Raw genomic sequence first — 288,358 nt, 5'->3', positions numbered from 1 at the left:
TTCGAGATTCGTGTGACGCGTCATCATTTAAAGCGCCTATGCTGAGACTGGTATCCACTTCAAAAGAGGCAAGTCGCATGCCGCTGGGTAGCGCAACAGACTGGGAGGCTAAATTTGACACCCACAGTGTAGTTGTTCCACAGGCCACAGCACGGACGCATCGAGGTACGAGCACACTTTCTTTCGCAACCATCGAAGGCACAGGCTCAACATATGCATCAAATGTATCGGCGTCGACACCGCAAGCAGCAACTCAAACTCTGGATGCAACTCGAACGTGCCGGTAAGACAGCATCTTCAATGACGGCAAGAGCGCGTGAACAGGTAACAGGTTGGTCGGCAAGAGAAGACAGGAAACGTTCGCCAGTACCGCAGTCAACAGTGGCACCACACTGTTGTAGGAAATCGAGGCCAAGAATTACGTTGTGAGTGGATCGAGCAAGCACTGTAAATTCGGCTTGATACACGTTATCGGAGAAATAAACGTTCGCGGTGCGCACACCAATGGGTCGGAGCAACTCTCCACTCACAGCACGAAATGCATTAGCGTTATTCCACGGAGGAGGAGGAGGAGGAGGAGAAACATTTATTAAAAAAAAGAAAGGACAAGCAGGTGTCTTCCTGCTTGTGCGGGAGGCGCCCTTAGTCCAGGGCCCTTAGTCCAGTTTCGAATGTCTGGCTACGTCTTGGTGGAGCTCTCGTACCCACTGCTCGATATCCGTAATACGCGTTGAGGAGTCACCCGCTCGCTCTTTGCGAAAAGCTGTCCAATCTGTGAGTGTGGTCTTTTTTTATCGGGTGGCGTGCATGCGTAACGTTCAATGTGGTGGCAAGTATGTAGTGGTCACTGCCCAATGTTTCCTCCGTGTTGTGCCAGGCAGCTTGTTTTATCCCTTTAGTGAGGGTGAGGTCAGGGCATGTATCTCGGGAGACGCTGTTTCCTAGACGTGTGGGGTATGCGGGGTCTGTGAGGATGGTGAGACGGTGCTGCTGTATCGTGCACTGGAGTGCAGTGCCTTTTGATGTGGCTGCCGTGTAGCCCCATGCCTGGTGAGCCGCGTTGAAGTCGCCTACAATCAGCAGACTATTATTTTTGGCTATGCCAATCACTTTAGTGATCAAGTAGTCGAACTTTGCCTGCTTCTGCTTGGGTGGGCTGTATATATTCAATATGAAAAGGCTCTTTCGGCCTCACTGGAGCGGCAGGATCTCAATTAGGTTATGATCGACGTCACTACCGTCTATTGTGTGTTGTGTGGTTGTGAGAGTTTTAGCTGTAAGTGTGGCCACGCGGCTTTCAGGCGTAGTGGTATGTGTGTTGTAGCCACTTTGAGTTGGGTGTGTGCCTGTTTCCTGTAGTGCGATTACGCTTGGTGTCGTTTTTGAGTTACTTATGTACTGTCTCAGTGATCCTTGCTTGCGTTTATAGCTGCGACAGTTCCATTGCCAGATTATGAGTGGGTTTTCGTTCCTGTGGTTGGTTTTCCTATTCGTCCTGGCTGACGGGTGGATCGGCAGGGTGTCCCTGCTCTACTTCCTGTTGTACTAGTGTTCTAACTTTCTTGCGTCGCTGATCTTTTGCGAGCCGTGTTTCTTCAATAGCACTTGCCAGTTGCTGGATGCTTTGTTGCATTGCTAGAAGCTGCTGTTGCAGTACATCAACTTTCTCCCCGACTTCTGCGATTTCTGTCGGTTTTGCTGATTCCGCGAGAATCATGGGTTCAGAATGTTCCGAAGATGATGGCATTGAGGGTCCGGTTATTGGTGTGGGATGCTGAATGGCCGTACGAGTGGCGTATAGTTCTGCAATCTGCGTGCGAAGATTGTTGTTTTCTTCATGAAGGCGTTTGTTTTCTTCTGTGATGGCCTTTAGTTCAGCTAGAATTTGCAGTTGAACATCAGTATTGCGTATGGGTGAAGAATTGTGTGGGGTGGGTGCTGTGTGTACACGTGATGAGAGGGTGTTGTCTTGGTGGACTGTGTGAGAGGGGAAAAGCCGTGCTGACCAGCTCACCGCTTGTGATCCCGGTACAGCAGGTCCGCTGAGGTTCCGGGTCGCTCCTTGTTGGTTCCGCGAGCAGGAGCGACACCTGGAGCGGGAACACTTCCGTTGCTGGTCTGTACGTGGCCGAGACTTCGACCGTGGGTAGTCCCGGCGGCTGGTCCTTTGGGATGCTGAGGATGCATTCTTCAGTCGATCAGGCCACTTCCTTGGAAGCCGTAGGATGAGGCCCCTGGCATAAGGCGCACCGGGGGTGACAGGGGTGGTCCTGAGTGGGGTTCCGTGTACCACACTGGGGGCATACGTTTGCTTCTGGAGTTGGGCATACATCGGTCCGGTGGCCGACTTGGTGGCAGATGCGGCAGAAATGCGTGGTTTGTCGGTATGGTTTGCATCCTACTTCACCGCTGTAGTATCGCACGTAGAAGGGTACAGCCTTGCCAGTGAATGTGATCACTGCCGCATCGGTTTGTCCGAGCATACGGGCATGTAAGATTTCTCGGCCAGGTGCATAGAGCCCGTTAAGGAGGACTTCTGTGGGAGTTCCTGCGGGAATGCCGTGAATGACCCCTTTGACGGAGCTGTCGGGTGCCGCCACGTATGCCGCGACTGCAAGTTCTCGACCGCCCAGGTGAATTGTAGTGATGTGACGGATGTTCATAGCTAGCTCTTCGTTTGGTGTGCTAGCAATAGCGATGTTTTGTACAGGGTCAATTCTTACAGTAAGGGTCCGTACGGGCTCAGTAGTGGGGTGCTGACATGCCAGCTTGATGCCTTCAGCAACCTGTGGCGTGGTCCAGGTGGCAAGGTTGAGTCCCTCTCGGGGACGGATGATTACCTTGAGGTCGTTTCGAGGGAGCGATGGGAGTCGGGGTTGTCGGGGAACCGATGGGTGTCGGGGTTGGAGGGGTGGATTGGTGGGAGTCGATGTTTTCTTCCGACCGTACTTAACAGTGAGTCAGTCTCCGCCGGCAGGTTCATCAGGAAGTGGGATTTGTGCGTGCTCGAGATTCATCTCGGTGCCATCATTGGTGGCCATTGGTGCGCCGAACTGGGTCAAGGTCTTCGGCTAGACCGTACCCTTCGTTCGACTTAGCTGGGCGGGCGCCTCTTGCGAAGTTCAGAGTCCGGTAATTCGTGGAGCAAGCGACTCACAGTATAGCTTTGGGTGTCCACGTGTTCCGCTCGACGTAAGGAGTAAATTGAGGCTGGTTGTAGCAGCGCTGACGTCAATTATCCAGGGTTTAGCGATGTAAAGGCGGAACCCTTGTGCGGTGCAACCGTGCGCAGCCTTTTCTTCTTCTTCCTCCCCTATTCCAGGGAAACATCACTTTACGGCCCAGTCGGGTTTCGAAATCCAGGCTGATAACGGGGACACTCGCTCGTTTGTCCACTAAGGCCAACGTAGCAACATTGTCCGCTAAAACACGAATCTTGTTATGACACATGGTGACTATCAGAGGCATATGGGCGTGTAGTTGATGATGACTGGCGACGTCACCTCCATTGGTGGCGGTGACGTGAGACATCACTGTGAAGATGGAGACCTGCGATGGCGTGAAGGCGGCGGCGTCAAGCTCCGCACAGAAGCTGGTGAGTCGCTACGGTAATTCGCGTGGTGGTTTGTCCTGCTATCGGAGTCAGAAGGCCAAAGTGTCCCGCGGCCGTGCCGATTGCTACGCCGATAAAAAGTGCGCGGTCGCTCATGGCACGGTGGTGACGTGCGACAGTGATGAGGACAAAATTTGGCGACGTGACCGCGAATACCACATTGAAAACAGATGGCGGGCTCACGGGATGCACCGAAATTGTCAGTAGCAGGCTAACTGGCGCGGCCGTCCCACTCTTGAGAAACTGCAGGTGGTCTGGGTGAGTAACCGTCGTAGAACTGATAACTGGGATGCGCGTTCATAGTAGGGTTTGGCGCTCTTGCACGAGGAGCGAAGTTGTAGGCGTCTACGGAGGCGGCGTTGATGGACGTCTCACGGAAGTCGCAGTAAGAAAAGGGCTCTCGAGCCTGCAGAGTCGAGAGAGAAGCCGCCTCACGTCGGTCAAGCTCTTCTCGCACCACTTGCCAAATAACTGATTCGAGGTCGGATGGAACTGGGACCACGTCAACACTGGCGACGTTAGTTACGTTGGCCAGGCGGCCGAACTTCGGTGTGACAAGCCGAGCGTTCAAGGCTTCAAGTGTACGGCAGTTCCGAATGACGTCACTTACGGAGTCCAGACTGTCTTTTCCGATGAGGAACTGGTACACGTCCTCGACGACCCCTTTTAAAAGATGGCCAACTTTGTCCGCTTCTCTCATGTGAGGGTCCAGGGCTTTGCACAACTTCAGCCCTTCCTCGATGTACACGGTCGGCCAGTTCCAATTTGAACACGGCTCCGGGTTTCTGAGCGCGTATGTAGCATTTGTCCCCTAGATATGCTGGCATTGCGGAGTGCGGTCGAGTTTGTTTACGCTCCGCCGCTGTCTGCCCACACGTTGAGGCAGTGGGCCCGCACGCGTATTTCCAATTGCTAGTAAGTACAGCGGGGCGTGGCACTTGCGGAGATGACGGACGTTTACGCGTATGCGCGAGTAAGAGCGGGTGCGAGAGAGCAAATGAGGGGACTTTTGCTCCTTGAATATATGACTCTGCCTAGGCACTACGGAGGAGTTTCTTGGCGCGCGTTGTATGCCCTTGTCCCTAGGCGTGCGGCAGAAATAGCGGGGTGCGGTAGTGGTTAACTTAGCATCACAAGTTGGTGGCGCGACGCAATTATATTTATTCAATCGTGTTTTGTACTAATGAAAACAATTGTCATTATTTCGCATTATTGGCGGCGCCTCCAGGACACCAAAGCGGCAACGGGGACATCAAAGCTAGAACCTGGACTGGTCCGTGGGTTGGGGCTCGCAGAGGCCTGCACGTGCCAGGGGAGTCCCCCTGGCACATGCAGGCCAGGGGGACTCCGCAAAAAAGTGGCTGTCCGCGATAGCGGACAGCCAATTTTTTATGTGAAAACTCCCTGGCACGCTTCGGCCTCCGCGGCCCCAACCCACAGGCAGCCCTGCTTCCAGCTTTGATCCCCCCGCTACGCCTTGGGTGCCCCGGAGATCCTGCGCCGCCTGCCTTATTATAACCTCAGGTGCTATTCTGAGGCCTCCGTTTGCCGGTTACATCTGCCCTCCTGGAGCAGTGCTCCAGGAGGGCAGATGGGAGAAGTAAGAAAAGGGAAAAGTAAGTACTGGGAAAGTAAGAAAAGGGGGTGCGGAGTAGCGAAGCCAAGAAGAGTGGGCGCATGCCTAAAAAGCTCAATCGAATGCGGCTTTGGCTACCTTTGTCATGAGTGCTAGCATCTGCCGGTATGCAAGCATGCATTAACTGACAAAAATTGAGTGCCTCCATTCGTTCATAGCTGATGATAGAGTTACCTCATACATGTAGTAAGTTATTTCTTCACAGCTTTGTAAAGAATGATACTCATTTTCACGTAATCCCTGCCTTCAATGTGTGATTGCTTTGCTCGGGGGATACAAGATTACGAGGAAGCGGTCATTATTATGCTGCAAAATCATTTTTTGTCGTTATTTTATTTCCCCTTACTTCATGTAGATGCAGTTTCAGTCCTAACCACCCTATTCATACAATTTCGATAACTTCCCAAAGGGCAACATGTCCTAAAAATTCATCAATGCATTTCATCGTTTCCACCACCCCATTCCGAAACTGGGTGCTCAGCGTGCACCACGGCCGAGTGCTCGGTGATCAGGGACATTCAATGGTGACCTTCCCAATAGCTCTTGTCGTTTACAAAGTTCTGGAAATTGCATTAATTCCAGGCAAACACAGCTTCAGAGCTGTAATCATTGCATACAGGACAGTGAATAATTAAAGTAAAAAAATTGAACAATTAGTCGTACAACCAAGGCCTCTATCTGAATATCTTGTGTCCGCTGAGCCCTAGCACAAAGTAAATGATGGCAGCGTCCGCGTAGCCATAACCGTCATGTTTTATAAATCGCCAAGGTTTTCGTAAAATAACCCCATATTTTACACAATGTATCATATAAGGAAAACCACGACCTCCTTAACGAGGATTCTCGTTCTGAGCTAAGTGCGGCCGGCTATACATGGAGTGATATATCATTTTTCGAGTTCCACGCTTTCTCACGACGTTGTCATCTTTTAGCACTGTGCACGGGTTCGTAATCTTGCTGGGGACGGGCTAGCGGTAGGTGCTTACGCTACGTTCTCGGGAAATTCGCCTGCGGCAAACATGCAATGTGAAGCTTGCTAGCTGTAAACAATCATCGAGAAGTTATTTCAGCGATCAGTAATGGGGCTGAAAATGACGGCTCAATTTTTTTTGCAGTATACTCTCGCTCGTAAATGCTTAAAAACATACCTACGCTTACCGCGTGTTGACGGGGCGCCAGACCCGTGCCCTGTGGCCCCACCTCATGGTGAACGTCGATTCGTCGGTGAAGACGACGCGTTTCCATCCATCAACCGACCAATCCGTGTGCTTTTCAGCAAACTGGAGGCGTTTTACCTTATTCTCTGATCGCAGGAGTGGCTTACGCGCGGCAGTGCGACTCTTCAAACCTGCCTCATAAAGGCGGCGCTTGATATGAAACTCGGCTCAGACCAAGGTTTACTTGCAGCTCCCGGACAGACGTGGCGGGTTTGTCTGCAGCAGCTGTCACGATCGCCATGCCTGCCTCTCCTGTTGTTACTCTTCGGCGGAGCTGCCGAGGAGGCGTCTTGAATTCGTCCCTCATTTCTATAAGCCTTAATAATCCTATTTACAGTAAACAAAGGACGATTTGCCATCAAAGCGATTGTGCGTTGGGAATATTCCCTCAAACATAAATGTTTGATGCGCCTTCTTTTTAGTTCTTTTTCCTCGTCCCAGACTATCGGCACCTTTCTTCGCTTGCGGCACGAGATAGAAATGAGGTCTCGTTGAACAGACACATCCTTGCCGTAGCGCAGCGATAAAACTATAGACTTTAGCTTCATCCCCCAAATGTTTAGTTGATCACGCAAAAGATGAAGCGCTTACAGTGATGATAGGGCGACTGATATCAGACAGCTAAACTTAAAAGCGCCGAATTAGTCGGGAAAAGACGCTGGAGACAGCAGAGCGGCCTGAGTGCGTAGGTTTTGGAGCGATCTTTGGGGCAAGTATCAGACAGTATGCAGCACTTTAGTGATGGCTCATCGCTAAAGAGGCAAAAAGTAGTCATTATGAGAACAAAAGAAAAACTGCGCAAAAAAGAACAACACAGAGAAAGAACCCCACTACACAGGCGCAGACTAACGACTGGTTTAATGCTCCAACGCCACTTTCCTACCAACAACAGAACGCATGCGCACCAACCGCAAAGACCAATGCCGCTATCATGCAGTCAAGCCTAGAAACGCCAACTCCTTGCGGTACAAATGTATGGAAGCCTCACTAACACATTTATCCGGCCCTAATCTCGCGATTTCTAAAGCTTCGATTACTTCACCCTCTTTCTCATCACTTGCGCGTCCGACAATCTTAGTCCTGCCGAAAAGTGGAGTACAAACATTGCCGTCATGCCTGCAGGTCTTGCAATGCTTAGGAAGATGCTGTGCTCTAGAATCATCTAGTGAATTGGCATGTTCTAATAATCTAATGTTAATGCAGCGGCCTCTTTGTCCAACGTACACGTTACCACAACTCAGCGGAATCTCATAGATGACATTCTCATAGGGCATTCTCAGATGACATCTCATAGGGCCGGATAAATGTGTTAGTGAGGCTTCCACACATTTGTACCGCAAGGAGTTGGCGTTGCATACCAAATTCATTTATCTTGTGGTCAAACTTACATAGGCCAGACAGGCCGTTGCATCAATATTAGACTAATGGAGCATGCCTATTCATTGGACAAAAAGACACTAACCTGGCAAAGCATTGCAGTATTTGTAAATGCGCACCTTTCTTTGACGATACACAATTGTTATTCTTTCATAGTGGCAAGACTACCAGAGAAGTCGCTGAAGCATTCCATATCATCAGCAAATCTAATAGTTGCGTTAGCAAAACACCTTTAATCTTGTCAGCGAAAGAAATGGCATTGCTGCATAACGGGTAGATTGCAAGGCAGGTACAACGCGTGCGTATGTTGGCTGTCCGGAATTTGTATCTGATCATCGGTGTATGACCGGGCGCATGCGTGCCCAGTTTTGTACGTATAATTGTTAACTTCTTACTACAAATAAATCAGTTGTAAGTTCAGCGCCGTGTTTGTCTCCTACTCTTCCTGGTCCTGTCGTCTAGCGCTGTTTGAATTTTATTGTTACCATGGAACACCAACTCGCCCAATCCGCTGCCCTTCTGCTTTAGATAATGCTTCTGAAGTACGCATTCCGTTCTCACGAACAGACACAAACGCACTACTTCGTCGCGTAATACGCAACCATACGTTGGAACACTGGACACAACCAGATCGACGACATAAGCGATTGCACAAATGGGACCAAAAAACGAAATTTCGTATGCCTCACAAGTTCAAGAGAAGCCACACGAGCATGGCGCACCGGATTCGCCTTGCTGTCGCATTCACCAACCGTTATAGACATACGATAGGTACCAGTGATGCTAGCCCAAACTGTGGATACTGTGAGGTGCCAGAAACACTTGAACATATATTTTGCGCGTGTCCCGCGTACGCGCAAGAACGACAGCAACTTGTCTCTTCCATTACAACGATCCATAAGAAACCGCTATCAGACGAGTTTCTTTTAGGTCCTTGGCCTAATGCAAACAGCGCAGCCCTGCTAACAAGTGCCGCTATAGCTTTTCTCCAAGCCACTGGGCTGGACGCACGGCTTTAGAGATGCTACAACTCTGAATTTGTATATATGCATCTTTTCCTTATACTATCACCATTCATCAGCCCTTTCCCTCCCCGTCCCTTTTCCCCAGTGTAGAGTAGCAGGCCAGAGCAAGTTATAGCTGAGGCCGACCTCTCTGCCTTTCTGTAAATAAATTTCTCTCCCTCTCTCCCCTCCTACTCCATACAAACTCACTACTTCTCCCGTTCCGGTCTCGTCTTCCTATTGGCTAGGAGCAATCGTCTGTTCTGGGAGGTTCTCGATTTTTCTTTCGCCCCGTCGACGCCGAGCGCGAGTACTAAGGGGAGAAGGCGACTCCTAGCGCGGGCGAAGTTACGTGCCCTCCGTCGCCTCTGAGTCATATTTTCGACTTCGTTCTGGAAAGTTCGGCGGCCAGTCTGACCTACTATTTCCGTCGAGCACGCGCGAGGGTGCGCAGTCACAAGGCAGGAATGGGCCCAGGAGACAGGCCTTTGTGTCCAGCTCTCCAACTTCCCCCTCCACTTTTCCACAACCCTAGCCCGAACAGTGAACATTCCATGTCCCACGGTACACGGACAAAAGCATGGGTGACGTCTTCTTTCCTTTCCTGCCTGGACTCTGCCATCAGACTCATCATCATCTGCTATCGGACTCATCCTCCCCCGCCCAAATTATGATCACGCTAAAGAAAAGTCGAATGGGAGGCACTGTTCGGTACTGCAGCACATCCTTTCTACGAGAAGGACAGCGGCAGAACTATCTGAGAGGTGGAGGTTGGTGTGTGGTGACGAGGGGCAAGGGAGATTTAGGTTCTCATCCCACATTACTTGTTTTAGGTGTTTCCCCCTTGCCCGTCCTCTCCAGACAGCACAGGACAGACTGACAGGAAACCACGAAAACTCTTCCAAGCAAACGCACCTCGCTTCGTAAGAAAGAAAGCCCCGACGGGGTAGCGAGGGATTTCTGTTTTTGCAGCTCGACAAGCTCTCTCCAAATGATCAGGCTAAACGCAAGCTGTTACATTAGGCGTGGGGCCGCGTCTGCTCGTTCTGGTTTTCTCGCTTCATATACATGTCACTCGAAGTTCCGCTGCCCATGGTTCCATATACTAAGCAGGCTAGAATGAATGGGCCCCCTTTTCCTACTTTCGAGGCGAGGCCCTAGGCTGCAGCCCCCTTAGCCCCCCTCCCCCCTTAATCCAGCGCTGCACTTAAAGCACAACGATCGCGGCGAACACAGTCGGCGATCGTCGAAATTCTGATCAGCGGGTCAAGCTCGTCGGCTTTTACACATAAGTCGTTGAATGTTCCAGAGTAATCGCAGGGACTCGTGTGTCTTGCGCAAAATTCTACCCTATTCGCGTCGCGCATACATGCAGTCCGATTACACAAGGTTCGGTGACAGACAGCGGGTGGAACCACTGATAACGTTCCAGAAACTTCCGATACATGCAGGTGCGTCCTGCGCTGTGCGATAACCCCCGCCAGGCAGTGAAACGTGCTCGCCCGACAAAGACAAATAAGTACACGTGTCAATATGCAGCCTTAGAACAGAGAGATGATGATGACATAGAGGCACTGAAATTAAACCGTAACTGGGCTCGCTTCAGAAGCAGCAATTGATGTGGGAGGCAAGGCACCATGGCAATCAGTAGGTAAGCTCTCCCAAGTAACAAAGGACTTAATAAAGAAACGACAAAGAATGGAAGTGTCCGATTCAATAGATCAGATAGAATTCGCAGAGCTGTCAAAACTAATCAACAAGGAGAAAATAAGGGATATTCAAAATTATAAAATGAGAAAGACTGAGGAAGCAGTAAGAAATGGACGCAACCTGAAATCAGTGAGAAGGAAACTTGGCACCGGACCAACCAAGATGTATGCGTTGAAAGATAGGCAGGGAAATATCATCAGCAATCTCGAAGATATAGTAAAAGCAGCGGATTAATTTTAGTGACCTGTACAGTACCCAAAACAGCCACGGTACTTTCATTCGAAGTAGTAATGAAACGGTTGCGGAGGCTCCTTCTATAACTAACGATGAAGTTACCTTGCAAGACATGAAATGGGAAAAATCGGCAGGGGAAGATGGAGTACCAGTCGATTTAGTCAAAGATGGAGCGGACATAATGCTTGAAAAACTAACGGCCTTTCCAGAGAGCTGGAAGAATGCAAACATTTAATAATACACAACAAGGGAGACGTTAAAGAATTGAAAAATTATAGGTCATTAGCTTACTTCCTGTATTATATGAAATATTCACCAAGGCAATCTTCAATAGAATAAGGGCAACACTGGACTTTTAGTCAAGCAAGGGAACAGGGATGTTTCAGGAAGGAACACTGTACAATTGATCACATCCATGTCATCAATCAGGCAATCGAGAAATCCGTTGAATACAATCAGCCTCTCTATACGACTTTCAGAGATTACGGAAAGGCATTTGGTCCAGTAGGGATACCAGCAGTAATAGAGGCATTACGTAATCAAGGAATACAGAACGCTTACGTAAATACCTTGCAAAATATCTACAGAGGTTCTACAGCCACCCTAATTTTCCACAAGTACGAAGATACCTATAGTGAAAGGGATCACAAAAGGAGACACAATCTCTCCAATGCTATTCACAGCATGCTTGGAAGAAGTATGCAAGATATTATACTTGGAAGGTTTAGGAGTAAGGATAAACGGCGAATATCTCAGCAACCTTCGATTTGCAGATGACATTGTCCTGTTCAGCAGCACTGGGGACGAGTTACAATTGAAATGATTGAGGACCTTAACAGAGATATTATAAGAGGGAGATATAAGATTAATATACAGAAGACAAATATATAATGATCAATAACCGGACAAGGGAACAAGAATTAGGAAGGAACAGCGCCAACTTAGACGACCACGAAAGAGAGAACGACACAGGACAAGCGCTTGTCAGGATCGCCAGTCAGCCTTCAGAGTATGTGAAGGAGTACGTTTACCTAGGTGAATTAGTCACTGGGGACCCTAATGATGAGAAGGAAATTTACAGATGAATAAAAATGTGTTGGAGCGCATTCGGCAGACATTGTCAGATTCTGACTGGAAGCTTACTATTATCATTAAAAAGAAAGGTGTACAGTCAATGCATTCTACCGGTGCTGGCATGTGAGGCAGAAACTTGCCGACTGACAAAGAAGCGATGTAACGAAGAATGATAGGCGGAACGTTGAGAGAAAGGAAGAGAGGGGTGTGGATCAGGGAGTAAACAGGCAAAGCCGATATTCTAATTGACATTGACGAGAAAGAAATGGAGCTGGGCAGGTCATGTAATGCGTAGGTTAAAGAACCGTTGGACAATTAGGCTTACAGAATGGGTGCCAAGAGAAGGGAAGCGCAGTCGATGACGGCAGAAGACTAGGTGGGGTGATGAAATTAGTAAACTTGCGGGCCCTAGTTGGAATCGGTTGGCGCAGGAAAGGGGTAATTGGAGATCACATGGAGAGGCCTTCGTCCTGCAGTGGACATTGAATAGGCTGATAATGATGATGCAAGGAGATAAAGAAATGCATCTGTTCTTAAGGCATAAATACATGTCGTATGTAATTATAATCACCGTTTGAGCGGTTTGAACGCATATACCAGAGCGCGAAGTTGTAGGAATGACCCTTCCGTGAAGTATCGGCAGCAGTTTCCAACGGCGCGACCTCGAGGCGGCCGAATTTACTTCGATCGCAGCACCGCCACAGTATTTTTCGTTGTCGCCAGCTTCACTGCAAACCATGTGCCGCACAAGCCGCTCGTCCGAATCAACTATATTCCAGTATACTCTATTTCGGTCCACTCAACCATTGTCTAGCACACTGTAATTCCCATGCATACCACGGCATTACATGGATGGATGAATGTGATGAGCGTCCCCTTTGGAACGGAGCGGTGGGTTGCGCAACCAAGCTCTTGCTATTATGCTGTCTAATGGCCTACCTAGGTTAAACAATTAAAGAAACACTATGAACTCCCACAACCAAATTTTCTGTTCCCCTATTGCGAAGTGTGCTTTTGTATGTCTCCGTTTTTTGTCGTTTCCCTACTTTTCTTCCACCAATCCTCCAATCGCCTCTTACTAATACCTATTGCAGACATCTTTACTTTTCCACTGCTCTCGCTGAACCCAAGGGTTTCAAGCAGGCCAGTGGTGCCTGAATCGACCGGTTGGTAGATGTCTTCACATGCTCCATAGTTTCCCTAGCTTTGCCGCAGCAAGCACATGCTTCTTCTTCCTTTTTATATCGCGCTTTATAGGTGCGTGTTCTAAGGCATCCCGATCTTTCTTTGAAAAGTAATAAGCTTCTCTTTGAGTTATCATGCATAAATTGTTTCTTTCCTGATTTCGTTTTTTTCCTCTTAAGCAGTTACTCATGGCAGGTTTCTTTTCCATTGCCGCCACCCAGGAGAATATTTCAGCCTCTCTGACTTTTCGCTTGACGTTCTTTGTTGCTGAGTTGCCCACCCTACAGGCCGCATATACTTGCTGGTAAGCTTCCTAGTTCTTTTCTTCCACTGTGAATCAATGTTTTTCCTGTACAGATACCTCAACACTCTCCCAGCCCATTTACTTTCTTCCATATTCCTCAGTCGTTCTTCATACTCAATTTTACTGCGAACTTCCCTGTCCAGCCCATATCACCCTGCACAGCTTCATTTGTAGTGTTCCTGTGAGCGCCCAATGCGAGACGACCCACTGACCTTTGGTTCCCATCGAGTCCTCATTGTACCCCCGATTTAAAGCAAACAACCGCATTTCCAAAAGTAAGTCCTGGAACCATTACACCTTTCTACATACCTCGGAGCACCTCGTGCCTATTGTGTCCCCAGAGCGCTCTGTGCTTCATTATGGCTGCCATTTCTCTTCCCCTTCACTTCTTTGTTGTTTCCTGTGTTGCCATATATCTATTGCTCTCGTTCATCCCTATCATCATCATCATCATCATCATCATCATCAGCCTGGTTACGCCCACTGCAGGGCAAAGGCCTCTCCCATACTTCAACAACGCCGGTCATGTACTAATTGTGGCCATGTCGTCCCTGCAAACTTCTTAATATCATCCGCCCACGTAACTTTCTGCCGCCCCCTGCTACGCTTCCCTTCCCTTGGAATCCAGTCTGTAACCCTTAATGACCATCGGTTATCTTCCCTCCTCATTACATGTCCTGCCCATGCCCCATTTCTTTTTCTTGATTTCAACTAAGATGTCATTACCTCGCGTTTGTTCCCTCACCCAATCTGCTCTTTTCTTATCCCTTAACGTTACACCCATCATTCCTCTTTCCATAGCTCGTTGCGTCGTCCTCAATTTAAGTAGAACCCTTTTCGTAAGCCTCCAGGTTTCTGCCCCGTAGGTGAGTACTGGTACGACACAGCTTTTATACACTTTTCTCTTGAGGGATAATGGCAACCTGCTGTTCATGATCTGAGAATGCCTGCCAAACGCACCCCAGCCCATTCTTATTCTTCTGAATATTTCCGTCTCATGATCCCGATCCGCTGTCACTACCTGTCCTAAGTAGATGTATTCCCTTAGCACTTCCAGTGCCTCACTACCTATCGTAAACTGCTGTTCTCTTCCGAGACTGTTAAACATTACTTTAGTTTTCTGCAGATTAATTTTTAGACCCACCCTTCGGCTTTGCCTCTCCAGGTCAGTGAGCGTGCATTGTAGCTGGTCCCCTGAGTTACTAAGCAAGGCAATATCATCCGCGAATCGCAAGTTACTAACGTATTCTCCCTTAACTCTTATCCCCAATTCTTCCCAATCCAGGTCTCTGAATACCTCCTGTAAACACGCTGTGAATAGCATTGGAGAGATCGTATCTCCCTGCCTGACGCCCTTCTTTATCAGGATTTTGTCGCTTTCTTTATGGAGCACTATGGTTGCTGTGGAGCTGCTATAGATATCTTTCAGTATTTTTACATACGGCTCGTCTACACCCTGATTCCGTAATGCCTCCATGACTGCCGAGGTTTCGGCAGAATCAAACGCTTTCTCGTAATCAGTGAAAGCTATATATAAGGGTTGGTTATATTCCGCACATTTCTCTATCACCTGATTGATAGTGTGAATATGGTCTATTGTTGAGTATCCTTTACGGAATCCTGCCTGGTGCTTTGCTTGTCAGAAGTCTAAGGTGTTCCTGATTCTATTTGCGATTACCTTAGTAAATAGTTTGTAGGCAACTGACAGTAAGCTGATCGGTCTATAATTTTTCAAGTCTTTGGCGTCCTCTTTCTTATGGATTAGGATTATGTTAGCGTTTTTCCAAGATTCCGGTACGCTCGAGGTCATGAGGCATTGCGTATACAGGGTGGTCAGTTCCTCTAGAACAATCTGCCCACCATCCTTCAACAAATCTGCTGTTACCTGATCCTGCCCAGCTGCCTTCCCCGTTTGCATAGCTCCCAAGGCTTTCCTTACATCTTCCGGCTTTACCTGTGGGATTTCGAATTCCTCTAGACTATTCTCTCTTCCATTATCGTCGTGGGTGCTACTGGTACTGTATAAATATCTATAGAACTCCTCATCCACTTGAACTATCTCATCCGTATAAGTAATGATATTGCCGGCTTTGTCTCTTAACGCATACATCTGATTCTTGCCAGTACCTAGTTCCTTCTTCACTGCTTTCAGGCTTCCTCCGTTCCTGAGAGCATGTACAATTCTATCCATATTATACTTCCTTATGTCAGCTGTCTTACGCTTGTTGATTAACTTCGAAAGTTCTGCCAGTTCTATTCTAGCTGTAGGGTTAGATGCTTTCATACATTGGCGTTTCTTGTTCAGATCTTTCGTCTCCTGCGATAGCTTACTGGTATCCTGTCTAACGGAGTTGCCACCGACTTCTATCGCACACTCCTTAATGATACCCACAAGATTGTCGTTCATTGCTTCAACACTAAGGTCCTCTTCCTGAGTTAAAGCCGAATACCTGTTCTGTAGCTTGATCTGGAATTCCTCTATTTTCCCTCTTACCGCTAACTCATTGATCGGCTTCTTATGTACCAGTTTCTTCCGTTCCCTCCTCAGGTCTAGGCTAATTCGAGTTCTTACCATCCTATGGTCACTGTTGCGCACCTTGCTTAGCACGTCCACATCTTGTATGATGCCAGGGTTAACGCAGAGTATGAAGTCTATTTCATGTCTAGTCTCGCCGTTCGGGCTCCTCCACGTCCACTTTCGGCTATCCCGCTTGCGGAAGAAGGTATTCCTTATCCGCATATTATTCTGTTCCGCAAACTCTACTAATAACTCTCCCCTGCTATTCCTAGTGCCTATGCCATATTCGCCCACTGACTTGTCTCCAGCCTGCTTCTTGCCTACCTTGGCATTGAAGTCGCCCATCAGTATAGAGTATTTTGTTTTGACTTTATCCATCACCGATTTCACGTCTTCATAAAAGCTTTCGACTTCCTGGTCATCATAACTGGATGTAGGGGCATAGACCTGTAGGACTTTCATTTTGTACCTCTTATTAAGTTTCACAACAAGACCTGCCACCCTCTCGTTAATGTTATAGAATTCCTGTATGTTACCAGCTATATTTTTATTAATCAGGAATCCGACTCCTAATTCTCGTCTCTCCGCTAAGCACTGGTAGCACAGGACGTGCCTGCTTTTTAGCACTGTATATATATATATGCTTCTTTTGGCCTCCTAACTTCACCGAGCCCTATTATATCCCATTTACTGCCCTCTAATTCCTCCAATAGCACTGCTAGACTCGCCTCACTAGATAAAGTTCTAGCGTTAAACGTTGCCAGGTTCATATTCCAATGGCGGCCTGTCATCCATATACCAAGGTATTTATATTCTGTTACCCAAGTTATTTCTTGGCCCTGTATCTCCACTGTCTGATCACTGTTTTCATTGAATACTATAACACCTGATTTTCTAACACTAAATTGCAAACCTAAATTGTTGCCTTCCTGTCCACAGATATTAGCCAGACGTTGCCAATAACTTTGCAACGTCTTTGCAGCATACTGTGGGCAAGTCGGAGTCAGGCAATGAACTTTATTGGAAGAATGAACGGGATATATATACAAAGCAGTGCCGCAGTGTGTCATGCGCAGTTCATACATATAAGCGTGACGTTGCACTTATTCAGTCTTGCCACACATACCACAGCGGGGCAGCGCCAGATTTCCCTCTAGGTTAGCGGCGAGAACTTGGAGTGGCGCCCTCTCACGAGTGACGTCACGGCCAGGACACCGCTCGCTCTGTCACACTTGGCTGCCGCTCATTCCCTTCGTGTGCGCTCGGGTTATCGGCGTCTCGAGCCGCGCTTATTTAACGATATGTCGGCTTCTTTCTGCTGCCATGCCTGAACCACAGTTCCTTCTTCAAAAGCGCGTCAGTTGAGAAAATGTGCTGCTTGGATATCGCAAACTATGTAGCGTTGAAAGGGCCCACTAGTTTTGCAATGAATATATGCGGCGTCCCCGTTCATAAATTTTGAGTAAGAAGAATGTCTGCAAATTCTAAACGCGAAGTTGTGCATGATGCTTTGCTAAACACTTAACATTTCCTTAGTACTTATCTAGTACTTTTACATGGAAGAAAAATCTTGGTATTTGGTGTTAGCATGTTATCCGTGTAAGAAAGACACTGCCCAGCGAAGCCGTCATCATGATTCTTATTGCTCTGGTAAGTTGTTCTAGTCAGATATGGCCACTTTATTAATGCGTAAAAGAATGAGTTAGGCGCGCATTTCTAATATGAAAAGGTCCGTTGCTACTTTCACCGCTCTCTGAAACACGCCTTCAAAAAACGAATTGTTCATGGCAGCTAATACGATGGCGCGTCACATAGAGTATTTACGTAGTTAATTCACAAATTCCATAGTAGCAATCACCTGAAAGAAAAGTTTCGTGGTTAAGATCGAGAGCCAATCAGTTGCAAGCGAGGAAATATTTCACGGTGGCACTGAATAGCCTTTATCGACAATATGGCACACCTTTCACGCAACGGTAGCAACCGACTGTCGTTATGGCGAGGCACGCATTATTCACGAAACCCATTAGTTCACTGCAACTTCGAATTGAAACCATGAAGGAGATTTTTACAGCGCGAACTGCAATACCTGAAGTATACTCGAAATACTACAGCTCAGCTTATATAAGGTGCCTAGAGAGGGAAAATTCAAGCAGCTTCTGCCTTACCATGTCTCGATCCAGCGTTGTTTAATTATCCAAACGGAGAACTATTCGCTTCGTCAGTACCAGTGGCGTAGCCAGAAATTTCGTTCGGGGGGGGGGGGGGAGGTGGGGGGCTGACGTTGCAAGTCGGCCTCCTCCTTAGAGAATCTGTCGAGGGATTAAATACGTGAATAATAACTGCGTTGCCATTGCCAAAGATGTTGCAAACGAACTCTTGAACGCTGTACACTGTCAAGACAAGTAAAATATGTATTTCATGAAAAAATATACTCGTATGTCTCAAAAATTGTGCCCGAAATAACTGATATCAATGATTCCATATTTTCTGTCTATTTAATAAGTAAAGATAATATCACACAAACTTTAGAACTATATTAGTTTGAAACCAGCAAAGCAGTGCATGTCGTTGATATGGAAAATGTAAAGCAAGTTCAGGACAAATATTTTCACGAAACTGTTGTTCAAGAACTTTGTTTGCATTTTTGCACGTATGACACGGCCACGGAAAAATCTCGATGACGCTGTCCTGTGTTCCAATGTATTACGCAGGAGCAGCTATCACCGGTCGTGTATTGTAATTGCACCGGAATTACAGTCGCAACAGAGAGCACTTATAAAGAGCAGGAGTTGTGCAAAATATACGATTGCGAGTCAAATGAATGTGAACCAATGCGAATATGTGACAAACGGGGTACTATAATAAAAAGTAGTCTCCATGAGCATTTAGACATTTGTCCCACTGCCTAACGAGTTGCGTGATTCCAGTCTCATAAAACTATGTGGGTTGCTGCTTCAAAAATTCTGCGGTTTTTAGCGTTGCTTGAGTTTTACCTCAAATCTACCTTCATCCAGTTTAAAGAAGACTATTACGTGCAGAAACAAGGTATATGTATAGGATCTTGTGTTGCCCCTATCTTGTACAATGTTTACTTATCGGAATTTGACAGAGCGGTAAACGAAGGGATCGATCATGACCAGGTTGTTACCGTGTTCCGTTATGTTGACGATTTTCTTGTACTTTTAAAAAAGCAAGCCAGTTACACATATGACGACGCCCTCGCAGGTGTACTACACATGTTTCAGCGCCTTGGCTAAGGTTTAACATTCACCCATGAACTAACAAAGGATAATAATATTCAGTTTTTAGACAACGCTATAAGCTTCTGTGACAACCATATGTGCTGGAAATATAACCCAAGAACCCCCCAAAAATTGTTGCCCTACGATTCGGCTCATTCGAAAACGTTAAAGCGGGCAATAGCCACCCAGTGTATCATATCAGCCTTAAGAAAGTCCTGCACGCAGAAAATACAGGAAAGCTTTGGCAGGCAGATTGTAAGGTTGGAAGAAGCAGGTTTCCCGCAATCACATTTCAGCAGCAGTGGAGGCAGTGCTTAAGAAGATAAAGACGGAAGGCAATGTTACTGAAGACGCAAGGGAGCGCAAAAATAAGAAACGTAAAGTTGTGCCTCATGTTCACAGGACTTCCCACAACCTAAAAAAGGTTCTGAAACGGTATGGAGTTGAGATAGCCTTCTCTGCTCCCGGCAAGCTCGCTGGGCTATGCTCGCGCATAGGAAGAAGTAACGGTGACTTCCAAGAGTGCGGAACAAAGCACTCCATTTCCCACGTAGATTGCAGTGCTGGAGTAGTTTATCTGATACCTCTATCATGCGGCAAAGTTTACACAGGCCAAACAGGAAGGTGTGTGAATGTGCGCTTGCGTGAGCATGAATTGTCAATTTGAAATAAAACGAATGGGCACCTGCCTGTCCACTGCTTGGCGTGCACGTGCAAGCCGATCATGAAGGAAGTAAAGATTTTGTGCCGCTGCCTAGATAGCCGAGCCAGAGAGCTACTCGAGGCGTACCATATTAGAAAGAAGGGACAAGAGTGTGTTAGTGACACCTCAGTTTATTTACACAACAGTGAGATGAGGTTTATTGACGAGCGTAGGTAGGCCGCGTGTTGCTTATACAAGGTTTTACTTGTCTTTTATCTTGCCTCTTTTCGCGCACGCGCAGTGGTGTATGTCGAGGGTGTACTTATATGTGGTCGTTGTGGAATAAACATTAGTTGCAAGTCTGCGCCCGTCCATGTCCCATGCTGTCTTTGTGGTCCGTTTGTTCGCGCAGTTAAACAATGTTCGCTGCCCGGGAAGCTCCCTTTTAGCCGTTTCCGTGTTCTTGGCTCTGAAGGGTATAGCATGCGGTATTTCTCTGTCACCGTCGAGAGTGAAGCTTGGATAGTTACAGTGCCCATACAAACTGAAACAAACGAACAAACAAATAATATAGTAATGAATAACTCTGTGAACCATGCACATGATTTAGTAGACTTTTTTCACATTCGTGTGCAAGAAATCCCGATGCCGACGCAGTCACAGACAAAACAATTACTTCGTCGTAGCACATGCATGTAATGAGCATATACTGTGCACTTTCAGCGAAAATTCGTGCGTTCAATTTGTGCCACGTGATTCACGCTTTAGAGCCGCCCAAGGAAACACGAGGACGGGGAGGATCGATTTACTGACTTGGCTCAGAATATCATTACAAAAAAAAAAACACATCCAGATAGTGCGATAAATGAATACAATACATGATTGCACAAACAAAATAACACGCATGCTGCTACGAGACAAATGTATAGGTATACATAACGTAGAGACTGCGGTAACAAAATATTACACGTAAACTACGAAAATGCGACTACAGAAAAATTACAGCACAACTTACTCTTCGCCGTGTTTCACGTACGTGTCTTTATGTTTGATGTTCCTATATCTACTCCAGTCCACAAGCGGAAAAGTGCCACACACAATCCATTCCTACCTGCAATGCACAAGACGTATCGTACAGTACTGTATATTTACAGTTTCTTTTGAATCTGTGGGAACAAAAGCGACTTCGAATTATGAATTTCCCACAATGACAACCAGACAAGCGTCTTACCTGATTTCTTCCCGAATGGGGATAACAGTTCCGAACGTAGCAGGTCATTTGCACGCTATGCTCCAATTTAAGCAGCATCGTTCCAATGTTTCCTAGAGAAAACTAAAGAAAATACGTGACACTTACAAGACGAAAAAATATTATTAGAAATATATACATGAAAGCACGTCTCACATTTCCCTGTACCAACTCTCGAACGCTTGATCCGTTCTCATATAAAGCCTCTTCTTTCTCTTTTCTTCCTGCCAGAAAAAATAAACACAAAAAAACAAGGAGTTCATCACACGTTGCAAAACCATTTACGCAATAGAAAGAGAGTTTTGTTCACTTGACAGAGACGGTCATGTACTACACAACGTGAAATTAAAATGCCACTTACGAGTACGCATATCTTGAATGGAAAGGGCTTGTGCTGTTCTTGTCCATGTCACTTTGTGTAGTTTGTCTAGTGTAGTTTTCAGAAAAACCGTTAACTCTCACTTATTTGGATACTAACATAGTTGACCACACCACAGAATATAACTACTTAGGAGTGCTCCTTACTCACAATCTTTCATGGACTAATCGCATCACCTCCATTTCAGATAACGCCTCCAGATCATTAGGATATCTGCGCTGCAACTTAAGAACTGCACCTTCACCACTAAGAAAACTAGCTTACATAGCTATTGTACGGCCACAAATTGAGTACGTCTCATGGATATGGTCTCATAATCAAAAATACCTCATCGAACTCCTGGAGAGCATCCAGAATATAGCGAGCCGTTTCATTTAAAAAAATTATAGTAACCAGTCAAATGTAACCCAAATAAAAGTCGATCTGTCGTTGCAACCACTAACCACTCGAGGTGATCTTGCCCTTCTATTATTATTTCATAGATTCATTCACATAGATGGCCTAACCTTATCAAACCTGAAAAAAGCGTCCTCGACGTCACAAAGGCTGAACAATCAGCTCAGTTACACTCGAATTTATGGAAACACACACGCTTTTAATATTTCAGCTTTGCCCCGTGCGGTCAGTTTAAGGAACGCTCTACCAGATAGCATCGCTTGCCAATCTAAACACAGCGCATTTTGCAATCTTCTAATCGATCAATAGGCCGTTTCAACCGTCTAACACGTCTTGTATGTATGTATGTATGTTTGTTTGTATGTATGTATGTATGTATGTATGTATGTATGTATGTATGTATGTATGTATGTATGTATGTATGTATGTATGTATGTATGTATGTATGTATGTATGTATGTATGTATGTATGTATGTATGTATGTATGTATGTATGTATGCTTTATTTCCACAAAAACTAAATACAGCTTTGCGGGGGTAAAGCGGGGAAAAAAGCTGCTCGTAGCAGCTTGACCAGCCCCAAATACCCTTAACACAAGAAAAGAAGGGAGCAGCAGAGCGGAAATACAGTTTTCCCAAGTACTTACACATTCAAGCGCTACAACATATCATGCATACTCATCGCAAATCAGGCGACGAAGAAAATAGAACAAAAGCAAGATGTGAGTAAGCAAGCAAAAACAAAATCTCACTGCACTTCAAAAGCATATAGGCATTGTACAACGCACATATGAGAGAAAAAATTAAGAATATCAGGAGGAGAACAAGTTCCAATATCAATTTTATTAACAATAAGATCGTTTAATAACCGAGGTAGCATGGAGCACAGTATTTGTGATCCATACTTTGTGCGCGATTTTGGTACGTGCCAGTACTCTGGCTTTCTTGTGCTGTATGGAGTCCCGTGTAGATTTAAGTTAGCCCTAACGATAATGTAGTTTATGTTCTTTTTCTGTTCGTTTTTATACGCAAGCACTAAACGATACTTTAAAAAGGCCTGTACTTTAGGTGTGGTAAGTTTATCAAATAAATAAGCTGAAGGGAAATGGCATGGTTTATTACAAATAACGCGAAGAACCTTCTTTTGCAGTATGTACAGCCTGTTGATATTTTTGTCAGAAGTGGTAGCCCAGACAAAACAACAATAATTTAAATGGCTGAGAAAAAGTGAATTATATAACAAGCACTTCATAGAGCGAGGACGATAGTTCAAGGAATAAAAAAATTCAAGTTATTTGTGAAAGCTTACTAGCGAGAAAATCTATATGGCTCTGCCACGTCATAGTATGATCAAAAAATACATCTAACCGATTTTACTGAGTGTACAAGCTCAATTTTAGAATTGTTCATTAGAAAATCTTCCTCTAGAGTAATTTGCGTGCTCTTAGCGCGAAATAACACCGCCTTAGTTTTTGCGAATTAATAGTCAAACCGTTGTCAAATGACCATGTGTATAGTTTATTCAAAACTGCATTATCTCTCACAATCAATTCGGCAGGGCGGTTAGATGAAAAGAATAACGTAGTGTCATCAGCATAGATTACATAACGTGTATCAACATCAATGTTTACTAAATCGTTATAAAGATATTAAAGAGGAGGGGCCCTAAAATACTTCCCTGGGGTACACCTACATTGACCAACCGAACTTCAGATTTAAAGCTATTTACTTGTACAAACTGCTTTCTATGACCAAGATGAGACCTAATCAAGTCAAGTGAATTACCGCGTATACCGTAGTGGTTTAACTTACTAAGCAAGAGATCATGATATATAGAATCGAAGGCTTTTGAAAAATCGACAAATACTCCCAAAGTTAGCAAACGTTCCTCAAAATTTTTAGAATTAGTTCTTTCTGTTCAAGCAAAGCTAGCTGTGTTGACATATTTTTCCGTAAAGCGTACTGATGCTTAGTTATCACGTTGTGCTTGTCCAGAAAGTCTGATATTCTGCAAAATATTATTTTTTCCAAGCACTTCGAAAATATAGGGAGAATAGATACAGGTGTATAATTATGTAAGGCAGTTTTGTCACCTTTCTTGAACAGTGCAACTACTTTTGCCAACTGCATTTTATACGGGAACACACCGGTAGAAACGCAGATATTATAGATATGGGCTAGTACTGGAGTGATTATATGTATTAGAAATTTCACAGGCTTGATTTTAATGTTATCAGCATCGCAGGAATTGCTATTGTTTAGTGCGGAGAACAGTAAAATTACTTCTGAAGTGTTTGTGGGACGCAAAAGAATTGAATGCACACAGTTCGTTGTAATGAAACGGCAGACGTTTTCATCCACATTGCGTTTAGGTAGATTAGTGAAAAAATTATTAAAACAGTCGGCCAACTTCTCGTCAGGTATGTCCGCTCCATCGGAAATTATACGCAACCCTGCCGCTGAATTTGGCACTCTATTCAGCAAAGAATTAAGCCAATGCCATATCTTATTGCTGTCATGGCTGCAAGATGCGAAGGATTGCTTATAAAATGTAGTTTTCGCAGCACGTAATTCCTTTGTTAAGCCATTTCGAAATGATTTAAACACTCTTAAATCATCAGGATCCCGAGATGTGATGAATTTATTGAATAATCTAGCCTTCTGTTTTATCTTTTTAAATAATTGAATAGTTACCCAGGGTTTACGTATCCTTGATGGAGCGGATAATTTAGGAACGGAAGGAAAATCTTTAACATAATACGAGATGAACGCTTCCAGAAAAGCACCGTAAGCTCGATCAGCACTTGTAGCAGCAACAACACTGTCCCACACTACGTGACGTAAGTCATCGCGAAAAAACAATAGCCGTTCTTCAGTTATAATTTGCGAGAAGCAAACTCGTTCTGGTGATCTTTTATCTTTCCGTTTGTCAGTGAGGAATACCGGCATGTGATCGCTCATGCTGTATGAAATAGTGCCACATTGAACATTGTTTGATCCGTAGTTAGTAATAAACAAGTCAATGCATGTGGACGTAACGCAGGTAATTCTGGTAGGAGTATTGATAATATTGGAACACCCGTACGTTCTTAAAAGCAATTCAAAATCACGTGTGATATCAACCAGCATGTTTATATTGAAATCGCCACCACAAATCAATTTATACTTTAATTCAACAATGTATTTTAATAATTTCTCTGAAAAAGAGAAAAAAAGCCTTGGAGATTACCTCGTGGTGGTCTGTAGACAACAGAATAAACAGTGCGCGCATGTAACACGGACAATACCTCGTAGTCATCGTTAACACAAGAAAATTCTTGAACACAGTTGACATTAAATGAATCGCACACATCTAGGCTAACCCCGCCACCGCGCGAGTTCATTCTTGATCTTGCAAAGCAGTCGTACTTTGGCGGACACCAGGGGACCGTACAATCACTGTACCACGTTTCAGAAAGCATTATGAAATGAAAACGAAAGTTTAGGCTGCTGAAAAAAATGTCAAGTTCATCCTTTTTATTTTTCACTGACTGGCAGTTGATATGTATGCATCTAATCAATCCACCGTTCTGTGAGCTTGCATTATCATGAAGATGCGACGAATCCATTTTGTTCGAGTGTCCCAACATCGTCGTTTTAACTACAACTTACTTTCGTTCCTATGCTCAAAAAGCGATCTTATCCAGATCTGCAGGCGACTTTATCAAGTGTGCGCGGTCACCCTCACTCTTTCTTAGAAACACTTTTCCAGCTCGGTGCCATGCAAAGCGGAAATTATTTATACGCGCCCTTTCTTTCGCAGCTCTTAGGAGCATTCGATTCTGCGCAGTCAGGTTTTCCGTAATAAACATTTCATGCTGAGCACCTGACAAAACCCTCTTTTTGTTCAGCCATTGTTCCCTTGTTGAATGGTTGGAAAAGCGTATGATAATGCCGGGAGGCCTGTCGCCTCTGGTCTGAAGCCGGTGAATCGAGGTAACAGTTTGTTCAGTCAAAGGGGCAAGTTGCAGTTTTGATGCAATGACATTCATTTTATCTATAAGACACTCGTTGTTGTCTTGATTAACACCTGAACCTCAATATTTAGTTTTCTGCTGTGGTACTCAAGTTCATTTATCGAGGAGTGCACTGAAAGCAATTCTGCGCTCATGTTTTGCTCCTCTAGTTTGCAAACTTTGTTCTTGAGCGCCTTTAGTTCATTGTCATGCTTTGCAACGGCCTCAAGAATTTTGTCATACTTGGTTGATAACAGACTCACCGATTCCTCGATATCGTTTACCGTTTGCTTGAGGGGCAGTAATTCATTAAGTTTCCTGCTTATCTCCACCAGCATCGTGGCTATTTTGCCATCAGTTTCCTTTGGCACAGACGAGCTCTGTCCTACTTTGCCCCTACGACATGACGAGCAATGCCAACATTTCCTATAGTCTTCCCCTTTACACCGGGACGTGCTCTCAGAAACTCCGGAGCATGCAGTTCCAATATGATAATAGGCTGAACACTCGGAGCATTCCATAAATTGGTCATTGTCCTTAAGGGCACTGCGACACTTGCCACACTGATTCACTTGAAGGACCCATGACGACAAAATAGCAACCACTGATTATATAAATGCAGGAAAATAAGGCACAAGCTTCAATAACAGAGATTGTTCAATGGCAGCAGCAGCAGCAACAAGAAAAAAGTACGACCGAACGTGCGCACAATTAACAGAAAAAGACTATGTGTAAGAAGCACAAACTTGTAAAAGGTTGCAGAGCCACATTAGATTGCCGTCTGTATTCCGCTGCCGCTGCTGCCAAATGACCAGGAGAACACAGCGCAACCCATATAAGTAGCAGCAGAAGGGGACCCTTGTAACCTATCCGCAGGATGCGCGTGATTCACGGTGAAGGATAAGCCAGGCCCCAGGTAGATGAACCAGTCTTTAGGCACGAGGAGTAGCAAATTATCTCGCGCATGCTCTTTCCATCCAACTGGTCTGGCAATCCTGTCTTCAAATCAAAAAGATGGCCCCAAGCCGGTAGGCGCGCAGCAGAGAAAAATCTGTAAAAGGTTTGCAGAGCCACGTTAATTTGCCGTCTGTATTCCGCAGGTTGCCATTATCCCTCAAGAAAAAAGTATATAATAGCTGTGTCTTACCAGTACTCACCTACGGGGCAGAACCCTGGAGGCTTACGAAAAGGGTTCTACTCAAATTGAGGACGACGCAACGAGCTATGGAAAGAAGAATGATAGGTGTAACGTTAAGGGATAAGAAAAGAGCAGATTGGGTGAGGGAACAAACGCGAATTAATGACACCTTAGTTGAAATCAAGAAAAAGAAATGGGCATGGGCAGGACATGTAATGAGGAGGGAAGATAACCGATGGTCATTAAGGCTTACGGACTGAATCCCAAGGGAAGGGAAGCGTAGCAGGGGGCGGCAGTAAGTTAGGTGGGCGGATGAGATTAAGAAGTTTGCAGGGACGGCATGGCCACAATTAGTACATGACCGGGGTCGTTGGAGAAGTATGGGAGAGGCCTTTGCCCTGCAGTGGGCGTAACTAGGCTGATGATGATCATGATGATGATGATGAAGATTCCGCTGCCGCTGCTGCCCAAAAAAATAAGAAAGAAAAGTTGTTTTAATTTCTTTCCTGCATTTCTCTACATCTTAATAAAAGAATTTATATTATCCAAATTTTTTACTACTATATACATGCAAAAACATTTATAATGGTATTATGCTATTACGTTATTGTATTTACCGTTCATTGTTATTGTTCTACATATGTATTTGCTAATGTCGTATTAATTTTTCATGTTGCGAGCATATTCCTTTCATTATACGGATGTTTCTTTTTCCCGATTCCATACTAATATGTTACTGTATTTCCCCCCTTACATAATGCCTTCTCGAAGGCCTGTAAGGTACATGTAAATAAATAAATAAATAAATATGCGCAGTCCATGATAACAAAAATGATTATAGTCTACCAAGAGACGCGAAACGAGCTGGCATCCTGAGCTAGCATGGATGGATGGATGGATGGATGGATGGATGGATGGATGGATGGATGGATGGATGGATGGATGGATGGATGTTATGAGCGTCCCCTTCGGAACGGGGCGGTGGATTGCGCCACCAAGCTCTTGCTACTATACTGCCTAATATCCTACCTAGGTTAAACAATGAAAAAAGAAAAAGAAAACCTATGGACTACCACGCCCAAATTTTCTGATCCCTTATTGTGAACTGTGCTTTTGTACGTCTCCGTCTTTTGTCGTTTCCCTACTTTTCTTCCACCAATCCTCCAATCGCCTCTTACTAATGTCCATTGCGGACATGTTTGCTTTACCACTGCTCCCGCTGAACTCAAGGGCTTCAAGGAGGCCAGTGGTGCCTAAATCGACCGCTGTGTAGAGGTCTTCACATTTTAATAAAACATGCTCCGTCGTTTCCCTGTAGCTTTACCGCAGCAAGCACGTGCTTCTTCCTCCTTCTTATATCTTGCTTTATAGGTGCGTGTTCTAAAGCATCCCGATCTCGCTTCGAAAAGTAATGAGCTTCCCTTTGAGTTATCATAAATGGTTTCTTTCCTGATTTCGTTTTTTCCTCTTAAGTAGATACTCATGGCAGGTTTCTTTTCCATTGCCGCCACCCATGAGAATTATTCAGCCTCTCTGACCTTCTTTGTTGCTGTGTTGCCTACCCTACAGGCCGCATACTTGCTGGTAAGCTTCCTACTTCTTTTCCTCCACTGTGCATCAATGTTTTTCCTGTACACATACCTGAACACTCTCCCAGCCCATTTACTTTCTTCCATATTCCTCAGCCGTTCTTCAACTCAATTTTACTGCGAGCTTCCCTCACTTCAAAACTAGTCCAGCCCATATCACCTTGCACAGCTTCATTTGTAGTCTTCCCGTGAGCGCCCAATGCGAGGCGACCCACTGACCTTTGGTTCCCGTCGAGTCCTGATTGTACCCCTAATTTAAAGCAAACAACCGCATTTCCAAAAGTAAGTCCTGAAACCATTACCCCTTTCCACATACCTCGGAGGACCTAGCACCTATTGTATCCCCATAGCGCTCTGTGCTTCATTATGGCTGCATCTCTCTTCCCTTGACTGTTATGGTTTTTTCCTGTGTTTCCATATATCCATTGCCTTCGTTTATCCATATACCAAGGTATTTATATTGTGTTACCCGAGGTATTTCTTCGCCCTGTATCTCCACTGTCTGTTCACTGTTTTCATTGAATACCAGAACACCTGATTTTCTAACACTAAATTTCAAACCCAAATTGTTGCCTTCCTGTCCACAGATATTATCCAGACGTTGCAAATCACTTTGCTTGTTAGCGAGCAACACAATGTCGTCCGCATACAATAAACCTGGCTGCTGCTGCTCTATTACTGTACTCGCCTGTTTGTATGAGAGATTAAACCCGACATTACTTCCTTCTAGCGCCCTCTCGATCCTCATCATGTACATAATAAACAGCAGCGGGGATAAAGGGAACCCCTGCCTCAGTCCTTCGTTGATATGAACTTTCTCCTCGCTCCTCATCCCTTCGCATTCAACGCAAACGGTATTTTCTAGGTAAATCTCACTCAAAAGCTGTAGACAATCGTTACCTAAGCCTTCCCCTTCGTAAATATCCCACAAAATGTTGCGGTCTACGTTGTCGTAGGCTCCTGAAATGTCTAAAAAGGCGACATACAACGGTCTGCTTTCTGCTTTTGATATTTCAATACACCGAGTAAGAACAAACAAGTTATCATCCGATCGCCTACATATTCTGAAGCCATTCTGAAGCTCTCTCAAAATGCCATTATTCTCTGCCCATGCTTGAAGCTTTAATTTGATTGCCTGCATTGCTAGCCTGTATATTACCGATGTAATGGTTAACGGTATACACGAGTGAAGTTTGCCTTTCTCCCCCTTACCTTTATAAATTAAATTCATTCTACTTTGTCGCCAACTCTCTGGTATTCGTCTATCTTTTAAAGTTTATTCCACTGCTTTCACCAGAGCTTCCTTACTTTTTGGTCCTAGTTCATTTTTCAGCCTAACGGGAACCTCGTCTAGCCCTGTGGCTGTGCGCTTAGGAATTTTCTCTTCCGCTTTCTTCCAGTTTAAATTTGTCGGCACCAGCTCCTTTTCCACTTGGGTCTCTTTCATGTTTTTTTTTTCTTCAAGTACAACCTCGTCATTGCCTTGGAAAGATTTGGCTGTTACTTTTTGGATGTAATTTACTGCCGCTTCTCCTTCCAGCCTGTTTTCATCTTCGTCTAGGATATGTTGTTGTATTGTTGCTGACTTCCTGCCTAATAATTTTATGTGATTCCAAAATATTCTAGGTGCGGCCTTCTTTTTCTCGCCTATTTCCGACAACCAACGTTCACTTTCACCTTTTAATTTTGCTTGCACCAGTATTTGAACCATAGACTTTTTCTCCCGGTATATTTCCCATTTACTGGTTACTTCATCCTGTGGCAACTGCGCCTTCTTTGCCTGCCTGTGCTTTCGAGATGCTTTCTGTCGTTCGGCGATCGCTTCTCGTATCACCTTGTTCCACCAGCTTTTCGGTTTCTTTTTTCCTTTCCAACGAAAATGTTGTTTCTCTTTCCGTATTTCTGTCGTTATTACATTTAGAAGCTCACCATATTCTCACTCTTTACTTGTCCATTTGCCAAGTTCTTCCTCAACTCTCGTGACTATATATGCTATTTGTTCAGCGTTCAAATTCGGGCTGGCCATTTTGCTCTCCTTGCTCTCTCTCCCAACTACATATCCCATTTTCAATATGACGCGTTTATGGTCACTCCCTATGCTGCTAAACCCTTCCTCATCGATGACCATTTCTCTCAACTTATCATGAATTCCTTCTGTCATCAAACAGTAATCAATGGTCGATTGCCGGTTTCCCACTTCCCACGTGATCTGTCCTTCCCACTTAGGCCCTGTATTCACGATCACGAGGTTATGTTGCTCACAAAAGTATAGCATTTACTTCCTGTTATTGTCGGTCATCATCATCATCATCATGATCATCATCAGCCTAGTTACGCCCACTGCAGGGCAAAGGCCTCTCCCATACTTCTCCAACTACCCCGGTCATGTACTAATTGTGGCCATGTTGTCCCTGCAAACGTCTTAAGGTCATCCGCCCACCTAACTTTCTGCCGCCCCCTGCTACGCTTCCCTTCCCTTGGAATCCCGTCCGTAACCTTTAATGACCATCGGTTATCTTCCCTCCTCATTACATGTCCGGCCCATGCCCATTTCTTTTTCTTGATTTCAACTAAGATGTCATTTACCCGCGTTTGTTCCCTCACCGAATGTGCTCTTTTCTTATCCCTTAACGTTACACCCATCATTCTTCTTTCCATAGCTCGTTGCGTCGTCCTCAATTTCAGTAGAACCCTTTTCGTAAGTCTCCAGGTTTCTGCCCCATATGTGAATACTGGTAACACACAGCTGTTATACACTTTCCTTTTGAGGGATAGTGGCAACCTGCTGTTCATGATTTGAGAATGCCTGCCAAACGCACCCCAGCCCATTCTTATTCTTCTGGTTATTTCAGTCTCATTATCCGGATCCGTGGTCACTACCTGCCCTAAGTAGATGTATTCCCTTACCACTTCCAGTGCCTCGCTACCTATCGTAAACTGCTGTTCTCTTCCGACACTGTTGAACATTACTTTAGTTTTCTGCAGATTAATTTTCAGACCCACCCTTCTGCTTTTCCTCTCCAGGTCAGTGAGCATGCATTGCAATTGGACTCCTGAGTTACTAAGCAAGGCAATATCATCAGTGAAACGCAAGTTGCTAAGGTATTCTCCATCAACTTTTATCCCCAATTCTTCCCACTCCAGGTCTCTGAATACCTCCTGTAAACATGCTGTGAATAGCATTGGAGAGATCGTATCTCCCTGTCTGACGTCTTTCTTTATTGGGATTTTGTTGCTTTCTTTGTGGAGGTAACAAAATCCCAATAAAGAAAGGCGTCAGACAGGGAGATACGATCTCTCCAATGCTATTCACAGCATGTTTACAGGAGGTATTCAGAGACTTGGAGTGGGAAGAATTGGGGATAAAGGTTGATGGAGAATACCTTAGCAACTTGCGATTCGCTGATGATATCGTCTATCGCCATCTAAATCCTATATGTGGGAATTCATGTCACCTAATAGGACTATTTCAGCACCATTCCCGAAACCCTTAATATCAGCGCTTATGCATTCCAGTAACTCTTTATTCTTCTCTGTGCAATTTTTTTCCGGTCCACAAATACGTAACGCCCAGCCAAGTTTCTTTCCCACACATTGTACCTGATAACCTAAGATGCTCTTGACATTGTGAATTTACTCTTTTTCCATTTGGTTCCCTGAAGGATGAGCGTTTTAACTCCCCCTCCCTTTCTTTCCGACTTAGCTCTGTTGCACCCTTCCCAAATATAGTTCTCAATAACTGGCGGCTCTTCTGAGTCTCAAGCATTTGGCGGGAACTCGCGCCCCTGCCGGCCTGCCACCTGCCTGTGCCACCGCGAGCATGTGGCGTTGCGCCTGACGAAGAATAATAGATAGCAAGGAAAGCCCCGCTTCGCTTTCTCACCCCGTCTTTGCTGGTGGGAGCTGCTGCTGACGGAGAGAATCGCCAGTCCCTGCTTTCCAACAACCTGTTCATTCCTTCTGGGAGAGAGAGATGCAACGGCGCAAGACGACCGCGGTTCCCCACGCTTTTGCTTTTAACGCGATAGCGTTAAGGAGCTCGTGTCGCAGAAAAGCTGGTGTCGTCGGCGTCGGTGTCGGCGTCCGCGGCGTTGGCCGTGAGCGATAAATCACGGCAGGCACTTCATAAATAAAAAGCAACTTCCAAGATGGGCTGGGTGGGAATCGAACCAGGGTCTCCGGAGTGTGAGACGGAGACGCTACCACTCAGCCGCGAGTTCGATGCTTCCAAGCGGTACAAACGCGCCTCTAGTGAATGCGGTGTTGCCTTCGAAACGAGCCGTGGAAAGTTATACTGCGGTGTATATCGGTAATTATGAACATGTAACTTACAGAAGTCGCAATTACACGAGTAGCGAAGTGCGTTTCCGCTGCATTTCTTCTGGGCTTTCCGCACACGCAGAGCCATCTTGCGGCAAACATAGAAGACCCCCTCCTCTCCATGTACGGCGCTGCCCGACAGATGGCGCGCCACGCGCGCATTGGAGCTGTACGAGGACCGGTGCGAGGCGGGTCGCGGCATGGACTCTCTCTCCCCTGACAACGCTTCGCCTTGCTCCCTCTGCAGAATCATGCGGCCTTCCTTTCTTTAGATCACTATCGAAGTCTTATCTTTCGGCCCGTGCCGATCACGACGTTTGGCTGGCGTGCATCATTTCCCCCTCCGAGATACCGAGTTCTTTGGTTCGTTCCGCTTGCTCAGGCGCACGTTTCGTTGCTGCGCCGAACGCTGCGTTGCTCGACCATATGGCTCGACGCTCACCGCGTCCGATGCGGGGCGCCTCGTAAGTGATGGCTGCCCTGTAGCCCATTGTCTTACACCCCTTGGCGGGTCGACAGGAACGCTGTCGCGTTCCACTCTTGAAGGCGAAGCTTAAGTGTCCTCCAATTTTTTTTATTCCTCTCTCTCTCTCTCTCTCTCTCTCTCTCTCTCTCTTTTTTTTTTTTTTGGGGGGGGGGCGCTGCCTATGAGCACACCTCTGTTTCCTTTCGGTGTGTGTGTGCGTGTTGTGCACGTGCATGTGTGCGTGTTTATAATGAAAATCTGCGTTCTGTGTTTTGCAGGCATTGGCAGATCTATACGAATATGTATATAGCTTATGTATACAATAATTTTGACCACTTCAATACGTGGAGCAGTACTTTGAATGCTATGTACATTAGGATGTAGGTTCTGTTTTCTTTTTAGTGAATATTGTCTAAATATCGTATAATCTTGTTTTGTTTCCTTTTGTGCTTGCTCATTATTGTAGAACTGTTATTACAGTGTGCAATCACCTTTGTTGTAAAGGTCTGGCTGTAAAGGCGCTCCCAAGCGAAAGGGGGCTGCCGCTTTGGCAATCTGTCCCTGACAGCTTCTTCAGCGCCTCCGCTGTCTGTGCCTTTACAAGGTAGAAATAAATAATTTGAATTTTAATAAATATTCATCGTTAAAGCATCACGCCTATGTCTGCATGAAGTTCGATATGTGCGTGCATGCATACACAGTCAATAGGCCTTCCAGGGAGCTTTGCACAAAAATGGTAGATATGGGGCCCTATAACGTAAAACTATTCCAATATGTTTCTATTCCAATCTCCTGACACCAAATTTGCGTAACCACCGACGCAAGCACCGGGCGGTCACCCACAGGGTTGTCTGTACAGACCAATCAAACTCTCTCCTCGTTCATAGGAGGTCACTTTTGTTTGCTTGAAAAACGAATAACATTGCCTACACTGAGCGGCTTGTCGTATCTAATTGGCTGACAAGAGGCGAGGAGAACGCTCAAATGGAGAGGGATCCACTGGGGCAGAGCTTCTGCACTGAAAATCGATAACCGGATGAAGAGGGTAGTGCCGGCGTCTGCGATTGGTCGGCTTTCCCTTACTTAGCTTGTGGTGGCTGGTCGAAAATCGCGGCGGCATGCTACGGAAGCTTAAGAGTGACGCTAAAACTGACCCGCAGCAAAGAAGAGTTGGAAGAATGAGGTGGCAAACGTGCCGAAAGTGCTCGAAAACGTTACACCGCCACGAAAGAAGTTTTATTATACGCAAATACACTTGTGCTCTCCGGCAGGTGCGAGTAGCCAGCGTCTCAGCGATCGGCGGCAGCCATATTTTATTCCTTTGGGAACGGGGCAGCCTGCGGCTATTCCGAAGAAAATCCAGTTTTGTTCGGCATATTAATGCATCTTTATCGCGTACACGTCACTTTGACGCGGTGAGTTTGTGCGGTTTTGTGACGTCGCGTGACCGGCAAGTGAAGTGGATGCAGCCCGAAAACTTTTTACCAATTGCCAAGGCCTAATGGCGAAAAGGGGTCGAATCAGAAATAACGGTTTTTCTTTTTTCTGTCAAAGCATGCATAATCAGTGTGTACACATCATATCAGATGGGGAGCTATCGCGGTTTTCGTGACGTCGCGTGACAGACAGGTGAAGTGGGGGTGGTCGAATAAAGTTTTTGACCAATCGTGGAGGGCTGATAGCAGAATTGGAATAGAAAAGTTTGGAATAGTTTTACGTTATAGCGCCCATGCTTCACAGGAGACGGCGCTCGAAAAAACACTCATGATATACCATGAATTTATTAATTCTTAACTGCTTGATTGTCGAATGTCATTAGTTCATTGAACAAGAGTTGGAAGAAATTGACCTAACTCTAGTTATACACAATCAAATACACGTCGACAGCAGAAATGCTCCATTTGTATGGTTGACATTGATTGGCATGCAGCCTTAATCATTCTTAGACGAATCGGAAATAGCTACAAAAATTGCAGATTTTGACATCTCTTCACAATTCGGCTTCGTATAATCACTTCTTCCACACTCCCCAGTGAAAGCATCCAACTGAAATGTTTTCCTAGAAGTGTACAGTCCACGAGTCGCTTGCGCTTATATCGTCTGACGATTTTTCCTGTGATGCGACAGGGCCGTTTACAATAAACACACCGTTCGCGAATAATTTTGCTTTACTCTTTCCGCAGTTCAGATGACTATTACGAGAGCTGTCTAACGCAATATCCACTTGATTAAATTTTGTCCCGACTCCAAGGACTTCGAGCCGCCACCTGAGGCCACTACAACAAAAACTGCCGGACCATTCTTTATTAAAGTTTCTTCTTCTTCCCTGTTAAATAGTTATCTTCTCGATAGTATACACCTAAAAAAAAGAAAGCAATAATGAACGATGTGATAGTATTAGAAACATATCCGTTAAGTATTAAAATCTTGTGATTTTTCGTAAAGGAAAAGTAATACTTCCGCCACATGTATTCTTCCTCCGGCTTCCACATTGGTTTCCACTAACTCTTATTCTCATAATAGTGGTCATTGCATGCGCACCCGCATATATAGCGAGAATAAATTTGATTCTGATTTCATAATTCACTCGAATTACTACTCTTCAATCACTCCAGAAAAAAAAAAACACAGAACCATCCTTTAGCCGGAAGTTGATGTAACAGCCAGATGAACTGTCAATGACGTCTGTAATGTGGTGGTTGCTGTTTTTCCCCGTGTAACGAACCGCCGTCATCGCTTTTTTAAAGCTGGTCTATATTCCGTCATCATTCGTCCGCCAACATTTGTTACGCAAAAAAAATAACAATAATTTCTGCCTCTGTTCAGAGCACTGCGCAGCCTGTCGGAACGCACTGGCGCGCTCGAACGCGTGGCCCAAAGGCTCAGTGTGTAAATTCCTGGCTGAACCACTGGTGAAGACTTTTCGCGCCACGTTACTTTGTTATGCTCGCTTTTATTGTGACCGATGACAAGACATTAAATTTGTCGGCCTCTGCAAGACAAAGCTGCATCAGCGCAGCTTCTTAAATATACGACTTGGCTCATGCGGCTGTCGGACAGTGCGCATGGTCCCTTGTGGCACGTCACTAACAAACCAATTAAACACTTACCCTATATGCACGTAAAGGACGCGAACACGAATATAGCGTGAGAAGGGACTTTCGGTCTCACAAAGAAACTATGTATATATTACGCTAAGTGATGCCGCAAATAAACAAGAAACGACGCATAAAAGCGAGTGGTCGCAAGGCGCAATTTATTCCTCGTTACTGCAAACTGCCGTCGCAAAATGCTGTGAAAGGGCGAGTGCCTGCGCAGTTACTCGTTGTTACTGCTGTCTTCTTTGTCACCGCCGGCGATGACTGTTTCCCCATGCGACTAAAGTTATTCGGCGAGCAGCACTTCAGAAATACCCGTGATAGAATCCAACGCGGCGAAGCCTCTCACGCACTGCGAGACGATCCTCCGGGCGACTTCGAAGTCCGCTCGCTTGGCGCGCCGGCACATCAGCGCGGATCGTCTCGCACAGGGTTTCGATTAATACGCCGTAACCATATAGATGCGGCACTAAGAGCGTTTTAAACCGGGAAGATAAAGGCGACGCGAAATGAACAGTGAGAACTCCCAGCTCGCGCGCACGGTGAAATGTCAGCGCTATAGATGAAATAAAAGAAAAAATAGCACACGTTATGTTCATGTCACGAACCCGAATATAATGCGAGGCGCGTTGCGAGGCTCGAAATTTCGGGGAAGGAACTCGCGCCATATTCGTGCAAATGTATTAAGTGCGTATCTCTCGTGCGTCGCCTCTTCTCTGGCTCACGTGCTCTCACGCGGCACAAACTCCCCTAGCTGTAGCCGGTGACACTGGTAGCAGCGCGTAAAGAACACCTCGTTTTATAGCATTGTTATTTCGTTATTTTGTTTTTGTATAAGGTAAACACCAACAATGGTCCACTTACGCCAGCATCCACGCAGGCACTCTATAGCTACGGGTGTCTCTGTGTGGTTGTACCCGTTCGCTAGATTATGTCATTAAACACAAACGCTCATTTAGGCGTAGATCTCCTTTTATGCATTATGTTTTTATCAATTAGACGTCATTTCGGACGTTCGGTTGTCTCGATCTGACACGTACCATCGCGCTCAGTACGAGCTACAACGCGCATTCGCGTTGTAGCTCATATTGAGCGCAGTAGTACATCATAGCTCCATATAGGAACCAGAAAACATATGTATTCGAACGCGGAAACCGAAAGTTCGATGACATTAAACGACTTTCTTTATTTTTTCATACATGTGCCAGAAGTGCAGGATATCCTTCGTACATGAGACTTCCACAGTGAGACTTCCGACGGATACGATTTCGTATACTGACGCGCAGTACATGCATGAGTTGGATATTCTAAGAACGAAGCATCCTTTTATATGGGAGCTATAGGTCACGTGGGCGCCTGCATGCAGCGCGCAATCTGCCATTTGGGAAGTGGTGTCATTGTCCAGAAGGCCCTTATCGTCTTGCGCAAGAGGGATGTATCAAAGTGAAATATATACGGAAACAAATATAGCTAAAAACATATAAAGCTGACAGTGGTTTTCATGGACAAGGAAAAAGAAACCTATATAATATTGCCCATTGTAAGTCGTTCCATGGTTTCAGCCAGAAATTTATAACTATATTAGGTAAAGCTGTATAAGTAAATCTATATTGATTAAAAAAATATATTCCAATTAGCCTGTATATTTGTTGCGGCGCACTACAGCGCATGCATCCGTGTTAATTTTTCCTAATGCAAGTGCTTTTGTGGTGCTGCCTTGGGCGTGTTTCTGAATTTCTCATCTTAGACTCAGATAGATCGCATCGTTTATTCAAAATTTACTGACGACAGACACCACTGGCTTCTCGGCCGCAAGCGCAGCGTCACTCGATGTCGACTCCAGTCGATGTCCAGCTGCAGAGACTAGTCGAAAACATGGAGGGAAAAGAAAGACGGCCGAAAAGTTTCCCGCGCTTCTCCGCCTGCCATTCCTGGTCGCGCACGTTTTGTCTTTTTCTTTCGTTTTTCGTTTACCCGGCCACGCTACTCGGCCTTGGGCTCGGTTCTTCCTTCTTGCCCGCATTCTTCCCCGCCTGTGTTCTATATTCCTTTTTTTTTTCCCCTTAGTCCGAGTCGCCCGAGGCTAGATAAGCTTGTCGATCGTTGGATAGGCGTTTACATTGCTTGTTCGTTCGCGCTCAAATTTCGCAGTGAGGTTGCATTTCTTGCGCATTATTCACAGAGTATTTAATTAGCAGCTCTGTTTGCCACGGTTCGTGCGAAAAAGACACCTGCTACCCAGTCGCACCGAACCAGCTGCGAACGAACCAGTTTAAAAGCAATGCAAAGCGTTTTACCAATGCGGACAAACAAAAAATGCCGCCTTTTAGCGAAACATGAATTGAAACCAAGCAGCAGTACGAGCAAACTCATTTAAAAATTTTAAATGTCCAGAGCTACAGTCTGGGGCTTCTGCAGTGTGCATCAGCTGTGGCAGCATGCAAAATGCTTGTTATGATCGTAGTTATGTATTTAGTGCAATGTATTTCATGCTGTCTAACAAAAAATACGTGGAGCCAAAGTTCAGCAGCGAACTAAAGCCGGCCCGATGCATTGCCGCCTTGTTGAACCGACGAGCGTTCGGCGCGCTCGGCGTTCCGTCGAGGCGCAGCCCGCCGCGTGCCGACATGTAGCTGGAGGGAGGCCGTGTTTTTTTCGCGAGCCGGCGGGGCCTCTCGACGAGTGGCCGTCCGTCGGCTAGAGAGTTGCTGCTGGGCACGTGACTCCCGGTGCATGTGCGTGAAATCCAGCCCGATTTCGCCATGTTCGCGCTGAAATGTCTTTTCGAGCGTGAAAAGGACGTTCTAGACAAAAAAAAAGAAAAACAACAGCATGATTTCCGGCGCCGGGGGTTGTTCTGGTCGGCGGTGAATGACAGCACGGAAAAATTTCGGGGGGGGGGGGGCTGAAGCCCTATAAGCCCTCCCCCCCCCCCACACACACACTGGCTACGCCCCTGGTCAGTACATAAAAGAGAACCTCGCGAACTTTCATAAGGAAGACACCACCAGCCTTACATATTTCACTTTATTTTTTACCCTCCAGCGGGGAAATATAGTATTTTCAATATGTCCCATACTACTAATGAATGACGCTTCGGCTTCCTTCTAACTGCAGTCAATACGGTCCAAAAGGCATATTTCACACACAAAAAAAATTGGGGCGAGCAGCCTGTGTCATTTCGGCAAACAGCTAGCTCTGTCAGGTATATTCCTCAAGCAACAAACACCAGTAAATTGTTCAAGTGAGTTGAACGTGTAGCACGGAAAAGGAAATGCATGTTGGTACATTAATTCCTTTTTCCTATTCTGTAAACAGCCGTAAGCCTCAATTAGCTTTACTTCAAATTATAGCCACTTAAACACGTGAAGAACCGCCTAATTTTGAGAAGCAGTTAAAGGGACACTAAAGCGAAAAAATAAATCAGTTTAGACTAATGAAGCATTGTTTGAGAACCCTGCAGGCAGTCATTTAAAAAAAATAGTTCGATTTATGAAATGAAGGTCCATGGATGGATGGAAAAACTTTATTTCGTCAGAACGCATGTGCGGACGATTCCGTGCTAGATGGCCATCAGCTCATGGCTGACGGCGACCTGGGTGGCCCACTCCACGGCCCTGGTCTGGACGACCGGGTCTGAGCTGGCCAACACGGCCTCCCACTGCTCGAGAGAAGGATCACGCATAATATCCGCTGGTGGCGGCGCTATGCTACAGCTCCATAATATGTGGTCATAGGTGGCCAGTTCCTGGCACCATTTGCATTCCGGCTGAACGTCCGGGTAGATTTTGTTTAACACGTATGGGTTATAGAAAGATCTCGTCTGCAATCTTCGCCAGACGCTTTCCTGCGCCTTCACCAATTGCTTGTCCGGTGGAGGGTAAATTCTCCGCTCAAGTTTGTAATGGTTAGTAATGTCGTGAAAGGACACCAGCCCATCTCTCGCGGACCTCCCTGGAACGTCCAGCTCACCTGCTCGGCTGACGAAACCTCGAGCATTCATGTGAGCCGCCTCGTTCCCAGGGTTCCCAGAGTGGGCCGGTACCCAGACAATTTCCACCTCCGTAGTCCCTCGCCCCGTGGCCCGATTTAGTAATCCTGCCGCTGTGACAGAGATTCTGCCCCTCGCCAAATTTCGGATGGCTGTTTTAGAGTCGCTGAAAATCAGGTCAGCTTCAGTATTACCTATAGCTAGCGCTATCGCCGCCTCCTCTGCAGTTTCTGAGGAGCGGGTTTTTACTGATCCAGAGGTGACTAAGCGTCCCCGCCCGTCTACCACCGCAACTGCAAATGCGTCCTTGTTCTTATACTCGGCGACATCTACGTAGACTGCCCCGTTGTACTTCCCGTACTTAGCATGTAAAGCTCTGGCTCTTGCCTTCCTACGGTTCTCGTGATGTATCGGATGCATATTTTTTAGGCAAAGGTTTTATGTACAAGCGCTTGTGCATTTATCGCTTCACCTGAATTTTCATGTCCCCGGCTGGAGGATCAACTCCAATGCCTATCCTCTCCAATATATCCCTCCCTACTCTCGTTTTGGAAAGTCTACTGAGTTGCATCGCCAAGTGTGCCTCCCGCAGTTCTTCCAAGGTGTTGTGCACCCCTAATCCCAGCAGCCTTTCGGTAGAAGTATTGTTAGGCAACCCAAGGGCCGCCTTATACGCCTGTCTAATCATAGCCTCCACTTTGCCTTTCTCCGTCGCGTCCATCTTCATATAAGGCGTCGCATACACTATTCTACTGAGCACAAACGCCTGTACCAGCTTACACAAGTCCTTTTCCTTGACGCCTTGCTTACGATTGGCGATTCTCCTGATAAGTCTCACGGTAGCATTGACCGTATTTTCGAGCCTTTCCAAGGCCTCCCTATTCGTCCTGTTAGTCTGCAGATACAGACCCAGGATCCTGGTCGTTTGGACCTCAGCGACCGGTGCACGCCCCACTTTCACCTTCAGCGGTGGTAGCGGCACATAGTGCCTCGCATGTATCCCTCTTGGTTTATCCCTAAGCACAAAAAGCTCGGACTTGGGCTGAGAGCACGAGAGTCCTGCCTCCTCCGCTAGCTCCTCCCCAATATCCACTGCCTGTTGTAAAGTTTCCTCCAATTGTGCGTCGCTTCCCCTTGTTAACCATAGAGTAATGTCATCCGCATAAAATGTATCCAAGTATCAGTATTTGAATCTCGCGCCGAAACCCCAGCGCCGTACGTCAGCGTGACGTCAGTGAATCCAAAGTATTTTTTCGCATTTGGGCCGCGTTGGCTGAATAAAGGTTCCCAAAACTTGCCATGTTTAATATTTGGTTCCTTTAGAACACAATGTAGTCAATCTGTACCGCTATATATAATTAGTAGGCCCTAGAAGATGCCATCAAAATCCAAGACGTCACAGCCCCCAGATACGTGCGGGAACTTCAGTAGGCGTCGCCACCCGTATTTCGTTCTTGCGCTTATTCTAGCTTACCAAACGTCTTATCGTTGTAAGAGTGGTGTTTTTGGTGTTGTAGAACGGTAATTTACTGAGGCAGAAGAAATCATTTTTCACTTTAGTGTCCCTTTAAAGAAGCAAGTGGTGCTAGTAGAATCTAAACTGCAGTGTTAAGTCCTCTTGTTACTGCCGAGCGTTTTTTGTGAAGAAATTCAAAAATTCGATATTATACCATGAACTACTCCTCATGAGCAAGCCTATTTTAGCAGATTAAAATCAAGGTAACTGTTGTAGAAGTCATATATAGCCAGCGTTTGTGACATACTTGTTGTACCTTGGCAGGTATGGTATCATAACTGGATTCTTATGTGCTAGGTTGCACTTTTGGGGTTACAGAATTGGACAAGCGGCTGTAGCATGAACAGATAGTGCTGCAAGTGCTAATGTGCTGTGCGGCGACAGTGACCATCTGCGATTGTATGTCTGTGCTCCTTTCTTTCTTTATTTCTACTTTGTTATCACTTTACCTCCCCCTCCCCTCTTTCCCCAGCATAGGGTAGCAAACCGGATGTTCCCCTCTTGTTAAATTCCCTGCCTTTCCCCTGTCTCTCTCTCTCTTTATATGCTGTGTTTTTGCGTGAAAAACCCGCAATGGGCTGGTGTACACAGGACGTCAGACTCTGGAGTTTTGCAAGACGCCAAGCGCCACCTGCCGGTGCGAAGAGGCAGTAATTGAGTAGTGCCAAGCCCGACTCGCTTGCTAAGTTGCCTATGCAGCTAGCGACTGCGAAACAACGATTTAACTAGATTTTGGTCCATATTGCGGTGTTTTGCGCATTTAACACCCAGGCAGAGAGCTGTGAATTGCTCCGCGACTCGGACGCGTCGCCGAACTGCCATAAAGCGCTTGCAGGCTCTCTCCGCGGAAACGACGGCAACCTCGACAGCTCCGCGCGCAACGAAGAAACGCCGCAATCGACGCTACTGTAGTGTTGTAAATTGCCATGAACGTGAAGGAGTGAATAACAACGTTCAGTTTTACCGATTTACAATGCGATCGTATGAAGGGAAAGGCGAGAGCGCTGGATACGGGCCGTTCAACGTGTTGGGTAATCGATTTACTTGCATTCCCCACAACACAGTGGCTCGCATGAGAATGTGCGATAATGTTAATTGTTCTGCTGTAATTGTGCTACGTGCGTAGCCCTGACGTAGGACCGTGGCCACCAAGCGAAACTCAAGAATCTGCAGCCGCCACTTCGTTGGCAACAGAAAAAACAACGTTGCGAACCACCCTGCGTATGTGCCATCGATATTTCCACCTGTTAACAGACGTCCGCCTCCGCTTGACTCAACAAGTAGAACGGGGATAGTTGACAGGTCAGTTTAACCAAACATTTATTTCGTTTATGAATTCAAAATCATGTTCTAGAGCATCGTTGTATCGTGAGCTCATTTCTAGTTTCGGTATTTTATATGTCCTGCACAAGCACGTTCCGCAATGTGCTGAGCTTGCTCGACTGCGTTTTTCAAATGTAAATACTAAAGTTGCTCTAGGAGGACTGGATGAGTAAGTGCGAAGTAGCGCACGTGTATAAAAAAAAAGTTGCGTTTATTTACATTCATTTGTGCGCGTGTCGCTTGAAGCGTCTGCGAAAATTTCAAAGGTACCGAGCGATGCTATAGAGGCAGAAAGATGCGGCGCGCAGGCACTGTAGGAAGCTTACTTTCGTTATGTTAACACGCTGTTTGCTGCCCAATTTGAAATGCTCAGATTTTATGCTGATATGCCTATAAACATGCCTGATGCTCTCTGTACTTGCGAGTTGCAGCACGCCGAAGTGCACCTGAGACTTCCTTTATATTGTACACGCACTTCGCCCCACTGAGCTTCCTCCCTTTCCGAAGCGTGGATGGGCAGAGAAGCTTTCCAGGTCTAGGGTGGTTGCTTGGGCTAGTTGGTAATTCATGATTAAAAAATAACGTACAGCGCAAAGGACAAGGACAGCGATAGACGACATACACAGCGCTGTGTATGTCGTCTATCGCTGTCCTTGTCCTTTGCGCTGTACGTTATTTTTTAATCTTTCCAGGTCCTTGATTATGAGGAAACCGTGCCTCAACACAACCGAAAGAGGAGGGTCCATTGTGGCCTATGCACTTTCGCCACTTTCGCTTGCCGGACAGCTCTTCTTGCACTACTCAGTTCGCGCCAAGGCTGCGGTGGGGGCGCTGGTGACGGGTTTTTCCTCAGCGCCGCCTGGGTAGAGTCTGAAGTCTATGGAAGATGCCTGCCGCGTAAGCTGAGAAGCATAGAGTTTCTCACTACATTACCTAGAGGGAAATCTGGCGCTGCTGCGCTGTGGTATGCATGAGAATGTCGGTATATTGGGGATTCGGATTGGCATCGTTCCCGTAGAGACAGGACACCTTGAAGACGCGCTTGGCAAGTACCGTTCCGTCTGTCACAATGATTCATTTTCTGCTAGAACAGCACGTGAAAAGGTGTTTCAGCTTATTATTATGCGAAAACATGTTTTGTTTAACTATGAGAACTTGTTATTGTGTGTACGACTACATGTTACGTAAAAATGATCAGCGGGCCGCTAAAGTTGGAGGACAGACGACAAGGTTGGCGCTCGCTTTGCAACAGTTGGTCGTCTGTTCTTTCTTTTCTTCGCTTGGTCATGCATCGTGGGTGAGTAAAGATGTAATTTGCGTGAATGGAAACATTTTATGAAGATTTTACTTTGAGAACGCGTTATTTGCGTAGCCATATCCACGTTTTAGACGAAGCCTCTTACAACACCAGCCAACACGAGCCTCGCAGACACATATACTATAGAGGCTAGAAGGTTATCCTAGTGTCGGGAGCGGGCGCCCTTTTCCGAAGCGCCGGAGAAACAAGTTTGGATGCTTGGCGGGGTAGTTCGAAGAGGGCGCTGCGCTCCTGTGGCGGGTAGAGTTACTGCATATGCTACCGTAGGTAGCAGAGTTGCGCGTAGCATAGAGTTTCCTACAAAATTACTAGAGGGAACTCTGGCGCTGCAGTCGTTGTCCTACCATGGGAATGATGGGAAGTACATGGATTTGTCTGATCTTCGTGCTTGTGGATTCAGACGTTCTTGTGGCTTTGTATATTACGCTATATAAATCTTATTGTCGTATATTTCAGCGCAATCTATATTCTTCGAAGTGTAGAAGACGCCGGGGAACGCGTACAATCGCTATTAATTGCAATGATTGAGCTTGTTTATGTGCCCAAATCGAAACGCACCAAGCGTCTCAAAGCACTGGCATGCCCGCGATAAATTCATAAGTGCGTTTCATTCGCTTGTCGATACATGCATCCGTGGCTTAATGGTTTCAATATCAGGCTTCTGTACTAGAGTCCCTGTGTTCGAATCCTGTAGTCGGGCAATTTTAATGATGTTTATTTAATTATTTATTACGCAATAAACTGTTGAAAATGACGAGTTTACAAAGTCACAAAGCCGTTTGAAGCCAAAAAAAACAAAGTTTAGGCAAATCCATGTACTTCCCATAATTCCCATGCTGGGACAACCGCTCCCATTGTAGCTCACGTAGACACTAGCGCCAGAGTTCCCTCTAGTAATTTTGTAGGAAACTCTATGGCGCGTAGGTCCGCCATCTTGCCTGAGAAGCAACCAAGTCTATGCGGCGAAGCCGCACTCCGTTTTTGCAGGCGACATGTCTAGCGTATCGTCGATCGACCGTGGGCGCTTTTGCATCGCTTGTGCACCGCTTTTCCGCCAAATCGCAAACAAAGCTCATCGAAACAGCTGACTTGATTAGATTGTGAAGAAAAAGGCGCTGCCCTTTTTTAGCGCGCGGCGTAAGATGCAGCGCGTATATTGGTTCTTCTTTGGAGTTGCATTCACCTGTGCACTTTCTCCGCCCTAATAACGTATGGGCACTCGCGTATCTAATAATAATAATAATATTTGGGGTTTTACGTGCCAAAACCACTTTCTGATAATGAGGCACGCCGTAGTGGAGGACTCCGGAAATTTTGACCACCTGGGGTTCTTTAACGTGCACCTAAATCTAAGCACACGGGTGTTTTCGCATTTTGCCCCCATCGAAATGCGGCCGCCGTGGCCGGGATTCGATCCCGCGACCTCGTGCTCAGCAGCCCAACACCATAGCCACTGAGCAACCACGGCGGGTATCGCGTATCTAGAACAGATTGTGTATTCTATATACGCCGATCAGATGCAGCATTCGTGAACCGCGACGGTAACGATTAGATCGCACCGAATAAACTTAGGGAATATGGTGATGTTATTTCATAGATTCCGCAAATCCTACAAAAATTTCGTGCGAAAAAGCTACTTCACGAAGTAGTATAAGGTTCGAAATAGGATAGCGTATTAAAAACTGGACAAACATTAGTAATTGAGGTAAACAGATACTTTAATAACTTTCCTTCGCTTGAATACTGCTTGGCACTCAGGTTTTGTTTCAACAGAGATAAATACGCTACTAAGAGCAGTGCAGTGCTCTTTTAGCATGTAAACAGTAACAAAAAGCACCGAGCCGCAACTACCTCTTTTTTTTTTGCAATAAAATCACAATGCGAATTTCAGAGAAAAAAACAAACATTAGTATATGCGCGTGCAAATATTTTGATATAGTGAGCTTTATCAAGTGGTGCTCTTTTACAAAGGGAACTGTACTAAATATAACGAGGCTCATACTTGCTTATGTGCCATAGCTCTCAACATGTAGCCAGTCTAAAATATTACTGGTCAATCAATGACCAACGATTGATATTTCGACTCTGGTACCCCATTAGATCTTGTGTAGGAACATATCCATCTACCAGCAAGCAATGGATATCAGCTACACCTGCAAGTGTGATTTCATTATGTGCCTTTTCACTGCAGGGATTCCAAAAGTAGCCTTCTGTGGGAGTGTAGCGAAAGTTTTTCTCACAGGATTGACATAGCTACATTATAGGGAATAATTCAAAACACAGTCAGGCCCTTACCGTATGTTAAATGACGACATTCATTCCTCTTGCATCCTGGTTCACATAAGCTGTAGTAGATTAAATATCTTTACTTAGTAGTAACCTCTTTGATATTCAGAAACAACCCAAGCAGTGCATAATCATGAAAATGTGAGCTGGCTTTTTTACGACACTTCTGTGAAAGCAGTGTGGTGCATCACATGCAGAAAACTGGTAATTCCAGCTAAATCTCCTGTATAACTCTACGTGCTTCCATTATTTAAAAATATGCAGACTTGCAGTAGCTTTTAATATTCCAGCTGTGAATTTTTTTAGCACAGCCCAAAAAGCACGTAGCTGTTAGTCAAGCAATTTCATCTCATACACACTTGACGCATTGGCAGTTGGCTGAAAATTTGTTTGTTCAGGTGTCTTTACCTGAACACCCTTCACTAGTTTTACAAAGGAAGAAAAACAATTACTGCAGTAAGGTGTCACGAGGCAGGCCGACGAAACAAACGTGAGATGCGCTGCGCACGTTCCGTTGTTGCTACGCAGCTAGCACGCACGTGGACAGCGAACGGCAAGATCGGCCGGATTGGATTTGAATTTGACTGGCGACAACTTGTGTCAATCCAGTTCGCTGCAGCGGCGGCGTCGGGAAATACAAAAATTGGCCCGAACATCTGCTTCTCCGCAATGCACGGTTGCTTGGCTACCACGTGATGACGTTCTGCCAATAGAGGCGCTAGCGGCGTGATAAAACAGACGCGCAACTCTGCTACCTGCGGTAGCACATACAGTAACTCTAGTGGCGGGTTACCGACGCCAGCCGAAGGAATGCAGACACAAGTCGTCGTCAGTTTTTGGTAGCACGTGTAACGACGTAGTTCACTTTGTTGCAGCCTTTATTTTCGTTGAGACCGTAGTGCCACGGCTTGGTGCGATGCGACGTTGAACTTCTGTGATAATGCCTTCAAAAAAAAGAGAGGACATGTTTTGTTCCCCTTTGTAAGGGCGGTTACAAGTAGTCTATAGAAAAGGTGTCGTTGTTCCGCGCTCCATCCGACCCTGTTCGCTTGAAGGCCTGGACAAGGAACATCAAGAGAGGCGTTGGAAAAGGAAAGGCTGACCACCTAACAGAAATTATTGATGAGCTATTGGATGACGGCAATTTGGAGTGCGCAGAATCTGTGTTGAAAACACAAGGCAAGCAGTTTGATCATGACAACTGTGTCGAAAAGCACAGTGACAGTAGATTAGTATATTATATAGCCGGCTATGTTGTCAGAAAGTCTTTAAAAAAATTTCCATGCCCAGAGTGTGCCTCTTGCCTTTGTATTTTGCCCCTACAAGCAGATTCTGATGTAAATTCTATACTAACCAGGCAGTTTGATCATGGGGGCTTGATCTACCCTTCCAAAGCTGTTGAGGAGCTTGTTTGTAAAGTTGAGGACACATTTACTCTGTATTTCAGCAGGAATCAGCTTCATGCTGAAAGCATGGTCTGCTTTTTGCATTTCCTTCAGGGAGCGAAGCTTAAAGAAGTGGGTTGCAGTGAGCATGGGCGGTGTTTGACAACAAACATAATAAAGTTCTATGCACTGACGAGGCTGCACTTCTTTGCAAAAGCAAAGAACATGGAACGGAGCACTCAAAGAGAAAAACAGAAGCTCCTGAAAATGAGGCGATGCCAGTAGAATGACAGTCGCGAGAATGCTCCCTGCTTTTGTACATACCTACCTTCGTTGTGCAATAAAAAAAAAAAAAAACTTGTAACAGGTTTTGAAAGCGCTCCCCATACAGCGTTTTTGCGGACCATAGTGTGCAATTTTGTAAAGCTGCAATAAACTATATGCACAAGAAAAAGGGAATGCATTCCATTTTCTCTCCACGCTTGTGGGCTGATTAGTGTCGCTTATCCCGTAGAAAAAAAAAATATACCAACCCCATTTTATTACGGCCGCTTGCGTAGCTTCCGTCACTCTGGTTAAAATGGCAGCACAACAGGGACGAAGACAAGGCACATAGAAACACATGACAACTGCACCGTCTAGTTTCTGTGTGTCTTCATCTCTTACGCTGCCATCATAACCAGCTATGGGCGAACTAGCCCAAAACGCAGTTTTATTTCACCGCTCGTCACGATAAGCGTACTGGCCAATATTTTAAGGTTGACTAGCCCTCATAGATTATTGCGTGCCTGTTTTCTGAACTTGCAAATCGGCGGAAAGCGCCGGTCACTTGCGAGCGCCCGCTGCAAAGCGCGCCGGAGCCCGCAAGAGCAACCCGCCAGCGAGCGCTGGCGCCATCTGCCGGAGCATAGCAAAGTATTTCACGTCGGCACGCGCCTTCACGACACTAGGATAACCTTCTAGCCTCTATACATATACCGTCATTCCCATGACGGCACGGTGCCCCCTTAAGAAACTCCCATAGACGGTGGCGCCAGATTACCCTCTAGGTGTTATAGTGAGAAACTCTATGCTGAGAAGTGTTCCGGCCCCTTTCCTCTTTCATCCTCTCCACCGGGGTCAGCTGCGAGCGCTAATTGCGGCGACTGCTTCAAACTTTAATCACGTTCATATGCCTGCGAGATTTCAGCGGCGCCTGTTGCAATCTCAGGGACAGAACCCGTGGTCTCTCGTCAAGCCATTGGTCGAGCACGCGCAAGCCTAGTAATCGTCGCTTCCTCCGCAACAGGACGTAGAGGAGGCGACCCAGCCGTAGGGTCGGCAGCGAGCGCAGTCTCTCCACGACTACCCTGAACTACAAGAACCTCTGCTCCAATGGGAAAACTGGGAAAACTAACGACATGGCAGGCATATAATAAAGGAGGCATTGGGCCTGCACTGTAGCGTTGCCTCTGAGAACTGTATTGTACACATGCAGCAGACGACAGGCGCGAGTCCGTGCCCTGACGTCATGCTCGCAGCGCCCCGGTAGTTTGTTCTTGGGGCTAATAGTGCATAGATCATAGAGTTTCTCAATAAACTTTATGACATTGAGTAGCTCATTATATTTAATAGCGAGAAACTTTCTGAATCATCTCAGGCGCGTTATTTGAACCTTCCGCAGCATCCGCAGCCACCACCTATCCAAGTATTATGTGAAGAGCACAAACAACTTTTGTCGTCTGCTGCCACTACTCTGCGGCAACGCCCGTATCATGATCGCCTAGTGCTTGGGGGTTGTCGATTCTCCGTCATTTTCAACCACTCTTTAACCCTACGTAAGTGGCGCCTCCGAATACAACGGCCGCTTTGCGGTCATTCGGCAGGTGCGTAATTTAGCGCAGGAGCTATGCCGATATTTAGAAACTCGTTTTCTACGCACATCAACGTTCTTGCTATGCGAACGCCGCGTCAACGCTGCACCTGCAGAAAAAGCGGTCGCGACACGTTTGAAGCAGTTTTGAAGTTTTGAAACAACTTGTTCGCGAAGTGTCCTGTTCGATGGTTTGGTGCCGGCTCTCTTGTCGTCGACGCCAGTCGCCGTGGTCAGCACGACCAAGTGAGTTCAGCCGAGATAGGACGGCGATTTGGTTCTTTGCTTTTTTTTACACGACGAGTCGCGTCGCTGCATCCGAGAGGATGCGCGCGCGCGGGAAATGGGAAGCGCACGCGCCTCTGATAAGAGCGCTCGCCGCAGCTGTGGCAACGTCGTATGGCAACGTGTTGATTGCGCGGGTCCACTTCGTGGTATCTTATCCTCCGGGGCCTGTCCCGTAGCTAATATATATATATATATATATATATATATATATATATATATATATATATATATATATATATATATATATATATATATGTATATATATATATATATGCGACAGAACAACGCCGACACTCGAACGCGGAACTATAGACGGGTACCTTCGACACTGCGCGACGTTCCCAGCTTTGTTTCGCTTCCGCTGTTCGAGACCTGTAAACTGCGAGCGCGAGCCGTCGTATCGCGTTTCGGTCACTTCTGCTGAAGACGGCTGTGGGCGAGACGATAAACTGCCGCGCTACGTCACTCCACATGATGTCGCGTTCCTTCGCGTCCGCCCGAGTGTCTTGCCAGCTGACGAGTAAGTGATTATGAAACCGGAAAAAAAAAAAAAAAAACCTTGCGAGCGAGACGTCGAGGCTTGGTGCAGGCAAGCATGATGGCTTGTGCGACCGCGCGGTGCGGTGACACGTGATAGATTCTGGAGGTTCACTGGGACGCTGAACAAACCCACTAACGTTACCGCCCCTCGTCGTCTCCCTCGTGGCCTGTGGGTCCAACTTCAGCAGGTTAGCAGTCTGCCGACCGGCGAAGGTCCGTTGCCTCGACTTTGATCGGAGTGCCGTCAAGAATGGAAGGGCGCCGCGCGGAGTGATCGTGGTGCTGTCCAGCTGCGCGTACTTGCAAAAACATCAGTCACTGTGATGGCCTACATAAGAGAGTGCTAAAGACGAGGACGGATGTCTACTGCCAACCTGAAGGTCGCATGTGTTCTTTTCGTCCTCGTCCTTAACACTGATACAGAATGTTGTGAAGATTAACCAATGTCCTTGACACTGTTACCTAATGCTGTGGAGATTAACTAATGTTGTATAATACTGTAAAGATTAACTAATGACCTTAATGCTATTACATAATGCTGTAAAAGTTTACCAAGGTATTGTAGCAGTTTCTATGCTTCAGTGGCTTTTGTTTGATGCTCATGCGTAGTAGAGGAAATACCAGGTGGGCGTGGCATTGCATTGGAAAAAAATGGTCTACACAGTGATAGCTCTGAGAGAGACTGGGGTGTTTCTCACGTGATCATTTATGTGGTGCACTATAGGGGCACTGTATACTTGTTATCAGTGAAGTTGCTGAGAAATGTTTCATGAGTTCAATGTACTTGTGTTGATTGCGAACCTGGTGATATATTGACAGGTGGCATACAGTCCACGCGTCGTTGCTATGGCAAATGGTAATGCCTCATTGTCTTTTATTTTTGATGCTGTCACCTACTGAAAAAGCAATGACCTGATACTGCTTTGCGTTGAAGTCTAGTTGCTGACACTAAGTCTTCTTTTGCTAGATCCGAAGTATGAAAACACCCATGTGCTTAGATTTTGGTGCATGTTAAGAAACACCAGCAGGTCCAAATTTCTGGAGTAACCCACTACAATAATAATAATAATATTTGGGGTTTTACGTGCCAAAACCACTTTCTGATTATGAGGCACGCCGTAGTAGAGGACTCCGGAAATTTTGACCGCCTGGGGTTCTTAAACGTGCAACTAAATCTAAGCACATGGGTGTTTTCGCATTTCGCCCCCATCGAAATGCGGCCGCCGTGGCTGGGATTTGATCCCGCGACCTCGTGCTCAGCAGCCCAACACCGTAGCCACTGAGCAACCACGGCGGGTACCCACTACAACATACCTCATAATCATATTGTTGTTTTGGTACATAAAACCCCATAATTTAATCAAATTTCATTTTGCTAGCGCATAAGGGAATTGATACCAGGTTTTTCAGCTACAGCTATTGCAGTTATTACAGGCATAAAGAAATTTGAAGGTAACACAGCTATTAGTGGCAGAAGCGCATAGCTGTGGCACACTTCAGGATCTGTTGTAGTTGCCTATGAATATTTAAATAACCAATTTCACTGATTAACTTTTATTACTTGGGACACATGTTGCAATTTTTAATGCGAGAAAGCTGATAAATGCTCAGAGCATGTGAATATGACCACCACCAGCTTTATGATCATTCACCCACAAAATATTTTGGTGGTCTGTCTGTACAAGCTTGGTCTTGCAGTGGGCAAGAAACAGTTTAAAAAAAAGAAAATAATAAGCAGAATTCTAGTGCATTGTGTTGTGAGTTTGTGCGTGGATTTGTGATACTGGTGCTAGTTTGAAGTATCCTACTTAGTGGAAGTGCCCCAAGCACTGGCCATATTCAATTTTGCAATTGGAATACATGAACTAATATTAATAAATTTTAAAAAGTTTAATTCCATTCTTCATATCCTACTTTCAGGAAACGAATAGGCAGGTACAAGAGGCACCTTACAGCACCTGACCCCGTATGTTCCGTGCAAAAAGGTAAACGGAAGCTTGTGGCCTATGTCCCTTTCAGGTACCAATTTTGTACATAAAAAATTTAGTTCCAACACACGTCCCCAGAATCACTAAAAGCACATAGGAGCAGCAGCAGCGGCATCACGTAAATAACCCTTTTGCTACCGAGGATGAGTCAAGCTTGTGGTGTTCAAATTTGTACCATTGAGATCGAGTTGGGCCCGTCCAGACTAAAACATGGAAACACTGAACAAGCCTGGCTCTTCCTTGGTAGTGAAATGGGGAGATGTTCCCCGAAAAAACATTTTTTTTCTTCTGGAACTTCGAAATTTTAGTCGGTAAAGTTCCTATTTTAGATTCCATTGGACATTTTATGCACATATTGCTCGCTAGCACGAAGTGAACTTGGATTTTTTGGCAAATGGATAATTTAGGAGAAAAAAATACCGAAGTTCTCCAGTGTGGAGGCACCATATTCATGCATGGACATTCTTGCAAATTCACAACAATGTGAAATATGAAATATTACGCCTACAAAGAATGCAAAGAAGACATATACATAAAAAGAGTCAGCTAGCATTGTTTGTGGCTTCTGTTATAGAAAAATATATTAATTTGCAACACTTTCCAAAAGTTGCCTTATTTACAAATTTTCATCTAAACCAATGCATGTAGCCTTTTAAAACTTAGTGGGCTATGAGAACTTAACCTGTTCAACAATTGTGCTGAATATTGTTGTATCACAAATTACCATTTCTACAGTTTGCCTCAACAGTATAGTTTTGATGACAATGAATGCTATTTAAAAATAAAATAATACTAAAGAAACATTGTTAATTTTTCTCAAGATCTCGTAAACAGATGTTCACAGACCCTGAAAAAAGATAATTTTATCATGACATGATAATGTGCCCCGTATAGCTCGATCATAATGGTGGTTGAAATTTCGTACGCCTTGCAAGATTTCTCTTGATATCGTTCTGCATGGCATTGCAAGTGATAACATGGCCTCATAATTCTCATTGCTTTTACGTATAGAAATTTCAGGGATAGGAATTTGGGCGCTTATCAGCATGTAATTATCCGGTGAAGCCCAATTGTACTATTCAAATAAGAAAAGTTTGAGCCCATAAAAGTGTATGGGAGTCGGCCAGGACCTTCGGTTGTAATTGAAGTAACCAAAAAATTTAATTAACCAGCATTGAATGACGGGAAGTCTACTGTACTTACATTTTTCCTGCTGCCAGTGTAAGCTGACACTTTACCCCCCAGGTATTTTTTCTTCAGGATTGCCCGATTTTTTGGATGTTGTGAGAAAAATTATATTAAAGAAAGTGGTTGCTGTCTGCTGACATATCTTTTTTTTTAGTGATGGAATATTTACTGTGATAATCATGAAAAACCTGGAAAAGTTGGGGAATTTCGAAAAAGAAATTGTCTACACATCCTTTAAACGAAAGAAGGTACAGACCCCGAAACCTTAACTTTTCTTTTTTACAGTGGTCAGTGACCTGGTGGGCTAGTCTCTAAGAGTCCACCTAGTGGACCACTGCTGATTGGCTGGAGCTGAACCAGCGAGGAGGAAACCAGGTGTGGATCCCTTTCATGCTGGTGCCCCAGTCAGTCACTGCAGCCGAAATGGACATGTCGACTAGGTAAATATCCCTCACCTTTGTTGTATTAATGATGCATTTACTTACCTGACCAGATGGTGTCCGACTCAACTCTTCACATCAATATAGAGTAGAAACACTGGGCTGCTGTTCTGTTGAAAAAACAGCAGAGAGACGCTAACTCAGTGTGAAGCGATAGCGTTCTTTCAAAACTTCATTCTTGTTAATTGTGCAGTAATTCGTTGATTAGTAGAAGAGGAAATAAAGGTCAAAGTTTAATTTTGCTCCGGAACCCCAGTGCTGGTGTGTCACACATTGCAGACTATTTTCCCATATTTGGGACATTGTGACTCTATTCAAAGTTGCCCAATTTGTTCTTTGGCTCCATCAGAATGTAGTGTGGTGCGTCCCCATCCATAGAAAGTTTGCTAGGCTCAACCAGACGGCGATCCCACCGGTCTTTCGTTTTTGCATCTTTCCTGGCTTAGCAACCTTGTCCTGGTATTATTGGATTTTTTGGTATTGTAGAAGTGTAATTTACTATAGTATAGCTCAGATAATTTTTCTAAATTTGTAAAGTACATTGTGGTGCACACAGTCTGAATGCGAGATGTACTTTTGCTGGCACTAGGTCTGCATGGATTAATTGATTGATTGTTCGATTGATTCTTGTGGTTTAACCTCCCAAGTTAACATAGCACTTTTGAGAGCTACCATATCATATGACTCCAGATTAACTTTGATTATTGAACTTTTCTTAAAGGGGCCATGGTGCATTTGTCCAACTGTTCTCAGTTTAGCGTTGTAACTGTGAGTACGGAGCTAGTAAGGTTAAACACAGAAAATAAAAACTGGGTTTGCAGTGCACACTTTAACCAGAAGTGTAAATTTGAAATTTGAAATGTTTCTAAGGCTCTTGCAATGACTGTGTGGAAGGCTGGGTTTGGTCCTCCGGGTTACCAATTTGTGGGAGGTGGTGCAAAGAGGTAGCCGCCGTGGTCACAGTTTATTTAGGCCGGCCAGCCATGGAGACGCGAGATCTTGGGAGTGGTCGACACCATGGCTGCTCATGTCGAGCGTGCTACCATGTTCTATTCTCGAGCTACCTGCACGTGAGCCCGTCTTCTTCACCTGCCTTGGAGGTGACAGTCGTGCCACTGCAACTGCATCACTATTTTGACAGGATTTGTGTGACATCAAGACAGTGGGGCCAGTGCCTTGTCGTCTGCTTTGAAACCTTGTGCGTGCCCACTGCTATTCGAGTGCATTTTGATTTGACTGCCAAGAAGGGTGGTGTTTTGCATGTTCAATGTGCACAATATGTGTGGGGCATAAGCCACACACATTGGCCACACAAAACACTTTTGTCAATGTCGATTTGGCTTTTCCCTTTAGATTGGGCGACCACATGCGAAGAGTGTAGCTTAACCACCGCCCATGCATCAGCTGTGTGGGACCCATTTACTGAAAGTCTTATTATTCACCTAGAAACTGTGCAGAATCGTAGCGCACGCTTCATTTCTTTCAACTACCCCTGCAGGGGCGTCTGCGTCAGCAGGCGTTTGGTGTGTTGCGACACCACGTACCTGAGCACACGAGGGTTGGACCCTCCCGCGTGTAGCCGTGCGCGGCTTAGCCGTGTCTGGGGAAAGGGGGATCCTGGGGGTTGAGCTGATGCTGGGTGTTTGGACCTTTAAGGCCCCCCGGCGGAGGCAACACACCCCTTTGGCCTCTGCTTCACATAGACGGCACCCCCGGACTGACCCACCCGGGGGAAATCGGTAGTTGCCTTTTCCTGTCTCTCTCTCCCTCCAGCCTTCGTCTTTCTCTTACTTTTTCATCTTTCCTGTCTTCTCCTAGCTTCCGTTTACTTCCAATTTTTCCAGGCAGCGAGGGTTAACCTTGTGTGAATAGCCAACCTAGGTTATCTCATATTTGGTTATAGTGATAACGTACAGCTGGCGTTTACAGGACCTGTTTTTTACAGTACCTGTAGCGTCCCCCTGTAGGGCTCCACGGTGGGTGGCTGGCGTTATTGCCGAAAATTAAGTTCTCCTATGGCAAATTCCTTCCCACCCCTCCTTGATCGCCCTCAGAAAAGAGGGCGCACCGAAGATGTATTCAAGTTCTTTGGTCGTGAAAGACCCAACTTCCCACGATTTCACGTGATTCACTCCGAAAAGTCAGACACACAAGTACGCACAATCTCCCCATTTCTAGTTTCAAAGTCTTTAACTGAGGCTCTTGGTCAAGGTTACAAGGCAACAAGGATGGCAAGTGGAGATCTCCTCTTGGAGCTCCAGAATCTGAAACAATTTGAAAAGCTACCCAGCCTCGTGTCATTTGGGGACGTTCAAGTGACAGTGACTCCGCACCGCACTATGAACACTACCCGCGGCGTTGTTTCAGACGATGATTTGCTTCAGCTAACAGACGCAGAGCTCTTGGAGGGCTTTAGTGAGCAAAATGGTGTCAATGTGAAAAGAATAAAGATGAGGCGCGACGGTAAAGAGATTGCGACCAAACACATAATACTCACCTTCAATTCAAGTGTCCTACCCCAGTCAGTCGAGGCCGGGCACATCAAGCTCCGGGTCAGGCCGTACGTGCCAAATCCACTGCGATGTTTCAAATGCCAGCGCTTCGGCCACAGTTCGCAGAGCTGCCGCGGCCGCCAAACATGTGCAAAATGCAGTGCCCACGAACACACATCTGAAGCTTGTGAGAATGCTCTCCACTGTGTAAACTGTGATGGGGAGCACGCCGCGTACTCGCGTGCGTGCCCATCCTGGAAAAAAGAAAAGGAAATTGTAACAGTTAAAGTAAAGGAAAATATAGGTTTCAAGGAGGCACGCAGGCGGGTATCGTACCTGCCCAAGAAAACCTTTGCCGAAGTGGCGCGTCAGGGGGCAGCGCCACAACGGCCTCCGGCAACTGTCCGACCCACAGGCAGTGAGTCGGCAGTTACGCCATCTGCCCCCGCGGCGGTTGCAGCTAGCGCTGCTCCGTCGACCCAGAATGAGGGACCATCGACCCCGAAGGTGGCCGCCGCCGTGGCTGTCCCAACCTCCCCGGCCCCTTCCAGCGCTGGCAACAGCCGGCGCAGCCAAATCCCGCAGGGTGCCCCATCGACCTCTGGGCTGGTGGGCGCAGGGGTCTTGCCCTCCAAGGCAGGACTCTCTCTTGTAACTTCTCGCTCGCAAGAGCACGTGTCCGGCGCCTCACAAGAGGCAATGGACACAACACCTATCCTCAAGGCGCACCAAGCGCCTAAGGAGCGGCGAGGCTCCCTCGAACGCTTCAAAAAGGGCAGAACTCCCGTTACAGGGCCTCGAAAGAGCTCTGTAACCTAAGACATCACCACCGTTTCCGTAAACACAGCACCAATTTTTTCTTTAATATGGATACACAAATCATTCAATGGAATGTCAGAGGTCTTCTTAGGAATCTCGATCATCTACAAGAACTCATCTACCAACACAATCCAAAAGTGCTGTGTTTACAGGAAACACACTTAAAATCCAAACACACAAACTTTCTCCGACAGTACATAACTTTTCGTAAAGATCGCGATGATGCTGTCGCATCATCGGGCGGTGTCGCCATTGTTATCCATAAGAGCATTGCGTGTCAACTTTTCCCGCTACAAACGCCTCTCGAAGCAGTGGCGGTTCGAGCTGTTCTCTTAAACAAACTCATCACCATTAGCTCTCTTTACATACCCCCACATCACAAATTAACGAAACAAGAATTTCAATCCTATATAGATCAATTGCCAGAACCTTATGTTGTTCTCGGCGATTTCAATGCGCACAGCTCCCTGTGGGGCGACTCTCGTACAGACGCGCGAGGTCGTCTCGTTGAACAGTTCCTTTTCTCTTCTGGTGCTTGTCTTCTGAATAAGAAGGAAGCGACATACTATTCTCTCGCAAACAAAACATTTTCTTCAATAGATCTTAGCCTAGTCTCCCCGTCACTACTGTCTGAACTTGAATGGGAAGTAAACGACAATCCTTACGGAAGCGACCACTTCCCTATACTACTAAGAACATATAAAGAACACGAATGTCTACCACAGGCTCCCAGGTGGAAAATCGATACAGCCGACTGGGAGAAATTCCGAACTCTCACCAGGATCTCATGGGATGACATGTCCTCTTTAGAAATTGATGCTGCCGTTCAGTATTTTACAGCCTTCATTATAGATGCCACGTCTAAATGCATATCTGAAGTAAGTGGTTTCGCATGCAAACGGTGCGTCCCGTGGTGGAATGACGAGTGTAGGACTGCCCGTAAGAAACAAAACAAAGCGTGGGGGTTGCTACGCGCCTCTCCCACTGCGGAGAATCTTATTAACCTTAAAAAAGCAAAATCTGAAGGAAGGAGAACGCGCCGACAGGCCAGAAGAGAGAGCTGGCAGAAGTTTTTATCGGGTATCAACTCTTATACTGAGGAGGGGAAAGTCTGGAACAGGGTTAACAGGATAAAAGGACGACAAACTTATTCACTCCCTCTAGTAAATACACAGGGCGGTACACTGAAAGATCAGGCCGACTCACTTGGGGAGCACTTTGAGAGTGTATCAAGCTCAAAACATTATTCGCAATCCTTCCTAAAATATAAACAAATAGAAGAATGCAAGCCACTAGTCAATAAATGCCGACAGAATGAACCGTACAATTGCCCTTTTAGTGCTGCCGAGTTGAAAGCTGCCTTGAGCGCATGCAAGAGCTCTGCACCGGGATCCGATAGAATCATGTATGAAATGCTCAAAAACTTACACAATGACACGCAAGTAACACTACTTACACTTTTCAACACTATCTGGGACGCAGGGTACCTTCCAACGGCATGGAAAGAAGCCATTGTGGTCCCTGTTTTGAAAGAAGGGAAAGACCCTTCTTCAGTGGCAAGTTACCGCCCGATAGCCCTCACAAGCTGCATGTGTAAGGTATTTGAAAAAATGATAAATCGGCGACTCATCCATTTTCTTGAACAAAACAATATGCTTGATCCCTTTCAGTGTGGCTTCCGAGAAGGGCGCTGCACAACCGACCATCTTGTACGTATTGAAGGACATATTCGTGACGCGCTTGTACACAAACAGTTCTTCGTATCGATATTCCTCGATATGGAGAAGGCGTACGATACGACCTGGCGCTACGGAATCTTGAGAGATTTGTCAGAAATGGGCATTCATGGTAATATGCTAAACGTAATAAAAAGCTACTTGTCCAGTCGTACCTTCCGGGTGAAAGTCGGCAATGTGCTGTCACGTCCTTTTACACAAGAAACTGGTGTACCCCAGGGAGGCGTGCTCAGTTGCACACTTTTTATTGTTAAAATGACAACGCTTCGTGCGTCCTTACCACCAGCCATCTTGTATTCCGTCTATGTGGACGACATTCAAATAGACTTCAAATCCTGTAACCTCGCAGTATGCGAGAGACAGGTACAGCACGGCTTGAACAAGGTGTCAGGGTGGGCAGAGAAAAATGGTTTTAAAATCAATCCTCAAAAAAGTTCTTGTGTGCTGTTTACAAGAAAGAGAGGCCTAGTTCCGGATCCTTGCTTACAAATGTGTGGACAACAGATTCCTGTAAACAAAGAGCACAAATTTCTAGGTATTATACTCGACAATAGACTCACTTTCGTCCCACTTATTAAACAACTCAAAGAAAAGTGTCTGAAAACAATGAACCTAATGAAACTTCTATCCCAGACTACGTGGGGTAGTGACAGGAAGTGCCTAATGAATCTGTATAAGAGCCTCATCAGGTCACGATTAGATTATGGTGCCGTGGTATATAACTCTGCCGCCCCAAGCGCGCTAAAGATGCTAGACCCGGTTCACCATCTAGGCATCCGTTTAGCCACGGGCGCTTTCAGAACAAGCCCAATTGAAAGCTTATATGCCGAATCGAATGAATGGTCTCTCCACCTACAGAGATCATACAACAGCTTTACATATTTCCTTAAAGTACGCTCTAATCCTGAACATCCATATTTTGATACCGTTACCGATATGACGTGCGCTACACTTTTCAGCAACCGTCCCTCCATAAGACAGCCTTTTTCGCTGCGTGTGAAGGAGCTTAGCAATGAAATGCATGTCCCACTCCTCGAGCATCGCTTAATGCCCATAATCAAGCTCTTACCTCCTTGGGAGTGGAAGGTGATACAATGTGACATATCCTTTATAAAAGTTACAAAGCACGCTCCTGAGGCTGAAATCCGAATGCATTTCCTAGAACTCCAGCACAAGCACTCCTGCGCAGAGTTCTACACAGACGCTTCGAAGTCAAATGCCGGGGTATCCTATGCAGCCGTCGGCCCATCCTTCTCGGAATCCGACGTACTGCATCCGGAAACAAGCATATTTACGGCTGAGGCCTACGCATTACTCTCTGCTGTGAAGCATATAAGAAAATCAAAACTTCCTAAAACAGCGATCTATACGGACTCCCTAAGCGTCGTGAAGGCCTTGATGTCAGTCTATACACACAAAAATCCTGTACTTAGTGAACTCTACACCGTCTTGTGTAAAGCGTACATATCTAACCAGCGTATCATTATATGCTGGGTGCCTGGCCACAGGAGCATTGAGGGTAACGTTCTGGCGGACGAGATGGCCACGTCAATCGCATCGCAAACTGTTAACCCTACCGCTGCGGTGCCTGTCACAGATCTGAGGCCTTTCTTGCGAAGGAGATTGCGGGACCACTGGCAACGCATGTGGGACGCGGAAACGAATAATAAGCTCCACCTGATAAAACCACAGTTAGGATTCTGGCCCTCTACTACAAAATCGCGCCGAACAGATGTCCTATTCTGTCGTCTCAGAATAGGACACACGTTTGGCACCCATAATTTTCTACTAACCGGAAGTGAGCCTCCAACCTGTGGTAGATGCGGGGAGAGGCTGACCGTGCTCCACGTCCTTCTGGAGTGTCGGGAAGCCGAATTTGAAAGAATGAAACATTTTTCCTTAGCTTACAGACAGCACATCCCTCTTCATCCAGTAATGTTCCTCGGCCCAGAACCGCTTTTTAACACAGACACAGTCCTAGGTTTTCTGAGAGATGTGGTCCTACATGTTATTAGCCCCATGCATTCCTAGCGCTTCCTCTCTTTAGAGGATGCCGCTGGGATAGTTGTACGGTATAGCACATGCCTCCAGACCCTTGTGTTTCAAGGGCTCTAAGGAGGTAGTAGTGCTCTAGCATTTATTATAATCTGATATATTTTACCTATTGTATCATTCTTTTTAAATGCATCGAAATGTTCATAGTACAGGTCATATGTCATCGCCATAATTTTATTACACAGATTTTACGCACTGTAGAGCGTATATTTTAAGGCCCCTTTACAGCCACGTCACACCAATTTCATAGTAATCATAGTTACACTGCACACCCACTACCACAGACATGGCGCTCTTTGGCCATTCCTGGCCCTTGCGCCATAAAACCCCATACATCATCATCATCTTTCAACTACTCCCGTCTTTCCAGTGTTTCATCTATGAAAACAACATTACAGCTTCCACCCCTTTCCTTACGCAGGAAAATAGCATGTCTCTCCTTATTTCATAAGATTTACTACCATAATCGTCGTCGTAAGCAAGAATTACTTCCACCCTTCATTCATATCACCTCGTATTGACCATCATTATAAAGTGCTTGTTCCTCATTGTCACACTAACCAACACTTTCATTCTTTCATCCCTCAAACTTGTAATGATTGGAACCACTTGCCCACCTCCATTGTATCTATTAGGGACCCCAGTGACTTTAAGAATACGCTTGAATATGTTACCTAATATTTGCTTTCTGTTTTTTATTTACTATTTATTGTTCCCACTCCCTTCTGTAACTCCCCATGGGTCCTGAAGGTATTCAAATAAATAAATAAGCAAACAAATGCATACAATCAAATGAATGAAAAGAAAAAACTAGCAGACAAAATGAACACACTCAAGGTGGTTGTTGTGCCCCGTAGCACCACCTGTATTCCAATCAGCGCTTCGTTTCCAGAATTTCCCTCTGTTCTTGCTGTTTGTTACCATCGACAAACTCGAGCTCAGTCTATAGCGAGCTTGTCCTGGGGGCCAGATGTACGTTTGGGCACTGAATGGTAATGTGTTCAATGGTTTCGGCGGACCTACTGCAGAGGATGCACTGTGTTTGCAGCTCGCCAACATAGTGCGCTATCCACTGTCTAGTATGCAGTTCTCTGGAGCATGGTTCTGCCAACAGGTTGCTTCCCCTTAAGTTATCAAGGAAGTCTTCCTTGCTGATGATCTTCCACGTTCGATACACCATCAAGGAGGGCTTCTTCTGAGCCGGGTCCTTCTACTCTTCCGTCTCACATCGCCGCACTTGTAGTCTTATTTCTGTGGCTGATATTTTTGGAGCCTCGGCTTCTGTGTGTGTGTAGTGATCCCACAGGGTGCGCATGCAACATGCCCACCTAGTTTAACTGGCGAAGATGGCGTGTTTTTCACAAGGCTGGTGCTAGGTAGGCCCAGATGCCATTTTTTTCACCTTGGCCACTTAAGCTACAAATGTGGACCACCCCATGTCCCCTGTGGCGCCTCTATAGGCCCTCTCCTGTGCTTGCAGGCATTCCCGTAAGTCGGCCCTGGTACCGCAACTTTCTTTATTGTTTTGTTTTGTTTCACGGATTCTCTCCGTGTAGGGGGCAGAGGTAAAGGCAAAATGCCTGACAGAGCCTCTGCGCCCCTACAGTTCAAGGCAGCATGACATAACATTCACATACATATTTGCCAAACATATCTTTAACACACAGCACACAGCAACGAAAAATTCAATTATTCAGAACACAAGTCTCCAAAGCATTACTTTTGCTTCAACGGGATAGATTTCGAAAAAGCAGAAGATACGTATGCAATAAATATTACATAACAATAAAATTGGCTTACATCAGAAGTCAACAAAGAAAAGAAAACCATAGAATCACTTGCTTGAAAATAAATAGCATATACAGTAGATAGATCAGTACATAGAAACATTTCAGAAAAAAACGAAGGTTTGGACTGATACACAATGTAAATGCCGAAACAATGGCAAATATGATTTACAAGCGCTGAGAAAAATCTGTAACATAATTGAGGTTACATGTGTTATCAGGGATGAGCACAAGTTACTCAAAATGAAAATGCAATGTCACTGCCCACTAATAGGTTTTTACAGTCATTTTTGAAGTTGTGGAAGGATTGTGTGTATTGTACGTTAAAGTGATCGCTGTTTAATATATTAATTGTTTGATAATTCAATGTTTGCTTTCCATAATTAGTTCTTGTGGCGGGCATTACATAGCGTGGTTTACGTATTGCGTATGAGGTGCAACTGTCGACAGGTATTGTGTGCAGCCTATTTTTATATATCCACTGGAGTAGTTTGAAACAATAAACTTGATCTGCTTTAAGCATGCTATATTTAATGAAGAGTGGTTTTGTTTGGAGTCCTCGTTTGTCACCCACATAGTTTTCACACATTCTCAATATTTTCTTTTGTACAATGATTAGTTTGTTGTAGTTTGAAGCTGTCGTAGTTCCCCAGACTAAAATGCCGTAACTGAGTTTTGAATAGAAAAGTGAGTAATATAATGTTTGTTTCAACCAGGTGGGTAGTATATTTTGTATGTTATACATGCAGCCAGTAACTCGAGATAGCTCACTTTTTAATTTGTCAACGTGAGTATTCCAAGTAAGGTCCTCTGTAAACCATACGCCCAAGAACTTTTGCTCTGTAACTTGTTCCAGTAACGTGTCCTCAAAGTGCAGATGAACACAGTAGGGGTCTCTTTTATTTGCTGGCTTAAAAATTATATATTTGGTTTTGCTTGTGTTTAAACTCAGCCGGTTGCTTTTAAGCCACCTGGAGAGGTGTAAGAGGTAACTGTTAGCTGATGATTCTATGACCTCTTTTGTAGTGCCAGTAAAGAAGATATTAGTGTCGTCAGCATACATTATTATTTCAGGGGAGTTTGGTATTGACGTTATATCATTTATGTATACAAGAAATAAGAGGGGTGCTAAGATTGGTCCTTGAGGGACGCCATATTCGCCTTTCAATTTTTGTGATACCAGATTGTCGACGCATACGTACTGATACCGATTTGAGAGATATGATGTAATTAAATTCTGTGCTACTCCTCGAACACCATACGCAGCAAGCTTCTTCAGAAGGATATCGTGCTGCACAGTGTCAAATGCTTTTTTTAAATCCAAGAAAATCCCCAGAGTGAGCAGTTTGTTCTCAATATCTTCAATTATTTTGTCCTTTATGTTTATTAAAGCTAGTTTTGCCGACCTATCCTTTTGAAAGCCATACTGCGACTTCGTAATTATTTTGTGTTTATGAAAAAAAGACGTAAGCCTATCATTAATAACACGCTCAAATATCTTGGAAAACACTGGCAAAACAAATATTGGCCTGTAGTTGGTAAGCTTTTTCTCATCGCCACCCTTGTAGACAGGGGTGACCTTAGCTATTTTTAATTCATCTGGGAACTCTCCACGTGTAAGCATCTCATTTATTATGTGGGTTAATACAGGACTCATATGATGAGCGACATACTTGACAGGTAAGGCCTTTATTTTGTCTTCCCCGCCTGCAGCTTTGTTTTCTAGGGTCAGGATAATTGCTTCAATTTCAGTAGGAGTCGCTGGTGTAAGCATAATGGAATCAACCTGCCCTGTAGTCATGTAACTATCCGCTTCCAAGTCTTGTCCACTATATACCCCTGTGCTAACAAAGTGTCGATTCATTTCATCAACAAGCTGTTTCCCAACTACACTGGCATTATCGAGTACAATTTCATTCACGATATGCGTTTTTCGCCCTCGTCCAGTTAAATCGTTCACTGTATTCCACAGTCTACGTTGATCGTTTTGAATTTTGTAAAATTTTCTTTCGTAATAATCATCCCTTGCCTTTTTCAAATCGAAGTTTAATTTATTTCAGAATTTTTTAAACTCAGTGAATATGTCACAATTACGAGAGCTAATGAAACTGTGGTAAAAATTATTTTTTTTATGTATTCGTTTGTATAAGTCTGCAGTTATCCATGGTTTTCTAACTTTCTTATTTCTTTTTTTCTGCTTTTGCAGAGGGAAGGCTGTATTGTAGGACTGTTTGAATTTATCCAAGAAGATCTTATACGCAGTTCTGGGGTTATGCTCATCATAAACGGCCTGCCAGCTTTCTTGGTTGATAAGGCAGCTGAACATGTTTAGTGTAGTTTCACTTACCGTGCGGAGCAAGAGGTTTCCTTCTTCATTATGTTCCTTGTAGGATGCATTTGTTAGGCAAAACACGGGCAGGTGATCGCTGATGTCATTCAAGATTACACCAGCGGAAAGACCATCGCTATCTATGTTTGTGACGCAGATGTCCAGGGATGTGGCCGTGTCAACGGTCACCTTAGTGGGCAGTGTTATCACACTGTTGCACGCGTACTGGTGAACAATGTATTGAAATGTGTTAGCATGTAAGTTACTGGATATTGTGTCAATATTTATATCTCCAAGGATCATAAATGGCGCATTCGCCAAGCTAAAAGAGCTAAGTGAATTTTCAAAAAGCGACATGACTTCAGATACGCAGCCAGAAGGTGGCCTGTACACAGCGCAGACAGTGGTGTTAAGCACTTTCACCGATAAGCTCTCGACATTTTCATTCATTCTGCACATGCTGTCTAATACCTTATGCGGTAAATTATCTTTTAAGTAAATGGCTATCCCACCACCTCTTTTGTTTCTTCTACTTATGCTTTCCCATTTGTAACCTTGAAGGTAAGGGGGTTCGTTTTCATCTGACAGCCAAGTTTCCGTGAGTACTATAACGGTAAACTTTAAGCTAAATGACTGCAGAAACATTTCAAGATCTTGAACCTTATTTTTAAGGCTTCTCATATTTAGATGAATTGCTGAAAACTTTCTTTCGCCTTTTTTGTATTTTTCATTGAAATGATCACATTCATAATAGCGGCATTCCTGTGGTATGTCTTCCATTTGAGCTGTTTTGCACTGTACAGCTTGTACAGTTTTTCTATACAATTATCTGCTCTATGTCAGCAACGCTGCTAACTCTGTGGCTTGTGGTTCGCTCGTCCTTACGGGCAAAAATTTTCCCGCCAGTCACCCACACAAACTTCCATCCTGCTACTTTTCTCTGAGCGATCGCAGCACCCAGAATTATCTTGTTTGAGCGGGTCAGGTGCTCGTTCACATAGATGGGTGTGCCGTCTCCACCATAATCAAGATCTTTTGTAGTCATCCTCTGCTTGCTTTTTGCAGAATTTTGTCCCGTTTTGTGCATTGTACAAAACAGACAACAATGTTTTTTTCGGAGGAGTTTGATGTGGGCACATGATGGCAGATGTCAATGTCCGAATCAGCAGTCACTTCATTCAGAGTACTCCCGATCCTCCTCTCAACATCGACAACGTCACCTTCCTCAGGCACTCCTTTTATTTCCAAGTTGTTCATCCTTTGATACTGTTCTAATTGGTCTATCCTTTCACTCAATCTGCAGTTTTCAGCTTCCAGTTTTTTGTCTTTCTTTGAAAGACTTTGGACTTCCTTTCTAAGTTCTTTCATTTCACTTATGATTTCATTGACACCATCACAGGTATCGTTGCAGTTTTTCACACTTTCTTTCAATGACCTGAGATCTGTCCTTAGTTCTCGCCTCAGGTCCTCAAGCGCCTTAGCAATATCTTTCACGTCCTTACTCATTTACGTTGAAGTATAGCAAGTGCCTTACAGAAGTACCCAACAAAAGCAATGGCAGTGTCAAATACAATGTTTGCTGTGTTCGGCAGCAGTGCACAGTCAAGATTTCGGGCTTTATACAATAGAAAATAATATTGCTTACCTGCAGAAGATACAGAAATTAGTCGTTGCTCTGTTGTGCATTGCTGCCGAACTGAAGATTTAGCTGAGGCGTTGCTCCTAATATAGGCAGATTCATCCACCAGGGGCATCCTTGTGAATGCGCTGTTCTGCCCCTCGAAGCTTGTAATGCTTGCAATTATCCGCTGATGGCCGCCGATAGCACATGACCAGCGACGAAGCAATGCCTTGCACGGTAGATGGGCACGTGCCGAAAGCTGCAGGAGATACAGAAATTAGTCGTTGCTCTGTGGTGCACCGCTGCCGAACCCTCTACTATCTTCCACAACCTGCTCGTCACCTCAAACTTGTTCAAGGTATACAGAGTCTGCCTACATAGAATCCTATGGTATTATTACGATATCATTGAGCGATGCTCAAGAGATGAGCCGCCGCGAGAATGACGAAGAAGTTGGTCGGCGGCCTTGGCATGAGCGAGTGTCAGCCTGGCTGCTTGGCTCCAGTGTAAATAGCGTGTAAATAAGATATTTCGTCTGTATCTTTCCACACGTAACATTTCTGATGGAGGTCAGCGTCCGAGGAGGTGGTGGCCATCGGTTGCGGCAGTGACGGGCGACGTGGCCGATGCGACAGCAGTGGAAGCAGATCAGCCTGTCATCAGGGGTGTGCCATTCGAACGGGTTGCGGCGAGATGTGGCAGAAAAGGACTGCTGGGGACGAGGAGGGCCGCTAGATAACTGGGGAATGCTGGGTCGAGACGTGGAACACACGGTGTTCAGACCCATGTTTTCAAATTCCTGTCTGACGACAGCCTGCATCATCGCAATGGTGGTTGCTGGCAGATCGGGAGGCGTTGTGCAGAAGGCTGGCGAACAGGCGGCCTCGAGTTCGCGGCGAACAATACGGGTGACGTCATCACAGGTAGTGGTCTGACGCGGTCGACCCTCACATGTCGACCTAGCAGCAGTGTTGGGTAGCCACACATTGTGGTGTGAGATACGGCGGCTCTTGGCCTGTTCAAGGCGACGGCATTCTTTTATAATGGCGTCGATAGTCGAGACGTTGCTGAAAACAAGCAAATTGAAAGTGTCGTCAGCGATGCCTTTTAGCACATGTGCCACTTTATCTGCTTCGGACATATGATCGTCAGCTTTACGGCATAGAGCCAAGATGTCGAGGATGTAGGAAACGTATGGCTCTGTAGATGACTGAACACGAGACGCAAGAGCCTCTCTCGCGGCAGCCTTGCGCCCGATGGGGTCGCCGAACAGTTCCCATAGCTTTTCTTTGAAACTGTCCCAACTGGTTATTTCGTCATCATGTGTTTGGTGCCACACTCGTGGGGTGCCGCCGAGATAAAAGATGACATTAGCGAGCATAATCGTTGGGTCCCACCTGTTATTAGCGCTGGCATATTCATAGAGCTTGATTGAGTCGTCAACATCCTGTCCCTCCAGGCCAGAGAACACACCTGGGTCACAATGTGGGGCAACCGTGACGATTGGAGCAGTCGGATAAGCCGAAGCCGTTGCAGCGGTGTGCTCGTGACCGGGAGGCATGGTGACAAGCTGGGTCAGAACGCTGAGTAATTCAAGATGAAGTGAACAAAATGCTCGATAAAAACATCATTGAGCCTTCATCGAGTCCCTGGGCGTCACCTGTGGTGTTGGTTAAGAAGGACGGCACGTGGCGCTTCTGTGTAGACTACCGTCACCTGAACAGCATTACAAAAAAGGACGTCTACCCGCTCCCACGTACAGACGACGCCCTTGACAGCCTGCACGGTTCCAGCTATTTCTCGTCTATTGATCTTCGGGATATTGGCAGATTGCTGTTGACGTCATGGACAGAGAAAAAACCGCTTTCATCACACCTGATGGCTTATACCAATTTAAAGTAATGCCGCTTGGATTATGCAACGCCCCTGCCACCTTTGAGCGTATGATGGACTCCTTGCTCCAAGGTTTCAAATGGTCCACATGCCTCTGCTACCTCGACGACGTCATCGTCTTCTCGCCAACGTTCGACACTAACCTTGAGCGTCTCACAACTATACTTGATGTATTTCGAAAGGCAATGCTGCAACTTAACTCGTCCAAATGTCGTTCTGGCCATCGGCAAATTACTCTTCTGGGCCATCTCGTTGACGCTTCCGAAGTACAGCCTGATCCCGACAAAAGTCGCGCTGTTCGAGAGTTTCCGGTTCCGAAAACAGCCACAGACGTTCGAAGTTCTATAGGGCTGTGCTCATACTTTCGTTGCTTTGTTCCAGATTTTGCGACAATTGCTAGGTCCCTAACTAATCTTTTGAAGAAAGGTGTACAATTCTCGTGGGGTACTGCAGAAGCCGCCGCCTTCTCTCGTCTCGTCACTCATCTAACCTCACCACCCATTCTCGGCCACTTTGACCCTGATGCCCCTACAGAATTACGTACAGATGCCAGCGGTCATGGCGTAGGTGCCGTGTTAGCCCAGCGTCAGCGTGGCAAGGATCGCGTTATTGCTTATGCGAGCCGCCTCCTAGCACCATCGGAGCGCAACTATTCCATTACGAAACGAAAATGCCTTGCTGTCGTCTGGGCGGTTGCGAAGTTCCGTCCTTACCTTTACGGTCGCCCTTTTTTGTAGTCGCTGACCATCATGCTCTCTGCTGGCTCTCATCGCTAAAAGATCCTACAGGCCGGCTTGGTCGATGGGCTTTGAGCCTACAGGAATTTTCATATTCCGTAGTGTACAAGTCTGGCCGCCTGCACCAAGACGCTAACAGTTTGTCGCGTTACCCTGTTGATGACTCTGACTCCTCCAATATTACCAGTGCTTCTTGCACATTCTCTGTATCCCAGCTGCTTCATTTCGCGGACGAGCAACGCCGTGACGCCTACGTCAGAGCACTCATCGACCGTTTTGAACACTCTCCGGCCGATGCTGCTCTACGTCTGTTCGTCCTCCGCGACGGTACTCTGTACCGTCGTAACCTTCATCCGGACGGCTCCGTTCCTGCTTGTAGTACCTAAACACCTCTGCCCCACCATTCTAGAAGAGCTTCACGACGCACCAACGGTAGGACACCTCGACGTATCTCAAACCTATGACCGTGTATGTCGCCGTTTTTTCTGGCCGGGCCTTGCCCGTTCCGTACGACGATATGTCACCGCTTGTGAACTTTGCCAACGATGCAAGAAGCCTTCCTAGCTCCCCGCTGGTTACCTGCAGCCGCTCGACATCCCTGCCGAGCCCTTCCATCGTGTCGGCTTGGATTTTCTCGGCCCATTTCCGGAATCTACATAGGAAACAAGTGGGTTGCAGTCGCGGCGGACTACGCGACCCGCTACGCCGTAACCCGTGCTCTTCCGACCAGTTGTGCAACTGATGTTGCGGACTTCCTCCTACACGATATCATTTTGATGCATGGTGCTCCGCGTCAATTGCTTACAGACCGCGGCCGCACCTTTTTGGCCAAAGTCATTGACGACATCATGCGTGCCTGCTCAATACAGCATAAATTTACCACCTCCTACCACCCCCAAACGAACGGCCTCACTGAGCGTTTGAACCGCACCCTTACAGACATGCTATCCAAATACGTTTCAGACGACCACCGTGACTGGGATCTGGCTCTACCTTACATTACCTTTGCATACAACTCTTGCCGTCTCGAAACTGCTGGCTTTTCCCCATTTTACCTCTTGTATGGCCACGAACCGACGCTACCACTGGACATTGTGCTTCCGTCTGCCACAGCTTCAACTAGCCATTATGCCCGTGATGCAATCGCCCATGCTGACCATGCTCGCCAACTTGGGCGCGCTCATCTACAATTGTCTCAAGACAAGCAGAAACAACACTACGACCTCCGTCACCATGATGCCCATTTTGTGCCCGGCGCCCTCGTGTTGCTTTGGTCACCATCGCGTAAAGTCGGCTTTTGTGTAAAACTGCTTTCCTATTACACAGGCCCATATTGCATGATATGCAAAGTGACCGATGTCACCTATAAAATCTTTCTAGCCACGCCAACTACGTGCTCCGCTGTGACAACCAGTGACATTGCCCACGTTGCCCGACTCAAGCCCGACAACTCTCCATGCACCTTGGATATTTAACAGCACCGTGACGGTGCTTTTGCCGCCAGGTGGTAATATTACGATATCATTGAGCGATGCTCAAGAGACGAGCCACCGCGAAATGACGAAGAAGTTGGTTGGTGCCCTTGGGACGAGTGAGTGTCTGCCTGGCTGCCTGGCTCCAGTGTAAATAGCGTGTAAATAGCATCTTTCGTCTGTGCCTTTCCACACGTAACAGTATGGTGCTGCCCTCGACCTCAGCTCCTCCTCATGTATGCTCAGGTAGTTGGGGCCTTGGTCCAGATTTAGTAACCCAAGGTATTTCATTGTCTATGCACTGTAGGAAATTTCCTTGCATGGTCCATTCCATTGCAGGGTACTGCTCCATTTCCCACCCCATCACTTTACATTCCATTGGATTGAAGTGAAAGTGTAGTACTTTCATTGTGTTCCCACAGATGATCAGCAGCATTAGAACTTGACAAGCGATGTACAGCCATGTTGGCAAGACATAATTACCTATTTAATTATTTATACAAACTTCAATAAAAAAAAATGGATTTTAGCAAGCTGGGTAAGTACAATCAAAAGTGCTACAAACAATTGCCAGGAAAATAAAATAAAAATTTGTTAAAAACGTATACATAAGCAAAACCAGGATGAAACAAAGAAATGAACAACAAATTGTACAAACAGTCATACAATGAACAACACTACATCCTGATGCAGGAAATCGTTAGATATGCAAGGCATACATTTGAAGAGATAGCTGCAAAACAACGTCATTTGTCAGTTTGCTTCACTCCCTTACGGTCCTTGGTAAAGACTAGTACCTAAAACAGACGCGTGTTTCAAAAAATGTTATGGTTCGATCCGGGTGCTGTCTGGTGGTGCAAGCGGAGGAAAAAGATAAGAAATTAGCAAGACCTATGTTGTAGTGCCCGTTAATTATCTGATATAAACATTTAAGACAAGAGACTGTATTTCTTTCACTTAGAGAAGGTGAGTTTGCTCTCGCTATGCGAGTGCTTATTGACGTTAGCCCGATATTGTTGTAGATGAAACAAGCTGCCTTGTTTTGTTCGCTTTCAATTGCACCCTCATTGGTTGGTGTAACGTATCTCAAACAATGGCAGCATAGCCAAGTTATGGTGTTACTATGGATGTATAGATAAGCAAATGAACAGTGGGAGTAGAATGCTTGAGGACCCTTCTAAGAAAGAAAAGTTTTGTATTAGCACTGCTTGGTGATGTAATCGGTGTGGTTGTTCCAGAAAAACTGTTAGTAATCCAGAGCCCTAGATACTTATAATGCTGTACTTCAACGAGAAAATTCTTGTTTGAAAAGTACCGTAATTTTAATGGCTTGTTTTTATATGTAATTGCGATGAATACAGTTTTGGCGAAATTGATAGGTATTTGCCAAGCATCACACCAAGCAATTACTTATTGAAAGACATTGTTTAACAACACTTCATCATCTGGGCTTTTTACTTGAGAGTACATAACACAATTATTTGCATACAATTTGATTTTTGCAGCTATGTTGTTCACAATGTCATTGATAAACATAATACATAAATGTGCTCCAAGCATGAGTCTCTGGGGGAATGCCAGAAACTACGGAAACCTTTTAAGAGCATTGTTCCCCTAATACAACAAATTGCCGTCTGTTAATTAGGTAAGCTGTAATGCAATTTGTTAACTGAGTTTCTAGGCATCTGGTCTAGCTTAAAAGTTAAATTTTTATGTAAAGCTTTGTCAAATGCCTTTGAAAAATTCATGAATATTGCATCTGTTCGGACACCAGGGTGTGTTGATAAGGACACACTTAGGGGGTCTCAACTATTTCTAGTCTTTAGCAAAATTTTTTATGTGAGGTGGGAAAGTGTCTCTGTAAAAAAAGAATCAAACCGTTTTGCTAAACATAGCGTGGCTTTCTTGAAAAAAATTCTTATTTCACCAAAGGTGGAAAAGAGCTTTAATGACTTGCAGATTTTACAAATTTGAATGCCTATCACTCTAAAATTAATGCATTGTGTCCCGCCAAAATGCTTTTGGTAAATCTGCACCACTAGTACTGTTGGCCCATGGAAAGTTAACTCTGTGTCACTGCCATGTTGTGCATGGTATTCAGATGCGGTGAGCAGTGTTTGTGGTGCTGTGCGGTGCTTAGACGAAATGGTGTGAGGATGATGAAGACAAAGAGACAATGATGCTGGCATGTGGGTGAATGGACGATAACGAAAAAGAAGACTGGAAATGACATACGAACAAATTCGATCAATAACGAAGTAACATGCGAAGAACGAAAAAAAAAAGAAAAAAGTGCTTGGAGAAGCTTGTGGAGCAGCAGAGAAGTGAGCAGTGCCACAAGAGCTTGTCGGGTTCGGTTCCCGAAGCCCAGCTGCTGCCTGGCTACTCCATTGACTGGGCGATTCCTCACCCGGCCATGGTCCGCCGCACCCTTACCGGTACGAATCCCAGCCATTGGTTGACTGGGACCAGACTGTGCCAGGCCTATCCTGCCTTTTGTCCCCAGGCCTCTCATGTCCTGTCTGCCCATGCCATGCTCATCCCTGCCATCATCATGAAACTGAATCTACTGATCCGCAGACAGTACATTGACATCCATGCGCTGAACACTCACAAACATTTATCGCGGTGTGGGACTATGTAGCTCTTTGCAACTTTAGGGGTATTAGGCAAGTGTGTAGTACTTACATGTTTTTCTAGTGTTTCTCTAATGTGGTCACCTTCACCTCGCTGATTCTTGTATTAAAATAATCTGTCAAAATGCAAAGTCTTGCTCCTCTTGGCAACGAAGGTTTTGCCTTCGTTACCATGATTTTCTGAACCTTCTCTCACAAATGGCATCTGCGGCAACAGGATGAAGCCTTTTGCACCGAGTCGAAATATATATAGTTAAGATGAGTCAACAAGAGCTTGTAATGCTGGTGGAATGCGTGAGACTTCATGGATCGGTGTTAAGGACATGGGTAGACGCACGGTTACCGTATTTACACGATTGTAAGTCTACTCGAATGTAAGTCGACCCCCCCCATATCGCGTGACCGGAAAAAAAAAAAAAAAAAAAACCGAGGGCGCATTCGATAACGAAAATTTATTAGTAGCTGACATAGTCATTGGACTACTCGTCTTCACTAGTGCTGCCATCGTCATCGTTGCTGCGGTCCCACAGCGCGTCGTGGTCCAGCGAAATTTCAAATTTGGCAAACGACCGCACCGGACATCTTGCAGAACAGCAGCCCACGCCAAATGCACCCAACCACACGCAGCCGTCAGGGAGGCTCTTTTGACAGGCCCGGTTGGCGTAATTTCGCAGTCTTCTGCCGCCAGCCACTCGTTGTACTCACGGCGGAGCAGAACCTTAAAATTAAGGCGGAGGTCCGGGCTTATTTCATGATCACGTCGCACTTCACTGGCAGGGACCGATCACGCATTTCGGCGACGTACGCCGCAAGCTTAGCCTACAGCTCCAGAAAGCGTCCATACTTCGGCACGTGGGAAATTTCTCACTTGCCGTCACACAGGTGAAAATTTCGCTTCGCTGCAGTCGCCACTCTCGCACCACCCGTTTAGAAACATCGAAATTGCGGCCCGCTGCGCAGTGATTTGTTTCTTCGGCGTAAAGGGTGGCAGCCCTCTTGAACGCTGCTGTGAACGAGTGCTGAAAGATTAGTGGGCCTGCAGCACTCATGACGACTGGGGAAGCGTAGAAGTAGCACGTAACCGGCAGTCAAGTGGAACGCGTCAAACCAATGCCAATGCCTTTAAACAGAGAAAGAGAAACCCGCGAGCGGTGTCTGCTCTTCCATGAACTACCGATACTCCCCGCAAGCGCCGCCGTTCTGAGGGTGCCGCCGCAAATGGGAACAGCGGCGCTTTTATCAACTATCGACACCCCCCCCCCCCCCCATGAGTGTTGCATGCACTTTAAGACTCTCAAAAATGTTGAAAACCCTTCCGAAAAGCGAACAAACACGCGGGATAGCGAAAAGACACGGGTAGGGCCATAGAGCAAACATAAAATTGTAACTACGTTGTAGCTCTCGTTGGTATGGCTTTTTTTGGCGGGGCCATGTTTTGGTTTCGATTGTAAGTCGACCCCCCAACTTCAGACTTTCAAATTTTAAAAAAGGGGTCGACTTACAATCGTGTAAATACGGTAGATTGGGCTGATCTGTTAAAGCACGTGAGGAATGGGTCGCACAAAGAGACGTGATGAAAGAACGTCCGTAGATGGAAGAGAGGGCTCTTTAACTGCAACTTCGACTGGCCGAAGTTGAAAGCAGCCAAGAACAACCAGTGCGTGATCGAGAACCGGAAAGAAATCGAAGCCAGCCGAGCTTGATAAATCCTCAAAACCTAATGCCAGTGTTCAGCGAGAGTCATGATGACCTGGATCCATATTTCAAGAGGTTCAAGCACCTAGCTACTGATCAAGAGTGGCCTGAGGAGAAGTGGGCTACAGTTCTTTGTGCCTCAGTGGAGGAGCCATGAAAGTCTTCGGTCACCTGTCGCTAGAAGATTCCATGGATTACAAGAAGACTAAAATGGCCTTGCTGCAGAGGTTTCGTTTCACAGCTGAAGGCTATCGTGGAAAGTTCTGGCAAAGGAAGCTGCAAGACGGCGAAACTGGCAAACAGTACGCCACGAGACTACATAGCTTCTTTGACTGCTGGCTAGAAATGTCGGAAAACGGAAAAAGACTTCGCATCCATGTGCTCCTCATTGTAGCTGAGCAGTTCTTGAGTAACTGTCATGGTCATCTGTCATTTTTCCCAAGAGAGAAGAAATGCAATGGCAGAAGCCACTGATACCTACTTTGAGGCCCAACAGCAACCAAACTTGTTGTTTTTCCAATATAAGTCGGAAAAGAGCACTTCCAAAGAGCAAAATTGGTATACTTCTGCCAAGTATTAACTCAGATGTTTCATCTGTAGTCGACCGGGACACAGAGTATCTGATTGCCACAGAAAGCCCAAGCAACTCTTTTGTGGGTATTGTCGCAGGCCATGCATGTCCAAAGAATAACGGTGGATCAAAGAAGACTGCCTCCTGTATTGTGTCACCTGACGATAAATCAGACGTGCCCAATCTATTGATGACTCACAACAAAATGAATACATTGCGAGTGCGCCAAAAACATGCACCACAGTGGCTACACGTAACTTGCCCGTGTTGCAAGGAGAGGTGTTCAGCCACAGCCTCCGTCTTGAGGGATATTGGAAGCAACACCTTTGTTGTGCGCCATTCACTAGTTTCAGATGCAGTGCTTATGAATACTACCACCACCATTTTATTGGCTGATAGTAGTTGTATCGAGGTACCCCAAGCAGAGGTAGACATGCTTTCGCCTTATTTTTCCGGAAGGGCGATAGTCAAGCGTATGAGATCACCTCTTTACGAGGTCTTCGTAGGAAATGTCTCCTGCTCCCATGACACTAATGACTCAGACACAACATGGAATGAGTCAGCAAACCAGAAGAAACCGACATCTAATGAGGCACCCAACTATGAAGCAAACACCAAGGATGGCTGCAGAACGCCTATACTCTGTTTCATACATAGCAGTCAATGCTGTGGAGGCTACAGAAGAAGTTTGGTCAAGAAAAGTTATCACTCCATGCGTTCTGTCTATGCTTCACTGGGTGTTCTGTTCCGTCCATGCTTCATTGTGCGCCAACAGCGTTCGCTCGTGCAAGCATGCATGGGAGGCTCCTTGGGACGGGTTGCAAATAAAAAAACTAGAAAAGAACAACAAAATAAAGATTACCTGAAACAACGACTTAGCAGCCGTATACCGCAGTGTGTTTGTTTCTAAGGATTAAAATTTGTTTCATTCAATACTGAGCCTATATAAAAAAAAGCAGTTGCGCACAATTGCAGTAAAAAAACATCTAACCATAAGTGCGAACGAAGCCACTGCAAGAAGTCTCTCTAGCCTCCACAACGTTGACTGAGCACTATGTATGGAACGGAGTGTTGCTCACTTCTGGTTGGTCTCTCAAGCAAAGGGCAACGCCAAAAGCTGACAACTGCTAAGTTTGGAAACTTGTAATGCGGCAATCTTTTCTCCAAGAACAAAAGACAAGACATTGGAAGCCTGTCGGGCAAAAGTGGGCACAGTAATCCCTGGCAAAGCGGTCACATACCAGTCATTTATTATTGACAAAGGAATTATTTACCGCTCATACCACCTGGCTCCTGGTAAAACGTTTCAACAAGCGCTGGTTCCAAAAGCTTTGTGTGGCCAAGTGCTGAATTTCGCTCACGAAATGCCGATCCTTGGACATCAGGGTATCAAGAAAACGAAGGATGAGTTTTGGAGTCATTTTACTCACCTGGTGTGCAAGAGGAAGTCCAAAGATATGTGAAGTCGTGCGACACCTCCCAGAGGACGTATCCTGAAGTCAAAGTACGCAAAGCACCTCTTGGACGAATGCCTCTTCTCAATATGCCATTCAAACAGGTGGTCGTGGATATTATATGACCTCTGATGCCTGTTTTAACAAAAGGTAATCGCTATATTCTCACCTTGGTGGATTTCGCCACACGATATACTGATGCTGTTGCGCTGCCTGCAATAGATTCAGCAACAGCAGCAGATGGGCTGTTGGAACTGTTTTCCCAGATAGGATTTCCATGGGAGATCCTTTGTGATCAAGCCCTCTGCTTCACTTAAGAATTAATGAAGGAGGTGAATGGTCTACTGGAAATTAAGCACTTGAATTTGATGCCCTATCACCCGATATGCAATGGTCTGGTATTCAATGGAACTTTGAAGCAGATGCTGTGCAAGTTGTGCCAAGACCAACCGAAGTCACGGGACCACTTTTTTGCACCGCTTTTATTTTCATATCAAGAGGTGCCCCAGGCCAGCATGGGCTTCTGTCCTTTTGAGCTAATATATGGCCGACATGTCTGAGGACCTTTAACTATTCTCCAAGAACTGTGGACTGGGCAATACCTAAACGAAGAGGTCAAGGCCACATACGGATATCTGCTTAATCTGAGAGAATGCCTTGAACACACTTTAAAGCCGGTGCAAGAAAATCTATTCTGAGCTCAAAACGCACAGTGGAAGTATTATGACCGATGCTCCCAGAAACGACAACTTAAAGTTGGTGACTGGGCTCTTGTACTACTCGCAGCCGCTGAAAACAAGCTACTTATGCATTGGAAATGGTCAATTCAGGTTACAGGGAAGAACAGCGACCACGACTATTGGCTGGACTTGGGACACGCTGTGAAACTGCTTCATATTAACCCTTTTAAGGTCAATTTTTTTCGCCATATGCAACCGCCCAGGATTTTTTATTGCAGATTGAAATTCTTCAGAGGGACCTATTTCGAAAAAGATTACCGTAATTTTTCTAAGGCCTAGTGAGAAAAAATATATTGCGTGGGTATATATGTACTGTTTATTCATGAAAAACAACAATAAAAATGGGAAATGAACTTATAAGAATTAAAAAAATTGATGTATTGTTATACTCAAAGTTCAGAAGCTCAGAAAAATGTGTACCATGAGAATATTTCACAAGTCTCAGATGTTCCTCCTCTTTCACTAATATTTACGTCCATAGCCTAATCGAACTACGTAGGCGAGCGCACTCAAAAAAATTGCGCGATTGTGTGCCCGTCAAAAAAGCAAAATGTGGGACAAACTTCCGATAATCCTTCATCTTATCACCAACCAGTGGCAATTAGTTTTCACGATTCTCCGAAAAAGGAAACGCATGCACGGCGGGATCCTTCGCGTATGTGCACCCCTGTGAGCAATAAATGAGTGAGTAACAGGCAGTCACCCTTTCAGCGATTAGTAACGAGATAGTCATCAGTTTGGGGAGCGCAAAAAGCCGAAACAGCCTGCGGGACAAAACCAAAACTAACCTCCGCGCACGCCAATGTCCGAGCAATAGCAGACGCGCCAGAGCAAACAAACTATGCTATGAAAACCGAGACAAACTGGCATGAGAAAAAAATTCCCTGTATTCCTGCATAGTGGCAGGATATGCCAGGCAAAAGAAAGGTTAGGAAAGTGGCACGCTTTTTAAACGTACAGGTGACACCAAAAATATACGGCATCGACTATTTTGGACTTGTTTGCGGCACTGTATATTTACGTCATTGACCCTTAAAAAGTTAATATGCTGAAGCGATAAGAACGCCAGCCAGACGTTGTTCCTCAGGCTTCATCATTCATCGTTGTCAAAGAAGAAGAATCGCACACCCCTTCCTAAGTTTAAAGTAAACGCGAGCAAAGGTACTGAGGTGATAAAATCCAGCAGCAAACTGCACAAAGCACAGTGTGCTGATATCTGCAATCTCTTGGACACATTCCGAGACGTGTTTTCAGTAGTTCCTGGGAGCGTGTATCTAGTGGAGTGTCGACTAGAGCTGACTATGTTGGCACTGATTAACACGCCCCAATACCTATTGCCATTTTCAATGAACGAAGTTGTAGAGAAAGAGGTCCGAGATGGATGTTGAAGCTGGGCATTATTCGACGATCACACTTCCCTTATAACTCACCTTTGGTACTCGTCAAGAAAACCAAACTACAGCTTCTGTGAATGTATTGATTTTTGCCACATCAACGACATTCTGGTATCTGATGCCGAACCCATACCAAGGACTGACATTGTGTTAACCAAAGTCAGAACAAAGACCTTTTTCTCAAAGTTGGACCTTACAAGAGGCCATTGGCAAGTACCCCTAGAGCAAAACTCTGTAGCAAAAACAGCCTCTTCAATGCAATCGCTTTCTTATCACTGATCAAATTCTTATTATTATTTCTTATTATTTCTTGTCACATTATCACTTTCTTTACATGCCTTTTGGAATCAAGACCGCAACAGCAGTGTTTACGGGGTTGATAAGCACGCTACTGCAGCGCATCCAATACGTAGTGCAATACATAGACAATGTTCTGATTGCCACATCTATATGGGAAAAACATCTAGGAATCCTGAAACAATTGTTTCAGAGGATCCGAGAAGTGGGTTTGAAAATCAAGCCTCAAAAATGCGAGATCGGAATTACCTGAACGTTGATCAGAAAGTTGTGTGTTCGAATCGCATCTCGGTCACCACTTGTGGGAAGACATGTGGTTTATGATCGCTCACATTCTTTATTACTCGTTGGTTGAACACAGACGAGATCACTGAACGCAGCTGCTCCGATCGTTTCTTGTTCGAGCGTGCGGCGTGTAGAGCTGCGTGCTTAGGTGACACTTTGTCGATTAAACGCTGATGGCTCGCCATAACATCCATCGTTTTCCTTGGTCATCAACTGGGAGATCCATCTGGTAGAGAGCACAATAACGAGGGTGGCAAAAGCCCCAAGACCAGAAACGAAAAAACAGCTTCATTCTTTTCTCGGCCTAGCGGGATATTGCTGCTGGGACCTGATATGCCTTTATGCAAAGAAAGCCAAGCCCCTGACTGAGAGGACATGGAAGAAGGAAAGGAACAAGGTAGCCTGGAATTCTGAAACAAAAGAAACATTTGAAACACTCAAGCAGGCTCTAGCATCTGGACCAGTTGTCAAAGCAGCCAAGCTAAGAAAACATTCGTGTTACGTACAGATGCCACTGATACATTAAATTCAGTTTTCAATTCACTCTGTATTTTCCCTTAGAGAAGGAGACAGGACTAAAAGCTCACATGCTTGACAGAGGTCCTGCCCCCTTTATCAACTTGGCAGTACAGTACACAGGCAGAAATTTTCATTTTTCCAAATAAACACTGAAACAAGATAACACAGGGTGCCTACCAACCAGGAAAACGGGGAAAACTGGGAATTCTCGGCGATTTTGAGTAGTCTGGAAAAACTCGGGGAAAACTCAGGGAATTTGTGCCTCTATCAGGGAAAATTAGCTGTAATTTTATTGAAAGGGTCGAAAGTCACGGTAGTGCTGGCTCGAGTAACAGACGGGAATTGTAATGAATCGTCTTTGACGCCCTGTCGTCGGATGGCGGAGTTGCCAGTGTACAATCAATGACCTACTTTCCGATAATTTAGCGGCTTCGCGGCACTACCATGTCATACATAGCCTTGAATGTAGTGATGAAGCTAAGGTAAGTGGTAGACCTGGAATGTGGTTCCAGGTCTGTTGGCTAATGGCAGAAAAGAAAAAGGATTCGAGATTGTTTTTCGGTATAGATTGTGTATAAATTATTTGCCTCTTTTTTTGATTAACATGAACATCCTTATCAGCTATTATGACAATTCCAAGATGATCACTAATGTCGGTATAAACTATGTCTGCAGTTACTAAATTACTGTCAACATTTGTATGAATATATCTAATAAAAATTCACTTTCTACAGTCACTAGCGTCAGCTTTGTTATTACGCTGAAAAAACCATTAGCAGCAATTAAGTACTGGAGTTCTTTTTGGGATTGAGTCAATACAAGCATATTTACGTTAATATTGCCACCTAGAACCATATCTATAGATTGATCAGATGCATAGCTAAAATTTTTTTCAAAAAATTCAAAGAAGCAGGTAATGGCACCAGATGGTGGCCTGTAAATAACACAGAAAAGTTTGTTCAAACTTCACAGAGTGAGCATCTCGTAATCAGCAGTGGTCGTCGTGTATTCTGCGACTGTTTCGCATGATACTGTTTCTTTAAGCAGAGGCGCACCGCCATCTCCCCTTTTATCTTCGTGGTTTTGATAAAAGCACTGATAGCGAAGGTGGTAAAATATAATCAATGCTGGTGTGTACCAGGTTTCAGTCAACATTATCACTGTAAGTGAAACTCCGAAAGTATCCAGTAGAACAGCTAATTCATCTTCTTTGTTTGTTAAGGATCTTACGTTTAAATGAAAAGTGGACAAAGAAGATTTTTTTGGTTTCACTATATGTTTAATTTTGTGCGGCTGATAACCCATGTCGGGAGACAAATATTAGGTGCCAGCAGGTACAGCTACACAGTTTGATGCAAATCATCAAACTGGGTGGTCGCTATGACTGTTTAGGTATCTGCTCTGCGCACAAATATTTTACCATTCCGATTCCAAGCATATTTCCACTGGCACTCTTTTTTCTTTGCATTTGCTGCACCGAACAGTTTTTTCATGGAAGGGCTCAAGTGCTCATTAATGAAGATGAGGGTCTTGGGTTCAAGTTCAATGTCCTCTAACGTTATCCTCTGCTTTCGAGCTTTCTCAAAAAAGCAGTCGCGGACTGATCTGCGAGCAAACTGCTCCACTATATTTGGAGCTTCTGTATTTCTCATAGTTCGAACGCCGTGACAGTCCTCGATGTCTCCACTTTCAAGGGGCATCTTATAGCCTTTACTGTCTTTTTTCTGATCTCCATGACATTCTCATCTTGTGTCTTTGGAACACCTTTCACTTCAACATTGTGACACCGCACATGCTGTTCATTTTGTAGAAGTCTCACTTCATGCTCTCTAACTTGAGCATGCAAAGCATCTCGTTCCTTTTCTAGATTTGCTACAGATGTTCTTAGCTTCCCATTTTCCAATTAAACGCGGTTCATGGACATTTTCATTCTTTCATAACTCTCGTTTATGAAGCCTAGGCTGTTCTTTATCTTGCGGATGACCTTTCTTATGTCCCTTTCGAGACTTTCCCGTAGTTTGCTGAACTCTTGTTTAAGTTCTCGTTTCAGTTCTTCAAAAAGTTTTAACAAGTTCCTTCGACATTGCTAAAGGGCAAAGGGGAAAGTAAGCATGCAGTTCGGATAATGCTATGACGACAACAATACACAAGAGCAAGTACAAGCGATAGTTGGTATGCAGCTGCAGCAGTCATGGCAAAGGTAAAAGCTCTCAGGCTAGTAGGGCAAAATTTCACTAACCTGAGAATGTACACCAAAGCGCTTAGAAAAGTGTGCTATTGCCGTGGATGCTGCTGCCGACTGAGGCTTCGATGTGTTTTTTGCTGGCTTTTCTGCTCTCCGCCAGTGCACTAGGCCAGGAAATGCTGTTCAAGCACGTGGTCCGATGATGATCGTCGTGTCCAGCGGTCACCAAAGTTACACCACTCGCAGATATAGGCTGGCCGGCACCTGAGAATGTACACCAAAGCGCTTAGAAAAGTGTGCGAGTGCCGTGGATGCTGCTGCCGACTGAGGCTTCGATGTGTTCTTCGCTGGCTTTTCTGCTCTCTGCCAGTGCACTAGGCCAGGAAACGCTGTTGAAGCACGTGGTCCGATGATGATCGTCGTATCCAGCGGTCACCAAAGTTACACCGCTCGCACATATAGGCCGGCCGGCGCCTGAGAATGTACACCAAAGCGCTTAGAAAAGTGTGCGAGTGCCGTGGATGCTGCTGCCGACTGAGGCTTCGATGTGTTCTTCGCTGGCTTTTCTGCTCTCTGCCAGTGCACTAGGCCAGGAAACGCTGTTCAAGCACGTGGTCCGATGATGATCGTCGTGTCCAGCGGTCACCAAAGTTACACCACTCGCAGATATAGGCTGGCCGGCACCTGAGAATGTACACCAAAACGCTTAGAAAAGTGTGCGAGTGCCGTGGATGCTGCTGCCGACTGAGGCTTCGATGTGTTCTTCGCTGGCTTTTCTGCTCTCTGCCAGTGCACTAGGCCAGGAAACGCTGTTGAAGCACGTGGTTCGATGATGATCTTCATATCCAGCGGTCGCCAAAGTTACACCGCTCGCACATATAGGCCGGCCGGCGCCTGAGAATGTACACCAAAGCGCTTAGAAAAGTGTGCGAGTGCCGTGGATGCTGCTGCCGACTGAGGCTTCGATGTGTTCTTCACTGGCTTTTCTGCTCCCTGCCAGTGCACTAGGCCAGGAAACGCTGTTGAAGCACGTGGTTCGATGATGATCGTCGTATCCAGCGGTCACCAAAGTTACACCACTCGCAGATATAGGCTGGCCGGCACCTGAGAATGTACACCAAAGCGCTTAGAAAAGTGTGCGAGTGCCGTGGATGCTGCTGCCGACTGAGGCTTCGATGTGTTCTTCGCTGGCTTTTCTGCTCTCTGCCAGTGCACTAGGCCAGGAAACGCTGTTGAAGCACGTGGTCCGATGATGATCGTCGTATCCAGCGGTCACCAAAGTTACACCGCTCGCACATATAGGCCGGCCGGCGCCTGTGCATGTACACCAAAACGCTTAGAAAAGTGTGCGAGTGCCGTGGATGCTGCTGCCGACTGAGGCTTCGATGTGTTCTTCGCTGGCTTTTCTGCTCTCTGCCAGTGCACTAGGCCAGGAAACGCTGTTGAAGCACGTGGTCCGATGATGATCGTCGTATCCAGCGGTCACCAAAGTTACACCGCTCGCACATATAGGCCGGCCGGCGCCTGAGAATGTACACCAAAGCGATTAGAAAAGTGTGCGAGTGCCGTGGATGCTGCTGCCGACTGAGGCTTCGATGTGTTCTTCGCTGGCTTTTCTGCTCTCTGCCAGTGCACTAGGCCAGGAAACGCTGTTGAAGCACGTGGTCCGATGATGATCGTCGTGTCCAGCGGTCACCAAAGTTACACCACTCGCAGATATAGGCTGGCCGGCACCTGAGAATGTACACCAAAGCGATTAGAAAAGTGTGCGAGTGCCGTGGATGCTGCTGCCGACTGAGGCTTCGATGTGTTCTTCGCTGGCTTTTCTGCTCCCTGCCAGTGCACTAGGCCAGGAAACGCTGTTGAAGCACGTGGTCCGATGATGATCGTCATATCCAGCGGTCACCAAAGTTACACCGCTCGCACATATAGGCCGGCCGGCGCCTGAGAATGTACACCAAAGCGCTTAGAAAAGTGTGCGAGTGCCGTGGATGCTGCTGCCGACTGAGGCTTCGATGTGTTCTTCGCTGGCTTTTCTGCTCTCTGCCAGTGCACTAGGCCAGGAAACGCTGTTCAAGCACGTGGTCCGATGATGATTGTCGTGTCCAGCGGTCACCAAAGTTACACCACTCGCAGATAGATATAGGCTGACCGGCACCTGAGAATGTACACCAAAGCGCTTAGAAAAGTGTGCGAGTGCCGTGGATGCTGCTGCCGACTGAGGCTTCGATGTGTTCTTCGCTGGCTTTTCTGCTCTCTGCCAGTGCACTAGGCCAGGAAACGCTGTTGAAGCACGTGGTCCGATGATGATCGTCGTATCCAGCGGTCACCAAAGTTACACCGCTCGCACATATAGGCCGGCCGGTGCCTGAGAATGTACACCAAAGCGCTTAGAAAAGTGTGCGAGTGCCGTGGATGCTGCTGCCGACTGAGGCTTCGATGTGTTCTTCGCTGGCTTTTCTGCTCTCTGCCAGTGCACTAGGCCAGGAAACGCTGTTCAAGCACGTGGTCCGATGATGATCGTCGTGTCCAGCGGTCACCAAAGTTACACCACTCGCAGATATAGGCTGGCCGGCACCTGAGAATGTACACCAAAACGCTTAGAAAAGTGTGCGAGTGCCGGGGATGCTGCTGCCGACTGAGGCTTCGATGTGTTCTTCGCTGGCTTTTCTGCTCTCTGCCAGTGCACTAGGCCAGGAAACGCTGTTGAAGCACGTGGTCCGATGATGATCGTCGTATCCAGCGGTCACCAAAGTTACACCGCTCGCACATATAGGCTGGCCGGCGCCTGAGAATGTACACCAAAGCGCTTAGAAAAGTGTGCGAGTGCCGTGGATGCTGCTGCCGACTGAGGCTTCGATGTGTTCTTCGCTGGCTTTTCTGCTCTCTGCCAGTGCACTAGGCCAGGAAACGCTGTTCAAGCACGTGGTCCGATGATGATCGTCGTGTCCAGCGGTCACCAAAGTTACACCACTCGCAGGTATAGGCTGGCCGGCACCTGAGAATGTACACCAAAGCGCTTAGAAAAGTGTGCGAGTGCCGTGGATGCTGCTGCCGACTGAGGCTTCGATGTGTTCTTCGCTGGCTTTTCTGCTCTCTGCCAGTGCACTAGGCCAGGAAACGCTGTTGAAGCACGTGGTCCGATGATGATCGTCGTATCCAGCGGTCACCAAAGTTACACCGCTCGCACATATAGGCCGGCCGGCGCCTGAGAATGTACACCAAAGCGCTTAGAAAAGTGTGCGAGTGCCGTGGATGCTGCTGCCGACTGAGGCTTCGATGTGTTCTTCGCTGGCTTTTCTGCTCTCTGCCAGTGCACTAGGCCAGGAAACGCTGTTCAAGCACGTGGTCCGATGATGATCGTCGTATCCAGCGGTCACCAAAGTTACACCGCTCGGACATATAGGCCGGCCGGCGCCTGAGAATGTACACCAAAGCGCTTAGAAAAGTGTGTGAGTGCCGTGGATGCTGCTGCCGACTGAGGCTTCGATGTGTTCTTCGCTGGCTTTTCTGCTCTCTGCCAGTGCACTAGGCCAGGAAACGCTGTTCAAGCACGTGGTCCGATGATGATCGTCGTGTCCAGCGGTCACCAAAGTTACACCACTCGCAGATATAGGCTGGCCGGCGCCTGAGAATGTACACCAAAGCGCTTAGAAAAGTGTGCGAGTGCCGTGGATGCTGCTGCCGACTGAGGCTTCGATGTGTTCTTCGCTGGCTTTTCTGCTCTCTGCCAGTGCACTAGGCCAGGAAACGCTGTTGAAGCACGTGGTCCGATGATGATCGTCGTATCCAGCGGTCACCAAAGTTACACCGCTCGCACATATAGGCCGGCCGGCACCTGAGAATGTACACCAAAGCGCTTAGAAAAGTGTGCGAGTGGCGTGGATGCTGCTGCCGACTGAGGCTTCGATGTGTTCTTCGCTGGCTTTTCTGCTCCCTGCCAGTGCACTAGGCCAGGAAACGCTGTTGAAGCACGTGGTCCGATGATGATGGTCGTATCCAGCGGTCACCAAAGTTACACCGCTCGCACATATAGGCCGGCCGGCGCCTGAGAATGTACACCAATGCGCTTAGAAAAGTGTGCGAGTGCCGTGGATGCTGCTGCCGACTGAGGCTTCGATGTGTTCTTCGCTGGCTTTTCTGCTCTCTGCCAGTGCACTAGGCCAGGAAACGCTGTTCAAGCACGTGGTCCGATGATGATCGTCGTGTCCAGCGGTCACCAAAGTTACACCACTCGCAGATATAGGCTGGCCGGCACCTGAGAATGTACACCAAAACGCTTAGAAAAGTGTGCGAGTGCCGTGGATGCTGCTGCCGACTGAGGCTTCGATGTGTTCTTCGCTGGCTTTTCTGCTCTCTGCCAGTGCACTAGGCCAGGAAACGCTGTTGAAGCACGTGGTCCGATGATGATCGTCGTATCCAGCGGTCACCAAAGTTACACCGCTCGCACATATAGGCCGGCCGGCGCCTGAGAATGTACACCAAAGCGCTTAGAAAATTGTGCGAGTGCCGTGGATGCTGCTGCCGACTGAGGCTTCGATGTGTTCTTCGCTGGCTTTTCTGCTCTCTGCCAGTGCACTAGGCCAGGAAACGCTGTTCAAGCACGTGGTCCGATGATGATTGTCGTGTCCAGCGGTCACCAAAGTTACACCACTCGCAGATAGATATAGGCTGACCGGCACCTGAGAATGTACACCAAAGCGCTTAGAAAAGTGTGCGAGTGCCGTGGATGCTGCTGCCGACTGAGGCTTCGATGTGTTCTTCGCTGGCTTTTCTGCTCTCTGCCAGTGCACTAGGCCAGGAAACGCTGTTGAAGCACGTGGTCCGATGATGATTGTCGTGTCCAGCGGTCACCAAAGTTACACCACTCGCAGATAGATATAGGCTGACCGGCACCTGAGAATGTACACCAAAGCGCTTAGAAAACTGTGCGAGTGCCGTGGATGCTGCTGCCGACTGAGGCTTCGATGTGTTCTTCACTGGCTTTTCTTCTCCCTGCCAGGAATCCATGCAGGTGCAGTGCACTATGCCAGGAAATGATGTTGAAGCACGTGGTCCGATGATGGTCGTCGTGTCCAGTGGTCACTGCTGGATATGACGCCTTTTTGAGCAAGTGCTTCTGACTAACCCCAAAATTGGTTGTGCCATTTTGGCTAATACTGCTGTCACATGGGCACTCAAAAGTCTTTTGAGCAAAAGAGACTTCTCCTGAAAAAGTTTCGCCTGGAGACACACGACGGGAAGTGATCTCCTTTTCAGAAGCAGTCTTTTCTGGAAGTGTAGTTCGTCAATCTCTTTTATGGCTGAAAAGGAATAGCCTTGAAACCGGCGGGCGCCAGCAATTATCATATATTAAAGAAAAGATGCACATGCATATTTTTCTGTGATTTAGGCTCGCGATAAAAAATACTTCTGTCTCGCAGAAGGTGTAGTAAACAAAGTATTTCTTCTGTTGGAGAAGCCAAATGTTACCACAAAAATGTGCACTTTGCTAGTTCTGCAAACGCTCCTTAAACTACTACAATAAATCTTTACATCAAAGTTTCTTACTCTGGCGTTGTTAAATTTATTTGAAAAACATGTAATACAATAAGTTTTCACTTTATAGTTCGAGATGCATCAGCTCATTTTGGCAAATTTCGTTTCGAATGCTAGTGCCACGCTTTTGGTAGCATACAGAAGGAAACACCAAAAAGAGATCGTTGATGCTGTGTGTCAGCTATGCAACACCTTTTCATTAACCCTTTGAGGGTCATTCATGTAAATATACGGCGCCGCTAACAAAGTCCAAAATAGTCGATGCCATATATTTATGGCACCGTCTGTATGTTTAAAAAAATCCGCCAATTTCCTAACTTTTTCTTTTCTGTCATGTGCTGCCACTATGTGGGAATGCAGGGAATATTTTTCGCATGCCTCCCTCTCGGTTTTCATTGCATGGTTTGTTTAAGCATTAGTTTGCTCCTGCGCACCTATATACTACCGCTCGCACATTGGCGTGCACGCGTGTGGGTGGCGGTTTCGGTTTTGTTCCGCAGGAGGCTATTTCGCTACTAATTGCTCAAAGGGCAACCTCTTGTTTCTCGCTTGTTTAGTGCTCACAGAGGTGTGCATAGGAAGGGTGCCGCTGTGCATGCTTTCCATTGCTTTATTTTTTTTGGAGACTCGCGAGAACTAATTGCCTCTGGTTGGCGATAAGATGAAGATTAGCGGAAGCTTGTCACACGTTTTGCTTTTTTTGAGGGGCACACAACCACAGTTTTCTTGAGTGCCTGCACCTATGCAGTTCGATTACGCTATGGATGTACATATCATAGCAGGAACATTTGAGTCTTCTGAAACATTCTCGTGCGCGCATTTTCAAAACCTAGAACTATAACAATGCATCAAATTTTCAATTTTTATACGTTTATTTCCTTTTTTATTGTTACTCATGAATGAAGAGTGTGTATATATATATATATATATATATATATATATATATATATATATATATATATATATACGGACGCAAAATATTTTTTTCTCACTCTACGGTCACCCTAGAAAAATTACGGTAAATGTTTTTTGAAATAACTCCCTAAGAAGAATTGGAATCAGCAATAAAAAAAGAATCGACCCTGGGCAGTCGCATATGGCGAAAAAAATCTACCCTCAACGGGTTGTCTTTGAATGTAGTAAAAGACCACTTATGTAAAATAGCTTTTCCGTGCTCGTGTGACAGAGGTATAAGACGATGAAGCTGAAAACTATTTATGACAAATCTTTAAAAGCTTTCTCATGAACTAAAAAGGAAGTATGCAACTACAACACATATTTATTTCATTATAAAATCCCCAAAATATCAAAATTGCAAAAGGATGAGGTGTGTGTGCTCGAAACTTTTAAATAACGAATCGACTAGTGTCCTATACAACTCGGTCTTCGAATTGAATAGTCACTATTCGTAAATGCAGATATTGTTCGTACTAGTAAAACGGAGAAAAGCGGGAATTCTCAGGGATTTTGAATATTCTGGAAATACTCAAGGAAAACTCAGGGAATTAGGACTTCTGTCTGGGGAAATTAGCTGTAATTTTATTGAAAGGGAACGAAATTCGCCCTAAGGCTGGCTTGAGTAATAGAGAGGAATCGTAACAAATCATCTTCGGCACCGTGTCGTTAGTTGGAGTTGCCAGTGTACAGTCAACGACCGATTTTCCGGATGCCCGATTTTTAGGACCTGCACAACAATGCGGATGGCTTCGCAGCACGTACCCCATGGAATCAATGTATAAGAATGTATGAAAGTTCGGACGGAAGAACCTTTTGCCGTCCGATTTTCTAAACTTTTTGCCGGAACCGCAGGTCCGAAACAGCATTATCAAAGGCACCACCACCGCCATTTTGATTATTATGCCGCCTCGTACGGTGCTCTTGCAAGCAGATCTTCTGGCAGCCGTAGCCAACGTTCTTAGACATACTTGTTTCACAGCTCTGCACGGGAGGTGGCTGAAGTGGTGGTCACGCAAACTAGTGGCGCTGCGATCGTGTTTTTTGCCACTCCTACCTTTGCTGGTTTCGCTTCTGCTTTCATTTCTGTTTTCATTTCGGTGGTGCTGCTTCGTCTGTCGCTACTGGGGTCATGTTGTTGGCGTCGTGTGATGTGCGGCGGTTTCTTCCAGTGAAAAGTTTCGTGCTGAAGCGTTTCAGCGTCTCATAATACGAAGAAGTTTCCTATGCAGTTCTGCTTTGCCCACGGCTACTGCAGCGGCCAGATGCAACGCGATTCTGGCGGTCACTATTTTTTTCGCACCGCGACGGCGGTAGAGAGATTTTTATATGGAAACATATGCTGCACCGAAAGAAAGAATGCCCCACAGATGAGTTCGACATGTGTGAACGTCATGTTGTTGACGACGATGTATATTTTAATTGTTGAGAAAAAATATATATTGATTCCATCATTGGAAACATGGACGCTTGTGCACGGTGTGATTCCACGACATAGTTGAAACTTGCCAAGGTTGACGACTGGGCGTGTTCTGTGGTGCTCTGTGGCGTGTATCTCTTCGGTGTGTCTCATCAAAATGTTGCGCAATCCAACCTCTAATATGCTATACCAACATGCCCAGTCGTCAACCTTGGCAAGTTTTAAAAGCGCTCTGTGGTGTGTCTCTCTTCTGTGTGTCGCGTCAAAATGTTGCGCAATCCAACGACTTAGTTATTCCCGGTCTTCGCGAACACATCTCGAAGCCAATAAATGTGATGCAAAAGCAAAAATCACCAACAGAAGCAGCTCGAGTGTTGGCAGGAACTTCGGCGGAAGCTTGCAGAGATGCACTTCATGCCGATGGCAGACCAATTGTACTTGAATGTTGTAGCGCTTGCCTTCTAAATATGCGATGCTGACTGATCAACAAGCTCACGACTGTATTTTGCCTTCTGTACTCTGAAAGCTTTAATTTATTGAAGATGACACCATGCAGCAACAATAGGGGAATCATTTTACATGAAGCAACTCGTAGGTGGAATCTTTTGAGTTATGGAAAGTGTTGTCTGTAAAGAGTATCACGCCTAATTTGTTGCATGAAAAGCTACAACAAAATCCACAAAATGCTGTTTCGAGCGGCTATACTTCCTTCAGAAGCATAATTGAAATTGTGCTCAGAGAAGCAGACGGCTTGATAGTTAAGCATGGCCAGGTGTGCATAACATCAAACCAAAGTAAAACAGCGACATACAAGACCATATGTGTACCACAAACAGTGTAGTGCAGTGCTTGCATAAGCTTGTGAATGTTATGTCTTGTGCTGTAGAGGCAACTTTGTTCAAGCAAGCCTCCGAACACAACCCTTAAGTCACTGCAGAAACGTAAGTATGGGCAATACGATGAAAAAAAATGCCTGTAGCTTCAAATGTATGTGCTTTTGTACCCCCACAAGTCTATTTATTCGCAGTGATATGAGGTCGTTCAAAACAATCCTGGCATATTCACCGTTATTGAACGTGTACAGAATTAAACAATAATTCATCACACTTTAGTGAATCCTGCTTCCAGCGATTTATTCTCGGAACATCCCAGTCAGGCTGGAGAAGCCATCTATGCCTGCATTTAGTTGTGAAGATTTGTAATCGTTGACATGACTAATCAAGTTTTATGTGATCATGCGCATTCACTTGACAAAAAAGAAAACGAACAATATAAAACAACCATTTACAGAGGACGTGCATGTGACCCGCCAATACAAAATGCAAGATTACTTTGAAAAAAGATCGCTCAAGTAAATAGAAAAAGAAGAAACTTTGTTAAAGAACGGTTTGGCAGTTCTTGTTGTGGCCTCAGGTGGCGGCTCAAAGTCCTTGGACTCTGGCGGCATCTTCAGCTTGCCGGACAGCCCAGGGCTGGTCTGCCAACTCTGAACTTTTGAGAGCCGCCTCCCAGCGGTGGCGACGCCGACAGAGAAGTCCCCGGCGGCTCCCGCAGCTGGGGCGGCATCGGGAATAAGCGAGCTCGAGGCTTCCCATACTCTGGCAACGGCCGAGATTATGACGCATTGCGAACGGAAGTGGTTTTATTACCGTTGTTGCCGGCACATTCCCAGAGCATGTGTCATAGCGTTGCTCTCTGTCCGCAAGCTTTACACGCATGTGTTGGATATAAACCCGGGTAGCAGTGATGTAAGATGGCAGGGCTAGGGTAGGTTTGTGTCTGAGGCAAGCGAGAAGTTACGGCCTCGTTCCTGTTTAATATATCGTGCGGTGGCGGGAATGTACGTCTTTCGACTCTGTAGTGTTGGGTGAGGTCTCTGAACATGGTCAGGCGATTGCCCCATGCCTACTGTGATTCTTGTTGCTGCATTTCCGTTGTAGTGTCCTGATCCGCGGAGGCGGCGGTCACATAATCTGCGGCGGCTCGGCGTGTGAGACCTCGAGCCGTGGCATGGGCCGCCTCGTTGCCTGCGAGCGGGACATCGGTGTGTGCCGGGGTCCAGAGGAGGAACACCGTAGAATTTTGGGGTTGCGAGGGTGGTGACAAGTTGCCGTCGTCACTAATTTGTAGCATGCGGGCCACTTCCCACGAGACGTGACCACGCGCAAAGCCGCAGATTGCCGCCTGCGATTCGCTTATTACGATCTTAGCATTCGGCACCGCGGCGAGTGCTCGGGCTATCTTTGGCCGCCTCCGTGTGTCCCATGGTCACCGTGCCGCTCGCGAGGCACTTACCAGTGCGGTCTACAACCGCGATCGTGTGTGCGCTTCTCCCTCCTTTATACTGCACAGTGTTTACGTAAACCGCCTTGTTTCTGTTGCCAAACTTCTTCTGAAGGTCGCTTGCCCATTTGCTGCACCTCCCAGCATGGTGCGTCGGGTGCATGTTCTTGGGAAGCAGCGGGATGATCAGGTGGTCGCAGACTGAGACTGGAACTGCCGTCTTTTTCTTTTCTCCATGCTGAGTGTGGTGCGTGATGCCGAGTGACTCGAGGATTCATTGCTATGTCTTTGAGTTCGATAATCATTCGTATTACGCAATGTCGTGCACCTGGATTAACTCATCAAGTGAGTTGTGAAGTCCAAGCTCTAGAAACCTGTCGGTGCTCGCGTTGAGTGGAATGCAGACCGCCCTCTTGAAAGCCTTTCGTATTGTCACAGTCGGTAATGTGGGAAAAGGAGGACGATGATGGTGGCCTTGGAGGCGACGAAGAAGAGTGTAGCTTTATCGCTGCTTTATGCTTGCTGACTCAGCCATTAAAAGCCATCTGTAAATAGACGCACGCTTCTTCCTTCCCGTAACATCTTTCGTGGACGTGCGGGGTAATCACGTGTGCAAGACGGAGCTCCGCAGCGGACGTAACCTGACCGCCATGTCATTCGAAGGAGAGAGTTCAACCACGGCCCCGTCGTCTCCACCGACGGTCATCCTGGCCCAGCCTCGCGACCCTGGCGTGTTTTCCGGGATCGACAACGTTGACGTCGATGACTGGTTGCAGAATTACGAACGGGTCAGCTCACACAACAGGTGGGATAATACGCTTATGCTAGCCAATATAATATTCTACCTCAAGAAAATGGCATGGGTCTGGTTCGAAACACACGAAGAAGAGATTACAAGTTGGGACCAATGCAAGCAGAAGCTTAGAGATTTGTTTGGCAAGCCCGTCGGCTGCCAACGTGCTGCGAAGAAGGACCTTGGGACCCGTGTACAGACGTCCACTAAATCTTACATGGCGTATATCCAGGACGTCCTCGCCCTTTGCTGCGAAGTGGATAACAATATGGCAGAGGCAGACAAGGTCAACCACGTTTTGAAAGGCATCGCGGACGACGCGTTTAACTTGATTGTTTACAAGAACGTAACAACGGTCAATGAAATCATTAACGAATGTAGCCGCTTTGAAGACGCAAAGAGTCGCTGCATAGTTCAACAGTTTACGCGTCTACCTAATACCGCAGCTTCATCGACGTGCGAAGACGTTTGTCCACCGCGTGAGCCTACCTCCTGCGAGAATGTCGTACGTATTTTTCGGCTCGAAATCGAAGCAGCATCTCCTGCCACGCCAGTGACGCAGTGCTTTGACAATTCCCGGCCGCTTGTGTCTCTCATTCAGTCAGTAATTCGCCAAGAACTTGCCAATGTGGGCCTTCCGTCCATCTGCTCCGCCAGCCGTCCTGACTTTGCTTCGTCTGCTGCCTCTGTCCCTGTTCACCGGAGCCAATACTGTCCATATCCGAGCTATCAGAACCCGGCCGAATGGCGCACACATGACGATAGACCCATCTGCTTTTACTGTGGACGTGTGGGCCACATCTCTCGCCCTTGTCGAAGTTCCTGGCCGTCCCACTCTCGATCAAGCTTTCCCGCCTACCGCCGCTCCCCACTGAACCCTCACCCCCCATCACTCTCCACCGAGGTTGAAGACGCTCCTGACAACGCTCGAGCCACCGCGACCAGCTGATCGCCATCATCACATAGTCGCCGCTTCTGTTCACCCCAGCTGCATCACTCTCCATCCCCAGCTTACCGTCGCCGCTCTCCGACGGGAAACTAACTGGGGCAGCTCCTGGAGGTGACGCTGCTCTAGAACCCCGGCCTGAAATTCCTCTGCTGACCCTGCCTACTAATCGGAACCTTCTGGACGTGGATGTGGATGGTTTGCCCGTTACAGCACTCATCGACACTGGAGCCCAAATTTCCATCATGAGTGCGGAGCTTCGAACGCGCTTGAAGAAAGTACCGACTCCTGCTCCGACTCGACTGCTCCGTGTCGCCGACGGTGGAACTCGAGCTGTACTTGAAATGTGTACTGCTCATGTCAGTGTCGCCTGTGCTACTAAACACAAACCTACTACCGCTTACCATCCTCAAACTAACGGTCTTACCGAACGCCTGAACCGCACATTAACTGACATGTTAGCAATGTATGTTTCCTCCGATCATGGCAACTGGGACATTGCTCTACCAGTTGTCACGTTCGCCTACAATTCCTCACGCCACGACACAGCTGGATATTCACCCTTCTATCTCCTCTTCGGCCGTGAGCCGACTTTATCTTTCGAGACTCTCCTTTCGACCACACTCGACTCGCCGACAGAGTACACTCGGGTTGGCATAGCCACAGCGACCCAAGCACGCCAGATTTCCCGCATTCTTTCTGCTTCACAGACATGCCGGAAGTGCCATTACGACCAGTGCCATTACGACGTGCACTACGAACCAGGTGCTCTTGTACTAGTGTGGTATCCAACTTGGTGTGTTGGTCTTTTGGAGAAATTCCTCTCGCGGTACAATGGCCCTTACCGCATCCTTCGCCAGGTGACCCCTGTCACATATGAAGTGTCTCCACTGGATGCCATGGTGCCGTCACTTCTCTCTGACATCCACGTCAGCCGCCTCAAACCCTACCTTTCTCAGACCGATGAGCTGCACCAATAAGGTGCTTTTTCCGATGGGGGTGATGTCACGGTCGGTAATGTGGGAAAAGGAGGACGATGATGGTGGCCTTGGAGACGACAAAGAAGAGTGTAGCTTTATCGCTCCTCTACGCTTGCTGGCTCAGCCATTAAAAGCCACCTGTAAATAGACGCACGCTTCTTCCTTCCCGTAACAGTATCATGCATTCGACCTTGTTTTTTTCGGACCCTTTTCACTTCAGGTAGGGGGCAACGTACGTTATGCAGCTTATTGTGTATGCCTGAACAAGACGGATCACGCAGTCTTCACGCATACCATGGCGTTTATTCGTGATGCAACGCAAGAACAGATCGTGTGATCTACCGAACGACGAAGTATTCGCACAGTCTCTCCGTTATGGCCGTTTGCCTGCAGGTGTAACCCTAGGATTCTAATTTTCTCTACGTGCGGTACGGGAGTACTATCTGCCAATGTAATGCCTATTTTGGAATATTCCCGTTCATCTTCGCGCAGGGTTTTACGACCTCTCCTTGTGGGTTTGTAGAGTAAGAGTTCGGACTTGGAAGCCGAGCACTCGAGGCCCCTTCCGCGCAAGTAATTCTGAACCGCATCTACTCCTGCCTGTAGCGTTCACTCGACGTGACTGTCACATCCTCCTGGGAACCTAGAGGGTGATGTCATCTACGTAGAGACTGTGATGCGATCCTTCTACTTCTGTTAATTTCTTGGGTAGACTGAGAACTAAATTAAAGAGCAATGGTGATATGACGGATCCTTGCAGCAGGCTGCACGGACCTGCCTCAAATTCCAGCGATTCCTCGTCACTGACGACGATGCATGCACGCCTGCCCGCGAGGAAATCTCTAACGTAATTATATGTGCTTTGGCCTAGTCTTAATGTTCTAATCCTTTGACCTAAGAATGTTCAGTTGTCTTCTTGCGACTTCCTGCCAATCACATTGAACGTGCATATCTATATGCATGAGGGACATAAAAAAAATGCGTGCACAAATTAGGTTTATTAGACACGGAACAGATGGTGGGCGAAGAAATTCACCGAGCACATTCAGTGCCCAGATAGGAATTTCGTGTGTTTATTGTTTATAGCTTATACAGATACCAATAACCTACATTTACACTGCTTTAACGATGAAATGTACGTTTTAATTTCGTAAATTATGCATTTTTATGCCAATACAAGGCATTACACTTTTCGTTTGACAGATTTTGCAAGGGTACTTGCTAAAGAATGTTTATGCATTAAAATAAAGAGAGCTTACCAGCAGTGGAGTAGCATTTGGTGCGCCTTACAATTTCCAGCTGCGTGCGATACATTCTTAATGCCGCGTCAGATTATATACAGGTGCTCATTTTTATTACACGGGGCATGAATATGCTGCCAGAACAAAGCACTGAGCAGACCAATGAGGTGCTTCTGACTAGGACAAGTTGGTTGCAAAGCCAAATCATCACACCCAGCCGTTGATTTGCGCATACAGCTACAGCCTCGATGTGCCAGTCACATGTGCATTTCGAGGTTGGCACAGGGAAATATAGTTTTTTGCATTTACCTTGGCATAAAAATTTGAGCAGGCAGCTAAACCACATTCACTGAAAAGCAAGAGGTACAGGTTAGGTGAACACCGCATCGCAGCAATCATAGTAGAAGGCGAACTGTGCGTGAAGAGAAACGCGACTGCAAGACGCATTAACACAGATACACCGATACAGTAAAGTCACTGTTACTTAGGCGTGACAGGTTTGTCACAAAAGTCGCAGTGCATATCTAAACTACATTTACCGATGGATAAGCGATACAGGCCAGTTGGTGCAAACGGTGCATCGCGGAAGGAGCAGACGACGCGCGGTGCGTGATCAAAGACGCGACTGCAGTGCCGGTAGTTCCAGTGACAGCCGCTGCGGCCACGTCGGCCAGTGGGCTCACACAGGGAGCAGTGAAACTGAGGTGCGTCTAAGAACGTTGGGCATAGCGACCACAGCGGCAACGCTAGGCCTATGGCGCAGACTCGCCCTTTGTAAACCTCGCCAATGGCCTTGAATCCTGGAAACCATAGCGTGTTGCATTATGCCGGTTTTTGAAAGTAAGCTTCGCCTCGATACAGCACTGTCATGCAGTGAAGCATATTAAGTATTGAGGTGAAGCTTAACCCTTTGAAGGTTTTCGCCGTACATGTACAGCGGTGGTTTTCTGTCCCGCAAGGTCTTTGCCGTATGGGTACGGTTCCGACCCTCCGTTTGAAATTTCGCGCCGTAATGACGATGCAGACTCACCGAGAGGTGCTGCCACCTCTTAGCACTCTTAGCACTTACAAGAAGCGTTTGAAATTTGTGCTACCTTCTTGGGGAGATAAACAGAACTGATTGCTAGCTTCAGCGCGTTGCTCAGACTGCGGCAACGCCCCTTTGGCGGTTTTGGTTTCGCCGCGTGATCGCAACGGAGGCGCGTGAAACGTCATTTTCTTTGTCGGCACTCTCTTGCAGGGCTGTGGAAGTTGATTTCTATCTTGATTGGCGCTGCTCTTAGCTTGTTTATCAGCGACGTTCGCGATCGCGAGGTATTCTCGCTCTCAGTGGCAATGTGCTTTCGCGGTTTCGGTTCCGCCGCGTGATCGCAACGGAGGCGCGCGAAACGTGGTTTTTTCTCTTTGTTGGCACGCTCTCGCAGGGGCGGCGGAAGTTGATTTCTATCTTGATTGGCACTGCTCTTAGCTTGTTTATCACCACCGCTCACGGGGTATTTTCGCTCTCCGCGGCTATGCGCTTACGCGAGAGGGTGCATCAGACCTCTGCCCAAGGCAGCCGCACGCAGAGATGTCGTGTGCGCCAACACAACTCATTGCTCCAAGAGAACAGACACGCATTTTAGGTGTGCAGACTGCGATAAGGCGCTGTGCGTAGACCCGTGTTTCAAGGAGTACCACGCTCCGAGGTACTATTGACCATTTTGCTGTTCTGAGTGATGCCGACACCAAAATACTGTTCCTAATTATTTTTTAGTATTTATTCCCGACTTTATATATTTTGTACATTCAAGATCTGCAATAAAGTAATTTGACCACCTGGGAAAGTTTTTTTCAAAATAATTCGACCCTCAAAGGGTTAACAAGTGTGGAAAAGGGCAATCTGTAACCCGCCGTCGTTGCTCAGTGGCTATGGTGTTGGGCTGCTGAGCATGAGGTCGCGGGATCGAATCCCGGCCACGGTGGCCGCATTTCGATGGGGGCGAAATGCGAAAACACCCGTGTGCTTAGATTTAGGTGCACGTTAAAGAATCCCAGGTGGTCAAAATTTCCGGAGTCCTCCACTACGGTGTGCCTCATAATCAGAAAGTGGTTTTGGCACGTAAAACCCCAATTATTATTATTATTATTAAAAGGGCAATCTGCCTTTTTGATCTTCCTGTGCTGGCCTCTGCCGCATGCCGCTGGAAAGATTTTGGAAGGGTGCTGGGGCATTTGCCAGTTGATTTGAGTACCTATGCCCACGTTTAGTGTGCGTCGGTTGTGTGTTTCGTGGATGGCGAATAATCATTAATGGCTTCTCTGTGGGGCAGCATGTCGTTTCTGGAAGCCATGTAGCACTTGCCGTCTACTGGGTGAGGAGGCTTGAGTGCACTGTTGTGCAAAACAGTGCACTCAGGTCTGTGCACTGTCGGCCTTCAAGGCAGCCGTGACGGCAGCTGCCTTGGAGTTCATTGTCTGTGATCTCTGCACTTGGAGCTTGCTTTTCTCATTCTTTTTACACGTCATTCAGACATTTCGCATATTCAAGAAGTCTTCGAGCGCAGCCTTCTGTGTCGGATTTATCAAAGTAGTGCGCATGTTTACATCGACATCTATAGCCACAGACCGTTGTTAGTGTCAAATATTGTGGAAAAGATGCATAATTGATAGGAAATACTGTTATACTGGGAAGAGAACAATGTCGTTGACGGTGAAGACGACGAAGTGGCAACAGCCTCTCAGGATTTTCAGCTGCTGTTTATGTATGCCTTGTAAATACACTGCGTAAATAGTTTTATACCCGTGACATCTTGGTGGACGCGCGGGGTACGCATCTTTGCCATGGAGCTCCGCAGCAGATCTCTCACCCAGCCTGGGACCATGCTTCCAGTGGAAGGCACCGCATCTGAAGCTGCAATGCCGACTACGCATACCCAGTACGTTGCTTTACCTCAGCCGCAAGACCCCGGCAAGTTCACTGGTCTCGATGGTGTTGACGTAGAAGAATGGTTGAAGATGTATGAGTGCGTCAGCAAGGTGAGCAGGTGGGATCCAACCATAATGCTGGCCAATGTCTTGTTCTACCTCGACGGAACACCACGAACATGGTTTTACACACACACGAGGAAGAACTAACCAGCTGGGACTTGTTCAAAGAAAAGCTGTCCCAACGATTTTGGCAATCCGACCGGTCGACAACTAGCTGCCAAGTAACAACTTGCCACGCGTGCCCAAACTACTACCAAGTCGTATGTCTCCTACATTCAGGATGTCCTAGCCCTCTGTCATAATAATATCGACATGTCCATGCCAGAGGCGGACAAGGTTGGACACATTATCAAAGGCATCGCAAATGACGCATTCAACCTCTGGTCTTTAGAAACTTATCGACTGTCGAAGCCATCATGAAGGAATGCCGCCGTTTCGAGCAGGCAAAGAGTCTCCGTATATACGATCAGTTTACAGGACTTCCAAATACTGCAGCGACCTCTTCCTGTACTGACCCCACCGACCAATCTAGCTCGCCACCACCAAGCGAAAACGTGACCTGAATTGTACGCCACGAACTCGAAGCAGCGTGTCCTGCCTCGCCTCAACAGATGTCTTGGAACAACACTGCTGAGATATATTGCTGATCCAGTCCGTGGTTCGCCAGGAAATCGCTAATGTGGATCTTCCCAGTGCCTGCTCCTTGACTCGCCCTGACACCCGCTCTGCTGCTATGCCCGGCCCTATCATAGTCCACCTCACAGTGTACGTTATCCCTACGCTGTCAGGAATCCCTTGGACTGGCGTACACCTGATGACAGGCCGATCTGTTTGTGCTGCGGCCGAATTCGTCACGTTTCCCATCACTGCCGGAGCTGTTGGCTGTCCCCTCTTTGAAACGCCTTCCAGAATTCTGGTTTGTCCCAAAGTTCCTCACCCCGTTGCTTCTACGACGCTTCCGATGACACTACCTCGACTCGCCGCTATGTTCACTCGCCCTCGCCTTGGCGCCGCCAGCCACATCCGCCCCAGCTTCACCGCCTGCCGTCGCCGTCCTACTCAGGGCCATCCCAGCAGGAAAACTAAGCAATGCGGCACCTCGAGGTGGTGCTGTAATGTCGGATTCACCGCAAAATCCTCCTTTGACGCTGTTTGCGAGACACAACCTTCTTGATGTCCAAGTTGGTGGCACACCCGTCACAGTCTTCATAGATACCGGAAAACACATTGATTATGACCCACCGCCTCGCCGCCAGTTAAAGAGAATTGTTACGCCTGCCGTTACTTGGTCCGTATGAATTGCCGACGGTAGCACGGTGACCGTGGTCGGAATGTGTACTGCACGTGTGAGCAATTCCAACCGCCATGCTGTCGTCCTTTTCACTGTGCTTGACCAATGCCCCCATGACCTCATCCTAGGCCTAGACTTCCTCTCTGCCCACTCAGCGCTCATCGATTGTTTCTCAAGTACTGTGCATCTCGACCTGCGTCTACTGGACGTTCCTCCAAAAGCACATGAAATTCGCCTAAGAGTGACTGATTTTGTTCACGTTCCACCACAGGTCTTGACATGCATCGAAATGTCGCCTTCTACACCAGTTCCCAATGATGATTACATCTCCGCTCCCATAACTGCCATCGTTCTCATCCACAGCTTTACTGTCCCGCATACAATACTGAGGGTCACAGACAATCGCACGTGAAGTTGGGCTCGCTAAGCAAATTCTGCCTAAAGATATCACCCTGGCTACAATCGCTGCTTGAGAAGTTAGTTGAGTTGAGACTTTTGGTGTCGACGCTTCCTGTGAGCCTTTCCGGTCTGCCAATTGTACTGACAACGACATTAAAAAAATGATTGCCCCGAATCTCACTCCTGCGGAGACTGAGCGGCTCTGCAGCGTATTGCTTTCCTACAAGGATGTATTCGACCTAAACAACCGACCCTTAGGCCAGACATCACTTGTCAAACATCGCATTGTCACGTGGTGGTGACGTTGAAGAGCACAGTAGCAAATACTGTGGAAGACAAAACTAACTTTTATTGGGTGAACCTGTGCCCACAAAAACAGGCTACACTTATAGCACAACGATAGCGGCGAACACGGTCGGTGATCGTCGAAAATCTGATCAGCAGGTCAAGCGCGTCCGCTTTTGTACAGCAGTCGTCGAATTTTCCAGACTATTCGTTCGGACCCGCGTGCCTTCCACAAAGTTCTACACCATTCGTGTCACGCAATGAAATTAGATAACACAACGTTCGGCGACAACAGACAGCCGGGTAGAAGCATCGATAACTTTCCAGAAACTTCGGATACAATCAGGTGCGTCCCGCGCTGTGCGAATACATTTGTTAGGCGGCGAAACGTGGTCGCCCGATAAAGATAAGTACACGTGTCAGTATACATAGAGGCAATAATCCACCCATCCTTCGGCGACTCGGAAGTAGACAAGATGACAACGGAAGTAGACAAGATGCTAGCGAAACACATCATTGAGCCATCGTCAAGTCCCTGGGCGTCCTCTGTCATGCCAGTCAAAAAGAAGACGGCTCATGGAGATTCTGCGTTGATTACCACCACCTCAACCGCATCACGAAAAAGGACATTTACCCACTACCTCGTATTGATGACGTCCTCGATTGCCTAAACGGGGCACAGTATTTTTTGTCCATCGACCTACGGCTTGGATATTGGCAAATTGCTGTCGATTATCTAGATCGTGAAAAGACCGCCTTTATAACGCCTGATGGTCTTTACCACTTCAAAGTTATGTCTTTTGGACTACGTAACGCCCCGGCTACCTTTGAGCATATGATCGATTCATTACTCCGAGGATTCAAGTGGTCGACTTTTCTCTGCTACCTAGATGATGTTATTGTGTTCTCACCCTCATTCAGCACACACATTGAGCGGCTTTCAGCTGTACTTGCCGTTTTTTGCAAGGCCGGTCTACAGCTCAAGTCCAAGAAATGTAACTTTGGCCATCGCGAGATTACTGTTCTTGGACACGTTGTCAACGCTACTGGCACCCTACCGGACCCAGAGAAAATTCGTGTCGTGAAAGAGTTCCCTTTTCCATGGTCCGCAAAAGATATCTGAAGTTTCAGGGGCCTTTGCTTTCACTTCCACCACTTTGTTAAAAATTTTGCCACCATAGCACCCCCTCTCACAGATCTCCCGAAGAAAAGTGTGCCGTTTTCATGGAAATCCTCTCAGGCCACCACCTTTTTTTGCCTTACCGCCATGCTCACCACCCCACCGATTCTAAGACACTTTGCTACTTCAACCTCTACAGAGGTGCGTACCGTTGCCAATGGCCGCAGAATTGGTGCTGTCTTCGCCCAAGTTCAGCACGGGCATGAACTTACCATCGCGTACACTAGCCGTTTGTCACCTGCGGAGCAGAACTACTCTATTACCGAGCGCGAATTGTGTGGGCAGTGGTGAAATTCGCCCCTCTTTATATGGCAGGCCTTTTCCCATTGTAACGGACCACCACGCTCTCTGTTGGCTTTTGTCCTTAAAAGATTCCACGGGGAGGCTTGGACGATGGGCTTTGTGTCTAGAAGAGTATTCCTATTCGGTGGTGTATAGGTCTGGTCGCCTACACAAGGATGCCAACTGCTTGTCCCGTTACCCTGTACGCATGCCCACCAATGCCGACATGGACGCTTCTGCGAGTGTCCTTTCCATTTCCCAGCTTTTGAACATGGCCAACGAGCAACGCCGTGACACTACTTTGAGGACCCTCATTGACCGAACGGAATCTGCTCCTACTGGTCCATCGTTACGGTGGTTCATTCTCAACGGCGAGATATTGTACCGACGCAGTTTTCATCCTGACGGTCCTCCCCTTCTCCTTGTCATTCCTCAACACCTCCACTTGACTGTGCTTCAGGAGCTTCATGACGCCCCAACTGCCGGATACCTTAGGTTTGCTTGCACTTACGACCACGTGCGCTACTGCTTCTACTAGTCCGGCCTCGCACACTTTCTATGGCGCTATGTAGCTGCTTGCAAGCCCTGTCAACATCGCAAAAAGACAGCAACGCTTACTGCCAGGTACTTACAGCCGATCAACGTTAGCAAAGCATACATTACGGCGCATGCACACTGCAACACGGCATATGTGCCGTGTTGTTCCACCCTGAAACGAGTCAATAAGAGCGACCGAACCACTTAAACAATGGCAACTGTGATCCAGATACACATATTACAGGCTGTTAATTTATTACTGATTCTCGCATTTCTTTAACTCCATCATGTTTGCAGTTTATGCATGCCATAAAGCATTACTAGATCAAACTGTGCTTGGCATAAGCGTTCATTTTGTATGTACGACACGGCTCTTTGCGGCGAAAAAATCGCAAAAAAAATTGATTTTTTTGAAAATGATATGTTCGATATCTACAGCTAATATTCTTTTAATTCACCAAGTTTCAAATCTCACGCAAGAGTATTTCGTCCGCAATATCAATTCATAACATAGCTATGAGCTGAGTTCCGCGCAAGAATAGCCCTTTTTTTATTGCGGCGCGTAGCTCTTTTTCTATGCGCGCGATCGCAGCCATCTTGGTCTCGTTAGAAAGAGGAGCCTTCTTTCTTTAATTTCCCGCCAAAAGTGACTCCGTCAGTATGCCAGTGACGTTGGAATCCGGGGAGAAAAAAATCCCGAACGTGCGATCCGATTCGTTGACTAGCGCACGTGACCCCGCAGGGGCATCTGCGTAAGCAGGCATTTGGTGTGTTGCGACACCACGTACCCAAGCACACGAGGGTTGGACTCTCCTGCGTGTAGCCGTGCGTGGCTTAGCCGTGTCCGGGGAAAAGGGGATCCTGGAGGTTGAGTCGATGCCGGGTGTTTGCACCTTTAAGGCCCCCCGGCGGAGGCAACACACCTCTTTGGCCTCTGCTTCACGTAGACGGAACCCCCGGACTGACCCACCCGGGGGAAATCGGCAGTCGCCTTTTCCTGTCCTTCTCTCCAATCTTCGTCTTTCTCTCTCGCCTTTTTCATCTTTCCTGTCTTCTCATCACTTCTCCTCACTTCCGTATTCCTGGCGGCAAGGGTTAACCTGGTGTAATTATCCAACCTTGGGTATTTTATATTAGGTTATAGTGGCGATGCATGGCTGGTGTCTGCAGGCTTCCAATTTGTAGCGTCCCCTTGTTGGGCTCGGTGGTGGGTGGCCACCATCGCCACTGAATCTTCCAAATTTTTATGGCTGAAGCTTTTCCCGTATTACCTGATCGCTCCCTGAAGAGGGGGCGCACCGGTGAACAGTTCAACTTTTTCATGCAACCGAAAGTGTCCTTTCCTAAATACCACGTTGTCCACAGTCAGCATGAAACCAAGACAGTCCGAATGATATCACCATTTCTTGTAGCTAAATCTATCACTGAAGCAATAGGCCCAGGTTATAAAGTTACGAAGATGGGAAGTGGCGATCTTCTACTAGAAGTTCGCGACAAGCCACAATATGACAAACTATCAAAACTTGTAGCGTTTGGGGACATTCCTGTTTCTGTAGGACCACACAGGTCGACGAACACAGTGCGTGGTGTCATCTCAGAAGATGACCTTATCGAACTTACCGAAAGTGAATTACTAGAAGGATGGCAAGAACAGAACGTCGTCAAGGTACAAAGGATAAAAATAAGGTGAGATGACAAAGAAATACCAACCAGGCACATAATCATCACTTTTGGAACTAGCAACTTACCAGATTCAATAGAAACAGGATACTGCAAACTGCGGGTAAGGCCACACATTCCTAACCCATGCAGATGCTTCAAGTGTCAGCGGTTCGGGCATGGTTCGCACAATTGCCGAGGGCGCACTACTTGTGCAAAATGTGCATCAAACGAGCACTTGTCCGACACTTGAACTACCGCCACACGTTGCGCTAACTGTGAAGGGGATCACCCCGCATACTCTCGTTCTTGCCCATCATGGAAAAAAGAAAAACAAATAATCGAAATCAAAGTCAGACTTAACCTTTCCTTTCAAGAGGCGCGCAAGCGCTTCTCGTTGAACCAATCTAGTCCGTCCTACACTGATGTGGCGCGCTGGGGGGCAGCGCTACATCATTCGGCGGCCGCCCAAGTCACACGGAGTGTGACGGCGGTCATGCCATTAGCCCCCCCAGCCGGAACAGCCAGCTCTGTTCCAGCCCCCGTAAAGGAGGAACAGCAGACCCTCGGGCCTGTTGAACCCAGGGCCACTGCTCGTGCAGATCGGCCCACCACTCCCGCGAAAATCCCCGCTCCACGGGCAGTATCCACCACCTCAGACGAGGTAATGGATACGAGCGCAAATCCGGCGTCTCAGACGCCCAAGGAGCGGCGCAGCTCCCTCGAGCGCGCTGGTAAGAAAGAGAGAGCTCGCATCAAGGGGCCTGGAAAGGCTTCGTGAGCTAAGCTATATTTCTTAGACACACAGCACAAAACACATACATTATGGATACACAGATAATACAATGGAATGTCAGGGGTTTACTCCACAACCTAGACGACATCAAGGAACTCTTAAATAAGTATAATCCAAAGGTGCTGTGTGTCCAGGAAACACATCTTAATCCTTCATGCACGTACTTTCTCCGGCAGTATACCGCTTATCGAAAAGACCGCAATGACGCCCTTGCCTTGTCTGGCGGTGTGGCAATTATTGTAGATAAGGGTGTTGCTTGTCGCCAACTACAGCTTAAAACACCCCTAGAGGCAGTTTCAGTCCGTGTGGTACTGTTTAATAAGCTGATTACAATTACCTCTGTATATATCCCCCCGAACTACCAATTTTCAAAAACAGAATTTGACACCTTTATCAATGAACTGCCCGAACCTTACATTGTCGTTGGAGATTTTAATGCACACAACACCCTTTGGGGAAGCCGTCGTCGTGATGCCAGAGGATGCTTAGCGGAAAACTGCCTCCTCTCTACAGATGCTTGCTTGCTAAATGGAAAAGATCCGACATTTTACAGTGTCGCAAACAAAACATTTTCATCTATTGATTTGAGCATTGCATTGAGTTCACTCTTGCCGCATATGGAGTGGAACGTGATTGAGAATCCGTACAGGAGTGACCATTTCCCCATTGTCATAAAACTAACAAAAGGTGATGAGTGCTCTCCACATGTCTCCCGGTGGAAAGTCGATTGTGCCGATTGGACACGATACAGGGAGCTGACACATTTGACTTGGAATGACATTTGTAATCTATCTATCGAAGATGCAGTGACATATTTCACGGCGTTCATAGTTGATGCGGCGTCAGTATGTATCCCCGTAAAAAATGGATCGTGCTGTAAGCGACGTGTTCCATGGTGGAACGATGACTGCAAGAAAGCGCGTAGAAATCAAAATAAAGCTTGGAACAACCTTCGAGGCTCTCCAACTACGGAGAATTTGATCATTTTCAAGAAAATAAAGTCTGAGGGTAGAAGAACGTGGCACCGTGCCAAAAGGCAGAGCTGGCAAAGATATATTTCTAGCATCAACTCTTATACTGACGAACGAAAAGCCTGGAACAGGGTGAATAAAATCAAAGGTCGCCAAACTCATCCTCTACCATTAGTAAACATGCAAGGAAATACCCTTCAGGACCAAGCTGACTCTCTTGGGGCACATTTTGAAAACATTTCTACCCCATTGCATTACTCCGATGCGTGCCTTAGATACCAGAAACAAGCTGAGAGACTGCCTCTGGACCTAAAAGGAAAGAGCGATGAATCGTACAACCGTCTTTTCAATATGGCTGAATTTCAGGCTGCACTACATAGTTTTAATAAATCAGCTCCTGGCACCGATCGAATAATTTACGACATGATTCAACACCTGCGTCCCGAAGCACACAAAACGCTCCTCTCCCTTTTCAACACAATATTCTTTGCCAGCTACATCCCGTCAGCCTGGAAGCAAGCAGTCATAATCCCTATTCTGAAAGAGGGCAAGGACCCGTCTTTGGCCAGCAGCTATAGGCCTATAGCCCTAACAAGCTGCCTATGTAAGTTTTTTGAGAAAATTACTAACCGTCGCTTGGTGCATTTTCTTGAAAGTAACAAGATACTAGATCCCTTGCAGTGTGGCTTCAGGGAACATAGATCCACAACAGATCAACTTGTCCGTATCGAGACAAATATCCGGGATGCCTTTGTGCACAAACAGTTTTTCTTATCGGTATTTTTAGACATGGAGAAAGCATACGATACTACTTGGCGTTTCGGAATTCTTCGTGACCTAGCTGGAATGGGCGTCCGAGGCAACTTGCTAAAGGTGATTCAAAGTTATCTGTGCAACCGCACATTTCATGTTCGTATTGGTAATGTCCTGTCTCGTCTATTTACTCAGGAAACAGGTGTGCCACAAGGTGGAGTGCTGAGCTGTACTGTATTCCTTGTAAAAATGAATTCGCTCCATACTATCATACCACGTACAATGTTTTATTCCGTATACATGGATGATATCCAAATAGGTTACAAGTCATGTAATCTTAGTATCTGCGAGCGACCAGTGCAGCTTGGCCTGAATAAGTTGTCTAAGTGGGCAGACGAGAACGACTTTAAACTAAATCCTGAAAAAAGTACATGCATTCTTTTCGCCAATAAGAGAGGGGTAATACCGGAGCCTGTTATTGATCTTAATGGAGAACGGCTATCTGTTAGTCATGAACATAAATTTCTAGGCCTCATTTTAGACTCCAAACTAACTTTTATCCCACACTTAAAATATCTGAAAATGAAATGCTTGAGGACAATGAATCTACTGAAGCTCTTGTTCCGCACATCTTGGGGAAGTGACAGAAGATGCCTCTTGAGCTTGTACAAAAGTCTTATACGGTCATGCCTTGACTACGGAGCCATTGTGTATAACTCTGCGATGCCTAGTGCTTTGAAGATGCTCGATTCCGTCCACCACTTGGGTATCCGTCTTGCTACTGGTGCGTTCAGGACTAGCCCTGTAGAAAGCCTGTATGTTGAATCTAACGAATGGTCCCTACATCTTCAAAGAACATATTTAAGTCTCTCATACGCCCTCAAAGTGAAATCAGATTTCCATCATCCATGCCATTCAGTTATTTACAACCTGTCTACTGCTAGGCTTTTCCGTAACCGCCCAGGCACTAGACTTCCTCTGTCCCTTCGGTTGGAAACATTGTCCGAAGAAACAGGTGCGCCGATTTTAGAGAATGTTATAATGGCAACTACGCGGCTTCCACCGCCGTGGGAGTGGCAGTCTATCGAATGTGACGTCTCGTTTGCAGAAATATCAAAAGGAGCACCCGAGGCACACATACGGTCACATTTTCTTGAGCTTCAGGAAAAATATTCTTGTGCTGAATTCTACACAGATGCCTCTAAGTCTTCTTCTGGTGTTGCTTACGCAGCACTAGGACCAGCATTCTTAATATCCGGTACATTGAACCCACATACATGTATCTTTACAGCGGAAGCATATGCAATACCCTCTGCAGTGAAGCACATCAGGCAAATGAATCTTACTAGGGCTATAGTATTCACAGACTCATTGAGTGTAGTGCGAGCCCTTATGAACGTACGTAAACTTAAAAACACTGTCTTTAATGAACTGTATACATTGCTATGCTCAGCTTATAGTACTAAACAAATGATCATCCTATGCTGGATACCTGGCCACTGTGGCATAAAGGGCAATGATGCTGCTGACGAGAAAGCTACTTCAGTAGCTTTTAGTGACAGGGACATAAACATACCCATCCCAGCCACCAACCTTAAGAGGAAGCTTTAGCTCGAAAGCTCCTATCTAAATACATGTAAAAGGAGAATTCGTTTTTCTCGGCAACCACTGCACCAAATTTGATGAGGTTTGTTGCAATTAAAATAAAAACTTAAAATCTAGTGACTGTCGGTTTCGAATTTTTGAGTTAGGTCGTCAATCTTTTATTAAAAATTGGCGAAAATCAAAAATTTTCAAGAAACGAAACCATCAAGTTTACAACTCTGTAACTCAACCACTAAAGATTATAATACAATTCTGTGAATTGCATCTAAAAGTACATCCATAGCGGACAAAATTGATATGTTACACATGAATATAAAAAAATTTAATCATAGGGAAATACAACTGTTGTAAAACCGTTGTAACCAACGTAACAAATTCATGTAAGATGTAAAATGACATATTGAATTTGTCCGCTTTGAATGATCTAATGGATGCCGTTTACAGAACTGCGATATCAGTTATTGATGCATAGCTATCAATTTGTAAACTTCGTGCTTCTATTTTTTTCAAACGGTCAAATATTTGAAAATAGTTTTTAGGAAAATTCAAGCCATAAATCGAAATTCCGCTTCCAACAGTCACTAGAATTTAACTTTCTCTTTCAAATGCAACAAATTTCATCAAAATCGGTCCAGGGGTTATCTCATAAAAACGTTTTTGCGTTTTACATGTATTTGAATAGGCCGCGTCGGAGTTGGGCCCGAGCTAAAGCTTCCTCTTAAGGCATACCTGCGTAACAAGCTCAAAATCCATTGGCAGCAACAGTGGAATGCTGAGATATCAAATAAACTGCACTTGATAAAATCCTAATTAGGATATAGGGTATCGGAGAGAACATCACGATATAACGAAGTGCTCCTTTGCCGATTAAGAATAGGACACACTTACGGCACTCACTCTTACCTCTTGACTGGGGGGTATCCTCCCACTTGTAGTAAGTGCGGCCAAAATCTCACAGTCCTGCACGTTCTTATTCAATGCCCTGCAATAGAAGCACAGAGGAAAAAGTATTTCACTTCCGCATGTTGCAAAAATATTCCTCTTCACCCGAAATTTTTTCTCAGCAATGAACCGCTTTTTAATCCAAAACTAGTTTTAGAGTTTTTAGCTGAAACAGACTCTCGAAATCATTTGGCCAGGAAATTTTTAGCTCACGTATAACAGCCCTGTACTCAAAAGCTTTCTTGAAGCTAAAGTGTCAATGTTATGTTTTTATTGCATCATGCTTTTAACGAAACCCCTTTACCATAGTCCACAGCACTACTTAGTCAGAGTCATTATTTTAGCAACTATATATTTTACGCCATCCACAGCGACCGATTTTAGGCCTTTTTACAGCCATGTCACATATACCATGAGAAATTCATTGTCTAATTCATTGCCTGCATCATTCACAATGCACCGTTAACATTACCTTTGTCATGGCGCTCTTTGGCCATACCTGGCCCTTGCGCCATAAAACACCACATATCATCGACTAGCGCACGTGACCAAAAACGCGTGCTGTGGTTGGCTGTGCGAGGTTGCCATCGTCTGCTCCACTCCGCAGGCGCGACGGCACGTCTCGTAGGTTTGTTGGCACATGCCCAACTATGTCCGATCCACCGGGGAAGTTCGCCACGAGGCACAAGTTAGGCAAAAAGAAGAAGCGATCAGCTTGTAACATTCAAAAGCGCTCCATTCCTTCAGAGAGCATCGAGAATAGCTCGCCGCCAACCGCAAATGATGCCGATGCTGAAGTAGGCCTAGCCAGCTCACAAATGAGTGAAATCGTTACGGACAGCGGCCGCGTTGGGCGTGACACTGCGATGTTGCAGCGTGCGGATTTGCTGCCGAAGGAGATAAATGCTAAAAAAAACTTCAAGTTCTTGCGTCAACGCCAGCAACAAAGCGGGTGTTAGATTTGCTCGCTCGCGCCGACGGCGTTGCAGCCGCGCCAGTCGACGCCGAGGCAGGCTTCCGAGGCGGACTCCATGAACGCACTGATGTCGTTTGTCAAGTGCAAGGTGTGCGGCGGCAGCGTCGCAGTAGGCAAAAGAGAACGGTAATCCGGCTGGCTTCGCTATAAAGATCGTTATCACGTGCGCGTGTTGCAGCGATATCGCGTCGGCGTGGAGCTCGACCCGCGTGAACGACAACCTTGCCGCGCGCGCGATGCAAGCTACCGGGAATCGGTGAACGGCGCTAAACGATGTTTTTGCCGCATTTGGGTGGCCGTGGTCAGAGCGACTACATTCCTGGTGGCTTTTAGCCACTTTCACTGCAAAATAATGCAAAATTATTCTGTACTTTTGATTAAAAGTGAATATATTCCTTTTTTCTCGTTTTCTCAAAACACCGACTTTAGACTTGTCGCTGATTTGCCGCGGCGATATCTCTGCCTTCAAAGCAGCTAGAGCCATAATTTTTGTTATGGCTTAATGTAGCTGAGTGTGCAGAATACACAGTGGTAGGATCAGATTTTAGAATTTATGCTTTAAAAATTTTCAATTCTGCTTTAGATCACAGTAGGGTAGCCACAATTTGAACAGTAAAGATTGAATTGCTATAAAATGACTAATATTTGATGTATCAAAATAGTATTCCTACCATTGTGTTCCTTATGTTTTCTAGTATCCAGGCATGTGCCAATATGAATTTCGTAGCGCTTTTTTCGCCCTATTGTTACTGCTAATTATGAACAATGAATTTCATTTATCTTCAGAACTAAATGGCCTATTGGAAAAATAATTACATATTTGAAATCAGCATAAAAGTCTTAACAAGAATGAAAAATTTCATGAATATTGATAGAAAAGATCATGAACATTATTTGAATAACAGTGTCCCTCCTTATAGGCTGTGTTCTCTCGCGAAAATGTGGATGCCATCACTGACATCATTGGTATAACTGAGTGAGACGTTTTTTTTATGCTGCTGTATACCGAATGCACCATCTCTTGTTTCCCATTTGATGGAGAGGTAAACAGTGAATCCCTGAAATTGAGAAATGTGTCAGCATAACAACATGCACAGACCCACCCATCTACGTAGCGAATGCGACCGGCAGCCTATGGGTATGGTGACGCGCTATGTCGCCGCTTGCCGCTTATTGTGTACGCACTGTGCAAAGTGAAGTGTAGTTGATTTCAAACTGCTAAGGCCAGAACTATAAAAGCAACTTCCTTCGTCCTAACTGCTCACATTTCAGTTCAGGACCGCCGGTAGTGGGTGCACGAACTTCACAGTGCCAGGCTTAACCTTCGCTGAACAGTATCAACATTGGCTCAGGCTTTGTGTGCGCGGCTTGAGAGGGTTGAAGCTTGTGAATTTCAACTGGGTGGGCATGTTTGACACATTTTGAGCGCGATTAATTATATATCAAGCGAAGACGCTGCCGCTATCGTGTTGTGGGTTCAACGGCCGATTGCCAGGGGTACGGTCGAACGATAGTCTGCACGCTGATTTTGTCGGTGCTGTTGTTAAGAAAGCCCGTCGCAGTATGACAACTTGTGCTCATCGGTTATGTTGTACAGTGAAACCTTGTTAAACCGTAGTTGGCTGGAGCTCGGAAAAAGTACGTACTTAATGGTAGTACTGCTTAACCGAAATAGCATGAGATCACCTACTTACCTGTCAAAAACGGAACTCGGAGAGAGTGCGATGAAAGGGAAAAAAATGTGCAGTATTTGTTCACTTCGCGTGACAAAAGTGTTATTTTCGTTTGATGCCGCGGTGGCCTAGTGGCGATGACAGCAGCCTCAAACTTACTGAAGCTGCAAGCCAGCTTTACAGCCAGCCCCCTCTTCTCAGCAAACACTTGCATGACAGATTCCTTGTTGGCGTTATGTATTCTCCGTGCATGCGCGCGGTAGTGCTGCAGAAGTAGCGGGGCGTCTTTTTCATTGCGGGATGCTGTTCTCGTCGCGACGATTACATTCATAAGGCTGACATAATGCGCAGCTTCTGCCACTGTCGGGCCTAAATCACCCGTGCTGTCGCTTTCCGTGTTGTCCTTATCACTGTCGCTAGTTGACACTCTGGCAGCAACAGAGGCAACGATGGCGAAAAGTTAAACCTCATAGCCGACATCTCTTCACGGTCGCAGCAGTGCTGCCGAGCAACTTCTTCGCATTCCAAATGCCACACACCATAGTCAACAGTAGGTCCTTGTCGCGTGCCAGGGCCGACTTCTTCGTGTCACGTTCGATAGCACAAACAATGTCTTAATTTTTCTTCTATGCTGAGCACCCGGCATCTTTTTTATCCGAGCTTCAGCATGACGCGAGTCCTTCTTTGTCTGGCATGGCACCGAAATGACGTTGATGTGGCTTCATGCGCAAACGCACAGGGTGCTTGGAGGCCGTTGTTGTGATCTCTGAGGCTTGTTGTTCTGCTGGGCTGCCCGATGGAGACAACACACCGCTGTGTTTGCCCATCGAAAAGTGAAAACACTGCATGTTAAACAATACGTACGCAATAAGCTGGTACGGTTTATGCGGATGCAAAACACATTATGTTCAATGGCCATTGATTCGGGGATCTGTCTTTACTACTTTTAAAACGAAACTACTGTTTGAGCTGGTACAGTTTAACAAGGTTTTACTGTACAAGCACCGATATGCCTAATAAGTGTGCTGGCAGGCTTGCAGAGCTTTTTCAGATGTGCCTGTGGCGATTTGAGACCTTAAGGGCAGTAAAAGACAAGCATTTATTTTTTTTTTGTCTGCTAAATTTTTTTGACATTTTTGCGACCCCTGGGGAGTCCGAAAAATCGACCATTGACTGTACAACTGAACAAGAGGATGCTTGAAATTGTCTGTAGGGTGGATCTTATCTTGTTGAACCTTCAAAGGACTCCGGCAGCACAGTGTGTGTGTGTATGCCTCGGTGGTGACTGGTAACACAAGGCCACAGCATGAGGGTCATGTTATCAGTCCCCTTTTTTCACATGCAAATCTGCGCTGCACTTGGCACACATTACAAACTGGTCATATTAAAAGGTAATGTAATTAATTTTTTGTTGTGCTCTCGGGGAATTGAGGCTCCATAGTACCATTGCTGGTCGACAGCTATTCAATAAAAAGAATAAAGGCGAGACAAATATTTTGTGTCAGTACTATAATTTTGTGTGCACTCTGAACACAACCTGCTGTGGTGGCTTTGGCATTGTGCTGTTGAGCCTGAGGTTGTGGGTGGCTTGGGCATTTAAGTGCCCATTGCAAATTTTGGTTTTACACTGGATGTTCTAGCGCTCGTCTAGGGAGCGTTCTACAGCAAGTATTTCTCAAACTGGTTCATTATTATAGGAGATAGGATATATTGAAGTGTCATGTTGCTATGCTACCAGGAGATGAGCTTCACTTCCAGTGTAAATTCTCTCCCCTTTGTGGGGATGCGCGACCCTCGCGCGTCCCCTGATATGTTTTTCCCGCATAGTGCATCTCCTGTTATCTGGCTTCGCAGCGTGGCCTGGCACCCGCGGCGGTCGGATTGGTTGAGGCGCAGTACGAGAGATGGCGCGAGTGTTGCGCTGCTAACGCCGCCGACAGGCGGGGTTACTTGGGCATCGAAAGACAAGGCGCTCTCCCTTTGAGTCGGGACAGCAGGCAGTGCGGACGTGCCGTGCCATGCGTGCGCCAACCCATGCTTCTGCGAGACCGTCTCGCGTGGCTGCCTTGGAACGCGCCACCGTTCGCGTGACCGTACGCGCGAACGACCAGGCGTTGGGATCCAGCATGGGGCGAACATATTCGCTCGCTATCCGGTCGCGGTGAGTCGGACTTCCTAGATTTGTCGCGCGCCCATCGGCATGTTTTGTGGATAGCAACTCGGCTAGCAGGCATTGATCTATGAAAGGTGCAATAAATGCCCTTGTGATTGGTTGCACTACTGTATTGTCGTTCCTTTGTCCCAAGAGCGGGTGTGAGAACCCTACACCTTCTGCCTCGACTAGCATCACCAAGCAACCTTTTTTCCCTATCTTCTCCCATACCGGAGTCAAGGCACCTTTATGGTGCAGCCCCTAGCATCTTCTTTTTTTTTTCTCCTCTTCTTTTTGCTTCACGGTGCACTCTCAGTGACAGTACTGCATATTCTGCTTTGGACGATTTGACAAGGTCACATACCATGACCGGGGACATTGAAAGCAGTGCATCTTAAGTAGAGGCATTTGTGCAGGTAACCTTGATTCCTTTGCTGAAAGCATGGCTCCCTCGAGAGAAAGGGCGCGCGAGCATGTTTTTTAAAATTTCTGCTGTTTTTGTGCCATGCAGTCATGCGATACTTTGCAGATGCAATTGCCACTTCGTGATCTATGTGTCTGTTTTGCATTCTGAAACTTGGTGAGAGGTACCCCAAGGGGCCAACATTAGTGTTGATTTTAGTGTGCCTCATAATCATATTGTGGTCTTGGCATGTAAAACACCACAAAGTTGTGCATTGTGAACTTAAAGAAATGAACTGTTGCTAGCTTGTTCAAGCTACCGGGAACTTGTGGATTAGTGATGGCAGTTTTGTTTTATAGCGAAGGTTTCTTTGCCTGCTTTCCCCGGTTTTGCCTGGCTGCTGGGTGCTGTTGGGATGGTGACTATCTCGGCGAATATATTTGTGCATATATATATATATACATACAAAGGTTATATGAAACTACCAGCGAAGTGGCATGTACAACCCTTGTATGCTGACCAAATATGCAGAATAATAATTCTAATTGTATATTAATGATTTATTAATAAATTCAATTAAATTATGGGGTTTTACGGGCCAAAACCAATTTCTGATTACGAGGCATGCTGTAGTGGAGGACTCCGGAAATTTCGATCACCTGAGGTTCTTTAATGTGCACCTAAATCTAAGTACACAGGTGTTTTTGCATTTCGCCCCCATCTAAATGCGGTCGCTGTGGCCGGGTTTCGATCCCGCGACCTCGTGCTCAGCAGCCCAACACCATGGTCACTGAGCAACCACAGTGGGTGATTCTATTAAAGGGACCCTGAAACGCTTTTGACGATTTTCTACAAACGTATTGAGTCGTTAGAGTAGGTCCTTCTGATCAATAATTGACACATCTAAGTGCTCTGCGTAAAGCGTGTAATTTATTATAAGGTTTTAAATATGCACATCGCTGCCGATCGCAGCGCACTGCTCGGCGGAATTTTAAGCCGCCCCTACCCATATGACCGAAATCACCCATACGACGTCAGTGGGGCGAGCTATCCGATTGGCTGACAAGGGCGCGTGATCGATAATTTTTCCAACTTTACGGTAAACAAATTATCTTCGTAATAGTTGGAATGTTAGTTAATTTGTTTTTATGAAAAGAAAGTAACATAAAGAGAATGCACAAGAACAATTTTTCAGTACACTTAAGCACTTCCGGCACACAGCGTGTGTCGTCTGCTTGTGTTACAACGTACTCCATTTTGAAGAGAGCTCCGCGGTCAGAGTCGGTCTCAGTCTTTTCGCGAGCACTATGATTGGACTTTGTTGCCTTGTGGACTGCAAACGTAGCGACTGGCAATATGTCAAGCTGCGACATCGTGTCCCTCTGCAAGGCAGCGTACGAGCGAACTGCCTGCTGCGCATCAGACTGCCGCTATCCGATCGGCGCCAGGATTTGCGCGTTTGTGGCCGTCATTTTACACCGGAAGATTACTAGCGCAATAGCATTTCGCGAGTCCGGTATTAGGGCAGACGCAAGCGCAAGGGGACAGAGTCTGGCCGCTTAACTGTGCCGTAACGGGATGAGCCATGAGATGAGCAGAAGGGCAAATATGAATGGTCTGCATGGTGCAGCCACCTGGTGGCACAAAGCTCAACCATACACAGTAGCAGCAACGAAGTGTATTCTTCTTTGCTGCTGGTGTGTATTTTTCGCAGGAGTGTAATCATCAACACTTGTTTTTATAAATGTTTAAATTGTTTTACACTTGGTTAGAGCAATATTAGCGCTTTGTTTGGCTGGTTAAGCGCTGCGCCAACAAGTGTATGGACCGTGCAGACCGATCAGGCCGCTCACGTACGTCTACGCTAATGTTCCTTCATCAGCTTGAGTTTATGCCTCCAGTCATTTGCCGAAATGACCAGCTTGCCTGTGGTTACCGGAATACAAAACACGTTCGGCGCTACGACAGAATGCTTGCAACGCAGGCTGCTTCGATAGCTCTCGCTTGGGGTCGACGGCCAAGCGGCTAGCGGAGAGGTCTCGCGCGGGCGGGCTCCAAAACAACCGGAAGTGGACGATGTGATGTCGCATCGTGACGCTGAACCAGTGAAGGCGGAGCTTAGCCCCGCTCGCTCGGCGAACGAGTTGAGGAGGAAAAGCATGGCTAGGGAGGAGGGTAACTTCTAATCGCTTGTAGCTCCATTAATACGTAACGCTTCACTTAAATTGTGGTGCGAATGTTCTACTTAAGCTGTACCCTACGCGTCTACAAAATTTGTCCGAACCGTTTCAGGGGCCCTTTAATTGATACCTTGCATAGAACCTGAACATTGATTTGTTCATTTTTCCTGCATCGTACTTTCTAGTATTAGTGCCTTTGTTAATTTTACTCATGCTTTTTACTTAAAGTGTACCTTCGTGGCATTTTATCGCTTCAGTTTTTCCTTTTTCATGTTTTGATCTTTCTAGTAATGTTGATAAGACCTGCATTGGACGTATGTTTCGTACCAGATTTCTGAAGGCTGCTTACTTTCTTTTTTTATTTTTTTATTTTTTGCCTTTGATTTTGTAACCCCCCTTACACAATGTCCTCATAGGGCCTTGTAAGGTATTTTAAGTAAATAAATAAATATAATGTTGGCTCACAGCTTCACTAAAGCACGCCAATCTCTTTATAAAATAGTGAATTGTATTTAACAGATTCTGTGATTTACTTGATTTTCTTAGATTTAATCACTACATTTCCCACTCGATTCTTGACCATTTCTCGAGAATGGGAATGTCCCACCACTTAGGAGTCTTACATAAAACATGAAAATATAATGTGGCCTCACAGATATCTCTAAAGCACATTGATTTGTTAATAGAATGGGGAAATGTATTTCACAAATTCGTTTATTTAGTTTTTTGATTTAGCGATTAGTTATGTGCCACTAAGGGTGCACCTATGTTATTGCATAAGATGAAAGTAAACAAAGTTGTACTAATTGCTGTTATTTGTAAAGAATTTAAATAAACACTACTAAAGCTTTGCTTTACATAGATTCCAAGATGTGTATTGGATCTGCATAATTTTTTCTCTTCTTTGTTTTGCAGTGGCATGCTGCGTGCTAGCACATTCCTGGTGACCCTGCTGGGTTTCAGCTCTGCCCTGGGGACGGTGTCGGTGACTTACCAGGGTGACAGCTTAGTGGCCGATATAAGCGGTGTGCCAACAGGTTCATTTCTGCAACTGGTGCTGCTTCGTCCTGATGCCATTGGCTGTGCAGACAGTGAGGCAGTGACTGTCGTGGAAACGGAGCCTATCACGGTGAGCTGTGGGAAAATGTGCTTTATTTCAATTATGTTAATTACTGCGTTTGGCAGAGTTGATCCTTGGCTAGAGGGGAGTGCCAGGTGCAGCTGGTAGTTGGAGTCTGCACGCAGTGGGTTGACGTTTTAGCAAAATGCTAACCCGTTATTAATATTATTATGGGTTAATGCACTGTCTAGTTCATAAACTCGGAACAGAAGTTACTGAGGATCACAAACAGTCAGACTCTGGTGGTGCTGGAATGTCCTTCTATTTTTCAGCACTTCTTGATGGTGGACTGTAAAGCTTAGGAAGTTGGCATCATTTGCAGAAACCTTTCCGTCAAGAGTTAAGAGCACCCATGCTTTATACATCCCATTTCATTTCTAATTCTTCTTTGATTACCTTGCGGCAAGCTGAGTGGCTGGTCCCAGAGATACCAGCAATGCAGCAACGTTCGAGTCATGTCCGAGTGAATGATAAGGATCAAATTAAAATGGAATGTTAATAGATGATGTGAGTAGATGTGAGAATATGAGTTGAAGTGAGTGTAAATGTGAGTGGTGGTTGCCGGTGGGTGGTGAACTAAAGCTGGTGCTTACAAAGTTGCCGCACCCATTGTGTACTCTTGGGGTGCACCGTTTTGGCACGTGGGGTCTGCACTACACGCAGTACCATGACCTGCTGCGTCTAAAGCTTCAAGAAGGTAAGTCACCTTGCCATCAAAAATGGAGGCCCCACACTTGCATCATAATCATGCCTCTTTGGTTATTTGTATTGAATGTACTGAGTTGGAACATTGCAGGAATGTCATTGCACTAATTGTTATTTTATTTCAACCTCATTTCGGGCAGCCCATTCCTGTTGTATTATACAATAAGATTGCTTTAGAAGCATCTAATTTCTGCGGCAGGAACAAAAAGACCCTCTTTTAATGGACACTAAAGGAAAATATTGTTATGTGTAGCTGAAGCTGAATGCTATTTACAATTTATTTACAAGGAAGCTAACGGAGGCCAAAATGGCGACGCTATATCAAGCTGGCACACACATCGTCTTCTTTCTCCTCAGTGCAGCCACACTGTGGCGGCTGTTCCGTAGCATCACCCCCGGCTGCAGAAGTACCGTCCCAGTGCTTAGTCTACACATCCGCGGTGAAAGGTGTATGGTATGGCTTTAGTCTCGCCATGTGAACGATGTCACTTGCAGCTGATGATGACGCTGAGAGGTCGGCGGGGATGATTTCATACGTGACATTGGTCACTTGTCGCACCACACGGTAAGGGTCAGTGTAGCACGGCAGCAGCTTTTCGGAAAGGCCCACACGTCGAATGGGTGACCAATGGGTGGGTGAGAGAAGCACCAGAGAACCCGGAGGAAAGTGCACGTCGCGATGGTGGCAATCATAGAGGCGTCTCTGATGCTCCTGTGAGGCCTCGAGACGGGTGCGGGCAAGCTGTGCCAGCCACCACAGTGTGGCGGCTGTTCCGTAGCAATATTAAGTTAATTCGATAGCTGATCTGTGTAGAAGTCTGTAATTGTTTTCTGGACACCAATATATGGCTTTGTTGTGTGGAAAACTGCCTCCAGAACTCCTGATGCCGCTGCTCAATTTGAGTCACCTGTGCCAAAGCCACCACCTTTGCTGCTATCTGCAGATCGGCTTTCAAGTTGCATCTTCCAGCTAGCGGTCAGCACGAGACATTCGGTGCCGCGGTGTCACACGAGAGACAGGCTCCATTGCAAGCAGCACGAACTGATTTTCCATTTGTGCTCCGTTATTGCTGCGAATGATGAATTCGTTAATACAGAGGCTCAATGTTTTAATCTAGCTTGATTTAACGTTTTCCTTTAGCGTCCGTTTAATGAAACTGTAGAGCAAATTAACCTTATGGCTCCAAGTGCGACTTTGTTTAATTGAAAAGCTGCTCTGTATTTACCCTCCTATTTCACCACTTGATTGTGTGCCATGCAAAGCAGCTGCACCAGGTTATTCTCTCTGATCAAGCTGAGTCTATTGTTGGATGTAAAAATTTATAGCAGTCTTTTTCAGAGGCAATGATTAGACCACGATGAACCAGTGAAGGCGTTGCAGTTCTTCATGTTTCTCCATAAAATACAAAGTTCAGGAAGGCAATAAGCACATGGCTGTACCATTCTTCTACGTAATATCCAGTGCGTCATAAAGCTGAACTTGACTTTTTGGATTCATTTTGCTGTCAATTAACTCGTATTCTGCGTCCCCAGGTGCCGTGGTGTGCGTGTAAATAGATGTACTAGCTTTTCTAACAAAACACCGGTTAAAAGTATGGGGACTAGGGACATTTATTAGAGACTTTTGTGACATCTGGGGTCTTTAGTTGGGAAATCTTGCTTCTAAATGTGCCTTGGCCTTTGTACTATGGAGGACAATGTGCTAAGGTATGCCGTGACCGTGCGGGAATGCAGCAAAGTGTTCTTGTTCCAGCGCGGTCGGGGTTCCATACACCTGCCTTTATTTACCGGCAAGTGCGCAGGGATTTGAGTGCAGGGATTCTCTGAAGCATCGAAACTCGAGCACGCGAGAGTGAGCAAGCTTTATTGGTATAGAGGCTTTTTATAGCCTCGGGCAGTATGCGTAAGGAAAGTGCGCATGAGACAAAAGACATGCCAAATGACGCTGCATCAGGCTTCTTTTCCCTCGCGGCTGGTAACGATCCGGTGAACGTTGGGTTCAGGTTGACCGCCATAACATGTTCTGGCCAGGCTTGGAATCTTTATTGGCAACACCATTCTCATCACGGATGTCATTTGGAATTGTCTGCCATCCGTAATTTGTTGGCTGCCGTTACTGGCCCAACCTTCGCTTTTAGGGTTTGCTTCAGTCACTTGTGTGTCGGGTTCTGCAACTTCGGCTTTCCTTGCTTGAATGCTGAACTCGTGCTTGATTCCCGTGTCACTGGCAGCGGATGCCGCATGGCTGGTCTTTATTGCTTTCAACTGGTCGTCATGTCGACGATAAAGCTCACTGTCTTCTACTTTGATCATTGCCATGCGGGAACCTAGGAGGGCTTGCACAATGTGTGGCTTCCATCTGGTTCCTTCCCCACAGTTCCTGTGCCAAATAGGGTTCCAACTTGGCAGATACTGGGGCACTCCATATCTGCGTCAGAAAATGGGCACGACACGATGTTATCCAACAGACATCGAGGCGCGAAGCCAAGGAGCATAGTGACTGGCGTTTCCCTACTCGGCAGAGGTGTGTGACGATAGTGACATAGAATTCTATCCAAGTGGCCTTGCATTGTGCCACTAGGATTCTTGCGCAGTCCTAGCTTAATTATCTGGACTGCCCCCTCTGCTAACCCATTTGACTGGGGATGATAAGGTGCAGTGCGTAAGTGACAAATCTCGTTTTCTTTTGGGAAAGACTGAAACTATGCACTTATGAACTGTAGGCCATTGTCAGAGACCACGGTTCGGGGAAGGCCGAATCTACTGAACGTTGTTTGTAGCGCCTCGACAGTCTTTCCCACACTGGCTATCGTCAATGGGCTCGCCTCTATTCACTTGGTGTGCAAGTCAACTGCGATGAGCAACACATGTCGGTCAATAGGCCCAGCGTAGTCTATGTGCACCCTTTCTAGTGTTGTGAGCCATGGGATTGGCTCCTTGGCTGGTGGCGTGATGCAACATTGCACACGTGAAGGGCACGTGCCAACAAGATCTTCAATATCTCTATCCAGCCCTGGATACCAAAGGGTGCACTGCCTTCTTCATTGATATGATTCTTTGAAGCATGTCATGTAGCATGTGCAACATGATATTCCATGCAACACTGGAACTACTGCTCGATGGCCTCACTAGACAATACCACCACTAGACACAAGTGCATGCCTTTTGAAAAAGAATGGACACGAGTGCATTCGAAGCTGGCAATTTCTGAGACCGACCATCATGGATATAGGCAGCTACTTGTTTGAGGGTGCTTTCGGCTTGTGTCGTTCGAGCCAAATCACTTGACTACAAAAGTGTGGTGCCAAATGCTCAGCGAGAAGTACATACTCGTGGGCATCCTTGTTTATGGATTCATGGGTACTGAACTGACTTCATGCGAAAGGCACGCCGGGAAGTGGCTCAGGGGTGTGATTTTGTAGAAATGACTTTTTTCGTGCCAATGCCTTTTTGCGTGACGTCAGCACTTTTGAAAATGGTGGTTGCATATGCATGACGTTTTTTAGATAGTCCAATGAAAAGCTCCCTCATTGGCCCAATGTATCTTTCATGTTCTCTTTTTCCGGGGCTGTATAGCAAATTTATTTAGTAAAACAACATTAAATAAAAGCGGACTTCCATGCTGTGTAAAGCAGATTCATTTTGTAACCTTACAATGCAAAAGCTGCCACAACTTTCAACTTGGAAGAAATGCTAAGGCAAGTGCGCCTATTTTTGAAGCCATAGTCACATATTTGTCAGATCTGCATCCAATCCGTGCCATTGAGTGCAGGCAAAATGGCAGCCTCTGTTGAAACTGAACAGCTGACAGCCCCTAGCATGTCCATACACAGGCTGACTGCTCCGAGCATGTCTGTAACGCAGCGCAAATAATTGCGGCCCATGGTGGTATACTAGTGTCTGAAAAGAATTGCAGGCGCTGCTTGCAGGAGCTGTGAGATACAAGAGTGAGGTGAGTAAATATTGCTTGTGTATTGCTTGTGTCTGAAACAGCCCGCCCTCTCAAATAATGCATTCTAGACACCGTGGTTTAGGGCAGACTGTGCGGAATCGGGTCACTGTTACCGTCGAGCTCACTACAGTCGAACCCACTTATAACAATATTCAAGTGCCACGAAAATTCCGTTGTTATCACTGATAATTGTTATAAACTGGTTGCATGGAAAAATCGAAATAGGGGGATGGCAGAGCTGATGTGAGAAAACTCTAATGGTGGGGAGGCCAGGGCCCATCCCCACCACGTTCCTCCATCCGGCTGCTGATTGTGTTCGCTCGTTTAAGTGCTTCCTGGGCAATCCGATTGCGTGCAACAAGCCGCAGCTGTCGGTGTTAAAGAATGGCACTGCTATAACAAATGCAACGGAGGGTCACAGGTGGTTCTAAAAAGGGGCCTTTTAAAAAATATGAGAAGGTTGCCGTGGCAGCCTGTCAGCTTGAGAAATCCAGAAGAAACGCTGAGGTGAGATTGCCACAAGCACCTCGCCATGTACTTCTCACTGGCTTGCACGAGGAAAACCTTATATCCGTCAGCCTTGCATGCTTTACGCAGAGCTTGCCAACATCCTTCTCCAAGGCATCCAGGGCCTCCACGTAGTGCAGTGGAAGGTTCCTCGCATAAACGAAGTCCCTGAGGGACTGAATCATCTGCCGGGCAACCTGTGAGGACAACGTTAGGCAGCCTGCCCTACTACGTCATCACTGGCGTTGTCGCCGTTGCTATCTGATGCAAGCATATTTGCGACAATCGCCTCATCAGTTCGAAGCACTTAGCTTCCAAATCTATAGCCGTATGCTTTCTTTTCACCAGCAACGTCATGCATCGCTGATGATCAGCGGGCGCATCAGCCATCTTCCGTTCTGGCGGCGAATCGCACCAACTGTTGGTCAAGCGAGGCTGAGAAACCGCATGGCCAGGAACGATTCTGACGCAACCAACAAAGACGAACGACGACGACGAGTGATTAAGCTGTTTGCAGAACTGCGCTGTATGAAGAGCCAGCAAGCAACATGCCAGCAATCTGCAAGCAGCGCAGTTGGCGCAGTCAGTTTGTGTTTTGGAGGGCAGGGCGACTTAGTGTTATGAGCACAGCTCATTTGTGTTCATAGGGGTGGAAGGGCAGTGGGAGAGAGGCGCACGCATATGTCTGGAAATTAAGTGTGCAGCGGCTTTTGAAGCAGCGGCCCATCGTACAGCAGCTCGAATTTCTCGTTTTTTGTTTTCGTTTCAAGGATTTCACATTTCGCTTTTTTTCTACTTGGACACCCAACTGCCAGACTTCATCGTTATGATCGATAATGCGGCACCGGGGCTTGTAGTAAACGGGTTATTTCACCATGAAAAACATACAGAAGTTGATAGTGCAGCAGCTTCTCATTGTTGTAACCGATATATTGTCAAAACCGGTGTCGTTATAAGTGATTTCGACTGTACTACTGCTGCTGCTGCTGTCGTCATCACTGTCATCGTCCAATTCTATGTTGCCCTCAGAAAGCTGAAGGTTGTGCGACACAGCACATGCCATGACAATCTTGGCTGCACATTCCGGCTCATAGAGGAGGGTGCAGTATCACTGAAGACAGCGGAAACGGCTCTTTAAGAGCCCAATGCACCTCTTCACATGCCGCATGGCAGCATGGGCTGTGTTATATTGCCCATCAGCTGTCTGCACTAGAGGATGGCCGGGAACTGGGCTCGGGAGTAGCGGCCCCAAGGGGTAGCCACTGTCACCTGCTCAAAGATGGAAATAGTGCATTGAGTACTCCTCTGACAAGAGGCAAGTTGGCAACTGAGGAATGCTACAGCATCATTCAACAAAGGTAGAGTTCAGAGGTTGTGAGTCCTAAGTAAACGCATGAGTTGAGCATGTCCGTACCCGACACAGACTGTTCACCAATTTACAAGCACACTACTCGGTGCCTGCCAGAAGCAGAAGAAATCAACACTTGTTGGTGCTATCAATGACCATACACCATACCTCCTATATAAATGAGCACACATTAGTGCTACTACTGTGTCATTGATAGCACCATCAAGGCTGATGTTGATGGTGCTATCAATGACACAGTAGTAGCACTAATGTGTGCTCATTTCTTCTGCTTCTGGGAGGCACTGGGTGCAGTGGCAGCACTAATCCATGTTGCTTTCATCTGTTCCTGGCTGGCATCTGATAACGTGCTTGTAACTTAAAACTTCAAACATTGCCAATGGTGGCAGTAAATGTTTTCATTTCTTGTGCTCTTGACACTTACTCATGTGCTTGTAATTTAATTAAAAGTTTGTGTTGGAGTGGACATGGCGTTCTGTTGCTACTGAAGCATGACCGCGCCAAAAAAATGTTTTGCCTCACCAAGGAGGTATTTCCTGGGATTTGCGATGCGCCCCGCTTGAAACTGCCGGCGCAGCCATGTCATCCGCCAGACGAACGAGTCGTGGTCAAACCCCGGGTTGCATAGGGTCCACAGCCAGGATCTTCATGTCCGCGTCGCAGATCTGAGGTATCTGCGGATCTGTGAACAGAGAAACTGCCCATTGAAAAGAGCAACATAACTGCCAAAAATGATTGGCACCATGTGAGGTTTACTTACGAACATGCAGTTGAGGGTGCAGCCATGCGCTCACCCTTCGGTCCGATAATGGCTATGAGGCGGCTGTCCACACATCCGATGACGCCAGGAATAGCACCATGCCGAAGGAAACGCTCTTTCACGGCTGCCTTTTCCTCGGTCGTCTTAGGAAAATGGATCCACTTGTTGCGGACCCCTGCGTTCACGACAGCCTATGCCACGCATTGCACGCACTCACTCACCGTCGATTGCGATGCACGGATAGTCTTCTCGCTCCCTATGGGCGCTTGGAAGCTCTCAGTGGTGAAAAAGTGCAGTGCACACAACACCTTCTGCACCACCACAGTCCTGTTGCTCGCTCCGCTTCTAGCTCCCCCGTCAGTTCCTTGCACAACAAGCGCACTGTTTCCTTCGAGAGGTGAAAGTGCTGTCGAAAATGGTCATCCGGCATGTCAAACATGTCATCTGGCTCTCCGTGTTCACATCGGCGGCGGCCAAGAGCCACCGCCATAGCGATGAGAGGGGCAGCCATTTTTTATTCCTTTACAAACGATTCCTCTGGCCATGCCAAAAATTTATGCCTTATGCTCGACATAATGGGCTTCTTCGATTTTCCAGTTCTGGCTACCCGCGGGCTGCCAGAGCCAGCCAGAGCGTCTTTGTTTTTCTCGGGTTGCTCCGCCCACCGCGCTACGCACTTCCGCCGGGCGTTCGTTTTGCTCGCGCTGGACGGTTCTGGCTACCCGCGGGCTGCCAGAACCTGCCAGGACGATTTTGGTCTGGCTGCTCTCTGGAAGTTCTCTGGCTAGCAGACGACTAAAAGAGGCGATGGGCGCTCGCCGCCATTTTTACGGGGACTTCACGGATTGCAACGCGGGCGCTGGAGGACTTAAATTTACCTCGCTCAGCCAACTGTCTACGGCCATCTTCGGATTTCCTTACTTCTAGTGTTATCTTTTTAGGTACTAACGCTCCGTTCCGCATCGCGAAGCGGTGTGATACGAGCCGTGGTGAACCGTTTGAAGCTTTTGTGTGTGTGTGTATATGTGTGTGTCCCCTGATTGCTTCTTCATGGCGGTGAACAGTGCGTCGCGCTCTCCTGCATGCATGTTATCTGCATCATGTTTCACGCAAGTTGTAGACACTCATAACCACATTGCGGTACATTTTGGGTTCGTATTTCTCTGGTGGCGTTCCTTTTGACATATCTCGCGTATGTATATCTCTCCTTTCTCTGCAGTTAGCGAAGGCTTTGCAGCTAGCCCGTGTTCGCTCCGTCTCTCCGTCGTATGCTTAGGTGGCAGCTCGAAACCGATATTTGTTTGAACTGCAGACCGTTGATCTAAGAATACACTGATTGCACTCGGTACATTTAGACACACGTACATTGGCTTGTTGCTCTCATGATTGCGACCAATGTTGTTTTTCGTGTGGAACGTTTCGCTGGTCACAGGCGATGTGCATTTTCACGCGCCAGCCGCGTCCCCAGCTCCTTAAATGAGAAGCACCATCAGCCGCAACAAACTTTCTGAAATCGAAGCCCTAGCAGGTCGGCGCGAAATTTTTTGCGTGTGAGACGTACCCGATAACCTGCTTTTTCATGTCTTGTGATGACACAGCGCTAACTCATCAATGTCGCCGGTGGTCGACGTGATCGCTGTGAGCAGGGATCCTCCAGCCATCGCTTTCGAGTATACAATCACGATTTCGCGTCTTGTCATCCGCCGCGTCGGAGGCCATCTGTTGCGCTGCGCAAGGCGAGGTTGGCCGAGTACGCGTCCTCCGCCGAGTCGCGCGAAAGTGATCGTATCCCTGAATGCAACTATATATTTTCAAGCTGGCAACGCATAAATGGGCCGACTACGCCGAGCGCGCGCCGGCCTCGCCGGGTGCTGCCATGCTAGCATGGTAGCATGTTTACATTTGGCCAGCTGTACCGGCGTTCGATTTTGCAAACTTCGGGCAGGTTCGGGTTGTCTTGGGATCCCAGCCCACGTGACATCCTGTCAGAACCGGAACTAGCTGGCTGCCATCTGGATGCCAGCGGGCAGCCAGAACTCCGAAAATCGAAGAGGCCCAATGTCAACATCACCTTGATGTTTCTGGTTTTTGCGGGTTCCTGACATCGCGTGATTGACAGACAAAATGGGCATGGCCTGATCATTTTCGGCCAGTGGCAGCACAGTGATGGTGGCAAAAGGCTTAAAAAATGTAATAGAATTCCTACAAAATTGCATTACAGGGGCATCTGCTACCAGAAGGGCCTTTCCAGCTTACACTTGTTCTAGTAGCTGCTGAGCAGCAGACTGGCTTTGAACCTGTGCAGCTGCCTGCACAGGCACGAGCTTGTCTGTGCTGAAAAGTCGCAGCAGTGGCTTGGGATCTGCAGTTAACACGAATGTATTGCCAAGCAGGTACTCATGGTCACACCAAAGACCACTGCCGGTGCCTCTCGTTCAATTTATGCATAATTCCGCTCCATGGCAGTCAGGGTGCACAATCGAAAACAGACTGGCTTTGAGTCTCCGTTGACGCAGTGGTATAACACAGCGCCAATGCTGTATGAAGATGTGTCTGTTACTAAGACGATACGCTTTCCCAGGTCGTAGCGAGTTAAATATTTGGTGCATTTTATCAAGTGCTTCGTTGCATCGCATGATTGTTGTTGTCTTGATCCCCACTGCCAGCTCATGTTTTCCTTTAGCAGCTCGTAGAGTTGTGCGAACACCGTGGCCAAATCACCCAGCAGCCACACCAAAAGGTAGCCTGTTATACTGGCAGAAAAGTCCCTTCTGCGTGTTCACCACTAAAAGCACCTTTGTTTTCTAATCTAGTGGCAGCTGACTGAATGCGTCCTTCAGTGGTGAAAACTTCTCCTCCGCTCAAGTTTGCAAAGATGTTTTGCATTTTAGGCAGCGGATATTTCTCTGTGTGGCATGCAGCGTTGATGGTTGTTTCTTTTTTTTTTCTTTTTTTTTTTTTTGAGATCGCCACACAGTCGAATTGACTCATTTTTTTTTATGATTGGCACGAATGGCATTGCCCAGTAAGTGCTAGCAACGGACACCACAATTCCAGTCCCAACGAGCCGATCTATTTTCGTGCCAACTGCATCTCTCATCGCACAGGGTACCAAGCGAGCTTTAAAACAAAAGACGAGGTACTGCTTCATTGCGCTATCGCAGACGAACGGGTGGCCCTTTATTTAATCACCGTGCTCGTAAAGTAATTGATTCACTTCCATTGAGTCCATAGTAAACGAAGGCTTACCGGGAGCAGCCTTGATTCCAACTGCGGTCACCTGCTTCCCATGCTGTTCAAATGCCTTGATGACGTCCCACACGTGCAGGTTAGGCCCAGTGCATCGTAGCATCACCAAGGCAGCTTCCAGAGTTGTCCCGCTGTATGTTACTGAGACGTTTAGTTGACCCTTGATAGGAAGCTGTCCGAAGAAGCAGGTCAGCTGCAATGATGTGTTCTGAAGTTGAGGCCAGGTTTGATGGTTCTTGGCATAAGTGGGCCATGTGACGATCGACACAAGGGGAACCTATGTCCACTTGCATTCGAAACAGCACGCCTTCCCATTCCAGGGTGCAGAAAAGTGGCTGAACCATGTTTACCGACGGCGCTTGCAGGTTGAGCAAGAACTGCTCGTTGTCATCATTGTCCGACCAGTACCCTTCACAGTGAGCTACGTTGCTCTGTTGACACTGTTGTTGCTGGCAGATATGAGCCACGTGCCCTTGTCAAAGTCAAAAGTAGCATTTTGCCTGACGGAACTTGCACTTCCCCGCCGTATGACCGGTTCCACTGCAACATAGGCACTCCACTTCGTGCTGCCTGTCGTGTCTGCCTGTCGCATATTACGATGGTTGAAATCCACTGGACTGGCCCTTATTCCTCCGCACAGTGGGCACATTGCCCTTATATGGTGCACCTGCTATCTGTTACACATATATAGCCTCCATCTCTGCTGCATGTGCTGCCTCTTCCACACATCTTTCAGTACGAGTTCCGTTTTTTGCCAACAATTTCCAATGCACGTACATGTCAAGCAACCAATAAATGAGATGGTCCCTCTGCGTTCTGTTGAGCACACCGCCAGAGTTTTTGCAATCTTTCGTAGATTGACTGTAAATTCGTTTGCCAACTTGCCTGCAAGCTGATTTTTTGTAAAAGACTTGTACGATTCGGCAATTGTGTGGCACATCACGGCAAGTCACACACCCAGGAACTTCACTGCGTCGTTGTGCTTCAGCTCCTGTATCTCAGCCGGTGCGCAGCGTGCAGCCAAGAGATCCACTTTCCCGGTGCTCAGTGCTGTGACTAAAAGCGCCTGGCGCTTGCTTTTGTCGATGATGTCGGGCACCTCGAAGTATAATTCCAAGTGCAGCAGGTATGCTTCCCAGTTGTCCCCCTCTTTGTCAAAAACTGGTGACCCCCCCCCAATCCCACGTGTAGCCATGGCTGCTGAGCAGTTCGACGGCCTTGTCGCCGCTGGAGCAGCTAGACACGAGCATGCAAGAGTGAACAAGCTTTATTGGAACAGGCTTTTTATAGCATCGGGCAGTATGCGCAAGAAACGTGTGGTAGACGACACGTGGGTTAAACAACGCTGCATCATTCTCTGCAACAATTTATGGTGCTGAGTGGCATAAAATATGCTAATAAGCTGCCTCATGCAATTTTGACCGAGAGGCCAGTCTATCGTCACATTTTCCTCGTCGTTTGGGGCCATGAAGATGTTTTGTTCATAATTCGAGCTCGTAGCATTTACAAACATGCCAAGTCTCCTGGATTATCAGGGAGACAGATTTTGACCATTAAGATTGTACGATTGACAGAAAACTCTCCCGCAAATTGCCGTTGTGCCCCATTTCTATCCGTGTCCAGTGCTTTGTCTGGCCACATTGGCAAAAAATCCAGCCCAGTCCAATCCAGTTGGAAGTTCATGGTGCGTAGCATAGTTAAGAAAGTAGTAGGGAATCTCTACACGGCATTATATATTGTTAACCGTAGTGCTGCTCATTACGCTGACAGGGCTTTTAGAATGGTCCTAACCTCGTTCGTTTAGCGAGGGAATGGCCCATTTCACAACTAGCAATACTAGCCTCTCCATCGTCCTCCTCAGTATCGGCTGCTTTAGGGTTGCGTAGGCCTACTGTCGGTTATGGGTTTAAGCAAGGAGTGCAAGTGCCTTAAGTATTTGCAAGTATTTTTAAACTAGTGTTCAACAAAAATGACGCCGGGTATTTTGTTGATACAGCAGAGCATTGCAGAGTGTGAGCGGCAGTTTAGCACCGGGAAAAAGATAAGAACATAGTTCCGCTTGTCCATGTGGGATGGGACGCTGGGAAACGTCCTCTGCTCAAAATGTAAATGAAATGGAATGCATCACACTTAAACACCTGCTGTGGTTGCTCAGTGGCTGTGACGCTGTGTTGCTAAGCACGAGGTCATGGGATCATATCCTGTCCACGGCGGCCACATTTCGATGGGGGTTAAATGCAAGGACACTTGTGTACCGTGTATTGGTGCAAGCTAAGGAATCCTGGGTCATCCAAATTAATCCCCACTGCAGCGTGCCTTATATTCAGATGATGGTTGTGGCAGGTAAAACCCAGTAATTTAATTACTAAAAGGTTTAAGAATTCATGAAGGGCAAAATCCATAACAATGAAATGCTGCAAAAGTGAGACCTTGATGACCTTCATATGGTCATTTGTAAGTCTGTAAGCAGATGCACTGTCAGTATTTTCAGTATTTGCAAAAATACTGAAACAGACCGTCCCCATGCCCCCAGTCAGAAAATATCCTGGATTTGGTTTCTCTGAACTTGGCAGGTGCACTGCATTTGCATCACTCTCCGATGGTGTAGTCATTTGTGTTCAGGCCTTCATTTTTTTATTAGTCTACTTGAAATAATATTGGTTGAACATTACAAACCGTATGTGACTTTCTGTACTCTTCACTGCTGTGTTCATATTGTAATCAAGATTGATGACTTTTCAGATTATCAGAAATTATGACAGCAGAGGCTTGTTAATTTATAAAGAGAAATGTATGCAAGGTGGTGCCTTGAAGTTTCCTCCTGTGGTGCAAGTAAGCAACGAAGTGAATGAGAGATGACGGTGCAAGCAGCTACCCATAGGGCATGCATTGCTATCGGTGATATTTGACTGCTTCTCAGCTAGCCGAGTCGGGCTGAGTCACTTGCATATCACGACATAGCGATAATGTGGCCTAGAATGTGTGCTCATCACCACTGGTCGGTTGTGTATACTGTCTCAAGGTAGAAAGCAAGCGACAGGAGTAAGCAGTGAAAGTGAATGAGAGACGGCAGCGCTTGTGTCGTGCAACCTGTGGCGCATGCATTGCTATCGGTGATATTACAGCAAAGCTGTTATGGCTTGGGTTTTGTAAATTTTTTGTTCCGTCAACTGATTGGTACTTGCATGTTTGTCATCCTTGTCTTCTTCCACAGCTGGCTCTGATGACACTCATCATGCCAGCATTTCCATACTGCCCCTCCCTCTGTGAAGACGCTGACGGGGCTGGCCCACTGCCACTCGGTGCAGTGATTTCAGTCTCGGATTCTTTGCCTTGCCTTCTTCGCTGTCTTTTTCTACAGCTGGCTCCGATGCCGCTCGTCATACTAGAATTCCCATACTGCCCCTCCCGATGTGAAGGTACTGATGGAACTGGCTCACTGCCAGTTGGTGCGGTGATTTTGGTCTGAAATTCTTCACCTCAATATATTATGAAGTGAAAGCATAAATGTATGTACCGAACGTATAACATGAATGAACAGGGGTGTATAAAAATATGTGTAGTCATGATGACCACCGTTCAAGACAATGTGTTTATACCGTTGTTCCAAACTCTGTGTCACCTCTTTGTCACGTGCTGCACAGCTTCGGTGGTCATCCACCTTTACAGAGGAGAATGGTTCATGATTTTTTGACAGTTTCTCAGCCAGCTGAGTCGGGCTGAGTCACTTGTGTAGGCCCACTGTCACTTGCGTATTACGAGATAACAATAACATGGCATAGAATGTGCTTTCATCACCACTGGCCGGTCGTGTGTACTGTCTCAAGGTAGAAAGCAAGCGGTGTGAGTAAGCACTGAAGTGAATGAGAGATGGCAGCGCTGGCGCTTGTGTGGTGCAAGCAGCTGGCTGTGGCACGTCTCTCTATCTCAAGACAGCCAGCAGTTGCTGGCTGTCTTGAAGGCTGTCGCAACGGCCCTTTCCCTGGCTCTTAAGAGTGTTTACTCATACCTGCCAATCATCCTGATTTTTTCATGAAGCTTATGAATTTGGGTTTAATTTATGATATTACGAATGTTTTGTCAATTAAAAAAATTTCTTTGTGAAAAAAAGTTTTGCTCGTCTGTGTCTGATCACCCCCTCGGATGTTTTCTGATAGTGAAAGGACACCAGTGTGTATTTGCTTCGAGCCAGTTTATTCGGACAAGTTCCTGAGGCATATGAAATTGGCAACGAAGTCACTGTGGTCTAAAAGCAGTATGTTGCTTGTCAGTTTGTCTTGTTCAAAGTTTGCTGCTGCTAGTCTGCTGTTTCTTAGGTGAATCAATAGTAAAGTGTCTTATGTATTCCTCAGAAGGTCTGTGCTCAGGGCATAGAAGAAATGCGGGCTAGTTCCCTTAATAAAACTGCAATTTGGGTGACTTGGTAATTCATCACCCGTCGGGGTCGCTTAGCGTCTGCGGTGTTGCGCTGCTAAGCACGATGTGGCGAGATTGAATCCCAGCCACAGTGGCCACATTTTGATGGGAGTGAAATGCAAAAAACACCCATGTCTCGCGCATTGGTGACCCGTTAACGATCCTCTGGTGGTAAAAATTAATCCGGAGTCCTCCACTATGGTGTGCCTTGTAATCAAATCGTGCTTTTGGCGCATAAAAACCCCAGAATTCAATTAAATTTGTAATTCATCATTTCGATATGTAACAGCTCACAAAAACCAGGATGAATAGGAAAGACACACTGCACTGGCTCTCAACTGTCCTGTCTAACAGCCCAGGTTTTAATGCGATTGGCATTATTAGGCTACTTCACACACTTTGTGGGGCCTTGCCTTGCCTTTACATCATATGGTGCACAGGAATGCATACTATGAGCAAATTCGAATGACTGAATGTTTAAAATTGCCCAGCGGCTCACTGTTCATGAAGCACAAGAGTGTAGTCACTGCTCGCATTGTTTCGTTGCCGCTCTTGTGCATAGTCTGCTCTGCCTGTCGTCTGACCTGGCCATGAACTGCAGGAAAAAATATGCATTTCACACGGATGCCTTGTAGAGAGTATTTATACATTATACAGCATTTATACCTTTTTCGAGCAAACGAGTACTAATTGCGAACAAGTCCCCACTTCAGCTCATCCAGCAATATATAAGGAGAAAGTGTTGTAGGTCTAAAAGATAATGTGAGGCATTGGAAATATTTGACCAGTGTCATAATAGCATAATAGTTTCCCGAAATAGTGACACATACTGTCTTTTCCCTTTCTCTCCCTTATTACGCAAGGTGTAACAATTGCTGCGGGCTAGCTTGCGCAAGTTTTTCTCATTTAATTTCCTTTACAGTCTGCCATTTCCCATGCGTTTCATTATCCTTTGCATGCACCAGTTAAAAAAGAAAAATACGATTATTAATGGCATATTGAAATAAATTCCTTGTCTGCATTCCATTTTTCTGGTCTCAGGGTCATACATAGCATGATAAAAAAAGCAGTAGTGATCGACTAGCCCCTTTTGTCGCCCTCTTGAGATCCCCCTTATCAGCCTCTAAAATTGAATAGCAGGTATGCATTGTTCATCCACCACGTTGGTGGATGAACACAAGGTACACATTCCCCGCAAGGGCACCTTGAGACTTGGCACCACCACGGACCCTTGGCCCCCATACCGAAGCTGTAATCCGCACTGTGGCGACAGGTTATAAGGTGAAGGGTAGAAACCATGAACGGTGGCGGTCGGGGCCATGGTCAAGCCTCGGCCGACTGGCTTCCCCGTCTGTTTATCAGGTGGGGGGATCCGGGACCTTCTTGTGTCTATAAGGGTGAAACACAGGTGACACAATAGGAACCCTTAATCCATACATGCCGCATGGATTCTCAATTTCCCCCTTAAAAAAGAAACGATCGGAACCGGAAACGGTACCGCACCGAAGGAATCAAAGTTACAACTAAGAAATGTGCTGAAAATTTTCCACAGTTCCTGGTAGTTCACGCTGTTGAGCAAAACGCTCCAGTGGCCACTCTATCAGTGTTTGTACTACAAAAGTGGCTAGTAGCTAACATAGGCAAAGAATATGAAGCAAGAAAACTGTCCTCAGGAGATCTGCTTGTAGAAGTCAAATCCAAAAAGCAGAGTGATGCGTTACTCGCACAAAAGAAGCTTGCTGACCTTAACATTACTGTAACACCTCACAGAAGCCTGAACAGCGTTCAGGGAGTAATTTCTGAGCGGCTGCTAATGATAGAGAACGAAAATGAGCTCCTTGAGAATTTGCGAGACCAAGGAGTAACACCCCTTCGCCGCATAAATATAAGGCGCAACGGCGAAGAAAAAACAACACCTCACATCGTGCTAACATTTGGCAGCACTCACTTGCCCAAGTCTGTCCGGGTTGCATTCATCAGGTGCCCAGTGCGCCCACATATCCCTAACCCTAGGAGATGTTTCAAATGCCAAAGGTATGGCCATGGCAGCAAAACATGTAGAGGCAAGGAGACCTGTGCCAAATGTGCCGAAACCGAACACAATACTGACAACTGCCAAGCGAGTGAAACAAAGTGTGCAAATTGCAACGGTCCACATGCAGCGTACTCACGAACCTGTGAAGTATTCAAAAAAGAAAAACAAATAATCAATCTAAAAATACGAGAAAACATATCTTACCCTGACGCAAGGAAAAAGTTCAGTCAAGAGACATCGAGGTCATATGTTGACGCCATGTGCCGGGGGGCCGAGCGGCATCTGGTGACAGTGGGCACACAGTATACCATTGTTGAGGTGTGCCTGCCCCTTCCCCCACCTGAACGGTACTCCGGTGTCGGCACCATTGACATCCCGGAGGTGCGTCTGACGGCGGCCTCTGGCACAACCAAAGTTAGTGGGAGTGGCGACACACCACTCCAACTTCAGGCCACTGCCCAGGCAGGGCCATCCACAACTCTGACAGGTGCAGCCAAGGCTGCCATACTATCACACAAAAAAGGCTCGCTGGCCCCTGAGCTGGTAGGCCGCATGGCTTCCCCCCATCAGGAGAAGCCACAAATCCGTACCCCTGCGGGTTCCCCGCGGAAACCCATCACCTCGCTGGAGGCAATGGATATAAGCAGTAGCCTGCCTCCGCAGCAGCGGCAGCGCAACTCCCTTGATTACAGAAAGGGAGGAAAAACTCCAATAACAGGCCCCACAAAGCCGTGAGCATATGTTTTGAAATACATCTGTCAAAGTTATTAGATATGGCGTTCCTAATGCACCGTAACTGTTGAGGCATATTAAAAAACTGCAGTGAAATAAAAGATATTCTTGCTGTATATTCCCCGGTTGTTTTGTGTCTCCAGGAGACAAACTTGGGATCAAAACATAAAAATATTTTAAGTAAATATAAAGTCTTTCGTCACGGCCGAGAGCAAGCAAATAGGCTCTCTGGAGGTACCGCCATAGTTGTTCAGAGTAGTGTGGCTACTCGTGAAGTCAAGCTTCAGACTACATTTGAAGGAGTTGAGGTATCTGTAGTACACTTTAAAACAATTACAGTATGCTCCGTATATATCCAACCACACCTGACAATAACACTCCGTGACTTAGAAGACCTTTTAAAACAATTACCAGAGCCATATCTGTTAGTCGGCGATTTTAATGCTCATTCCAATTTTTGGGGAAGCGAACAAACGGACACTAGAGGCCGTATTTTAGAAGATTTTATTCTCTGCAATAATGTGTGTTTGCCCCTGCTCAACAGGGGCAAACACACATACTGCTCTCCAAGCTCTGGAAAATGCAGCTGCATAGATTTGTCTCTTACATTGCCTTCTGTTTTTAATGCTTTTAAATTAGATGTCTTGGACAACCCGTATGGTAGCGATCATTTACCTGTTCTTATCAACCTAACATCATCTCCGCAAATAATTCCTACAAAACCAAGACGTTAGAAGCTCCATTTGGCCTACTGGGCGCTGTTTAAAGAAAATGCCAGCTTAGAAAAAATAGATCCACATAATTTAGGTATAGATGAACTTAATGAAATTGTCACAAACTGCATTATTTCTGCCGCGCTCTTGGCCATACCTCAATCTTCTGGAGTGGTGAAACAAAACCACTAAACCTGGTATACAAAAGAGTGTAGATTAGCAAAAAAGAAACAACAAAGCATGGGGAAACTTTCGAAGGTACCCCACGCAGACAAATCTCATAAACTTTAAAAAGGCGAGAGCACAAGCCCGATATATCCGCTGTAGAACCGAAGACTTCGTGGCAAAATTACGTGACTTCCATAAATAGCTCAACTACATAAAAAAAATTGTGGGAGAAGGTACGAAAGCTAGATGGTAAATACTCCCCTTTCACACTTCTCCTTCTAACAGCGCCTGGTATACAGACAAACATAGAAGAACAGGCAGATATTTTAGGTGAATATTTTTCGGCAGTTACCAGCTCATCAAACTACACAGAATCATTTCTTACGTACAAAAACACAGCCGAGAAACAAAGACTCCCTGCAAGTGGATATACAAATGAACCATATAATAAATTATTCACAGTTTAAGAAATCAACACAGTCCTATCCGCTGGTAAACAGACTGCACCCGGCCCTGACGGAATACACTATCAAATGCTGTCCCACCTCTCTGAACCTGCCGTAGAGGCACTCTTAAGTTTTTTTTAATAAGGTTTGGGTATCGGGTAAACTACCCGAAGCCTGGAAGAAGGCCATCATCGTTCCATTTTTAAAGCCCGAAAAACCTCCAACCTCTCCCAGTAGTTACAGGCCCACAGCGCTCACCAGCTGCCTTGCAAAATCCTTTGGAAGTACCGTGAATATGAGATTAACCTTCGTGCTAGAAGCCCGTGAGCTTCTCGATGTCCATCAGTGCGGTTTCAAAAAGGCATGCTCCACAACAGACCACCTGGTTCGTCTTGAAAATACTGTCCGTGAAGCCTTTATACACAAACAACAATGTCTTGCTGTTTTTTTCGATTTAGAGAAAGCTTATGACACAACCTGGAGGTACGGAATTCTTCACGATTTGGCTGAACTTGGCATACGTGGCAGGATGCTGAACTGCCTAAAAGACTTCCTGTCAAACCGTTCATTTCATGTACGCCTTGGTTCAACCCTGTCGAGAATTTTCATTCAAGAAAATGGAGTGCCCCAAGGGAGTGTTTTAAGCACGACCCTCTTTGTTGCTAAAATGAATTCAATCAGCAAAATAATTCCAAGGTCAATTATGTATTCAACCTATGTCGATGATCTTCAGATAGCTTGCACGTCCTGAAACATACCAAGATGCGAAAGACAAGTACAGTTAACAATAAATAAACTTTCAACGTGGGCTGACCGAAATAGTTTCCGGTTCTCCCCACAGAAAACAGTGGCCATCCTTTTCTCACTCAAACATGGCCTACAGACAGATCCTAGTCTACACCTGAACGAAGCGGAATTGCCGGTAAAAAGTGAACACAAATTTCTGGGCATAACTTTTGACAGAAAACTGACCTCCTTGCCACACATAAAGAACCTGAAGAAGAAAACCTCCCAATCATTAAACGTATTAAAGGTGCTCTCACATAAATGCTGGGGGGCTGATAGGACCTGCCTTTTACACATCTACCGCAGTATAGTTCGCTCTTGCCTCGATTATGGGTGCATAGTATGCAACTCAGCTCGACCGTCCGACCTGAAGCAATTAGATCCAGTACATAACTCAGGTCTGCGCCTTGCAAGTGGGGCATACAGGACATCACCCATAAACAGCCTATATGTCGAATGTAACGAACAAGCCCTCGCATATAGAAGAGCCATGCTCACATGTGCATATGTCCTAAACACCCGTTCACTATCAAAACATCTCTGCTACTCCATAGTTACGAAGTGCCCGTCTAAGCAGCTTTTTAACAACAAACCGAATGCGACGAGACCCCTTATTCTCCGATTTGAAGAAATTTGCCAGGAATTAAGTATTCTAGACACACTGCCTGATGTTGCCCAGAGACCCGAACCACTGCCACCTTGGCACACCTTTCCCAGTGTAGGTGACTACACACTGACACAATTTCATAAAAAGCAAACTCCACGTGAACATATAATACAAGAATTTTCGGCGCTAGATGTAAAGTACAAAGAATACACAGCATTTTATACTGACGGTTCTAAAACATCACTTTACGTCGGACGTGCTGTAGTGCAAGATAAATGGGAAAAGGTCGTCAGGCTGCCTCAGTGCACACCAATTTTCTCAGCCGAATGTTATGCCATTTCGGTGGCTGTATCAAAAATAGTCGAGATGAACATTCAAAACAGCATTATCTACACGGACTCGCTGAGTGCAATCAGAGCACTGAAAGCCAGAAACGTAAGGCCACCTTTAATAGAAAATATAATCCATAACATAATAACTGCTCAAACACAAGGACACGAAATTAAGCTCCGTTGGATACCAAGCCATCACGGAATTAGAGGCAACGAGAGAGCTGACAGGTGCACTGCTCAAACCTGCCATAAGGATGTCAGTACTGTAAATATACCCTATGCAGATTGCATGAAGTTAGTAAAAAATAAGCTTAAAGAAAAATGGCAGTGTACATGGAATAGCGAAGAAAATAACAAACTACATTTAGTAAAACCTATTCTGGGAGAATGGAGATCATGCAGGCATGAGGAACGTTTTATAGAAGTAATTTTATGCCGCCTGCACATCGGACACACACGCCTAACATAACTTTCTACTGACAAAACAAGACAAACCCATATGTGAGAAATGTGGAGATGAACTCACTGTAAATCACATTTTATTCTCGTGCACACAACTCGAACGGCTAAGGAAAAAATATTTTACTGTATTTTACAATGAAGGCATTCCCTTGCATCCCAGTCTACTTTTAGGAGATAACTCACTTGTAGGAACTTCATCTGTTTTTAGTTTTTTGAAAGACGCAGCGATCCTAAACGAAATATAACATATCACAGAACTACTAATTCTAAAAATTCTTACCCAGTTTTTTCACGCATCTTATGATGCACCTCACCCATTTTCTCAGTCCTGAGAAGAAGGCTGAGGTCTTCATTTGATTTGTTGGGCTCCTCAGAGTCCTTGTCCGGACAAGGACTTTCGCTGAGGATATCCAAGTTTTTGAAATAAATTATACCATGTGTTTGGCGCATGATAGCCTGAGTTGCTTATGTGCCATAAAACCCAATACAATACAATACAAGGTACACATTGGTGTACCTTGTATGCGTGTGAACAGAATGAAGCAGTGTGAGTACTGGGACGCTTAAAGCCTGTTTCACGTGCGAGCCATTTTGGACCAGAAATGGCGCGGCGTGCAAGCCTCCTTTCCCATTACTAGTTTTCCGAGTGGTGCACCCTGCTGTGATCACGATCACATTTGGAAAAAATTCGTGGACGGCCAGGGCGGCAACTAATGGCGGAGTGCCTTGAGCAGTGACGTTAAAATTATGTGGCAGAGGCGTGGCTGAAGCGCTGACAGCGCAAGGAACCGGGGAACTCTCCTGATTGGGCAGACGGTTCTAGCAGACGACATTTGAAGCAGACGACCTGCGCTGCCAGTTAGCAATGTCTCACGCGGTCTTCAATGAGCTGCTCATCACTCAAGTTGTGCAGTATCCACTTGTTTGGGATGCTAAAATGAAGGATTTTCGCAACAGAAAGGAGGGTTCTTTGGGGAGAAATTATGGACTGAAGCTGAAGGTACTCATCATCGCAAGTGACGTACACTTCCATTAAGTAAATGTCACCGTTGCTTGAATCGGCCATGTCTGTTGGTGCCTCAGAATTGCCACTTGTTTCGATCTGTTGTTTTCGAGTTCCATTCTTTGGAGCCAAATTGTCCCAACGTGTTGTTTTCTTCTTGCCTCTTTTTCTCCCCGATGGTGACCACATATGGATCCAGGCAGACGGGGCAAAATGGCAGTCCATATGTTTTGTTCGCAGCGCCTGTAGGTGTTTTTTTTTTCTTCTTTACAACTCCGAGCTAGCGTGTTCGTAGTTTTGTTTGTTCTTTTTTCTTCAGGTAAAAGGTCACGTACCCCGAGCTCAAATGTCTAGAGGTGAAAAGGGATGCAATATTTTTTCGAAGCTCCCCGCAGGGGCGTCTGCGTCAGCAGGTGTTTGGTGTGTTGCGACACCACGTACCCGGGCACACATGGGTTGGACCCTCCCGCGTGTAGCCGTGCGCGGCTTAGCCATGTCTGGGGAAAGGGGGAGCCTGGGGGTTGAGCTGATGCGGGGTGTTTGGACCTTTAAGCCCCCCCGGCGGAGGCAACACACCCCTTTGGCCTCTGCTTGACATAGACGGCACCCCTGGACTGACCCACCCGGGGGAAATCAGTAGTTGCCTCTTCCTGTCCCCTTCTCCACTCTTCATCATTCTCTTACTTTGAATCTTTCCTGTCTTCTACTCACTTCAGTTTACTTCTCATTTTCCAGGCAGCAAGGGTTAACCGTGTGTATCTACCCAGCCTTGGGTACATGTATTAGGTTATAGCAGCGTTGTATAGCTGACGTCTACAGGTATGTTTCTAACCTCGTAGTGTCCCCTTGTTGGGCTCGGTGGTGGGTGGCTACCATCGCTGCTGAATATTCTAAGAATGACATGGCAAATGCATTCTCCCCCCCCCCCCTTGAAGATCGTCCTAACAAAAGAGGGCGCACCGAAGCAATTTTTGATTTCACTTTAAAAACCAATGTAGAAACATTCCCACACTACCATGTGATCCACAGTGAAGGATCTCTGCCAATGAGTAAACTATCCCCATAATATAATAATATTTGGGGTTTTACGTGCCAAAACCACTTTCTGATTATGAGGCACACCGTAGTGGAGGACTCCGGAAATTTTGACCACCTGGGGTTCTTTAACGTGCACCTAAATCTAAGCACACGGGTGTTTTCGCATTTCGCCCCCATCGAAATGTGGCCGCCGTGGCCGGGATTCGATCCCGCGACCTCGTGCTCAGCAGCCCAACACCATAGCCACTGAGCAACCACAGTGGGTAAAACTATCCCCATTCCTAATAGCAAAATGCCTAGTAGAAAAAATCGGTAAACAATATAAAGCTTCAAAGATGTCACGTGGGGACCTCCTCCTTGTAACTCAAAACCAAAGACCAAGTCGAAAAGCTCGCTGATCTCGCCAGTGTCGGTAACATCAAAGTCGCAATCTGAGCACATCGTTCTCTCAACACAAGCAGGGGTGTAATATCAGAAGAAGATTTCTTAAACCTAAGCGATGAAGAACTCCTGGAAGGTTTCCAAGAACAAAATCTAATCAAAGTTCAAAGAATATCTCTCCGAAGAAATGACGAACAAATCCCGACCAAACACATTATGCTTACCTTTGGTACCAGTATTGTACCTACTACACTTGAAGCAAGCTATCTTAAGATCAACGTAAGACCGTATATCCCAAACCCCAGGCGATGTTTCAAGTGCCAGAGGTTCGGACATGCATCGCAATCATGCAGAGGTAAATCGACATGTGCAAAGTGTAGTGCCAATGACCATCAGTCGGAGAACTGCAATGCTGCTCCACACTGCACAAACTGCAAAGGAGATCATCCAGCATATTCACGATCTTGCCCTTGCTGGAAGAAAGAGAAAGAGATAATTGCACTTATGGTGAAAGAGCAGATTTCCTTTTATGAAGCAAGAAAGAAACTAGCACACTACCTCAAACAACCTACGCCAGTGCGGTGCGGCAGGGGGACAGCACCGTAGTGGTCTCAGGAGTCTACAGAGACCGCAGTCAGTGGCCCAGTAGTAACTCCATCCATCCCCTTGGTGGCAGCAGCCAGTGCTGCTCCATCATCATTATCACAGACGGGCCTGCAGACCCCAGTTCCACAGGGCCCTAGGCTAAATCGAACTCCCAGGCCTGCAACCGCGCGTCTCAGCGCCTGGTTCTCGATCATCCAGCGCCTCGGAGAAGGCTATGGAGGTCGACACCAAAACTCCAGCGTCATCGATGCCAAAACATCAGCGCTCTCTGGAGCGCACTAAGAAAGACAAGCTCACAATAACTATGCGAACAAAGGGACCGGCAACCTGAACGGTTATCGTTCTTCCAATAGTACATTCCCACTAACAAATGTCACCTACAGTTACTTAGTACATATATATGAGTTAACATTCTCAATTCTACCACTATGGGTTTTATTACGCATTGGAATTGTAGAGGGCTGATTCGCAATTTAATTGACATTAAAGACATAACAAATAACTTTTCGCCAGTCGCATTTTGCCTACAGGAAACTAACTTGGGTCCTAAACACAGTCAATTCCTTAGAGGCTTCACCGTTGTCCGAAGAGAACGTGAAAGTTCCAGCCGTTTGTCAGGTGGAGTGGCGGCACTCCTACCTGAAATGTCCAATTAAATGCATCTTTAGAAGCCGTAGCTGTCGCCATTCTATCCTACAAAACCATCACCATTTGCTCACTATATACTCCACCCCACACACGTTGTACCACTAAAGACTTAGAAAATCGAATAGATCAGTTACCGGAGCCATTTGTCTTGGTAGGAGATTTTAACGCTCATTGTACTCTTTGGGGCAGTGTCAAAACTGACCAAAGAGGGCAACTCGTTGAAGATTTTATTCTGTCAAATGATATCTGTCTTTTAAATTCAGGTGCGCCAACTTATTTCTCACCGACTTCCCGCACATTTAGTTTAGATTTAGCTTTTTGTTCGCCCTCTCTTTTTACTGATTTTAAATGGGAAGCTCTCGACACGTCATATGGTAGCGACCACTTACCCGCACTCATCAAACTCCTACCATCACCACAAACTTTAGTAACAAGGCCACGCCAATGGAAATTACAGCTCGTTGACTGGCAGGTTTTTATGGAGAATGTGAAAGTGGAAAATGTCTTTTCACCAGAGCTTAGTGTTGATCAACTTAATAAAAAAATCACTGAAGTTATAATATCAGCGGCAGAAAAGACAATACCCCAGTAATCCGGTATTGTGTGCAAAAAGCTAAATCCTTGGTGGACAAACAATTGTACTGAAGCCAAAAAAGAACAAAATAAAGCCTGAGGAATTCTACGGAGGTACCCCACTTATAAACATCTTCTAAATTTCAAACAGGCCAAGGCCAAAGCACGATTTATTCGAAGAAATGTGGAGAAATTATCATGACAAAAATACGTAACTTCAATCAATAGTACAGTCACGTCAAAACGAATGTGGGACCAGGTGAGGAAATTTAGAGGAGAGTACTCATCATACACAATACCACTACTTACATGTCCAGGCACACAAACAACACTACAGGATCAGGCCAACTTATTAGGTGAACACTTTTATAACATATCCAGCTCAGCAAACTATTCAAATTCATTTTTAAAATATAAAGAATCGGCTGAGAAAGAGAGACTGCCTACCACTGGGGCTTCAGCTGAAATGTACAATAACCCCCTCACAATACATGAATTGAACTGAAGCATAACTGCGAGTCGGCCTAGTTGGAACAGATTCATCTTAAAACTTTTTGTGCGCAAACAAACAGGGACGAAAAATAGGGGCAACACAAGGAAAGCGCTCGTCCTTGTGTTGCCCCTATTCTTCGTCCTTGTTTGTTTGCGCACAAAAAGTTTTAAAATTGAAGAGAGTTCTCTCTGCCGGTAAAAAAACGGCAACAGGTCTCGACCGTGTGCACTACACAATGCTGGCACACCTATCCCAAGCATTGGTAGGGGCACTTCTTAAATTTTTCAATAAGATATGGGAGTCTGGGGTAATGCCCACAGATTGGAAAAAAGCGGTAGTAGTGCCTTTTCTAAAACCTGGTAAACCCGCAACATCCCCTAGCAGCTATAGACCCATTGCACTAAAGTTGTCTAGCCAAATCCTATGAGAGCATTATAAACATAACTCACATTCATCCTTGAAACAAGAAACCTAATAGACAAACACCAGTGCGGATACGAAAAGGGGTGCTTCACCACTGACCATCTCGTGCGACTAGAGCATGAAATACGTGACGCGTTTCTTCACAAGCAATACTGCCTCGCGGTTTTCTTTGATTTTGAAAAGGCGTATGATACCACATGGCGATACGGAATTTTGAGAGACCTGGCTGACATGGGAATTCGTGGAAGAATGCTAAATTGTCTACGCGATATCATGTCGAATCGAACATTTCAAGTACATCTCGGCACAATACTCTCGTGCACATTCACACAAGAAAATGGCGTTCCACAAGGTTGCATTCTGAGCACGATGCTCTTCATAGTCAAAATGAACTCTGTAAATAAGATCATCCCATCATCTGTTATGCATTCAATATATGTCGACGATTTGCAAATGGCTTGCTGTGCCTTAAACTTACCCACCTGCGAACGACAACTACAAATAACGATAAATAATCTTACACAATGGGCTGACAAAAATGGTTTCCGGTTCTCAACACACAAAACTGTTACAGTTCTCTTTTCGCAGAAGCGAGGGTTACACAGCACTCCAGGTCTCACATTGCATGGTACAACGCTACAGGTCAAAGAACACTATAAATTTCTAGGCGTAACGTTTGACACTAAACTGAACTTCCTGGCCCACATTAACGCAGCTAAAATTAAAGCAAACAAAGCGCTAAATATCCTCAAGTTTTTATCACATAAGCACCGGGGATATGACCGAACATGTCTATACGTATACACCGGTCCCTTGTACGTAACATTCTCGACTACGGCAGTGTAGTTTATGGTGCAGCTAGGCAGTCCTACATTAATTGACTTGATCCAGTTCATAATCTCGGCCTACGACTAGCAAGTGGTGCTTGCAGGACATCGCCTGTGTAAAGTTTATACGTTGACTCCAATGAGCCTTCATTACAGCACCACAGACCACAACTTACACTTTGCTATGTATTAAGAATTCGGTCATCACCACAACATATATGCTACAACATTGTAACACAGTGCAAATCACGAATACGCTGCACAAATAAATCAAACATGATTCGGCCACTCATCTTAAGACACGAACAATATTGTCAGACTTATGATGTCCCTCCTGAAGCGCGAAAGGTCACCAAGATTGCCTCCGTGGTGCAATTTTACACAACTATGTGACTGGACGTTAACACATGTAAAGAAAAAAGATATTCCACAAGAACACATAATACAAGAGTTCTGAGCTATTCAAGAAAAATACAAAAATTACACTAAATTTTACACTGACGGCTCTAAAACACAAGAACATGTAGGTGTTGGGATCGTGACGAAAAATTGGGAAAATAGCATTCAGATAAATAATTTTTCTTCAGTGTTTACCGCCGAAGTTTATGCCATATGGATGTCAGTTAAAAAAATTACTTCCAACGGGCACAAGAATGCTATTATTTATACCGACTTGTTAAGTGCTCTAAGAGCCCTAAACTTAAACTCCGTGTCTGAACCCCTGCTTGGTGATATCTTAAACATAGTACTCAACAAGAAATACGAAGGAACCATGCGATTCTGCTGGGTTCCAAGCCATGTTGGGATACCAGGGAATGAAGCAGCAGATAGAAGCACGTCCATGGCAGCGCTTAAAAGCATAACACACATAACACTTCCATACAAAGACAGTATCCGAGCGGTTCGTAAGGCCCTAGCATCAAAATGGAAACATGAATGGAACTCGTACGTAAATAACAAGTTACATATGACTAAACCCCTGTTTCGCGAGTGGAAATCATGTATTCACCAAGAATGGTTCTATGAGGTAATGTTATGTCGACTTCGAATTGGACACGCACATCTAACACACAATTTTTTACTTCGAAACGAAAACGCACCAACATGCGAGAAATGTCATGAACCGCTTGCAGTAACTCGCATCATTATATCATGTCCACACACTGAAACACAGAGGAGGAAACATTTCAAAAATTTGTATCACTTACATATACCTTTGCACCCTGCCTTAATATTGGGCGATGATGCACTAGTGCCATTCACTAACTTGTTCGAGTTTTTAGATGAAACCGGTTATCTACATCGACTTTAAGATAACACAGCTAATGGTGCCTTAACATTGGATCTTAAACTGTCCTGTCACTGGCGCAGCATGGCCCAAGTCGCTTTTGCGCCTTTAAACCCTAGTTAACTATTTTTTGAAAGCCGTCCATAGGGCTGTAGCATCCGGGTGGCAGAGATGGTGCCCGAATGCCTTGCCGCATACGAAAACAAGAGCTAGTGGCAGATGTGCACGTGCTTCAAGCCCAGATAGAGGAAATACGAATCAACCCATTTATTTGCTTCCATGTGGCTAATTCTGTGTGTGTGTACTTAGCAAGACTTTTAAGGTGCCGCCTATAAAGAGCTAAAAGAGATATAAATGTGAAAGGAATAGGTGTATTAACCGTTCGATACACAAGTGTTTTTATTTTTTGCAAGGTTTACAAGCATGAAATTGGAGCACCAACTTAATACACCGATCGAACCCGCAGCTCAAGCGCGCCAGAAGATAGAAATGTGGAGCAAGGTGCAGCTCTTGAAGACTGCTGAATCCCGCGGCTCACGGACGCTTTCCGCAAGCAACACTGTGGATCACAGCAGCACGCGTCGCACCAAAATGAGGCGTACGAAACGAAACTGCGCCTGCGTGCCGCGCTGTCGCTCAGCTGCCGCGCCCACCCCCGCGCCATTGCTTGCTTGTGAAACAGGCTTAAGTTTTGTGTGGCTTCAACCAAGGCATTTGTCTATGCAGGCTGAGAATATGACGATGTCCTTTCCTGCTGGCACACTGCATCCCGGAAGTTACTGTGCTGTGGTGAGTAGGCATTTGTTTGGTTTCTAGCCAAGTTGCAAACATATAAAGGACCTGCAAAGCATTCATTAATGAAGGCATTATCTGCTCGTGTTGTTCAGTTGTCGTGCAGTCTGTTTATTTGAGCTCAAGTGGTGGTTTGCTCTGGTTTCTATCTGGGAAGGCAAAGTTGTGGTGGTTGTCTTGTATCTCAGTCCATTCACTATGCAATGAACCCGCTGTGATGGCATAGTGGCTTTGGTGTTGCGCTGCTAAGCCTGAGGGTGTGGAATCGAATCCCGGCTGCATTTCGATGTGGGTGAAATGCAAAAATGCCTGTGTACCGCACATTGGGTGCATGTTGGAGAACCCCAGGGATCAAAATTAATTCGGAGTCCCCCCCCTCACTTGGCACATCTCATAATCCTATCTTGGTTCTTGCATGTAAAACCCCAGAATCTCGTTTATGCAAGTGAAAATAAGTTTTTCTCAGTGCACTAAAGGGACATCGACGTGTCCGTAGCTGTCAGAGGTTCACAAATGAACACACAGATGAACGAAGTGCACTGGACATTTGTCCTGTTTGGATGCTTGTAGGCCGGTCGCTAGTCCCGTCTGTATCTATTTATTTATTTATTTATTTATTTATTTATTTATTTATTTATTTATTTATTACAAATACCTACAACGCCCGAGTTGGGCATTATCGTTGGGGGGTTAATTACAAACATAAAAGTCAACTTCGGGAACAACGGCATTATATCATCTGTGGTATTAGAAATACAATAATCGTAATTAGTAAAGAAAAACAACACATCCAATGCATCCGATTATAAAATTTTTTATAAAATGGCACACTGGAAATATTTTCTAAAACAGATTCACATAAAGTTCTCTATAGCAGATGAAAAATTGGGTGCAGACACTATCTCATCCGGGAGTAAATTCCAATCTGCAATTGTTCGCGGAAAGAATGAAAACTTAAATACATTAATACGACTTTGGTAGGCCCTTATTTTCTTGGAATTGTTGCGTCTTTTAGATTGATAATGAGGTGGTTTTAAATATATGTTGTTATCGATTCCTGTGTTACTGCTGTTAATGTTGTGTAAAAGCTTTAACCTGATTATATTTCTGCCTGTGGACAGCAACTTCCATCCTAGATTTTCCCTGATTTGCGAACCTCTAATTGTGTAGTTGTAGATGCCCATGACGAATCTTGCAGCCCTTTTCTGAACACGCTCTAACTTATCTTCAAGAACTTTTGTGAAGGGGTCCCATGCTGCGCAAGCGTATTCTAACACCGGCCTAATATTTGTAAGATATAAAGCTTCCTTCAATGGTTTTGGCGCATACTTGAAGTTTCTGTGGAAAAGGTGCAAAAGGCGGCACGCTTTAGCGCTTGTTGTGTCAATGTAGGATGTCCAGTCTAATCCCGCAGTTAATGTGACGCCAAGGTATTTGACTTCGTCAACGCATTGTACTAAAACATTATTTATTGAGTATGAACTGGGCACCTTTTCTTTTGTTCGTAAATTTAACATGATAACACTTTGCTACGTTCAAATCCATTTTCCATTTAGCACACTAGGAACAAATTTTTTCGAGATCAAACTGCAACACACTCGTATGTTCGGCACAAGACATAGGATGGTACACAACGCAATCATCCGCATACAGTCTGATATTTGAAACACAGCCTTCGCTTAAGTCGTTGATAAATATGAGGAACAGCAACGGCCCAAGGACCGACCCTTGAGGCACACCTGATAAAACATTAACCGTTCTCGACGTGGCACCGTTCAGAACCACTTTTTGCTGCCGTTTATGCAAATAATCTTTAATCCAACCGTAAAGTGAATCGGGGAGGCCAATAAATGATAGTTTGTGCAAAAGTAAGTCATGCGGGACTACATCAAACGCCTTTTGAAAATCAATAAATATAGCATCAGTCTCTGTACTATTGTTAAAGCCAAGTGCAAAGTCATGTATGAATTCAGTAAGTTGAGTGGTACAGGATAATCCCATGCGAAATCCATGCTGGGTCGGGATGAAAAAATTATGATCATGAAGATGCTTAATAAGACCAGAGTAAATAACATGTTCTAGTGTTTTACAACAAACAGATGTCAAAGACACTGGTCTGTAATTGCTTGCCAAATCACGACGACCACTTTTAAATATAGGAGTTACATTGGCCATTTTCCAGTCATTAGGTAATTGTTGAGAATTTATTAACTTGGTAGATAATTCAACCAAGATAGGAGCAATACTGTGGGAACAGCGTTTCAAGACGTGATTTGATATACCATCCGGACCATGAGCAAAATGAGGATTAATGTGGCACAACAGAGCCCTAATTCCAGCCTCATTTAAAACGATGTCATGCATTTGAGGTAATTGTTCGTGTAATTCAGGTATCGGAGTATGACGACATGCTGTGAAGACGTTAACAGATCACTTTCATGCTGGAGAGCAGGAATGCCGACACTGTCTTTTCTGTTGCTTTTGACATATCGCCATAGCTCCTTAGGATTAGATCTTATTTTATCAGCTAGCGATGACAAGTATGCTATTTTTGCTGCCTTTAATTCTTGTTTCAAGATTTTAGTTAGAGTTCTAAGCTTGTCATATAAGTTCTGGCTTGGTGCTATCTTGAATGCCTTGTATACTCCGGCCTTCTTTCTTATTGACAGACTCAGTGTATGCACTAACTTGCGTCCCTTTTCTAATAGCCATGTTTCACCAACTGGCCAAACAAAGAGTACTCTGAATTAACACAGCAACCTGGCCTTTTGTCCTTCATCGGGGTTGTGCTGCTTTCCCCTAGGAATATGATAAGAAGTACTCCTAAAACATGTTCAACAAGTCTCTAACCCATCGTTATGCAGAGGTCCAGAACTAAAGTTGCAAAATGTATGTCTTAAAGGGACACTCAAGGTTACCAGAAAGTCAAGTTAAAGGGGTAGAGCAATGTTCTAGAACGTCTAAGGCGTCAATCTAATCGCGAACAGAGCTTTAGTAACCGAGAAATTGAGGTAAATGCATGACACGATTTGAGACCCCCCAGCGACATTCCGGTACTAGCCCGATGACGAAAGCACTCCTCATAATTTGTGTTACTAATACTCAACTACTCGTATTAAAATATCATTTTATTCGATTATAAGACGGAAGAAAATGCTACTTGTCTATGTCTATTCGATTCTAAGAAAAAATAACATTTTGACGTTACCCTTCAGTAGTATGGGTGGTCGAAAGGTTTCGTTTTCGCTCGACTCTGCGCCGCGCACGCTTTGGAGTTTCAGTAGTTTCGTTATCGCGTCGTGCTGTGCGCGTTCCGCTGGCTCGCGAAACTTTCATTTCGAACAAGCAGTGAGAATGCCACGTCCTTGTGATGTCGTGGGAAGCCCTCGTTGCTTTCCCGCTCCGGAGAGCCGGTGTTGAGGCCGCCGTCGTAGTACGCAACGACGCCGGCAGCGCGAGCCCTCAGCAGCAGGTCGCGCTCGTCAGTGCTTAAATCGCTGAATTTGAGCCCAGCATCGCGAGCCAATCTGTCGTTTTCAGGGTCCATTGTGACGAGCGTCAAAGTTTACGTCATAGAATAAAGTACCAGCTTATGGTCGCCCGTTTCTCCTTCTGCTAGCCACCATACTCTCGCTTTCGCTCTGCTGTCGGCTCTGTCTTGGCTCTGTTTCTGGCCGTGTGTTTGCGTTTTGCGCAGAAAAGCCGTAGCGCCGTCTGCGGACGCCGTTCTACTCACCGATGGCGCAACGTCACTATGAGACCATGATGTCAGTACTCCTCGATCGGAGGGCGGGCGATTTGAACTGCGCTAGAGGTATGCGGACGCTTCAGAACGCATTTTCTCTTAAAATAAGTCTATCCTTGGCACGAAACAAGCGTTTTGAGGTTTCTGGGATGGTATTTCAACAGTCCACGTTCACTTAATAGTAACCTTTAGTGTCCCTCTAATAAATAAATAAATAAATAAATATAATGCAGAAGGAAAGTTGACAGCTGGTATTCTGGTGGTGCTGCTGCTGGTTGTTGCAAGCCACAGGTCAATAAACCACATAGTTATATTTGTTCAGTTATTGTTCCCTTACAGTAAAACTGATTTGGGCAAGTTGCTTCATAGCTATTCAAAAAGTACAGTGCGACTGAGAAGAAGAAACACAAAAGCGCATTACAAGCACCGACTAACAACTGGTTTTATTTTCATCGAAACCGGCCTATTTATGCGCAAAGGCTTGCCATGTGACACACAGTTGACTCGGATATGGCCACACATGATCTACCAAAACAAGATACTGCAAACGATTAAGAGGAAGCTTTAGCTTGGGTGCTCTTATCTAAATACATGTAAAAGGAGAATTCGTTTTTCCTGGCTACCGCTGCACCAAATTTGACTAGGTTTGTTGCATTTAAAAGAAAATCTTAAAATCTAGTGACTGTTTGTTTCGCATTTTTAATTTAAGTCATTAATTTTTATTAAAAAATTGTCAAAAATAGTAAATTTTCAGAAAACGAAACTATCGTTTACAACTGTGTAACTCGGCAGTCAAAAATGGTATCACAAATATGTGAATTGCATCTAATACTACATCTAAAGTGGACAAAATTGATATGTTACACATGAATCTAATAAAATTTAGTGATATGGAAATGCAGCTTTTTCAGAACCCTTGTACACAACATGACAAATTCACGTAAGCTATAAATTAACATATTAAGTTTGTCTGCTTTGAACGGTTTAATGGATGCCACTTGCAGAACCAAAATATGTCTTAACACAGAGCTATCAATTTGTAAACTTCGTGCTTCTATTTTTCTAACTTTCAAATTTTTGAAAATTCTTTTAACAAAATTCAGGCCCTAAATAGAAGTTCCGCTTCCAGCAGTCCCTAGAATTTACCTTTCTCTCTCAAACGCAACAAACTTCATTAAAATCGGTCCAGAGTTATCTCAGAAAAGTGTTTCTATGTTTTACATGTATTTGACTAGGCTGCGTCGGAGTTGGGCCCGAGCTAAAGCTTCCTCTTAGGAACCTATTGTGCTTGATGCAATACGAGACCACGCTGAACTGGCATGTCGAAACAGCAATCGAATCTACACAGGCCAAGGCTGATGAGTGCGAAAAGAGAAGTCCCTTCATTGCTTGTGGGGGCCCCATCTGCGTGAGCAGGGTGTTGCTGCACCACGGACCCGAGCACACGGGGCTGCTGCATTTAACCGTGCATGGCTTAGCCGTGTCCGTGGAAGAGGAGATCCTGGGAGTTGGGCCTAGATTGTCTCTGAGCCTACTCACGGCATGAATACATTAGGCTTTATTCTCACAGCAGAGCCACATAGCATAGGCCCTGTTGTGCAGCTTGGCGGCTTTAGTGACCATAACCTACTGCAGTTCTCAATTGATATTCCACTGAAATTTGCTGGTGTTGAACGTAAGGTTATCAGGGATTATAACAAGGCAATTTACGAACAAATGAACAATGAATTTGAGGTTTTCTTTCAGAAAACGTTTCTTCCATCATTCACAAACAGGTCTGTTGAAGAATTCAATTAGAAATATTATGTCGCTTCTATTAGATAAATATGTGCCACTAGTCACTATATCTAATGACAAACATAACCCGTGGTTTTATAAATCGCTTAGATCACTCAGAAAAGAAAAAGGTTATATGCTTCTGCTAAACGGCTGTCATGTCCCTTATCATGGTCTAAATATAAAGATTGTTTAAAATCTTACTGTCTTGCAATATCTGAAGCGAAAAAGTATTTTTCCACCGATCTGTCCTCACTTTTACACACTAACCATAGAAAGTTTTGGCAAGCTATCTCTTCTGATCATGGCTGTAGTACTGTTACATTACATAACGCTGACAATGTTCTTGTCTCTGCCTCTGAGTGTGCTTCAACTTTCAATTCGTTTTTTTTTTTATCTCTGTTCACTAAAGAAGACTGCTCCTCCATTCCCTGTATCTCCGACCTTGATTATCGCTTCATGCCCCCTATAAATACCGTATTTACTCTCATAATGATCGCACCCCTGAATTTTGTCGTCAAAATTCGATTTTTTTATTTCCAGTGTAATGATCGCACCCTGAACTTGCCGCAGCGATATGTTGTGTGCCAAATCTAGCTAATATTAATTGCGCTTACCATCTGTCGAATGAACGACTCAAGACAAACCAAGCAGTCTGCATGCACCAAACATTCCTTAAGTAGATGCCTCATTTCCTTACTTTCATCACTTTCCGCACTTCTATGACTAAAAAAAAGCTGCAACCAAACTTGCCTTTATTGTGTGTAGGCTTTATAATGGTTGTGGTCCACAACAAAAAAAGGCGCCTTTCGATTCTTCTCATCTGCAGTCGTGGGCACGCAACAAATCGCGAACGGCAATGATAGTAGCCACGTTTACACTGATACGTTAAAAGTGTACCCTATTCATATGCCGACGCTTGTAACACACCTAAGATATTTACCCACTTTTAGTGCAAACATGCCGTATTAGGATAGTAGTGAAGACAGATGCCGCAGTTTCCGCAGCATGCCGGCCATGTGTTTCTATGTCACTGGCAGCTAAGTGCGCCTATCTGTTTCTGTCCCCTCAAAGTGGACATGGCTACGTTATTGCTGCAAACTTGCCAATGTTAACGATATTATTCATTACTTATACGGAAGAAACTGTTTCAATGCACGTAATGTACTTAGGAGAAGAAAAAAAAATTGTATTCGGCGCATTCGGCTTGCTCCGCCGGCTGCCATTTTTGTTTTGGTGTCCCGCAGCAAACGCGGGACGAAAAAACATTTTTTTTTTTTTTTCGCGGGAAATTTAACCCGCATAATGATCGCACTTTTTTGTCAGAAAAACTGACGCAAAATCAGGGGTGCGATCATTATGCGAGTAAACACGGTATTAGTGTTGAAGGCATTTCAAAACTGATGCGCGCTTTAAAGATGTGTATATCGTGTGGCATTGACAATATTAATTCGAAAATTCTAAAAAACATGTCAGCTATGTCCAGTCAGATTTTATACTATTATTTTTCCGCAGTCTTCTTCATCGACCGGTCTTCTTCCTGCTGACTGGAAGATAGCCAAAGTTAGTCTGATAGTCAAAGATGGAAACAGACACTCACCTGGTAACTACTGCCCAATTTCGCTAACATGCATTTGTTGCAAGCTTCTTGTTGCAAGCAATTTCTTGTCTAATCGGCAACAGTTTGTGTCTGTGAATAACTTTAGCTCCTCCACATCAATTGTAACGTCAGATGTACCCCAGGGTAGTGTATTAGGCCCTTTTCCTAATTTTTATCAATGATTTGGCCAGCAACATATCCTCCTGCATATAACTTTTTACGGATGCTTGCGTAATCTACAGAACGATTAACTGTCATGATGACCATGTAACTTTACAAAATTACCTTCACCTAGTTAATCAGTGGTGTGACCGTTGGCAAATGACACTTAACACATCTAAGTGCTGGGTTCTTTCCTTCAGTCGTATGAAACCAGCTCCTAAGTTTCCTTGCAAAATCTGTTTGGCTAAGTTCCTCATCACTCTATTACAAATATCTTGGTGTTTATTTTTGTACTAATTTTGCCTGACGCTCTCACATCGAGAAGATATCCGCTAAAGCTAACAGAACTTTAGGGTTTTTATGTCGTCATCTTCATCTTTCCCCATTTACCATCCTTCAACAGGCCTACCAAACTTTTGTACGCCCTCAACTGGAATATGTTTCATCGATCTGGTCTCCTATCAACAATACTTAATAGATGAATTGGAATCCATCCAAAATCGTTCCGCCCGCTGTATAACTTCCAATTACAGTCGTCAATCTAGCATTACCCAAATTAAATGCGATGTTCCCCTTCTCGACTTGGATTCCCACTGCTCTGTTGCCCTTCTATGCCCTTTCATATACACTTATATAACTCGTGGTCCAGCTGTTTGTCGCTTGAAATTCCTTCTCGTACATCTACTCGACTTCGTAATCATCTCAGTTTCAGGCACCTTTTTGGCCGCACACAGTCATTCAATAACTCTGCATTACCACGTGCCATTGCACTATGGTATTTAGCCTTCCAAATGATATTGTCTCATTAAAAGGTCCTGCCAAATTTCATGAACATTTGCAACTTCACATGTTCGCTAGACTATGTTCTTCGACTTTGTATTCTATTCACCTTTGTATTAATTTACGACTTTGTATTGTATTGTATTCCCTTCACTTTGTATTTCTTTTTCAATGTTTACCAGTGTTCCTTTTTTTTCCATTCTACAAATTTATTTGTTTCTCCTACTATGTAGTTACCTTTTTGCCTTAATTATTGTCATTATTCTGTAACCCCCCCTACCCAATGCTCCTCCGAGCCTGTAGGGTAAATTGAATAAATAAATAAATAAATAAATAAATAAATAGAGCCAATGCCGAGTGCTTGTGCCTTGAAGGCCTCTTGACGAATGCAATGCACTCCTTTGGCCTCGATTTCACATAGACGGCACCCCCAGACTGCCTGACCCAGGGCAAATCGATAGTTGCCTTTTCCTGTTCTCCTCTGGAATCTTCACCTTTCTTTCTTACTTTGCATCTTTCCTGTCTTCTCTTCCTTTTACTTCCAATGTTCCAGGCAGCAAAAGTTTACGTGGTATAGTTTATCCTATCTTGGGTATTATTTTACGTGAACAAAGGATTAAGAACTGGAGAATATTTACAAAGTATATTTACAAAGGATAAGTGCAGCGTTGGCCAGTTCAGCCAACAGCTCGAGAGCCAGAGAGTGTTCGTCGTCTTCGTCGGGGCGCCCACGTGCATGGTCCACAAGAAACACGCAATATGCATGTATCATTATCCCCATTTTCAGAAGCACTGTCCCGGTGCGTCTAAATATCGGTGATAACAGGAGAGTAATTTGGCTTGAGGCGTGCGACATGCACAACGTCAGTGGAATTCGGGGCAGATGAGGCACTGGTACTGACTGGAGTGATTTCGTACGCAACTCGAGTCACGGCACGCAGCACTCTATGCGGGCCTGTGTACCGAGCCAGGATTTTTTCTGACAAGCCAACGTGACTAGTCGGGGACCGCAGTAGGGGGGGGACAGGAGTACCAGAGATCCAGGTGAAAAGTGGACATCTCTGTTTTGGCAATCGTACAAGCTCCGTTGCTTCTCTTGGGAGGTCAGGATGTGAGCGCGGGCAGTTTCGCGCGCTAGGGCTGCCCTGGTGATGGCTTCAAGTGCATACTCGCTAGTCTCTGCTGCGGCAGATGGACGGAATGCGTCCAGTGTCAGTGTGGGTTCTCAGCCGAACAACAGAAAGAATGGGGAATAATCGGAAGTGTCGTGACACAAAGAATGATATGAAAAAGGGATATAGGGTGGGGCAAAGTCTCAATCAGTATTGTCGGGCGAGACATACTTTGCAAGCGTGTTTTTTAGGGTGCGATTCAGACGCTCCGCGAGACCATTAGTCTGGGGATGGTAAGACGTAGTCAGCTTGTGCTTGGTTGAGCAGAACTGCAGGATGTCGGCGTTGACTTTGGAAAGAAATGTCCGACCATGGTCAATGAGCAGTTGGTGTGGAGCACCACACTGCAGAATCACGTCGCGTAAAAGAAAATCGGTGACACATGGCGCAGCTTGTTGGAAGTGCTCTGGTGATGGCGTAGCACGTGGCGCAATCTGTTGCCACATTGGCCCACTTGTTGCCAGACGTGAATAGAGGGAAAGGTCCAAGTAAGTCCAAGCCAATGCGAAAGAATGGCTCCAAAGAAATGTTGAGCAGTTGAAGGCACCCGGCAGGGAGTGTCGATGGTGTTTTTCGGCGCTGGCATTTCTCACACACCGCAACGTATTTTTGGATGAAGCAGGCAAGGCCTGGCCAAAGGAAGCGCCGGCGAATCCTGTCGTAGGTGTGGGAGACGCCAAAGTGACCTGCCATTGGTAAATAATGAAGTTCTTGGAGAACAGCTCACTGGGGGTGCTTGGGAATGACGAGGAGTAGGGAAGGACTGTCGGGGCGTGCATTGTGGTGGTATAATACACCATCCTGGAGAACAAACAGGTGAAGGGACGAATCAGAAAGCAAAGATTCCTAGCCATCAATGATGGCGCACAAGGTGGCATCACGGCGTTGCTCGTTAGCAATGTGTAGGAGATGAGAAACGGAGATAATGCAATCGTCGGCATCGGAGTCAGGTTCGGCGGGTGGTTTGTCCACTGGATAGCATCATAAACAGTCTGCGTCTTGATGTAAATGGCCCGACTTGTACACTACTACATAGGAATATGCTTGCAGCCACAGAGCCCAGCGACCAAGCCAGCCAGTAGGATCCTTGAGTGAGGGAAGCCAGCAGAGCGCGTGGTGGTCTGTGATTACAGAGAATTGCGTGCCATACAAGTGCGAGCGGACTTTGTAAACCACCTAAACGAGAGCCAGGCATTCACAATCTGTAATCGAATAGTAGTGCTCCACTGTTGTGAGGAGGCGGCTAGCATAGGCGATAACACGATCTTGACCCTGTTGGTGCTGGGCTAAGACTGTTCCGATACCGTGACCACTGGCATCAGTATGCATCTCTGTAGGAGAGGATGGGTCAAAGTGGGCCAGTATAGGTGGCGTGGTGAGAATGTTAGTGAGGTGGGCAAAGGCGGCAGTTTGAGCGGGGCCCCAAGTGAATGGCACGTCCTTCTTCAGAAAAACAGTAAGTGGTCGGGCAATTGCTGTGAAGTCTTTAACAAAGCGTCGGAAGTAGGAGCAGAATCCTACAAAACTTCGGATGTCTTTGACAGACTGAGGTACAAGAAAAGACATGACAGCACGAATTTTGTCCGGGTCTGGTTGAAAACAGGAAGCGTCGACGAGGTGGTCCAGCACTGTAATCTGCCGATGACTGAAGTGACACTTTGATCAATTTAGTAGGAGTCCAGCCTCGCGGAAGACTTGAAGAACACCTGATAAGTGCTCAAGGTGTGTCTCAAATGTAGGTGAAAATACGAGAACATCATCTAAGTAGCAGAGGCATGCTGACCATTTGAACCCTTGAAGCAAAGAGTCCATCATACATTCGGATGTTGCTGGGGTGTTGCATAGACCGAATGGCATAACTTTGGTATAGCCCCTTCAGTCACGAATTACGATCGATTGTCGATAAAAGTGTTGAATTTGCATAATTTTGTGCCAAGGTGCTGGATACTCCATAGAAAGCAAGTTAAGGGGGGATGAGAATGACTACATTTTGTAGAGAGCCATCATAATTTCGTAGTAATTAAATATTCATTTATTGTAGTCAGTCAAGCTTTGTTTCTCCATTGAAAATATTTAATCAGCCGTTCGAATAACCTGCACTGGTTAATTATTGAGGGCTAGCATTACAACAAGGGGAAAAAATATATTTCGTAATTAAGTGAGACCTCGTTAAACCGTAGTTGGCCGGAGCTCAGAAAAGATACATACTAAACGATAGTACTGTTTAACCAAAATAGCATGAGATCGCCCATTTACCTGTCGAAAACGGAACTCAGAGAGAGTGCGATGAAAGGGGGAAAAAACATGCAATATTTATTCACTTCGCGAGACAAAAGTGTTATTTTTGTTCGATGCCGTGGCGGCCTAGCACGACGATAGCGGCCTCAAACTTATTGAAGCTGCGTGCCAGCTTTTCAGCCAGCCCCCTCTTCTCAGCAAACACTCGCATGGCAGATTCCCCATTGGCGTTACGTAGTCTCCGTGCACACGCGCAGTAGTGCTGCAGAAGTCCCAGGGCACCTTTCTCATTGCTGGGTACCGGAGTTTGGAATACTTTTTGTTTGGAATAGAGTTACGTTATCGCAGCCCTGTTCTCGTTGCAACGATCACTTTCATGAGGCTGACGTAACGCGCAGTTTCTGCCACTGTTGGGCCTGAATTGCCCCTGCTGCCACTTTCCGTGTCCTCATCACTGTCGCTAGTCGACAGTTCGGCAACAACAGAGGCAATGAGGGTGAAAAGTCTTACCTCGTAGCCGACATCTATTCGCGGTCGCAGCAGCGCTGCCGAGCAACTCTTTCGCATTCCAAATGCCACACACCGTAGTCAACAGCAGATCCCTGTCGCGTGCCAGCACCGGCTTTGTGTCACGTTCGATAGCACATATGATGTCTAATCTTTCTTCTATGCTGAGCACCCGGCGTCTTTTTTATCCGAGCTTCGGCATGACGCGAGTCCTCGCTAGCCCGACGCCACAACACTCTCTGGCATGGTGTCGAAATGATGTTGATGTTAATGTGGCTTCACGGGCAAACACACAGGGCGCTTGGAGGCCATTGTTCCACTCTCTGAATCTTGTTGTTCTGCAGGGCCGCCCGATGGAGACGACGCACCGCCGTGTTTGCGCGATGAAAAGTGGAAACGCTACGTTTTAACCGATGCATACGCAATAAGCTGGTATGGTTTATGCGGATACAAAACACATTATGTTCAATGGCCACTGAGTTGGGGATTTGACTTTACTACTTTTAAAACGAAACTTCTTTGAGCGGGTACGGTTTAACGAGGTTTTACTGTACTACCGAAACGCCCCATTTCAGACGCCCCTTCAAATAAGGTAGTGCCTTCACCAAAGTGGTCATCTGAAGTGACACGTTTCATTCAGAAGTGAAACGGCTGTACTTGAAGAAAGCGGAATGTTTACTTTACTGAAAGCTTAGTGTTCCTTGTCTATGACTTGCAATCACTGCACAGTTATGACAAAAATAAATTGCGTCCACGAATGTATATGCCGTGACTGAAGGGGATAGACCATCAGGGGTGACGAGTGCGGTCTTCTCTTGGTCCTTTTCATCCACCAAAATTTGCCTAACCCGCCGTGGCTGCTTAGTAGCTATGGTGTTGGGCTGCTATGCAGGAGGTCGCAGGATTGAATCCCTGCCACTGTGGCCGCATTTCGTTAGGGACGAAATGCGAAAACACCTGTGTACTTAGATTTAGGTGCACGTTCAATAACCCCAGGTGGTCCAAATTTCCGGAGTCCCCGACTACTGCGTGCCTCATAATCAGAAAGTGGTTTTGGCACGTAAAACCCCATAATATAATTTTTTTAGCAATTTGCCAATAACCAGACCGAAGGTCTATTGATGAAAAGTAGTTGGCACAATCGAGAGCGTCGTCAATGCGAGGCAAGGGGTAGACATCTTCCCTGGTAATGCGGTTTAGATGACGATAATCTACGCAGAAACGCCATGTGCCATCTTTCTTTTTAACAAGCACCATGGGCAACACCCAAGGGTTTGACGAAGGTTCAACAATACCTTTGGCAAGTATCTTGTTCACTTCATCTTGAATAACCTTATGCTCTGAAGCAGATACTTGATATGGCCGGTGATGAATAGGAGTGGCATCACCAGTATTTATGTGATGCTTAACAATTGAAGTCTGGCCCAATTGGTAATTGTTGAGGTTGAAGATGTCGTGGCAGGAAACCAAAAGGCGACACAGAGCTGCTGCTTGTTCAGGCAATAGGTCCGCAGCAATCCTGGGCCGAAATGTTGTGTCCGGGCATGTGGACATGGTGAAGAATCTAAGCAAACGCCTACTGAAAACGTTGTGACGTGGTCATCTCCTATAGCACGCAGCGTTGCAACCGGTATGCCACGGGGTAGAACTTCCTTTGTTGGGCCAAAATTGACGACGGGGAGCCATGTCCGGTTATCGATGACGGTGACGACGGAGTGGGGCATAGTGATATTGCGCATCAAAAGGACTCCAGGAAGAGGTGTGGCAACGTAATCACCATTGGGCACAGGGAAAAATGATAGCAAGTCTTTGATAGCAAGGCTTTGGCAGCAGGCGGACGAAGGCGGTCGTACTAAATTTTTTCGACAGTTCGGCATGAATATGCGCGAGTAGAGGAAGTTTGAGGCAAAGGGTACCGGCAGAACAGTCGACCAAAGCTGAATGAGCTGTAAGAAAGTCGAGTCAGAGGATTAGGTCATGGGGATAGTTGGTCAGCACTGCAAAAAGAACAGAAAGGTGGCAGTCGGCAATGCTTATACGGCAAGTACACCTTCCAGTAACGTCAACAGTGCTACATCGGCCACGCGTACGGCTCGTGTAGTAGCATGTGTGAAAACGTTCCTCAGTCGACGACGGAGGTTACAACTCATTATGGATACCTGGGCTACAGTATCTATTAACGCCGTCAAAGGGACACCATCGACATGAACATCAAGTAAGTTCTGGTTCATTGGTAGCGTCAATGGAGGATTTCGACATGACGAAGATAATACAGCAACATTATATGGGTTATGCAGGGTGTCTACCAACCGGGAAAACCGGGAATTCTCAGGGATTTTGAGTAGTCTGGAAAAACTCAGGGAAAGCTCAGGGAATTTGTGCTTCTATCAGGGAAAATTGGCTGTAAATTTATTGAAAGGGAACCCAAAGTCACGGTAATGCTGGCCCGAGTAACAGAGAGGAATCGTAACAAATGGTCTTTGACGCCGCCTCATCGGCTGGAGGAGTTGTCAGAGCACAGTCAACGAGCGATTTTCCGGACGCTAGATAATTCGGACGGCTTCGCGGCACCAGTACGTACCCCACAGGGTGTATAAGAACGCTGAAATTTCGGGCGCAAGAACCCTTCGCCGTCAAATTTTCCAGACTTTTTGCCATGACCGCAGGTCCGAAACTGCATTAATAAAAGCCACAACCTCCGCCATTTTGATAACCTCGCCACCTCGAACCGGCACACTTGCACGCAGAACCACTGGCAGCCGTAGCAACCACCGCAGCAATGCTAGGCCTAGCTTAAGCTTCTTGCCATTCTGTACCGTGTTTTTCATTGAAAGAATTCGCCGCTATCAGCAGTGGCACCGACACCGCCTTTGTGGTCATCGCGACTGGCTTCGAAGTTCGGAAAGCACAATGCGTTGCATAATGCCGGTTCCCGAAAGTCAGCTTCACCGCGTTACAGAAGTGTTATGCTGTGAAGCATAACAAGTGTGTGAAGGGGCAGCTGACACGGGACACAGTATGACATATATTCCTTAATTATACACGCGTACACCCGCCATCTTTTGTCACAGTACGAGCACCTATATGCCTAATTAGTGTACTGGCAGGCCTTCAGCACTTTTTCGGGCTTGCCTGTGGCGATTTGAAACCTTAAGGGCTGTGAAAGGCATGCATTCATTTTTTTTGGACGTTTTGTCGGCCCCTAGGGAGTCCGAAAAATCAGACGCTGACTGCACAATTGTCCAAGAGGATGCTTCAAATAGTCCGTGTGGCGAATGCGCAGCCTAAGGAAAACAAGAAGACAAAGGACCTAGGCATTGAGAAATGAACGGGGAAGGAAGCACGCTGCCACTTTTTTGAGGGAGCTTGCACTCTAAAAGCAAAGTGATGGCGGACACGGAGATGCAGGTGTCTGTCACCCAAGTAAAAAAAAAAAAACTCTTTAAAGCAGTGAAACGCAACACTGAGGCCTTGTGCGTGGGCTGAGTATGTCAGGACAGTTAAGGTTGACTTACCAGCTGTTGCAAGAGAATCTAACTTGTGATAAAGTTCGGGCTGCATACCAGTTAGTTTGCTATCAATCGATAGAAATAGCTCATAGTCGAAAATATTCTGTATGCATCTTCTTTTTATTCACATTTGAGAATGTTCGACTCTGTCTGCAATGGGTTTTACTATTTTCCTTCGAAGATATTTTATTCGCTGTGCATTTTACTAACCCCTCCCTTCTGTTTTCTTTTTGAATAAAATGAACACTACCCCTTACTATTCAAACTGGATTAAGTTGTTTTTTTATTTTTTAACGTGCTTACTAGAGAGTGACACCATCGGGCGACATGATGTACGGAGCCCGTCTTGACATAAAACAAAGTTCTGTGTCACTCAGGAAACATTGCAAAGGGACTCAGGGAAAACCTGGAAAACTCAGGGAATTTGGAAATGTCAACTTGGTAGACACCCTGGTTATAGCAGCTATGTACAGCTGGCATCTGCGATTCCTTTGGGTCACGAGTGTCCCCTTGATTGGCTCAGTAGTGTGTGGCTGGTGTAAGTACCAAAATAAAATGAATTCTTTATGACTTTAAGCTCTTTCCCCAAATTGCCTGTCGCCTTCTTTCGAAAAGAGGGTGCACTAATGACTCGCTGAATTTTTTCATACAGCACAAAGGAACCTACTCAAGGTACCGTGTCATTCACTGTAAAAATCCTGAAAAGACTGCCAGAATGTTGTCACCATTTGTAGTTGCAAAATGTATTACTGAAAAACTAGGCCCCAGTTAGAAGATCACGAAAATGTCCAGTGGTGGTCTCTTGCTCGAAGTCCATCAGAAACATCAGTCCCAGAAGTTGTCTGAACTTTTTGAACTTGGAAACACTTCAAGCCTGCACCGTTCTCTGAACAGCACACGAGGAGTGATATCCGAACAAGACTTCTAGATTTGACCCAAACTAAGCTCCTTGAGAGAAGGAAGGAACAACACGTTATGAATGTCCCTACAAATTAAAACCCAACGAGGCAAGGAAATCCACTGTGGTGTGTCAGATGTGCCTTTTTGTTGTCCTTGCTCAGCTTGTGCTACAACAAAATTAGACACTACTAAACACCTCACCTTGGCTTTTCCCACTAGCACACTACCTGAATACATTGAAACAGGCTATCTGAAGATCCATGTAATACCCCTGTCACATGGGGAGCAGACTAAAGTGCCCTTTGAGCACGCCGACGTGCTGTTTTGGCAACGCGAGAAATCTTTTCAAATTGGTGCATCCAATGGCGATTGGGAGCATATATTCGTTAACTTAAGAATGCGCGCACAAAAAGAGTTTGTTATTGCTAGGGACTGCATTTACAAACAAGCTACGGCAGCGACGGTGACTTGACCAGTACCAGTCCAAATGACGTGTTCGGCCCCATTACCTGGCGTGGTCATAAAACTGTTCTTATTAAAAGCAGTTAATAGAGAGGTTTAGAGTGTCCGGTATTCGGATAAACGCAGTTGGGGCGTTGGGGTGGAGCCATAAACGGGAGCGGCCTGCATGGTGCATCCACCTGGCGGCGCAAAGCTCAAACAGACAAAAGCAGCTAATATTGCTGTAACCAAGTCTATTCTACTTCGCTGCCGATGTAAATTTTCGGCGCTGGCGTAATTGTGTTGCTGCCAAAAATTTATACCCGCAGCAAAGTAGAACACACTTGGTTACTGCAATATTAGCTGTTTTTGTATATTTGAGCTTTGCGCCACCAGGTGGCTGCACCATGCAGGCCGCTCCCGTTCATGGCTCCGCCCCAACGCCCCAGTCTGCATTTACCCGACTAGGACACTCCAAACCTCTCTATTAACTGCTTTTAATAAGAATAGTTTTATTTGCTTTACTTCATATGCTTGATTTCATGTTTTAAAAAATGATAACGCAGCAAAGATCAGACGATGGTGCTGCGAGCGCATGCGACCTCATTGCGGCTTGCGTTTGGGGCCGCTAATCTATAACGTGTTCCTGCTTGCGTACGCAAACGCAAACGCACCCAAGCGCTAGGGGCCCCAACACCTTGCGTCCCCTAAACTAAAACTCTCTACTCACCGACAAGTGCACTCTGCAGCAAGTGTCACGAAGCGTTCACGTGTGGCAGCCTGCGAATGACCCTAGAGGTGAAGTGCACTTGCTCAAAGTGCGCTGAAGTTTGCCCGTGTGACAGGGGTCTTAGACCTTACATACTAACTTTTGGCCACGGCTCTCAGAGCTGCCAAGGCGGCCTCAGCTGTGCTAAATGTGCTTTGCAAGAACATCCTGCCAACAACTGCGATTGCACACCTCACTACGCAAATTGCAATTAGCGGGCACCTGGCATGCTCTGGGTCTTGTCCATCATGGAAGAAGGAACAGCAGGTCATAACCCTCAAAGTCAAGGGGAACATTTCTTCTAACTTTTTCCCTACCATGGGGAAAGTAGGTGTCTTTTGTATGTTCGCCATATTTTTAAATTTTTTTCAGTGCTCCATGTTTAAGCATTCTTTTGCCTCTGATGTCACCAGACGTGTGTGTACTGCTTATCACGATGACGTGCCTTCCTACAGAGCAATAGTAGCCCTACTTAATTGTTTTAATGGATAACATGGCATGGGAGCGTTGTAATAAGTGGTTTATTTTGCCATAGAACATATAGAAGTATAAGTTTATGGTGCATCGGCTGCTGATCATTATATCCAATATATATTGCTGAAAGCAGTACCACTACGAGTGGATTTGACTGTACTTTCGTGCAATGTTTCTGTTTTATTTTGACAAATAAGTTTGTTTTATTGTGAATCTCATTGAAGCTTATTGCTTGTAGTTTTTCAGCTGCACTGTAATTTCAAAAGGAAGAAAGATGTGCAATTCTGACCATCTTGTCATCCTGCAGGTGCTGTCACTCAGTGGGAATTTCACATCGGAGCAGCCGGCTAAAGTCGAGAAACAAAACTCTGGTATGTGTTGCTTGAAAGCGACTGCTAATGTGCAAGCATGTCTCAGCATTGTTGACCACTTTGCTGTGTCACTTAGTGCTTGGTGATATCTTGGTGTGTTGTGTGCTAACGTTGATCACTGTATTTAGGCTGGGCAGGTCTGGTAAACCAGCTTGTCGCAGATGCCATTCTGTGTTGGGCATTGCTTACACGTTCATCCTTGTATCCCTGTTTGGATGATAATAAGTGCAGAGTTCTGTGGATTGGGGCAGGACCTTTGAGGTTCACAAGAACATAATGAAAGCCTGTGTTTATTCCTCATTGCCAAAAGTTATTTACAGCTAGCAATATTCTTATTATGCACCAGTATATCCCAAAGTTATAGTGTACTACAGTGAAATTTTGATTTAGAGAACTTCAGGGTACCGCAGCTAATTGTTTATTCGGAAAGGTCGTTACAGTGAAATGTAATGTTAACCAATGTTAACCATTCTGCCCATCAATGCCTCACTTGTCACTGTGTGAGCTATCCACGAAAATGTCGCTGTTTGCTCCTGGCCTGCGATGCTGCTATTTTCCGTAGATTTTGCCGCCACGCACCACCGTATAGTGATAGTAAGAGTGGCACATGCAAAAGATACTGACGCCGAGAAAGCCACCGCCAGAGAGGAGGCTCCATGTTGCCTCCAAAGTGAAATGTTTCCTTTTTTTTTGTTTGTCTTCGCATTCCTTGCCGTGTACTGTCTCGCTTGAGGCAGACATCCCAAGCGCAAGTGCATGTAAACGACACTGTCTGGAAATTGCGACCATGTGGCATCCCGGTGAGCACGGAGGTTCGCACACATAGCTGGTACGGCTGCAGAAAGAAGAGTGAAAGAAGATGTACCTCTGTGGAGCATGGTAATGCTCCACAGAGGTACATCAAGTTTTGTGAGCATGAGTTCACAAAACTTCATGCATTGTCGTCTCGGCAACAGAAGAAAAGTCCCCTCTCGTGCTTTTCTCCTGCAGTCCCGTCTCAAGTTTATTGAACCCATGCGCCGTGGTATCCAGTTTCCGCGCCTTCTCATCTGCTGGATTACTGTTCCGAATTCCCTGAACAATTCATGGAAATGTAAGAATCTCCACATTTCGGAATATTAGTTCGTAGTACTCGGGCGTTAACACGATATAGAAACTGAATAACGATAATTATTCTAAAAAGCTCTATATACAGAAGTTCTTAGTAATGCAATTTTTTTAAATGAAGAATATAAGAAGTCGGAAGGGGATTTATAAAAACTTCGTTAATGTGATGTTTGTAGTAATGAGGCTTTATTCTAGAATCTTCACTGAGTGGCGTGACCGGGCCGTTCCACCTGACGTGTTTTATGTCGCCAGTAGTGGCAGCGCTGTAGGCGCTAGCTATTGAAAGTGTATCGTGACATGTATCGTGGTGAAGGGGCGTCATGCACTGGCTCACGGGCGGTTGCTGGATTGCTAAAGCGGTCAGGTTTTCTCTGCATGGGCCTAACGTTTATTTTGTGTGGATTTCTTGGCCACTCATGATGAATGAACTGTCAATTTCAAAAGTTTGAAAAATAGTTTGAACGGTGGTAAAAAAAATTAGAAAGATAATTATTTGCTCAAAGTTGAAGTAGATTGTAGGCTACATTGTAGATTACTGAGTGTAGAGAAAAACATTAGGCGTGTTCGAAGTTTATTGAAACGGACCCTCTTCTTGGAGCGAAAGGATCCCTTCTATCTGAAATAATTATACAAAAAAAAAAAAACAGCTATGCATTGCACAATGTGCACAAACTCTCTAATCACATAGCATGATTCAGAATGGAGTTCGCCAACCACATAGCATACCTGCCAACCCTCCTGATTCGCCCGGGACACTCCCGATTTTTTACTGAACTTTCCGATTGTACGATCACTGTCTTATATCTCCTGAAAAGTGGTCTCCGTTAGCGCAATAATGGTATTTGCGAAACCGGCACCGCGGAATATACAGCCACATCGTAATCGTCAGCAACACCAACGGCTGCACTAGCACCATCGGTCTCATCGACTAAGCAGCCGACTATGGTGCCTAGTAACCGACCAAAGCCAGGGCCAATGTAGCTCTTGCATTTCATGCATGCCTTCCTCCATGGTGCATCTTGTTGCTGCTGCTTGTGTGCATGATTAGTGTTGGCTAGGCTGTCTATGTGCGGTGCACTGTGTAAAGTTAGAATCCTCGTTTGCTTGATGCCATGGCGCTATCAAAGCCCAAGAAAAGGTATTTGCAGAAGTTCTTGCGATCTTATACTTCTAAATTTCCGTGCTTTTTGACATCAAGAAAAGGAAAACATTTTGCATATTGTACAATGTGTGGATTTGGCGTCAGCGTGTCTCGCGGTGTCAAAGGCGACTTGAAACTGCGTGTTTGCATGGCGAAGCATCAAAGCTATGTTCACACTGCTTAGCAGCAAGGAAACATAGTGAACTTTCTCCAGAACAAGTGCGATGACAGTGTTATACGTGTGGAGTGCCTGTTTATGGGATTCCTCGTCGGAACACAACCTACCCCTAGTGTCAGCGACTACGTTGGGCCTCTTTTACGGAAAATATTTCTGAAATGCGATGAAACGAAGCGCTATGGATGTGGACTCAATTCTGAAACGCAACTCTGAAGAATGCGTAGGTGGCCAACCTGAAACTTACTTCGCAGGCATCGCTCTTGAGTCTTCGTTTCTTCATTCAGAGTTTTCCTCAGCTGCTGCCCCAAGATTCCACTGAATCTGCTGATGACGCTTTAGATACTCTCGAAGCTGAGTTTGCCACACTACAGGTGCACAGTCTTCCAGAAGACATTTTGAATGAAGAAAGGTGGGACGTGCAGTGGTCTGTGGTTGTAAAAATGAAAAACACTGATGGAAAACGTGTTTCACCGTGTTGCCTAGGTGATGTTGGATTTACTCGTGGTACCGCATAGCAACGCAGAGTGTGAGGATCTTTAGCACGGCACGAAAAACTAGGGCTGAGTTCTGCTCATCAACGTGCAACACAACCCTCCAACACTTGCTGCTAGTGAAGGGACCACGTGCTAGTCTGGACCACGTTTTGAGCAAAGCTACCTTGACGAATTTTTGTAGTGAGCAATGTCTGCTGCTGCAAGGTCCTGCAAAAGGACTCATCGAGCAGTGCCTGAAGCTTTGAATGAACCTTCCCCCCCCCCCCCCCCCTTGGCCCGTATAAAAGGTCTCCCGATTTTTGATCTCGCCAGGTTGGCAGGTATGACATAGTGGTGAGTGGCATGTTGGCCCTGTGCGGATTTGTCTCCCATTGTCTTTTTCGTTTAAGACCAGCGGGCACCTTGAATAAAGAAAAATTCTTTGTAGTTTCACTTTGCACATATCCTGTGTTGCAGCTGGGCACATAGCAGTGATCGAGCCGTTGCTTGGAACTTATTGATTAGTGTGAAATATTCGCATGCTTGTTCACCGCAGTTAAAAGAAAACCAAATATGCTGGAAACGCAATCAGTCGTGCCAGCCAAATGCAACAAACGTGCACGCAGAAACTAGGCGCAGTCAACAGTAAGTGATAGGAGTAATGAGCACGTCCTTGCATGATGTGCTATAAGAAGCCCTGCATCTCAATCGGCACATTGCCCATGTATTCTAAAGCATGTGTGGTGGCCCGGCCCATGCTAACGTTAGTGAAAGCCCGGTCAAGTGATGTACTGAGGACAGGCTGCCCGGGCCTGGCGGACAAATTGGCCAATTTTTGAAGCAGGATCTTTTGTTTAAAGGTTCAGACGGTTCTCTGAGGCGGAGCCTCCGAGAACCCAATTGAGGACAAAGCCGTTTGTTTCAAAAAACACACAAACATTTAATAATACTAGAACGAGGATAAAAAACCGTAAAATAAACACTTAAAGAGACATCACAGCAAGAAACGCACGCTAGGGTGGTATTAACAGTACACGAGTCCGGGCTGACCACAACTGTGAGGGCGCATAGTAGTCTTGACGTGGAGAAGTGGAGACAAGATGACGAGAGAAGTGGGGTCGGTCGCCCCAAGGGTCGGGGTGTTGGACCGTTGACCGGGCGACCAGAGTGCGGCAGCTCTGGCTTGGAGAGGGAAGGCAGGTGGCTTGGCTGCACGAGCAGATGGCGGTGGCATTCTGTCCAGGCAGCTGGGCATAGAACTTGGGCCCATAGCCCGACTGCACTAGTTCTGCCCACAGGCACAGAAGCTTGCCAGCCTCGGGTAGCAGTTCACAATCGGGTTGAGTGGCGACGCACAGGAACGGGTTGGCAGGAGGCCCCGCTCAGGTGAAGTCCTGGTGGCTCGGGCCTGGAACCTGACGGCCTGTTTTCAACTTCCGGTTCAGTGGCCGGCCTCCTCCTGGCGTCGCTTCCTGGAACTCCACCCCCTGCCAGCACGCCTTGCTTTTCTGCTGCTCTGGCCGATTCGTCGTTTGCTCATTGGCTGCTTGAACCTCCATGGTTTCTTCCGATTGGATTGGCCTTTTTTGTTTTAATTTCTTTTCTTGCACCGCGTGTTCACATGCGGGAGGCTTTTTGAAGTTGTTGTTTTTCATCCAGCACGGAATTTGCCTCAGTGCACCCTAAATCGAAATTTCGCCTCCAACAGTCACTAGAATTTAACTTCTCTCTCAAATGCAACAAATTTCATTAAAATCAGTTCCGGGGTTATCTCAGAAAAACATTTTTGCGTTTTACATGTATTTGAATAGGCCGTGTCGGAGTTCGGCCCAAGCTAAAGCTTCCTCTTAAGATGGGTCGCTTTTGGCGTGCCACCCCTGCTTTCGAAAATTGAATGGGCCTGGAGCTCTCGCTAATGGCACACTCAGGAACAGCAGTGCTGTGTGTTGTGATTTTGCTGCTCTGGTCACCAGTCATAACCTTTTTCCGCGGGGACTGTACCTACCTCCAATCTGATAACAGTGCGCGAGCATGTGCCCAGAGATACTTCCACCGGCACACTCATGTTGTCGGGGAGATTACATGCTGTGTGCTTGAACTGAGCAGTGGCGTGAGAGGCACTTAATCTTGCTGATACTGCTGGCGTGCCAGTGGAAGGCGTGAATGGTATCTCCGGCCATCGGCTCGAGCGTTGTTAACACATACGTGGTCTGTCAATGAAGTGTTTGGCAATGTGGACTTCGCAGACTACATAGTGCTGACAACTGCACCATGAATTGCGGTGCTGTCGCAGACGGGGACATCACTGCCCAAGTAGTTGGTGATGACCACGCAGTGGAAGATGATGATCGTGAGGAAGAGGGAGCACCGATGCAACCTTTGTTATCGCAAGTGATGGAAGGACTGAATCGCGCACGGCTGCTCAGTTTTGAAGAACATGAGAGAAAGATGCTTTCCGACACATTTGAGCTCTTAAATATAAGCTTACAGCAATCACTTTCAGAGAAAACATAAAATATTCATGGATTTTTTTCTTATGTAAAAGGTTATGGTTCCAGAGGTGCTCCCACATCTTTTCCCGTTCAGATGTAGCCTTCTGTGTATCACTCTCGTTTGTTTGAATTCAATTTAGTTCAAATTCAGTGAGCATTCCCGGGAAATTCGAATTAACAAGGTTTTACTGTAGTTGTCCCACAGCGAGACACGATAGTGACACGTGTACTTATCTTTATCGGGTGACCACGTTTCGCCGCCTAACAAATGTTATCTCACAGCGCGGGACGCGCCTGCATGTATCCGAAGTTTCTGGAAAGTTATCGATGCTTCTATCCGCTGTCTGTTGTCGCCGAACCTTATGTTATCTGATTTCATTGCCTGACGCGAATGGTGTAGAACTTTGTGGAAGGCACGCGGGTCCCAACGATTAGTCTGGAACATTCGACGATTGATGTATAAAAGCCGACGCGCTTGACCCGTTGATCAGATTTTCAACGATCGCCGACCGTGTTCGCCGCTATCGTTGTGCTATAAGTGTAGCCTGTCTTGTGGGCACAGGTTCACCCAATTAAAGTTTGTTTTGTCATTCACAGTATTGCTACTCTGTTGAAGAGGTAGCTTAGCGCAAATAAAACCACGGACACAAGGAAGACAGACAAGGACAAGCGCTTTCAACTTTCAACAATTCAGCTCTGCTACTCTGTTCTTCTACGTCACCACCACGTGACAATAGTACGACAGGGTCTGTCTATTGCGTCGCTTGATTACGCATGCATGTGGTTGCCTCTTTATTATGAGCTTTGCAAGCTAGGAAAAGAAGCTCAGCACTATGCGATACAGAAACTACCCAAAGGTGAGAGTGCAGGTGGCGTGGAGTCTAGCGAAAACAATATTTTGATCACCTGCTAAGTGATTGAGAAGAATAACGTGGATAAGTTTTTTTTCTATGTCTCTAATAGAGGTAGACAAGTTATATTTTATTCCCTGTTATAATGCTCCAAAACAATTACCATTTTGTCATCAGTGGTCGACTACAAGTGACAGAATTATAATGAGTAGCTATGTCATTGAGCTAGTACTTAGATGTTCCGGTGGAATCTCAAATCGTGTCCTATATCTAGCTCAATTTCTCGATCACTAAAGCTCTGTTCTGGATAATACTGATGCCTTAGATGTTCTGAAGCATTGTTCCATCACTTTAGCTGGACTAAATAGTAGCCTTTACTGTCCCTGCAAAAGCAAGCGCGCAGCATGAGATGAGGCCGTAAATGAAGGGGAAACCAGCAAGCAGCTTCTTGGTCACCACACCTCTATGGATGTGGCTTTGGTTTCAATATATTATGTACTCACTACCCAGGGTGTCTACCAACCGGGAAAACCGGGAATTCTCAGGGATATTGAGTAGTCTGGAAAAACTCAGGGAATTTGTGCTTCTATCAGGGAAAATTAGCTGTAATTTCATTGAGAGGGAACGAAAGTCGCGGTAATGCTGCCTTGAGTAACAGACAGGAATCGTAACGAATCATCTTTGATGCCCCATCATTGGCTGGCGGAGTTGCCAGTGTGCCGTGAACGACCGACTTTTCGGATAGCTTCGCGCTACCACCACGTACCCCCTAGAGTCAATGCATCAGAACGTCTGAAATTTCGGACGCAAGAACCCTTCGCCGTACGATTTTTCTGAGTTTCCTGCTGGGACCACCGGTCCGAAACGGCATTAATCAAAGCCACCACCGTGGCTGTTTTGATTACCTCGCCGCCTCGAACCGGCGCTCTTGCATGCAGATCCTACGGCAACGCTAGGCCTAGCTGCTTCGACCTTCGCTATTAAGCTTCTTGCTGTTGGGTGCAGTGTTTTTCATTGAATGAATTCGCCGCTATCAGCAATGGTACCGACTCCGCATTTGTTGTCCTCACGATTGGCTTCGAAGCTCGGAAGAAACGATGGGTTGCGTAATGCCAGTTCCCGAAAGTCAGCTTCGCCTCTGTACAGAAATGTTACTTCGTGAAGCATACGCAAAAGTATTGCGGGGAAGCTCAACAAGCGTGTGAAGGGGCTATTGCCACGGGTCACAGCATGTATTCCTTAATTATACACGCGTGCACCCGGTATCTCCTGTCACAGTCCGAGCACCGATATGACTAATACGTGTACTGACAGGCCTTCAGAGCTTTTTCGAATGTGCCCGTGGCGGTTTGAGTCCTTTAAGGGCAGTAAAAGACATGCGTTCTTTTCCAACTGGCCGATTTTTCGGACGTTTTCTCGGCCCCTGAGGAGTTAGAAAATCGGACGTTGACTGTACAACTGACCAAAAAGATCCTTCAAACGGTCCGTGGGGCAAACGAGCGGCAGAAGGAGCGTGAGGACAGAAAGGACCTACGCATTGAGGAATGAACAGGAAAGGAAGCGTGCTGCCACCATTTTGAAGGAGCTTGGGCTCAAATAACAAAGTGTTGGCTGATGCCGAAATGCAGTTGTCCCTCATCCACACCAAAATAAACTCTTTAAAGCAGTGAAACAACACTGGGGCATCGTGCGCGTGCTGAGAGTATGTCAGGACATTTGAGGTTGACTTGCAAGCTGTTGAGAGAGAATCTCAGTTGTGACAAAGTTCGGGCCTCATACCACTAAGCTTGCTATCAGATGATTGAAATAGCTCATATTCGAAAATATTTGCTTCTTTATGCATCTCCTTTTTATTCGTATTTGAGAATGTCAGACTCGATTTGCAATTTTTTTGGAAACATATTATTTGCTGTGCATTTAACTAACCCCTCCCTTCTGTTCTCTTTTTGAATAAAATAAACACTACTCCTTAGTATTGAACTGGATAAAGTTGTTTTTTTAAAGATTTTTTTCACATGCTTACTAGTGACAGCATCGGGCGACATGGTTTCAGCCCGTCTCGACATAAAACATAGTTCTGCGTCAGTCAGGGAATTTTGCAAAGGCACTCAGGGAAAACCTGGAAAACTCAGGGAGTTTGGAAATGTCAACTTGGTAGACACCCTGCTACCGTTGTGAGCAGTGCCTTCAACTGTGGCACATCGAAGTAATCGTAAAGAGACACTAAAGGCAAATATTAAGTCATGCTAAAGTGATAGATTAATGCTCAAGAACGTCTAAGGCATCAGCATTACTGTGAACAGAGATTTAATAATTGAGAAATTGAGGTAAATTCAGGACACGATTTGCGACTCGCCCACGGCATGCAACTACTAGTGCAAAGGCACTCGTTATTATAATTCTGTCACGAACGCTTAACCATTTGTAATGAAATGATTGCATTACATAATAAGACAGAAGAAAATGTTACCTGTTTAGTTTGATTTTTAGAAGAAAGAACTCGTTGACCTTGCCCTTGACAACAACACGGGCATTCGAAAAGTTTCCTTTTCGCTCGACACAGGCACTGCCTGCACTTTCACGTTTCAGTTGCTGGCTTGCTAAAATCACACAAACTGCAAATAGCAGAGAATGCCACATCCATGTAATTTGGGTGGATGTCCGAACGGTCCATGCCACTTGGCCAAGAGCAGCTGCCATGGTGAATCCACCACTCTGTCTTGGTTTGGTTTCACCACGGCGGCGCGGTTGCATTTCGCGCAAGAAACTAGCGCCATCTGTTGGGTGCCGTTTGTTTATTTTATTTATTTATTAGATACCTGCATCGCCCATGCGGGCATTACAGCAGGGGGGATTACATTTCAAAGGAAGGAACAAGTAATCACATACAAAAGCGCGATAAAACGCATAATTGTTTTCAATACTAACAATGTCAGGAGAAAGAGCATTCCATTCTCTTATAGACCGAACAAAAAAAGAATACCTAAAGACGTCACCCCTGAAAGGAAACTCGTGGACTTTCAGCGCATGGTCACATCTCAACGACGTATAAGTAGGCGACTTAATCTTTCTCTCTCAATCCCTGTTTTTGAATAATAAACAGCGTGAAAAAATTTCAACCTCAGATTTTTTTGACGGTGTTTTAATGTTTGCCACGATAATTTAATTTTACTTTCTGTCATACTTATTTTTCTACTATAGTTGTTAAGAACAAACCTAGCTGCTCTATTCTGCACTCTTTCAAGCTGTTCCGGGAGATCAGCCGTGTACGGATCCCAACAAATACCACCGTAATTAAGTAAACTACGAATATAAGTGAAATACAATTGCTCTTGTAATTTATTCGGTATCTGGCTGAAGTTACGGCAGAGAAATTCCAATAAACGTATTGCCTTGTTCTTAATATGCGTAATGTGCTTGTCCCATCTTAAATCAGACATCATTACAATTCCTAAATATTTGTATTCGTCAAGCTTCTTTAATGCCATATTACTCAAGGTATAAGTGCATGACTGAAATGCGCGCTGCCTTGAAAAGGTGACGTGAACACGTTTTTCAACATTTAGTGACATTTCCCACGTATAGCGCTATGTTCCTATAAGGTCTAAATCAGTCTGTAATAATGAAATTTAATTTGTGTTATCTCTGACTATAAATGACACAGTCATCCGCAAACATTCTAAATGAAGACGAAAGATCACTTTCAATATCATTAATAAAGAGTAGAAATAAAAGGGGACCTAAAACTGATCCCTGAGGAACACCTGAGGTAACTGGAACATATACAGAAGAAAAACTGTTGAGCACCACATACTGCTCTCTTGCACAAAGATATTCGTCAATCCAAGCTATGACACTGTTGTCCAATTTGTAGGCCCTAAGTTTTGAGATTAGAAGATCATGTGCAACGACATCAAAGGCTTTTTTGAAATCTAGAAATATGCAGTAAATTATTTTGCTAAGGCCAGATCATGAAAGAATTCTACTAACTGTGTAGAGCATGAAAAACCTTGTCGAAAACCATGTTGACTAGAGCTTAGAATATTGTGCTTAACTAAATGCGACATGATTGAAGTATAAATTATGTGTTCCCTTAACTTGCATGTGATACTCGTTAAAGATACCGGTCTGTAGTTCTCAACGGAAGTTGAGAACTACAGACCGTTGAGAACTGCAGACTTCTCGATCCGACTTTGTGAATGGGTACAACCCGTGCCAGCTTCCAATCATGCAGTAAACAAGACTCAGATGAACACTTTGTAAATAACCGAGAAAAGAAAAACGCAATATTCCAGAACAGTTTTTACGAATCGCTGCCGGAATATCATCAGGGCCACAAGCGATCGCCGGCTTCATCTCTTGCAGTAATTTACGCGAACCTTCTACACCAGATACAACCTCAGGCATTTGTTTAATGTCCATTTGGCAGATCACATTAAGAGTGCGAGAACGCTTTGGTCTAAACACTGACAAGAAAAAATTACTAAAAAGTTTCACTTTGTCTTCATCAGCATCAATTATGGTTTCAGAGCTCCTTAAGAGGGGATAGAATTGTTTTCCTTACCGTTACACCTAACAAATCTCCAGAACTCTCCGGAGTCATTGAGCAACTTCACACCAAGGTTTTCGAAATAAGTATGCTTGGCCTGCTCGGCAAGATTGTGAAAGCTTTTTTGCAAACATTTAAGTTCTAACCAAGTATTCTGGGACGTCGGTCTCCGAAACTTGAGATAAGCTCTCCTAATTTTTGTATTACTGTGCGCAGCTGAGGATTAAACCAAGGCTTATCCTTTGACCATATAGATGAGATAACATGAGTAGGAACAAATGTAACGCGCAGTTCAAACAGCTTTTCTTTAAACAGCTTCCATAACTCTTCAATGCTCAATTCATCAACTAATGCATCAAAGATAAGAAAATATGACTCAAACGCCGAAATTATAGCCCCAAAATCAGCCCTCTTATACATTTAAATCTTTCTTGTTCCCTTCTTCGGCACGGACACATATTGAACGTATACATCAGCAATAAAAACACAATGGTCACTTAAGCCGGGAAGTACATTTGTTAAAATGTTCGGGACATTACATAAGAGCAAATCAAGTATGTGACCTGTGCCGTCACCTCGTGATGCATCACGAATGTACTGTTGAAATGTAAAATCACAGACGAGATCCCAAAATGCAGAATACGCATGGCCAGTGACCAACGCTACAGGGTCATCGCATGACCAGTCTATACCCGGAAGATTAAAATCTCCCCCTAGTATTATGATATCGTTTTCAAGCATATCAAGGAAAGCAGACAGCTGAATAAACTGGTCGTATGATGATCCAGGAGGACGGTAATGTGATCCAATAACTAGACTTTTCCCATTAGATAGCCTCACTTTGCAAAAAACAGACTCAAGGTCGGCTGTAGAAACTTCCAGTGGAATGCACGATAAGCTTGGGCGAACAAGAATAAATACCCCTCCCCCTCTTGCTCCTCGATCGCGTCTGAAGCAATGATAGCCATCTGGAAAAACTTCAGAATTTAAGACACTCGAGTCCAACCATGACTCGGTGCCAATAACTATTGACGGCTCTAATGATGTAAGAAGGATATGGAAAGAATCGACTTTATTTCTTATGCTCCTGCAGTTTATCACCAAAACGCTGAGCATTTCCTTTATGTTAGTCACTGGTGATGGTCACATCTGCTTCACTTTGTTGGTCACGCTATCAATCTTATAGCGTTTGTTGTCGGTGTACAAGGTATCAAACTTTAGTGCTGCTTTTATACTTTCTTTCCGATTCTGTTTTGCAAAATTCCATAAACTTTTTCTTTTATCCCTCACCACGCGTGAAAAAGCTTTGGAAATGCTATAGTTCGTGCCCTTTAACTTGCGTGCATTATTTAACACTTGTTGGCGTTCTTTGAAAGAGGAAAACTTCACTATAATTGGACGTGCTTTGTCTGCTCGATAGGTTCCTATCCTGTGAGCGCGCTCAATTCCAACAGCATTAATTTCCAGTTTAGTGCGGCACAGGTTTGAGACAAGTTCACTTGATTTAGTTGCGTTTTCGCCAGTATCACTATCTTGAAAACCATAAAAAAGTTGATTATCTCGCCTTTGACGATTCTCAATATCGTCAATTCTTGAACCAAAAGCCGACAATGTTGCCTGATTCTGACGCTGCTGTGTCTCAACGTTAGCCAGCAAAGAACGAATATCATCCACTCCTGTGATTGTGTCTTCTAATGACACAATACGTGCCTTCAGTTCTTCTAATTCAGCAGAGCACTTGTTCTCCATTGCTGACAGCTTTTTCAATATTGTGTTTTGGCCTTCAAGTATTCGTCCAAAAAGTGCAGTATCGGGCCCTGGGTTCAGCTCTATATCGCCTCCGCACAGCAGCAAAATCAGTAAATAGAAAGCCGAAAGCCTCCAAACAACAAACTGACGTCGTACGAGCACCCTGCATGACTTCAAAGAAATACACTGCTTTTTGAACACAAGAAAAACAGAGTTTGGGGTGGAACCGGCAAAGTAATGCAAACATTAATCGAAGAATAGTGCTTGTGACTAACCTGTGAAAGCAGTAGACAATACATAAGGGTTGATGCCATGTCGCCGGTTCCACGCCCCGTCATCGTAGTGCCGCTTCGAGGCTTTTGTAGCTGAAGGATACCACCAGCGTTTCCCAGGGCACACAGTTGCCACTCGTGAAGTGGGAAGAAGTCAGATTCAGCTAGCACCGGGCACGTCTGTTGGTCCCAAAGCCACGTAAAAGGTAGTCCATCGCAGTTCACTTCCAGTTGGGCGTCGCCGCCTACGTACGCTGATGCCGAAGTGCAGCGTGGCACAAAAACATTCATGAGGCCAATTTTCGAAAGCAGTAAACAATATATAAGGGTTGATGCCATGTCGCTAGTTCCACGCCCACATTTTACCAGAGATCCACGTTTTAGTCAGAGACGGCAGTAAAGGGAGGTGATGGCGCATGCAACGTCACCACTCGTGATTTGAATTTGGCTAAAGGTATGCAGACCCTTCAGATGCGATTTTCTCTTAAACATAAGTCTTTCTTACCACGAAACAAGCGCTGCGAGGTTTCTAGAATGGTGTTTTAACAGTCCATACAGACTTAGTATTAGCCTTTAGCATCCCTCTCAGGCCAAAAGTGTTAGCCACATGAGATAACAGCAACAAGAAAACAAAAAAAGGAGCTGAATGAGACACCACTCTTGACTTTAGGGCAATCAGAAGGGCAAGCAATTTTTTGCTATTATAGATGGTCTCAATCTCTTGTGGGATGTAAAAGCGAAAGCAAATAAAATTGAGAAAGAATGAATTAAATTGTGGATTGTATGTCGTGGATTGCTACCTGTGCGTTCTCTGTTGCACGTATTTTATCATTTGGTACATCATTCTTGCGAGGTCTGGTTGGTTGATCTCCATGGAGTTCTTTCAGTAAAATAGAGTTGGCAGTCGCCATTTGTCTGCTTCTGTCTTCTTTAGTATTGCTGTTTCAGCTTGTGTCATCTGCTAGCTTCCAGGGAACCTCCAGAATGTTTAAGGGACCAAAGTAATCCTGGTGGGTAACCCTGGGAGCCTACAGAGAGGCCGGGACTACGTAGCTCAAGAACTCAGCAGACTGAGCTATTGGATTTGGACTCTAGCCTCAAATAACCATTAATGAGCCCAAATTATAAAAACCCACTGTCTTCTGCCATTAGTGAAGTGTCAAGGACAGTTTCGTTTTGATGTTTTGAAAAAAAGCTACATGCTGGTGCTATCACTTTACCAGGCTCGAAAAGCAAAGGTAGTCGCTAAGAGCATTGGTCTGTCATATGTGCTGCAAGATGTTATCTTGGCCACTTCCCAAAGTTCTCCCAAAGTGGACCTTTCCGTTTGCATACATGAGGTGCACACTGGATATCTGTTGGGTGAAAGAAAAAGCTGTTAATTCTTCCCTTAATTGCAAGAAGGATAGTGCCTGAATGGTAGGAAATTTAATCTTGACTGTTGCTTATTCTCTTTTTCGATAAATTTGGGACCATAAAAAATGGCAGGGATAAGGAGCATGTGTGATGAAGTTACAGTTTTTGCAAGTGTAACATGGTACGGCAGCCTGTTCAGTAAGCTCTTCTGTACCATGACATATCGCAGATGACAGAGGCAATGGCATTAGAGACAAAGGGCCAGCCTGCAGGAATTGGAATGCCACCGTGATCGTTCAAGGCTCTTATGCACAGTGAGTAACCTTTTGCAAAAGTGAATGTTTTGTTTCTTCATATTGGTAATTTATCCAGCATGGTGGCATAGTTGCCAGTGGCACTGTGCTGTCAAGCGCTGCATCACACGTTGGTTCCCGCTTGTCGTGGCTGCATCTTAATGGGTGCGCATGAAGGTATTTGTGTAATTGAGCTGCACATGTGCCTTTTCTCTACCATTTACGGGGGTAGTCTTCACCAGAATGTGTAGCGTTACAGCCAATGACAAAAATACTCATCGAATGAAACTTTCTTCCGTTATTCAAGTTGTCGAGAGCCGTGGTCAAAAAGCCTTTACACGGGCTTGACTAGGAGCACGACTCATTACAAATAACAGGGACATGCAAATACAGCACAGGAAGAATACACTTATGCAAACAAAATAAATTGTGCACAGATGAGCGAAAAATAAAAAATCGCAGATATGCTTTGAGAGTACAGATCCAATAGAAGCATATATATGACACAGAGCATCTACATTGAAGGTGGGCGAGGAGTGCACTACAGTGGAACCCCGTTCATACGTTTTTCACCGGACCGGGGGAAAAAAACGTAACAGCCGGGAAAACGCAACAGTGAGGAAAGCTCCGAAAATGAATGAAAAAAAAGGGCAGCTTCAACTATAGACAATTTATTTCCACAGAGTGCGCTTAGGACTTAAAAAAGCCTAGAATGATGGCTTGCCGTTTCTTTCGCTCGGTATAAATCGCCACACGTTTCTCAATAGCCTGGAAGGCTGCATTGCTGTCAGCGTCGCTGTGAGGTGCGACGTACCTGCAGAGGAGGTCTAGAGCCGCGACGGCTTCTCCAAAGCTAGGATTTGGCCACTGCCCGGCATCATGCGGCTCGTGCTCCTCGTCGTCACCGTGCCACGGGAATGGCAACGGACGAAGGAATATCCGCGGGAAATTTTGCCCTCTTTGGCGTAATCATGCTAACCTGCTAACGACTGTTTAGTATTGCTGCGGAGCGCGCGCGTCCGAGCAGCCCGGTTGCGCGCGGCGCGGCGTGGGAGAAATGTAAACAAGAGAGGAGAGCTGTCCCGGTAGGCGGAGCAACGCCAAGTTCCGGTTTCACTTTTGATTCACAAAGAGTGACGTGAGGGCCTCTCCCGAGTTTCCTTCCTCCGTGAGTCGACCCGTCCAACAACCATGCGGTGACTCTAATCACAGTGATGATAGTGAGAGCATTTTTCACGAATGGCCACTTAGTGCGGCCTCTCGAACTGGCGTGCGGCTTTTTGCAGCCAGTTCCATAGCCAAGCCCGGCCAAGCCCAGCCAAAACTCGTCAAAAGCCAAAATGGCGGTTGGGGCGCGTTGCCTACTTCAGCCCAGGCGGGTTCGGGGTGCTAAGTTGCGACGTATCATGCGGGAACGTTTTCACAGCTACGACGTAACAGCGGGGTTCCTTATACATTGAATCCTATGGAAGCTATGCCGGGACCGGATGAAAACGACGTAGCAGCCGGGAAAACGCAGCAGTGAGGAACGTAACAGCGGGGTTCTACTGTACATTGCTATAAACACAAGATATCAGCAATAAGTCTACACTATTTAAAAAATAAAAATTAGATGGACCGAATCAATCCGTATAAACAAAAAAGTGCATCAAGCATTATTTCAACAATGGCGTTCGTACTTGTCTGTTCCGTGTCTGTGCCAAACATTTGTTTGCCAGTCAACATGATAGACCAACTAGCCCAACAATCAGCACCTTTGAAATAGCATAAAAAAGTGGTAAAGCAGTAATAAACAAAATAGTACAGCTGCACACAAAACGCAGTAAAGTGCTATAACTAATATTTTTACGTCAGTCGATTCAAGTGAAACAACAAAATGAAATGCAGAATTTCGTTCCCACAGTTAGGGCGCGTGCATGGGATATCCCACACCTGAATGAGGCGAGTGTTATAAGTATGGCCAAAAATGGCCAACAGTGTGAACCGGTAATAGGTACATCTTTAATGTTGTTTCTAGTTACAATTTTTGACACCAGGTGGTGGCACTTGTGAATGCTAATGCCATTGTGTGTAGTTGTCATTCTTTACTTTGTTTTTTGCGGTAATGGGGGGGAGGGCTCAAATGCTTGCATTGGAAACCTGGCTGTGTGTGCACTGCATTTCTGAGAAACAGTTTTTGCCTGCTGCAAGAAAATTTTGCTTACACTAATTCTAAAGCGCCATCCAGGGAAGATTCTTCTGCAAGAATTTTTAGAGAGCGTTTATCAGCAGCCAAGACATAAGTGAATGAAATGTTCGGAGGCCATTACTGGGAGAGCCACAATTCTTTATGCAGTGCCTCGCAGACCTTGCCTACAAGAATGTGGGACTCTGGGCCCAATGCCACTGCCACAGGGCGTAGAGCTTGAATGACTAAACACCCATTGTTACGATGCCTTCAGCCCTTTTCTGAATAGATGCACAAATGTTGCAAAGTTTTTTTTGCTAAGAAAATCAACTATGGGCAATCTTCTTGATCCCACACCACACTTTATTAGACACCACACTTCATTAAGGGGGAACGCGGCAATGAGGTGGTCCATAGTAAAATATTTTTGCGCGCACAATTGACAAGGACACAGTGAAGGGGGGGACACACGAGTGCTTTTCACGGTGTCCTTGTCCATTGTGCGCACAAAAATATTTTACTATGAATTCGTACCAACTCGCCCAACTATCAGTTCTGCTGAGGTGGTCCAATTGGTCAAAATTTTCGATTTTCTGATTTATATTTTTTCGCAATCCACGGACCTTTATTTACCTCGTAGTGAAATATTGTAACAAAATATGCGGTAGAAATCGAGAAAACAGCACTTTCGTAGAGTGCTGTCATCAAAAATAGCAAAAAAATCGGGCTTTGGAAGGCCCCGTCGCACCGCGGATCACCCGGCTATCCGTTGACGCAGCGCCACCATCTTGGTATCATCGTAAAGAGGAGAGATCGAAGCTAAAGATGGCCAGAGCGACGCATTTCTCCACCGAAAATTAAACCAGCAAATGCAAGCGCAAAAACGGCAAACCCGGTATTGTGATTGGGTGTAGCAGTCATGTGGGGCACAGGGCGTGCTCCTATTGGCTGTTGTAGATTTAAATTGCTGACAAACCTCTCGCACGCATTTGCGCAGCAGCGAGCGGAGCGTGCTGATCAACGTGACTGATGATCGTGGCTGCTTACGCATGTTTTCTGCGTTGAGCTCCACAGGAATGAAGTCCTGAAATGCCCACGTGTACGGAAGACCACGAAAGGCATAGAAAAGTTGGAGAAAACTACTTGTGGAAGCGGATACCGCCGACCTTGTCGACGAGGCACGACTGGCGCATGTGGGTGGCTGGGAAAGCGCGCCCATGGGCAGTGCTGACGACGTGACCACAGAACACCTATGCGACCGCGAGCAATGATGAAGGCACAACTGCGAGTGATGGTGAAAACGCGACCGCAAGCGATGGCGAAGGCATGTGCGTGAGTGACGGTGAAGGCGCGACCGCGAGCGACAGTGACATTACACCCGCTAGCAAAGGTGAAGGCCCATCCGCGAGCAATGGTGAGGGCATGTCCGCGAGCGATAGTGAATACGCCACTGCGAGTGATAGTGAGAGCGCAACCGAGCGATGGTGAAGGCGCGACCGCGAGCGACGGTGAAGGCGCGACTGCGTGCGACTGTGAAGGGGCAACCGCGAGCGATGGTGATGTCACGTCTGCGTGTGGTCGTGACGGCAACGCGACATCGGCGAAGCAGAAGTTTTCGCATCAAATATTTTACTGCGAATTTCAGCTGCAACTCCACTAATAAAGAGGTTGCGCAACGAGAGACAAGAGCGGACGTTTTGAATGCGCTTTCACCTGCCTCTGCACGACGGATGAATGCATGGTGACCAAAAAGGCAACTATGGTGCATGAAAGTGCTGCAAGAACGCAAGAAAATACATCAAAATATAAAGAAAATGTGGCCCCACGGGCAAAGGACCACATTCCAGGCGGGTTTTAGGTGCTTAAAATAAAGATTTAAATGTTTACAACAAATGAAACATCGAGCTCTGTTTTCTCGGCTTTCATTTTTTGTGCAGTTGCTTTCAGTCTTCCCAGTGCCATTTCACAATGAATGAAGACAAAATCAGTCTGTCTTTTGCAGTTCGATCCTGAAACATTGATGAGTGCAATAAAGCTGTTCATTTTAACTGCACCTCATAAAAAAACTTATAATGGGTTTTTTGCAAAAGTCATTAGACAATATGCACAGGAGTCCTAAAAAAATATTTTTACGCTCATTTTGTCATATAAAAAATAAACCAATAGCTTTATTGCACAGAATGGGCCTTTGTGAACATGCAGGTATGAAAATCTTGGCTAACTTATGTGTAATTAATTAATTAGTTAATTTGGGAATGATCATTACAGGCTGTCAGTTGTGTAACTCGAAAACTATAATAGATGGCACAAAACTAATTTCAGTTATGATATAAGCATAACAAATCACACCTGCATGCCAAATTTCACCAATTTATTCCCACTAATTAAAACAAAAGTTTTCGTTGCCGCATCCCCCCTTAAAGGGCACACACACGGCTTTCATCTATCTGTCTATCTATCTATCCGTCATCCATAAGCATGTACAAGAGTGCGAGACTTGGACTTCGATCTCCCTACCCAGTGGCCTAGTACTGAAGAGGGAGGGTGGTGTGGGGGTGGCCTGGGTGCCAGATGCAGGGGGGAAGGAGGTGTCATATATGCTTGAAGACCCCCTCTCTTTCCACTGGCGTGTAAATGGTAGCGGAATGTTTCACGTGCGGGGCGCTTGTGCAGTGCGCTCATGTACCACCATGTTTTTGTGTCGTCAGTATGTATAGGGGAGAGTCTGGAGGTTTGGGACAGTTGGAGGAATGGGACAACTCGTGTACAGTGAAACCTCGTTAAACCGTAGTTGGCCGGAGCTCGGGAAAGGTACGTACTAAACGGTAGTACTGTTTAACCGAATAGCATGAGATCGCCCACTTACCTGTCGAAAACGGAACTCAGAGAGAGTGCGATGAAAGGGGAAAAAACATGCAGTATTTATTCACTTCGCGCCACAAAAGTGTTATTTTCGTTTGATGCCGCGGCGGCCTAGCAGGCCGACGACAGCGGCCTCAAACTTACTGAAGCTGCGTGCCAGCTTTTCAGCCAGCCCCCTCTTCTCGGCAAACACTCGCGTGGCAGATTCCTCGTTGGCGTTACGTATTCACCGTGCACGTGCGCAGTAGTGCTGTAGAAGTCCCGGGGGCGCCTTTTTCATTACGGGTGCCGGAGTTTGGAATAATTTTCATTTGGAATAGAGTTACGTTATCGCGCCCCTATTGTCGTCGCGATGATTGCATTCATGAGGCTGACGCAACGCGCAGCTTATGCCACTGTCGGGCCTGAATCGCCCGTGCTATCGCTTTCCGTGTCGTCCTCGTCACTGTCGCTAGTCGACACTTTGGCAACAACAGAGGCAACGATGGCGAAAAGTCGAACCTCGTAGCCGACATATCTTCGCAGTCGCAGCAGCGCTGCCGAGCAACTTCGCATTCCAAATGCCACACACTGTAGTCAACAGCAGATCCCTGTTGCGTGTCAGCGCCGACTTCTTCGTGTCACGTTCGATAGCACGGGCGATGTCTAATCTATCTTCTATGCTGAGCACCCGGCGTCTTTTTTATCCAAGCTTCGGAACGACGCAAGTCCTCGCTTGCACGACGCCATAACGCTCTCTGGCACCGCGTCGAAATGATGTTGATGTTGATGTGGCTTCACGCGCAAACGCACAGGGCGCTTGGAGGCCGTTGTTCCGATCTCTGAGGCGTGTTGTTCTGCCGGGCCGCCCGATGGAGACGGCGCAGCGCAGTGTTTGCGCGACGAAAAGTTCAAACACTACGTTTTAACCGATGCGTACGCAGTAAGCTGGTACGGTTTTATGTTCAATGGCCGCTGAGTCGGGGATTTGACTTTACTACTTTTAAAACGAAACTACTGTTTAAGCGGGTACGGTTTAACGAGGTTTTACTGTATCTCTCCTACAGTTAGTTCAAACACGTTCAGCGACTACTCACGAGATGGCGTTTGCGTACCGAGAGCCTGGGTGTAATGGTGGACGTCCTCTGCAGATAGATTTTTCTGAGACTAGAAGTCTCCTTTTTCACGTGTCAAAAGTAAGTATCTGCTGTCTCCATTACACCTCTCCAATTTAAACCACTGCGTAGGCTTATGCCGATTTGTCTCCGAAAACACACATCAACCTCGTACTTCAAGCAATAACGTGTTTAGGTCTAACAAGAAAATGTTTGCCATTGAATGTTCTTTCTTTTACTTTGGACAACGTAGCTTGGGAGGAATGGGACAGTTGAGTTGAGGATGGAATGGGACACTGTCCCATTCCTCCCCACAGTAAGGCTGGTGCTGTGTCTAGCAAATCAGCTTCATGGTTGAGCCACATTATCTCCGAAAGCTGTCATTTGTTTATTTCATATTTTATACTTATAATTATTTGGTGCCGTGAAAATTATCGTAAATAACAGACAGGCTGACTACATGACATATCTCGACACGCTAAACGAAAGGGGCATTATAAAATGCGATCTTGTTCCACTTAAAAAGCTTAGATTACTCCGCAGATTTGTGAGCAGCCCGGCATAATTGCGTGAATAGTAGGCCGCAGCAGGAGTGCTCTAAGTGCATGCAATGAACTTAAGCACGCTTCGTGTGCATGAATATTTACATTTGCAAATAATTGATCCATCTCAATTTTCAGGAAGATGCCAAGGGTATACAAGAGAAAGCATTCCGGCAGAGCGCAAACATTGAACAATTTGATGCTGGATGCTGTGAGATTGGTGTGCGATGAAAAGAAAAGTATAAGAGACGTAGCAGAAGCTTTTAAAATATCAAAATCATCGCTTGGTCGAGCAGTGAAGTACAAGGAATGTGATGACAGAGGCGGCATCTTGTTCCAAGTCCAATTTGGTCTGTGGAATGGTCTTCACAGCAGAAGATGAAATACTCTTGAAAGAGTATTTGCTGAAAGCAAGGAAGATGCATTATGGGCTTACGAGAATGCAGGTTCGTTCACTGGCGTACCGCTTTGCAACAGCCTTAAACCGGAAGTGCCCGGCATCCTGGGAAGTCAACAAGGTAGCTGGAGGAGGCTCGTTTATGGGCTTTATGGACCGCCATCCAGAGCTATCGCTTCGATCGCCGGAAGTGACCAGTCTTGGTAGAGCAACAAGCTTCATCAAGAACAACGTTGATGCTTTCCTTTCAAATCTGAAAGGCATCTACGACCGATATAAGCTAACTCCGGACCGCATCTACAATTGCAACGAAACGGGCTTCACAACTGCACACAATCCGCCAAAGATAGTAGCAGCACATGGTGAGAAGCAAATTGGTCTAGTCACATCAGCAGATCACGGTGAATTGGTGTCTGTTTTGTGCAGTGTCAATGGCATAGGAAACGCTCTGCCACCAGTGTTAATTTTTCCACGGGTGAGACTTAAAGATTTTTTTTTCTGAAAGGCGCCCCGGACGGAACTCTTGGTTTGGCAACCAGATCAGGGTGGATGTCTAGTGAAATGTTTTGCTGGCATTAGAACACATTGTGAGGCATACAAAGTGCTCGAAGGAAGCACCCATTCTTCTAATTCTTGACAATCATGAAAGCTATGTCAGCATCAGCACCATCAACAAGGCTGAAGAGAGTGGCATAATTCTGTTGACCTTTCCCCCACACTGTAGCCACCACTTGCAGTCACTTGATGTGTCCATATATGGTCCATTCAAATCTCGGTACAATGCTGCTTGCAATGATTGGCTCATAAATAACCCAGGGAAGGCCATCTTCATCTATAATGTTGGAGAGCTATTGGGGGTCCGCCTACGTATTAATGGTGACACAAAAGGACATAATCTCGGGCTTTCAGAAAATGGGCATTTGGCCTTTCAATAGTGAACCCTTCACTTCGGATGACTACTTGATGTCATCAGTAATTGGGGGACCGACGTGTAACATCCTCAAGTGGAGAGGTGTCACGACAGACAGCCACCATCATCAGTGAAACAAACAGCTCAAGGCTTCTAGCAAATGCTTTGAACTCTGACAGGGTGTCTAGCAACCAGGAAAACCGGGAATTCTCAGGGATTTTGAGTAGTCTGGAAAAAGTTAGGGAAAACTCAAGGAATTTGGGCCTCTCTCAGGGAAAAGTAGCGCCAATTTTATTGAAAGGGTCGAAAGTCGCGGTAATGCTGGCTCGAGCAACAGACAGGAATCGTAATGAATCGTCTTTGACGCGCTGTCGTCGGCTGGAGGAGTTGCCAGTGTGCAGTCAACGACCGACTTTCCAGATTCCCGATAATTCGGACGGCTTCGCGGCACCGCCACGTAACCCATAGAGTCAACGTATCAGAACGTGTGAAATTTCGGACGCAAGAACTCTTCGCCGTCCGATTTTCCGGACGTTTTGCCGTGACCGTGGGTCCGAAATGGCAATAATCAAAGGTACCACCGCTGTCGTTTTGATTACTTCGCCACCTCGAACCGGCACTCTCGCACGTAGATCCGCTGGCAGCCGTTGCCACCACTGCGGCAACGCTAGGCCTAGCTGCTTCGACGTTCGCTATGAAGCTTCTTGCCGTTAGATGCCAAGTTTTTTATTGAAAGAATTAGCTGCTGTCAGCAATGGCACGGACTCCGAATTTGTGGTCCTCGTGATTGGCTTAGGAACTTAGAAAACAGGGTGCGTTGCATAATGCCGGTTTCCGAAAGTCAGCTTCGCCTCTGTACAGAAGTGTTACATGGTGAAGCATACGCAGAAGTATTGCAGTGAAGCATAAGCGTGGGAAGGGGCTATTGGCACGGAACACAGTACGCATTCCTTAATTATACACGCGTGCACTCTGTATTTCCTGTCACAGTACGAGCGCCGATATGCCTAATATGTGTACCGACAGGCCTTCAGAGCGTTTTCGAACGTGCCTGTCGCGGTTTGAGCCCCTAAGGGCAGTAAATGACACGCATTTATTTTTTTCCAACTGGCCGATTTTTCGAACGTTTTCCCGACCCCTAGGGAGTTCTAAAAATCGGTCGTGGACTGCGGAACTGGCCAAGATGCTTCAAATAGTCCTTGGGGTGAACGAGTGGCAGAAGGAGGACAAGAACAGAAATAATGTATGCATTGAGGAATAAACGGGAAAGGAAGCTTGCTGCCGCCGTTTTGAAGACGTTTGAGCTCAAAAAACAAAATTTTGGCTGATGCCGAGATGCCCGTGTTCCTCATCCAAACTAAAATAAACTCTTTAAAGCAGTGAAACACAACACTCGGGCGTCGTGCGCAGGCTGAGAGTATGTCAGGACAGTTGAGGTTGACTTACGAGCTGTTGGGAGAGAATCTCAATTGTGACAGAGTTCGGGCCTCATACCACTGCATGAGCTTGCTATCAGTTGATAGAAATAGCTCATATTCGAATATATTTGCTTCTATGTGCATCTCCTTTTTATTCATATTTGTGAATGTCCGACTTCATTTGGAATTTTTTTCGAAGACACTTTATTTGCTGTGCATTTTACTAACCCCTGCCTTCTATTCTCTTTTTGAATAACATAAACACTACTCCTTTGTATTCAAATTGGATTAAGTCGCTTTTTTATTTTTTTCATGTGCTTACTAGAGAGTGACAGCATCAGGCGATATGGTTTCAGCCCGTCTTGACATAAAACATAGTTCTGCGTCACTCAGGGAAGTGTGAAACGGCACTCAGGGAAAACCTGGAAAACTCGGGGAAATTGGAAATGTCAACTTGGTAGACACCCTGTCTGAGACAAACACCGAGGGAGCTCAGAACGTCCCTACACAACTCTTCACACCTACTGTCAATAAAGCAGCCTCGATGCCAATGGCATCTCCAAGCCGAATTGCTCCAAGTGATCTTAGGCCCTACCCTAAGGCTGCACCGCACAAGACAGGCCAAAAAGAAAGGTACGGCAAAAGTCCTTACACCAAAGAAGCACGCGATTGAGCAAGAAGCTGCAGAGAGGTTTTTACGACAGAGCCTGAAAAAAAGAGCGCTTAATCAACACAGTTAAGACTGCCGCCACTACCCGTCCTAAAAAGAACCGGTGAGAAGGATTTCACTTCTTCAAGTGAAGAAGAGACTGTTGCCGTTGCATTCGATGATTCTGACAGTGACGTCAAATTTCAGTAATGAGATGCAGGAAATTTCTGAGGCCGATTGGCCAAATCAAGCTGTTGGAGTGACAAGGGTGACTTTGATCTTGTTGGGTTTAGTAAAAAAAAAAAATCTGACGTCTTTTACACTGGTAAAGTCGAGAGCAGTGACAACATTGACATGCGTGTCCACTTTCTACAAAAGAGAGCTAAAAATTGTACTTTCCTCCTCATAAAGATACAGGCACTGTACCAGTCACAGACAGTGATGAAGGTGCCAGTTCCAAAAACTATTGGGGGAACAAAGCATCTGCAACCTTGCACCAAGTTTGATGTTGACCCATCGGCTTATAACGTTTGCTGAAGACGTTGGAACCAGTGCGTTGCAGATGTCCCATTCCTCCCAAATGATGTCCCACTCCACCCAAAGGTAGGGGTGGAATGGGACAGATTTTAGCTGTTAGAAACTATTTTTTTTTAAAGCTGCGCCAGAAGCAGTAGGAACCAGTGCTCCTCAGAATTTGTGCAGCATGTTTCTACTTGTACTGTAATCCATCAAAGAACTGGTTGCATTTAAAATAAACAAGACTAAAGATACGTTTATGATACGTCCCATAAGAATACGTCCCATTCCTCCAGACTCTTCCCTACAGTGTTCCATTTATAAGTTTCGTATCATTTGTATTAGTTTTGTATCAGTTTTGCAGTGTTGAGTAAAAACACTGTCTCCTAGTTATAGCTAACCATCTCCATCATTTTATTGTTGGTACGGTGGCGTCCCACAGGGCGGAGTATTGAGCCCTATTCACTTTAACCTGACTATGATTGGCCTTGCTGAATTATTGCCCAAAACAGTTCACCTATCAATGTATGTTGATGATATTTGTCTTTGGACTTCTGCAGTGACTCGTCTTCAAGTGCGTGCAAGAATTCAGGGGGCAGCCACCCTAACTTGCTTGTATCTCCGCAAACAAGTATGTCCATAGAAAGATGCGTGTTAGTCGCGTTTACGTGCAAACCCATGGCACCGTACGCTGTTTCTCTCAATGGCTAGGGTATCAAATACCAGAAGTATCCCCGCTTCTTAGGTGGGATTTTTGACAGGGACCTTTCGTGGAGCCCCACTGCATCTACCTGTGCGGGAAAACCTGGGGCATGTCGGTATGTTCCATGCTGCAGCTGTACAGAGCATTGTTTCTGGGCTTTTTGCAGAACATCTTGTTGGTTTTGGTGAACACGTGTAAAACAAACATTCGTAACCTCACAAGTTTGCAAGGCCAGGCTCTACGGACATGTCATGGACTACCACGATGCGCCTCGACTCGTGCAGCACTCATGCTTACTAGAGACTACTTGCTTTCAACATATATAATGACTGGCAACCCTAAAGCACACATTACCCAGTCACTATATTGCTGCTTTGCCAGCACAAAGACCTCAAGCCACATTTTCCAAACTTGTTGCGACACATCAGAGCTACTTTCCGTCGGGTTTTACCCAACAGCAAGACCACTGTTACCCCTCTGGTGCCTTGGACAGCCACAAGTACGCCTCACGATTCCAGGAATTAAGAAGACGACCCGTCAATCAACAGTGGGTCTACGTCCGTTTACTCTGTCATTACTGAACGAGGCATATGAACAAAGAATGCCGATTTACACTGATGGATCTGTCTCAGCTATCAGCTCCACAGGCGCTGGTTAAAAAAGTGTCCCATATAACAACCTCTACAGCAACAGAACTTGCCACTGTACGTGTTGCTGTTAATTACACCGTGCAAGCGAAACCTCAAAAGTGGGTTGTTCTTTGTGACTCCTAGGCAGCCCTTCAGAGTCTGCAGTCAGCCTTACTACACAAGACTCATGAACAACTGGTGTTTGAGACCAGAGAGGTTCTCCATCAAGCGCACATAAATGGACACGACACCATCTTCCAATGGCTTCCGGGACACTGTGGCATTGTCAGAACGGAAATGACCTTGCTGGTGGTGTGGCCTGGTCAGTCCATAAAGAAATTGTGACACTTCCTATACCCTTATCAAGGACATACGCTGCGAGAAGTCATTTACTTGCTCAAATCAAGACTGAAACTTTGTGGAACACTCCGATTTTCTCCAACTGTCATCTCCAACGACTGGATTCTACATTGAGGCTGCAGATTCCATCGAACTTCTTCTGCCGTGATGCAACTTTACTGTGCCACCTGTAGTTAGGGGTGGCTTTTATAAAAGCCTACTCATTCCTTACTGGAATGACCGACACACCAATTGGTGACTTGTGCAAATCTGAAGAGACGATCAAGCTCGTGTTGTGTTTTAGTTACCTCTACGAGATTGAATGCGATATTATTTGGACGGGGTTAAGCTGATTAGATAGCAGACCATTTTCAGAGACTAAGATTCTTGGACAATGGCTCCACGCATCGCAGGCTCACAAAGTGATGTGGGCACTGCTACGTTTCATGAAATCGACTGACCTCAGTGACCGATTATAGACGCGAAGTTATGGACATCCACACGTATTCACACTGATAGTGCCTTCTTCCCTCCCGCTCCTTTCTTCCCTTAAACACCTTCCCCTGTCTAGAGTGGCAAACCGGACGTGCACCTGATTGAACTTCCTACCTTTCTTTCACTCTTTTCTTCCTCCTACTCCTGCTGTTGTTGTTACGCGACTTTGTTTCAGGAATAGTGTCCTGTTTCAGCTACACGAAATTTCACAAAAGTTGAATTTTGTGAGAATATCTCCCGGTATTCTATCAGGTTAATGTCTTCGTGACCACTAGGAACTCGGTATCATGCAAAATATGGCAGATAATTAATAAGGATATCTTAAATAACTGCTTAATTAGCAATTATAGAGGAAACATTGCAATTCTGGAATTGAGGACCCAAAGTCATATCATTAACTCAACAAAAACTTCTCTAAACAAAATTATCTTGGGTGCTAGAGCCTGCAGTATTTTGGCACTGCGGGCGGCCCAGTAGGGCAGTACCAAAAGAAATATGAAATAGGGCACCAGCGATGTCGATCTCTCTATCCTCTCCACTGTGAGTTAAGACCAACAGTAGCGCAAGTTTTTGCTGGCACGAGCTTCATGGTGGCCTTCTCGTTTTTTGCACGGTGACACCAGGAATCAACACAGAGCATGCTCTCTTCCGTTTCCAGCCTTGTGGCGGTACCACAGCTCAGATGATCACATTTGCCAATAGCAGCAAATGAAGAAAGACCTATGGGTCCCAGGTGCCAGATGGCCTAGCTACGTCACAGCACACAACTAGGTGTATTCAGGGTATTTATAAGCCAATCTCAAGGGAAATGAGCCAGTTCAGCTGTTCTCATACTATATGCTGAATTCGGTTGTTATTTTCTTAGACAAATTAATTAACAATTGGTTTCTCTGAGTTATCTTTAGTTCAATATATATTCTTTTCAATCCTTTTTGTGAGCAAGCTTAATCATAGACTTTTCTGGCAATCCCGCTTGTTATCCCAGATTGTTTAATTTTTACCTACTTTATTCTATCATTCCATTGAACTAATTTCCTGCTTATTTCCATTTTTTTATTCCTGTACATGTTGGCGAACTTTTTTTCTGTTGATGCATTAGAAATGGAATATGCATAATTGCACTTCGACCTTTTTATATGACGATCATTCTAAATTTTTCTTCACATTTTGAATACTCGTGCTGAAGCATAACCCCCCCCCCCCCACCTACTCCCCAGATATTTTCTATATCCTCGCTTTCCTGACTACACCCGGGGGAGGGGGGGGGGGTTGACAGAAGACCTATGGGCCCCGGGTGCCAGATGACCAAGCTACGCCACTGTCCCTACCACAGGATAAATGTGCTTTCTTGGATCATGTTTATTCGCACATGGTTGCTGTTGTCGAGGCATTGATTAATTTATGAACTTTTCTTTTAAGGTTCTTTTTCTCTGTTTTTTGTGTTTTGGCGCAACTTGCCTTGCATATACTTGTAACATGTTTGTAATAAACCTTCAATTGAAAGACGGCACTTGTGTCCGTCACTTCTTTTTTGTCTGCATCTGTTGAACTGATACATCACGAATTTGTGCCTTTGATTAGCCTTGCGTGTCAAAACTTGCCTGGCCTTGCAGGAGCATTACGGCATCCGTGAACCTTTTTGAGGACAAGACGCCCCAGTGTGGACAGCTGCGTGTGGGTCTGTGGGAAGTGATGAGCAGCGAGGGGGACCAGTCTACCCCCTGCCTCACTGGAATCATCTTTGCAGGCGAAAAGACAAAGACCGTCGCTGTAAGTAGTGTGAGGAAGGAACTGGCCAATGCTTGTAATGCAAGTATTGGACTGTCGCAGTTTCAGATAACATAGATATAAAGCAGCCTTCCTACAAAATTTGGGCAATATTGGTTTATGCACATTGTGAAAATCTCACAAAGATGGATGTCTTTGATGCTGAAAAGGAAAACATATGTTGCCATCACTGCTGGCCAAAAATAACGCGAAACGCAGAACATCGAAAACCAGTGTGGCTTCTTGGCATGACCTGTTGTCAAATTAGGCAGCACCGATAGTACTATGAAAAATTAAGGAGGTGATGGGCTGGCATTGGCAGCGCGCCCATTAAACGCCAACTGCAACAAAATTTTGGACGGTTAAAAGAAGAAAGTGCCTAGTTAAAGATAATGTAGACATAAAGAAGCCTCCATGCAGAATTTAACTTTTGAAATACAAGTGTATGTCTCACAAAAAGCTTAATAGAATAGCTGTTTTTGATATTGAAAGTGAAAAAAAAAAGAAGAAACGCTGCCATTACTGCTTGCCGGAAGTGATGCGTCACTGAACGTGCGACTCCTCGGCGTGGCCTCGGAGATTGCAATGACGAATTTGTACAATCCTGGAGGCCACACTGCTGCATAACGTAGATACCGTGGTTGCCGCTGGTTAGCGCGACGTGATCTCTCGTTACCGAAGCACTTGGACTGCCGCATGCTCCAATCGGCCTCTGTGGTTCTCCAGGCATGGCAATGCAAGCTAGCCCATGCGGCCCAGTGCCCTTGGCATGCTCAAAAATCTTGGTTGCGGCGTGCTGAGACTTGAGCCATAGCGACGCCACCAGGTGCTGCATTAATCGTCTGCTCAGGTGCAATTCCAAGGGGCCCTGCGACCATTTTGCCTGCCAGTTTCTGCACCACAGCACATTCCTTGTGTTATCCCAAAGAGAATGCAAAAAAAAGGTAAACTGAAAATTGACACAGCCAAAGAAAAGTTATTCAACTTACTAATTCAAGATAAAGCAGGCAAAAGAGGCATAAGCTTTCTCCTTTCACTCACCCATTGAGGCTTTATGCCGCTCTCAGTCAAAATGCAGTTTACATCCCGCCACATGACCGGAAGCTTTCTTTACATTGTAGTCTTCCTGCCAGGAGACACAGCTGCGCTGTTTGATGATGTCGTTACTATGGGCACAATAACCGCACCTAGTACGAGTAAAGTTGTGTTCTGTTTTGGAGTCAGCAGCAAGTGCAAATAATGAGGTACGACTCAGACGAGATGGGCAATCGCACACAATGCCTAGCCTTGCTGGATGTGGTGGCGCCATGTTGTTAAGGGCTTTGAAAGTCAACTTCCTTATTTCTTCATGGATTTTGCTGAAAATTGGCACAAATGTTTAAAATGTCTCCCTGATGCTTCCATAAAAGTTTCAGAGGAATACCTTGAGAACATTTTATTGAGCAGAATATTTCTTCCTTGAACTTTCTGGAGGGCCAGGGGAGCTTAAAAATATGTAATAGAAGTCTCGTTGAGTATTGGCTGCATAGCTAAATATGTGCTCAAGGTTGCGACTTCTTCCTTCTTTTTTTTTACACAACGCAGATTTTTTGGAGTGTCATTTATTATGTTACCTTTGCATCGGTAAATTACACCCTTCCCATATAAAATTAATTGCACCCCTAATAAGTGATGTCCTTTCAGACATAATAAACGTCATGTTTAAATCAGGCAGTTTCCCACAAAAGCTAAAACAAGGCAAGATCACACCAAGAGCGGTCACCAAGAAAGGTGACCGCTCTTTAATTTCCAATTATCGCCCCATCTGTGTATTACCATTCTTTAGTAAGGTAATCGAAGAGCTAATAGAAAAGCTAATAGAAAACGTTTAACTAATTACCTTACAAAATTGAACATTCTCGCACCATTCCAATACGGCTTTCGCTCGGGTTACTTTGTGATGTGGGGCTTCATGGACATGTGGGTTCTGGTATTTGTATAGCATTCTTTGCTGCTGCTCTACAAAGAGCATGGTGCCTGGGTTTCAAACCAAGTGCAGAACTTTGTGTGGGCATGAATATAGTTTCAGTGTTCCAGTAGCCAGGAAAGTGAAAAGTACCAGAAAATATAGCCATTTTATTGCAGGGGTACAGTGAACTCGAAGGCTTTCTAGTGGCGCGAGCGGCTTCTTGGGAGCGGGCCTTTAAGCGTGGCACGATGCGGCGGCTCTGGCATCAACCACTTTTCGCAAATGCTGCTGGCTGCACTGCAGCCTGCAGCGGCGCAGCATTGTAGTGAAGAAGAAACTCTCTAGCCGGTACATAAAAAAAAACACGCCCATATGCGTGCGCGCACAAAACCAAGAAATGTTGGCGTGTCCTGTGTTTCAGTTCGAAGCTAGGAACAAAAAGGGGTGCGTTGGTTTAGCGAGTTCACTGTTTGTAAGGAAAACCTGTTCGTAAGAAAAGCGCATCCGCATGGGTGTGCTCGTTAATGGGAGGTGCCTGAAGTATATTTAAGACAGCTTGGCTGATTACTTCAGTACTATATGCAAATAGAGCTGTTACAGTAACCGGCCCCGCTTCTGCTTCTGAGCACACTCGGAGCCACGTCGCGTATGAATGGGTGCACCCATCAGACATTCTATCATATTTCCTTACACCCATTCTTTTTTTCACGTTTTCTGTTCTCTGTGCAAAATGACTGAATACGTGCACTGTACCATCCCTTTATTTCAGCAGTTCCGTGTATGCAACTGGCCGGGCTGGCGTGTAAAACACTTCAATAAAAAAAATCTTAGCATCGCTTTAAATTTGCATGTTAAAATCTGCAGCTCACTTCCATGTACACTGAGTAGGCAGCGATTACATGATTACTCTTTCTCTGCCAGCTTTTACCCGCTGCTACTTTGCAGTCACCGCTGCCCTTATATGACAACTTGTCACACACGCGACAAGATAGACTAGTTTTGAATGCATAATAACTTTTGCCAATACACTACGCGAATGTTTGGGAGATCACCCCATGTAGTTTTACGGGTGGCATTGAAGAAATACAACCCTTTGCTGTACACATCTTGTTCCCCATTTCTCCCAGCTTGCGGTCATTAGATGTGGGAACAAAATCACATGTTATTTATTCACATTATTCAAAAACAGTTTCTTATTTGCACATTAATTCAAAAATTAACATAATGCATTAGAATAGGCACAAGAATGACAGCATACATTTATGGCACTGCAGCCATATATAATTGACTTCAGTTGCTGTTGTGCACTTCGTTTCTCATCATGAGACTTGTTCAGACCCTTGATGTAGAAGTGCATTCGTGTGACGACGTAAAAACTTATCACATTCGCATTGATGCCTTGCAATGTTCACCACAACCAACACCACCAATGCTACTACTGTTGATGACTGCCAACACATCCATTATGCTGTCTCGATGTAGTTAACTCTTGCTAAAGCAGCCAGTGAAAATGTCTTCAAGTTAACTGATAAACACAGAAAGCTTCAGTGAAGGGTAGAGAAAAACAGCGAAGTCGCAAAATTTCGTGAAAATGCCAACATTTAAGCACTTTCCATCTGAAGCAGGCGGCAGAAGCTGTTTCATGCCTGCACTATGCTTTGTTTTCAGTACACACTTCCTTGCGACAAAGACTGCCGCCTAATAAGTAAGTCTTGAGTCACTGCAGTGAATAATGTATGGGTGGTCGAGTACAGTTAGAGAGCTGCTATCAAGCGAACCTTTGGTGCCCCCCCTCATCATGCGAACAGTCAACTGCTGCTGCTTGTGCGAACTAGCCGTCTGGTCTTCAGCTGTCAAAAGCGAGCGCACTCTTGAACGTTTGATCCAATGGCGCTCTTGGCAAGAGGCAATTAATGGAAATGAATGCCGCTTTGCGGAGCGGAAGTTTCTTGTGTCAAATATGCACGCAGGTTGGGCAAAATTGTTGGAACTGCATCATTGCTAAGCGTTGCGTTCCCCTTGGCATTTGAAATTCAACATCATTAATGGTATGCACGTAGTCTCCCGCAATAAAATGCAGTTCAAGGTGCAACCCGCTCACAGCGCAATTGGTTTCAAGCGGCTTGACAAGCCGATGGAGGTTACGTTCCCAAAGAAATCGTCGTTCTTCATCTTTCAGGGCTTTAAAAAGGGATTTCAGGGTGTCTACCAACCGGGAAAACCGGGAATTCTCAGGGATTTTGAGTAGTCTGGAAAAAGTCAGGGAAAACTCGGGGAATTTGGGCCTCTATCAGGGAAAATTAGCGGCAATTTTATTGGAAGGGTTGAAAGTCGCGGTAATGCTGACTCGAGCAACAGACAAGAATTGCAATGAATCGTCTTTGACGCCCTTTCGTCGGCTGGATGAGTTGCCAGTGTGCAGTCAACGATCGACTTTCCGGATTCCCGATAATTTGGACGGCTTCGTGGCACCGCCACGTACCCCATAGAGTCAACGTATCAGAACGTGTGAAATTTCGGACGCAAGAACCCTTCGCCGTCCGATTTTCTGGACGTTTTGCCGTGACCGCAGGTCCGAAACGGCAATAATCAAAGGCACCACCGCTGCCATTTTGATTACTTCGCCACCTCGAACCGGCACTCTCGCACGCAGATCCGCTGGCAGCTGTTGCCACCACTGCGGCAACGCTAGGCCTAGCTGCTTCGACGTTTGCTATGAAGCTTCTTGCCGTTGGGTGCCGAGTTTTTTATTGAAAGAATTAGCTGCTGTCAGCAACGGCACGGACTCCGCTTTTGTGGTCCTCGCGATTGGCTTAGAAACTTAGAAAACACGGTACGTTGCATAATGCCGGTTCCCGAAAGTCAGCTTCGCCTCTGTACAGAAATGTTACATGGTGAAGCATACGCAAAAGTATTGCAGTGAAGCATAACAAGCGTGGGAAGGGGCTATTGCAACGGAAAACAGTATGTATTCCTTAATTATACACACGTGCACCCGGTATTTCCTGTCACAGTACGAGCGCCGATATGCCTAATATGTGTACCGACAGGCCTTCAGAGCGTTTTAGAACGTGCCTGTGGCAGTTTGGGCCCCTAAGGGCAGTAAATGACACGCATTTATTTTTTTCCAACTGGCCGATTTTTCGAACATTTTCGCGACCCCTAGGGAGTTCTAAAAATCGGCCGTGGACTGTGCAACTGACCAAGATGCTTCAAATGGTCCTTGGGGTGAACGAGTGGCAGAAGGAGGACAAGAACAGAAATGATGTACGCATTGAGGAATAAACAGGAAAGGAAGCTTGCTGCCGCCATCTTGAAGGAGCTTGAGCTCAAAAAACATAGTTTTGGCAGATGCCGAGATGCAGGTGTCCCGCATCCAAACCAAAATAAACTCTTTAAAGCAGTGAAACACAACACTCGGGCATTGTGCGCGGGCTGAGAGTATGTCAGGACAGTTGAGGTTGACTTTCGAGCGGTTGAGAGAGAATCTCAATTGTGACAGAGTTCGGGCCTCATACCACTGAGCTTGCTATCAGTTGATAGAAATAGCTCATATTCGAATATATTTGCTTCTATGTGCATCTCCTTTTTATTCGTATTTGTGAATGTCCGACTTATTTGCAATTTTTTTCGAAGACACTTTATTTGCTCTGCATTTTACTAACCCTTGCCTCCTATTCTCTTTTTGAATAACATAAACACTGCTCCTTAGTATTCAAATTGGATTAAGTCGCTTTTTAATTTTTTTCATGTGCTTACTCGAGAGTGACAGCATCAGGCGATATGGTTTCAGCCCGTCTTGACATAAAACATAATTCTGCGTCAGTCGGGGAATTTTGCAAGGGCACTCAGGGAAAACCTGGAAAACTCAGGGAATTTGGAAATGTCAACTTGGTAGACACCCTGGATTTGTTGCTTGAATTCACGAATTGGAGTTTAGAGAAATAATAAAACACACAAACGGAATGTCTGCATGTTCTTTGTTTTACTTCGCACCGAAGCAGGAGAGATGTACTTTCGCTTCATCTTCTTGTTTGCACGGCCGTGCAGTCACGTGCGCAGGAACCGAAACTATGCCATTTTCTACCGTGTTCCAGTGCGCGATCTGCTCTGGGATCCGCTTTTTCTGCCTCAGTATTCGTGTAGCACTGAATTTGCTGCTAGTCATGTGTCGTTGTGGACAGCGCGCAAAATCGTGCGCAGCGCAAAACCAGAGAGTCACAACAGCTTGTGCACAGCGCCGAAAAAAAAAGAAATATGAAAAAAAAATAAGAGACGGCAGGGCTCATGACGTGTGCATCACGCGATGCTCGAGGTTCGGTATGGGAGAACGCAGGGAAGGAATTTCGCTTGCGGAGGCTAGACGGGGCGAGCGAAGAGAGTGCCTCGCTTGGCAGTGGAGTTTGCCTCCTGAAATCACGGATTCGCGGCAGTGAAATAATTCTATCTCGGCTATTAATGAGCCGCTTTGAAAAATTTTTGCAGCAGAATGCTCCCTTGAGGACACGTAACAACTTTCAACATATAACCAAAATTTGCTATGGGACCTGGTGAGGGGCCCTTTAAAAGGTAGCCAAAAAGTCACTAGGCTGCCGCCATAGCCAACCACATAGAAGAAAAGATTGATGTAGACGATTATGAACTGCCCCTTTTGCAGCTGTTATGTTAATGCCCATGTTCCTAGGGGTGGGCAGCGCTACCCGGACGAAAGACAAAAGGAAGTACACCAGGGTTGTGCTGCCCACCCCTAGGAACATGCTCAATCACAAACTCGCCCGGCTTGCCGTGTTAATTCAATGTTAGTGCCGCCCGTCAACTTATTGAAAACATGACTTTGGGGATCAAGTTTGAGCTGGTGGCTCCGTATTTGTATTTGGGAATTGTTATCCCTGTAAAGTAAATTAAGTAAAAATTATGTAAAGTAAAAAAATTGAGTAAACGCAAGTAGGTTTTATTGAACAATAGTCCCAGCGAATAAGTCGTGTGTAATATTCTCGCTCAAGTTGCTGAAATAGCTGTAGGCTGCTCGCACTGACCAGACCCTTTGCATGATCACGCAAATGTTCTGCTTAGTGCTAGGGTGATTCCACAGAAGATCAAACATGCATGTTCGCTTGAAGGGCCCTTCGCCAGGCCACATAGCAAATTTTGGTTATGTACTGGAAGTTGTTACATGCCCTATTGGAAGTGTTCTACTGCAATAATTTTTCAGATTGGTTCCATTGTTAGTCGAGGTAGAAATATTTTAGTGTCGCGAACCCATGAGTTCAGGAGGCGAGCATCACTGCCAAAACAGACGCTCTCTCCGCTTGCCCCGTCTAGCCTCCACAAGCGAAATTCCTTCCCTGTGTTCTCCCATACCTGACCTCGAGGATCATGTGACGCATACGTCACGGGCCCCGCCTTTATTTTTTTTTCTCCTCACTTTTTTGCCGTTAGGTGCACTTCCACTGATGTCGTTGCATGCTAGCTGTTGCGTTTGTGTCATTTTGTGCAGTGCATTATTTTGTGCACTGTGCACAAGAACACACAACTAGCAGTATAAGTTGGGGCTACACAAACACTGAGGCAGACACAAGCAGATCACAAAGCATGATTTGGCACGGGAACATGGCAGAAAGTGACACAGTTTTGCTCACACTCACACAGTGAGTGTGAGCAAAATTGTACACTCACACAGTGAGTGCACAATGTGGGAAGAAGCACATGAAATGGAAGTACATGACTTTTGCTGCGATGCAAAGTAAAACAAAAACACACTGACATTCGGCTTGTGTGTTCTATTACTTTCTAAACTTCAATTCGTCTATTGAAGCAATGGATTACACAAATAACAGACGTTGCTTCGAATAATTCTCGAAGTGTCAAGTGTCCATATGAGCGACGTCACAGCACATACATGTACATAAGCGCCCTTGCTGAGATATGTCATCCCCCCATCATCGAGTGTGGCGCCCGTGAGGAGGAGGGCATATGTCATTTAGTTTGAAATTTCAGCTCTTTCTGCGGCGCATAACGATGTAATGGACACTTTGCAGAAAAGTGAGCGCCCCCTGCCGTAGGCCTGAGGAAGCGTTCGGGGCAATGGGTGTAAGAGTATTTGTGTGGAAAACATTCCCCGTCGCGGCCTTGTTGCTACCTGTGCCATTGAGCTTCATGGCATGAAATTCAGCTTGCATTGTTTGCTTATTCTCCTTACGTCGTGTCAAAATGATGGAGGAAGACTGCATTCCGTTTTCTTTTTTGGACACGGGGTGGACTTGCGACTTTTTGCGATGCTCGATTGCCAGACACCAGGTGCCCAGCTCTTTGCACTCAACAACCACGACTGTGCGTCAGGTTCATCGTGGTTTGGCATTTAAAAAAAGAGGGTTACGTGAAGAATGTTACGCTCAGTCTGAGTGTCAATTACTCACAAGTGCTTCTTGTTCAGGCAGCTTGCATTTACCCCATTGGATTTGATGTCTGTGTTCAGGCAGCTTGCATTTACCCCATTGGATTTGATGTCTGTAGATTCACTCTTGGTTTTCTCTTCCTGCAGTGTTGTAAAAGCTGAACTATATGCATTACAATGCACATTTAGTGCTGCGCAAACTGTTACATGTATCTATTAAAACAAAGCTAAAATGAAGTTCAGGGATGAACTGGATCGAGTGGCTTGGGTAGATGCTAACACATACAACCTGTCGCATTGTCAGCTGCTGAAGCTGGCCGCATTCCATCAGCTGGCCTTTGCTTCGTATCGCTCACTTATCTCGCACTTCGATTAGCAGCATAGAATGATCGCGGACTTTGCGCCCTATTTTCCAACAGACTGCGTTTATGTCGTACAACTCGTCGCATCAAGTAGCCAATCTATGTGCTGTCGAATGTGTAGCGGCGTGCGAGACGTTATGGCATGATTTTAAAAATAATCGTTAGCAAATACAGCCCTTGATTTTCATTTCGTCTGGCAATAAAAATGCGTGCATTAGCTGACGCGCACCCACAGGCACGATGTAAACATGCGATATGCCGGCGGAGCGAGCCCGCGTGCCGAGAGCTACGAGCATACACCGAGTACAAAAGCGCGCTCTGGAACCACTAGCGGACACCGCCGCACAGATGCGGCACTGAAATCCTATTTCGCTGTCATTAATGTGCTTCTATGTGCATCTTTATCCATGCAACGACCGTGCCGCTGCACCGCAGCCTGACCAGAAGTTCAGGTGTATGTGAAGATAGTTGGCACGTAGTCTAGAAAAGTCTAGTCTAGTCACGGTGTCTAGAAAAGTTTGAAGCTGGCCTAGGATTGAAGAAGGGCAGATATTAATACAAAGGGCTCATTACAGACCAAAATTTAGGATGCATACCTGTTATAAAGTGCTCGCTGCGAATCCAAATCCCCGAGTTACCAAACTGAGCCATCCGCGTTCAACCGCTTTGTGGCGTCCACCCACGACACTCTTTTTAGCGGGTACCGCTACTCGGACGGAAACAACTAAATAACAAAAATGACGTTATTCTTGCCACAGGAATTTGTACATGCATACGTGGCGCAGTGCGCTGGCATGGCATTCAGAAACATGGACACGAGAGCTGGCCTGAGCGTGCCAGAATGCCCTGCCAGGCGGGGAGCTGTCTGCTAGCTTTCCAACTGCATAAGGGGCACTTGCACATGCACAGCAGCTTTTTTGCAAAGTGTCCATTCTTAGCAGACATGATCGTGAGCGTGCATTCTATGCACTGTGCTTGTCAGCTCAAAATGGCCGTAGCTGCTGAGGGGCCCTTTAAAGCGCTAAGCATGGAATGGCCTCACTATTAAAGAGTGTTGACTCACAAATCTCATGCTGGAAAATTTTTAATCATTTTTCAACTATCGGTGGAGTTATCACTTTGATACCTGGCTTTCTCTCTCTTTGTGTCTCCGTTAATACCCTGTAAGTTGCACAGTGGAGAAGCCAATAGGTCAAAGCCCGAGCCAAAAGTCGAGTGTCATGGTGCCCTGTGGCGGCCGCAGTAAACTATGCTATGCATTGCCACCTCAGAGGTCATGTCATGCCCAGCAGACAGAGTGCAAAAATTAAATCATTTTTGTCTTTTTCATATTGCAGAAATATGTATTTATCATTAATTTATCTAAAAATGAACAATTACGTATTACTGGGAATACTCCCTCGACCACGAAATGAGCCGATAGCGTTGGTGGGTCCAGCTGCTTTTCGATGACACTGCATGACAACATTGCAGGAGCAAAAGCAAAGGATTTTCTTTCTGCGTTTCACAGGAGATTGTAAACTCCTTCCTGCATACAGTACAGTAATATTTGGCTCACGTGTTTGCAGCAGCTTCCACAACAGATAGGAAACATTTTTTTTACTGTGTTCGAAAAGCGTTTCGGGGCCCCTTTAACATATTTAGTTGGTCATCATCATCATCATCAGCCAGGCTACGCCCACTGCAGGGCAAAGGCCTCTCCCATACTTCTCCAACTACCCCAGTCATGTACTAATTGTGGCCATGTCGTCCCTGCAAACTTCTTAATCTCATCCGCCCACCTAACTTTCTGCCGCCCCCTGCTATGCTTCCCTTCCCTAGGAATCCAGTCCGTCACCCTTGATGACCATCGGTCATCATCTTCCCTCCTCATTACATGCACTGCCCATGCCCCCATTTGTTTTTCTTGATCTCAACTAAGATGTCATTGCCTCGCGTTGGTTCCCTCACCCAATCTGCTCTTTTCTTATCCCTTAACATTACACCCATCATTCTTCTTTCCATAGCTCATTGCGTTGTCCTCAATTTAAGTAGAACCCTTTTCGTAAGCCTCCAGGTTTCTGCCCCGCACGCGAGTACTGGTAAGACACAGCTATCATACACTTTTCTCTTGAGGGATAATGGCAACCTGCTGTTCATGATCTCAGAATGCCTGCCAAACGCACCCCAGCCCATTCTTCTGATTATTTCCGTCTCATGATCCGGATCCGCGGTCACTACCTGCCCTAAGCAGATGTATTCCCTTACCACTTCCAGTGCCTCGCTGCCTATCGTAGACTGCTGTTCTCTTCCGAGACTGTTAAACATTACTTTAGTTTTCTGCAGATTAATTTTTAGTCTCACTCTTCTGCTTTGCCTCTCCAGGTCAGTGAGCATGCATTGCATTTGGTCCCCTGAGTTACTAAGCAAGGCAATATCATCAGTGAATCTCAAGTTACTAAGGTATTCTCCATTAACTCTTATCCCCAATTCTTCCCAATCCAGGTGTCTGAATACCTCCTGTAAACACGCTGTGAATAGCATCGGAGATATTGTATCTTCCTGCCTGATGCCTTTCTTTATTGGGATTTTGTTGCTTTCTTTATGGAGGACTACGGTGGCTGTGGAGCCGCTGTAGATATTGTAGTGTTATCGGTTCTCTGATCTGACCCAGCACTCATGTGCACATGCTGTGACGTCATTGAGGAAAAGGGATAAAAAGCGGCTGCCTAATAAACACCGGGGCTTTTTGGGTTCGTGGCTACATTGGAGTGGCATCAGTTTTTTGCTTGCATCACTGCTCCGGCAGCGTACACAACATGGTGTCGGGAGTGGGGTCGACCCCCCATCCTAGTTGGCTTTGTGGCGCTCACCCGGCGTTCGATCTGCGTGATGACGGCTCTGTCAGCGGCAGCCCCGCCACCGACACCCTTCAACTTCGACCGGACTTCCAAATGGCCAGAATGGATTATGTCATTCGACGACTACCACTACGCGTCGGGGCTCAACGACAGAACGGAGGAGGCTCAGGTGTGAACGCTTTTGTACACCATGGGCAGGCAGGCAGGCAAGAAAAATTTTTCCGACATTCGGCCTTACCAAAGAGGAGTCTCGAAGCTACGAGAAAGCGAAGAAAAAGTTTGACGCCCATTTTGTGGCCACAAAGAATATAGTCTGTGAAAGCGCAGAAGGCTCTGCCGAGGCCTTGTTTTCCTCGGATTGGCCTGCAGCGTCCGTAGTCGCAGGAAAGTCATAGGGTGGGTCATGCACGCGACAGATTCGCGACTCCACGACAGATTTGTGGTCGGCCTCAAGGACGCGCTCCAGATGGATGCCACCCTTACAGTAGTGACCACTCTGGTGAGGGCCAGGCTCAAGGAAACAGTTCACCGACTGCAACTGGAACTCCGGGCCATCAGCAACGAGGCGAATACAGGCGAACTTGACGTAGTCCGACGAACAATGAGGAAGCCGTCCAACAACTGGGAGCCTGGCGCCACAGCACAGCGGCGAACGCAGGCGTGCCAGTTCTGCGGATGGTTGAGCCACCTGAGAGCCTAGTGCCCTGCACGTTCAGCGCGGTGTGACCACTGTGGTATCAAGGGACATTTCGCCGTGGTGTGTCACAAGAGAACAGAAAACAACCAGGTGGGCGTGTCTATGCTAGAAGGCGATGGACAAAACTTTTTTGTTGGGACACTCAACGGCACAAATGCCAGATACGCGGAAGTGTCTATCAATGGTGCACGCCTAAGTGCTAAAATTGATTCAGGAGCCAAAGTCACTGTTGTTCCGCCCGATTTCCCCGGTGTACCGCCTCATATAGACAGGTCACAAGCGGTGTTGAGAAGCGCTGCGAATCAGCGCCTCGAAGTGAATGGTTGTTTTTCAGCAGATATTGTTTGGAAAGGCAAAACAACGCGACAAACACTGTACGTTGTAGAGTCACTGCAGTGTGTCCTATTAGGGCTCCCAGCCATTGAAGCACTTGATGTAGTCAAATTTCTTGATGTGGTTGACGATAAACAGTATGAGCACATGTATCTGTAGCTCTTCTCTGGACTGGGCATGATGTCAGGCGAATACACCATTCACATGAAAGAGGGCGCGGTCCCCTTCGCAATTTTCGCGCCGCGGCGGGTACCCATCCCGTTAAAGAACACCATCAAACTAGAGTTGGCCAAAATGTTCAAAAGCAAAGTTATTCGTAAGGTAGATGGCCCAACTTCATGGTGTGCAGAAATAATTCCAGTAGTCAAACCAAGTGGGAAAGTTCGAATCTGTGTGGATCTAACCCGGCTGAACAAGAGCGTCCTACGTGAACGGTTTGTCTTGCTGACCGTAGACGACGCACTTGGGCACTTGGTGGGAGCCACATAGTTTTCGAAATTAGATGCCAATTCAGGATTTCACCAGGTTAAATTGGCAAAAGAAAGTCAAGAACTAACAACATTTATCGCCCCCTTTGGTAGGTACTGCTTCCAGCGACTGCCGTTCGGTATCACCTCGGCCCTGGAATACTTCTAAAAGCGAATGGCGGAAATCTTAGATGACCTTCAAGGAGTAGTGAACCTGATGGACGACGTTCTGGTTTACGGAGTTATGAAGCGTGAACATGATGATCGGCTAACGCAGTTCTCGAAAGGTTGGTTGCAGCGGGGGTAACACTCAATCGGACCAAATGTCCTTTTTGTGTCAGCAGAGTAGCGTTTTTAGGCTACATGGTCGATGCGGCGGGAATCACGCCGGATCCCAAGAAAGTTCGAGCCATAAACGAAATGGCTATGCCATCAAATGTTGCTGATGTCCGCAGGTTTTTGGGCATGATATACTATCTGGCAAGGTTTGTGAACAACCTTGCCGACATGTCCGCACCGCTCCGTAGTCTTCTCTTGAAGGGCCGTGAGTGGCACTGGGGCCTGCCTCAGCAAAAATCCTTCGAGACTCTGGAAGAAATGATCACCTCGGCAAAATGCGTCACAAAATTCGACCTTAAGCTGGGCACTATTGTGTCCGCCAACGCGTCGTCATTCAGTCTCGGCTGTGTGCTCATGGAAGTGCAATCAGATGGGGAAAGGCGGCCGGTTGCATACCACTCTCGTTCATTAACGCCAACAGAACAACGGTACGCGCAGATAGAAAAGGAAGTGCTTGCGCTGACGTGGCCGGCAGGAAGGTTGGAAGGGTTTTTGATAGGGCTGGAACTTCAGTTTGAGACAGATCACAAACTGCTCGTATCACTACTCGGTCAGTCACCCCTTGATGTGCTTCCCCCTAGAATACAAAGATTCTGATTGAGGCTCATGCGATATCGCTTTTCAGTCTCCTATGTCCCAGGAAAACAGATTGGCACTGCCGATGCCCTTTCTCGGGCACCTTGCACGGAAGCGGATGTAGAGATAGGGGAGCTGGATTGCGGTGAAGTATCGAGCCATGCACAAGGCTGCATCAGCGAACTGAAATTTTCAGCCCATTGGAACAAAATAAAGTTCACGCAAGAAAAAGACTCAACCTGCCAACAACTTCGGTTGTATTGTAAGCAGGGTTGGCCACGTCTCGCTAAAGTAAACAGTTGGCTAAGTCCTTACTGGTCGGAGAGAGCAAACCTTACAATATGTGACGGTGTGCTTCTGCATGGGTCTCGTCTTGTGGTGCCTCAGAACCTAAGAAGTGAAATACTTTGTTCATTGCATGTTGGTCACCAGGGCATTGTGAAATGTCGCGCAAGGGCCCGCGAATCTGTGTGGTGGCCCGGTCTCGGCGTTGAGCTAGGAGCTCTGGTAAACAGTTGTCGAGAGTGTGCGAGACTGCGCGTTCAGAAAGCCAAGCCCATGATGCCATCAGAGTCCCCCAGCTTGCCTTGGCTGAAGGTAGGAGCTGACCTTTTCTGTTTCTATGGTAGATCGTACCTCGTGGTTGTAGACTATTTTTCGCGCTATCCAGAGCTTGCCCTTTTATCTTCCACGAGCTTGGCGGCGGTTATTGAGCAAATCAAGAGTATATTTTCTAGGCACGGGATTCCAGAACTTGTCGTAGCAGACAGCGCTCCTCAATTCACTTCTGCAGAATTTGCATTGTTCGCGACTAGTTATGGCTTCCATCACGTCACGTCCAGCCCCAGGTACCCCCAGTAAAATGGAGCTGCTGAACGTACAGTGCAGACGGTAAAACGGATGTTGGAAAAATCGGTTGACCCGTACCTGGCCCTCCTAGCTTATAGCGACTCCTCAGGTCCTTTGGGTACAAGCCCAGCCCAGCTATTGTTGGGCCGACGGTTGCACTCTACGCTTCCCGCGCACCCAATAAAGCTAGTACCATCAATGATGAGGGGTCTCAGGAGCCTCCGATACAAAGACAAGAAAGTGCGGATTAAGCAAAAACTCGACTACAACCGTCGCCATGCGGTAACGCAGCTACCGCTGCTTGCCCCTAGAAACCGGGTATGGATAAAAGACAGCAAAATTCCAGCAAAAGTGTTGAGTCGAGCCTTGCGGCCTTGGTCTTATCGGGTGCGGACAGACGACGGGGTTGAACTAGAGAGAAACAGACGCGCGTTGGTCCGGTACAGCAAGCGAACCGGCGTGCATGACCCATCCTATGACTTTCCTGCGACTACGGACGCTGCAGGCCAATACGAAGAAAACAAGGCCTAGGCAGAGCCTTCTGCGCTTAATTCAACGCCGGCTGCTGCCTCATATGAAGACGGGAGACCCGGTGGTTCTATGACACGCTACGGTCGAGAAATAAGGCCACCACAGCGATATGGCTACACTTGAAAGCTGTATACTGCAATTCGGTGCTGTATACTCATCTTATTTGTATGTTTCATACTGTTTGGTTGTTTTGTGGTTCATTTGTTTTCTATGTGGTGTAAAAAAAAAAAAAAGAGGGAGATGTAGTGTTATCGGTTCTCTGATCTGACCCAGCACTCATGTGCACAGGCTGTGACGTCATTGAGGAAAAGGCATCAAAAGCGGCTGTCTAATAAACACGGGGCTTTTTGGGTTCATGGCTACATAGGAGTGGCGTCAGTCTTTTGCTTGCGTCACCGCTCCGGCAGCGTACACGACAAATATCTTTCAGTATTTTTACATACGGCTTGTCTAGACCCTGATTCCATAATGCCTCCATGACTGCAGAGGTTTCGACAGACTCAAACGCTTTCTCGTAATCAATGAAAGCTATATATAAGGGTTGGTTATATTCCTCACATTTCTCTATCACCTGATTGATAGTGTGAATATGGTCTATTGTTGAGTAGCCTTTACGGAATCCTGCCTGGTCCTTTGCTTGACAGAAGTCTCAGGTGTTCCTGATTCTATTTGCGGTTACCTTCGTAAATAGTTTGCAGGCAACTGACAGTAAGTTGATCGGTCTATAATTTTTCAAGTATTTGGCATCCCCTTTCTTATAGATTAGGATTGTGTTAGCATTCTTCCAAGATTCCGGTACACTCGAGGTCATGAGGCATTGCGTATACAGGGTGGCCAGTTTCTCTAGAACAATCTGCTCACCATCCTTCAACAAATCTGCTGGTACCTGATCCTCCCCAGCTGCCTTCCCCCTTTGCATAGCTCCCAAGGCTTTCTTTACTTCTTCTGGCCTTACTTGTAGGATTTTGAATTCCTCTAGTCTTTCTTCCATTATAGTCGTGGGTGCCACTGGTACTGTATAAATCTCTATAGAACTCCTCAGCCACTTGAACTATCTCATCCATATTAGTAATGATATTGCCGGCTTTGGTCTCTTAGCGCATACATCTGATTCTTGCCAATTCCTAGTTTCTTCTTCACTGCTTTTAGACTTCCTCTCTTCCTGAGAGCATGTTCAATTCTATCCATATTATACTTCCTTATGTCAGCTGTCTTACACTTGTTGATTAACTTGGAAAGTTCTGCCAGTTCTATTCTAGCTGTAGGGTTAGAGGCTTTCATACATTAACATTTCTTGATCAGATCTTTCGTCGCCTTCGATAGCTTATTGGTATCCTGTCTAACGGAGTTACCACCGACTTCTATTGCACACTCCTTAATGATGCCCACAAGATTGTCGTTGATTGCTTCAACACTAAGGTCCCCTTCCTGAATTAAAGCCAAATACCTGTTCTGTAGCTTGATCTGGAATTCCTCTATTTTCCCTCTTACCACTAACTCATTGATCGGCTTCTTATGTACCAGTTTCTTCCGTTCCCTCCTCAGGTCTAGGCTAATTCGAGTTCTTACCATCCTATGGTCACTATAGCGCACCTTTGCTGAGCACGTCCACATCTTGTATGATGCCAGGGCTAGCACAGAGTATAAAGTTTATTTCATTTCTAGTCTCGTCATTCGGGCTCCTCCATGTCAACTTTCGTCTATCCCGCAAAGTCTACAATAGCTCTCTCCTGCTATTCCTAGTGCCTATGCCATATTCCCCCACTGACTTGTCTCCAGCCTGCTTCTTGCCTACCTTGGCATTGAAGTCACCCATCAGTATAGAGTATTTTGTTTTGACGTCTTCATAGAAGCTTTAGACTTCCTGGTCATCATAACTGGATGTAGGGGCATAGACCTGTACAACCTTTATTTTGTACCTCTTATTAAGTTTCACAACAAGACCTGCCACCCTCTCGTTAATGTTATAGAATTCCTGTATGTTACCAGCTATATTTTTATTAATCAGGAATCCGACTCCTAGTTCTCGTCTCTCCGCTAAGCCCTGGTAGCACTGGACGTGCCCGCTTTTTAGCACTGTATATGCTTCTTTTGGCCTGCTAACTTCACTGAGCCCTATTATATCCCATTTACTGCCCTTTAATTCCTCCAATAGCACTGCTAGACTCGCCTCACTAGATAACGTTCTAGCATTAAACATTGCCAGGTTCAGATTCCAATGGCGGCCTGTCCGGATCCAGGGATTCTTGGCAGCCTCTGCTGCGTCAGAGGTGTGACCGCCGTCGTGGTCAGTTGCTTCGCTGCTGCTGGGGACTGCCGGGGTTTGATTGTTGTATTCATATAGGAAGTTTTGGCCAAGTGTTGCATCAGGGTGGCCAATCCTGCTCTGGTGAGGGAGTGCGTTACCGGTTCTGGTCACCGAGATCAGGCCACACTCCAGGTCTTGTTTATGCAATTTTATCAGCACGTGGAATTTTTTTTTTTAATCCGGTGGAAAATTGCGCGGCTCTGGGATTTAAACCACGGTCATCTTGCATGTGAGGCGGGTGCTGTACCTCTACGCCACCGCTGCACCACTGCAGCGTACCACTATTTATTAATGTTTTATGTAAGCATATTCAAATTCACAGAACCAGAATTTTCACTCCTGTAAGGCATTCTCAACATTATCAATAATAATAAGAATAATAAAAAGCATTTTAATGTACTAGCACAGTGGGCGTCCTACTACTGCTTGCTGCAATGTTTTCCAGCTTCACGGTTGAATTCAGCGTAAGCTAAATAAGTTCTGCTGTTTTTCCTTGTTTTAGTACACTTAAATGTAAGTAACCCATGTGCACTTTTTTATGCTGTTCCCCCCCCCCCCCCACAAAAAATTATTAAAAGAATTATTAAAAGAATTTCGGACACACCTCGTAGGGGAGAAGTTTAACTTTGATGCACCTTTGCACGTTTTATATTTCACACAACAGCCTGAAAAGGGTGCCAAATATTGGACATTGTTTTTGCAACATCCCTGCAAAAGATTCTGTTTATACAAAAAGTGCAAGAAAAAAAATAATTATAGAAATTAATTTTTGCAAAAAAAGGCACATTTTCAAAAAATAAAAGAAAATTCGGATGGAAGTTTGCTTCTATCAGGGAAAACATTGGTGTGTTATATGCTTCCTCATTAGCTCATTAGCTCGAAATAAAACGGGCCAAAGTGACCAGTGTTGGGCATGCTCGCTTTCGCAATGGCTTTGCTCGTTGTCTATCAGTTCATACTGTACGTAAAGGTACAGTTCTCATTTCCATGCTGCTAAAGGGCTTGGGATTTGTTTTCTAGAAATGTGTAGTCTCAGATTTTCTTTGTATCGTGTGGGTGTGCTGCTGCCCTCCAAAGTTTGCAGCCTACAACCGACATACCATATTTGCATGAATATAATTCGAGCTCTTTTCCTAAATGTCTGGCCAGAGAATATGCCTCCTGTTGTATTCGTGTTCATTACATGAATATAACCCTTTTTTTTTTCATTTTTGTTTTCACTAGCACTGCTTCTATGGCTTGCGCAAGAAGAGCGGGTTGTGCGAGCTGGGGAGGTTGGCACTGTACATTTCGTGCCTTCTTTGTGCTCCTCACTTAGAACACTGCCGCATTATTGTGTATATGGCGTATTATTCGCAACATGGAGCAATACGGTGCTGTTCTGTAGGCGCCTCAAGTGAGTGCTCTTCGAAGTTGCACAATGCATCACCACACAGTGATGGGAAGGCTTTGCAGTGCTATGGTTATCTCATGGGAATTTTTGAAGTGTTGCCTTTCCTAGTAACAATGGTGGTGGCATGGAGAACAGTTCTCGCCAACAGCCACAAAGGTGCCAGCAGTGACAAGTAGTAAATTGCGCGATTACTTGACCTTTCACTTTATTTTGCGATGGCAGTTCACAGTACTAATGAGAAAAGTCCCTCGGCTATCCGCTTTTGTATGTTGTTTCCTGTTTCCTTGTGCCATCGCATAGTGTTACAATTGTAATATTTTTAATTTTTCTCGGAGCCCGAAAGGTTCCCTAACCCCCGCAGGGGCGTCTGCGTAAGCAGGCGTTTGGTGTGTTGTGACACCACGTACCCGAGCACACGAGGTTCGGACCCTTCCGCATGTAGCCGTGTGCGGCTTAGCCGTGTCTAGGGAAAAGGGGATCCTGGAGGTTGAGCCGATGCTGGGTGTTTGTACCTTTAAGGCCCCCCGGCGGAGGCAACACACCTATTCGGCCTCGGCTTCACATAGACAGCACCTCCAGACTGACCCACCTGGAGGAAACCGGCAGTCGCCTTTTCCTGTCTCTCTCTTCCTACAACCTTTGTCTTTCACCTACTTTCCACCTTTCCAGTCTCCTTCTCTCTTCTATTTACTTCCTTTTTGGCGGCAAGTGTTAACCCTGTGTGGCTATCCAACCTTGGGTACACCATATTTGGTTATAGTGGCGGCGTACGACTGGCGTCTTGCAGACTTGTATGCAAGCTCTGCCGCGTCCCCTCGTTGGGCTCCGTGGTGGGCGGTCGGCGCTGTTGCCGAATTTTTATATATTCTCATGGAACCTTCTTTCCCCAAACTTCCTGATCGCCCTCAGAAACTAGGGCGCACCGAAGATGTATTCAAGTTTTTTGGCAACAGATTACAAAGCTTTCCCCGATTCCACGTCATTCATTCCGACAAACCTGACAAGACGATGAGAATGATTTCACCTTTCCTAGTGTCAAAATGTCTTACCGAAGCACTTGGCGCAGGTTACAAGGCATCAAAGATGGCTAGTGGAAATCTCCTTCTGGAACTCCGCGATGCGAAGCAACATGAAAGCCTTCCTAACCTAGTTAAATTTGGAGAAATTCCGGTCACCATATCCCCGCACCAAACTATGAACACCAGCCGTGGTGTTGTCTCTGATGATGATCTAATGGAGCTGACAGAAGCCGAACTGATGGAAGGCTGGACCAAACAGAATGTTATCAATGTCAAGCGAATTACGCTAAGGCGTGACGGTAAGGAAATCAAGACAAAGCATCTTATACTCAGTTTTGGCTCAAGCATCCTGCCTGAGGCAATCGAGACAGGCTATATAAAGCTACGTGTCAGACCCTATGTCCCAAATCCTCTTCGATGCTTTAAATGCCAGTGTTTCGGACACAGTTCCCAGAACTGCCAAGGCCGGCAGACATATGCTAAATGTAGTGGCGGAGATCATACGTGTGAAAATTGCGAAAGCGCTCCACACTGTGTCAACTGTGATGGCGAGCACGCCGCATACTCATGCTCATGCCCGTCATGGAAAAAAGAAAAAGAAATTGTGACGATAAAAGTTAAAGAAAATATTTCATTTAAAGAAGCGTGCAGGCGGGTTTCTTACCTGCCCAAGAGCAGCTTTGCCGATGTGGTGCTTCAGGGGGCAGCGCCACAACGGCCTCCGGCGACTGTCCGACGCACACCCAGTGAGGCGGCAGTGGCGCCTCCCGCCCCCCCGGCAGCTGCAGCTCGCGCTGCTACACCAACCCAGCAGAAGGGGCCATCTACCTTCGAGCAGGTGGCCTCAAAGGTCTTGTCTACAGGGACGAGGCCTTCTTCTCGAACGCAGCGCTCGCAAGAGCGCCTGTACAGCACCTCTTCTGAGGTGATGGACACAACCAGCCAGATGGCGCCGCTAATGCCTAAGGAGCGGCGAGATTCTTGCAATGGCTCCCAAAAAGAAAAGCACCGCATCTTGGCACCCTCAAAGGGCTCTGTGAAGTACCGTATTTACCCGCGTATAACCCGCCCCTGCGTATAACCCGCACCCCTAACTTTGAACTCGGAAAAAAAAAAAAAAAACTCGCGTATAACCCGCACGTTTACCTGAAAAAAAAAAAAATGAGCGCTAGAAAGATGCAACTCACACTCAGTGATCATTTCGTTTTCAGAACATTTATTCAAACGACCGCCACCACGTCACTGGTTATCCGATTCTTAATCGTCGCCGCTCTCACTACTGCCATCCGAGGCTTCATCGCCACTCTCAAAGACGTAGTCGTCCTCGGAACCATCCAGACTATTACTGATCGCACATTTTTTAAAGCTTTTGCGCACCAAATCGGCCGGTATCGCTTTCCACGCATCCACGATCCACTGGCACAGCAATGGAATATCAGGCCTTCGCACGCGTCCCGTCGGTGTGCGAAGGCGAGTCTTCACCGCATCAGTGCAGTGGCCTCTGAAGGAATCTAGTACGAGCATCGACCGGCGTGCCAGCAAGGCACCTGGTCTTCGCTCCCAGATTACTCGAAGCCAGTCACCGACTAGGCCACTGTTCATCCACGAATTTTCTTCCGCACGCACAACGATTCCTGGGGGCAGTGGAATGCCAGGCAGCGTCTTGCGTTTGAAAATCACATACGGGCGCAGTTTCGTGCCGTCAGCCAAAGCGCATAGCATGACTGTGCAGCGCAGCTTGGCATTTCCGCCGGTCAGCACGCTGACTGATTTGGAGCCCTTTTTTTCCATGGTCGTGTCCATCGGCATCTCAAAGTACACAGGTGTTTGATCAGCATTTCCCACCTGAGACAGCAAATAGCTGTGCTCCTTCCGAAGTGCGATCACATATCGTTGAAAGTTCAACTTTTCCTCGTAGGCTTCAGGAAGCCGCTGGCACATGGTTGTTCGCCGCCGCATAGAAAATCCATGTCTTCGCATGAAGCGCTGAAGCCATCCACGGCTTGCACGAAACTCACGTGGAATGTTCAATTCCCGGGCCAACTTCAGGGCTTCCATTTGCGCCATCTCAGTCGAAACAGCGTGGCCACGACTTCTCTGCTCCTCAATGAACTTCGCAAGCTGCGTCTCGAGGTGGGGGTACGCGCCAGTCTTCGGACCCCGAAACGCTCGCCTGTTCCGGTTCGTTGCTTCGAGACTCTCTTTTTTCTTCCTCCAGTCGCGAATGCACGACTCGTCGACGTCATGCTGTCTTGCAGCAGCTCTGTTGCCGATTTCTTCGGCAGCGGCTATAATCTTTAGCTTCTCTTTCGCTGTGAAACACTGCCGTCGAGTCGCACTCATGATGCCAAAACAAAGCAGGCAAACAGTGCAAACTGGGGTAAGTACACTAAACAGCGCCTAACGCGAGGCTCAACAATGCTGGCCTTTCGTTGGCCCTTCATCGGCTTGACAAGCGTCGATGACGATGGGGATGGCGGACTACACGGGGAGGCCGCCGCACATTGCGGTGAAGCCGACCCCCCCCCCCTCCCAAGGAAAAAATTCGCAGATAACCCGCACCCCCACTTTTTAAACGCGTTTTTTCACATTTTGGTGCGGGTTATACGCGAATAAATACGGTAACTCGTCTTTCTTAGACACACAGCGCATAAACCACATTCAACATGGATACGCAAATAATACACACTGGAATGTCAGAGGTCTGCTGCGCAATCTTGATGATATCGAGGAACTCCTATACAGGTATACTCCAAAATTGCTGTGTGTTCAGGAAACACACCTCAAACATACGCAAACAAATTTCCTTCGACAATATGCTATATTCCGTAAAGACCGCGATGACACTCTCGTCTCATCCGGCGGTGTTGCAATCATTTAGACAGAGGTGTTGCTTGCTGGGAAGTAAAACTTCGTGCGCCCCTAGAGGCAGTTGCTATCCGAGGGGTGTTGTTTGATAAGCTGGTCACTATCAGCTCTGTGTACATCCCTCCAAATTATCAACTTAATAAAAGCGGATTTCAAAACTACATAGATGAACTTCCCACGCCGTACATAGTTGTCGGAGATTTAAATGCAGACAACACTTTGTGGGGAGACTCTCGTTGCGATGCGAGAGGTCGTCTAATTGAAAACTTAGTTTTTTCCTCAGGAGCATGTATACTTAATAAAAAGGAGCCGACATACCACCAGCGTGGCACATAATACATATTCCTCGATAGATTTAAGCATAGTGTCGAGTACTCTAATGCCGTGCCTTGAGTGGTCCGTTTTGAAGAACTCCTTTGGAAGCGACCACTTCCCAGTTATATTAAACTTGACCATACAAGATGAATCCTTGCCACATGCTCCTCGGTGGAAGATCGAGTCAGCTAACTGGGAACTTTTCCGCGAACTAACGTATACAATCCGGCATGAAATCAATTCTTTCAATATAGACGATGCTGTGGCGTATATCACATGCCTTATAATTGAGGCTGCGAGAAAATGCATTCGTGAAACTAATGGAATGTCGAATAAGTGTCATATCCCATGGTGGAACGAAGAATGTAAAAAAGCACGCGAAAACCAAAACAAAGCTTGGGGACGACTTCGCGACTTTCCAACTGCCGAAAACTTGATTAATTTTAAACAAATAAAGGCTCAGGTTAGAAGAACACATCGACGTGCTAAAAGGGAGAGCTGGGAGAAATTTATCTCTGGCATAAATTCTTACACAGGCGAGACGAAAGTCTGGACAAGAGTGAATAAATTAATAGGCCGGTTGACACATCCTTTACCCTTGGTAAGCACCCACGGTAATAGCCTGGAGGCTCAGGCGGATTGTCTAGGTGAACACTTTGAATATGTTTCAAGTACATTGCACTATACAGAATCTTTCCTGGGGTTAAAAGAATGTGCAGAAAGACAGCCTCTTAATCACAAAGACTCTTCGAATGAAGCTTACAATAGGCCATTTAACTTAGCTCAACTAAAGGCGTCTCTCACTTGTTGCAAAAACTCGGCGCCAGGAGGTGACCGCATTAGGTATGAAATGATTAGATACCTACACCCTGAAGCACTGAAAACGCTTCTATCTCTTTTCAATGTCATGTGGGGGGCTGGGTATATTCCGTCCTCGTGGAAAGAAGCCATAGTCATCCCGATACTTAAACAAGGCAAAGACCCGTCCTTAGCCAGCAGCTACAGGCCAATAGCGCTAACAAGCTGTCTGTGCAAGCTGTGTGAAAAAATGATTAACCGGCGCTTAATCTCTTTCCTAGAAAATAGCAAAACACTAGACCCCTTCCAGTGTGGGTTCCGAGAAGGTAGATCGACAATAGCCCACCTTGTCCGCATCGAGGCGAACATTAGAGATGCATTTATACATAAGCAGTTCTTACTCTCGGTATTCTTAGATTTAGAGAAAGCATACGATACGACATGGCGCTTCGGGATTTTGCGAGGTCTTTCCGCGATGGGGGGTCCGAGGAAATATGCTAAACACAGTGAAAAGCCACTTATCCAACCGCACGTTTCGTGTGAGAGTGGGCAACGCTTTATCTAGAACATTCACTCAGGAGACTGGGGTGCCGCAAGGGGGTGTGCTTAATTGCACACTGTTTATTGTAAAGATGAACTCCCTGTATACAGTCATACCACGCACAATGTTTTATTCTGTATATGTCGATGACATACAGATAGGTTTTAAATCATGTAACATTGCGATCTGCGAGCGACAGATACAGCTCACATTAAACAAATTATCTAAATGAGTGGATGCAAATGGCTTTAAAATAAATTGCCGCAAAAGTACGTGTATACTCTTTTCAAGCAGAAGAGGCACAACACTAGTGCCGAAACTCGCCATCAATCGAGAGCAACTATCTGTGAGCAGCGAACACACATTCCTGGGAATAATTCTAGATTCCAAGCTTACTTTCATCCCTCATCTCAAATATTTGAAGGCAAAATGTTTAAAAACAATGAATATTTTAAATATTCTGTCTCGCACAACATGGGGAAGTGATCGAAAATGTCTCCTGAACTTGTACAGGAGCCATGTCCGTTCTCGTCTTGACTATGGTGCTATAATCTATCATTCTGCAACGCCGAGCGCGCTAAAAATCCTAGACCCTGTGTACCACCTAGGTATCCGCCTAGCGACCGGTGCTTTCAGGACAAGCCCTGTAGAAAGTCTCTATGTAGAATCAAACGAGTGGTCACTCCGTCTACAGAGGTCATATTCCAGCTTTACATATTATCTGAAAGTAAACTCGAATCCTGAACACCCTTGTTACACAATTGTAAATGATGTTTCCTGTGCCACACTTTTTAATAATCGGCCTACAGTCAGGCAGCCCTTCTCACTCCGCATAAGGAATCTTAGTGAAGAAATGTCTGTCCCACTTATAGAACACCATCTAATGCTTCCAGCGAAGCTGTCACCGCCGTGGCAGTGGCAGTTCCTGGAATGTGACATGTCGTGTATTGAAGTCAGTAAGCATGCTTCTGAGATGCACATTCGAATGCACTTCCTTGAACTTCGGTCGAAGTATTGCTGCCCGGAGTATTACAGCGATGCATCTAAGTCACAAGCCAGCGTCTCTTATGCAGCGGTTGGTCCGTCCTTCTCCGACTCTGGCATCTTGCATGCACAGACAAGTATCTTTACGGCTGAGGCCTATGCATTATTATCAGCTGTGAAACATAAAACAATTAAAACCAGGAAAGTCAATTATATATACAGATTCTCTGAGCATTGTTAAGGCGTTAGTATTGCTTAAAAAGCACAAAAACCCTGTAATTAATTATCTTTATACGCTCTTGTGCGCTGTCTATGGATGTAATCAGCGTGTCATTGTATGCTGGGTGCCAGGGCACAGAGGCATTAAAGGTAATGTGCTCACTGACGAAATCGCCACATCCACAGCAAGAAAAGATTTGAGCTGTTCCATAGGTGTCCCCGCCATAGATTTAAGACCTTTTATTCGCAAAAATTAATAGATTATTGTCAACACTTGTGGGACTTGCAGACCTTGAATAAACTTCACTTAATCAGGCCACATTTAGGCACCTCCCCATCTATAGCAAAATTACGAGAGACTGATTTCGCGTTCTGTCGACTAAGAATAGGGCACACATACAGTACACACAACTTCTTGCTGACTGGTGAGGAACCTCCTACATGTGGTAGATGTGGTAAAAGACTGATGGTCATCCACGTCCTCGTGGAATGTAGGAAAACAGAATGCGAGAGAAGAAAGCACTTTCCCTTGGCGTATCAACACCATATCCCATTACATCCAGCACAATTTCTCGGCTCGAACCCGTTATTCAACACCACATCAGTTTTAAATTATTTAAATGGCATTCAAACATTGCACATTATCCGACCAAGTGCTACGTAGTACGGCTTCTTAGCAGAGGCTGCTGCTGCATTTGTTACATTAGCATAGCACGTGTCTCCAGGTCCTTGCATTCAAGGGCCCTGGTGAGACATCAGTGCTGCGTTCACTACATGTTTTGTTTCATCATCCGCGTGTAACATGACAGTTCCATAGTTCACATCTCTGGTCATCATCATTGTTTTAATACTTATTTATTTTACGCAATTCAGAGCGACTGATTTTAGGCCTGTTTACAGCCATGCCACATCCACCATTCGAAGTACATTTCTTCACTTCACGAACAATTCATTGAAAACCGATCACCATGTGTATGGCGCTCTTTGGTCATATCTGGCCCTTGCGCCATAAAACCCCATCCATCAAGGCTCCCTAACATAGTATTCTTGTCGCACAGTTTACATGCTGAAATGGTATATCTTCTGTGGGCATCGCATTTACGCCCTCATTAATTGCTTGTTAAAGCACTACGCAAGACATCGCGAGTGCATGCTTTGGCTAACTTGGCCAAAACCTGCCTGGTGCACTTGGCAAAGTGCCTGTAAGCTCCGCCAAGGCCTAACATTCCCAAGCTGTTTATCTCGTTTCCTGCTATCACATGTTTTGCACATTGCTCAACGGCAGTGTCTACCGGTATTGCCACAACCTTTGCCTCTGCATTTCAGCTGCCCGAAAGAGTACAGTGAGGCTTTACCGAGCCAAAAGCTGCTGAAGTTGCTTAATTTGTGGTTTTATGAAGCACCCTGTTAACATGCTTTTCCGTGCCGAGAACAGGAGAGGTGGTTGGTGGCGCCAGACGGATGTTCTCCTTCAACGAGCGTGGCCCACACATTTTCACAGTGAAATGATTTAAACGGCTTTGTTCATAAAACACATAACCATGAGACATTTTGGAGCCTCAGTCATGACAGCAGCGTCGAAAAAGCGACAGCAAGAGCGTGGCACTGTTCCTTTTGACTTGGGCTGCTAGCTGTTCACTAGGCACGATGCATGCAGCTCGTAGCTCGGCTCGAGTGTTCTGTGCCGATTATTTTTGCAGATGACTAAGAAACAATGTTTTGTTCTGTGAATGTACTGGATGTTTGCCTCCCTGTGGAAGTTACTGTCTGAAGCTGAGGATATTTACGACACTGATGAGGTCTGCCAGCACTGGTTTGCATGCCTCAAAGAAATCGTGTCCTTATTTACTGCGACTCGTAATGAAACAGATGAGGCCTTCCTTGAGGAAGATGAAGTGATTCGTTACCTGAACAGGTACGTCCGGCTTCCTTCTGATGTTTCACCATTGAAGCCACCATCTTCCATTCACAAACAAAGCAGATGATCTTACAAAAAGAAAAAAATGGGCTGAGATTTAAAGCACCATGGTGATGAAGATGCACTCGACTTTAAGCGTTGCATGCGTAAGCGTCGGAATACCTGGACCATCTGTGACAGAATGTCGGGCATGCGCCGGCTGGTTGACTAGCTTGAAGCAAGCGTACAAGGCTTCAGGGTCCTATCAAGAGCACCTCCGTCTCTTAACCGTCATGCCACCTGAAGTTTCAAGCGAACGCATTCAAGAGGCAATACCAGCTATCAGGACATACATGCTCGGAAAGGCTTGAAATTGGCGTGAGAAGCATGGCGTGTGGTTCGATTTTGATCCGTACATGAGGTTAAGGTTAAGCCCATTGGATGTACAAGCTGAGCTCAACTACTTCTCCAAGGATTAACTTGGGTGCTCTCGGTAGAGCCCGAACAAGGACGTTTTGTCAGTCATCACGAGTGGCCAGGGAGAGCATCTCAAGGCGTTGTATGACGCATTCTATTTATTTCAAAAATAACTAGCAACTGTATGAGTTGTGCCGCTCCAAGTGCATGTCTGCGAGGGGGTTATTTTCCACTGCCAGGTATGGAACGAAAGCCTGTGACGGTATGGGTGGACTTAAGCACCAAGCATCTTTGCACAACCTGAGGTCTGGAAGCACTGGCTTTATTCACCCAGGGCCCGAGATGGTCCCCCAACTTAGTGGTAACTTCAAGAATGTTGCACTGCTTCGTGAGCCTGCTGAAACCATTGAGCAGCATCGTCGATAGAACTTATTGGAATGGAAGTCATTGCCACTTGTGCCAGAAATTCAGTCATGGCATGTGTGGATGTGTTCCCCCAATCTGTGAAGCAGAGCACCACAAGCAGTGTTTAGTTTCTTCTTTGCTGCATTGCGTCCCAGGAAACAGATTAGAAAACACGTTCAATGTACTGGCCACAGTAAAAAACCCAGGTAAAGCTTCCTTCATTTGTGGCAACCGTTGCTTTTATTTTTTTTTCTTGAATTTTTTTCCCAGATAGCAAGCGTTAACGAACCGAAACAAGTCCTTGTAGCACCAAAGCCAGCGTGCTCAACATTGGCCACTTTGAAAAGTTATATATTGTGAACAAAGCAAATGAGGTAAAATAACGCACCCATGTTTTATCTGACATAAGCGGACTTCCACCCAAATTTTTTTGAAGAACTGGGACTGGAGATTTCTTTCTTTTTTTTTTTTTTAAGACTGCCCTTATTGGATAAAGTTGTTTCTTTAACGATGTTGTGTTGTGTTTTTTGTAGCAACACAATTTTTTGCAGAATGTTACAAAAGAAACATTCTATATTTGACACTGTTGCCAAGCTTCTGTGGGAAATAGAAAATGCGCAAAGGCGCACCTAAGTTTTAAAACTTTTCTTGGGGAGTGCTTCGAATTTTTCAATATTTTTTCCTTTTACGGACAATGTAAGAAACACAAGAAAGTCATTTACATTTAAGCATGCTAAAATGAGGCAAAAATGTTTTTGACACAACTTATATTAGCTACTTATATTAGTGCTAAATTGCACTGTGCAGTCGAAAAACAGTGCAGTAAACAGTAGTAGGACGCCCGTGACGCCACCTTCAAATGTTTTATTTTTCATGCTGAGAACGCTTTATGGGTGTGAAATTTTTAGTTACATGCAGTTCGAATATGCCTGCATAACATATAAAGAAGTCCGACAAAATAAAGATATCAAGCTGACATGCATGTTTGGTTTCTAGTGAAATGTTGCAAAGGAAATTGGCTTGACATGTCGAATTCAGTGATATTTGGAACCCAGACATACACCTGGTATGGATGAGTGGCTGCTGCGTTAGTGCAAGTGCCAGTCAGTTGTATAATTTTTGATAGATGCTTGATTTGCCTTCGCAGAACCTCTCCGTGGTGGTGCTTTTTGAAAACTTGACCGCAGGGAACTACTGTGTTCGGGTAAGTGTGTTCCCCTTGCATGTGTGCACAGTGAGTTCCTGTGCACGTGACATAGTGATGCAGATGAACACTGGCACTACTCATAACTACCCAACATATAAAGAGGCCCCCAAGCCACTTCTCATTATAATAGACGATTTCATAAATACTTTGCCACAAAAAGTACACCAGTGCGTTTAGCAGATGCTTTGCTTCTGCTGAACGGCAGTTCCTTATTGGCCATCTAAGGTCGCGTATGAATGATCCCTCTTTGCTCCTGTTCCATGCCTTCCACTGCTATGCCCGAGTGGGGCGAGGCCACACCTACCAAACGTCACCGTGGCGTGCATTTAAAATTTGGTTTTGGGCGTTCACATAGAAGCCACTATTTCTGATTTTGGTGCCTATGATGTGCCGAACACTGCTGTCCTCAGCAAGCCGCACTACACTTTAAGAAAAGTTTACACCCTTTGAGTCGTATCTTGCCACTAAACAACAAATGTCATTTGTCTTGTCCGCATTTCCTTTCTTTAACGCTGTGAGCCCGGCACTTCCCAGTAACGAACGGCATGTGCGTTATCAGCATGACAGAGCATTGCTGACAGTAAATTAGTGGGCATGGCGTTTTCAAGAAAGGAAGCGCAAGCAACGCCGATGACAATTATAGTTGCGTGGCAGATACACACCTCAAAGGGTGTAAACTTCTTTTAGAGTGTACGCTAAGTGAGCAGACTCATCGCAGCACTTTGCGGCAGCTGTAGTATTTATGCTATGTAGAAGACTGCAGCTACGTACAACTGTATTGCTGTGGTGACTAAAATAGTAGCGTGCATGTGCATCATTTGCACAACAGGGCTTGTGTGAATGCTCGTGCTACAGTCTGTCCTTGCTATATACATGTTGTGGACTGGCTTTGTGCTGCACCAGCTTGACCGATGGATGGTAGCCACATCCACATCCAGCTTGCGCATTTTGAAGCGCTATCGATAGCTCAATACGAAGCCAAGTCTGTCAAGGCATCTAGACAGGAGCAGCTAGAGGTGAGCACACGCTGCCAAGCTCGCGTGTGGTCTGACCTTAAGTGTCATGCGGTTCGAGGCCAGTTGAGTGTTCAAAACTAGTCAAAATTAGTGAGACCTGATGGCTACGACACTGATAAACAGGGTGGCCATAGTTTAATTCCCACGTGGGCGGCCACAACCGAGCGGGTGCAGACGATAGGCGGCGTCTTCTGGATGTATGCAGTTCTTATTGAATTTTGACAGCGGACTTTCGCTTACTTCAGCCCATTTATTAAACTGCATCAATGAATATTGCTACGCGAAGGACGAGTCAGTAAGACGAGCAACTATTTACAGGTTATATTTACAACAGCGGTTGCAGCGCTGACCGGTTAGATTCACAGCGCGAGCCCCGTTCGTTCTTCCTCCTCTTCTCAAGTGATGGTGCCCACGCGCTTCGTTAAATCAATCAAATACCACATGCGTGTATCATAATCCCCCGGTGGCAGACGCGACGTCCCAGAGCATCTAGATGTCATCACTGGGAGGGTGATACTGCTTCAGTCGTGTAACGTTAATTAAGGGAAAATGAGACATCCACCTCGTGTAACGTGCCCAATATCACTGGACTGGGAAGCAGATGGGGTGTCAGGGGCAATCTCGTAGGTGACGGGAGTCACGTCACGAAGCACTCGGTATGCAACTGTGTAACGAGACAGCAGTTTTTCTGACAGGCCAACCTGACACGATGGGGATCGTAGAAGCACCAAAGAACCGGTCGTACAAACACCTTTGACTCTCTTGGGATTTCAGAAGGCGGTCACGGGCAATTTTCCTTGCGTGGGCACAGCGGGCGATGGTGTCAAGTGCATATTCACTGGTGGGTGCTACGTGAACAGGGAGGGTTGTGTCGAGGGGCAGTGCTGGTTCTCGGCTGAACAGAAGGAGAAATGGGCAATAACCAGCTGCGTCGTGGCACAAGAAATTGTAAGCAAATGTGACAAAAGGTAGAGCGAGGTCTCAGTCAGTGTGGTCTGAAGAGACATATTTCGCGAGCATGTCTGGGAGAGTGCGATTCAGATGCTCTGTGAGGCCATTTGTTTGCGGATGGTATGACATGGAGAGCTTGTGCCTCGTGGCACAGGACTGCAGGATGTCCGCGATAACTTTTGATAGGAATGTCCGGCTACGATCTGTGAGAAGTTGTCGCGGAGCTCCATGTAATAAAATCATGTTGCGTAGAAGGAAATGGGCGACATCTGTGGCGCAGCTTATAGGAAGCGCTCGGATGAGGGCGCAGCACGTGGCCTAATCCGTGGCCACAGTGATCCACTTGTTCCCAGAGGTAGAAAGGGGAAAAGGGCCAAGTAAGTCCAAACCAACCCGATAGAATGGTTAAGCGGGAATGTCGAGTAGTTGAAGGTACCCAGCAGGGAGCGTCGATGGTGCCTTGCGTTGCTGGCATTTCTCACACGCAGCAGACTGAACCGGCTAGTGGGATCCTTGAGCGATGAAAGCCAACAGAGCGCATGATGGTCTGTGATTACTGACAAGGGCTTGCCATATAAATATGGGCGGAACTTTGAAACAGCCCAGCCGAGAGCAAGACATTCACTCTTGGTAATCGAATAGTTGCACTCTGCAGTTTTCAGGAACCGGCTAGCGTAGGCTATAGACCTCAGACTCTGCTCAGGCGGTGCTGCGGAAAAACCCGTCACCAGCACCCCCATCGCAGTCTTGGCGCTAACTGAGTAGTGCAAGGAGAGCTGTCTGCAAGCGAAGGTGCATAGGCCACAATGGACTCTTCTCTTTCGTTTGTGTTGAGGCACGGTTTCCTAATAATCAAAAACCTGGAAAGCTTCTTCTGCCCATCCACGCTTCAGAAAGGAAGCTCAGCAGGGCGAAGTACGTGTACAATATAAAATAAAGTCTCACGTGTTATTTCGGCGGGCTACAACTCGCAAGTACAGAGAGCATCAGGTTTGTCTATAGGCATATGAGCATAAAAATCTAAGCATTTCAAATTGGTTTATAATATGTCCTGAACACAAGACTTAAGTATCTCCTATATTTTTGTGTATTTTATTGTAATGTTTTGTCTCGCAATTATTTACAGAGAGTAAATCCTTTCATAGCCTTTTCCAGAGCAGCAAACAGAAAACGTTTTCTAAGGCAGCAAACAGTGTGTGAGCATAACAAAAGTAATCTTCCTACAGTGCCTACGCGCTGCACCTATCTTTCTCGCTGGAGCTACAGCATCGCTCAGTACCTTAATTTGAACTTTTCGCAGACGCTTCGAGCAACAAGCACACACAAATAAATGTAAATAAACGCGACATTCTTTTCTTTACACATGTGCATTATTTGGCAATTGCTCATCCAGTGCTCCTACAGCAACTTTATTGCTCACATTTGAAAAACGCAGTCGAGCAGGCTCAGCACATTGCGAAACGTGCTTGTTGTATCGGCGCAGGACATACAAAATACCGAAAGTAGAAATGAGCTCGCGATACAACGATGCTCTAGAACAGAATTTTGAATGCATAAATGAACCAAAATGTTTGGTTAAGCTGACCTGCCAAATTGCTCCGTTCCACTTGTTGAGTCAAGTGGAGGCGGACGTCTGTTAAAAGGTGGAAATATCAATCGCACATACGCAGGATGGTTTGCAACGTTGTTTTTTCTGTTACTAACGAAGTGGCGGCTGCAGATTCTTGAGTTTTCGCTTGGTTACCACGGTCCTCCGTCAGAGCTACAACACAATTACAGAAGAACAAAATTGTCGCACTTTCTCATGCGAGCGGCTGTGTTGTGGGGAATGCAAGTAATCCGATTACCTAACAGGTTGAACGGCCCGTATCCAGCGCTCTCGCCTTTCCCCTTCATACGCGATGGAAATCGGTAAAACTGAACGTTGTTATTCCGTCCTTCACGTTCATGGCAATTTACCACACGACAGTAGCGTCGATTGCGGCGTTTCTTTGTAGCGCGCGGAGCTATCGCGGTTGCCGTCGTTTCCGTCATCAGTCTGAAGAGTGAGCCAGCAAGCGCTTTATGGCAGTTCAGCGGCGCATCTGACTAGCATAGAAATTCATAGCTCTTTGTTTGGGTGTTAAATGCGCAAAACACTTGCAATATGGACCAAAATCTAGTTAAATTGTTTTTCACAGTCGGTAGCTGCATAGGCAACTTAGCAAGGGAGTCGGGCTTCGCGCTACTCAATTACTGCCTCTTCGCAACGGCAGGTGGCGCTACGCGTCTTGCAAAACTCCAAAGTCTGACGTCCATACAGTCGCTGGCTGATTTCTCGGACTATAAGAATTCGAGCATTCTCGATTATTCGGTCTGCTTCGCGGCACTGCCATTCTCGCCATAGACCATAATGTTTAACAAATGCTGAAAGTTCAAACACCTTACAACCTCTCGTCCAATTTTTCGGACACTCCTTAAGCCAACCTGATCGAGAGCACCATGCACCGACTCTGACCGGTGCATGGTTCAACTTGCTGGGCGCCATTTTTGTTTTGAATGGAGCTTCCTTGCTGCCCCACGAAGTGGCGCTACTGCAAATCCCCGCCCATCATCATCGTTTCTGCCTGGTTCGTGGCTACAGCCATTGCTACAGCAGTTCTGGTCTCAGCTTAGTAGGTCATGTCAAGACAATCCAGCAGCTGATTTGTTTCTTCGTGCGCAATGCTGTTAGTAGGCGACATTTTTCGTTTGTGCGACTGGTGTCGGCGTGATGGCGTGGTGATGTTTGCTTTGTGTGCTGTGTTGAGGTTGCGGCATACGGAAACATCGCATCAAGTGTCTAATTACGCCGACAGTGCCCACGCAGGCTGTGCTGGCGAATGCCGGCGAGCGGGTGCCGGGAGGACTAGGATTTGTCGCATGCTGCTGTGCTCCCTACTTACGCCTAAAATGTTCTGCCGATCATTGCGATTCCGGACACCGTCTCATTTGACAGTTTCACTGGTGCTGATGCTGACACTGCTGTACTGACGTGTAGAACTTGATGACGGCGAGATCATTCATCAGGTTTCTGCTGCACTGCCGGACGATGACTCCGAGTCGAAAGATGACGCACCATGTGCTACGCTGCCGTCGCATGCGGAGCTTGTACAAGCAGTGACTGTGCTTTCCATACGACCCACTCCAAGATACAGGCTTATCTGATTGCGTGTAAATGGAGCAGCATGCAACGGCACATTCACGATTTCTTGAAGCCTACTGCCGAGCCCGAATAAGTGCGTGAAAATAAAGTATTTAGTTATTTTTTCTTAATCTCCTTTTTCGGACGCCTGTTTATTCGGACATTTCCGCAGTCCCCGTGAGGTCCAAATAAGTGATCGGCGACTGTAATGCGGTCATGTCTCTGTTGGCCTTGTAATAAGGTGGCACCGATCCCATAACGACTGGCATCGGTTTGAACCTTTATAGGTGCGAACGGGTCAAAGTGGGCGAAGACCGATGGATTGATGAGAATCGTGATAAGGCGTGAAAAAGCCGCAGCCTGAAGAGAACTCCACGTAAAAGGCACGAAGTTCAGTGAGTGGTCAAACGATTGCTGTGAAACCTTTCATGAACCGTCAGAAATAAGAACAGAGCCCCATAAAACTCTGGATGTCTTTGACAGACTGAGGTACAGGAAAAGCCGTTACTGCTCAAACCTTCTCCGGGTCGGGTTGTATTCCGGAAGCATCGACAAGATGGCCTAGCACTCTAATCTGTTGGCGCCCAAGGTGGCACTTCGATGAGTATAATTAGAGCCCAGCCTTGCAGAAGACATCAATGATAGCTGTGACGTGCTCAAGGTGTGTCTCAAATGTAGGAGAAAATGTACAGTTGCATGGAGCCCTGGCTTCTATTTAAATAATTCAATGTCTGCGATACAATTTGTGCAGAAATAATGCGGAATGACATGCCATGTAGTGGTAACCTTGTTGATAGAGCTAGACAAAGGAAGACAGAACTAAAGAATGGAAGAATTCTTGAATGCATTAATGAACACAGGGTACTGTGACTGCCCATTGAAAATTGAGAGTGCGAGTTACACAAGACATTTCTTAAATTATTCTGAAAGGTTGAAATGCTGCATGTGTGGAGTATTGTAAATGCAGAGATTCAGCCTCGGTATGAGGTTGCAGTCATGTGCCCTCTTGTAATCATGACCTAATGATTCAGGTGACTCCCGTGTGCGATCTGTCCGAGGACTGCCTCACTCTCACCTCCAAAGTCATCCAGCTGTTCTCTGGTGAGCATAGCACAACCTCGTGATGCATTTCCAGTTTTCATTATACATTGTCACTGGTTGATAATGCCATGAGTGTGTTCGAAATTCAGAATGGACAACTACAGTCACTCTCCAATGTATCAAACTCTGACACATTGCATTATTGTCCATATCCAAAAGGCGTAACATCTCCTTGAAAATCCCATGCAAAAGTATAGTGCTGTGCTAAGCGCATATCGAACCACCGCTATGTTCTATATATTGAACGCCAAGTCGGGCGGCACCCATGCAAGTGTGCTTTTGTTCCTCATGAGGGAATCTCCAACAATGACAAAGTGCTATGCCCGGTCTCATTATATGCAATAAATTTTCTCTTTACAGAAGTCGCCATTACTCTCCCTCTTTTATCACAAAGAAACGGTGAACATCTTGAAAGTCTCATCATGCATCATCATAATCATCATCAGCCTATTTTATGTCCACTGCAGGACGAAGGCCTCTCCCTGCGTTTTCCAATTACCTCTGTCCTGCGCCAACCGATTCCAACTAGCGCCCATGAATTTCCTGATTTCATTGCTTCGCCTAGTCTTCTGCCGCCCTCGACTTCGTTTCTCTTCTATTGGTACCCATTCTGTTACCCTAATGGTCCAAGGGTTATATAATGTATGCATTGCATGACCTGCCCAGCTCCATTTTTTTCTATTAATGTCAATTAGAATATCGGCTAGACCTATTTTCTCTATGATCCAAACTGCTCTCTTTCCATCTCTTAACATTATGCCTAGAATTCTTCGTTCCATCGCTCTTTGTGCGGTCTTTAACTTGGTCTCAAGCTTCTTTGTCAATCTCCAAGTCTGTGCCCCATATGTCGGCACTGGTAAAATGCACTGATTGTACACCTTCCTTTTCAATGATAATAGTAAGCTTCCAGTCAAGACCTGACAATGTCTGCCGTATGTGATCCAACCCATTTTTATTCTTCTGTGAATTTCCTTTTCATGATCAGGGTTCCCTGTGATTAGTTGATCTTGGTAAACGTGCTCCTTCACAGACTTTAGAGGCTGACTGGTGATCCTGAATTCTTGTTCCCTTGCCCGGCTATCCATCATTATCTTTGTCTTCTGCATATTAATCTTCAACCCTGCTCTTACACTCTCTCTGTTAAGGTTCTCAATCATTTGTTGTAATTCGTCTGCAGTGTTGCTGAATAGAAAAATGCCATCGGCAAACTGAAGGTTGCTGAGATATTCACCGGCAACCCTTACTCCTAAGCCTTCCCTGTTTGATAGCTTGAATACTTCTTCCAAGCATGCAATGAATAGCATTGGAGAGATTGCGTCTCCCTGTTTGAACCCTTTCTTTATAAGTATGTTCCTACTTGTGTAGAATTAAGGTAGCTGTGGATTCCCTGTAAATATTTTCCAAGGTATTTACATAAGCGGTCAGTACTCCTTGATTAAGTAATGCCTCTATGACTGCTGGTATTCCTACTGAATGAAATGTATTTTCGTAGTCTATGAAAGCCATATAGATAGGCTTATTGTACTCTACGAATTTTTCGATTACCTGATTAATGACATGGATGTGATCGATCGTAGAGTATCCCTTCCTGAAGCATGGTTGACTAAAGTCCAGTGTTGCCCTTATTCTGTTGGAAATTATTTTGGTGAATATTTTATATAATACTGGGAGTAAGCTAATGGGCCTATAATTTTTCAATTCTTTAGTGTCTCACTTTTTGTGGATTAGTATAATGCTTGTATTCTTCCAGTTTTCGGGGACCCTTGTAGTCGATAGATACTTCGTATAAAGAGCCGCCTGTTTTCCAAGCATTATGTCTCCTCCATCTTTGATTAAATCGATTGTTATTCCATCTTCTCCTGCCACTCTTCCTCGTTTCATGTCTTGTAAGGCTCTTCTGACCTCATCGCTAGTTATAGGAGGAGTTTCTGTAACCTGTTAGTTGCTGTTTCTATTGGAGGTATCCTGACTCCTCTGGGTACTGTACAGGTAAGTATAGAATTCTTCCGCTGCTTTTACTATGCCTTCAAGATTGCTGATGATATTACCCTGCTTATCTTTCAGTGAACACATCTTGGTTTGTCCTATGCCAAGTTTCCTTCTCACTGACTTCAGGCTAGGTCCGTTTTTTTATGGCTTCTTCAGTCTTTCTCACGTTATAGTTTCGAATATCACTTATTTTTGCCTTGTTGATCAGTTTTGACAGTTCCACGAATTCTATCTGATCTCTTGAGTTGTACACTTTCACTTTTTTGTCATTTCTTTATTAGGTCCTTTGTTACTTGGGAGAGCTTGCCTAATGGTTGCCTTGGTGCCTTGCCTCCCACTTCAGTTGCTGTCTCTGAAGCCAGCCTAGTTACAGTTTCATTGATTAGCTCTATGTCATCATCTCTCTGTTCTAAGGCTGCATATTTGTTTCGAAGTACCAGCCTGAATTTGTCTGCCTTTACCCTTAGTGCCTCTAGGTTGACCTGTTTCTTCTTGACCAATTTTACTCTTTCTCTCTTCAAGTTGAGGTGAATCCTAGGCCTCACTAACCTATAATCACTGCACTTTAGCCTACCTATCGCTTTACATCCTGCACTATACTGGGATCGGCAGAAAGCATGAAATCAATTTCATTTCTTGTTTCACTGTTAGGGCTTTTCCAGGTCCACTTTCTGTTGCTACGCTTCTTAAAATAGGTGTTCATTATTCGAAGCTAATTCCTTCCTCTTGTTCCTTCCTCTTATTCCTATGGTTGTTAGCACTGTATGAGCCTCACCAGTTCTAATCTTGCTAAGGCCAATCATATCTCAAAAAATATCTGGTAGTTCCTCAAAAAGTCCTGCTAAGCTAGCCTCACTCAACAGAGTTTGGCTCTTAAAGGTTGCCAGGGTCAATTTTCATTGGCGGCCTGTCCGGGTTCAGAGATTCTTAGCACCCTTCGCTGTGTTACAGGTCTGCCTTGCTCAGATTCTCCGCAGCTGCTGGGGACTGAGAGCAATGGTTTAACTGTAGGAATCATGAAGGAGGTAGTGGCCAAATACTGCACCAGGGAGGCTAATTCCTGTTCTTGTGAGGGAGTGTCTTTGTAAAAGCTTAGTGGGCCTTCCTAATTTGTTTGTACCTGGATTAGTATAGCCCCACTCGCTCTCGACACCTTTTGCCGGTGTCAGGCGTCACTCCAAGAATGCAGATGTAGTGCACTGGAGGAGGTGAATTTCAAGCTTACCATCATAAAAAAAAAAAAGAAAACCTTTTAGAAGGATTCGAACTTCTGACTATGGCAACCGAGCACTCGACATAGCTCAGCCAGATAATCCCATAGGCAGATAGGCTATCTTATCGCCAACAAGTACAGCCCAGAGAGCCCTACATGCCTAAAAACTTCTTTGATTTATCCGTAGTAGATGTGTTTTGCTGATCGCAATGGGTAACTCAATGTAGAATGATTTCTAAACGGTTCTGGCCTTGTAGTTACGGAATCTGATGTGTGCCAGCGGCCGTGAACTCAGCTAGGCAAACTGTAGAGGCGTTCCGACGACCTCAGACAGCACTTAAAACGAGGTGGGGTCGAAATAATGGTGGAAGTGGTCACTTCTATCACCCGTAAGGCGACGAGACATGGGGTATTTCCACCTTGCACTGTGTCAGAAGGCTGAGTGGTCGAAAGTGAATAAGCTGCGCTGTCATATACACCTATGCAATCGTCTAATAACTGTGTGTAAAACAAGGGACGAACATAGAAGAGACACTCAGCACTGGCTTCCAACTGCAAGTATGTCTCTTCTACGTTCTTGCCTTGTCTTATGTGCTGTTATTAGTCGATCATGAATAAGCAACTAGCCAGAATATCTGCTCTAGTGAATCCGGGATGGAATGATTAAGGATATTGCATTTATAGTTATTTAAGTACGGTAGGATCTCGTTAATTGAAACATTAAGGGGATTGAAAATTTATTAGAGTAATGTGGAGTTTGAACTAAGGAGATCCTTTTTAAACACGGTGACCGATCAATTGTGCGGTACACCATGCAAAACCAAAACTGTCACTGGGCTCGCATTGAAGAAGTCTTTCCTTCATCAGTATGTGACGACGTGCCAGAAGAAGCCTTCGTATCATGTAAACTCAAAGTGTGTTAAGATTGAGCCTTGTGGCTGCAAGGGCAAACATGTGAGGACGAGCCAACAAGGATGGTGGCTTGATCGCATGGTTCTATCTTGTCAGTGGCACAGACACGTGAGATATACGGCGCATTTTCGACATGCGTGTGTGCATGTTTGAATTGTGAGAGAAAAACGTGGCAAATGTGCATAGGTACGAGCAATGCTGACACGTTTTTGCCCGTTTGTCCCTAGCTGAGCTGCACTACCCAACTGCAGGTAAATACTGCTGAATGGGCTCTCCCTCCAGTCTTTTTCGTGGTGTAGTGGCCATAGTACAGCACCGGTGGTTGGAAGGTCAGTAGTCCAAAGACTTGTTCCAACATTCTTTTTCTCCTGGTCTTTTTTTTTTTATCTGCATTATATCATTTCCCCCTTTCACTTCTGCAGTAATTTTTTACCTATGCTTCGCCACCAAGTCTGACATGGAGAGTTCCTCCGTAAGGGAACACAATGACCTGGAGTGAAGTGCGGACATGTGTGGGTTGGGGTTTAAGGAGATGCTGATTTAGCGGTCACAGACCAATGAATAATGACACATTGTCACTGTGAATTTGTCATTTTGTTTGCTTCCACATTACGGATTCTGTATCGGCTGCTGTGATTCTGTTTGAACAGAAGTTGGGCACCTGTTCTCACACAGTGCACATTGCCATTGGCTAAGGACGAACAGAGCAAAGCGTGTCTTGTTCCGTTCCTAGTTGCGGTCCCCCAGAGTGCATGCGTGAGTCTCGCCACTCACACATGCGCTAGGTACTACGGAGAAGGACACGCTTTGCTCCATTGGAGGTGACCTGATTGAGTGCACTGAGCAGGAGTAAGATGGCTTAGCGCGCGGTAACGGGATCAAGCACGCACTAAGAGGGATGTAGAAGAGGGTAAAGGGGGGATTGTAGGGGAGCGGTGGGGAGTAATGTGATCGAGCGGCTGCTAAGGTCTTCTTCTTGCTGTCCCTTTTAAGCAGGATAAGAATAGAGGGTGCGGATAGCTCGGCTTGCTTCCATTTGGTCTCTGCTTCCCGCTTGTCTTTGTTCGTCACTTTTACAGCACGTGACATTACGGTAGCTAGCGATAAATCGAACCTTCGTCTTTGGCTTGGGTTTGTTCGACAGGGTGGTCTGTGGGAACAAGAAATTTTGTTCAATATAACTGTTGGGCCGTTGTTGGAGTTCAAATTCACGGCAGTTTTTCTCTATTCAAATACATAAGACTTTGCGCAGACCAAGAGAACAGTTTGAATTATTCGTCAATTCAAATTAAGAGATTTTTGCATAATCGGGATGTGATTGTGTGAAAATCGAGGTTCATGCTATCATCAAGCATTTCACTTTTAATTTCCGGCCATGGAAATCGGACACACATTGCCATTTAGGGCTTGTTAGAATCGAGTAAGGTTCCCTCTGTCACCTTGGCTTGGCATGCATGTAAACAGTATGTAACAACAGCGTGCAGACTGCTTGTATACTACAGTTAGACCTCGATATAAGGAAATTCTGTATATAATGAAGTGCAGTCAAACCTCTATATATCGAACACAGATACATAGAATTATTGCATATATCAAACACTTCCTATATCACCTGGAAAATCTCATGCATTCTTAATTTTTTATATCGAATGGGTTCGGAAGTAAAATGGCTATATCGAACTCCGCCACCCCAGACCACATGCATTCTGTTGGCAGGCGACAAGCTTTCTGGCAACGCCCTTGGAGATAGCGATGGGCGTTCCCATTTGAACGTAGCGGTGTAGACACGTGACGGCTTGGCTAGTTCAACAACATCAACGAAGCATTGCATTTGGCGCACTGACTCCTCCTCGGTGCCGGACTCTGTGCCTGCCACGCCTTCCGAGGAATGGCGGTTTGCATCCACAAACACTTCTGACAGCGCGTGCTCACTAGGCTCAAAAGCGTGGCAGTTTGGGCAAGTTGGTATGTCATGACTTTTTAGGCTTGTAGCGCAGCTGCAATGCAGCAGAGGGTGCTAAGAATCCCTGGCTCCGGACAGACCGCCATTGGAATCTGAACCTGGCAATGTTTAACGCTAGAACGCTATCTAGTGAGGCCAGTCTAGCAGTGCTATTGGAGGAATTGGAGGGCAGTATATGGGATATAATAGGGCTCAGTGAAGTTAGGAGGCCAACAGAAGCATATACAGTGCTAAAAAGCGGGCACGTCCTGTGCTACCGGGGCTTAGCGGAGAGACGAGAACTAGGAGTCGGATTCATGATTAATAAGAATATAGCTGGTAGCATACAGGAATTCTATAGCATTAACGAGAGGGTGGCAAGTCTTGTTGTGAAACTTAATAAGAGGTACAAAATGAAGGTTATACAGGTGTATGCCCCTACATCCAGTCATGATGACCAGGAAGTCGAAAGCTGCTATGAAGACGTGGAATTGGCAATGGGTAGAGTGAAAACAAAATACACTATACTGATGGGCTACTTCAATGCCAAGGTAGGCAAGAAGCAGGCTGGAGACAAGGCAGTGGGGGAATATGGCATAGGCACTAGGAATAGCAGGGGAGACTCAGAAGGGTTTTGGTGCGAGCTAGTTAGTACGGATCATTCATATTTAAAACAGCGCAAAAAACACGGACAAGGGAGGACACAGGACGAGCGCTGACTGCCAACAACACCTTTATTGGAGCCTGCGCAGATATATACAATTTGCAACAGGCATAAAGAGAGTGAAAGAAGGGGAGGGGGAGGAAGGCGAGTCATCGTCGGTCAACTACTGCTGCGCATGCGTCAGTGACATTAAACAATATAAAAGAAACCATAACATGGTGGACACAGGTCAAACTGCTTAACTTCTAAGGAACTTAAGTTCTTTATCACAAACTGCAATAGAAGGGGAACTAACACAGGTGGCTCCTAACTGACACATTGAAAATGCCTCAAAGATTTCTCTGGCCATCTGATCCATCATCCAGCATAATGAAGAGTTCTATGTGCAAAAGAACGGGATTTGCATAGGCTCTCGTATTGCGCCCATAATGAGTGATCTATTGTTGGCGCACTATGATAGACTCCTGCAGGAGCAACTCAGCACAATTCCTGTTAAGAAGGTGTTTCGCTACGTCGACGATTTTCTGGTGATCCTATCTGCCCACCCTAATGAAGCCACAACCCTGGTCGACCAAGTGTTTGAAAAATTCAAGTGCATCTATCGAGGTTTGACGTTCACAAGAGAACTGCCGGAAAAAGGCCAAATCCGCTTCCTAGACCTTGCACTACACCTCCAGGAAGGGCACACATGTTGGATGTATGCCCCGCGTTCCAAAAAACACCTTCTCCTCTACACGTCCAACCATTCTAAAGTGGTGAAGCGCTCCATCGCCCTAGAGGCCCTTAGAAATGGGATCATTCGCTCTTGCCACCACTCGATGTCCAGCAGCCTCTCCAATCAAGTCCAGCGGCTTAAAACAAGTGGCTATCCTGAACAACTGCTGTCATCCTTGGCGGAAGTTTTATTGCAAGAGGCTCGTTCCCCCAAGAAACAGCGCGAAGCGGGTGATGTCTTAACCAAGACTGTTGCGATACCGTATATACATGGTGTGTCCCATCGCATCAAGAAAGCCGCAGGCCGGGCTGGTATAAAGGTCGTGTTCACTGCGCCTAACAAGTTGAGAAGGATGTGCAAAAAAATAAACGAAAGCCGGAGAACGCCTGGACCATGCAATAAGCAACATGTCGCCAAGCCTGTACATTGCAGTACCAATGTAGTGTATTCCATTCCCACAACTTGCGGCTGCACTTACATAGGGCAAACAGGACGCTGTATTAATGAACGTTTGCGCGAGCTTGCTCACTGTGTCAAGTTTAAGACTGGCAGTAATCTGGTTGTTCATTGTGCCAAGTGTGGCTCTACTACACTCCTTGACCACACACGTGTGTTGAAAAGGTACAGCAATCAGATGGCCAGAGAAATCTTTGAGGCATTTTCAATGTGTCAGTTAGGAGCCACCTGTGTTAGTTCCCCTTCTATTGCACTTTGTGATAAAGAACTTAAGTTCCTTAGAAGTTAAGCAGTTTGGCCTGTGTCCACCATGTTATGGTTCCTTTTATATTGTTTAATGTCACTGACGCATGCGCAGCAGTAGTTGACCGACGATGACTCGCCTTCCTCCCCCTCCCCTTCTTTCACTCTCTTTATGCCTGTTGCAAATTGTATATATTTGCACAGGCTCCAATAAAGGTGTTGTTGGCAGTCAGTGCTCGTCCTGTGTCCTCCCTTGTCTGTGTTTTTTGCGCTGTTTTAAATATGAAAGCAGGGGAGAGTTATTAGTAGAGTTTGCAGAACAAAATAACATGCGGATAATGAATACCTTCTTCCGCAAGCAAGATAGCCGAAAGTGGACGTGGAGGAGCCCGAATGACAAGACTAGAAATGAAATAGACCTTATACTCTGCGCTAACCCTGTTACCATACGAGATGTGGACGTGCTCGGCAAGGTGCACTGCAGTGACCATAGGATGGTAAGAACTCGAATTAGCCTAGACCTGAGGAGGGAACGGAAGAAACTGGTACATAAGAAGCCGATCAATGACTTAGCGGTAAGAGGGAAAATAGAGGAATTCCAGATCAAGCTACAGAACAGGTATTCAGCTTTAACTCAGGAAGAGGACCTTAGTGTTGAAGCAATGAACGACAATCTTGTGGGCATCATTAAGGAGTGTGTAATAGAAGTCGGTGGCAGCTCCGTTAGACAGGATACCAGTAAGCTATCGCAGGAAACGAAAGATCTGATCAAGAAACACCAATGTATGAAAGCCTCTAACCCTACAGCTAGAATAGAACTGGCAGAACTTTCGAAGTTAATCAACAAGCATAAGACAGCTGACATAAGGAAGTATAATATGGATAGAATTGAACATGCTCTCAGGAATGGAGGAAGCTTAAAAGCAGTGAAGAAGGAACTAGGAATTGGCAAGAATCAGATGTATGCGTTAAAAGACAAAGCCGGGAATATCATTACTGATATGGATGAGGTAGTTCAAGTGGCTGAGGAGTTCTATAGAGATTTATACAGTACCAGTGGCACCCACGACTATAATGGAAGAGAGAATAGTCTAGAGGAATTCGAAATGCCACATGTAACGCTGGAACAAGTAAAGAAAGCCTTGGGGAGCTATGCAAAGGGGGAAAGCTGCTGGGGAGGATCAGGTAACAGCAGATTTGTTGAAGGATGGTGGGCAGATTGTTCTAGAGAAACTGGCCACCCTGTATACGCAATGCCTCATGACCTTGAGCGTACCAGAATCATGGAAGAACGCTGAAATAATCCTAATCCATAAGAAAGTGGACGCCAAAGGCTTGAAAAATTATCGCCCGATCAGCTTACTGACAGTTGCCTACAAACTATTTACTAAGGTAATCGCATATAGAATCAGGAACACCTTAGACTTCTGTCAAGCAAAGGACCAGGCAGGATTCCGTAATGGCTACTCAACAATAGACCATATTCACACTATGATAGAGAAATGTGCGGAATATAACCAACCCTTTATATATAGCTTTCATTGATTACGAGAAAGCGTTTGATTCAATTGAAACCTGCGCAGTCATGGAGGCATTACAGAATCGGGGTGTAGACAAGCCGTATGTAAAAATACTGAAAGATATCTACGGCTGCTCCACAGCCACCGTAGTCCTCCATAAAGAAAGCAACAAAATCCCAATAAAGAAAGGCGTCAGGCAGGGAGATACAATCTCTTCAATCTCTCCAATGCTATTCACAGCGTGTTTACAGGAGGTATTCAGAGACCTGGGTTTGGAAGAATTGGAGATAAGAGTTAATGGAGAATACCTTAGTAACTTGAGATTCGCTGATGATATTGCCTCGCTTGGTAACTCAGGGGACCAACTGCAATGCATGCTCATTGACCTAGAGAGGCAAAGCAGAAGAGTGGGTCTAAAAATTAATCTGCAGAAAACTAAAGTAATGCTTAACAGTCTCGGAAGAGAACAGCAAATCACAATAGGCAGCGAGGCACTGGAACTGGTAAGGGAATACATCTACTTAGGGCAGGTAGTGACCGCGCATCCGGATGAGACGGAAATAATCAGAAGAATTAGAATGGGCTGGGGTGCGTTTGGCAGGCATTCTGAGATCATGAACAGCAGGTTGCCATTATCCCTCAAGAGAAAAGTGTATGATAGCTGTGTCTTACCAGTACTCGTGTGCGGGGCAGAAACCTGGAGGCTTACGAGAAGGGTTATACTTAAATTGAGGACAACGCAACGAGCTATGGAAAGAAGAATGATGGGTGTAATGTTAAGGGATAAGAAAAGAGCAGATTGGGTGAGGGAACAAACGCGAGGCAATGACATCTTAGTTGAGATCAAGAAAAACAAATGGGGGCATGGGCAGTGCATGTAATGAGGAGGGAAGGTAGCCAATGGTCATCAAGGGTGACGGACTGGATTCCTAGGGAAGGGAAGCGTAGCAGGGGGCGGCAGAAAGTTAGGTGGGCGGATGAGATTAAGAAGTTTGCAGGGACGACATGGCCACAATTAGTACATGACCTGAGTTGTTGGAGAAGTATGGGAGAGGCCTTTGCCCTGCTGTGGGCGTAACCACGCTGATGATGATGATGGTAGCACAGCTCAGAAAGAGCAAAAAGGAAGGTGGAAGGGATAAAGAAAGGGAACAGAGAACAGAGTGAGTGCTTGTAGCACTCACTCCTTACAGATGATCTTGTTTAGCGTGCGGTAGTCAACACGAAATCATAGCGATCCTTCCTTCTTCTGGCGGAGGGAAGTGTGATGTTTGTTTTCAGCATATCGGCGACATTCTCCTTGATGATTTTACGTTCGGCCAAAGAGACTCGGTAGGGACAACGGCATACAATAGTCTGGCCATCGGTGTTGATACGATAGGGGCAACGGGGGTCTGTCTGAGTCACGAAGTATTCATATCAAAAGAGGCCTGATGCTTCTTGAGCAATTTTAGCAACGCTTCACTCTGAGCTGCAGTGAGGTCAGGACTTATCACTGAAGCAAGGGCTTGCGAAGAGCTTGCGAGGTGGCAAGAGGAAGCAGGGAGACTGGTTGGGTGTCCACATAACAGGTCACTGCAGAGCCTTGAGTATGAGGATTTTCTCAGTGGTCGTGTTTAAAGCGATGAATGATGCAGAGCTTTCTTTGAACCACACCAGGCAGGAAGCAAAGACAATCCAACAGGCAAGATAGTGGCCGTAAGGAGAGATGAACACATCGCCATTGGCGAAGTCTGTAGAAGAGAGAGTTATGATTTGCTTGTGGCTGGGAGGCAGTACAGAATCGGCAGCAGCAAGAAAATGTAGTCGCACATTGGCACTCCCGCTGCAAGGAACTGTCTCGGTCATATGGACTACATGTTGACGGCAAGAGATTAAAGCAGACGCTGACGAGAGGAAGTCCCAACCTAAAATTAGTTCATGAGCGCACGGGAATACAATCGCGAACTTAATGTGATGACGGATACCATCAATGAAGGCGCATGCTGTACATTGGGCTGATGGTCGCATGATTGCTCCATTCCCATTTCCAGCCCCTATCAAGGATGATCCAACATAAGACGTCTTCATTTTCCACAGACGAGTGCACAGGTCCACGCGCTTAACAGATATAGTAGCTCCTGTGTCAATCACAGCTAACAAATGCACACCCTCCACAGACACCAATAACATGTTCGACAGATTTTCAGGAGGACTTGGAGCACTTCACGGCGATGCAGTTTTTCCTCCAAAAACTGCACTGGTTAGCTTTCTGGTCGCTGGACATGTAGTTAGGAGACAGGCCGAAGTGGCAAAACAGAACATTAGTGCGGCGATGGGGAGGGGCATCTCGGGGCACGTGTGTTGTGGGCGGTGTTGGAGAAGCCAGCCGGAAATGGAGATCGGCGAGTGGGAGGATTATTGTGATAAGTGTGGTAGACGCGAGGAGGTGGCTCATTGCGTTCAAAGGCAGCGTAACGACAACGTTCGTCTTGCTAGCAGCGTTGGCAAAACCTGGAGATATGTCCTCGAAAGCTGCAGTAATAGCAGATAGGCTTCGGCGAATGCCAGGCAGAGTAGTAAGGTGGGTTCAGAGCTCGGGTGACAAAAGGGGCCAGGTGAGCGTGAACAGGCGCAGGCGCTGTGATTGGAGACGGCGCGGCTGGTATTGCAGCAACCTGGGCATAAGAAGCTGGTTATGGGCAAGGAGAAGCGTTGGCATAGTGGGCATTCTGCAGGGAGGCCAATTCCTCCTCTCCTTAATAATGCGACGCAGATCAGTAGAAGCATGTTGGACGTGAGCACTGCTGCAAGGGGGTAAGCCATGCGCTCGCCCCCTTGCAGCAGTGCTCACGGGTGAGCCATGTGCTTGCAATTCCTCACGAATTATGGCTCGAATGATAGATTGGAGCTCAATACTGTGTGCCAGGGGGTTGTCAGAAAAGTCTGGTTGCAAGCGGATTGATTGCAGGGTGTCGAGGCGCTGACAAAAGGAGACGACGTCCAATACCGTTGAAGGGTTTTGAGTGGCAAGTGCGTTGAAGGCAGTAGATCCTATACCCTTAAAAGGTGTCGCATGCGGTCACTTTCTAGCGTGGCACTGTTGACATGGCGGCAAAGCGCGAGGATGTTCACACTGTACGAGGTATACGACTCGCCATAATGCTGGACGCTCTTTTTCGCAACTTCCAAACGAACCGTGGGTGTGCCAAAAATCTGCCGTAGCTGCTCCTTGAAAGACAGTCAATCAAGGAAGTCTCTCTCGTGATTCAGGAACCATGTCTTGGCTACTTGAGAGACGTAAAATGGTACATTTTTTAACCTCGATGTCTCATTCCAGTTGTACTCACTGACACGATCGTAGTTGTCGAGCCGGTCTTCAACGTCCTCACCAGGCAAGCCAGAGAAGATTTCAGCATCTTGATACCGGTTGTTGGCAGGGCTGGTAGTGGGGGTGACTGGCACTTCAAAAGGGCTGGTGGACGCTGCGGGCTGGTCTTGCGACATGGCGGCCTCTTGGCGTAAGCAGTGTCTCGAACGTAGCTCCAGGAGAGATCTTGAAGAGGATTGAGGTCGAAGGGATCTTAAAGTGCCTCCACCACTTGAAATACCACAGTCGAGACGATGCTTTATTCCAAGAAGGAAAAATGGCGCTGACGCAAAAGCGAACACGAGCCGATGATTGATGATGACTTTGTAGAGATGAAGTTGAAGTCTGCATAAATGCTTACAATATCAAATTCTGGCTAAATTGAACTATTTCATGATCACTACGCTGTTCGATATATCGAGGTTCGCCTGTATTCAATTTTTGATTACTTCTTGTCCATAGAACACAGAGTGTCTACCAACCGGGAAAAGCGGGAATTCTCTGGGATTTTGAATAGTCTGGAAATACTCTGGGAAAACTCAGGGAATTTGTGCTTATATCAGGGAAAATGGGGTGTAATTTTTTTTAAAGAGAACGAAAGTCGCTGTATTTCTGGCTCGAGTAACAGAGTCATCGGCTGGAGGAGTTGCCAGTGTACAGTCAACGACCGACTTTCCGGACGCCCGATAATTCAGACAGCTTCACGGCACCATCACCTACCCCCATAGAGTCAGTGCATAAGAACATCTGAAATTTTTGACGCAAGAACCCTTCGCCATCTGATTTTCCGGACTTTTTGCTGTGATCGCAGGTCTGAAATCGTATTAATCAAAGCCACCACCGCCGCTTTGATTACCTCGCCGCCTTGAACCAGTGCTTTCGCTCCAAATCCGCTAGCAGCAGTAGCCACCACCTCGGCAACGCCAGGCGTAGCTGCTTCGACTTTCGCTACAAGGCTTCTTGCTGTTCGGTGCCGTATATTTCATCAAAACAATTTGCCGCTGTCAGCAATGCCATCGACTCCACCTTTGTCATCCTCGTAATTCTCTTCGAAGCTCGTAAAGCACGACATGTTGCATAATGTTGGTTCCCGAAAGTCAGCTTCGCCTTAGTACAGAAGTGCTATGCAGTGAAACATAACAAGTGTGGAAAGGGGCAATTGTCACGGGACACATTATGTATTCCTTAATTATACACGCGTGCACTCGCCATCTCCTGTCACAGTATGAGCACCAATATGCCTAGTAAGTATGCTGGCAGGCATTTAGAACTTTTTCAGATTTACTTGTGGCAATTCGAGTCCAAAAGGGCCCCTCACTAGGTCTGGCCAATTTGAGCTGACAAGCACAGAGCATACATTGTGTGATAACAGTCCTGTTTGCAAAGTAATACATCACTACACACCGTGGAAAGACCTGAAATTTCAAACCGAACACCATTTTCCCTTCTCCTAGTGGCCGCTGTGCTCCAAGCCGGAGGATGTACACGTGCTAGTGCGCCTATGTACATGTGTTTGCACTGTAGCATCGCTCGTGGTGACACGTGACTTCAAGAATTATTCAAGGCAACATCTGTTATTTGTGTAATATGTTGCCTGAATAGACGAGTTAAAGCTTAGAGAAATAATAAAGCACACAAACTGAATGTCTGCGTGTTTTTGTTTTACTTCGCACCGCAGCAAGAGAGATGCACTTCTGTTTCATCTGCTTGTTCCCACGTTGTGCAGTCGCTTACACAGACACCGAAGACGCGGGATCATGCTCTATGACCCGCTTGTGTCTGCCTCAGTATTCGTGTAGCACTGACTTACATAGCTAGTCTGGTGTCCTCATACAAAGTGTGCAAAATCATGCACTGCGCGAAACAAGACAGTCACAACAGCTTGCGCGCGATGCCGTCAGCGGAAGTGCGCAACATCACAAAACAAAAAATAAAAATAAAGAAAGCTAGGAGAAAAAAAAAATTAAGGCAGTGCCCATGTGGTATGTGTCACGCGATCCTTGAGGTCTGGTGTGAGAGAACACAGTGAAGGAATTTCGCTTACGGAGGTTAGACGGGGTGAGTGGAGATGAGGTCTTGCTTGGCAGTGGAGCTTGCCTCCTGAAATCGTGAGTTAATAAATGAGCCGATTTTAAAATTTTTTTGCGGCAGAACGCTCCCTAGAGGACACGTAACAACTTCCAGCGTATAACCAAACTTTTTATGAGGGCTGGTGAGGGGCCCTTTAAGGGCAGTAAAATACACGCATTCATTTTTTCGAACTGCCCTATTTTTCGGACGTTTTCATGGCCCCTCGGGAATCCCTGAAATCTGAAATTGACTGCACAACTGACCAAGAGGATGCATAAAATGGTCTGTGGGGCAAACATGCAGCAGAAGGAAGATGAGAACAGAAAGCACCTACGCATTGAAGATTGAACAGGAAAGGAAGCGTGCCACTGCTTCTTTGAAGGGTCTTGAGCCCACACAAAAAATAAAGTATTGGCTGATGCCGAGATGCAGGTGCCCCTCGTGCAAACAATATAAACTCTTTAAAGCAGTGAAACGCAACACTGAAGTGTTGTGCACGGGCTCAGAGTATGTGAGTGAGAACTGTTGAGGTTTTCTTAAATTGGGCTGCTGAGCACGAGGTCGCGGGATCGAATCCCGGCCACGGCGGCCGCATTTCGATGGGGGCGAAATGTGAAAACACCAGTGTGCTTAGATTTAGGTGCACGTTAAAGAACCCCAGGTGGTCAAAATTTTCAGAGTCCTCCACTACGGCGTGCCTCATAACCAGAAAGTGGTTTTTGGCACGTAAAACCCCATAATTTCCTTTTTGGTTTACTTAAAAGCTCTTGTGAGAGAGAATATATTACTTATGAGATAGTTCTGGCCTCATGCGAATGAGCTTGCTATCAATTGATAGAAATAGCTCATATTGAAATTATTTGCTTCTATGCGGATCTCCTTTTTATGCGTATGTTAGAATGTTCAAGTCGACTCGCAATAGATTTTACCCCTTCCATTTTCAAAGTTATTTTATTTGCTATGCATTTCACTAACCCCTTCCTTTTGTTTTCTTTATGCTACTCTTTACTATTAAAACTGGATTAAGTAGTTTTTCTTTGTTTTTAAGATACTTCCTAGAGAGTGACAGCATCAGGTGACATGGTGTCAGCCCGTCGTAGAGTAAAACAAAGCTCTCTGTCACTCAGAGAATTTTACAAAGCCACTCAGAGAAAACCTGGAAAACTCATGGAATTTGGAAATGTCAACTTGGTAGACACCCTGATCTGAACACCATGTATTTAGAACCTCATATAACGAAGTGTTTTATACATGACTTAAATATTATGTAACGAAATTTCACTGCCACCGTGAAGGAATACCGAGACAATGAAACTTTCATGCACGCGTATGGTGAAATGGTTGAATTGCATGCAGTTGCATGTGAACGCACATCTCAGATTGTGCGCCACACAACTAAGAGCTACCACGGAAGTGGAGCAGCGTCATGTTCCGTAGTAAGTCCAAGTGCGATAACTATTATCGCACCCCGCGCGCTATATGCTTTGGGTGCCAGTGAAAGCGTGCGAGGGTGAGCAGAGAAGTACAGTGGCTTGATGAACTCCACCTTTCCATGTAGCAAGGGGAAAGAGGGAGACAAGTCAGCATGCGATGAAGCATGCGAGAGGGGAAAAGGGGAAGAGAAAGTGGGGCGGGGGGTTTGGTGCGACTCCTTTTCTGGTGGAGCTGGGCACATACGCAGCTTGTTTTATAGGTAATCTGCTGCATCTGCAAAGAGTGTGGGCATGCTGAGATGGCTTGGCATCATATTGTCACGTGGTAGTGACGGTAAAGAAGGCAGCAAAATTGTGATTAACAAAACGAGTGTTTTATTGGGCGAACTTGTGCCCTCAAAAAGAGGCTACACTCGAAGAACAACGGTAGCGGCTAGCACACTCTGCGATCGTCGAAAATCTGATCAGCGGGTCAGGCGCGTCGGCTTTTATAGATCAGTCGAATGTTCCAGATTAAACGCTGGGACCCGCGTGTCTTCCACAAAGTTCTACACTATTCGCGTCGCGCATACATGCAATCAGATTACACAAGTTGCGGTGAAAGACAGTGGACGGAACCATCGATAACATTCCAGAAACTTCTTTTACATGCAGGCGCGTCCTGCGTTGTGCGATAAGATTTGTTAGGCGGCGAAACGTGGTCGCCCGATAAAGATAAGTACATGTGTCAATATGCACTCGTCTTTCTGCGCATTTAGCACTGCAGCTTGTGCAATGTCGGGTTTCAGAGGCTCGTTAAAGCGTCAAAGTGGTGATTTGGGCAAGTTGGTTATGCATTGCAAAATGGTTTTCATGCTGGAAGCAAGAGGCAGACGAAGCATATGCTCACCGCTGCTTGTGCTTTTCACAATAGCGTTTTTGCACTGCAGGGCACACTATCGGCTGTGGAGGCGGAGTGGTTGCTGTGGCCGGCTTTGCTTCACACGGCCATTTAAGATATTGTGAACGCTGCTTTAAACCGTATCGTTTGTTGCCGATTCTCAAATTCAACAAAGTAAATGTTTTTCTGATTCACAATTGCTTTTTCTGACTGCCTGATAATTTAAAAAATTTTGCTGCCCGTTTCGTGCCAGGAAAATCTATCAGCAACTGTACTTATTTGCGTAAAAGGTTGAATTTTATTATACAGAAATTTCAATATAACGAAGCGAATTACCAACTTTGTTATATCGAGGTTTAACTGTATTATGTACGAACATTATTAAAATTGTAACACGAGCAGTTGCACTAAGGTGTACAGTTAGGTTAGGTGTGAACATTGCCAGCTGGTCAACAAAGTTGGAGAAAGTGAGAAAAGGTACACATTCATTGGCACTGGTTTCCATCATGTTTCCATTTCCTTCTGTTAGTAGTCTTTAAACATTATTATTAAACTTTAATGTTGCATCTACAGTTAAACTTCGATGTAACAAAGTCAGTAAAATTGGCAATTTGCTTCGTTGTATCAAAATTTCGTTCTATTGAAATTCAACCTTTTATACAAATAAGTACAGTCACTGATCGATTTTTTTTACACTGAAACGGGCAATCACTGAAACGCAAATTACACTGACACGGGCAAATTATTGGGCAATCGAAAAAAGCAAATTTGAATCAGAAAACAATTCATTTGAATGAATTTGGTAGTCGGCGACGAATAATACGGCTTCACACCATGTCGACGATATGTTCACATAGGTGGTACGAATTATTAGGCGAAGACAGCCAAGCTTTTGTGTGCACTCCTCCCTTGTGGCTGATAGTGTCGCCCGCACTGGGACGATGCTATCAGGAAAAGCGCCAGCAGCTGGTAGTGAATGCTTCGTCTGCCTCTTGTGCTAACGAGTGACCGAAACTCAAGATTGTGCAACCTTCAATACTAAACGTGTGGGAGTACATCTTACATGATGCCATGCTGTCTCCACACATCCGCTCCTTCCATACATGGCAAATCGCCTCTAAAGCAGGGTGTGCTCAGCCGTGCTTAGAGCCATGTGCAGCCACGGCCAAGAAGCGCTCCAGAAATCGAGGTGCACGCCATCTTACTCCCAACTCCACCCCTTCATGCGCGCTTGATTGCATTACCGCGGGCTCACCCCCTCCCTCTTTCCCTTTGCTAATGCGGGAAGACGCCACTTGTGAAGCCACAATCTTTCGTCTCACGCTCCCACATTTTCACTTGCACCTAAAGCAAACGGTGCGCGGGGCACAATAGGATCAAATTTGGCCACGGTGGCCACATTTCGGTGGGCGCGAAATGCGGAAACACCTGTGTACGTAGATTTAGGTGCACGTTAAAGAAGCCCAGGTGGTCCAAGTTTCCGGAATGGTCCACTACAGTGTGCCTCATAATCAGATTGTGGTTTTGGCGCGTAAAACCACATAATTTAGTAAGTTAACGATGATCCATTTTAGAATATTCCTTCCTCACTCTAGCCTGTTCTCTTAGTTGATTGAAGTCAAGTGTGTTCCTAATTCTATTGGAAATTATCTTGGTGAATATTTTATACAATACTGGAAGCTTGGTTATGGGCCTATAATTCTCAATTCTTTAACGTGAAGATACAATTCAGAGAAAGATCTGTAATGGTGGCCATGTTGCGAGGCAAGCTGAACCATTCACATATGGATATTCTCGCTGTGAGGAACTTGCAAACACGGTAGTGTCAGATTATTTGCTGTGCACTCTGTTTTTCTAATCAGTTGTTGTGCACAAGCTTTACTATGCAACTGTTGTGAACAGCTCAAACAGGCCCCAGGTCCCAGATGTCCGAGGCAGCTGCGCAGAGTCGTCTGCTGTGGCTGCTTCTGCTCCCACTTCTGCTGGGTGCAGCTGCGGTCATTGTGCTGGCTGCCTTCTGGGTGCGGCGTCAGTCCTGGATGGCACGCAACAAGCTTTTCATCCTGGGCTCACCCCCGCCAGTGTGCCGCAAGCCTCAGATGAACCCGGGCCCTCCTGGTCAGTCAGTGCTTAAAAGGCAGCTTGCATGCTGGCGATGTCTGGCACATGCACCGGCTGTGTCTGCACATGGCAGTAAGCGCGACTGAGCGCATACGCAGCTGTGCACCCTGCTTTAGAGGTAACCTGCCACGTGTGCAAAGAGTGGGCGTGCCGAGATGGTGTAGCATCATGTGAGCTGTCTTGCCATGCATTTAGTATTGGATGTTGCGTAATCTTGAGTTTTGGTGACTCATTAAAGCGAGAGGCAGTTGAAGCATGCACTCCCCACTTCTGGCACTTTTCACGATAGTGTCATCCCAGTGCGGGCGACACTATCAGCCATGGAGGTGAAGTGCATGCGACAGCGTGGCTGGCTTCACTTAATTCGTACCGCGGATGTGAAGACATTGTTGACGTGGCATGAAACAATATCATCCCTTGCCGACTCCCAAATTCACCAAAATCAATTGTTTTCTCATTAAAACTTACTTTTTTCAATTGCTCGATAATTCGGAAAATTCTGTGGCCCCTTTCCATGCCAGAAAAATCTATTGGTGACTACTTATAGTTAAACCTCATTTGATTAAGGCTTGGGTTGGGGCTAGTTGGAATATGCGGACTCCCATTCGTGTGCTTGGGACAAAGGAACGACAACACAGTAGTGCAAACAATCACAAGGGCATTTATTGCACCTTTCATACACTAATGCCTGCTATCATATTGACCGCAAATAAAGACGGGGACACAGGGAGAGAACACATAAACAGCACGAGCAGTAACTTTAAACTTTTTTATCTGCGGTCAATATGATATGCAGCAAACACCAACTAGGCCAATGTGATGTTCTTCTAATGCCTGTTAGCCGAGTTGCTCTCTAGAGAACATGCTGATTAGCGTACAACAAATCTAGGAAGTTTGGCTCACCGCGAACGAATGGCAAGCGAATATGTTTGCCCCATGCCGGACACCAAGGGTGCGATTTTGTAGGAATTCTATTACTTTCTTTATGCCTTTTGCCGCCATCACCACGTAGCCATTGATCGAAAATGACCGGGCCGCGCCCATTTTGTCTGTCAATCACGCGACGTCAGGAACCCGCGAAAACTGTAATCGTCATAGTGACGTTGACACACTCATGCGGAGCATAAGGCACGGATTTTTAGCACGGCCAGAGGCAGGGTCATTTCCGAAGGCATAAAAAAATGGCCGCCCCTCTCATCGCTATGGCCGTGGCTCTTTGCCGTCGCCGACGTGAACACGGGGAGCCAGACGACGCGTTTGACATGCCGGATGACCATTTTCGACGGCGTTTTCGCCTCTCGAAGGGAACGGTGTGATTGTTGTGCGAGGAACTGGCGGGGGAACTAGAAGCTGAGCGAGCGACGGGACTGCCGGTGGAGCGGAAAGTGTTGTGTGCGCTGCGCTTTGCTACCGGGAGCTTCCAAGCGTTCGTTGGGAGCGAGGAGACGATCCGTGTGTCGCAGTCGACGGTGAGCGAGTGCGTGCGACGAGTGGCAGAGGCTGTCGTGTATGCAGGGGCCCACAACAAGTGGGTCCATTTTCCAAAGACAGCCGAGGAAAAGGCAGCCGTGAAGGAGGGTTTCCTTCAGCGTGGCGCTATCCCCGGTGTCATCGGATGCGTAGACAGCTGCCTCATAGCCTTTATCGCGCGGCGGCATTCGATGACAAGGATTAAATTGTAGACCGCTTGCCGTGTGGCATCGTGCTTAAATTGACATGACAATAACTAGGCACTTCAAAATTGCAGTGCCACAGTCGGAATGCTTGCACACACCGGGCCTACTGGCACTTTTGCAGGTGAGCCTGGTGGTGCGCACGCTCTTATTGGTGAAGTAAACGTTGAAGAAAAAATTCATGCTGCAATGGCTATGCTACTTATAGTTGCAATAAAGGGTGACTTCAGCAATTATTTATTTGCAAACTAGCAATATTCGCTCTTCATATCATTAATACATCAGCAAATTTTAAGATAAGTTACAAATTCCTTGCCTATGCTACCTTTGCTTCCTTTAATTATGTGGGGCCTGAGAGGGGGGAGGGGCTTGGCTGCCACCATGCCCCAGTGCAGCCAGCAGCAGCTGAAGCAAGCGCTCGTTGGTCTCGTGCGACCGACACGCCACTTCGAGACGCTGCCGCTGCACTTCGATGCGCTGCGGCTGCACTTCCCGCATTCCTGCCACCTCCTCCCTAAGGTGCCGCAGGCTCTCCATGTGGGCCTCGTGGTGCTGCCGCAGGCTCTGCACGTGGGCCTTGTGGTGCTGTTAGCAAAGATGTGTAATTAGTTTAATTACAGAAGCTCGGTAACAAGGCCTTCGTGTGTTGCATTCATCCGCATTTGCAGGCTATTGTCTTGTCATTGTATATTCAAACACTGGAAATATCTTTCTGGCCCATCAAATTTGTGCCGTCGCATTCCATTAAGATGTGTTACGTTGCTATAACTGCTTCCTTGAACTTAACGCCACTTTTTTCTTTTTGCCACATAATTGCGTAGATATTTACACATGTTATATCACGCGAATGTGTACAAGATATCACCACAGGACTACACGTATACGTTATACTTGTTCACTGATTAATATAATCTTTAGAAACGTTATATGCTCATCAATTTCATACGCAGAAAAATATATATCTGTGGCCTTACATATACCTGCCGGTTTTGCTCCAGCATTTGTTGGCGGAAGCGGGCGTCCTCTTGAGCTCTGGCTTTCGCCAACTGGCCCTGGCAAACGTATTCGGCAGTAGCCGTCACCACAGCACCCTCGAGTTCCTGCTATCTGGGCTGTCTACGGGGTGCCCATGGCTCTCGAGGGGTAGGCTGCGGCACCTGGGGGGTAGGCTGTGGCAACTGTGGGGTTGGCTGTGACACCTGGGTGGTAGGCCGCGGCACCTGGGGGATAGGCTGAGGTACCTGGGGGTAGGCCGCAGCACCTGGGGGATAGCCGGTGGCTCTTCATGCAAGGCAAAAGCAAAGACTGCTCATTCACTGTTATCCGACCCACACAGATTGATTGTCCTAACCAGTCACTTTGAAATGTCATTATAGCTGCATAGCTACAATAATGATACACAAAACAGGTAGTAAGAGCAAAAGATGTCACAGAAAGTTGCTGGTAGCAGTAACGTATAAGAAGCACAAGGAATCTCTATTACAACATCATGTCATTTGCAGTCTTTCATTTCTCCTCCATGAATAAGAGCTGGATGCTGGACACAAAGGTAATAACAGCACAGTGACATACTTTACTTCATAGCAAGATCATACAGCAACTGCAAACAACAATGCTACTACAAAAGCTAGGTCACTGCCTTAAGTGTAAGGCCACTTGGCCCAGCAACAGCTGCAGGGCCCGACACCACGAAGGCATTTGTCGCTGGTGGATGTCTGCGGGAACCGCTGGGCCCTGCAGCTTCCTCTGAACTTGTGTCCTGCAGTCAGAGTAGTGTCCGGACATTGCGAGCAGTGTGTGCAATGCGCATCATGTACACAAGCTGCTGCTCAGAGTACATAACCTATATTGTCACTTGCACAAAAAAAGGGCTTAAAACATTTTGCAATATTGTGTTACAATGTAGTGCTGAAAATTTGTGAGGCCACAGCAGGTCACACAAACAACACTTTTTTAAATCCAATGTACGCACCTTGCTGTCGGCGAAGAAGAACTGGGGGGGCGGGGGAAACAAGGACCCCTCCTGTCCTCATAAGGACGTCGAGGACGCGGCCGTCAGCGCCATTCACTTTGCCACCTCCAGTAGCCCTGCAAACACGGCAACAATAACGACAACGTGAAACGGCGTTACTGTCAGCATCATTAGAAGCTCACCTCTTCTCGCTTGCGGCCCTGGCCGCTTCTTTTTTCACTTTATGGGCCATCTTGGCCCAATGGTTGCGCCAATGGCTGGTGGTCTTTACGGCTGGCCTCTGTGCGTTAAGGACTGCCGCCACCTCCTCCCACAGTTTGTTTTTTCGAGCAGCAGTCATACGTGGCGAGAACTCTGTAGAAGCTCTCGCCAGGTATGGGTGCTGCTCGATGAACTGCACGAGAATAGCCGCCTGCTCTTTTGACACCCACAGCCCTTTTGCTGCCATTTTCTCTTTGTCAACTTGGGAATTTCAGTCGGCCCGCAGCACAGTAAGAAATTTCGAGGCAAACAGTCTGTCTAAGCTAAGCGCCTGCATAAAGTGCTCACTACGAATTCATTATTTCTGCCTTTTTATACCACTAATCTAAAAAAAGGTGAAGTCACTACTCACATTTAACATTGTAGCAGCTTCTTTCTCGGAGCATATCAGTGCAGGAAGTATTACCGATGCAGCGATAACTTTGGCGAAGCTATCGTTCTGTCATGGCGGTGCCCTATGGAAAGTGCCTTGACAGTTCTCGATCCACTATGTTACAAAGTTTGACCTCGGGTGCTACGGATAATTCTTGGCCCTTCCTAAAGAAGAAATTATCACACTTCAGACATGCAGCGAAAACCACATGACAATGCAAGCACTACACGAGCAATAGTTACTCACCTTAATCCTGTATATCAAGGGGGGGGGGCGCAATTACGGACACGCTAGGGGCTGTCAGCTGTTCGGGTAAACAGAAGCTGCCATTTTGCGTGCGCTCAATGGCATGGATTGGATGCACATCCGACTACTATGTGGCTACGGCTTCGAAAATAGAGTACTTGCGTTTGCATTTCTTTGGGCTGCGGCAGCTTTTGTGTTGTAAGGTAACAAAATGAATTTGCTTTACGCAGCATGGAAGTCCGCTTTTATTAAGTGCCGTTTTACAAAACAAATTTGCTATACAGCCCCGGAAAAAGAGAAGAGGACATGAAAGAAACATCCGGCCAATGAAGGGAGCTTCTGATTGGACGATCCAAGAAATGTCGTGCCTATGCAACCGCAATTTCCAAAATCGATGACATCACGCGAGAAGGCATTGGCATGAACAAAGTCATTTCTACAAAATCACGCCCCAACGCATCATGTTCATCTATTCCGGCATCCTAGAGACCTCGCGAGATGGTCTCGCAGATCGGTGCATGCGTGGGACATCCACGCCCGACTGTCGCTCCTGACTAACCCCGCTGTCAGGCAGCGCCAGCAGCGCAACACTCGCACTATCTCTCGTAATTTGTTGTCACCACACCGACTGCCGCCGGTGCCCTGCTATGGGGACAAGCCAGACTACAGGGGATGCGAGAGCCATACGGGGAAATCGTCAGCGGACGTGAGAGTCAAGCATCCTCACAAACATCATGCTTGTGTTTAAAAAGCAGCGCTGCAAAGTTGAACCACAGGGATGAGAACGGCACATACGATGCGCATCTATCAACTGTTTATTAAAACAAATAAGGGGCGTATCTTGTGGGCAACAACGCCATGCACAAAGAGTTATGCATAAACTGACCTTGACACGTGCAGCCCATCTATTAATACCTCTCTTAAAGAACTGATTAAGCCGAATTCTAAGTTGTGTGCATGCTCCACGTTTTTTTCCTGGTTTCCTAGGATAGGTTGTCCATGAGTGCGATTTACGGTGAACTTAGGCATAAGCCGTACTTTCCTGAAAGCATGCTGTAGGCTTCTAGAACTGTCCTAAGCATGTTTTTGCTGCTTGCTAAAACTGTTGAAGCCTCTTATTGAGGCACCTGCCCATCTATCCAATGTAGGGTGCTCCACAAGACAGGGAGACCCTGTATACCACCCCTACGTTTTAGTCAACGAATTTACATATAGGACACCACATTCTGCTACTTTAAGGTCTCTATCACTGGTCTCTATGTTCACTTTTTTACACATACCTGTCATCTTCCTTGGCATTGAAAATACTACCGGCACATCATAATGGAAAGCCACATTTTTTAACCTGTGGGCTACCGTGTGTATGTAAGGCAAAACAATACAGCAGCCGTTGGATTTTTTTGGACTCTAAAAATTCAAACTTGTTGGATATTTCTGAGTTCATAAATGCACCGTCAGGGTTTCCATAGAGCTAATGCATTCTCACGACTGATTTTTCGAATGAGTTTGGGTGCCAAATTTTAATTTTCCGGACTAAATTACCCGTTCCGAGCCACGCTACCCGATCTTGGAGACCGCCATGTTGGATTTTACGCTGGCTTGGCCAGGCTTGGCTTCGAATAGCCCGCTCTATAGCCTTCAAGATTGGGACGCACATGTGATCCCCACGTATCGAAGGCCATGCCCGCTCGTTCTTGGCCGACAAAACGCCCTAGGCAACGGCACTTCTTTCTTTATTATCTTTTTTTCAGTCAGCACTATTGCCATAGTCACTTAACACTGGAACAGTTTTTTTCTTTCTTTCTTCTTTAAGTTTCTGTTGCTATTTTGCACGGGATGTCCAGAGAGCCGTTGTGTCTCGGAGACGTTGCGCCTTTGTGCGTTTTTGTGCAGCTTGGGATCTGTGTGATCGGCATGCGTGTTTGTGCAGCTTCCCATTTGTGTGATCGGCACCACCTCCTGTGCCTTCACGAGAGCCAAGTGGTGCGAAAAAACGTGACTTGTTTCTTCTATCTCTATGGAGATCTTCGCCAACAGAGATCGCTAATGGAGTGACGCTCTTGTCAACTGTATGCGGAGACGACGTCACTCTTGCGCAAATCTAAACAAATCTGATTGCCTTGACATGATGCCCTGCCCTCGAAGGCAGGGCATTATTAGGGATTTTCTCGAGCTGCTCTAAGCCTTATGAATGTCTATTTTCTGACCGATTTTTCAGACTATTTTTCAGTTCCTGCGAGGTCCAGAAAATCAGTCGGCTACTGTATTGGTTGCTTGCGGTTTCCCTTGATTGCCTTCAGGCAACTTTCCGCCACTGCCACTGTAACTGTAGCTGGAAACCCACTCCTTCCCCAGTGCTCTACTTGCAGCTCCAGGCTCTCGCTTGTTGTTGCCCTTGATGTGCGCCTTCTATTTGGTTTCACAAACAGTCGATAGGTGCGCTTTGTATGTACAATTCACATCCCTGTGGTTCAACTTTGCAGCGCTGCTTTTTAAAAGCAAGTAAACATCAATACCGTTAAGTCTCAATATAAAAAACTTGAGGGGACTGTGGCAAATTGTTCTTTATTCTGAAAGGTCGTTATAGTGAAAGCCCTAAAATTAGGAATTTTGCCCATCAACCCATCAGTTTATCGGTCGTCACCGTATGAGCACGAAAACGTCGCTGTTGGCTCTTGGCTCGTGCTGTTGCTATTTTCCATAGATTCTAAGTATACGTGTAGGGCACCACTTGTAGAGGTGCCACTGATAGCCACCTAGCGAGCATTTCCAAAACTGCGCTCGGGAGCAGTTTTGCTCCCGAGCGCAGGATGGCTGAAGTTCACAGCTGCCATTTCTCCTTTGTTCGTATGCCAGGCTGCTTCTTCTGCTGTGACAGCTGCAGAAAAGAAGCTGGCATCTATGGGAGCGGATATGAACATGATGTTACCAGTGTTTGCGACAACTCGGTCCACATGCATGCCAGGTGCATTCCACAAACAAACGCAATGAACCCCATTTGCACGAAGTGGAGCTCATATTAACTAGCTGCTCGGTTTTATTTAGTAATGCGATGCCTCGAACATTTTTTAAATTCTGCCCTTGATGTAATACTGCTTCTGTACCTCAGTAATTGGCACACATTGTAAGTGCAGACTTAAATCTCAAACAAATCTACATGGTGCGATGTCTGCTCATGTCGAAGTGATCATTAATTCTTCTGATGACTACATGTGACATCGCCGAATAAGTGCCGTCAAAGTCGCCTCAAGAAGAGTAATTGCTAATATATTGATTGCAATGCATACACTAGTCAACGAAGTCACCAAACGCATAGGCGAGCAAAAGTGCGAGTTAGCGCTGTACTGCTGATGCAATTCCACTGCAGGCACCACATTTTTATAGCTTTTTGCTAGATTTACCAGCCATACATGCTCCAAGTACGGGGTTGAAATGAGTCAAAACTTTGTTAAACCGCGAAAAGAAATGCACAGTTCTCAAACTAAGATCAGGAAATAAAAATAGTGTTTTACATTGTGGATTTCATTACATCGAGGTTCGTTATATTGAGGTTTTACTGTAATTACAACAGACTTACTTTAATTTGGCTCTGCTTAATTCAATTTTTGGTTTAATTCAATCCTGACCGAAGCTCCTGGCTGGTGCCGAGGCTTACTTATGGGCCTAAACTTTCATTACTAAAATCCTGAAATTGGCCTTTGCCAGATAATTCAAACTTGGGTGGTCAGCACACGCTCGCCTGGCCCCACTTATGGCTCCACTGCTGGCTCCAGTAGCGCAGCATCTGTCTCGGTAGTGCTTAGGGTGCTTGCGATGGCATCAAGCTCCCATCTGTCCAGTTAGGACTGACTCGCCTTGATTCAGGGTATGTCTCACCTCCAAACTTTCAACAGAACAATAAATAGTTGGTTACTTTTGATTTCTTTTAAGAACATGCTGACATAAAAGCACTAAATGAAGAAACAAGATGGAAACACAAGTCGACAGGACAAAGCACGACTGTTTATTTTTCGTAGGTTTGTCAAATTTATAGGGGTAATGATAGGCAAGAAATTTATAGACCATCACGCACCCCTACCCCATATTCTTCTACGCTCCAGCAATGAAAGCAATTTCCATATGCAACAAACAGGTAGATGTTGCACTCACACATTTTTCTGCTCCCACTCAAGCCATGACTGTGGATTTAGAATTTTTTTTTTTTTTTTTCGTTGTAGTCTTTGATTCACCGTAAGATTTTTGTTTAGGCATTCCCCGGTGCACATGCGCATTGATTACTGTGTGTAGCTAGGTTTCCGGAGTGAGTTACTTCCTTATAATTGTTGTTATGCTCACTTGCGATTGCTTTTATGCCCATAAAAACGATTGTAAACAGGTAACTTACTCCGAGGACCTAGCTATGCACCGTAATCAATGCTCATGCACACTGGAATCTTCCAGAACAAGAACCTTACAGTGAATAAAAGACGATATGGAAAGAATAGTTTTTGAATGCACAGAAAAATGTGTGGGTTCACCATCTGCCTGCTTGTCGCATGTGGAAATTCATTTGATTGCCAGAGTGCAGAACAACGATATGATGTAGGGGTGCGTGATGTTCCTTTGATTTGGTGCCTGTCATGCACCCATATAAATTTGACGAATGTACGAAAAATAAACATTTGTCAATCGTGCTTTGTCCTGCCAACTTGTGTGTTTCCATCTTGTTTCTTCTTGTAGCGCTTTTATGTCAGCCTGTTGTTAAAAGTAATCCAAACTTTCTGTCAGTGCTCGTGCTGCGTTGTCCTTCCTTAGTCTCTAGTCTGTTTCATTCGTGCTGTAAGTGAACATTCAATTGTATCGACTCACCCAACTAGCTGTAGTTTGTTGGTTGTGACATCTGACTTAATGAAAACATGCATCACATTGACTGTGCTTTCCCTGCCAACCATGCAGTGGTGAAGGTGGTGTACTCGCGTGACAGCGAGCCCCACGTGGCGGCGGTGACCCAGCTGTGTGAGCTGCTCCGGAGGGAGCTGGGCGTGCGGGTCGAGTGGGACGAGGCGGCAGTCGGTCATGCGCACGTCACGCATGACTGGGCCATGGCCATGGCACAGCTGCCATGCCCTCACTTCAATCCTTCTGCCATGGCAACCGCCACTGCCCCCGTGAAGATGCTGGTGCTAGAATCGGATGGCGCACTGCTCAAGCACCAGGCCTACCGACGGCACAAGGTGCGTTTAACAAGCGGCTCTTTCTTTCCACTCATTGGTGGAGGAGACCGACTGCAATGATGAAACTTCACTTTAGCTAAGCTTTTTATAAATGAGTAGTACAGTAAAACCTGAATAATTTCATTTCGATTTATTTGAAAATCCATTATTTTGTAGAATTCGTGCAGTTCCATAATTTGCAGTACGAGGTGTACCGGATAACTTGAAAAGCTTGCATGCATCTATAAGGATAATTCATAGTTTCCGATTGTGGATCTTGAGACTGGCGCGCTGCTACGAGCTTACGACTTCACATGTCTCGGAAATGCTGTCAGAAATATGGCAGTGATGACATGTTTCCTGCTTCTGCGATTGCTTTCACTGAGAAATTTAATTTGTGTCCTAATTGCAGCAGCGACAGCTCTCGGAGTCCAATCTTGAACGCCATGCGTTTATGTATTGCAAGTGCCTGAAGCAATCAATGTGACTAGATAGCAAGAATGGCACACCATCGATTGAGCAAGCGCTAGGTTCTGCTATGTCGGTGCTGATGAGCCGTACTGCTATGCGAAGTCCTTGCATTGTGTGGCTGTGCAGTTTAGTTATGTGTTTTTGCCTACTACAAGAGAGCGAGTTAGAGCATCATCATCGGGAATAATGTGCCACCTTTGCTTTTCCATTTCTGGTTTTCCTTGTGCAGGTATCATACCAGCTGCATAGCATGTGTTGTCACGTTTTCTCCATTGCTGGTGTGTTGTGTGTGTACAATTCTCTACCACCTGAAAAACCATGGCCACATGCATGTTTCTGTTAGTTTACGATGATGGCAACTGAGTGCCAGACTATGCTGACTACATGAACTTCCTGGAGACATTATATGCTTACGTGGAGGACAAAGTCGCCGACAGTGTGCGAGTAGACGATGGTAGGGACTCTTTAGCCCTGGTTATCGTGTTGTCTGCAGCTTTATTGAGTGTAAAGGCAGTGACTGTGAGATGCTGCAAAGGATTAATGGGCTAGACATCTTGACCCTTGGCACAGCGAACTACCATTCCAAGCAGTCCCGCATTCATGATTACCGTAAAATTCCGAACAAGCGCCCCCCACCACCACCCCTCCCTGCTTCACGCTCTTATCATGCACTGTGCCGAGGCAACACTGGCCTGCCACATCCAGTTCACAGTTCACAAAAAGTTGTTTCTGTGGCTTTCTTATTTTTATTTCTTTTTATTTTTTGTAGTTGGGGGGCGTCCCCGTTAGCGACACAGCAACTCGCCGCACGCAGTTTGCAGTTCGCTTACAGCTGTCCAACAGCAGTCTCGCTGGCAAATGGAAAGGTGTGCTTGTTACATAGTACTGTGTGACACATCCATATAACACATAACTAAACTGCACAGCCACACAATGCAAGCACTTCGCATAGCAGTACGGCTCACCAGCACCGACATAGCAGAACCTAGCGCTTGCTCAATCGATGGTGTGCCATTCTTGCTATCTACTCACATTGGTTGCTGCAGGCACTTGCAGTACATAAACGCATGGCGTTCAAGATTGGACTCGGATGATGGCTACTACTTGAACTTTCTGGAGACATTATATGCTTACGTGGAGGACAAAGTCACCGACAATGTGCCATTTGACGATGGTAGGCCATCATGATGACGGCCGGCCATCTTACTTTAGACGATGATGGCTACCATCATGATGGTAGCCATCATCGTAAAATCTGGCCGTGGTTTTTCAGGTGTTTGAGAATTGTACACACACAACACACCAGCAATGGAGAAAACGTGACAACACATGCTATGCAGCTGGTATGGTATTTGCACAAGAAAAAACAGAAATGGAAAAGCAAAGGTGGCACATTTATTCTCGATGATGACGCTCTGACTCACTCTCTTGTAGTAGGCAAAAACACATATGGATCCTGTGGCACGGCGACGTGGCTAAGCAGCGACAGAGAAGTGGTCACAGCTATGCTCTGGTTTCCCGGCAGCCTCACCATCGCTGATCGCTCGCCACCGATATTGTCACTAGGCCTTTTTCGGTTCACTTTAAATCTGCAGTGGACGGCGCTTTTGAACGAACCGCCGACACTCCCCAGTAGCAATGTTTTCTTACTGTTGTTGCTGCTTTACCCTCTCCTTGCAATAATTTCACACGAAGAAGAAAACATGCCGATATTTACAGCGACATCAGCTGCTATGTGAGCACGACTGAGCCGCGGTTCGCTATCCGCCGTCGGCAGCCATGCACTGCAGCCGAGCTTGTATCGGAAGTCCCACTAGTGCTAAACATGTTTGAGCATGGACTTCAAGCGAAATACTGCGAACTTTTTTTTTCCGACCGACTCTGAAGAGTCATTTGATGATTTTGAGAGTGATGATCAGCGCTAACAAATTGTTGGCTTAGTAAAGTTCATGTTAAATAAAATCTTAGATCAATGCCCACTGTGTTTTCTTTTTCTGGCAGGAAAATTTTGTCGCTGCCATCTTGAATAGCCCCTCCCCCCATATTGCCAGTAATTATGACTTGCTTAGGAGGGGGGGGGATGCATTCGCTTGGAATTTTACAGTACTTAAAGTAGTTATGCTATATAGAAAATAAATGCTACATGCTTGTGTTGTGCAGTTTTGCCCTTCTATTCTGAGTTCTACTTTTCTGTTCATTAAATTAAATAATCTGCCTAATTTGAAGATTTTTCGCAGTCTGGCAGACTTGGAATTTACAAGGTTTTACTGTATATACCACTGCAGCCATTGTGGCAAAGCTGCAGGGCTGTCTAATTTTGGTATTAGCAGCTGATGATGCGTGGACGTAGCAGTTAGTGGATCTGACGCAAGTGCCAGCATATCGCCACCGAGATTAGAGGGAACTCTGGTGCTGCGATCACCGCGGGAATGATGGTTAATACATGCATTTGTCTGATCTTCGTGTTTGTGGATGTTATTCTGCCTTCATTGTAGTAAAATTCAAAGGAATCTATACTTGTATAAATGCAGAGGACGTGGTTGAACATGCATAATTGCTACTGATTGCACTTCTTCAACCTGTAGAGGTGGCCAAGCGTCTCAACGCACTCATTTACCGTATTTACTCGAATCTAGGCCGACTTCGATTATAAGCCGACCCCCTAAAGTCCGAAGCCAACAAAAAAAGAATGTATTACCTCGAACGCAGGCCGAACAAAAAAAGCGAGAACAGCGTTCACAAAATGTAAACAGCATTTATTGAATCTGAACGTGCAGAGCTCATTCAAAGTCTTCGTCGCTGTGTTCCTTGTCACTGTCACTTTCAAACAGTGCACTATCTTCGGTACCGTCAAGTGCATTAGATATGCTCCACTTTTTAAAGGCGCACACGATCAAAGTACCTGGGACGTCGTCCCAAGCTGCAGCTACCCAGTCCGCCAGCTGCGATAGTAATGCACGTTTGATGCAGCCCGTTGATGCATATGGTCTTCATCAGACAACCAGTCCCTGTAATATTTCTGCAGATGATCCTTGAAAGGTTTGTTGATGCAGACATCAAGTGGCTGCAAATGGCCCGTCATGCCGCTCAGTATGACAGCGAGGTCCGTGTTCGCTTGGGCGAGTGCAGCCTTCATGTTGTCGGTCAAGTGCCCACGTTAAGAGTCAACGACAAGGAGCGAGTTCCTTGTCAAAAAGGCCCCTGGACGCCTTCGCCACACAATCTTAACCCACTCTTCCACCATCGCACCCATCATCCACCCGTTCTCATTTGCCCGCACAATGACATTTCTTGGGAAAGTTCCTCGAGCAGGCAGTGTCTTCCTTTCAAATATTATATAAGGAAGGAGTTTATGTCCGTCAGCTGTGCAACACAGCATCACAGTTGCGCGCTGCTTCTTGTAGCCTGCAGATGGCACCTTCACCTCCTTGGCACCCTTTTCATTCACGGCGTACACCACTGGCATATCAAAATACACAGCCGTCTGGTCGGCGTTGCCGATTTTCCCAACGTTGTAGCCTGCAGCTTCTCTCTTTCGCAGCACGTAGCGCTGAAAAGCTATCAGCTCTTCTTCGAAATCACTTGGCACCTTTTGGGTGATTGGAGTGCGACGTCGGAGGCTGGAAGCCGAAGCGCTTCATGAAATTCTGAAGCCAGCCCCAGCTGGATTTGAAATCCTTTGGCGTTAGGCCTCGCTCCCTCGAAAGTTCTCTAGCTTTCGCTTGGAGCACTTCTGTTGTCACTGGGAGGGCAGCTGCTCTCTGCGTCCGAACAAAGTCAGCCAAAACTGTCTCCACATCGTGGTGATGGCCTTTCTTTGGTACGCTAAATGCCATCCTTGTTGTGGCGCATGTAAAAAGCTGCTGTCATTGTCCCCATCAACGACGGCCGTTTTTCTCGTCGATGCCGAAGTCCCGCCCGGCTTGAAGGTTCGACGATGCCTCTGCGGCTATCGCAACTTTTCGCTTGAAAGCGGCGCTCTAGTAGCATCTCCTGCTTGGTGCCATCGCGATAACACCACGGCGCCCACCAATATAGCCGACACGACACAGGTTGAAATGTTGACCTCACTTGTGTACGGTTGGCAGGTTGCACGGCTAGTAGCGGCTGCGATACTGACTTTTCTAGATGGCGCTAGCTATGCACCATATTTAGCAGTTTCAATGAAAAAATACGGTACCTGCGAGAAATTCATAAGGGTGTTCTATGCCGCTTGTCGGAGCATGCGTCCGTGATGTAATGGTTTCCTTATCGGGCTTCTGTACTAGATGTCTTGTGCTCGAATCCTGCCGTCGGACAATTTTATAGGTGTTTATGTGATTATTTATAACATGGTACTTTATTTAATCAGAATCAGGGTGTAGACGAGCCATATGTAAAAATACAGAAAGATATCTATAGCGGCTCCACAGCCACCGTAGTCCTCCATAAAGAAAGCAACAAAATCCCAATAAAGAAAGGTGTCAGGCAGGGAGATACGATCTCTCCAATGCTATTCACAGCATGTTTACAGGAGGTATTCAGACACCTGGATTGGGAAGAATTGGGGATAAGAGTTAACGGTGAATACCTTAGTAACTTACGATTCGCTGATGATATTGCTTTGCTTAGTAACTCAGGGGACAAATTGCAATGCATGCTCACTGACCTGGACAGGCAAAGCAGAAGGGTGGGTCTAAAAATTAATCTGCAGAAAACTAAAGTAATGTTTAACAGCCTCGGAAGGGAACAGCAGTTTACAATATGTAGCGAGGCACTGGAAGTGGTAAGGGAATACATTTACTTAGGGCACGTAGTGTCCGCGGATCCAGATCATGAGACTGAAATAATCAGAAGAATGAGAATGGACTGGGGTGTGTTTGGCAGGCATTCTCAGATCGTGAACAACAGGTTGCCATTTTCCCTCAAGAAAAAAAGTGTATAACAACTGTGTCTTACCAGTACTCGCCTATGGGGCAGAAACCTAGAGGCTTACGAAAAGGGTTCTACTTAAATTGAGGACGACGCAACAAGCTATAGAAAGAACAATGGTGGGTGTAACGTTACAGGATAAGAAGAGGGAAGATTGGGTGAGGGAACAAATGCGAGTTAATGACATCTTAGTTGAAATCAAGAAAAAGAAATGGACATGGGCAGGGCACGTAATGAGGAGGGAAGATGACCAATGGTCATTAAGGGTTACAGACTGGCTTCCAAGAGATGGGAAGCGTAGCAGGGGGCCGCAGATAGTTAGGTGGACGAATGAGATTAAGAAGTTTCAGGGTACCAACCGGGAAAACCGGGAATTCTCAGGTATTTTGAGTAGTCTGGAAAAACTCAGGGAATTGGTGTCTCTACCAGGGAAAATTAGCTGTAATTTTATTGAAAGGGTCAAAATTCACGGTAATTCTGGATCGAGCAACAGACAGAAATCATAATGAATCGTCTTTGACGTCCTCTCAGCGGCTGGAGGAGTTGTCAGTGTACAGTCAACGACCGACTTTCCGGATTCCCGATTATTTGGACGGCTTCGCGGCACCACCACGTCTCCCTAGAGTCAATGTATCAGAACACCTATAATTTCGTACGCAAGAACTCTTCGCCGTCCGGTTTTCCGGACGTTTTGTCGTGACTGCAGGTCCGAAACGGTATTAATAAAAGCTGCCACTGCTTCCATTTTGATTACCTCGCCGCCTGAAATTGGCGCTCTGGCACGCAGATCCGCTGGCAGCCGTAGCCAACGCTGGAGCAACGCTAGGCCTAGCTCCTTCGAAGTTCTCTATGAAGTTTCTTGCCGTTGGGTGCCGTGTTCTTTATTGAAAGAATTCGCTGCTGTCAGCAATGGCACGGACTCCGCTTTTGCAGTCCTCGCGATTGGCTTATAAAGCACTGTGTGTTGCATAATGCCAGTTCCTGAAAGTCAGCTTCGCCTCCGTATACAAATCTTACTTGTTGAAGCATGCGCAAAAGTATTGCAGTGAAGCGTAACAAGCGTGGGAAGGGGCAATTGCCACGGGACAGAGTATGTATTCCTTAATTATACACGCGTGCAATCGGTATTTCCTGTCGCAGTGCGAGCACCGATATGCCTAATACACGTCCCGAAAGGCCTTCAGAGCGTTTTCGAATGTGCCTGTGGTGGTTTGAGCCATTAAGGGCAGTAAATGACATGCATTTATTTTTTCCAACTGGTCGATTTTTCGGACGTGTTCGCGGCCCCTAAGGAGTTCGAAAACTCGGATGTGGACTCTGCAACTGACAAAAAAGATGCTTCAAATGGTCTGTGGGGCGAACGAGTGGCAGAAAGAGTACAGGAACTGAAAAGACCTGCACATTGAGGAATGAACGGGAAAGGAAGCATGCTGCCGCCATTTCGAAGGAGCTTGAGCTCAAAAAACAAAGTGTTGGCTGATGCCGAGATGCAAGTGTCCCTAATGCAAAAAAAAAATAAACTCTTTAAAGCAGTGAAACATAACAGTGAGGCGTCGTGCATGGGCTGAGAGTATGTCAGGACATTTGAGGTTGACTTACGAGCTGTTGAGAGAGAATCTCAGTCGTGACAAAGTTCGGGCCTCATACCACTAAGCTTGCTATCAGTTGATAGAAATAGCTCATATTCGAAAATATTTGCTTTTGTATGCATATCCTTTTTTATTCACATTTGAGAATGTCCGACTCGATTTGCAATTTTTTTCGAAGATATCTTATTTGCTGTGCATTTTACTAACCCCACCCTTCTATTTTCTTTTTGAATAACATGAACACTACTCCTTAGTATTCAAATTGGATTAAGTCGTCTTTTTATTTTTTTTATATGCTTCCGGACCAATGACCGCATCGGGCAATATGGTTTCAGCTCGTCTTTAAATAAAACTAGTTCTGCATCACCCAGGGAATTTTGCAAAGGCACTCAGAGAAAACCTGGAAAACTCAGGGAATTTGGAAATGTCAACTTGGTAGACACCCTGACTGTTTGCAGGGACAACCTGGCGACAATTAGCACATGACCGGGGTAATTCGAGAAGCATGTGAGAGGCCTTTGCCCTGCAGTGGGCGTAGTCAGGCTGCTGATGATGATGACTTTATTTGAAATGATGAGTATACAAAGTCGCAATGCCATATGAAGCCATAAGGACAAAGTTTATGCAAATGCACGCACTACCCATCATTCCCATGCTGGCAGAACCACCCTGTTTGCAGCTCCCGGAAACACTAGCACTAAAGTTCGTTCTAGTAATTATTGGATTAAAGTCTAAGGCCTTTACCCTTTATATTGTATTCCTTACAGTGATACACTTTCAGGGCTTTTACGAACGTGCGCCTGTTGTCATCATTGACTCTATGTGCAACAACTTCGTCCAGGAATGTGCACGCACAGAAAATGCCTGTTTGCGACCTGCTCCGAATGTGGCAGTTGCTTCCGACCACTTAATTCTTGTCGCCAGCACTGGTGAGATAACTTAGGAATGGTTTTCCAATTACTTTCAGTGCACATTAAGACGTATTCACATACGCTTGAAAAAAAATGTAAGGGGCCGAGTCATCACTTGCCTGCTGTTATATTCCCAGTGCAGAAAGCAAACTTGCAGTCCTCGCCTATTATTCCACATTTGACTCGGCTGTTATGGAAAGTGAAATCGCTTCAGTATGTCAGTCATGCTTGCGTGGGGAGGACGTAGAGGGGAGAACTTGCATCGGAGGACTCGTGTCGGAGGACTCGGTATCGAAATTCAACATTCCGTGATATTTTGTGCCAATGTTGGTGTCTGTTGCTGCAAGGGGTGTTTGCTTGGCATTGCTGGCAACTCACTATCCTGCGGCAGTGGTAGAGCTTCTTGCACTGGTCTTGCACAAAGGCATGCATAACAGACGGTCGTAGATACAGCAGGTGAGGTGGATGAAGCTTGCACAGTCTCGTTTTATGCATTCAAGCCTCTGCCGCACAACGGACCATGTCTTCCTTCTGCTATTGCACATTTTAAGTAAATCACCTCTTGGCGGAACGTTGCTCGAGTGGTGGCTGATGCGTGCTTGCTCTCGATTCAGAAGGCATTGGAGGATGGCGGCCCACGGTGTGCGACGCACAGACTGCTCACTGTAAAGCGTCTGTACGAAAGCAGTACTGCCTTCGTGGTATTCATATGGTTTACAGCATATGGGCTGTTTCACGTGTAGCGACTCTAACAAAAAAAAAAAAAATTGTTACTGCCGCACACGTCACTGAGTGAGCTTCGCTGCCAGCTTTCACATGCATTGGCAACAACACGATTTCTACGAGAGCGGTGTCCAAGATTGAACCCAGCTCTCAATGTTTTCATGCCTGTGTTACAATAAAACAACACGGAAACCGGTAATCTGTTTTGATGTTGTTGCTTATTTAAAAATAGAATAAGTAGTGTGCTTTGGGGTCGTTAATAGTGTTCTATGTTTACGATTACCGAGTGCTCCCTCTTCGCGGAGACGGCAGCACAACATATCATAAAATAGACGTCAACACAAAAGCCCGATTTCCACTGAGCTTACTGTTGGCCCCTCCAAAATTGTGCCGATCTCTGTGATGGTGTGACCAATTTGGCAGAACCTAGTTGTAGAGAGCTGCTAGGACTGACAGCAGTCGCAGATCGACAGAAATCGCTTGGTTGCCGGGTGAAAATTGTGCCGTGTGAAACAACGTTAACACGGATGTATTGCAGCAAAGCTGACTTAAGAAAACTGGTGGCCATTGTGCAACACATTAGAATAATTGAGGTCGTAGCGCTGGATTCACATGGACAAGAAAGACAACAGGTTGTGCGCAAAATATCGACAGATTTTATTTCAGGAGAGCATGGTTACTTATACCGACAGGACGAGTAGAAATCATCACACGCGCAAACCAACATTTTCCAGATACGCACTTTCTTTTCTGCTCAGAGTAATTGGATCGCATGTTGTCTCGGTTAGTACGGTTTTTGCTCAAGTATTTTCCGGAAATGTATGAGCGGGGTCCTACTGTATGTACCTTGCACTGCTGCATATATAAACCCCACATGCAGACATTGGATTTGAAAAAACTCTGTATACCTCGTGTTCCCGCGGAATGAATGCACTCACATAATAAGCGCACTCCCAACTTTGCTCTTGAAAATGTGGATTTTTGTTTTTCCTCGCATGTTAACTGCACCCCCAACTTTGCTTGTGTGCAGTGCCATGGTAAAGCGGCCGTGCTGCAGTTTTTTGTGGAGACTAGAACCTTTTACTCTCGTGCGTGTAAAGCAAAGCAAGTGCAATTAATCTCGATGTGCGTCACTGAGTTGGAAATATTTAATAAGGATGCCCAGTGAGAAACGCCGAGATCACATAAATGATATTCCACAGCTAGTTTATGTAGGCTGCACATTCACGCTAGCAGCCGTGGGGGCACACCGGCAGGGGTTCGATGAAGGAGAAGCTGGCGAGAAAGCCAGGACAAGAGAACGGTAGCAGCAAGCATGCAGCCTGTTCTTAGCCCATAGTTGCCGCCAGTGGCGGTGCTCAGGTGGCTCGAGAGAAAAAAAACAAGCAACTGGGCTCTCTGCAACACCAACTTCGCACAGTTTATACTCTAACGTAGTGGGAGAGCGTGTACGCGGATGCGTGGCTGGGTGCGGCACACAGGCGAGTCTAAGTGAAGAAGGGGCGGCCAGCACTTTGGTCAGCACAGCCGGGCATAGCGTTGAATTTGCGTGCCTTTTGCTCCCTTTGCTGCCTGTCGTTGGTTTCGCTGTGTGCGATGGGCCAAAAGTCTAGTTATACGCCTGCTACACAACGGAGAGTTTGTCTGCTCACAAAACAGAAACGCTGATCGGGCATCGATAATGACACGCCGATTAGCGGGAGGGCCAAGGAAAGAGGCGCACAAGCAGTGCGCTTGTCCAAACAATGGGTGCTGAAAAGCAGCGCTGTAACATGATGCTTATCATAATGGCAGACAGTGGGAAGTGGCTGCGAGAATGAGCTGTTGTAGAACCACAATATGGACGAAGCGGCCAGCGACCTGGACGACAGGTCTCGGGACTCCAACGAGGGGGAAGTGCAATAGAAACACTGTTACGGTTTGCAAATAGTAAACATGTATTTTTATGCAAAGACAAGTTATCTAATGGATTTTTGAAATTATTACCGTCTTACTTTTCAATTTTTGCTGATGCGAAAAAGTTGCCGTAAATTATACCCAGCATAATAAACACGCCCCCGTAACTTTGCTTCCGTTTTCTTGGACGGAGAAAGTGCATCGATTATGCAAGTATATGCGGCATATATCTGCAGCCAGGGCATGCTGGCTGGTATTCGTACTACAGTGCAGTCCACTTATAACGATACCACATATAACGATATATCAGTTATAACGATGGTTCGACATGAGAGTGTCATTTTATGCATTAGGTCTATGGGGGAAAAAACCATTTATAACGATAGGTTATTCACCGCATATCGGATATAACGATCAAAATTTTGCCGTCCGGATGGCTTTTTCTGTGCAAAATAATCGTAACATTTGCGTTGCTTAGTTCCCTGAAACGAACGATGTTGAGATGAGGCGATGTTTACCTCCTTAAGTTTGTATCTGCCGCCATTACCATGCTGCGCGTCCCAACGTTACTAGGCGCGTCCCGCCCAGCCTGCGCACCGGAGAGTACCTGAGCAGGTGCAGCGCGCCACAAGATGACGCTAGCTGCTTCATGCACGTCAGCCACAGTCGCTCTGAAAGAGAGAGAAAGAGAAAAAAAGCAACAAGCAAAGCGGCGCGGTGGCGCCCGTCACGCACTCAAGTCTCTCTCTCTCGCAATAGCAGGCTGACGCCACTGAAGCAGCGTGCAACCAACGGTACAACAACCCAGTTCGAAGATGGCGCCGACAAAGCGCAAAGCTGTGTCGCTTGACACGAAGATGGATATTTTGCAGGACTCTTGACGCAGCTTCAAGGTGAGCGCCCTCGTGAAGAAGTATGAGTTCACCCAGTCGACGATATCAACCATCTTGAAAACTGGGAGCACCGCGATTGTGAAGGCAGGAGCTATCAGCGGCCATGCCGATCAGCGGAAAAGGGTTAGAGACCCTTTGTACGCCGATGTTGAAGAGGCGCTTTACCAGTGGTTCATCACTACCCGTGCGCACAATGTGCCTATTAGTGGGCCAATACTTGCCACCAAAGCGAAAAACTTCGCTTTTCTTCTGGGACGCCCAAATATTGAGCCTGGGGGAGGCTGGATTCAGTGCTTTAAAGAGCGGCACGGAATCGTTTACAAAAACGTGGTAGGGGAAGCGGCGTCTTTGGACACAGAGGCAAAGCAGCAGTGGCTGCAGACAAAGCTGCCCGGCGTGCTTGAGTGCTACACGGAGAAGGACATATATAATTGCGGCGAAACTGCTCTGTTTTTTCATATGTTGCCGTCGAAGACACGCTCTTAAAGGAGATCGATGCCCCGGCGGGAAGCACTCGAAACTTAGGATGACCGTGTTGCTGTGCGTTAGCATGGACGGGAGCCGTCGTCTCAAGCCTTTCATGATCGGGCGATCAAAGAAGCCAACGTGCTTTAACAATAAGCACATCCCGGTCCGCTGTCGCAGCAATAAGAAGGCGTGGATGACCCGTGACCGGTTCGAAGAATGGCTGCTCGAGTTCGACCTTATAATTGAAGGCTAAGGAAGAAAAGTAGTGTTGCTACTTGACAGCTGTAGTGCACACAGCATTAACCCGAAGCTAACATTTGTCGAATTGATGTTTCTGCCTCCAAATACTACGGCAGGCCTGCAGCCGTCAGACACCGGCGTGATCGCCAACTTTAAAGTCCTGTATCAGCGGCGCATGCTGGAGTGGCTAATTTTAGCCATTGACCGCGCAGCTCCTGGCACGTCAGGTCATGCTGATGGACCCCCTGACCTGAAGATCAGCCTTTTGAAAGCCGTGCGCTTCGTGTATGGTGCATGGTATGAAGTAAAGCAGTCAACCATATACAACTGCTTCAAAAAGGCGGGCTTTGTGCGTCAGGACGAACTTCCCCAACCCACTGAGACCAACACGGTGGAAGCCGCTGACATAACCGGAGCTCGTTCCTACTGGTGACACAGGTGGTGCGTCAATGGAGGAGTTTTTGACTGCAGACAGTGCTGCCTCGTTCTGCGATGAGGTCACCGACGAGGCGATTGCCGAAGATGTGCTGTCTCGACAGACGGCAAAGTTGTGCGACGGTGGCGATGGCAGCAGCGACAGTGACAACGAGATTGGCAGTGGCTCCTTGAACCCGACCACGATGTCCACGCAAAGTGCACTGTCGTCGATCGACTCCTTAATTGATTTTATGCATGCTAAAGGATTGCAGCCAGTGTTTGCGCAGCAGCTGGAATCCATGCACACCGCGGTTGTGAAGCTGAAGCTGCCGCAAAAGCAAGTGCAGATTTCGGACTATTTCGGCGCGCCTAACCCTTGACACGGTCATTGGCGCTAGAAATATAGTTTGTTTTTCACAGCCTACTTTCTACATCATCTATTCTTTAGAGCAAGTAGCGAATTCGAGTTCGGAGCTGCAAAGGTATGTTCCACGTTTTTTTTCTATAACTGCAGTCCAGATATAGCGATTATCGGTTATAACGATCATATTTTTCGTCTTTCTCGATATCATTATAAGTGGACTGCACTGTACTAGTATACAGTTGCCGACTGATATTTTGGACCAAAAAAACTCGGACATGCTCAATTATTCGGACTGCTTCGTGGCACTTCCATTCTCCCCGTAGACCATGATTTATAACGACTGCCGAAAGTTCGGACACCTTGCAACCTCTTGTTTGATTCTTCGGACACTCCTTGAGCCAACTCGATCGATGGCACTTGCCCCCACCCACTCTGATCGGTGCATGGTTCGACTTGCTGAACGCCATTTTTGTTTTGAACTGAGCCTCCTTGCTGCCCCACGAGGTAGCACTACTGCAAATCTCCACTCATCATCATTGTTTCTGCCTGGTCCGGCAGAGTGGCTCCAGCAATTCCGGTCTCAGCTTAGTAAGCCATGCCAAGGAAATCCAGTAGCTCATTTGTTTCTTTATTCGTACACAATGCTGCGAGTAGGTCACGTCTTTAGTTTGTGCGACTGGTGCCAGCATGACGGCGCGGTGGTGTTTGTTTTGTGTGCTGTGTCGAGGTTGCGGTGATCCAACGCGGCATACGGAAACATAGCGTCAAGTGTCTAATGGCGCCGACAGTGCCTGCGCAGACGGCGCTGGGGAATGCCGGCAAGCGTGTTTCTAAATATACCACATGTCAATGGCGAAAAAGATTGGCATCGTGCAGCAAGTTTAGAGTGGCCGGTCTCTAAAGTGGAGTTGCCTGAGAATTTAATATTTCAATGTAGACGGTCTCGGATGACATGTGAAACAAGATGAAGATTTTTGGTGAAACAACTAAGTCTTGCTACAGCTTGGAAAGGAAAAATTTTAGATACGGCAGCCACCCGAAGCTTGAAGGAGCCCTCCACGTGTGGTTGCGTGCTACGGTAGCCAAGAAGCAGATTCCTGTGTCTGGAGACCTTCTGAAGCAGAAGGCAGAGACGCTCACTCTCCGAATGAACATTGAGGGCTTTATGTTCATTGACGGATGGCTCTGTCATTTCAAGAAAGGTATGACCTCGCTTTCAAGAAGATGTGTGGCGAGAGTGGTGACGTCGACTGGACCCTTGTTACAAATTATCGCTCGGAGACTCAGGATTCACTGTTGTGCCAGTTTTCACAAGACAATGTTTTTAACTGCAGCGAAACAGCTCTATTCTATAAGATGCTGCCCAGTAAGACCCTTTCTGTGTCTGACGATCCGTGCCACGGCGGGAAGCATAGTAAAGAGCGCGTCACCAAAATGGTAGGCAGCAACATGTCAGGGACGGAGAAGCTTCCGCTTCTTGTGATTGGAAAATCAAGGAGCCCGAGATGTTTCAAGAGAGTGAAGTCGGCAATAAACATGCTTGCGGATGCCTGGAAGGCGGTGACCCCTGTCACTCTACAGAATTGCTTTTGGCACACTGGATTTGTTGTAATCGATGAAGCGATTGCCGTGGAGGCTAAGTTTCTGTTGCCTTCCGATCCGCTCCCTACTGACACCAAAAATGTTCTTCGAGACCTGCGCAGTGGTAGCATTGCGATTCCAGACACTGTCTCATTTAACAGTTTCATAGATGCTGACGGTGCTTTTGCGATTCTCTCTCATAAAACTATAGCATGTCAACCTTTGCAGCTACGAACGCCCCTTGAAGCAGTGGCGGTTCGAGCTGTTCTTCTCAATAAACTCGTCACCATTTGCTCGCTTTACGTACCCCCACACTACAAATTAACGAAACATGAATTCCAATCCTTTATAGACCAATTGCCAGAACCTTATGTTGTTCTTGGCGATTTCAATGCGCACAGCTCCCTGTGGGGCGACTCTCGTACTGATGCGCGAGGTCGCCTCGTTGAACAATTCCTTTTTTCGTCCGGTGCGTGTCTGCTGAATAAGAAGGAACCCACTTATTACCGTCTCGCAAACCGAACCTTTTCTTCAATTGATCTTAGTATAGTTTCCCCGTCAATACTGCCCGAACTTGAATGGGAAGTTAACGACAATCCTTACGGAAGCGACCACTTCCCCATACTCATAAGAACATCTAAAGAAAACGAATATCCTCCACAAGCTCCTAGGTGGAAGATAGACACAGCAGATTGGGAGAGTTTCCGAAACTTATCTAGTATATCATGGGATGAGATGCCCTCGTTAGAAATTGATGCTGCTGTGCAGTATTTTACAGCCGTCATAATAGATGCTGCATCTAAATGCATACGTGAAATAAGTGTCTCGGCATGCAAACGGCATGTCCCGTGGTGGAACGATGAATGCAGAATCGCTTGTAGGAATCAGAACAAAGCGTGGGGGTTGCTACGCGCCTCCCCCACTGCGGAGAATCTTATCAATTTTAAAAAAGTAAAATCCCAAGGCAGGCGAACCCGCCGACAGGCCAGAAGAGAGAGTTGGCAGAAGTTTTTATCCGGTATCAACTCCTATACAGATGAGGCCAAAGCCTGGAACAGGGTTAGTAGAATTAGAGGACGACAAACATATTCACTCCCTCTAGTAAATACACAGGGCGATACACTGCAAGATCAGGCAGACTCACTTGGGGAGCACTTTGAGAGCGTATCAAGTTCAAATCATTATTCGCAATCATTCCTGAAATATAAACAAATAGAAGAATGTAAGCCATTAACAAGAAAAAGTCGAGAGAATGAGCCTTACAACCGTCCTTTCAGTATTGCCGAATTGAGAGCTGCCTTGAGCGCATGCAAGAGCTCCGCACCAGGATCTGATAGAATCATGTATGAAATGCTCAAAAACTTACACAATGACACGCAAGTTACACTACTCACGCTTTTCAACACCATCTGGGATGCAGGGTATCTTCCAACAGCATGGAAGGAAGCCATTGTGGTCCCTGTTTTAAAGCAAGGCAAAGACCCTTCCTCAGTGACAAGCTACCGTCTGATAGCACTCACAAGTTGCATTTGTAAGGTGTTTGAAAAAATGATAAATTGGCGACTCATTCATTTCCTTGAACAGAGCAAAATCCTTGATCCTTATCAGTGCGGCTTCCGAGAAGGGCGCTCCACAACTGACCATCTTGTACGTGTAGAAGCAAATGTCTGGGACGCATTTGTACATAAACAGTTTTTGTTATCCATATTCCTCGATATGGAGAAGGCGTACGATACAACGTGGCGTTACGGAATTTTAAGAGACTTGTCAGAAATGGGCATCCATGGGAATATGCTAAACCTAATAGAAAGCTATCTGTCCGATCGTACCTTCCGGGTAAAAGTCGGCAATGAACTTTCACGTCCATTTACGCAAGAAACGGGAGTTCCCCAAAGAGGCGTGCTCAGCTGCACGCTCTTCATCGTGAAGATGAACACGCTTCGCGCTTCATTACCACCGGCCATCTTTTACTCTGTCTACGTGGACGACATTCAGATAGCTTTCAAATCCTGCAACCTCGCAGTGTGCGAGAGACAGGTACAGCATGGCCTGAACAAAGTCTCAATGTGGGCAGACAAGAATGGATTTAAGATCAATCCTAACAAAAGCTCTTGCGTTCTTTTTACAAGAAAGAGAGGAATGATCCCAGATCCTTGCTTAGAACTATGTGGACAACAAATACCCGTAAACAAAGAGCACAAATTTCTAGGTGTTATACTAGACTACAGACTCACTTTCGTCCCCCACATTAAACATCTTAAAGAAAAATGTCTGAAAACAATGAACCTAATGAAACTTCTATACCATACTTCGTGGGGTAGTGACAGGAAGTGCTTAATTAATCTCTATAAGAGCCTGATTCGTTCACGATTAGATTATGGTGCCATGATCTATCATTGTGCCGCCCCGAGTGCGCTAAAGATGCTAGACCCTGTTCATCATCTAGGTATCCGTTTAGCCACAGGAGCTTTCAGAACGAGTCCCATACAAAGTTTATATGCAGAATCGAATGAGTGGTCACTTCATATCCAGAGAACATACATCAGCCAAACATATTTTTTGAAAGTCCACTCTAATCCTCAACATTCGTGTTATAATACTGTTAACGAGATTACATATGCTACACTCTTTCGCAATCGTCCCTCCGTAAGACAGCCTTTCTCGCTGCGTGTGAGGGAGCTTAGTCATGAAATGCACGTTCCACTCCTCGAGCTTCGCCTAATGCATCCAGCCAAGCTGCTACCTCCTTGGGAGTGGCAGCTGATACAATGCGACACATCTTTCATGCAAGTTACAAAACACGCTCCAGAGATTGAAATTCAAATGCATTTCCGGGAACTCCAGCACAAATACTCCTGCACGGAGTTCTACACAGACGCATCCAAGTCACACGACGGGGTGTCCTATGCAGCCGTCGGTCCATCCTTCTCGGAAACCGATATACTACATCCGGAAACTAGTATCTTTGCTGCTGAGGCTTACGCACTGCTGTCGGTCGTAAAGCATATAAATAAATCAAAACTCAAGAAATCAGTTATATATACGGACTCACTTAGTGTTGTGAAGGCCTTGATGTCTTTCTGTAACCAGAAAAATCCGGTAATTAATGAACTCTACTCCGTACTGTGTAAAACATATATATCTAACCAACATGTGATTATATGCTGGGTGCCTGGACATAGGGGTATCGAGGGAAATGTTCTAGCGGACCAGATGGCCACATCAATTTCATTGCATGCAGTTAGTCCTACTGCTTCGGTCCCTGTCACAAACCTGAAGCCTTTCTTAAGAAGAAAACTGCGAAGCCACTGGCAACGTATGTGGGACGCAGAAGTAAATAACAAACTGCACGTGATAAAGCCACAGTTAGGTTCTTGGCCCTCCGTAACAAAATCGCGGCGAACAGATGTCCTATTCTGTCGCCTCAGAATAGGACACACATTTGGCACGCATAACTATTTACTCACTGAAAATGATCCTCCAACCTGCGGTAGATGCGGGGAGAGGCTGACCGTCCTCCACGTCCTCCTGGAGTGTCGAGCAGCCGAATCTGAAAGAAGGAAACATTTTTCCCTAGCATACCGGCAGCACATCCCTCTACATCCCGTGATGCTACTCGGCCCAGAACCTTTATTTGACACCAACGCAGTCCTAAGTTTCCTGAAAGATGTTGTCCTGCATGTTTTTTAGCCCCACACGTTCATAGCGGGTCCTCTCTTCAGAGGATGCCGCTGTGATAGCTCTTTGGTATAGCACATGCCTCTAGGCCCTTGTGTTTCAAGGGCTCTGGCGAGCCAGCAGTGCTCCAAGTAATTTTACGATATTATATATTTTACATTTCGCATCATTCTTCTACGATGGATTTTAATGGTCATAGTATTCGTCATTAGTCATCACCATAATATTATAGTACGTAGATTTTACGCACTTTACAGCGACTATTTTTAGGCCACTTTACAGCCATGTCACATCTTCCATAATTCATCGTCAACATTACCACGTGTCATGGCACTCTTTGGCCAAACCTGGCCCTTGCGCCACAAAACACCACACATCATCATCATCTGACGGTGCTTTACTGACATGCACAGAACTCGACGACAACGAGATCATTCGTCAGGTTTCTGCTGCCCTGCCGGACGATGACTCCGAGTCGGAAGATGATGCACCATGTACGCCGCTGCTGTCGCACGCATAGCTTGTTCAAGCAGTGACTGTGCTTTCAGCCGCCTGTAGTAACCGCACAACCCTCTCCGAGATTCAGGCTGATCTGATTGCGCGTAAACGGAACAGCGTGCAACGGCTCATTCACGATTTCTTCAAGCCTACTTCCGAGCCCGAATAAGTGTGTGGAAATGAAGGATGTAAATAAAGGATTTCCTCTTTTTTTTTCCAGAGCTGTTTTTTCAGACGCCTGTTTATTAGGACATTTCTGCGCCCCCGTGAAGTCCAAATAAACGGTCGGCAACTGTATCCATAGAACCTCACTCATAGGTTTTGTAAAAAGAGCTATGAGAAAGAACATACTAACTGGGAAAACTTATGATCAGAAGTAACCAATAAGATTGATGGACAACTATAGTTGACATTTATGTAATGCGAAGTGCCGCGCATCAAGCTAGTGGTGCTCCGGTGGCCCGAGATGTGTTTTGTTGTTTTCCTATTGCGTGTTGTTTTAAGAAAGCAACCGGAAACCAAAATGAAATCGAGCTGGTGAGTGACGCTCGATGCCGCTGAAGTGAAAGGTGATGCCCACATTGTGCCGCCTGCAGCAGGGAACGGCGACGCGTTTGGATTATTGCCTACTAACTGCATGCAGTATGCTACCAATGACACTACACACCATGCACTGTAAAACAGATAGGTGAAGATGCTTGTTGCAATAAATTTGGCGGCGATAGCTGTGAATGCGGCATGTGATGACTGGGCCGGAGATTTGCTTGTACCGGAATTTGCTGGCGCCGTCATTTTCACGTGAGATATACACTCACGTATATATACACGTGAGATATTTCACGTGAGATATACACTCAGGTGGCTATACACTCTTCTCGATTGCATGCGCCTCGCGCCTTTTCTTCTTCACCTGGAATCTAGCAGCCGGAAAACATATCATACGTTCGCAATTTGGCGAGGTGCTGAACATTGCTGCCAAAAAATTTTGTTTTCCGGGAACATATGAACCGGTAAAAAATTTGCTTTACTCTAGTGGGTAATTTTTTGTGTTCTCGATTGCGAACATTGGAGGCGGGAAAAGATAGATAGCGGAAACGTATCACCGAGGCTTTACTGTACATCAACAACATAGCGCCATGCAGTTTTACTGGCTGTGGTCACAGATTGCTCTGGAAATTCAATGTTTTCTCGTATTCATTGGTCTGTTAACTACTGATGCCTCCTGTGCCTGTCCATCTGTTTTACGTATAATTAATCTGAAATGCACAGCCACCAAATAAAAAGTGATATCGATGAAACATTTTGAGAGCCTGTGAAGGCCCCAACATGTCATATTGTTATTGCATTTTATTTTATTTTACGATTCCGTAGTTTAGTTCAGGCATGTTACTCCCTCGCCAGACTGATTTCCCTTGAACACTGGACTGGGGCGTACAATGTGTGTTGAACTTACTTTTGTTATTGGATCGAACAGAAGCTGGTTGACCCACTCCTGTTCACTCTCCGTGGTAGGCCAGTGGCAGCAGCCTTGCACTGCTGAGCTCGATCCCGGCCACGGCGTTCGCATTTTGACCGTGGGGAAATTAAAAAAGAAAACCCATGTGTACTTAGATTTAGGTGCTTGTCAAAGAACCCCAATGAGTGAAACTTAACTATGGCATTCCTCATAATCAGATGATGGTTTGGCACGTAAAGCCCTAGAGTTAAATTTTTTTAAAACTACATTTCTCTGCAGGACTTAGGCCAGGCAAGCGAGAGCAACATCGACGAGCTGTACCACACGACATATGCGGCGCTGCTCTCGAACCACGCGCAAGCGCTCGGCGACTACTGCCACATTGCGGTGGCCCGGCTGCCATACACCACGCTGCCCGATCGTCTCGACTTGGTGCCCGAGAAGCGGTACCTTCTGCCGCAACACCTGCAGCCACTGCTGGAGGCCCTGCTGCACGGGACAACGCTGCCAGAGAGTCGTGCCGACTTGGCACTTCGCTCGGACGCATGCAGCCGCTTCACCAGTGCTCTGGCCAATGCTGGCAACACCCACGAGGAGAGAGGCTTTGCAGAGGACAGTGTGTGCGGGAAACTGCGATCCATGCTGCTTGCCACCCAGGCATGAGTGCGGCGTTGCTCTGGCGGAACTCTGCTCGAAGCCTGTGCCAACATGACACTTCTCCGGAACGTGTCAAGTCGTTTCTACAGTGGTCTTACAAGTCTGCAGTGGTTTTACAGTGTGGTGGTGAGAATGTGAAGGCTTTGCATTGAACAGAGTATAGACAGAAAACTGTGGAACCATTCCTCAAAGTTCATGATGGGTGGAGGTCGGACGGCACTGTGCTCGGGCTTGGCTGTTCTGGCATGTACGGTGTCGACTGTTAACGGGTTTCCCTCAAAATACCGTTTTGTTTTAGTTTCCTCTAAATGGCTATTTGACCTAAAGGCAGAAAGGTCTTTCGAGGAAACTCCTTGTGGGCCATTTGCCAGGCTTAGTTCATGTGAAATGTGCTGCTCAAGGAACATTGTAAGAAAATTTTGCTCATTTGTCTAAAGCTGCTGCTGTGAATTTGTGAGCCAACTATCACTGCACTGCATGCAGCAGGGAATTTACAATCTCATGTCAAAAACAGGAAAAAAATGCTTGCTCTTGCTTCTGCAATGCCGTTATGCAGTGTCATCGAAAGCAGCTGGCCACCAATACTGTTTGCTGATTTCTTGATTGCGAGAGCATTCCCAGTAATACATAATTACTAGTTCTAAATTAAATGAAAAATATTTGTGTGCAGTCTGAAAAAAAAATAGAAAAATTATTTCACCTTTCCACTGTGCGTGGCTTCAGAGGGGACATAGCTTTGTTGCATAGCTTTGTCTACCGCAGCCATCACAGGGTGCCACGACAAGCTCTTTCACCACTGTGGCACTCAACCTTTTTTTGGTCAAGGGCTTTGTCCTCTCGGCCTATTCGCTGTGTAGCTTCGAGTGCGACAGCAGACACGAAAACAGAAAGAAAGCCAGGTATCGGTATGATAACTCCACCGATAGTTAAAGGATTCACAAAGTTTTTTTCGGCATGAGATTCCTGAGACAACATCCTTTAATAGTGAGGGCATTCCATGATTAGCTACAGAAGTGTTTCAGGGCTCCTTTAGCTGTTGAATGACACCTGGTGGCGCACATGTCAAAGTGACAGGACGGCCATTTTGTAAGACAAGAGGGTTGTCATGATCTAGTCTTCATGTCAGTTGTGTCGAATGGCCATGCTTTTGCAAGTTCTCGAGTCCAGTATAGAAAAGCTAGAGTCCAGTGCACCTGCAGCCAGACGCACAAGTAAAAGGTGGTAGGTGTAGTGGTTGAGGCGCAGCATAGCTTTCAGAATAGCGTTAAAGTCGAATCTGGTTATAATGCGGTCACATCCGACACAAACACACGTTCATTATATCTAACATTCATTATGAGCATACACGTTGATACTGTCAAATGCGCATACAACCGAGTTCGCAAAAATATGTGAATAAGTTCAATATGCAGTCCTCAAGTATGGGACCGACGAAACTTGTGGCATGTATTATCCGGCGGGTCAGATTAAACGAAAGGCAGAAAAAATGCCAGAACATGCTGTTGATTTGCTTGGCAGTATTGCCTTGGCAGTCACCGCAATACAGCCATGTTATGCGGTGAAGCATACCAACCTGGGAAAGGTGCCACTATTACGGGACATGGCATGTGTTTTTTAATTTACACACGCACGTGCGCTGCTTCAGTCACAGTATGAGCACTGAGACGCATATGTTCACTGGCCGGCCTTCAGAGCTTTAGGTTGATCCCTCCTCTTTTGTTGGCTTTAAACATCCCCTTGACTTTTTTTTTCATTTCACTGCCTTCCCGCTTTGCTAGCTTTCCAAAAACATCAGATGGTTTTTCTCTGCTTCTCAGTGCATGGCGCAGGCGTGCACATACAATTAAAGGAGCACTGACACAAAAATTTGAAGTCGAGATAACTTGTGTGATCGATTTAGTTGGTCACACACCCATCGTCTATAAAATATCAGCGGCGAATATCGCTTAGAACATATTTAAAATCAATTTTAAAGTGTGTGCGCCCAGCCAACCGCAAAACAGAGCACCTCGCGACATTGACATCAACCGGGATTGTAAATAGCCAAGAAAACCCTACGTCATGTGGCTACGTCACGAATTTTCGTTGGCTGCCATGCGGCTTACATGTGCTCTTCTCCTCTGTTGTTGCTTGTTCTAGCTGTTGTACTCGTAGTGAGACGCGCTCCGTGTCGCTGCAACTGCAGTTTTTGTCGTGTCCATCGGGATATTTCCTACACTATCAGCTTGACTGCGCTGCCACAACGTTCAACGCCGATTTGTTGCGTCTTACCATTGATGGTGGCCGATGCGAGGGTTTTGTTGAGGTTCGTCCTCGCCATCGCCGGCCGCAATATCTGAGTCGCTAAGTGATTGGCCACGTCTAAAGCGCGAGACACATGGCGCGATTTTCCGTGCGATCTGTAGTACGGCGCGTCGTGTGCGACTTGCCGCATGCGGCGATTCGGGACACATGGTACAGTTGAGCGAGCGGCGGCCCAGAACCGGCGCCCCTGCGTGGAAGTTCGGAATCCTGTGTAACTTCGAACAGAAAGTGAAAGCAACCGTATTTGCACAGCTATCTTGTTTGAAACAAACGATGACATTATAAACACGTCTATGCGAGCACTGTAGACGTGTTTCCTCAAGGCCGCGTTAGCAGTATCGGATCCGTTGACAGCCGCCAATGGCCGAGAGCCGACAGGCATAGCTCGCTGGGCCATCGAATCCGACACCGGTTGCGCTTGTGACACGATCGCTTGCAGCTCGTATAACGAAGCACCTATGTTAGTCGGCACAACGTGTACACAGTTATATCACGCTTAAATTGCAGCACATTTGATTTTTTTGGCGCCAACAGAAGCGAACGAGCATGCCAAGTGAGCTTGCGATCGCTGGGAGACGATGTAGGCCTAGCTCGCCGGCTGTCTATCCGGGGCCGAGGGTACTTGCGATTCGTCTGCAGCTCGTAATAAAGCGCCTAAATTCGTCAGCACAATCAATGCCTGAACATTTATGTTTCTCTTAAGTGAAAATACGGTTAGTTTTTCCGGAGCCGTTAGTAGCGATAAGTAAACAGGCCAGTCAGGCGAGCCGCTTCGTATATAGACGATTGCTGGCGCGTCTGCGCTTACCGCTTCCGAGTAGAAATCACGCCAATGATTTCCTATTTCGCACAACATTTTTTTAACTCGCACTCTTTCGAGGTCACTTTATTGTAGGAGTTATTTCGTGTCAGAAACAAATTGTAGCCCATTTATGCATCGTCGTCAGCGGCGAAAGAGGCCCGCGTTTCGACCAGAAAAAAGAAACAGACATGATCGGAACAGCGAGGCGCCCGCTTGCCGGCCCCGCCCCGCCAGGTCTACCACGTGGCCATGACGTTCACGCTACCGGCGCTGTCATTGGCTGCGGTCGTCCGACCGATGCGGCAGTCGCTCGACAATACGTCATGGCTTTTTGCCAACACGTGACCACTTTGTTTACACTCCCGTTTGCCCCATCTCGTTGCTCTCTGGAACCGAAACTTCGGCTGGTCGCTACAAAAAAGACTGCAAATAATTACCTGTCGCGCTCTGAAATAAATGAGGTTTTGTGCCGTGATTACTGGGTCATTAACTACTTATTAAAGCAGAAAAAACCACGTGGATTTTTTTTGTGTCAGTACTCCTTTAAGGAATGCTTGCTAGGCCCTGTTAATGGTCTCGTACACAACCCAGGCAGTACAAACTCATCTAGAAGACAAAATATTTGGGCTTGTTCAAGCCAGAAGGTTGTCTACAATCCGGCTTGTACAAGCTGAGCAATAGCCCTAGAACTCCACAAGCACTCCTGAAGCCAAGGTAATGCTCCCTCCGTATTCGTCTTGGGGAAGTACATGTAGAACTCGTGTATGAAGGCTTATTTTGCTTGCCCGAGAAAATACCGGGTGTTTCAGCGAACACTTTCAAGCATTGTAAGAAAATTTCTTGGGGCAGATAGCACAATTCTGGTACAATAGCTGGTCTACTCGAAGAAGTGGGCATTACTTACAGAAAAAAATTGAAATGCGTAATCGACTAATTAACAAACATACACTAATTAAATTTTAGTCTAATTGATTTATGGCACATATTATAATTTACAAGTTATAACGGGTGGGAGCGCAAGGCATATCCACTTGAAATGAATTGTGTGGATGACACTGTTTGTGGGATGTGCGCCATCAAACTTGCGGTAAAAGACCACTGTCCTTCCACCTAATTTCCTAACAAAGCATCGTTTTACGCATTGAAGTACAAAAGTAATTGGAACACCAATGCATTTCTTCGCGAAGTTCGTGAATTAATATCTCAAAACTGGTGTCATCCTGAGAATTCATTCCAATTGTATCTGCCTTCTGAACTCCATGGCTAGAATTTCTAAATTTGCAATATGTGTCATAAGGAAATTAGTTAAAAATTTAATTAGGAATTTTTTAATGAGTCGGTTATAAATTAAATAGTTTTGTGCAAGCAATGTCCACCTCTCAGACCAGCTCATGGACTAAAATTGTGCTATTTGCCACAGGCAATTTTTTTTAAATTTGTGAAAGGGTTCTCTGAAACACCCGGTATGCAGTCTACACTTTAAAAAGAAAAGGTGAACTATGTTAACCATGCACTAATGCAGGTCACTGGTATGCTTTACTTGGAACCAATGTCATGATTCAGGATTTCTGGTAGATGTACATGTATTCACTACGACTGTTTCTAACTTCAATCAATCTTTATCAATCAATCAATCTTTATTTATCCAGAAAATCTGGATGGTCTTCAGGGCTAAAAGCCGCTCTAGGCAGCTTGACTGGGTCCCTGGAGACCGTTACATTGGCAGCATGCGACGTTCCTTCTGCAGTCTCTGGAAAATCAAGCAGACATGTCGCAGTTACTACAATGGATGTTGGTACTTATGAAGATCAGATTTACAATATGAAGCACATCAAATGTTGACAAAGTACAAATAAATTGACCATTTTAATATACATATTTTAAATGCACAGTAACTCTTTGTACTTGAAAATGAGCAAGTAAAATTAACTATGAATAATACAAGAATAGAAATTTAAGAAACATAGAGCAGAATAGTGGACGAGAGAAACTGATACCTACTTAGGTAACAAGGTAAGAGCAGTATATAAAATGGCATAAATATGTCATTCCAATAATCACAACATGAAAACTGTTGTTCACGACATGGATACAAACTGTTGCCACAATTGTCAATGTGTAGCAGTCATTGTTTCTGGAAATTTATTCAAAATGGATGGTAAGTTGAAATGAAGTGCTTGTAAATTGTAGTTAGTTCAGAAACAAGGTACGAACCATGAGGCGGTTTGTCGCGTACGCGCATTAGTGTTAGCTTTAGGCATGGTATTGTCGCAAGGAATTCTTTACAAGTGTCTGAAAAGTAAAAAGATTGTAAAATCTGAAATTTCTTTGATATCGTAATCTTGAAAAGACTGTTTTAGTTGAAGCCAGATAAGGAATGTTTGCTACATGTCAAAGAATTTTCTTTTGCAAAAGCAGAATTTTATTTAGGTTCTGTTGTAGTAGTCTATACCAAGCTGCAGTAATTAACGTGTGACGCAAATAGCGTGTAATACACCTGGAGTTTTGCCTTCGAGGGAAGTAAGTGTTGACGTCGTGATAACGCACCAGCAGTGGATGAAAGTCCTTTGCACAGCTGTTCTACATGTGAATTCCAACTTAGGTGAGCGGAAAATGTAACACCAAGTACCTTGTGCTCGCTTACTATAGTGATGTTCTGACCTTCACATAAAATAGGGTTTAGCAGTTCGGGTGCTTTATTTCTTGCACAGAATATAATTAATTTTGTTTTTAGAGGTATAATACTTAATTCATTAAAGCTGGACCAAGTGGGAAGCTTTGAAAGTGCGTTATTACTTTCAAATGCCAAACCGTTGACGTCGGGGCCAGAAAACAGTATGGTGCTGTCGTCGGCGAATATAATAAATTTCACTGTTTTATCAATATTTACGAGATCATTTACGTATACATTTAATAAAAGGGGACCCAGAATGCTCCCTTGAGGGTACACCTCTTAGAACAGGAAGAAATGACGATTGTGAATCTTGCCAACAACTTACTGCTGGCGATTGTGTAAGTAAGATTTCAACAAATCCAAAGGATTCCCACGAAAACCACACATGAATAATTTGTCTGCGAGAATGTCATG

At 46.0% G+C, this 288,358-nt stretch overlaps 1 protein-coding gene and 2 pseudogenes across 7 annotated transcripts; all 3 read left to right on the top strand.

Annotated features, from left to right (window-relative positions):
* The first annotated feature begins 49,992 nt into the window (after positions 1–49,992).
* Positions 49,993–288,155, top strand: LOC142592536 (uncharacterized). Of its 7 annotated transcripts, none has more exons than XM_075704033.1 (13): positions 49,993–50,304; positions 52,807–52,871; positions 54,348–54,502; positions 115,548–115,854; positions 119,344–119,557; positions 148,791–148,853; positions 167,237–167,300; positions 181,698–181,782; positions 196,096–196,252; positions 225,897–225,953; positions 232,118–232,187; positions 261,155–261,432; positions 281,787–288,155. In XM_075704033.1, the coding sequence occupies exons 4-13, from the start codon at positions 115,712–115,714 to the stop codon at positions 282,168–282,170; spliced, it is 1,515 nt and encodes a 504-aa protein (XP_075560148.1). In that variant the 5' UTR covers positions 49,993–50,304; positions 52,807–52,871; positions 54,348–54,502; positions 115,548–115,711; the 3' UTR covers positions 282,171–288,155. The 7 variants fall into 7 exon arrangements, with proteins under 7 accessions (XP_075560148.1, XP_075560142.1, XP_075560144.1 ...); XM_075704027.1 differs by lacking the exon at positions 115,548–115,854 and adding an exon at positions 251,476–251,691 and having other exon boundaries at positions 49,998–50,304; XM_075704029.1 differs by lacking the exons at positions 52,807–52,871; positions 115,548–115,854 and adding an exon at positions 251,476–251,691 and having other exon boundaries at positions 49,998–50,304.
* LOC142557942 (uncharacterized) lies at positions 188,380–189,433 on the top strand (annotated as a pseudogene).
* Positions 189,373–192,344, top strand: LOC142557941 (uncharacterized; annotated as a pseudogene).
* Positions 288,156–288,358: the final 203 nt, after the last annotated feature.

Source organism: Dermacentor variabilis, chromosome 9 (assembly GCF_050947875.1).
Source record: "Dermacentor variabilis isolate Ectoservices chromosome 9, ASM5094787v1, whole genome shotgun sequence".
NCBI classification, from domain to species: Eukaryota; Metazoa; Arthropoda; class Arachnida; order Ixodida; family Ixodidae; genus Dermacentor; species Dermacentor variabilis.
Note: the sequence above shows the minus strand (reverse complement) of the source record. Positions and strands in the feature narration are given on the sequence as shown.

Excerpts from the sequence above, each read along its gene's own strand:
- LOC142592536 (XM_075704029.1), top strand. The coding sequence starts at position 54,453 with ATGCTGGTGCCCCAGTCAGTCACTGCAGCCGAAATGGACATGTCGACT. Across the intron at positions 167,301-181,697 it reads AGTCGAGAAACAAAACTCTG|ATGACAGAGGCAATGGCATT; the intron begins GTATGTGTTGCT and ends GACATATCGCAG. Across the intron at positions 261,433-281,786 it reads AGGCCTACCGACGGCACAAG|GACTTAGGCCAGGCAAGCGA; the intron begins GTGCGTTTAACA and ends ATTTCTCTGCAG.